The 288,358-nt window shown below is 36.6% G+C and overlaps 1 protein-coding gene and 1 long non-coding RNA gene across 4 annotated transcripts; both read right to left on the bottom strand.

The window, feature by feature from the left end:
- Positions 1–65,955: 65,955 nt before the first annotated feature.
- On the bottom strand, positions 65,956–209,956 carry SLCO6A1 (solute carrier organic anion transporter family member 6A1). 2 transcript variants are annotated; one of them, XM_035291167.3, is made up of 14 exons: positions 209,430–209,956; positions 194,495–194,752; positions 192,057–192,239; positions 190,095–190,191; positions 173,958–174,076; positions 172,356–172,465; positions 154,086–154,230; positions 125,219–125,414; positions 121,100–121,253; positions 101,665–101,852; positions 88,360–88,424; positions 85,681–85,818; positions 67,502–67,656; positions 65,956–66,135 (listed from the first exon to the last, which is right to left on the bottom strand). In XM_035291167.3, exons 1-13 carry the CDS (start codon positions 209,773–209,775, stop codon positions 67,517–67,519), a joined length of 2,139 nt encoding a protein of 712 aa, XP_035147058.2. In that variant the 5' UTR covers positions 209,776–209,956; the 3' UTR covers positions 65,956–66,135; positions 67,502–67,516. The 2 variants fall into 2 exon arrangements, with proteins under 2 accessions (XP_035147058.2, XP_078221992.1); XM_078365866.1 differs by having other exon boundaries at positions 66,000–66,135; positions 125,219–125,252.
- A 41,748-nt stretch (positions 209,957–251,704) lies between these two features.
- On the bottom strand, positions 251,705–271,184 carry LOC118148841 (uncharacterized). Of its 2 annotated transcripts, XR_004735857.3 has the most exons (4): positions 271,104–271,184; positions 253,368–253,533; positions 251,917–251,971; positions 251,705–251,824 (listed from the first exon to the last, which is right to left on the bottom strand). It is a non-coding gene; the product is annotated as an uncharacterized LOC118148841 (long non-coding RNA). The 2 variants fall into 2 exon arrangements; XR_013532393.1 differs by lacking the exons at positions 251,705–251,824; positions 251,917–251,971; positions 253,368–253,533 and adding an exon at positions 269,082–270,964.
- Positions 271,185–288,358: the final 17,174 nt, after the last annotated feature.

Raw genomic sequence — 288,358 nt, 5'->3', positions numbered from 1 at the left:
GCCAGAAATCAGTCACACCTGGCTAAAGGAAGGCCTGCAAGGTAATGTTTATTATAAGCAGATGTGTGGCTCATTAATAATGTAGATTTCAATTACAAAGGAAGAAGGAATAAATTATATTTGGAAGATGGTGAAAAATAATAACAGACTAAAAGAGGAGGATTCACAATGGTGGTGAAAGATTGCTGGGTGGGCCTCTTCTTTCTAATGGAACTATGCTGTAGTATGCAGATTTCTCTTTGGGATTGTACAGTGCTATACAGCAGATTACTCCCCTGCCACCATCCCCCCCTTTTTTTTGAGACAGAGTCTCACTCTGTGCCCAGGCTGGAATGCAGTGGCATAATCTCTGCTAGGTGCAGCCTTAATCGTCCCTGGCTCTGGCGATCCTCCCACCTCAGCCTCCTGAGTAGCTGGTATTATAGGCCTGCACTACAATGCCCAGCTAATGTTTTATGTTTTTTGTAGAAATGAAGTTTTACCATGTTGCCCATGCAAATCTTGAATTCCTGGGCTCAAGTGATCTGCCCATCTCAGCCTCTCAAAATGTTGGGACAGCCAGGAGCCACCATGCCTGGTCAACCTTTTCTTTAAATAGTGGTTTTGACAACGATCTCTTTCATCAAAAATATATTTTTAGTGAGTATAGCAAGGTCAGTTTCCTCCCTGCTACAACAAATTGGGATTCAATGCATTTCTCTACCTTAGGATGCAGTTCCATCGGTAGCCACCTGCTGCAGCAGGTTCCTAGTACCTACTACCACTACTGCCTCTACTGTCCCTCAGGCCTCCTAGTGGTGAGGCCCTCGTGCTGACCCTAGTTCCAAGGCCTTTCACTTTCCTTTGATGGACTCATGTAACCAAGGTACATAGAGGCATTTAAGAAGTCTGGGAAATACCTGAAGTCATATAAAAATCTTTGTATTGATGTGAATTTTTTCAGAACAGGTTTGTACCTATCATCAAAATTTTTCAGTTGTATGATCTCTCTATCCTCCAAAAGTTAAAATTTACTGGCTTAGAACCAGTTTTGAGGTATAATCAAACTTTTCTGTATCTTATTCTGAATTTCTGATATTTCTCAAGAAGATACTTCAAAACCCCAAAGCCTCTTTTCTAAATGTTCTCATCCAAACAAAACATCATTTCAGAAAAGGAAAGAAAGAACAAAGAAGCGAAAGCTTTCCTCCAGGTCAAAGAACTCCTTTGGATATAGCCTTTTTCTATCAGGTTCTTAAGGTTTTACAATATGCCCCAACCAAACTAGTAGGATATCAGGGGTACAGATGTGCAAATGACTTTGGCCCGTGAACTAAAGCTCTTCAAAAAGGACACTCAGTATTTACTTTTTAAATACATGAATAAAGGTCAGGCCTAAAAAGCCATAAACTTAATCTTTTAAAAAAAATCAAGAAAATTTAAATAATATTTATTAGGCACTTTATTTCAAAATTGCATGTTTTTTATATTTCCTGTTTCAAATAGCTTCAGCTGAATAGTCACTTTGGTAAAGTCTTCCCTTAGTAGCCTCATCTCAGTAAATGGCCTCACTGAAGCCAGAAAGCAGATTTAAAAAAACCTTGACTTTTTGTATTTCCTCATATCTCATTTGTGATGGTTAATTTTATGAGGCCCCATGGCCTAACTTAATTGGGCTATGGAGTACGAAAATATTTGGAAAAACAATATTCTGGTGTGTCTGTGAAAGTGTTTCTGGAGGAGATGAACATTTGAATCAGTAGACTGAGTACAGCAGATTGTCATTCCCAGTGTGGGTGGGCCTCATTCAACCAGCTGAAGGCCTGAATAGAATAAAAAGACTGTCCTATCTCAAGCAAGAGAAAATCCTCTAGTAGACTGCCTTTGGACTTAAACTGGACATCAGCTCTCCTGGGTCTCCAGCCTAATGACTTACCCTACAGATGTGGGGCTTGCCAGCCTCCATAATGTGTGAGCCAATTCCTGATAATAAATCCCTTTATATATACATACACACACACACACATGTGTGAGCCAATTCCTGATAATAAATCCCTTTATATATACATACACACACACACACACACACACACACACACACACACACACACGGTGGGGGGGAGAGGGAGAGGGAGAGAAAGTATCAAATTTACTTTTATACTAGCTCCAAAATATGTCCTGTATCCATATACTTTGTTCTCTCTTCACTGCATTTAACTCTTTAAGTCACCCATCTTCTATTTAAACTACTATAATGGTCTCTTATGTGGTTTTCTATGCTTCTCCTTAAATTCTACAGTTTTTGCTTTTTGTTTTTGCTCATAGAACTCACAGTGATTCTTTTGAAACAGGAGAAACATTTAAATATCAATATAAAAATTCTAACAGTGTGTTATAATTCAATACAAAAATAAAATCTGTGAATCTATACCAATATAAATAAGTAAACCAACAATAAATGAAGGAAAAGGGAAAGCCCTTCTGTACAATGAAATGCCAATTAATAATACAGAAAAAAATGGACTTAGAAGATGCTAAAACTAGTGGGTGAAAGATAGATGAACAGGATATTATGTAGTCTCAAAATATCCCTCCACAAATTATATACTAACTATATATGAAAATGTAACAGTGGAAAAAATACTACAGTGATTAACTTAAGTGATCAACATTAATGTCACAATATTGGAACAAACGGATATTGAAGAGTCTTGACATGCACTGAGAAGGATGTCATGCCTCCGTGTAGCATTCTTGACAAAAATGCATAGCCTAAATCTAATAATAAACAATTATTAAACTAAAATTAAGAGATGTTCTGCAAAATAACTGTCCTGTATTCAAAATTGTTAAGGTCAAGGAAAGGCAAATAAAGACTGAAAAACTGTTCAGATTGAAGGAGACTAAAGAAATATCACAACTAAATCCAAAGCCAGAATTCTATTTTGAATGCTGAACCAGGAAAAATGGGGTAAAATATATTAGGGGGAAAACTGACAAAATTTAAATATAGACAGTGGGTTAAATAATAGAATCACAGTATTAAATTTTCTGATTTTAATAGTTATACTGTGATAATGTAAGAGAATGTTTATGTTATTAGGAAACACATACTAAAGTTTTTTAAGGAAAGGGATGGGATCTCTCAAATTTACTTTTAATGTATTGATAAAGAATAGGAAACTATAAATGTGACAAAAAGATAAATAATTGGAGAGACTGAGTAAATGATATATGAAATTTTCTTTTACTATGCTTACAACTTTTCCATTATTTTTTCCATTAGACCAAAATTTGAAAACATAAAATTTGAAAAAAATAAGACCTTTTGTAAAAGCCTCCAATTCTTTCCATCATAGAATATAATAGAATGCCATTCCCAGGGCTTATGAAGCCGTATGTATTTCATCCTTGTCTACCTCTCTATCCTGATCTCATACTACTTTATCTTTTTCTCAATATACTGCATTATAAGGATGTTTTGTTCCTTCCTTCAACATGACAAACTCTTTCTGCCTTGTAGCCTTTGAATTTGCTATTCTCTTGAGATCTTCTAAAATTGATGTTTTCTCAAATCCAATCTCAGGATAAATGTTATCTCAGGGAGGATTTCTCTGGCTTGATTGAAATGGTCACCCTTCCCCCCTCCCCCACACCACATACTCACAAACATGCATTCTCTGTCATCTTGTCCTGCTTACTTTGCTTACTTGTATCTTCTAACACAATTTAGATTTTTTTTACTTATTTATTATTATGTCTTTTCTAAACCCTGATCGTTTTATACTTCCAGTTCTAGCACAGTTGGGATTCAACAAATGTGTGTTAAATGAAATGAATCCGTGTGAGAGTGATCCACAAAATAGGTATCGTTGTACGAATCATTATGATAACTACCATTCATTTCAACAGTAATATGCTAAGTCCTTTATCTGTATTGTTGTATCCTAACCCTTCCCCTATACCTTCCATGATGTGGCAAGCAGCTTCTGAAATGGTTCTCAATGAAGCATGCCTCCTGGCACTCATGCCCTGTGTCATCCTCTCCCCTTGTGTGTGCTGGCTGGACCTAGTGACTTACTTCTAACAAACAGAATATGTCTAAAGTGGTGAGATGACAAAAAAAAAAACAGTAACTTTATTGATGTAAAACTGGGTAGATACGAACTTGACAATTATCAAAGTCAACAGCACTAGTAATACATATTGACATTATGTACTCCTTAATATGATACTAAGAAAACGGCAAATCACTTTTGTGGTATTCTTCCTGTAATGCAAAATTTCAGCCTAACCTTGAGAAAATATAAAGCAAACCTATATTGAGAGGCATTTTACAAAATAACTACCAGTCCTTCTCAAAAGTATCATGATTTTGAAATACAAGAAAAAACTCAGGAATTATCATAGATCAAAAAGACTAGGAAGACATGACAACTAAATGCAATGTGATGTGGACTGGATCCTTGGAACAGAAAAAAAGTGTTTCCACTGGTAGAGAAAATGGTGACATCTGAGTAATGTTGTAATTCAGCTTTTTAAGAAAAGTGAATGTGAAGTCAGTTTCCTTTTCTTTTTTGTTTGTTTGTTTTTGTTTTTCTGAGACAGGGTCTCAGTCTGTCATCCAGGTTGGATTACAGTTGTACCATCATGGCTTTTCTGGGCTCAAGCGACCTTCCTACCTTGATCTTCCAAAGTGCTAGGATTACAGGCATGAGCTACTGCTCCTGGCTTCTGGCTCTTGCTTGCTATCTGATGAAGAAACTTCCATAAAAGCTGTCCATCTCCTATGGAGAGGCCCACATAGCAAAGAACTGAAGGAGGCCTCCAGTCAACAGCCAGTGAGGAGCCAAGGCCCTCTGTCCAACAACCCTGAAGAACTGAACCTTCCAACAACCATATTAGCGGACAAGGAAGAAGATTCTTTTTTTTTTTTGAGATGGAGTCTTGCTCTGTTGCCAGGCTGGAGCACAGTGTCGCAATCTCGGCTCACTGCAACCTCTGCCTCCTGGGTTCAAGCGATTCTTCCGCCTCAGCCTCTCAAGTAGCTGGAACTACAGGCACGTGCCAAATGCCCGGCTAATTTTTGTATTTTAAGTAAAGGCAGGGTTTCATCATGTTGGCCAGGATGGTCTTGATCTCTTGACCTCATGATCCACCCGCCTCGGCCTCCCAAAGTGCTGGGATTACTGGTGTGAGCCACCGCTCCCGGCCTGAAGATTCTTCCCTACTTAAGTATTAAGCTGACTGCATTTATAGCTGACACATTGATTCCATCCCTGGGACACCCAGAACCACAGAACTCAGATAAACTTCCGGATTCCTAATCCACAAAATCTGGGATGATAACTAAATTTTGGGTTAACTTGTCACAAAGTAATGCATAACTGTTGTTTTAAGCTACTAAGTTTTAGATTAATTTGTTATACAGTAATAGATAACTAACACACATGGTTCTGTACAATTATTATCTCTGTTTTCACCATGAGGAAAGCGGTTTAAAGAAGTTAGATAAGTAGCCAAAGTTACATAATTGACAAACTGGAATTTAACCCTGGGCTTTCAGAGACAGTCTGTGGTCCTAGTCACTGCACTGTAATGTACTCACAAGGCCCTGTACAATGGTAGTTATATTTCTACCAATAAAACTGTTCTAAGCCAGGATAAATGTTTACAAAGCATCTGAACCTACTGCCAAATAAATTTAAGAAAAAAATATGGCTGGGCACAGTGGCTTTATGCCTATAATCCTAACACTTTGGAAGTCCAGAACAGAAGGATCGCTTAAAGCCAAGAGTTTGAGACCAACATGGGCAACTAAACAAGACCTCACTATACAAAAGTAAAAATAAAAGTAAATTATCCAGGTGCCTGTGGACCCAGCTACTCAAGACTCTGAAGGGGGAGAATTGTTTCCATCCAAGAGTTTGAGGCTGCAGTGAGTTACAATCATGCCATTGCACTTCAGCCTAGCTGACAGAGACCCTATCTTTAAAAAAGAATAAAAATAAAACAATACAGAAAAAAATACTTCTTCACATCTATCTCAAAGTAATACCATGTTTTGGGAGGTTGTTATTCACCATAATCCAAATAATAATATTCAGTAATTTTAACTAGTAAATACTCTCAGCTACTTTGAGGTACTTTTGGAAATCAGCTTTTCGTGGGCCTAATAATGATAGACAAAATCATTCTATAAGAGTTGGTAGTATTTAGCAGAATTTCAGGGTTGATCAAGGCAAATGATATGACACGAGCTTTATTTAGGCAACATTTTGACAAGATTGCATGTGGGCTAAGTCACACACAGCATGATCGCATCCAGAGTCTATAGCACTTGCAAGGGTCCGGGACCAGGGCAAGGAAACTCAGAGGGGAGAAGCAATCATAGAGATGCATTGTGTGTGTAGGTAGTGTTATGCAACACTCCAGCAGTGAGACTGAGTCAGAGAGCTGCAAAAGGCAGAAGCAGCTTGGGATATTTTATAGCTACAGGCTTGATCTTATCTATGGCTAGCAGATACTGGGCACAGTTTCCTGTGATATGCAAAGCAGGCAGGCTCTAAATGGCTAAAAATTTATTTGGGCAATGTTGTAAACTACTGGATATGTAAAAATTTGAGTTTCCCACTAGTAGGCTTTTGAGCTCACAAATTTTAAACTGCTGTGAAGAAATAAACAAACTAAGAATCATGTTTTACTCATTTATATAACAGATTCACACTAAAGTTCATCTACAATTGACTCGGTCAAATGACAACAACTAACCTAAAATAAAAGAATAACTTTTAGTTCTCTGGGAGGTAACTCTGAATTGTCAAATAAATATTTGTTTAGGCATGAGAGGCTCAAAACAGAAAATTATTAGCCCCTTGTCAGGCGTTGTTGTAGACTGCCCTGGGTACTTCCAAGAGGAGATGGGATTACCTCTAGACAAAAAATATATAGCCTTTTTAATACATATAGCTATATCTTCTTTTAAAAAAAAAAAAAGATTATTTTATAATAAATGAGATACACAGTTTTCACTTCAGGTACTAACCAGAAAACACAATTTAGAATTACAAATCTGTATGCTATATACACAGATTGCATACAGGAATGTTCACCATGAAGTCTTCTAAATTGTTTAGGCCCCGTCTTCCAGGCCAGAACTCTAGAAAGGAGAGAAATTATCTCCCGAATAAAATTTCTGTATAAGCTATAATTTATGTTCGTATTTTTAAGGATATGCTTTATTATGTTATACTATAGTAACATATTACTCCTCGTATTGTGGTGTTTTAATATAATAATTAAAAAAAAACTATTTCTAGCTCCAGTGCATGTTTAACAAGGGTTTAAGGGTGTTTGGTATGCTGTACAAATTCACTCAGAAGCTCATGCTGAGTAAAGATCTATCTTGTTGTAGCTGTACTGTCTGAGGCATTTCACTTCTGCTCACAGTTCATTGGCCAGAATTAGTAATACCTTACTTCAAAAGGACTGGAAAATGTTAAGCGGAGGATACAAATAGAGCATTTGATGAACATTATCTCTGTGACAGTACCATTCCCCTAAATTTTTTGAAGCAGACATGACAATTGTACTGGTTTCTTATTGCCACTTTAGCAAATGCAACTAGTGACTTTAAAAAAAACATACATTTGTTATTTTATGGCCTGGAGGTCAGAAGTCCAAATGTGTCTCACTGGGCTAAAATCAAGGTGTCACTATTACTTGGCTCCTAGTCCTCTTCCATCTTCAAAGCCAGAAAGAGTTTTTGCATTTTACATAATGTATTCATTGGTTCTGGGAGTGAAGGCACAGACATATATGGGGACCAGGTTTTTTTGCCAACTACAAAATGGTATGAAAAACATTTGTACAACTTCTGTATACCTGCTATTAAGGGTAATGCTTATTATGTTTTCAGTTACTTTCCTATAAAATTCACACTTAAAAAAAATGTAATACTGAGAAGCTTCCTTTCACCAGTTCAGGGGAAAGAAGTAATACAATATGTTTTCTTTTTGTCTTAGAGACAAAGAAGAAGAAAGATCAGTTCAATAATGCATTGGCATAGGCATTTCAGTGTTAGGTTCTGGAACAAGTAAATCCTGTTTCCCTAGGTCATCCAATTTCTTTCTCAATTAAAAAAAAAAGTTCCTTACTATTTCGAATGCCTTTAGAAGCAAAAGGTATTATAAAATACATTCATAAAAATAGAATATTAATATTGGCACTGTGGAATCAGACAAAATTATAGAATACTGGATGCAAAGTGAGAGGAAAAATAAATATTGAACATTATTCTGCAGAATAAACTTGATCTTGTATTTTATTTACAACAGAGAAAGACGCACATATGTAGTTGAAGGAGAGAATATTTAGAGAAATAAAATAGTGTTCCCTCCCTTAAAGAGCATAATATTTATTTCAAGTGACACAAACATATACATAAAAGCGTAACTAGTGCTACATCTATCAGGAAATAAGCAGAAAAGTGCCTTATAAATAAACACTATAAGAGTTGAGTAGTTTGCAAATCTTTTCTCCCATTCTGTAGGTTGTCTCTTCATGGATTTTATCTTTTGCTTTGCAGAAGCTTTTTAACTTGATGTGATCCCATTAGTTCATGTTCACTTTGTTCGCCTGTGCTGGTGAAGTATTGCTCAAGAAGTGTTTACCCAGACCAATGTCCTGGAAATTTTTCCCAGTGCTTTCCTATAGTAGTTTCATAGTTTGAGATGTTAGATTTAAGTCTTATAATCCATTTTGATTTGATTTTTGTGTGTGGTGAAAGGTAGGGTTCTAGTTTTTTTCTTCTGCATATGGATATCCAGTATTCCCAGCACCATTTATTGGAGACTTTCTTTTCCCCAGCTTATGTTCTTGGCACCTTTGTTAAAAATGAATTCACAGCATACGTATGGATTTTGTTTTGGGGTTCTCTAGTCTGTTCCACTGGTCCATGTGTCTGTTTTTATTCTAGTACCATGCTGTTTGGGTTACTACAGCTCTGTAGTGTAACTTGAAGTCAGGTAATGTTATTCCTCCAATTTTGTTCTTTTTGCTTAAGATGCTTTGGCTATTCTGGGTCTTTCGTGGTTCCATATACATTTTTGGATATTTTTTCTATTTCTGTGAAGAATATCACTGGCATTTTGATAGGGATTGCATTGAATCTGTAGATTGCTTTGTGTAGTATGAACATTTTGACAATACTGATTCTTCCAATCCATGAATATGGGATATTTTTCAATTTTTTTTTGTATCCTCTTCGATTTTTTTCATCAATGTTTTGTAGTTTTTATTATAGAGATCTTTTACTTATTTGGTTAATTCCTAGGTATTTTATTTTACCTATGGCTATTGTAAATGAGATTACTTTTAAAATTTCTGTTTCAGATTATTCGCTGTTGGCTTGTAGAAATGCTACTGATCTTTGTATGTTAATTTTGCATCATGAAACTTTACTGAATTTGTTTATAAGTTCTAATAGTTTTCTTGTGGAGTCTTGAAGTTTTTCCAAATATAAGATCATATTATCTGCAAACAAAGATAATTTGACTTCTTTCTTTCCAACTGTATGCACTTTGTATCTTTGTATGCCCTAGCTAGGACTTCCAGTGCTATGCTGAGTAACAGTGGTAACAGTGAGAACCCTTGTTGTGTTTCAGATATTAGAGGAAAGGCCTTCAGTCATTCCCCATTCAGTATGATACTAGCATTGCATCTGTCATATATGGCTTTTATTATGCTCTGGTATGTTTTCCGTATACCCAGTTTTTTGAGGGATTTTGTCATTAAGGGATATTGAGTTTCAGCAAAAGTGTATTCATTGTCAATTGAAAGGATTATACAGTTTTTATCCTTCCTTCTGTTGACATAATGTATCACATTGATTGATTTACATATTTTGAATCATTTTTGCACCCCAGGGATAAATCTCACTTGGTCATATATATGATCTTGCTAATAAAATGTGCTGGGATTATAGGCATGAGCCGCCGTGCCTGGCCTAGGATCCTTTTTTATCCTTGACCTTTGGGAGTTTCTTTTTCTAGGTTTGGGAAGTTCTCTGTTATTACCCCTTTGAGTGAAACTTCTACACCTATCTCTCTGTCTACCTCCTCTTTAAGGCCAACAACTCTTAGATTTGCCCCTTTGAGGCTATTTTGTAGATCCTGTAGGTGGGCTTCATTGTTTTATATTCTTCTTACGTTTGTCTTTTCTAACTGTATATTTTCCAGTAGCCTGTCTTCAAGCTCAATATTTTTTTCTTCCCCTTCATTAATTCTGCTATTAAAGTACTCAGATACATTATTCAGTATGCCAATTGCATTTTTCAGTTCCAGAATTTCCCCTTCATTCTTATTAATTATTTCAATCTTTTTGTTAAATATATCTGACAAAATTCTGAATTCCTTCTCTGTGTTTCTTGAATTTCTTTGTGTTTCCTCAACACAGCAATTTTGAATTCTCTGTCTGAAAGTTCGCATATCTATATTTCGCTGCAGTTGGTCCCTGATGCCTTATTTAGTTCATCTGGTGTTCATTTGGTGAGTTCATGTTTTCCTGGATGGTATTGATGTTAGTAAATGCCTTCAGTGTCTGGGCATTAAAGTGTTAGGGATTATAGTCTTCACTGTCTGGTCTTTTTTGAATCCATCTCTTTTGGGAAGGCTTTCCAGATATTTGGAAAGATTTGGGTGTTGTGACCTCTGCTGTACTCAAGGAATGTGTTCTCTTTCCGGATCCAAAAGGGACATAGGTTTAAGGGCAAGAACTTCCCAGTGCCATGCCCCATTCCCATCTCTCTCTATCCAGGGAGATTTAATGGTCTCTGTTTTAATATTCACAAGTGTGCGAAAGGGTCAAAAGTCAATCACTCCAGTGGAAGTTCCAAGGAACTCCCCTTCTTCCACACCCCTTTGGATTCCATGTTTGGATCCCCTTCTGCTTTTGTGGAAGCTGTCTTTCTCTCTCCTGGATTTCCCCTATGGAGTCCCCTTCCACACTCTCTCATGGAAGCTTGTCTTCCCTTCCTAAACTCCATCTCTCTCTCTATTCCCTTCTACTCAGTGTGGAAGCTGTCTTTCCTTTCCTGGATTCCACCTTTCTGGATTCTCTCACTCAGTGTGAGGGGAGTTTTCCTTCTCTGGGTTTCTCCCTCTGGGAACCCTTCTCACTCAGTGTGAGAGCACCTTTTCTTTCTCTCATTCAGTGTGAGAGCTAGCTGTTTCTTTCTCTCTTCTCCTTTTTCTCTCCCTACCTAAATAAATCACTTCTACAAACACTTTTGAGTCTGACATTTACTTTTACAAGTGCACTGTGCTGTGGGCTCCTCTCCCATTCTTGGGTAGTGATAGACAAAGAACCTGAAGAAACGTCCTCTCAGGGGAACTAAGGGCTGCACTGAGCCCCTAAACCCCAATGTTACTGTATCTACTTTAGAGGAAACCCCAATCCCAGTAACACTGTGGTTCTTGTGAACTTGTAAGGGTACTGGCTTGATGGTCTTTACTAGATAGGGGAGAATTTTCTGGATTACCAGGAAAAGACTATTGTCCTCTTCCCTTACTTTCTCCAAATGTAACAAAGTCTCTCTGTCTCTCTCTCTCTGTTCTGAGCAACCTAAAGCTAGTGGTAGAGTGACACAAGGACCCTTGAGGCTTTGTGTCTGCTCAAAGACACATTGAATTTTTCAACTCTGGAATTTCTACTTCATTCTTTTTAACTATTTTGATCTTTTTGTTAAATATATCTGATCGAATTCTGAATTCCTTCTCTGTGTTTCTTGAATTTCTTTGAGTTTCTACTACTAAGACTGCACTGGGTCAGACCTACAGCTGACACAACACTGAGTCTCATTCAAGGGCTGTTGTATCCACTCCCTAACTACTGCCTACATTTTCTCAAAGGCCTGGAATACTGCAATCACCAGGTGGCAAAGTCAGTCAGGCCTGCATTCTACCCTTCAGGGAAGTGAGGTCCCTGAGGCCCTGGGTTGGGTCCAGAAGTACCACCCAGGATTCAGGGACTAGTCAAATTGTGTTCAGCTGAGCTGGCACTCAAACTGCAGGACACAGACTTTCCCATTCTTCCATCCTTTTTCCAAAGGCAGAGGAGCCTCACTCTATAGACACCACCATCCTACGCCATGAGGAATATTGATAAACTATCACTAATGTTCCCTTAAGGTCTCTTAAGTCAGCTTGTCATGAATGCTACCTGGCCTGGGACTTAAGCTACAGGGTAGTTCCCCTCTGCCCCAGGGCAGTTCCAGAAATGCTGTCCAAGAATCAAGTTCTGGAATTGGAGACTCCAAGAGCCTGCTTGGTGCTTTGATCCTGTGGCAGTTCTGGTACCTAAGGTGCAAGACAAAGTCCTCTTTACTTTTCCCTCTGCTTTTCTGAAGCAGAACGAGTTTTACCCCATATTCACCATAGCAGGTAACGTGCTGAGTCTTGTCTGACGCCAGCAAGTCTCAGAGTCTCACCAAGGCCCCCAATGTAGTACCTGGGTATTGGTGCTGGTTATTCAGGCACAAGGGCTCTTCAGTTAACAGGTGATGAATGCTTTCAGGACTGGCTTCCTTTCTTCAAGGCAGTGGGCTCCCTTCTCACCCAAAATGTGTCTAGAAACATTGTCTAGGACCTAGGGTCTGGAATGGGAGGGCCTCACAAGTCTGACTGGTGCTCTATCCTTCTGTAGCTGAGTTGGTATCCTAGATGCAAGACAAAATCCTCCCCACTCTTCCCTCTTCCTCCTCATGTGGAAGGAAGGGGCCTCTTTTGGAATCTAGAGCTGTGCAGCCTGGGATTAGTGGAGGGGTGATGGCAGTACTTTCTTGTCTGCCCCAGCTGGTGTCTCAGTATGTCCTGTGCCCCTCAGTCCACTGTCATTGGGCTTAGTTCAGCCCTAGTACTGACCTAAGAGTTGCAGTCCTTATGGCCTAGACTGCCTTTAACGTTTACTTTGAGATAGAGTGCTGTAGGTCTTTCAGGCAATCAAGTTTGGACAGGTGGGATTGGTGATTCCCCTCTAGCTAAGGCTGGCTTAAATGGCCCTTCCATGGGTGGGCATCAGATGAGCTTGGTCTGATTTTCTGTGTTCTCCACCCTTCAGCATTAAGATGCTCTCTGCAAAATGTAGCCACTGTCTGAGGTCAGGGAAGGGTGGTGTCCAGGATTCAGGACTGTTTTTTCTATCTCTCCAGTGACTCTTTTTGTGAATGTGAAGTTAAAACCAGGCACTATGAGTGCTCACTTATTTTCGGTCCTTATAACTTGAGTTTTCTTTTTTTTTTTTTTTTTTTTTTTTTTTTTTTAATTTTTTATTGGATTATAGGTTTTGGGGTACATGAGCAGAGCATGCAAGACAGTTGCGTAGGTACACACATGGCAATAACTTGAGTTTTCTGTGTAGACAGTTAACTTGGTGTACTTGAAGGAGGAACAACCAGTGGAATTTTCTATTTCCTCATCTTGATATTCCTCCCCCAATAACTCAGTTTTCAAGAACATTTTGGAAATAGTTTATAACATTATAGAGATGCATATCTTTTTACACAGGAACTTTTATATGGATATATGTGTGCATGTAATATGTACGTATTTGTGCATGGTTGTATGACTGAATGTGTTTTGTCTCAAAGCTTTTACTTATGAGCTTCAAAAGAATTATAAGAGAAAATTCATGACAGAATTTTTTGTTACATCGGGACATTTTAAAAATGTTAATGTGCATCAACAGAAATGCATAATAATAAATTTATAAAGTGGAATACGACAATCAAAACTAATAAACTAGAGCTACACATATCAAAATGAATGTATGTCAAAGAAATGTTTGTTGACAAATTCCATAACATATGATTCATCTGATACCACTTATGTAATATTTAAGAGCATGAAATATTTCATTTGTTACACTTGAAGATGCAAACCTATGTGGTAAAAGCTTAAAGTAATAAACAGACAACATACTCAACAAATTCAGAACAGTGGATATCTCTAAGCTAAGAAAAATCGGTATCAGTAAAACGTGATTTCTTAACCTGAGTGATGAACAAATGGTTATTTATTTTATACATGGCTATTAATATCCTTTAAATGTTTTTGTATGTATTAAATTCTGAGAAATAAACCAATTTGTTTAATGTCCTGACTATACAGGGATACCCTAAGATGTCAACTTGATTGAAATCTAGATGTTAATATCAGTAGTTCCTTACTTTTTTAAACATAAAAACTAATAACAACATCAATTTTGTTGACAACTCATTGGGAAAATGTATCATTATTAAGAACCTGCTGTTGATTCAATATTTTAAAATGTTTTGTATTTTATTAATTAAAATAGTATCCACATGAGTTTTTTATGCTTCAATTTTAGGGAACCTAAATTTAAAAGTCAAATGAAAATGCTTAGTAAACACATGGATTTCCCAACCTCAGGGGACATATGTGCCTCTCATCTCAGTTCATCAGGGGTCGCCTGGCTGCCAGGTTGTCAACCACTCACCTACATCATACTTCACTAGCCTAGATGGCTAGATATAGTCTATACTTAATTGGCAACATAGGCAGAACAGGAATATTTATGAAGGTATGTCTTCAAAATCACTGTGCACCAATATTTACTTAAAACTTGTTTGAAAGAATTGTGTATCTGGCATGCTAGCCAGATATGGATTCACTTATTCCTTTAAAGACTTTCAAATGCATTAGGCCAGACCCTCAGAAACTGTGGCCCTGGAGACACTGCTTTCAGATAATATACAATTGGTTTTATTGAACTACTCTCTAGAAGTATGTTATCAGTACGCGTTGGGGTATGAAACTCCTCTTTATTATAAGACTGTAACTGCTGAAGTGATTCTTTAAATTGCATGGTTTCTAGCTTGGTGACCTTGATATGTGCATCAGTTATTTATTTGTATGAATGAAGGAAATGATAGTATTTATGTCACATGATTGTTGTTAAGATTAATTGTGCTAATTTATATTAAATGCATAGAATAATTCAACAGTCAGCAAGCACTTAGTATTATTATTGCTAATATTATTTTCTTTATTAATGAAATGGGAATTTCTTTTCTCAAGTCTAGTTGTGCATTTTCACATATAGTATTTGTCCTATGATCATCTGATTAGCTATGATCCCTTTGCACTTCCTTCTATCTAGAAAGGATATATGATGTCAAAGCTAAAATCATTTGAACTTTCTCCATTTATTACTTATTGTCGAAGTCTGGAATTTTTATAACAAATTATTTTCTAGTAAGACAATGTTATAAATTAAGTAAATAAACAAATACTTTTTCCTACTACTCCAAGGACTACTCTATTACATGTAAACACTTCCTTTTGATCATATATATTTCCTTTTTGAGACAGGGTCTCACTCTGTTGTCCAGGCTGGAGTGCAGTGGTACTATTGCAGCTCACAACCTTCCAGGCTCAAGTGATCCTCCCACCACAGCCTCCCAAGCTGCTCGGACTACAGGCAGGAGCCACCATTCCCAGTTAATTTTTGTAGTTTTTTTGTACAGACTGTGTTTTGCCATATTGCCCTTGAATTCCTGGGTTGAAGCACCTGCCTTGGCCTCCCAAAGTGCTGGGAGTTCTTAATTCTTTGATAATTATGCATTTTAAAATTCAGTGTTCATTCTCTCTGCACCATACATAGTCTTTTAAGCAAATATTTTTTCTTCTCTTCTCTACCTGAAATTTGCATACTTTTAAAATGCCTGTCACATGATCTATATGCCTACTTCTTACCAACTTTTAGAAAACAAAAGTTAAATCATTGTGACAGATAATTGTTGATTATCTCCCATGTATTACTTTTCTTGTTAAGTAACCCCAGTTTTTTTTGTTTTTTTTTTTTTGCACGTGTACTTCACGTGTACTTCAAAATTATATTTCCAGTTTCATTGTAACTAAGGACCTTCAAGTGACAGTTTAGGACAATGAGTTTAAGCATGTAAACAAAGCCACTGGTGGGGGCTTTTAACATGTGGCTTTTTTCATGCTTGTCTTTGGCTCTTCTTCTTTCTCCCTTTCTTCCTGCCTAGAATGAGGAGAAAAAGTCTGGAGTATCTATCTTATGACTATGACAAGGGAAGTCAAATGTTGAGGATGGCTTTCCTCTGAGAAAGACAGAAAAATACTGGGTTCTTTCTTATTTTTTTGAAACTGTCTACTCAAGACTTTCTGCTTTGTGAGAAAAGTTAGTCCCTAATTGGTGCCATTTCTGTCATGATCATCATTCTCTGACCTTTTCATTTTATGTTCATATACATCCTATATTCTCTTTAATAAAATTTCATTTACAGAAAATGGGCTCTTGGCTTTGCTCCTATCTGAACCATATGTTTTCAGTTTGTTCATAGAATCACCAATATGAATAAAGAAAATAGCATGGCCACTGTTCCAAAATTCGTGTTTGAGACTGATACCCCAAAGACATTCATACACCTAAACAGATGTTAAATATTTTAGGAACCCTTTACTATACTACTGTCTTGATTTTCTCATGGGCTCTTTTCCAATAAGAACTCTTACCTAACCTCCTGGATTTAGATCTCTGGGATTAAGTGAGTAGTTAATATAATAATATCTTGAATAGGCCATCAGTTTCTGACTTCCATTTTGCTTCTGCTTTGTTTCAGCTTTTGTTCATAGTGCATAATATAACTGATTGCTCTCATGGCTTACAGAATTTTGGATCCTGTACTATGCCTCTCTTGTGAGCAAAGATTGTGAAGTCTGAAAATCATATTTGAGCATATCTACTTCTTAATGTAAAAGATGGGAATCTGAGCAGCTTACCATAGGGCACAGGGCGGGGAAATGCCATTAACTTAAAAGAAAAACATTACTGTTAAGAGCTGGGCTGAGCCAGAGAGAGAGATGAGCTTTCAGATTTCGAAGTAGTCTGTTAAGACAAAGCAAACTTAAAGTAGCATTCAAGATTTTAATCAGCAACTGTGATAGGATAATAAACTAAACAGAAGAAAGTACTGATGCCCTTATATTCCAAGGGTCAGGGGAGATCAGTACAGACTTGGACTTATCTCAACTGCTGAGGGAGTTTCAAACAAAATGCTCCTGCTATTTTATAAACTTGGAGGTTAGAGATGGGACATAAGGGATGGCTAGGAAAAGCACTAAATACTGATTCAGAATGAAGAAAAATGTCTTCAAGGCCTTTGGATAATATGGTTTCAACAGAGGAACCTGAGAGAAGCCTTTGGGCCTTTGATAAGGAGGCCTTCAAACTGAGCTGTTTGGGTTAGGAATGCAGGTATGCATAAGAGCGTTTGCCTGGGGAAAGGACTGAATTCATTACGCAACTCCTCTAGCTTGCATACCAAAACTAGTGTGGGGAAGGCAAATTTCTCCTGACTTCTCAATCAGGAGAAAGAAGAATATATTTATATGGTGTTTAATAATTATCCATATAATTTGCTTTTATCAATGCTCTTTGTTTCTTCAAGTAAACTACCTGCATCGCTTTCTTTCAACTTGAAGAACTTCTTTTGTTGTTTTTTTGTAAGGTTTCCTTACTGCAATAAATTGTCTTTGTTTTTATTAAAATCTCTTAATTCTGTCTTCATTCTTGAAAGATCTCTTTTGTGAATATAAAATTATTGCATGACAGTTTTTCTTCCAGCACTCTGAATATTCCATGTCATTGCCCTCTTGCCTTGGTTGTTTACACTGAAGGCAGCTGTTTATTTTATCGCAGTTTCCTCATATGTCAATTACTTTCATCCTTCTGCTCTTGAGATTTTGTTTACCTTTCAACAGCTTAACTATAATGTGTTTTTGTTGTTGTTGTTGTTGTTTATTTTACTTGGAGATGGTTGAGTTTCTTTGATGTGAAGACTAATGTTTTCATTAAATTCAGGGAGTTCTTGGTCATTAGTTTTTTAAATACTATTCTGTCTTTTTCCCCTCTCTTCTGGAACTACTATGGTAGGTTTGATGATGTCCAGCAAGTCTCTGAAGTTGGATTGATTTTTCTTTTTTCTTTTTCTGTTTTTTAGATTAGATAATCTCTACTGATCCTTCCAGTTTCACTGATTCATTTTTCTGCTAGCTCAGATCTGCTGCTTACCATCTCCAGATAATTTAGTTCAGTTAGAATACTTTTTAACTTTAGGAAATCCAGCTTTTTTTTTTCTTTTATAATTTCTACCATTCACCAGTGTTTAATTTTGTATTATTATTGTTGTTGTCATGCTTTCCTTTAATTCTTTAAAGACGGTTACTCATAGTTCTTCTTACATATTTATAACTGGTTTGATATTTTTGTCTGCCAAGTCCCACACCTGAACCCTTCAGAGAAAGTTTTTATTGACTTCCTTTTTTAAACGTGTGGTTCACAGTTTCTAACTCCTGATTTCCTTCCATGCCTCATAATTTTTTATTGAAAATGGAGCACTTTAGAAAATACATTGTAGCAAATCTGGATTCAGATCCTCTACCCTGGAGTTGGGTTTTGTTGCTGTTTGTTTTTGTGTGTGTGTGACTTCCTTTTATTAATTCTGTGGAATCTGGTTTCCCTTGCAGTCTGTAGTTGATGGCTATGCTCAGTTTTATTTTGTTTTTATTCTGTTTTATTTATTTATTTATTTAATCTTTTAATCAGGCTGACTATATATGGCTTGTATATTCTGTTTTTATTTTTAAGCCTACTTTGCTAGAGATCATCCCTATGTCAGCATAGCTTAATGACCAGCCAGGAGTTGATCAAAAGTTGTGCTTGTATACCTGAAGACACTAGAGTTTCCACATTTTGCTGAGGGTTCTCTGTGCTGGTTGAGAGTACTTTAAAATTTCAGAAAGTTAATATGTCTATGCCAGTTTTTACCATATGTATTCACTAGGCCTTATATTCAACCAGGGGCAAGTAGCTCCGTAGGGCTCTTTTTTTTTAGTCTCTAATGAGGCTTGCAAATGAGTACAGCCTCCCAGAAAACCAGCAATATGCAGGATATTAGTAAGACCCTCTTTAGCTATACTATTCCTTAGATTTTCTTCTTACTTTTCTGTATGATGTGGTGTTTTGTGGCTTGCCCCAACTGTTACTACAACTTCAGATTGGTGGTCATATTAGCCTTCCCTGATTGTTTTACCACTGAAATCACGACTGCTTTTGATGATGCCCTGAGCATGAATTTGTCCATACTCTGTTCCAGTCAGTCCTTTCCAGTGTGACAGCAGAGATAATAGTCCTCATGGCATTTCCTGACATGATTAAGTAGAACTTTCATACCATGATGCTGGGGAGACAGTATGAGACTTTGGCTTAAATGTCATAGACTTTCATTATTCTTATCAAGATTCAGTAGACTTTCTCAAATATTTCTTTTTATTACCTACCTTCGGTTAATTTCCAATCTATAAATGGTCATTTTCAACAACTCTGTCCAATTTTACTGTTATGCCAAGCTCCTCAGTCACTCATTTTAGAAGTTCTCGGAAGGCTGAGGCAGGAGAATTGCTTGAACCTGGGATGCGGAGGTTGTGGTGAGCCAAGATCCCACCATTGCACCCCAGCCTGGGCAACAAGAGTGAAACTCTGTCTCAAAAAAACAAAGAAGAATTTCTACTTTTAGTATTTTTTAGATATGTAGTTGTTCATAATCTTAAAATTTATAGCTTTTGTGTACTTAATGAAACTTCTGGCTTCATATTACCACCCTGTTTACAGTTCTCTTTGCTCTTATTTTCTAATCTATGTGTTCTTTTCTAAATATAAATACCTATTGGGACATATTTACATTTGATATAAGTTATTTTAAATTCTCTTTGGAAAGAAATAGCATATAATTTGAGTAAAACATGAAATTATGTATTTATTTGAAAATTGTAATCACAGTCTATACCAATGGTCTAAAAATTAATTTTACTATATTAAAACCTATTGTCTGCATAGTACCATAGTTGATGCAGCCATTGTTTATAAGCCAAAGAATACTTTTCACAAAATTTGTAATCTGTTAGTATTTTAATTTCTTGAGCTTTTAAATAATTAAAGCTGATTATCACGAGTCTAGTTAGGTCTTTAGGGTAATTTATTGTATTTATTTTTATTTTGAGGAAGCCAACAGGAATAAATGAGTTTGGTTGTAATAAGAAATGCAACAGCAGATATTATTTTAATACTTACAAAAAAAAAAACAAAGAGGAAGAATACATTATAACAGGAACATTATACCCCTCAACGATACTGACCAAACTACTGTTTCTAGCAATATAATAATTTTAAAAATTGAAGAAACATGAAAGAAACTGAAATTCACCTATCTAGTATCTGAATGTCTCTTTTTCCCTGAGTGGACTTATAATCAATTTATATAAAAATCTTCCCTAAAGTAAGCAGATAATTTAATACCCTGATTTAAGTAAGCAATCCGTCTGAAATAATATGTAACTTGCTATAGCAAATCCAAATTTAGGCATCAAATATATTGTCTTAAATATAAAGTTTATAATAAAATTTTATGGAATAAAAGATTTACACAAGTCCAGAGGATATCGAATACTTTAAACCATACTTCAACATGGGCAAATTCAAACAAGTTTTCTCAAGAAAGGTTGCCACACAATCAAGTTCAAGAGAACAAAGGAGGTGTGTTCCCTCTTTAACCTAACTGAGAAACAAATCAAGGTGTTACCAGCAAAGCAACAAGTTAGGGGAATTCCTAGAAGGGTACGGAGAAGAGCTCTGTATTTATAAGTTTATCTTGAGAATGTTTTTCACAACAAATTTATGACAGGTTTTGTTCAGGTACAATCTCAATAAAAGTAAACATTACTTTATCTACAAGAATAAAAGCTAAAGTTAAAAGAAGCTTTCCTTTCAGGGAAGAAGAAATGCTTAGAAAACAACTATTTGTCTTCTTTATCTAGTCCACTGATTTGCATCCTTGTATTCAAGCTAAAATTCCAGCCATGAATACCTTGAGTCTGCCATCAAAATTTCTATTATATGATTTTTTTTTTGTCTGTTACAAAAGGCTTTTACTACCACACTATCATATAGTTAAGAGTAGATCTTAATTACCATTTTGTTGGGATAATTTTGGCCAAACTTTTCCTGTTGGTAAAGTTAGTATAAAGATGGCTCATGGATGAGTTTCCAAGTCTATTTAAAAATTCTAAAATAACATAAACCCTATGTTGAGCCATCCACCTATAAACATGGCATGTCCCTTTACTTATTAGAACTTATAAACATCAATAAAAACCCTATTTCACACTCAATGTGAAACAATTGGAGCACAAGGCAGAGATATCATTTCTTGCCACTCTTGCTTGGCATTGAAGAAGTTATAGCCAGTGTATTTAAGGCAGGAAAATAAAATAAAAAGGATTACATTAAAAAAGGAGAAATAAGGCTGGGCACGGTGGCTCACACCTGTAATCCCAGCTCTTTGGGAGGCTGATGCGGGTGGATCACGAGGTCAAGAGATCAAGACTATCCTGGTTAACATGGTGAAACCCCATCTCTACTAAAAATACAAAAAATTAACTGGGCATGGTGGCGCGTGCCTGTAATCCCAGCTACTCAGGAGGCTGAGGCAGGAGAATTGCCTGAACCCAGGAGGTGGAGGTTGTGGTGAGCTGAGATCGTCTATTTACATATGACACAATTACCTATGTCTAAAGCCCTCTCTCAAAAAATCTAAATTTAAAAGGAAAAAACCCTTCTAGTACTGATATGGTTAGTCTTTGTGTCCCCACTCAAATCTCATCTTGAATTGTAGTTCCCATAAACCCCAACTGTCATGGGAGGGACCTGGTGGGAAGTAATTGAATCATGGGCGGCAGTTTTCCCCATGCTTTTCTCATGGTAGTGAGTTCTCACTAGATTTGATGATTTTATAAGCAGCTGACACTTCCACTGCTGGCCCTCATTTTCTTCTCTGCCATCCTGTGAAGAGGTGCCTTCCGCCATGATTGTAAGTTTCCTGAGGCCTCCCCAGCCATGTAGAACTGTGAGCCAATTAAACCTCTAATCTTTGTAAATTACCCAGTGTTGGGTATTTCTTCATAGCAGTGTGAGAATAAATTTGTACCCCAGAGAGTGGGATGCTGCTGTAAACATACCTGAGTATGTGGAAGTGACTTTGGAACTGAAAACCAGGCAGAGATTGGAACAGTTTGGAAAGCTCAGAAGACAGGAAGATGTGAGAAAGTTTGGAACTTCCTAGAGACTTGTTGAATGGCTTTGACCAAATGCTGATAGTGATACGGTCAATGAAGTTCAGGCTGAGGTGGTTTCAGATGGAGATGAGGAAGTTGTTGGGAACTGGAGTAAAGGTGACTCTTGATATGCTTTAGCAAAGAGACTGGTGGCATTTTTCCCCAGCCTTAGATATCTGTGGAACTTTAAAATTGAGAGAGATAATTTAGGGTATCTGGTAGAAGAAATTTTTAAGTGGCAAAGTATTCAAGAAGAAGCAGAGCATAAAGATTTGGAAACTTTGTAGGCTAGCAATGTGATAGAAAAGAAAATCCCATTTTCTGTGGAGAAATTCAAGCCAGCTGCAAAAATTTGCATGAGTAAGGGGGAGCCAAAGGTTAATTACTAAGACAATGGGGAAAATGTCTCCAGGGCATGTCACAGGTCTTCACAGTAGCCCCTCCCATCACAGGTCTGGAGGTCTAGAAGGAAAAAATGATTTCCTGGATAGAGTCCAGGACCCCTCTGCTGTGGGCAGCCCCTACATTCCAGCCACTCCAGCCATGATTAAAAGGGGCCAAGGTACAGCTCAAGCCATTACTTCGAGGTTGCAAGCCACAAGCCTTGGCAGCTTCCACTTGGTTTTGATTCTGCAAGTGCACAGAAGGCAAGAATTGAGGTTTGGGAACCTCTGTCTAGATTACAGAGGATGCATAGAAATGCCTGAGTGTCCAGGCAGATGTCTGCAGCAGGGGTGGAACCCTCATGAAATATGGATCAAAAGATGGCTTACTGTGAGTGAGCTGGTAATGCCTAATCTCCCTTAGTTTAATGTGGAGGAAGGGATCCTAAGGCTTTGGGAGACTGGAATGCTAGAGTGGATTAGTCACTTCAGACTTATTCATCCCAACTTGGAAGGTCCAGAAGACTTACCCTTCACCAGTAAAGTAAATTTCTGAGGGGAACACCTGCATTCTTAAAGAGTTCTCTGATTTCTCTGTATACCAGATCTTAAAGTAGGAACTATAGTCACTCAATTAGACAATTTAAATACAATGAGAATAACAAGATCCTGAGATGTCAGGGAACAAGTGGTGGCACTCAACCACCAGAGGCAAGGTGAGCATCATTACTGTAATCGTCAGCAAAGGCAAAACAGCAATCAGAATAGTCTGGTTTACGTAGAGCTCTGGCATTGGCTAATTAATCACTGTGTTCCTTGAAGCGAAATTGATAGAAAACCTGCTGCATTTTTACTTAAACTGTATGCAGAAAACTTCTAGGTCAAGTGGACAAATTACTAATTTCAAGTGTAAAATTAGAGAATCATGCCTCTCAATCAATTTGCAGACTTGAACCAGTTTACAGACCCAGAACTCCTTGAATGAAGGGGAGGATATGTCCCCTTGAGTAAGGATTCCACTACACTACCAAAAATGTATACTGTTAATCTTTCTCCCATTTTTCTCCAGAGTATCTGTGTATTGGGGGAAAGAGAATGATCAGAGTTCTCAGGGCCACTGGCTTTGAGCTGACACTGATTCCAAGGAAACTAAAATGTAACTGTGGTCTTCCAGTTATAGAAGGGGTTTATGGAAGTCAGGTAATTAATGGAGTTTTAGCTCAGGTTCAACTTACAGTGAATCTATTGGTTCCCCAGACTCATCCTGTGGTCATTTCACCAGTGCCAGAATGCATAATTTGCACAGACATACTTAGCAGCTGGCAGAATCCCCACATTTGCTCACTGACTGGGAGGGTGAGAGCTATTATGGTGGGAAAGGCCAAATAGACGCCATTAGAGCTACCTCTACCTAGAAAAAATAGTAAATCAAAGACAATATTACATCCTTGGAGGGATTGCAGAGATTAGTGTCACCATCAAGGACTTGAAAGACGGGTGATGATCCCACCACATCCTCGTTCGACTCTTCTATTTGGCCTGCAGAAGGTAGATGGATCTTACAAAATGACAGTAGATTATTGTAAGCTTAACCAAGTGGTGACTCCAATTGCAGCTCCTGTACCAGATGTGGTTTCATTGTTTGAACAAATGATTGGATCTAGTGAGCAAGAAGTAGCAAACACACTGGATTTATTGGTGAGACATTTGCATGCCAGGGAATGGGAAACAAATCCAACAAAAATTCAAGGATCTTCTACTTCAGTAAAATTTCTAGGGGTCCAGTGGTGTGGGGCCTGTTGAGATATTCCTTCTAAGGCTAAAGATAAGTTGCTGAATTTGGCCCCTTCTACAACTAAAGAAGAGGAACAAAACCTACTGGGCCTATTTGGATTTTGGAGGCAACATTTCTTATCTGGGTGTGTTACTCCAGCCCATTTATTGAGTTACCTGAAAGGCTGCCAGTCTTGAGTGGGCTCTGGAGCAGGAGAAGGCTCTGCTACAGGTCCAGGCTGCTGTGTAAGCTGCTCTGCCACTTAGGCCATATGACCCAGCACATCCAATGGTGCTTAAGGTGTTAGTGGCAGATGGAGATGTTTTGAAGCCTTTGGCAGGCCCCCATAGGTGAATCACAGTGGAGGCCTCCAAGACTTTGGAGCAAGTCCCTGACATCTGTAGATAACCACTCTGCTTTTGAGAGGCAGCTCCTGGCCTGTTACTGGACTTTGGTGGAAACGGAAAGTTTGACTGTGGGTGAAGTCAGCATGCGACCCAAACTGCCTATCATGAACTGGGCACTTTTTGATCCATATAGCCATAGAGTGAGTCATGCACAGCAGCATTTCATCATGAAATAGAAGTGGTATATACATGATCAGGATCAAGCAGATCCTGAAGGCAAAATTACATGAGGAAATGGTGCAATTACCCATAGTCTCAATTTCTGCCATCCTGCCTTCTCTCCCTCAGCCTTCACTGATGGCATCATGGGAAGTTCTTATGATCAGTTGACGGAGGAAGAGAAGACTAGGGCCTAGTTTACAGATGGCTCTTCACAACATGCAGGCACCACCTGAAAGTGGACAGCTGCAGCACTACAACACCTTTCTAGGACTTCCATGAAGGACAGTGGCAAAGGGAAATTTTCCCCATGGGCAGAACTTTGAGCAGTGCTACTCAGTTATATACTGATTCATGGGCTGTAGCCAATGGTTTGGCTGGGTGGTCAGGGACTTGGAAGAAGCATGATTGGAAAATTGGGGACAAAGAAATTTGGGAAAGAGGTATGTGGATGGACCTCTCTGAGTAGTCAAAACCTGTGAAGATATTTGTATCTCATGTGAGTGCTCACCAAAAGGCGACCTCAGCAAAGGAGGATTTTAATAATCAAGTGAATAGATGACTCGTTCTGTGGACACCACTCAGCCTCTTTCCTCAGTCACCCCTGTCATCACCCAATGGGCTTATGAACAAAATGCTCATGGTGGCAGGGATGGAGTTATGCATGGGCTCTGCAACATGAGCTTTCAGTTACCAAGGCTAACCTGGCTATGGCCACTACTGAGTGACCAATTAGCCAGCAGCAGAGACTAACACTGAGCCCTTGAAATGGCACCATTTTTCAGTGATCAACCAGCTACTTGTTGGAAGGTTGATTATATTGGACCTCTTCCATCATGAAAAGGGCAGTGATTTGTCCTCACTGGAATAGAAACTTAATATGAATATGGGTCTGCCTATTCTGCACACAGTGCTTCTGCCGAAACTACCATCCGTGGACTCACAGAATGCCTTAACCATCGTCATGGTATTACACACAGCATCACCACTGACCAGGCACTCACTTTACAGCTAAAGAAGTGTGGCAGTGGGCTCCTGCTCATGGAATTCACTGGTCTTACCATGTTGCCCATCATTCTGAAGCAGCTGGATTGAAAGAATGATGGAATAGCCTTTTGAAATCACAATTACAATGATAACTGGGTGACAATACTTTGTAGGGTTGGAGCAAGGTATACAGAGAAGGCTATGTATACTCTGACTCAGTGTCCAATATATGTTACTGCTTCTCCCATAGCCAGGATTCATGGGTCCAGGAATTGTGGGATGGAAGTAGAAGTCACACCACTCATCATCACCCCTAGTGACCCACTAGCAAAATGTTTGCTTCCTGTTCCTATGACATTATGTTCCATTCTGCTGGCCTAGAGGTCTCAGTTGCAGAGGGAGGAATGCTGCCACCAGGGGGAGGAATGCTGCCACCAGGAGACACAACAATTATTCCATTAAGCCTGGCTACTTTGGAGTCCTCCTACCTCTAAGATAACAGGCTAAGAAGGGAGTTACACTGTTGGCTGGGGTAATTGGCCCAGATTATCAAGATAAAATCAGTCTACTACTCCACAATGGAGGTAAGGAAGAGTATGCATGGAATACAGGGAATCCTTTAGGGTGTCTCTTGCCATTACTGAGCCCTGTGAAAATGTACATGGGAAACGAAAACAACCCAATCCAGCCAGGAATACAAATGGCCCAAATCCTTCAGGAATTAAGGTTTGGGTCACTCCACCAGGTAATAAATCATGACCTGCTGAGGGGCTTTCTGAAAGCAAAGGGAATACAGAATGGGTAGAAGGAGGTAGTTATCAATACCACCTACTGCTATGTAACCAGTTACAGAAATAAGGATGTAATTGTTGTGAACATTTTGTTAAGAATATCTTTGTGCATGTATACACTAGTACTAAGAAAATATATTTCACTTTATTTTCTTTCTCTTTGCTTTATCATGTGACATGAGATTTATTAACGTCATATTAGCATCTTAAGTGTCGTTAACTTTATGTAAAAGCGTTTAGGTTCAGATTAGTGCACTTACAGTTGTACATGGGATAACTGTATTATGTTAGGCACAATTATGCTATTATTATATTTATTTGGAGATTATGTATGATTCCAGGAGATGTGTATGGGTTCAAGTTGACAAGGAGTGGACTTGTGATGGTTAATACTGTCAACCTGATTGGATTAAAGGATGCAAAGTATTGTTCCTGGCTCTGTCTGTGCAGGTGTTGCCAAAGGAGATTAACATTTGTCTGTGGCCTTGGGAGAGACAGACCCACCATCTGTGTGGGTGGCACCACTGAAGCAACTGCCAACATGAGGAGAATGATGCAGATTTTCTGTGTCTTCCAACCATCATTTTTATCCATGCTGAATGCTTCTTGTCCTCAAACATTAGAGTCCAAGTTCTTCAGTTTTTGAACTTTTGACTTATACCAGTGATTTGCTAGGGACTCTCTGGCCTTTGGCCACAGACTGACATCTGAACTGTGGGTGTCCCTGCTTTGAGGTTTTGGGACTAGGATTAGCTTCCTTGCCCCTCAGCTTGCAGACGCCTATTCTGGGACTTCGCCTAGTGATCATGTGAATCAATATTCCTTAATAAACTCCCTTTCACATACACATCTCTCCTCTTAGTTATGTCCTTCTAGAGAACCCTGCCTAATATACAAACTTTTAGTTAATTGCATCATTCTTCTAATTTAAAAACTTCACATTACACATGATACATGTAAATTATGTATCTGACATTTTTTGATACCTATAAAATAGGTAATAGTTCAAGCTCTGAAAGGGTGACAATTTTCACAATATAAATCTCCAATCATGAGAATGAGAAGAGTGTCTCAGGTACATATCAATCCAAGTGATGCAAACAAAGTGCAAAAAGCTCTGATGTAAATGATTGCAGCAGCCCCAGATAGGTTCACAAGTTCTGTTTTCACTTCTTAGATGCTGATGACCACAAAAGAATAATATAGCTTGTAGTACTCTGAGTGACTTACTTAATTTTGGAAATCCAGATTTCTTTTAGAAGAATAGATAAGAAGCCAGGCACTGTGGCTTATACCTGTAATCCCAGCACTTTGGGAGGCCAAGGCAGGTGGATCATGAGGATAGAAGATCAAGACCATTGTGGCCAACATGGTGAAACCCTGTCTCTACTAAAACTACAAAAAATAGCTGGGCATGGTGGTTCATGCCTGTAATCCCAGCACTTTGGGAGGCCAAGACAGGGAGATCATGAAGTTAGGATATTGAGGCAATCTTGGCCAACATGGTAAAATCCCATCTCTACTAAAAATACAAAAATTAGCTGGGTGTGATGGTGTGTGCCTGTAATACCAACTACTCAGGAGGCAGGAGAGGCAGGAGAATTCTTTGAATCAGGTAGTCGAATATTGCAGTGAGCCAAGATCTCACCCCTGCACTCCAGCCTGGCAACAGAGTGAGCTCCATCTCAAGAAAAAAAATAATAATACAGATAAGAACATTTAATTAGTGACCAAATTCTTAGGCTATATCACAACAGTGTTTTTAGCCCTTAGTCAACTGAACTTTAGAAAGACCAATAAAAACTGCATATTTGGTCCCAGCAAAATTATGTAAGATTTTCTTTAGCAGATGAAGTCTATTTTTTTAATTAAAAATCTTCCATAACAACAGATCACACAAGAAAAAATTATTGCTTAGCACTTGAATGTTCTAGGAAGAAGACGATTGAAAGCTCTGCTCATATAAGCAATTATTAAATTCAGTCTATATCATCAAAGACATTGCTAATTCATAAATTACATTTCTAGACGGTCTTGAGATGGATTTTTTATTATCATCTGGGAAAACATTATTTATTTCTTCTAAGAGTGAAAATCTTGTTTAAATTCTAACAGGTTGTTCATAAGCATGCATATTTTGAATTTGCACTCATTATTTATATCAAGCGTGTTTCTAAATGTAAACAGTTATATAAATATTTTTAAATAACATGTGCCAAAGAACCATATTCAACAATTAATTAAATGAAAATTGTATAAAAGGGCTAGAGAATGCTGATAGATACACACTTACAAGCAAAAAACATGATTGCAACCAATATCCTTGTAATAGATAAAATGGTTCTGTTGTCTTTTTGATGGCAAATGACAAATTTTAGACCACACAGACCTAAGGACATAACACTTTCCTTTCCTCTTCTGCCCTACTCATCACCTCCCCATAAAAGAAAAAAAAAAAATCTCTATGGCTTATGTGGGGAAGGAATGTACAGCCAGAAGTGACTACCAAAATCAGCAAATCTTGCTCAAGGAATTAACTGCTGGCATTCTCTTTATCTCTGTCCTGTACTCCTGAGCTAAGTAAACAAAAAGCTATTTTCCTTAAATAACTGGAAATATTTGGGCCTGGACTTGCTTAGACAAGGCAAAATCACATGTTAAAAATAGTAATATATTCTTGAGCATAAGCAAAAAAAAAGTAATATAACAATAATCACTTTAGATAACTTATAATCAGATAACAAATTGATCACATATAAAAAAGAAATTAACCTGTTGCAATATCTCATAGGAAATGAAATACAGAAACTATATCTCATATTTATTTTTTTACTTTCACTTGTCTTGTTTCATGATGAACTAAACAGTAGTGTCATCTATCAGATCATGACATAAAAATTAAATTTACATACATACTTTTGAAACACTTTTGCATAAATTGAGGTAAATGTACCTATCGCACTCTAATATAACACTGTATTTTTTAACTCTAATACAGTTCTAAATGTTTACTGCTAAAAAATGATTTAAATTTTCTCTGACTTTAAGATAATAAAACATGTTTGAAGAAATACCAAGTTGTCTTTTTGCTATCTCCAGGTTCAACAAAGAGTAAAAAGAGTTGTACCTGAATATTTTGAAAACAAACTCCCATGTGAGCTTATTTTTTTTTATTTTTTTATTTTTTATCAATTGTAAAGCAGTTTTAGAACTGAAACATTTTAGTGTTTACTGTTCGGTGATCTGCCAGAAATCATTTGGCACAAAAATTTTTCTCCTGTGAGATTTCTTATGTGAAGTATTTAACTGGTGCCAAATCTGTCCTACCTCCTACTTAGGTTTTGTTGTCTCCTAAGTGTTACTCATGGAAACTTCAACAGATTGTCACTAAAGATCTTTTCTCTTAGTCAAACAATATTGAAGTTAAAAAGAAAAACTAAAAAAAATCACAGAGAAAATTTAAAAAAATACAAGAGTACATGCATTTTTGTTCTAAAGATCATAAGATAAGGGCAAGATTACTGTATAAATTGCACATGATAATTGGAAAAATTAACTGCTGGATGAAAGAGTAAAAAACCTTGATAAAAAAGTGAGATTTGTCTAGTTGGAACTTTAATATAACATTCTTGAAATAAATCTAAGCAAGCAAAATCATAATAATAACTAATAATTACATACAATTTCCTAGGGCTGTTTTAACCAAGTAGCACAAACTATGTCATTTAAAACAACATGACTTTATTTTCTCACAGTTCTGGAGGCTAGAGGTACAAAATCAAAGTTTTGGCAGGGCTGTGGCTTCTCTGAATGCTACAGGGAAACCTTTCCTTTCCTCTTCCTAGCTTCAGGGGATTGCCTACAACTCTTGGTGTTCCCTGGTTGATGGACATATTGCTCCAATTTCTGCCTCCATCTTCATATGGTGTTCTTTCTGTTCTATGTATACATTTTTCTCTTCTGAAAGGATACTGGTCATTGAATTAGGGCCCACCCTGATCCAGTATGAACTCAACTTTATCACAACTTCAGAGATTATATTTACATATGAGATCATATTTACTGGAACTAGGGATCCTAATTTGAATAATCATTTTGGAAGATATATTTCAACTTACAATTGAACAAACTTTGCTGAAATAGGCCTTCAAATAGGTACTGTGTATGTAGGTTAGAGAGGCCAAGATGAGTGGGGAAATGACTTTGAAAATAAGTCCCAAAGATCTTATTTGTGAATCCTCTAAGATCCACAGACAAATTTATACCTATATCTAGCAGGCTAGGACTTTGATGCCAGTGGCATTAAAATAAACTCACTAGCCATTAATTTGTTCAATTGATTTTTAAAAATTTTTTATGTAAAAAGCAGTGGGAATGGGGTGATAAACACTTTCTTTCAAAGGCTCATAATTTAGAAAAAAACAGGCAGTTACAACAACTTTCATAACCCGATCAGATAGAAATTTTAAAAAGATTTCTTTCACAGCAGGGAGGAGAGTGAGTTGGAAGAAGAAAAGGTCAAGAGACTAGTTAAAGAGGTATCATGCTGATTTTATGACAGAAAATAGAGAAGATTGCAAATATTAGGTCATGATAAAATGATTGTAAGGGCAGAGAGAAGAGACACATTCAGAATATCCTGCGGGTTAAGGAATTTGCTCAAGTTCTAGTTACCGAACCTACAAAATTACCTTCAATTGTGCCCACCCTTTTCTTCATGCACTCTGTGGCAATGGAGAAAAGCCTTTCTCTTTACTACACTGAATTTTTCTTCCTGTGTTTTGGACTCCACCTTATCCCCTCTGTCTTTTGTGCAATCTAGTTCTATTAGTTATATTTCTGCTTCTAAGTAGCAACCTCCTCTTTGATCCCTGACATGCTAAGGAACCCTTGAATATGCTCAAGCTCATCACAACAGTAATAGCAACAGCTCTCATACCTACCACCCTCCACAGATAGCAGCACTCCAGTCAGTTAGTCTTATATTTTCTGTTGAGAGCCACATTTATAGAAGTCGTTTACGTTTGATATCTCCAATTGCTCTTCTCAAATGCATTCCTTGATCCACTGACATTTGGTTTCTGCTCCTACGATTCCTCTAAATTTGCTTTTGAATCCTGTTTTCCAACGTTCTTTTTGTCCATCATAAATCTACTAGGTACCTAATCACTTATTTCCTCCTGATGCTCAGTGAAAAGTGACAATTTCAACTACTCCCACTCTCTTCATATACTGTTTTGCCTTGGCTTGTATTGTATCCATTTTAATCTTTCTTTCATTCTTTCTTTTCTCTCTCTTTCTTTCCCTTTTTCTTTTTTTCTTTCCCCTTTTCTTTTTTCCTTCATCTTCTTAATATTTCCCTCTGACCATTTCTTATACACTGTGCTCCTCAAATCTCTAGGCGCTTTTCTTTTCTTAGGCAAATGTGTATTTTTTCCATGTCTCAAATTATTATTTTCTTACATATGATCCCCAATTACTGCTCCAATTGAGATCTCTCTTGAACTTCATCTGTGTGTTTTTAACTGCCAAATGCTACTTGGTTACCTCAAGCTTTGTTTTTTCTGCTTAGGATTGTCTTGGCTATGTGGGCTCTTTCATGGTTACATATGAAATTTAAAGCAGTTTTTCCAATTCTGTGAAGAAAGTCAATGATAGCTTGATGGGAATTGCATTGAATCTATAAATTACTTTGGGCAATATGGCCAGTTTCACATTATTGATTCTTACTATCCATGAGTATGGAATGTTTTTCCATTTGTTTGTGTCATCTCTTATTCCCTTGAGCAGTGGTTTGTAGTTTTTCTTGAAGAGGTTCTTCATATCCCTTGCAGGTTGTATTCCTAGGTACTTTATTCTCTTTGTAGCAATTGCGAATGGAAGTTCACTCATGATTTGGCTCTCTGTCTGTTACTGGTGTATAGAAATGCTTGTAATTTTTGCACATTGATTTTGTATCCTTAGACTTTGCTGAAGTTGCTTATCAGCTTAAGGAGATTTTGGGCTGAGATGATGGGGTTTTCTAAATGTATAATCATGTCATCTGCAAACAGAAAATTTGACTTCCTGTTTCTTAATTGGACACCTTTTATTTCTTTCTTTTGCCTGATTGACCTGACCAGAACTTCCCATACTATGTTGACTAGGAATGGTGAGAGAGGGCATCCTTGTCTTGTGCTGGTTTTCAAAGGGAATGCTTCCAGCTTTTGCCCATTCAGTATGATATTGGCTGTGGGTTTATCATAAATAGATCTTATTTTGAGATATGTTCCATCAACACCTAGTTTATTGAGTGTTTTTAGCATGAAGGGCTGTTGAATTTTATCAAAGGGCTTTTCTGCATCTGTTGAGATAATCATGTGGGTTTTGCCATTGGTTCTGTTTATGTGATTGATTACGTTAATTGATTTCTGTATTTTGAACCAGCCTCACATCCCAGGGGTGAAGCTGACTTGATCCTGTTGGATAAGCTTTTTGTTGTGCTGCTGAATTCAGTTTGCCAGGATTTTATTGAGGATTTTAGCATCAATGTTCATCAGGGATATTGGCCTGAAATTTTCTTTTTTGTGTGTGTCTCTGCTAGGTTTTGGTCTCATAAAATGAGTTAGGGTGGGATCCTCTTTTTATATTGTTTGGATTCAAAATAAATGGTAACAGCTCCTCTTTGTACCTCTGATAGAATTTGTCTGTGAAACTGTCTGGTCCTGGACTTGTTTTGGTTGGCAGGCTGTTAATTTCCGCCTCAATTTCAGAACTAGTTATTGGTCTATTCAGGGATTCAGCTTCTTCCTGGTTCAGTCTTGGGAAGGTATATGTGTCCAGGAATTTATCCATTTTTTCTAGATTTTCTAGTTTATTTGCATAGTCGTGTTTATAGTATTCTCTGATGGCAGTTTGTATTTCTGAGGGATCAGTGATGATATCCCCTTTCGCGTTTTTTATTGTGTCTATTTGAGTCTTTTCTCTTTTCTTCTTTATCAGTCTGGCTAGCAGTCTATATATTTTGTTGATCTTTTCAGAAAACCACCTCCAGGATTTATGGATTTTTTTGAAGGGTTGTGCCTTCATCTCCTTCAGTTCTGCTCTGATCTTAGCTATTTCTTGTCTTCTGCTAGTTTTTGAATTTGTTTGCCCTTGCTTCTCTAGTTATTTTAATTTTGATATTAGGGTGTCAATTTTAGATCTTTCCTGCTTTCTTTTGTGGGCATTTAATGCTATAAATTTCCCTCTACACACTGCTTTACATGTGTCAAGATATTCTGGTACATTGTGTCTTTGTTCTCATTAGTTTCAAATAGCATCTTTGTTTCTGCCTTAATTTTGTTATTTACCCAGTAGTCAGGGTTGTTGAGTTTGCATGTAGTTGTGCAATTTTGAGTGAATTTCTTAAACCTGAGTTCTAATTTGATTGCACTGTGGTCTGAGTTCTTTGGCATTTGCTGCAGAGTGTTCTATCGCAAATTATGTGGTCAATTTTAGAAAAAGTGCACTGTGGTGCTGAGAATAATGTATAATCTATTGATTTGGGGTGGAGCGTTCTGTAGATGTCTGTTAAGTCTGCTTAGTCCAGAGCTGAGTTTAAATCCTGCGTATCCTTGTTAATTTTCTGTCTCATTGTTCTGTTTAATGTTGACAGTGGGGTACTATTATTGTGTGGGAGTCTAAGTTTCTTTGTAAGTCTCTAAGAACTTGCTTTATGAATCTGGGTGCTCCTGTATTGGGTGCATATAGATTTAGGACGGATAGCACTTCTTGTTGCATTGATCCCTTGATCATTATGTAATGCCCTTCCTTGTCTCTTTTGATCTTTGTTGGTTTAAAGTCTGTTTTATCAGAGACTAGGTTTGCAACCCCTGCTTTTTTTTTTTTTTTTTTGCTTTCCATTTGCATGGTAAATATTACTCCATCCCTTTATTTTGATCCTTTGCACATGAAATAGATCTGAATACAGCACACCAATGGGTCTTGTGTCTTTATTCAACTTGCCAGTCTGTGTCTTTTAACTGGGACATTTAGCCCCATTACATTTAAGGTTAATATTGTTATGTGTGAATTTGATCCTGCCATTTTGATGCTAGCTGTTTTTTTTTTTTTTTTTTTTTTTGCCCATTAGTTGATGCAGTTTCTTCATAGTGATGATGACCTTTACAATTTGGTATGTTTTTTTCAGTGGCTCGCACCAGTTGCTCCTTTCCATGCTTAGCGCTTCCTTCAGAAGCTCTTGTAAGGCAGGCCTGGTGGTGACAAAATCTCTCAGGATTTGCTTGTCTGTAAAGGATTTTATTTCTCCTTCACTTATGATGCATAGTTTGGCTGGATATGAAATTCTTGATTGGCAATTCTTTTCTTTAAGAATGTGGCCCACACCTTCTTCTGGAAGGGCTTCTACAGGAAGATCCACTGTTAGTCTGATAGGCTTCCCTTGGTGGGTAACCCAACCTTGCTCTCTGGCTGCCTTTAACGTTTTTTTCCTTCATTTCAGCCTTGGTGAATCTGACACTTATGTGTCTGGGGTTGCTCTTCTCAAAGAGTATCTTTATGGTGTTCCCGTATTTTCCAAATTTGAATGTTGACCTGCCTTGCTGGGTTGGAAAAGTTCTCCTGGATAATATCCTGAAGGGTTTTTCAGCTTGGTTTCATTCTCCCCATCATTTTCAAGTACACCAATCAAATGTAGATTTGGTCGTTTCACATAGTGTTATATTTTTTGGAGGCTTTGTTCAATTCTTTTCACTCTTTTTTCTCTAATCTTGTCTTCTCACTTTATTTAATTGAGTTGATCTTCATTCTTTGATTTTTTTTCCCACTTAATCAATTTGGCTATTGATACTTGTGAATGCTTCACAAAGTTCTCGTGCTGTGTTTTTCACCTTCATCAGGTCATTTATGTTCTTCTCTAAACTGGTTATTCTAGTTAGCAATTCGTCTAACTGTTTTTCAAGGTTCTTAGCTTCATTGATTGGGTTAGAACATGCTCCTTCAGCTCAAAGGAATTTGTTATTACCCACCTTCTGAAACCTACTTCTGTAAATTCGTCAAGCTCATTCTTCATCCAGTTTTGTTCCATTGCTGGTGAGGAATTGTAACCCTTTGGAGAAGAGGTGTTCTGGTGTTTGGAATTTTTAACTTTTTTGTGCTGGTTTCTCCCCACCTTCATGGATTAATCTAACTTTGGTCTTTGATATTGTTGACCTTTGAATGGGGTCTCTGAGTGGACATCCTTTTTGTTGATGTAGATATTATTTCTTTCTGTTTGTTAGTTTTTGTTTTTTAACAGTAAGGCCCCACTGCTGCAGGTCTACTAGAGTTTGCTGAAGGTCCACTCCAGACCATGTTTGCTTGGGTATTACCAGCAGAAGCTGCAGAACAGCAAAGATTGCTTCCTGTTCTTTCCTCTGGAAGATTTGCACCAGAGGGGCACCACCAGATGCCAGCCAGAGCTCTCCCATATGAGGTTTCTGTTGGACCCTACTGGGAGGAGTCTCCTAGTCAGGATACATGGGGGTAAGGTACCCACTTGAAGGGGCAGTCTTTCCCTTATCAGAGCTCAAATGCTGTTCTGGGAGATACACTGTTCCATTCAGGTCAGTCAGGCAGAAATGTTTAAGTCTGCTGAACCTGTGCCCACAGGTACCTCTCCCCTCAGGCGCTCTGTCCCAGGGAGGTAGGGGTTTTATCTATAAGTCATTCACTGGGTCTGCTGCCCTTTTTTCAGAGATGCTTTGCCCAGAGAGGAAGAGTCTAGACAGGCAGTTGGGCTGCAGATACCTTGCTGAGCTGTGGTGGGCTCTGCCCAGTTCGAACTTCCCGATGGCTTTGTTTACACTGTAAAAGGAAAACCACCTACCCAGCCTCAGAAATGATGGGCACCCCTCCCCCCACCAAGCTTGATTGTTCTAGGTCAATCTAAGACTGCTGTGCTGGTAGTTAGAATTTCAAGCCGGTGGATCTTAGCTTACTGTGCTCTGTGGTGGTGGGACCCACAGAGCCAGACCACTTGGCTCCCTGGCTTCAGCACCCCTTATGAGGGATTGAGGGGTTTTGTCTGCTGGGATTCCAAGTGACACTGGGGTATAAAAACAAAAAACAAAAAAACTCCTGCCACTAGTTTGGTGTCTGCCCAAATGGCGGCCCAGTTTTATGCTTGAAACCCAGAGCCCTGGATGTATAAGCACCAGAGGGAATCTCCTGGTCTTCCAGTTGTGAAGACTGTGGGAAAAGCACAATATCTGGGCCAGAATGCACCATTTTTCCCAGTACAGTCTCTCAGGGATTCCCTTGGCTAGGGAAGAGAAATCCCCCATCCTCTTGGACTTTCTGGGTGAGGCAACCCTCTACCCTGCTTTGGCTCACCCTCCATGGGCTGCACCCACTGTTCAATCAATCCCAATGAGATAATTCAGGTACCTCAGTTGGAAATGCAGAAATCACCTGCCTTTTGTGTCAATCTCACTGAGAGCTACAGACCAGAGCTGTTCTTATTTAGCCATCTTGCCAGCAGCTTCTGAATAGATTATTACTAAAGGTACATGAGACCTCATTCTTCTGAAAACCTATGACTATGTGCAGCATGCCCCAAAGTTTTCTCATCTGAATGGAAACTATATTTTGTGTTTATTCTTCAAGTCCCCAAAACTGTATACTCATGGAGTCACAGCAACTAATTTCCTGATATTTTTGGCCTACCTTCATTCACAGGCTTAAATAAACCCCTCTGGTGGAGAAACATAGGAGCTCGTGCTACGATGCTTTCAACACTTAGTAGAACAGTGAACACCAAGAATATATTGATAATACATAGACGTGATAAAGTTTACCCTTTGCACAGCTAGTATTCCCTTGTGCTTTATGTTAAGGTTATTTAAGTTAAATTTCATTATTTTATTTATTGTGTGGCTTTCCTATATGGAAACAGGAACAATCAATTAGGGACTCTGACACCAAAAATAAGTAATTCAGTAAAAGGCAATTAAATGGGCTTGGGGGAAGACTTGGACAGTAAACTGCAGTTAATTTTGTTCAATTTCAACTCTTAGCACAGTAGCAGTAACCCATCCATCAATCCCAACCCAGGTCAGGCACCTGTGCATGTGTTTCTGGAAAAAGGTATACTCAGTTACCAGATACCAGGGCGAGAAAAAACACCCATGCCTATAAATATATGGGACCCGTGCTCTTATCCCTCACTGCTGCTTCTAATCACAGAGGTGTAGACAAAAAAGCAGATAATCATGGTTGTTACACTTCCTGCCATATTGTTTCAAGTTCCTCTTTTTCCAGCTAAAGTGTCTTTTATAAAATTTAAATTATTGGAACCCTTTTTCCTCTTCAGTTTTCTCTTCTTATTCCCTTTTGGTAGCAAGGTATTCAAGAATAAGTCATTCACAATCAACTGCATAAAAAGAGAAAATTAGAAAGTGGCTGCATATATCCAGGGAAAGATGCTCCTCAGAAAAGACCTGAGGAGACCTTAAGTTTATACCCCAGGCAGGTTCTTTGCACAGAGAGCCTAAAACATTTTTTACAACAATAAACAAAAATGACAATCAATAAAACAAAGCTTAGGTAAGATGGTGAATCTGATCTCCAGTGTTACCACATTATTAAATTGTCCAGATTTCAACTAAAAAATTACAAATCATACAAAAGAATAGGACATCAAAACCCATTCCAAGTAAAAAACTAAGTTTTGTAGAAATTTTCCCTGAAAAAACATATGATGGCAGATCTACTTTAAAAAGACTTTAAAACAATTATCTCAAAGATGCTTAAAGAGAAAAACAAAAGTGAAGAAAGTAAAAAAAAAAAAAAACATATGAAGGTATTCATAAAAAATATAGAAAATCTATAAAGAAATCAAAAAGAAATTCTGGAGCTGAAAATTATAACCAAAATGAAAATTTACTACAAGAATTCCAAAGCAGATTTGAGCAAGCAGAAGAAAGTATCAGCAAACTTGAATAGGACATTCAACTTTAGTTAAATGACCTAATAAAAACTAATATTAGAAATAAAAATAGGAATCTTACTACCAGTTCTACAGGGAAAAAGGATTATAGAAAAGTACTATGAACAGTTATATGCTAACAAATTCAATAATGTAAATGAAATAGATAAATTGTTAGAAACACAAAAGCTCCTAAGTTTAATCACAAATAACTAGAAATTTTTAATAGACTTGTATTTAGTAATGAGATTGAATCAGTAATCAATACTCTCTCAACACAGAAAAGCTCTGGACCTGGTGCCTTCAATGGTAAATTCTATCAAACATTTAATGAAAATTTAACACCAATGCTTCTGAAACTTTTCCAAAAAAATTGAAGAAGAAGAAACACTTTCTCATTAATTTTATGATGCCAGCAGGACTCTAATACTAAGTCAAATAAATTACAAGAAAATGAAACTACAGGCCAATATCCCTCATGAATTGAGGCAAAAATCTTCAAGAAATTGGTAGCAAATAAAACTTACCAGCATATTAAAAATAGCATTGTTACTGAAAAGGGATCCTAATCCAGACACTAAGAGAGGGTTCTTAGATCTCACACAAGAAAGAATTCACAGTCAGTCCACAATGCAAAGCAAAAAACAAGTTTATTAAGAAAGTAAAGTGGTGAGAGAACAGCTCCTCCATAGACAGAGTAGGATATTCCCAAAGGTAAGAGGAGGAACATGCCCACCATAGGTACGATACTCATTTATATATAGGATTTAAAAAAGATCATGGAGAGATGTGCTCTGCTATTAGCATTTGTGATAAAAAATTAATTTTCCTTATTTTTTTCTATGTGAAAATTTTTATTTTTAAAAATTAAGTCAGTTTGCTGCATAGTTTGTGTTCATGGTACAAAATACAAAAGATATGAGACACTATGAGTCATCCTACTGTTTCCTAACAATTAATAAAAGAAAAATTAAAAAATTAATTTTCTTAATTACTATATTTTGCGAGAAATGGTATTATTGTCTTTAAAGCAAAATTAGAAATGCTTCTGTTCTCACGATATCAGGATATCAGGACACTCCTAAGTCTGGGTCTGTTTAGTAAATATTACCAGTCTGTTCCCTTAACCATAAACATCTGGAGGCTAGGAATGCCTAACTCTCTGGGAATGCAGCCCAGTACTTGGGTAGAGAGGAGCACAATCAGAAAGTGTTAGTATGGTGAGAGTTGTTTAGAACTCTGAGTTTTAACAAAAGGTAATATCTGGAAGATTAATAAGTGTCCAGTTTAAGAAAACACTGAGTAAGCTTTTCTTGTACTCCTACACAAAGAGTACAACCACAATATATTCCACCACAGCAAAGAAAAATAAGTAAAATTATTCCAAGTAAATGATATAGAAAGGCTTTCCAAGAACTGGGCAGTTGTTGGAACCAAGCATATATTGGGTTGACTGACAGCACATCAATGGCGGAAATGTGAGTGTCTAAAGCTTTCATAGCTTGGGTAATATTATGTGAATAGTCTGGAACATACACACAACATTTGGGTATAATCAAAGCAAAAGTTCCTCCTTGGGCTGCTGTTAAAATGTCCAAAGTTATATAATTTTGTAAGGCTGCCTAATCTGAGAAGTTTCCTCAGTTAGGAGGGTAAGGGCAAGGCATGTATTATTGAAAACTGCAGCCATTTGCCTGGCTAAGGCTTCAACCTGTAACTCAAAACTGATATTAGCTGCTGGCAGGAAATTATAGCCATTGGGCAGAACCATGAAAATGCCCACTTTTGTCACCTAGGGAGAGCCTTTACAATTTCTCAGTTAGATGGAAAAGTCCAATTTGGCAAGGTTGAGGTTACATCCCAGGAGAAAGGACAACTCCACATATACCTTCCTGTCCAGTTATAAGGTAAGAATGGTAAGCCATGAGTTCCAGAAGCCCTTAATCACCCACAAGAAGAAGAGTAGGCACCCATTTTTGGCAAATATTGTAGCCATTCCATCTACATCTGCCCTGTTAAAAAAAAGGTCTGATTACATTCTAGAGGTGGTAACCATCCAGTATCATGAGTTCTAGTCTGGTGGTGACTATTACTGCGACTTTCTTTTCTTTTTTTTACTTATTTATTATACTTTAAGTTCTGGGATATGTGTGCAGATTGTGCAGGTTTGTTACATAGGTATCTACCTGCCCTTGTGGTGATTTGCTGCATCCATCGCCTGGTCATCTACATTAGGTATTTCACCTAATGCTATCTCTCCCCTAGTCCTCCACCTGCTAGACGTTGGTGTGTGATGTTACTCTACCTATGTCCATGCGTTCTCATTATTCAACACCCACTTATGAGTGAGAACATACAGTATTTGGTTTTCTGTTCTGGTGTCAGTTTGCTAAGAATGATGGTTTCCAGTTTCATCCATGTCCTTGCAAAGGACATGAACTCATCCCTTTTATGGCAGCATAGTATTCCATGGTGCATACGTGCCACATTTTCTTTATCCAGTCTATTATTGATGGACATTCGGGTTGGTTCCAAGTCTTTGCTATTATAAACAATGCCACAATAAACATACATGTGCATGTGTCTTTATAATAGAACAATATATAATTCTTTGGATATATATCCAGTAATGGGATTGCTGGGTCAAATGGTATTTCTATTTCTAGATCCTTGAGGAACTGCCACACTGTCTTCCACAAAGTTTGAATTAATTTGTACTGCCACCAACAGTGTAAAAGCATTCCTATCACACCACATCCTCTCCAGCATCTACTGTCTCCTGATTTTTTAATGATTGCCATTCTAACTGGTGTGAGGTGGTATCTCAATGTGGTTTTGATTTGCATTTCTCTAATAATCAGTGATGATGTGCATTTTTTCTTATTGGCTTCATAAATGTTTCCTTTTGAAAAGCGTCTGTTCATATGCTTTGCCCACTTTTTGATGGGGTTGTTTTTGTCTTGTAAATTTGTTTGTTCTTTGTAGATTCTGCAGATGAACCCTTTGTCAAATGGGTAGATTCTAAAAAATTTTTCCCATTCTGTTGCTTGCTGGTTCACTCTATTGATAGTTTCTTTTGCTGTGCCAAAGCTCTTAAGTTTAACTAGATCCCATTTGTCTATTTTGGCTTTTGTTGTGATTGCTTTTGGTGTTCTAGTCATGAAGTCCTTGCCCATGCCTATGTCCTGAATGGTATTGCTTAGGTTTTCTTCTAGAGATTTTATGGTGTTAGGCCTCATATTTAACTCTTTAATTCATCTAGAGTTAATTTTTGTGTAAGGTATAAGGAGGGGATCCAGCTTCAGCTTTCTGCATATGTCTAGCCAGTTTTCCCAACACCATTTATTAAACAGAAAATCCTTTCCCCATTGCTTGTTTTTATCAGGTTTGCCAAAGATCAGATGGTTGTAGTTGTGTGGCATTATTTCTGAGGCCTCTGTTCTGTTCCATTTGTCTATATCTCTGTTTTGGTACCAGTACTATACTGTTTTGATTGCAGTAGCATTGTAATATAGTTTGAGTTAGATAGCGTAATGCTTCCAGCTTTGTTTTTGTTGTTGCTGTTTTGTTTTGTTTAGAATTATATTGGCTATGCGGGCTGTTTTTTGGTTTCATATGGAGTTTTAAGGTGGTTTTTTTCAATTCTGTGACAAAAGTCAATGGTAGCTTGATGGGGATAGCATTGAATCTATAAATTACTTTGGGCAGTATGGCCGTTTTCACAATATCAATTCTTCCTAACCATGAGCATGGAATGTTTTTCCATCTGTTTGTCTCCTCTCTTATTTCCTTGAGCAGTGGTTTGTAGTTCTTAAAGAGGTCCTTCACATCCCTTGTTAGTTGTATTCCTGGGTATCTTATTCTCTTTGTAGCAATTGTGAATGGGAATTCACTCATGATTGGCTCTCTGTTTGTCTATTATTGGTGCATAGGAATAATGCTTGCAATTTTTGCACATTGATTTTCAAAACAGAAGCTCTTTGATGGTACCTGTACTTGAACAGCTGTCATCTGCCCAAGTCCATTGTGTACAGTACAACCTAAAGGTGGGGTATAATTTAGCTGTTTCCTAATTAGATAAAAAGATGCCTTCTTGTCTCTCCATAGGCGAGAGGAGGGTAAGGCTTGTATGGCTATGATCATGGGAAAAGAGGGGATATTATTACAATGTTCAGTTTCCCAATTATAATAAAATCCCCGCGAACTTAGGTTGACTAGTTGAATATGCCAGGGCAACATGGCAGTGGAGGAAAGTGACAATTCTCTATACACTCAAGAGTCTGTCTGATTATGTAGAGAGGCTAAAGTCTGCCCACTCAGCAAATAAGTTACTTTCTGTGTGATTGCAATTTATACCCAAAAGTAGAATGCCAATCTACATCTCCGTTACCCACCCTTTTATTTCTCCTGAACAGAAGCTGGAGGTCCCTGCTTGCCTTACAACAATATGTGGGATCAGTCTCTTTTGTTCTGTCACCTGTGGAACTTCTTAAGAGACAGATTTAATTTGAGATAAGTGGATCCAGTTGTTTATTCCTAGAAAATTTGTTAAAAGATTCTCTTCCTTAGTAGAGGAAGGGAGTCTTTGATTTCCACATTCAAGGAGTGTCCTTTGCACTTGTCCTAAGTGATTACAGAATTTTGTAGCTTTAAAGTATATGTCTATTAGAAAGTCTGTAGTTAAGGAAGGCCTTCTATACATTACTTCCAAAGGGCTGGGCTGCAGATTGCCCGGGAAGGCACTCGAACATGCAACAAGGCTGCAAGCAATAAACACAGTCAGGTTTCTGATGTTTCCTGGCATAGTTTAGCAAGGGTCCTTTTTAGAGGTTGATTGGCTCTTTCTACTGTCCCTGAAGAGTGTCACCTCCATGCCAAGTGAATGCAGTACTGAATTCCTAGAAGCGAAGATATGTTTAGGTAATTGTTGCTGTGAAAGATGAGCCATTATCACTCTTCAAGCTCTTAGGCAGCCCAAAGCTAGGAATTATTTTCTTTAATAGGAAGTTATAAACCTCAATTGCCTTTTCCTACCTGGTAGAAAAAGCCCAGATCCAACAGGTAAAGGTGGTGATGAATACTAATAAATATTTAAACCCTTTACATGGGGCATCGGAGAATAATCTACTTGTCAATCTTCACTAGGGAACATACCTCTATGCTGAACAGGATGTACTAAAGGAAGAGGGAAAGATTGGTTATTTGGATTATTCTGGACAAAGAGTTCACAGGCATGAGTTACCTGCTTTGCTGTTTTAAGTAAGCCTTATTCTATAAAAAGGCAAGACATCGATTGAAACAGGGATTCTCTTCCCAAATGAGAAGAGTCATGCAAATGTTTAACTATTTTTTACTGATTAGCAACTGGTGTCTACAGTTTGTTTTCATTGATGAACCACCCAGAAGAATCTTGAATTAAGCCCTGACCTTTAGCCCATTCTTGTCTTGGTTGTGTCATTACTGGAGCAGAGTGCACTAATATGCCTAAAACTCCAACTGGCTCCTTTAAGGCAGCTGCCTTAGCGGCCACATCTGCAAAGAAGTTTCCCTTTGCCACACTACAGTCTCCTTTGTGATGCCATCTGTGATGAATTATAGCTACTTACTTGGGCAGCAAAACAGCATCCAATAGATTTAGAATTTTTGAATGATGTTTTAAATGGGAACCTTTAGCAGTTCCGAATTCTTGTTCATTCCAGATAGAAGCATGAGGATGAAGTACCAGAAAGGCATACTAGAATTGGTGTAAATATTGATTCTCAAGTCCTTTCACTATTCCAGGGCTCTACTAAGCATTATTAATTTGGTATTTTGAGCAGAGGTAGAAGCTGGTAAGGCCTGAGATTCAAATATCTTGTGTTAACTGACAACAGCATGCCAGCATGTCCAGCTTTCCTGTTTCCCTGGTGCACAAAGTTACTTCTATGTGTAAACCATTTTACCTCAGAATTATCTAGAGGCTTGTCCTTTAAATCTGGCTGGCTGGAGTAAACTTGCCCAATAACTTGTATACAAGAATGATGTAGGGTACCTGTGGGTTCAGGCAAATAGGTAGCTGAATTCAAAGTATGGTAAGTATGGCATACCTTAAGAGTGACATCAGGACTGTCTAGCAGCAAAGGCTGATATTTTAGTAAGCATCCCCCTGTCATCTACTGGTGTCCTTTAGCTTCCATTTGGAGATGCATTGGCTAAAGAATTAAGAACGTTACAATTAAATAAGGCATTCTTATTCAATGTGTGGATGACTTTAACTTGAACTTATGTATTGGTATGGAGTTAAAACCTCCAGATATTGTCCTGAAGGCGGCTTATTGGCTTCATTTACTAAAAGAGCAGTTGCTGCAACTACCCTGTGGCATCCAGGCCATCCTGAGGTGATGTGATCTAATTGTTTAGAAAAATATCCCACTGCTTGGGGGACATCTCCCAGCTTCTGGACAATGACACCTAGGGTTGTTTCTTGTTTTTCAGCAGTATAAAGGAAAAATGCTTTATCAAGATTAGGAATCTCTACGGAAGAAGCTGATCCTTATTATTATCATCATCGTCATTATTATTACTATTATTATGTTGAGGCTTTAAAGGCTTGTTCACAATTACTATCCCATTCAAACAGATCTACATTTGCTCCTTTCAGGGCCTCGTATAATGGCTTAGCTATATGCTCAAATCTAGGCACCCATAAATCACAAAAGTCTGCCATCCCTAGGAAAACCCAAAGCTGCTTTCTAGTTGAGTATTCTGGAACACCCAAGATAGCTTTCATTTTGGTGCTATTGCCTGGGTGCCAAGTGTTAGGATACATCTTAAGTTTTTAAACTTTTGAGTTGAAATCCTAGAAAATGCAGCAAGACGCTATACTCATTAGCTCCCGGAAAATTTAGCAACTTAATGGTATTTTTATCTGAGTCTCTTTTGGTTGGGCTAGCAACCAATAAGTCGTCCATATGTTGGATAATAGTTTTATTTAATTGTAACATTCTTAATTCTCTAGCCAATGCATTTCCTAACAAATGAGGGCTGTCCCTAAACTCCTAGGGAAGAACTATCCAAGTTAGTTAAGAAACCAAATGACTATCAGAATCAGTCTGTTCAAAGGCAAAGATGAATTGTGAAACAGGGTGTACTGGAATTTAAAAAATGGCATCCTTAAGATCTAAGACCATAAACCCAATTGGCATCTCCAGGGATGTGGGGTAACAGCATGTAGGAATTGGGGACTATAAAATCTATGGAAACAACAGCCTCATTGACATCTTAAAGATCTTGAACAAATCTAAAGTCTCGGTTTGCCTTTTTAGCTAGCAAAAGTGGCCTATTACAAGGAAATTCACAGGACTTAACAAACCAAATTGCAAAAACTTAGCTATTAATGGTTTGATCCCTCTTTGTGCCTCTGGCTTTAAGGGGTATCGTCTCTTACCAGGGGTGTGGCACACCAGGCTTAAGTTGGATGCAAAATTTGAGAATGTTTAACACTGCCTGGAACCTTAGTGTCTCATATTATAGGATTTTCTTGGGAGGTTTCTTCAACAGGTAAACTAGATAAGTCCCCTATTGACTTTTCTCCCTTATCATGGGAATGGAAAAGGAGCAATCCCTCATTGGCTTTGATTTCCAAAAGATATCACTGTTTGCAGATGAGTCAACAAATCCCTTTCCAACAAGGAGGTTTGCACTCAGGCACAATAAGGAAGGCATATAAGTAAACAGAGATGAAGAGCAGCTTAAACAATATGTAAAATGGTTCCATGAGCTTTTCCATCTATCCCTATGACCATTCAGTTTCTGGGTAGCAGAAGCCCATTTTAATGAGTCAAAATAGAGTAAGCAGCTCCAATATTGAGAAGAAAGTTAATATTCTTACCTGCCATGTCAAGGGTTACCCAAGGGTCCTCCAGATACATGGCTAGTTGTCCAATGGGAGCTGGGGCAGAAGGTCTCAGTTTCTGTGTCACTCTTGGGCTTGACTGGTTATTTCAGCCATCATTGGTTCTGGTACTGACGAATCCTTTAGAAGTGCTAGACAGCCCCTCTTTCAATAGCCAGTTTATTTGTAGTGTGCACACTCTTTTATGCCCAAGGTATGGTGACTTGGATGCCCAGCTTTGGGCTTTCAAGCTTTCTGCATCCCTTGTTTAGGCCAAGACCCAGGAGGGAAACCCTATGTGGGAGGTGAGCTTAAGACTGTAGCCAAGAGCTGCACTTTAGTGGAGGTCCTTCTTGTTCTTTCTGGGCTAACAGCATGTGGGGATTGGGAACTATAAAATGTATGGAAACAACAGCCTCAATGACAGCTTAAAGTTTCTGAACAAATCTAAAGTCCCCATTTGGCTCTTTAACTAACAAATCCCCTTCTCCTTACCTGTCTAGTTCTACTTGGTACCCACCGCTGCCTGAGAAACCTAGCTTTATCAGTACTACTCATAGTGAAGTACTACTCCAATATGCTTTCTATGCTCTTTCTGCTTCCTATGCTCTGTTCCTGTTATTAAAAACTAAAAATGCCATCTCCAAAAGCTGTTCCATAGGAGTCTGGGGACTGATGGTTGATTTTTTGTAGTTTCCTACTGATATAAGGGGCAGACTGGCACATAAGAGGTATTCCCAAAAGGGTCTTTCCTTCCCTTGAGGCAGGAACAGTGTTAGTCTATTTCCTAATTGCTCAACTAAACATCCTTGAAACAAAACTGAATTCTCATCTTTACCCTGAGAAACTTCCTTAACCTTTTCATAGTTAACAGGTTTTGTTATACACTCCTTCATCCCTTCCAACAAACAAGCAATGATATGATCTGTCCTCCCCAAGTCCTCACCTTTGATAGCTTTATTCTGGATCTTGATCTGAAACTGCTATACCTCCTGCCAAATATATATGATGATTAGAGCTGCGAGCCAATACTTTTTCTGCATGGATTATAGCTGTCCCCAAAATACATTGTTTATCACCCACGTACAACACAGAGGCAACAAAACATGCAGATTCTGCCAAGTTAAACTACATATCAGAGTTAATTTCACAAACTCATCTATGAATTTTTCTGGATTTTCAGGTAAATGACCAAACTTCTTTTTACATATAACAACATCAGGCATAGAAAAGGGGACATGTACTTTTACAGTGCCTTTTTTCTCCTTTTCTACCTCTCTAAGTGGATAAAAATTTCCCTCTGGGAGTTGATAAGAGGATCCAGTATGAGTAGTACTGACAAGGCTAGGTTTCTCAGGTAGTGGAGGGTATAGAGTGGAATTAGACAGGTAAGGAGGAGGGGATCAAAGGTTCTCAAAAGAACTTTCCAGAGGACTAGAGGGAGAAAGGGTCAACACATCTGAACTTTCAGAGCTGACAAAAGGAGGTTCTACTCCACCCCAGAAATGCCCATTGAACTGGGGATGCTTGCACCAGGAGATCATCTAGTATGTTGAGTTCTTTTTCGTCCTCTCATTTCATCAAGCATGCATGTGCCTGCTGCTGGGTTTTATCCTGACTGAACAGCAAAATTCTTGAACATATGCTTTTTTTATCCCATTTTCCCTCCCACTTATGAAACAAATCAAGTTTAAGTATAGTATTAAAGGCTATAATTCCAGTAGGAGGCAATTGCTCTTGTTTTTCCAAATAATAATAGAAATACCAGTTTACTCCTCTTCTTAAGCCCATTTAGTTTAAACTGTTCCCAGTATTCAAGAATACATCATAGCTGAGTCCTTTGGGTTTGATGCTGTGGTTTCTACAAAGGAGGCAGGTAATATTGAAAAAAAGTTTGAAATCTGTGAAATTGTATTGCAACTGGCCAACTTCCACTAAAAGGGATAAGAGATTTTAAAGGCCAACTTCATTAATGAGGGGATCCCTGTTAATAACTGAATTCTCTTATCACACTATCTGAATAATATAAATGAGCTGAGCAATAAATCTTAGATAAACCACAACATGGAATCCAACAAAAGAAATGCTGACTAAGGCAAAAGAAATGAAAAGGATTTAGAGGGGAATGACCAGAGCAAGCAGGCTCTGGGCAATAGTGGCAACATGGATTGGATAAGCAAAGCTGATTTGCCTGAATCAAAGACAGGAAAGAAGTGTTTTTTTGTTTTTTTGTTTGTTTTTTAGTGTGTAAATGAAATGAAACAGCAAAGAGAAAAGTTCCCTGATTTCCACCCTTAACTTTGATCACACCTTGTGGGCATAACTGCAACAAAACATAACCACATCTATCCAATCTTATTGCTCGTTGCTTTTAAATGCCAAATCTCCATCAGCAATTTTAGAGACAGAGTCTTCAATATTTTTGCTCTCCATGTTTCACCAGCAAATGGACAGAAAATAGGAGGCACACAGGGAAAGAGTAGGTTAAATATCTAAGACAAGCTAAATGAAGTCTTCTGAAAATGACAATGAAACTGAGACAGCAAATTGACTCATGCAGCAAGAGGACAAAGGCAGGTTAATACAAAGAACATAAAAATTAACATCCCATGGTGCCAAACCCATCCTTAAGTGAGAGGGACTTTACTGAGAGGGCTTCTAACCCCCTAAATCTTAGTAAGGATGCTAACCTTCCTAAGTTGGGCCTCGAACCGCAGGTCAGTTCAGCATTCTTGCCTTAAATGAGAGGAATCTTTAACCCTCTCGGTCTTAGGAGAGACTCTAACTCCTCTAACTTGGGTTTCTAACCCAATCTCATCCTTTACCCAGGTACCCTAACCCTTACCCAAACTCAGCAAATCAGTATTGCAGTCTATTTCCTTTGGGTCAGAGGGGTTTCTTTAGTAGTATCCCTTCTATGGTTCACCAAAAAACATTACCAGAAAGGGGTTAGAATCTAGAGTGTGCACCTCCTGTGGGGCTACACTCACTCTGGATTGTTCCAGAAAGGCTGTCTATAGGTGCCTCCATGCTGCATTACTGCAGGGAACACCCCAGCTGTGCCTGCTCTGGAGTGCCAGGGGAAATATGGACCCCCTTTCCAAGGTCCTTCATGATCAGAGATGCTACCTGCTATCTGCTTGTTACGGTATAAGTGTAGACTTTCCCTACTGCACCCAGCACTTCAATTGCCTATGCTGTGAAAAACTACCCAAAATTGGAAAGATCTGAAACTCATGGCCTACTATTTAGATTCTTTTGTCCCATGGGGCAATCCCTTGATGTGGCACTCTCCCCCTTTCCTGGGGATTAAGCTTCCTAAGAGCCAGACTGCAGTGATTGTTATTATTCTTCTGGGTCTAGCCACCCCATGGGGCTACCAGGCTCTCTGGGCTGGGGAAGAAGAGACATCTAAATATTTGAAAAACTATGTTGAGGGAAAAATTGAAGAAAAGTTCCCCTGTTTGCTGGAGATCAAGACATCCAAATCCAAGAAGCTCAAAGAATTCCCTAAAATTAATCGCAAAAAGATTGTCATGAGGTTATCTAAAGTTAAGATGAAGAAAAACATCTTAAAAGCTGTGGTATGAAAACATCAGGTAACCTATAAAAGAAAACTTATGAGATTAACAGCTAATATCTCAACAGAAAACTCTCAAGTCAGAAGGAATGGGGTCCTACCTTTAGCCTCTTGAAACAAAATAATCGTCAGTCAATAATTTTCTATCCAGTGAAACTGACTTTCATAAATGAAGGAGAGATAATATTTTCTCAAACAAATGCTGAGATAATTCATCACTACCACACCAGCACTATAAGAAATAGTAAAAGTTCAAAAATTTGAAAGAAAACCTCAAAATATACCAAAAAAGAATCTTCTTAGGACACAAATCTCAGAAAGCCTATAAAACAATAATACAATAATTTTTTTAAAAAAAGTACTTAGGCAACAGCTAACATGATGAATAGAACAGTACCTCACATCCCAATACTAATGTTGAAAATGAGTCACCTAAATGCTCCACTGAAAAGATACACGTTGGCAGAATGTATAAAAATCCACCAATCAGGTATCTGCTATCTTCAAGAGCCTGACCTAACACATAAGTTTACTTTAAACTTAAAGTAAAAAGTGAAAAAAGATATTCCATGCAAATGAAAGCCAAAAGCAAGCAGGAGAAGCTATTCTTATGTCAGATAAAACACACTTTAAAGCAAAAATAGAAAAAAAAAAAAAACTAGAACAGGACATTATGCAATGATAAAAGGATTCATCCAAAAGGAAAATATCACAATTTAAAATAGGTGCACCTAACATTAGAGCTCCCAAGTTTATGAAACAATTACTAGTAGACCTAAGAAAAGAGGCTGACAACAACACAGTAATAGTGGGGGATTTCAATACTCCACTGGCAGCACTAGATAGGTCATCAAGACAGAAAGTCAACAAAGAAAAAAATGGACATAAACTATATCCTATAAAAAATGAACTTAACAGATATTTACAGAATATTCTACCAACAACTACAAGACATACATTTTTTACTTTTTCTTTCTCTTTTTTTATTATACTTTAAGTTCTGGAATATATGTGCAGAATATGTAGGTTTGTTACATAGGTATACAATAAGTGGAAGTTGAACAATGAGTACACATGGACACAGGAAGGGAAACATTACAAACCGGGGCCTGTCAGGGGTGGGGGCCTAGAGGAGGGATAGTATTAGGAAAAATACCTAATGTAGATACCATGGTGGTTTGCTGACCCATTAACACATCATCTACATTAGGTACTTCTTCTAATGCTGTCCCTCCTCTAGGCCCCCACCCCCGACAGGCCCCAGTTTGTAATGTTCCCCTTCCTGTGTCCATGTGTTATCTTTTTTTTTTTTAATTGATAAAGAAAAAGGGGTTTAATGAACTCACAGTTCCACATGGCTGGGGAGGCCTCACAATCACAGTGGAAGGCAAAAGGCATGTCTTACATGGTGACAGGCAAAGAGAGAATGAGAACCAAGTGAAACAGGTTTCTCCTTATAAAACCATCAGACCTCATGGGACTTACTCACTACCACAAGACAGTATGGGGAAAACTGCCCCCATGATTCAATTATTTCCCACCAGGTCCCTCCCACAACACATGGGAATTGTGAGAGCTACAATTCAAGATGAGATTTGGGTGAGGACACAGCCAGACCATATCAGGCACGTTTAGAAAGGGATACATACATAGGTATGGCCATCTTTGGAAAATACAGTCGTTCATAAGAAGAATTTCCTATGACCGCATGGTCATGTAATAACTCTTTATATGTAAGTAGTAAATTAGATCTTATCAATCCCCCATTAAAGACTCTCTCATGGCTCTGCATCATTTACTTCTAAAATTTCTTGTCTGCAAATCCCTATGAGATTTCGCTTGTCACTCTGAACTTTCCTTCCACTGTTAATGCACCCAACCCCTCTAGCCACACATTTTTGTCACCTTCTATACATACCAGAGCCATTCCCTCTGTCCAGATTATTAATAATATGTGTATTTATATTATATATCATTATACTTACACATATATATGATTGTTGAATGAATGAATGAATGAGCAGCAAAGAAAACTCTTTCTGAAGGCCATTCCCGAGTTGTGCTGAGCAGTTGTGGCAGCCCTGTATTAGATGTGCCTGAAAGGATTAGGAAGGGCAAGACTCCACTGCATGCACACACCCTGACTGCTAAGAGGCATTCATAGTACTGCACATCACAGTGAGACTTGGTGTAATCTTTTCAATCTGGAAAACAAAGTAAGACCAGCCTGGTCAGCATGGTGAAACCCCATCTCTACTAAAAATAAAAATAAAAAAAAATTAGCCAGGTGTGGTGGATCTTGCCTATAGTCCCAGCTACTTGGGGGGCTGAGGCAGGAGAATCACTTAAACCTGGGAGATAGAGGCTGCAGTGAGCCAAGATCACGCTTCTGCACTCCAACCTGGGTAACAGAGCATGACTTCAACCCAAAAAGAACAAGAAAAGCCCATAATGGTCCTTATACTAAACTATGTTCAGGCAAATGATAAGGTCAAGATGTGATGTTTTCATCTGTAGATTCAGAATTTAACCTAGCCATTTGCTTTGGAGTTTGTTGATTATTCATGCCAAACTAAAAAATCTTTAAGCTTGTAAAATAGTGGAGGGCTATCTTAGTGATGATATAATCAAAAGATTGAAACTTCGTGAGCAATATGGCTCTATCATAAATTTTAAAGGTAGGTTTGCCTTTCACAGTACTGGATTCAAAATAAATTGTATTGCTAATGAGATGATAGTTCAGACCTACCTTTTCTGAAAGCCAGCAGAATAAAACTAACCAGAATGCCTATGTTTGCTGTCTTAAGAATGTTAGAGGTGGGCAGTGTGGACCTGTAACTACAGGTTCACCTATAATTCCAACTGCTTGGGAGGCTGAGGTGAGAGGATCACTTGAGGCCAAGAATCTGAGACCAGCCTGGGCAACATAGTGAGACCCTATTTCAAACAAATTGTTTTAAATAGGCATGATGGCACCTGTCTGTACTCCCAGCTACTCAAGAGGCTGAGGTGGGAAGATCCCTTTAGCTCAGGAGTTTGAGGGTATGGTGAGCTATCATCAAATCAGTGCACCCTATCCTGGGCGATAGAGCAAGAACATGTATCTAAAAAATTTTAAAAGTTAGCATTCAAACACCTGGGAGCCATGTCTCCTTATGGCCTTGCTCCAGCTGTGCTGCATGGCTCACAGTGCCCAACAGCCTGGGCCATCTTACACTTCCATGCCTCTGTTTGCTGGATTTCCTCTTCCAGAAATGCTACAACTCTTAGGCTTCCTCTCTCAGGCCTTTCTTAAACCACTTCACCCAATGTTGAACCAGGTGCTTCCTTTCAATGATTACATGGCACCCTAGACACACACCTGTCAAAGTACAGTAACACTTTTACTTGTTTATCTCCCTGTCCCCTCTCCTGGATCTCCAGCTTCTTGAGGGCAGAGTCCAGGGTATATTGGCCTTTATGTCCTTAGTAACTAACCAATGACTTTCACTAGGACACACTCAGGATTTGATGACCGGACAGGCAGACAAACAAATGCATGAACTTTCCTTACTGCTCCATCAAGAAGAAAGCATAAAGCAACACTTACTCCACATCCTGATACCATAATTGCTGACCTCTCCTAGATGATCACAATGAGTGTGACTCCTGTCCACAAGGTCTGTAAGCTGAGAGCTGTCAGGACGGGCCTCAGGAACAGAGCTGCATGGTATCAGCACAGCCTCTAAAGTTTATACAGGCATTCACAAGGCAGAGATTGCCTAGGCAGTGAGTTTTCCCTAAGCTTCTAGGAAACTGTTTAACCCTGAAAACTTCTGCATTTTCAGACAGTGAGGAGATTAACTTGGAGTAGCACTATATTCATTGTTCAAACATTAAGAACAGTCTTGTGTGAGTAAAATTTAAGAAATGGTACCTTGGAGCAAGCTATTCATTAGAGACAAAAACATTACTTTTAGGTACCTAAATAAGGGCATTTACTATGCACTTAACAGATTTGGTAAGGGGATTTTTGTTCAACTCCAACTTATGAGTGAGAAGATGTGGTGTTTGGTTTTCTGTTCTTGTGTTAGTTTGCTAAGAATTATGGTTTCCAACTTCATCCGTGTCCCTGCAAAAACATAAACTCATCCTTTTTTATGGCTGCATGGTATTCCATAATGTATATGTGTCACATTTTCTTTATGCAGTCTATTATTGATAGACATTTGGGCTGGGTCCAAGTCTTTGTGAATAGTGCTACAATAAATATACAGGTGCATGTGATGTGTCTTTATAGTAGAATAATTCATAATCCTTTGGGTATACACTCAGTAATAGGATGGCTTGGTCAAATGGTATTTCTGGTTCTAGATCCTTGAGGATTCACCATACTATCTTCCACAATGGTTGAACTAACTTACACTCCCACCAACAATGCAAAAGCATTCTATTTCATCAGTATGTCTAATTCTGTGAAGTCAGTGGTAGCTTGATGGGGATAGCATTGACTCTGTAAATTACTTGGGCAATGTGGCCATTTTCACAATATTGATTCTTCCTATTCATAAGGATGGAATGTTTCTCCATTTGTTTGAGTCTTCTGAATTTCTTGGTTTGTAGTTATCCTTGAAGAGGTTCTTCACATCCCTTGTAAGTTGTTTTCTTGGATATTTTATTATATTTGTAGCAATTGTGAATGAGAGTTCACTTATGATCACCATTTTAACTGGTTTGAGATAGTATCTCATTGTGGCTTTGATCTGCATTTCTCTAATGACCAGTGATTATGAGCCTTTTCTCATATGTTTGTTGGCCACTTTTGAGAAGTGTCTGTTCAAATCCTTCACATACTTTTTGATGGTTTTTTTTTCTTGTGAATTTAAGTTTTTTGTAGATTCTGGATATTAGTTAGCCCTTTGTCAGATGGATAGATGGCAAAAATGTTCTCCCAGCCTGTAGGTTGCCTATTCACTCTGGTGATAGTTTCTTTTGCTGTGTAGAAGCTCTTTTTTTTTTTTTTTCTTTAGAAGGAAGAGAAGGAAAGAAAGAAAAAAAAAAAGAAAAGGAGAGGAAGAAAGAGGAAGAAAAAGAGGGAGAGAGAACCGGAATGCTGCTTTATTCTAAAAATGGGTATTAAAAACCTCTTTTATGCCAATAATCATGCTTAGTAATGGCCGATCAATAATTCATTTAAACCTATGAGTAGGTGCAATGTGGCACTGACAAGAATGTACACCTTATGTATTTAAAGTTGAGAGCTCTATAAATGTTTATTAAGTTTACTTGTTCCGGATCTGAGTTCAAGTCCTGGACATCCCCATCAATCTTCTGTCTCGTTGATCTATCCAATATTGATGTTGAAGTCTCCCACCATTATTGTGTGGGAGTCTAGGGAGTCTAAGTCTCTTTATAGGTCTTATGTATCTGGGTGTTAGGATTGTTAGCTCTTCTTGTCACATTGATGCTTTTACCACTATATCTTTGTTGCTTTAAAATCTATCTTATCAGAGGCAAGAATTGCAACTCCTGCTTTTTATTTATTTATTTTATTTTTGCTCTCCATTTGGATGGTAAATGTTTCTCCATCCCTTTGTTTTAAGTCTTTGTGTATCCTTGCATGTGAAATGGGTTTGGATGTAGCATACAGTTGGGTTTTGACTGTGTCTTTTGATTGGGGGATTTAGTCAATTTAAATTTAGGATTACTGCCATTTGATGTTAACTGGCTATTTTGTCCATTCATTGATGTAAATTCTTCATTATGTTGATGCTCTTTACTTTTTGGTATATTTTTAGAAAGGTTAATACTGGTTGTTCCTTTCTATGTGTAATGCTTCTTTCAGAAGCTCTTGTAAAGCAGGCCTGGTGGTAATAAAATCTCTGAGTACTTGCTTCTTCATAAAAGATTTTATTTTTCCTTCAGTTGTGAAGTTTAGTTTGGCTGGATATGAAATTCTGGGATGAAAGTTATTTTATTTAAGGATATTGAATATTGGCCCCCACTCTCTTCTGGCTTGTAGGGTTTCTGCTGAGAGATCTGCTGTAAGTCTGATAGGCTTCCCTTTGTAAGTAACCTGACTTTTCTCTCTGGCTGCCCTTAGTATTTTCTCCTTCATTTCAACCCTGGTGAATCTAACGATTATGTGCCTTGGGGTTGCTCTTCTTGAGAAGTATCTTTGTGGTGTTCTCTGTATTACCCGGAGTTGAGTATTGTCCTGCCTTGATAGGTTGGAAAAGTTTTCCCGAATAATATCCTGAAGAGTATTTTCCAACTTGGATTCATTTTCTTTGTCGTATTCAGGTACACCTATCAAACGTAAATTAGGTCTTTTCACATAGTCTCATATTTCTTGGAGACTTTCCTCATTCCTTTTTATCCTTTTTTCTCTATTCTTGTCTTCTCCTTTTATTTCATTAAGTTGAACTTCAACCTCTGATATCCTTTCTTATGCTTGATCAAGTCGGCTATTAAAACTTGTGCATATTTCACAAAGTTCTCGTGTTTTTCAACTCCATTAATTCATTTATATTCCTCTCTATATTGTCTATAATTATTAACATTTTGTCAAACCTTTTTTCAAAGTTCTTACTTTCTTTGCATTGGGTTAGAACAAGTTCTTTTAACTCCCAGAAGTTTCTTATCATCCACCTTCTGAAGCCTACTTCTGTTAATGGCACACAGTCCTTGTCCATCAGGCCTCGTTCCGTTGCTGATGAGGAACTGTAATCCCCTGTAGATGGAAAGGCGTTCTGATTTTGGGTATTCTCAGCCTTTTTAGGCTGGTTTCTTCCCTTTGTTATAAATTTATCCATCTGTCGTCTTTACGATTACTGCCTTTCTAGTTGGGTTTCTGAGTGGATGCCCAGTTTATTGATTCCCAGTGCTGGAATCCGAGCAACCCACTGCACCGGCCAAAACAGCGGTGTTAAGACTGATGGTGTTCTTCTGCCCAGGAATCCTCAGTATAGCTTCCTTCTTGAATCCGTAATAGGTGACTCTGCCTTCCTGGAGCTCCAAATGTCAGTCAGAAGGGGATCCAGTCCCGCTTACTCTGCACCAAGAGCCGCCGTGCCGAGGCACCTGCAAAACTGCTGTGCCAGCCATAAGAGTCATGCTGGCAACCCGTGGGGCTCCTCCGCTGGGAATCTTCTGGTCCATGAGCAACAAAATTCATCTGAAAGTGTGGTGTCCTCTCATTTTCTGCTCACAATCCCAAGCTGTTAGCAACCAGCCATCTTGGCTCTCTCCCCAAGAGAGCAGAAGCTCTTTAGATTAACTAGATCCCATTTCTTAATTTTGGCTTTTGTTGCCCTTGCTTTTGATATTTTAATCAAGAAGTTTTTGCCCATGCCTATGTCCTAAATGGTTTCTTCTAGGGTTTTCATGGTTTTAGATCTTATGTTTAAATCTTTAGTCCATCTGAGTTAATTTTTGTATTAAGGCATAAGGAAGGGGTCCAGTTTCTCTTTTCTGTATATGGCTAGCCAGTTTCCCCAACACCATTTATTAAACACGGAATTCTTTCCCCATTGCTTGTTTTTGTTAGGTTTGTCAAAGATCAGGTGGTTGTAGATGTTTGGCCTTATTTCTGAGGCCTCTGTTCTGTTCCATTGGTCTATATATCTGTTTTGTTACCAGTACCATGTTCTTTTTGTTACTGTAGCCTTCTAGTATAGTTTAAAGTTAGGTAGTGTGATATCTCCAGTTTTCTTCTTTTTGCTTAGGATTGTCTTGGCTATACAGGCTCTTTTTTGGTTCCATATAAAATTTAAAGTAGTTTTTCTAATTCTGTGTTGTCAATGGTAGCTTGATGGGGAGAGCATTTAATCTGTAAATTACTTGGGCAGTGTGGCCATTTTCACAATACTGATTCTTCCTATTCATGAGGATAGAATGTTTTTCCATTTGTTTGTGTCCTTTCTTAATTTCTTGAGCAGTGGTTTGTAGTTATCCTTGAAGAGGTTTTTCACATCCCTTATAAGTTGTATTTCTGGGTATTTCTAGCAACAGTGAAAGAGAGTTCACTTATGATTTGGCTCTATGTTTGTCAATTATTGGTGTATAGAAATGCTTGTGATTTTTTGCACATTGATTTTGTATCCTGAGAAATTGCTGAAGTTGTTTATCAGCTTAAGGAGATTCTGGGCTGAGATGATGGGGTTTTCCAAATATAGAATACAATTCTGTCATTTGCAAACAAGAGACAATTTGATGTTCTCTCTTCCTATTTGAATACCATTTATTTCTTTCTCTTGCCTGATTGCCCTGGCCAGGACTTCCAATACTGTTAACTAGGAGTGGTGAGAGAGGGCATCCTTGCCTTGTGCCAGTTTTCAAAGGGAATACTTCCAACCTTTGCTTATTCAGTATGATATTGACTATGGGTTTGTCATAAATAGCTCTTACTATTTTGAGATATGTTTCCTCAATATCTAGTTTATTGAGTGTGTTTAGCATAAAGGGATGTCGAACTTTATTGAAGGGCTTTTCTGCATCTGTTGAGATAATCATGTGGTTTTTGTTATTGTTTCTGTTTATGTGATGAATTACATGTATTGATTTACTATATTGAACTAGCATCGCATCTCAGGGATGAAGGCAACTTGATCATGGTGGATACACTTTCTGATGTGCTGCTGGATTCTGTTTGCCAGTATTTTATTGAGGACTTTCACATCAACAGTCATCAGAGTTATTGGCCTGAAATTTTGTGTGTGTGTCTCTGACACGTTTTGTTATCAGGATGCTGGCCTCATAAAATGAGTAAGGGAGGTCTCTTTTCTTTTCTATTGTTTGGAATAGTTTCAGAAGGAATGGTACCAGCTTCTCTTTATATCTCTGGTAGAATTCAGTTGTTTGGCTGTGAATTCATCTGGTCCTGGGCTTTTTATTTTGGTCATTAGGCTAGTTATTACTGCTTCAATTTAAGAACTTGTTACAGGTCTATTCTGGAATTCAGCTTCTTCCTGACTTAGCATGAGGGTGTATGTGTCCAGGAGTTTATCCACTTCTTTTAGATTTTTTCGTTTATTGGCATATAGTATACTCTGATAGTAGTTGTATTTCTATGAAATCAGTGGTGATATCCCCTTTATTATTTTTTATTGTGTCTATTTAATTCCTCTCTCTTTTCTTCTTTATTAGTTTGGCTAGTGGTCTACCTATTTTGTTAATCTTAAAAAAAAAAACTAGCTCCTGGATTTATTGATTTTTTGAAGGTTTTTGTGTGTGTGTGTGTCTCTACCTCATTCAGTTCTGCTCTGATCTTGGTTATTTCTTGTCTTCTGCTAGCTTTTGGATTTGTTTTCTCTTGCTTCTCTAGTTCTTTTAATTTTGATGTTAGGGTGTCGATTTTAGATCTTTCCTGCTTTCTCCTGTGGGCTATAAATTTCCATCTAAATACTGCCTTATCTGTCCCACAGATTCTGGTATGCTGCATCTTGATTCTCATTGGTTTCAAATAATTTATTTATTTCTGCCTTAATTTTGTTATTTACCCATAAGTCATTCAGGAGCAGGTGGCTCAGTTTCCATGTAGTTGTGTGATTTTAAGTGAGTTTCTTAATCCTGCATTCTAATTTGTTTGCCCTGTGTTCTGGGAAACAGTTTGTTATAATTTCTGTTTTATGCATTTGCTGAGAAGTATTTTACTTCCAATTATGTTATTAATTTTAGAATAAGAGTGATGTGGTACTGAGAAGAATGTATATTCTGTTTATTTGGGGTTAGGAGTTCTGTAGTTGTCTATTAGGTCTGCTTGGTCCAGATCCTAGTTCATGTCTTGGATATCACTGTTAATTTTCTGTCTTGTTCTTCTGTCTAATATTGACAGTGGGGTGTTAAAGTCTCCCACTATTATTGTGTTGGAGTCTATGTCTCTTTGCAGGTCTCTAAGAACTTTCTTTATGTATCTAGGTGCTTGTGTATTGGGTGAATATACATTTAGGATGATTAGCTCTTCTTATTGCATTGATCCCTTTACCAATATGTAAGGCCCTTCTTTGTCTCTTTTGATCTTTGTTGGTTTAAAGTCTGTTTTATCAGAGACTGGGATTTCAACTCCTGATTTTTTTTTTCATTTGCTTGGTAAATATTTCTCTATCCTTTTATTTTGAACCTATATGTGACTTTGCATGTGAGATCGGTCTCCTGAATACGGCATACCAATGGGTCTTGACTATCTAATTTGCCAGTCTGTGTCTTTTAATTGGGGCACTTATCCCCATTACATTTAAGGTCAATATTGTTATGTGTGAATTTGATCCTGTCATTACAATGCTAGCTAGTTATTTAGCTTATTAGTTGTTGTAGTTTATTTATAGTGGCAATGGTCTTTACAATTTGGTATGCTTTTGCAGTGGCTGGTACCAGTTTTTCCAACCCATATTTAGTGCTTCCTTTAGGAACTCTCATAAAGCAGGCCTGGTGGTGATCAAAATCTCTCAGCATTTGCTTGTGTGTACAGGATTTTATTTCTCCTTCTCTTATGAAGTTTAGTTTGGCAGGATATGAAATTCTGACTTGAAAATGCTTTTCCTTAAGATTGTGGAATATTGGCTCCCACTCTCTTCTGACTTGTAGGGTTTCTGCAGAGAGATCTGCTGTTAGTATGATGAGCTTCCCTTTGTGGGTAACCTGATATTTCTTTCTGACTGCGCTTAACATTTTTTATTTCATTTCAATCTTGGCGAATCTGGCACTTATGTGTCTTGGGGTTGCTCTTCTCAAAAAGTGTTTTTGTGGTGTTCTCTGTATTTCCTGTATTTGAATATTGTTCTGTCTTGCTAGGTTGGGGAAGTTCTCCTGGATAATATTCTGAAGATCATTTTTCAACTTAGTTCCATTCTTCCCATCACTTTCTGGTACACCAAACAGAGGTTTGGTCTTTTAACATAGTTTCATATTTCTTGAAGGCTTTGTTCATTCCTTTCATTCTTTTTTTCTCTAATATTGTCTTCACACTTTTTTTCATTAAATTGATCTTCAATCTCCTATATCCTTTCTTCCAGTTGATCAATTTGGCTATTGATACTTGCATATGCTTCATAAAGTTCTTGTGCTGTGTTTTCAGCTCCATCCGGTCATTTATGTTCTTCTCTAAACTTATTATTCTAGTTAGCAATTTCTCTAACCTTTTTTTCAATGTTCTTAGGTTTCTTGCATTGGGTTAAAAATGCTCCTTTAGCTCAAAGGAGTTTGTTATTACCACCCTCTGAAGCCTACCTCTGTCAATTTTTCAAACTCATTCTCCATCCAGTTTTGCTCTTTTGCTGGTGAGGAGTTGTGATCTTTTAGAGGAGAAGAGGCAATTTGGTTTTTGGAATTTTCAGCCTTTTTGCCTTTGTTTTTCCTCATGTTTGTAGATTTTATCTACCCTTTTCTTTGATGTTGGCAACCTTTCAATGGGTTTTCTGTGTTGATGTCCTTTTTTTTTTTTTTTTTTTTTTTTTTTTATGTTGATGTTGTTCCTTTCTGTTTGTTAAGGCCCCTCTGCTGCAGGTCTGCTGGAATTTGTTGGAGGTTCACTCTAGACCCTGTTTGCCTGGGAATTACCAGCAGAGGCTGCAGAAATAAAGATTGCTGCCTGTTCCTTCCTCTGGAAGCATTGTCCCAGAGGGGCACTCACCAGATGCCAGCTGGAATTCTCCTGTATGAGGTGTTTGTCAACCCCTGCTGGCAGATTTCTCCCTGTAAGGTGGCACAGAGGTCAGGGACCCACACTTGAGGAAACAGTCTGTTTCTTATCAGAGCTTGAGTGCTGTTCTGGGAGATCTGCTGCTTTCTTCAAAACTGGCAGGTAGAAATATTTACGTCTGTTGAAGCTGTGTTTACAGCTGCCCCCTCCCCCAGGTGCTCTTACCCAGGAAGATGGTAGTTTTATCTATAAGCCCCTGATGGGGCCTGCTACCTTTCTTTCAAAGATGTCCTGCTCAGACAGGGGAAATCTAGGGATGTGGTCTGGCTACAGGGGCTTTGCCAAGCGACTGTGGCCTCTGCCCAGTTCAAACTTCCCACTGGTTTTCTTTACACTTTGAGGGGAAAAGCACCTACCCAGGGCTTGGTAATGGCAGATGCCCCTCCCCTCACCAAGCTCAACTGTCCCAGGTTGACTTCAGACTACTGTGTTGGCAGTAAGAATTTCATACTAGTGGATCTTAGATTGCTGCGGTCTATGAAGGTGGAAACTGCTGAGCTAGACCACTTGGCTGCCTGGCTTCAATTCAAGATAATATTTGGGTAGGGACATAGCCAAACCATATCATCCCATTCCCAACCTCTCCCAAATCTCATGTCCTCACATTTCAAAACCAATCATGCCTTCCCAACAGTCCCCCAAAGTCTTAACTGTTTTCAGCATGAACCCTAAAGTCCATAGTCCAAAGTCTCATCTAGGACAAGGCAAGTCTTTTTCACCTATGAACCTGAAAAATCAAAGGCAAGCTAGTTATTTCCTAGATACAATATGGGTATAGGTATTGGGTAAATACAGTGGTCCCAAAGGGGAAAAATTGGCCAAAACAAAGGGGTTACAGGGCCCATGCATGTTCAAAATCCAGTGGAGCAGTCAAATTTTAAAGCTCCAAAATAATCTCCTTTGATTCAAGGTCTCACATCCAGGTCACACTGATACAAGAGTTGGATTCCCATGGTCTTGGGCGACTCTGGCCCTGTGGCTTTGCAGGATATAGTCACCTGCCTTGCTGCATTCATGGGCTGGCATTGATGTTTGTGGATTTTCAAGAAACACTGTGCAAGCTGTCAGTGGATCTACGATTCTGGGATCTTGAGGACAGTGGCCCTCTTCTCACAGCTTCACTAGGTGGTACCCCAGTAGGAACTCTGTGTGGGGGCTCTGACTCCATATTTCCCTTCCACACTGCCCAAGCAGAGGTTTTCCATGAGGGCCCACCCCTGCCAAAATTTTGCTTTGGCATCCAGGCATTTCCACACATCTTCTGAAATCTAGGCAGAGTTTCCCAAACCCGAGTCCTTGACTTCTGTGCACTCACAGGCTCAATGCCATGTGGAAGCTACCAAGGCATGGAGCTTCTAGCCTCAGAAGCAGTAGCCCAACCTGTACCTTGGACCTTTTAGTCATGGCTGGAGTGTCTGGGACACAAGGCACCAATTTGCTAGACTGCAAAAGCACAGGGACTCTGGGCCAGGCCTGTGAAACCATTTTCTCCTAGGCTCCAGGCCTGTGATGAGAGTGTTTTCTGTGAATATCTCTGACATACCCTGGAGACATTTTCCTAATTGTCTTGGGGATTAGTATTCAGCTCCTTATCATTTATGCAAATTTTTGCAGCTGGCTTGAATATCTTCTCAGAAAATGAGTTTTTATTTTCTGTCATATTGTAAGGCTGGAAATTTTTTGAACTTTTGTTTTATGCTTGCCTTATGAAAGTAAATGCCTTTAACAGCACCCAAGTCACCTCTTGAATGCTTTGCTGCTTAGACATTTCTTCCACCAGATACCCTATATCATGTCTCTCAAGTTCAAAGTTCCAAAAAATCAACCTTTAGGGTAGGGGAAAAATGCCACAAGTCTCTTTGCTAAAACATAGCAAGAGTCACCATGCTCCAGGTCCTAAAAAGTTCCTCACCTCAGCCTGGATGTTATTCTCTATATCACTATCAGCATTTTGGGCAAAACCATTCAACAAGTTTCTAGGAAGTTCCAAACTTTTCCACATTTTCCTGTCTTCTTCTGAGCCCCCCAAACTGTTCCAACCTGTACCTGTTACCCAAAGTCCCTTCCACATTTTGGGGTATCTTTTCAACACCACCCCATTCCTGGTACTAATTTACTGTCTTAGTCTGTTTTCACACTGCTGATAAAGACTTATCTGAGACTGGGGAGAAAAAGAGGTTTAATTAGACTTACAGTACAAAATTTCACACCATTCTAATTAGAGAAATGCAAATCAAAACTACAATGAGATACCACCTTACACCAGTCAGAATAGCTATTATAAAAAGGCCAAAAATAATAGATGCCAACAAGTTTGTGAACAAATGTGAATGCTTATACACTGCTGATAGGAATGTAAATTAGTTCTGCCACTGTCAAAAGCAATGTGGCAATTTCCCAAAGAACTTCAAACAGAATTGCCATTTGCCCCAGTGATGCCCTTTGGGTATATACCCAAAAGAATAAAATTCATCCTGCCATAACAACACATGGACAGAGATGTGCATTGCAGCCCTATTCACAATAACAAAGCTCTAAAATCAACCTAAATGCCCATCAACAGTAAACTGGATGAAGAAAATTATATATGTATATAAATATATGCATATAATCAATAGGGAAGAACTACAATTAATATTTATAGCTAGTGGAAACCTCCTATGTCAAGAGTAAACAATAGATTAATAAATTCATCACTAGCACTTTTAATACCAGATATTTAGACCCTCAGAAAGTAGTTTCACATTAAAGTTTGAAAACCCAATATTGTGCTATAATAATACTCATTAAAATATTATATTAGACAATGTTAAAGATAAAAGGAGTGCCATTAAAAATATTAAATTGAACACATCTTTACTTCTCTGCATCTAACAGACTGAAATAACAAAATAAAAAATGGGAGTAAACTCTTTATAGTGCTGAAAACTGAGAAGTATGCCATTAATAATTCCCAAATTGACACTTTCCTTGGTACATATTGCATTTCTAGACAACATTTAGCATTAGACTGCTAGATGTGATAAGCAGTAAAATTTCAATCTGATGTTAAAAAAAAAAGAATCCAGTAAAGAAAAAGACTAAGAAACTCAGATTTTCATAGCAATCATTTCAAGACTTCAGAACAAGTGCAACTTGAAGAGCACATGTAAATTATTATCTATTTTAAAATATGATCATTTTCACTCTAATATTTTGTAGACATTCCTTTACAGTGTCCCTTTAGGCAAAATTAAGCATCAGGACTAAGCAGGCTTATGGAGAAAATATTGTAGAGGTAAACCACTCAAAAATATTCAACTTTGTAACCAGAGCTCTAACAAAAACAATCAGAATCTTAACACATCTTAGCAGTTAAACTTCCACTAGCATTTTTTTTACCCACCACTATACTCAGTCCTTTGTAGGATTAAATGCTGGGGCTCGCCATCTTCCTTTAAAATGTAGGTCCTTGAAGATACAAACTCCAAAAGAGATCAGCTTCATCAAAGTTAAAATCCCAATATTTAGAAGTATCTTTGCACCTTCTTTACCTGCACATGTAGTATCCTCAGGTATATTAAAATTCTCAAAAGTATAGTGATTCTTGGTGGCATTAAATTATTCAAAACTGACTCCAAAGAAAGGCACTTCTGTGGGATTTTTAGCAGTTTTTAAGATTTTATTTATTGCTAAGTTCTTCTCTGTAAAAGTGAAAAACTTCCCCTGATTATTTAAAGAGATATTAAATTGGAATTAACCAATAGAACTTCTGAATTATATTTACGTTATTTCCCTTTTTGTCAATCCTCGATGAATTAGTTTGTGATACAGCAACACATATTCTTTTATAGCAAAAATCTATATTTAAAGTCTTAACAGTACTTCCCAATATTTAATTTTTTTATTTAATTTTTATTATACCTTCACTGATTTATTTTCTGAAAAAAAGAAAGCAAGAGTAACATAAACAGGTAATAATATATCTATTCAACCCCACACACACACACCACAAACACACCTTAGAAGCATGTTCAAAGTGGCTCTGAATGTTATTATTTTACTTTATTTTTTAGTTCTATCATTTTTAAGATAATATTCTACAGCAGAATATTAAGAAGATATGTAAATAATCTAAAATTATTAAAATTTAATTCTCCCAGTAAATTCTAAAAAATCTACATACATTAAAAACATTATCAGAAATGTTTCACAACGGGGCACTTTATTATGTAAATATAGACCATTATAAATATATTTAAGCTACTTATGTAAAGATCATGTGTGATTTTCCTCTTCTGAAAGTTGGGCACAGCAACAAATCTTACAGAATCTTTAAAAGAGAAACTCATTTTCACATTCTGATCCTCAAATGATTTGCAATCCTGCTGGTTCAAACAGAGAAGAGTCAAGCAATCAAGTAGATTTTTACATGAAGACGAGTTCATAGATTTTTGAAATGCATGCTGAAATAAAATGTGTAGCAGGAAATAAAAATGTATAGCAAGATATGAATATTGCCTGCTTCACATTTCCTTCTGCTAGCCATGACCATGAATAAGACAATGTCCACACAGTCGCTTAAGGTCATTGACTACTGTTAATAACAACAGAGAAATTATGTCAGCTATCACTTCTTCCAAGAAAACAAAGAAACATTGTAGAGAACTTTGTTTCACAACAATCTAATTTTTATACAATATTTGGAAAATATAATTTGGACTGATGTACAATAATGTATAAAAAATTATAACAAAATATCTATACAAGTGCATTTTAGCTTAAAAAAATCTATAGTTGACCCATTTTATACATTTAAATATTTCTTCACATTAAATAATTATGACTAATCATAAAATGAAGTATAAAAGCACAAAAGTAGATTTCAACTCAGATTATCAGTCATTATCAATAAAATTCAAGTGAAGGTAAAAAATGTAAAAAGATAAAAAAAGATAGGTAGCAGTATGTGATTATATTGAATTTTATGTTTACTAAGATTAAAAAAAATGAAAATATTTATTGTAAACTGGTCAATTAACCAAAGAAATTTTCTGAGGTTACCTCTACATGTCAAATTGCAGATAAATAAAATATTAACTTAAAAAGGTTTAAGATTTTTTTTAGAAAATATATATAACTTTAATTACATAAACTTGATTGACAATTATGCTTTTTTTTTTTTTTTTTTTTTGAGATGGAGTTTCGCTCTTGTTACCCAGGCTGGAGTGCAATGGCGCGATCTCGGCTCACCGCAACCTCTGCCCTCCAGGTTCAGGCAATTCTCCTGCCTCAGCCTCCCCAGTAGCTTAGACTACAGGCACACGCCACCATGCCCAGCTAATTTGACAATTATGCTTTTATTTAGAAAAGAAAATAAACATCTACAACCCATATCAAAAGTACTAAGAACAAACTAAAAAGGGAACCTAATTAATTCTACATAGCAAAGGTCAACAATTAATGGGATAGCACTTCAGTCAAAATTAACCTAGGTGTATTTTCCTATTTTCATTCCATCTTTTTCAAAGTATTGTCTTTTATTGAAAGTATTATGTGTGTATTGTATATTTTAAAAAATTTTAAACATAAAGACTGTATTATTATATTTGCAATCAAAATATAATAAAATATGTAAAATTATATGAAGTACATCTACTTGTCAAACATGTAATTATATTATTGTTATTTTAAATTTTGTTAATATTAATATAATATTTCATTGGTAGATTGACAATATGCAATTCTTACAAAATGATGATCCAGTTACAAGTCAGTTTTTCTTTTCTCAGCTTTTGGATTCTTCACAGTTATATCTGGGATGTCAGTGCTGTCCTTTTCAGGATGTTTGTATATGAAAAATGCAATAGTAGTGAAGATGAGAGTGCATAGTTTGCAAAGAAAACCTAAATTTAAAAAAAACGCAATGATCAGATATGTCCATTTATTTAGAACAAAAATATAGGGGAAAATGCTATTTACCAAGAAAGATAAATATATTTCACCTATAAAGATATAAATTGCCCAACTGTAGAATGTAATTAATGCCTTAAAATTATATTAAGTTACTTAAAAAAAGGTTTTTAAACGTTTATGTTTTAGATTTCTTTGGTATATTATGCCCCTTCCAAATGCAAGGTGTGTTATTGCCTCATAGAATGTGTTAATTCTGAAGAATAAAATATAAATTCTGACTTTCAAAACTTAACTATCAATAGGAACTAGAGCTAAGTCATTTCATGCAGCTTTAGTCTTTTTGAAATATTCATCAATTTTCAAATACAGTAAATATTACGGAAAATTAAATAATGTAGGGTTTTTTCATTTTCATGTATCAAGTTGCAGTAAGTTAACACAACATTCATTACAAGCTTTACATAAAAATACTTGAATATTTGATGCAAATGAATCTGTTGATTCTTTTTTTTTTCTTTTGAGACAGGGTATCACTCTGTCACCCAGGCTGGAGTGCAATGGCATGCTCTCAGCTTACTGAAGCCTTGACCTTCCTGACTCAAGTGATCCTCCCACTTTAGCCTCCTGAGTAGCTGGGACTACAGCTAATTTTTGTAGTTTTTGTAGAGATGTGGTTTTGCCATGTTGTCTAGGCTGCTCTCTTGAACTCCTGGCCACAAGCAATTTGCCTGCTTTCATGTCCCAAAGGGCTGGGATTACAGACATAAGCCACTACTATGCCTGGCCTTTTTTTTTTTTTTTTTCAATCCTGAAACAGAGCCACCCTCTATTTCTGAGGCAGAGGTGCCACTAGCATAGCTCACTACAAATGAACTGCTGGGCTCAGGTGATTCTCTGGCCTCAGCCTCCTGAATAGCTGGGATTACAGGTGGTGACACCACACCTGACTAATCTTTTCTTAATGTTGGGAATTGTGCTAGAAACTTTTTTCTTTTTTAAAATTATTATTATAATACTTTAAGTTCTGGGGCACATGTGCAGAATGTTCAGGATTGCTACACAGGCCATGGTGGTTTGCTGCATCCATCCCCCATCATATACACTAGGTATTTCTCCTAATGCTATCTTTCTCCCAGCCTCCCACCCCTGATAGGCCCTGGTGTGTGATGTTTCCCTCCCTGTGTCCATGTGCTCTCATTGTTCAACATCCACTTATGTGTGAGAATATGCGGTATTTGGTTTTCTGTTCTTGTGTAAATTTGCTGAGAATGACGGTTTCTAGATTTATCCATGTCCCTGAAAAGGACATGAACTCATTCTTTTTTTTTAATGATTGCATAGTATTCCAAGTGTATATGTGCCACGTTTTCTTTACCCAGTCTATCATTCATGGGCATTTGGGTCGCTTCCAGGTCTTTGCAATCATGAACAGTGCTGCAATAAACATATGTGTGCATGTGTCTTTATAACAGAATGATTTGTAATCCTTTGGGTATATATCCAGTAGTGGGATTGCTGGGCCAAATGGTATTTCTAGTCCTAGATCCTTGAGAAATCACCACATGGTCTTCCACAAGAGTTGAACTAATTTACACTTCCACCAACAGTGTAAAAGTATCCCTATTTCTCTACATCCTTTCCAGCATCTGTTGTCTCCTGATTTTTTTTTAATGATCACTGTTCTAACTGGCCTGAGATGGTATCTAAATGTAGTTTTGCTTTACATTTATCTAATGACCAGTGGTGATGAGCATTTTTTCATGTTTGTTGGCTGCATAAATGTCTTCTTTTGAGAAGCGTCTGTTCATATCTTTCACCCACTCTCTGATGGGGCTGTTTCTTTCTTTAAATTTGTTTAAGTTCTTTGTAGATTCTGGATATCAGCCCTTTGTCAGATGGGTAGATTGCAAAAATTTTTTCTGTCGATTGCTGGTTCACTCTAATTAGTTTCTTTTACTGTGCAGAAGCTCTTTAATTAGATCTCATTTGTCTATTTTGGCTTTTATTACCATTGCTTTTGGTGTTTTAGACATGAAGCTCTTGCCCAGGCCTATGTCCTGAATGGTATTGCCTAGGTTTTCTTCTAGAGTTTTTATGGTGTTAGGTCTTGTTTTAAAATCTTTAATCCATCTGGAGTTCATTTTTGTATAAAGTGTAAGGAAGGGATCCAGTTTTAGCTTTCAGCATATGGCTAGCTAGGTTTCCCAACACCATTTATTAAATAGGGAATCCTTTCCCCTTTGCTTGTTTTTGTCAGGTTTGTCAAAGATCAGATGGTTGTAAATGTGTGACATGATTTTTGAGGCCTCTGTCCTGTTCCACTGGTCTATCTCTCTGTTTTGGTACCAGTACCATGCTGTTATTGTTATTGTAGCCTTGTAGTACACCTTGAAGTCAGGTAGCATGATGACTCCAGCTTTTTTTCTTTTTTTTTTTTTTTTTTGGCTTAGGATTTTCTTGGCTATACAGGTTCTTTCTTGGTTTCATATGAAATTTAAGGTGGTTTTTTCTGGTTCTGTGAAGTCAATGGTAGCTTGATGGGGATAGCATTGAATCTATAGATTACTTTGGGCAGTATGGCCATTTTCAGGATATTGATTCTTCCTAACCATGAGCATGGAATGTTTTTCCATCTGTTTGTATCCTCTCTTATTTCCTTGAGCAGTGGTTTATAGTTCTCCTTGAAGAGGCTCTTTACATCTCTGTTAGTTGTATTCCTGGGTATCGTATTCTCTTTGTAGCAATTGTGAATGGGAATTCACTCATGATTTGGCTCTCTGTAGAATTGGGGTCTTGCTAGGTTGTTAGGGCTGGTCTTGAACTCCTGGCCTCAAATGATCACCTTGCCTTGGCCTCCCAAAGTGTAAAATCTTTTACAGCCAAATATCAATTATCTGACATAATGGTTTCAAGATGAAAAGGAAGCATTAATGATTCTATGCCATTTATAATGATACAATAAAGTTTCAAACATTTTAAGGGAAAGAATACTATTTTTAATGATGATTGTGTCTGAGATATTTGTGACATTATACAATTGTAATATATAAGTAACACAGTAAATAATGATAGCATAGCATTCTTTTGAGAGTACAGCTTGCAAAGAAAAATTGAGCAATTTTGATAAACAAGCCAGTAATTCTTCCAAGAAAAAGGGAATTGGGGAATTGTTGCAGTAGGCAAATAATCTGAAAATGATAGGAAAAGGTAGATTAAAATCTTCTGTTTAAAGGCATGATGAGCAGACAAAGAAATGAGAAATAGATAGATTAATATATAAGGCAGGGCAGAACTTAAGTGGAGGTGATCCAAATCCTGCAACGGCTTTTTCTTTGTGGTTATTTTGTATATTGGATGGGGGCAAGAGGGTAAGATAAAAACCTTTACTTTGGCAAAAGATGCTGCTGAAGAACAAAGTTTTATTTGGCCTAACTGGGCTGAAGTGACAAAGTTGAAGATAGCAAAGGTTTCAAACAAATGGCAAGACATATGTTGGATATTAAAGCCAGCAGAGTCAGAACACTCAAAGATATGTAACCTCCTTGTGAAGCACAGGCAGGTCTACAAATGTTGTCATTGTCCACATCTAAAGTGCTACTGAAGACAAAGTTCTAATCATTTACCCTTTGAAATTTTCAAAGTCAGACTAAAGCTGCAAACTAGCCAAAAACCAGTTGAGCCAGAAATTTAATTAACTTACTGTCCACTTAGGTAGACTAACAGAAGGAAAATGTCCCTTTCTGAAGGTAAATGTTTATTACTCTATTACACAAAAGGCCTGAAATGCAATCAAATGTTGCAAGACGTATGAAAAAGCGAAGAAATACTATTTCCCATTAAAAGTGGAAGCAGTCAAAAAAAGCATACTCAGAGAAGCTCTAGCAGTTGGAATTAACAGAAAGGAACTTTAAAATAATTATGGTGAAACATAAATGTATCTACTGGAAAAGGCAGACAGTGTGCATGAAGAAATGAGAAATTTTCACTATAGAAACTGAAACTACAAAAATGAACCTTTTAAAATAACTAGAAAAAAAAAGAAAGAGAACAGAGCATCCAAGATACATGAAATAATATTAGTGGTTGCACATATATTTAAATAGAGCCCCAGAAGGAGAGGGTAGGAAAAAATGAGAAGATCAATGTTTTGAATGTGATGCCCAAATACTTTCCAAAAATGTAGAAGACATAAACTCATGGATCCGAGAAGCTCATCATACACAAAATAGTGAGAAAAAAAAAACAATGATACATAGAAAACCGTAGTTAGGCACATTGTAGTCAATTTAACAAAAGCCAAACAAAATCAAAGAGAAAATCTTGAAAAAGAATCCAAATGAAAAAGACATTACATGTTGGAAAGCAACATTACAAATGCCAGCTGACTTCTCACCAGAAACAATGTAGACCAGAACATATGTAATGTGTTTAAAGTTTTCAGTTACAGGATTCTATATTAAGCAAAAATATTGTTCAAAAAATAAACACAGACAAAATGCAGTCTCAATAAACAAAAATGTAAAATAATTCATCTCCTGCATAAAAGAAATGCTAAAAAATATGTTTTCAGGTGCCTATATTAGATAGAATATTGAAGATCTGCAGAAAGGGCCCACGTATAGATGAACCTAAAAGAATATATGTACACATACACCATAAACTTTATGAAAAAGAGCACTAATGGAGGGGGCAAAATGGGCATTAAGTAATAATAAAAATAACAATTCATCAAAAAGGCATAAAAATCCTATGCGCATGTGCCAAACAATAGGGCTTCAAAATATCTAAAGAACAAAATGGAAAAATTAAAAATAGAAATGGATTACTAGCCTAGTTGCAAATTTTAGCATTCCTCAAGTCACTACTAGAACACAAATACAAAACATGTTAGTAAAGATATAATCTGAACATGATCTGAATAATAAAAAGTGAGCTAACTGATATTATCAAAAGATAATACCAAAACTACAAAATATGCATTTCTAGGTGTACATTAATAATTCATGAGATAGAGCATCTGATAGGTCATAATAGAGGTTTCAATGAATTTCAACTTCTGTGACCCACCCAATTCCACTTTTGAGGATTTTTCCAAGAAAAACAAAATGTATGACTATGAAAACATTTGTATAAAAATGTGAGCTGGGCACCGTGGCTAGCACCTATAATTCCAAAACATTGGGAGGCAGGAGGATCACTTGAGGCGAGAAGTTCAAGATGAGCCTGGGCAACACAGTGGGACTTCCTGTTTTAAAAGTAAACAAACTAACTGGGCATGGTGGCATGGGCCTGTAATTCTAGCTGTTCAGGAGGTTGACGTGGGAGGATTCCTTGAGCACATGAGTTTGAGGTTACAATGAGCCATGATCTCCCACTCCAGCCTGGGTGACAGAGCAAGACATTGTCTTAAAAAAATATATGCATAGAAGCATCATTTATACTAACCAAACACTGTAAACAATTCAAGTGTTGTTAATTTATAAGAGAACAAATAAACTGTAGCATATTTATAAAATGAAAATCATACTCAGTAATTTCTATACAGCACATATGTCTACTGTAGAAAGAATATTCATGAATTTTCCTTGCATAAAATTAAGCAAGATAGACATGAAAAAGAGTACAGTCTTCTATTTATGTAAATTTCTATACCCAATATAACAAATATTTTTTAAAAGTCCATGCCAGGCACAGTGGCTCCTTCCTGTAATCCCAGCACTTTGGGAGTCCAAGATGGGTGGATAGCCTGAGCTCAGGAGCTCGAAATCAGCCTGGGCAACACGGTGAAACCCTGTCTCTACTAAAATACAAAAAATAGCTGGACATAATGGTGTGTGCCTGTAGTCCCAGCTAGTCAGGAGGCAGAGGCAGGAGAATTGCTTGAACCCGGGAGGTGGAGGTTGCAGTTAGCCCAGATTGTTGCCACTGCACTCCAGCCTTGGCAACAGAGTGAGACACCAAAAAAAAAAAAAAAAAATCTGAAAGGACTCCATCTGAAGAGGAGGGAAAATGACTGAAAAGTGGTCATGGGAGAAATTTCCATATTTTGTTTTGGGTGTTGTTTCCACAAGGGTACTTGATTATCAAAACCCATCAAAGCGAACTTCTAAAATCTATGTTATTTGTACTAATTACACCTCAGGTTTTTTTTTAATAAAAGAGTATTGTTTAATATATATATATATATTTGTTTAAACAGTCACACTCTGTCATCCAGGCTGGAGTGCAGGGTCTCAATCTCAGCTCACTGAAACCTCTACCTCCCAGGATCAAGTGACTCTCCTACCTCAGCTTCTTAAGTAGCTGGGAATATAGTCATCAGCCACCACACCCGGTTAATTTTTTAATACATTTTGTACGGACAGGATTTGCTCATGTTGCTCAGGCTGATCTTAAACTCTTAAGCTCAAGCTATTCACCTGCCTCAGGGCTTTCAAAGTGCTGGGATTACAGGCATGAGCCACTACATCTGGCTAATTTTTCATAATTTATATACAGACATGGTTTTGCCATACTGCCCAGACTGATCTTAAACTCTTGAGCTCAAACCGTCTGCTCACATCGGCCCTCCTCAAGTGCTGGAATTACAGGCCTGAGCCACCATACCTGACTGTTTGATATATTTTTTACAAACCAAACACAGTGTGACCATCACTTGAATCATAAATGAAATATGGTTAGCACCCTAGCAACCCTACTCATGATTCCTCAAGGTCACTAACTGATAAAAGTTAGTTTTGTTTGCTCTTGAATATATTCATATAGCAAGCCAAAATTAAGTAACTGAATACTCATTTGTGTCTGTTTTTTTCAGGTCAACATAACGTTTGTGTGATTCATCTATATTTTACGTAGTTGCGTTCTTTTTTTTTGAGATGGAGTTTCACTCTTGTATCCAGACTGGAGTGCAATGGCGCGATCTCTGCTCACTGCAACCTCCACCTCCTGGGTTCAGGCAATTCTCCTGCCTCAGCCTCCTGAGTAGCTAGGATTACAGGCATGCATCACCATGCCCAGCTAATTTTTTTGTATTTTTAGTAGAGATGGGGTCTCACCATGTTGACCAAGATGGTCTCGAGCTCTTGACCCCATGATCCACCTGCCTCGGCCTTCCAAAGTGCTTGGATTACAGTCTTGAGCCATCGCGCCCGGCCCTTAATTGTGTTCTTTACATTTTCATTGTTGTATAGAATTCCATTTTGTTCAATTTACCACAATTTATTATCCATTCAATAGCTGGTTTTTTGTTTGTTTGTTTGTGATTTTTTGAAATGGAGTTTCCCTGTTACCCAGGCTGGAGTGCAGTGGCGTGACCTTGGCTCACTGCAACCTCGGGCTCCTGGGTTCAAGCAATTCTCCTGCCTGAGCCTCTGGAGTAGCTGGGATTACAGATTATCAAACACAGATAATTTTTGTATTTTTGGTAGAGACGGGGTTTCACCATCTCTACATTTTCAAGAGGAAATCCCCCAGCCTCGACCTACCAAAGTGCTAGGATTACAGGTATGAGGCACCATCCTGGCGCATTCTATTGTTTATTGGGTACTTGATATCTACTTTTTTTTTTTTTTGCATTTTAGGTTTTGGGGTACATGTGCAGAACATGCAAGATAGTTGCATAGGTACACACATGGCAGTGTGTTTTGCTTAGAATTGACTTGGCTATGCAGGCTCTCTTTTGGTTCCATATGAAGTTCATGGTGGTTTTTTCCAGTTCTGTGAAGAAAGTCAATGGTAGCTTGATGAGGATAGCATTGATTGTGTAAATTACTTAGGGCAGTATAACCATTTTCACGATATTGATTCTTCCTAACCATGAACGTGGAATGTTTCTTTATCTGTTTGTGTTCTCTCTTATTTCGGTGAGCAGTGGTTTGTAGTTTTCCTTGAAGAGGTCCCTTACGTTCCTTGTGAGTTGTATTCCTAGGTATTTTATTCTTTTTGTAGCAATTGTGAATGGCAGTTCATTCTTGATTTGGCTCTCTTTAATCTGTTATTGGTGTATAGGAATGCTTGTGATTTTTGCACATTGATTTTATATCCTGAGACTTTGCTGAAGTTGCTTATCAGTTTCAGGAGTTTTTGGGCTGAGACGATGGGGTCTTCTAGGTATACTATCATGTCGTCTGCAAATAGAGACAATTTGGCTTCCACCTTTCCTATTTGAATACCCTTTATTTCTTTTTCTTGCCTGATTACTCTGACTAGAACTTCAAGTACTAAATTGAATAGAAGTGGTGAAAGAGGGCATCCTTGTCTAGTGCCAGATTTCAAAGGAAATGCTTCCAGTTTTTGCCCATTCCATGTGATATTGGCTGTTGGTTTGTCATAAATAGCTTTTATTACTTTGAGAAATGTTCCATCAATACCGAGTTTATTGAAGGTTTTTACCATAATGGGCTGTTGAATTTTGTCAAAGGCCTTCTCTGCATCAATTGAGATAATCATGTGGTTTTTGTTTTTGGTTCGGTTTATGTGGTGAATTATGTTTATAGACTTGCGTATGTTGAACCAGCCTTGCATCCCTGGGATGAGTCCTACTTGATTATGATGGATAAGCTTTTTGATGTGCTCTTGCAATAGGCTGGCCAGTATTTTATTGAAGATTTTTGCATCTTTGTTCATCATGGATATTGGCCTGAAGTTTTCTTTTCTTGTTGGGTCTCTGCCGGGTTTTGGTGTCAGGATGATGTTGGTCTCATAAAATGATTTGGGAAGGATTCCCTCTTTTTGAATTATTTGGAATAGTTTCAGAAGGAATGGTACCAGCTCCTCTTTGTGTGTCTGGTAGAATTCGGCTGTGAACCCATCTGGACCTCGGCTTTTTTTGTGTGGTAGGCTCTTAATTGCTGGCTCGACTTCAGACCTTGTTATTAGTCTATTCATAGTTTCAGCTTCCTCCTGATTTAGGCTTGGGAGGGCACAGGTGTCCAGGAATTTATCCATTTCTTCCAGGTTTACTAGTTTACGTGCATAGAGTTGTGTGTAATATTTTCTGATGATGGCTTGAATTTCTGTGGAATCTGTGGTGACTTCCCCTTTATCATTTTTTATTGCATCTATTTGGTTGTTCTCTCTTTTCTTTTTAATCAATCTGGCTAGTGGTCTATTTTGTTGATCTTTTCAAAAAACTAGCTCTTGGATTTATTGATTTTTTGAAGGGTTTTTCGTGTCTCTATCTCCTTCCGTTCTGCTCTGATCTTAGTTATTTCTTGTCTTCTGCTGAGTTTTGAGTTTTTTTGATCTTGCTCCTCTAGCTCTTTCAATTTTTATGATAGGGTGTCAATTTTGGATCTCTTCATTCTCCTCATATGGGCACTTATTGCTATATATTTTCCTCTAGAGACTGCTTTAAATGTGTCCCAGAGAATCTGGCATGTTGTGTCTTCGTTCTCATTGGTTTCGAAGAACTTCTTTATTTCTGCCTTTGTTTCATTGTTTATCCAGTCAACATTCAAGAGCCAGTTGTTCAGTTTCCATGAAGCTGTGGGGTTCTGGGTTGGTTTCTGAATTCTGAGTTCTAACTTGATTGCACAGTCTGAGAGACTGTTTGTTATGATTTCAGTTGTTTTGCATTTGCTGAGGAGTGCTTTACTTCCAATTATGTGGTCAATTTTAGAGTAGGTGTGATGTGGTGCTGAGAAGAATGTATATTCTGTGGTTTTGGGGTGGAGAGTTCTGTAAATGTCTATCAGATTTGCTTGTTCCAGGTCTGAGTTCAAGCCCTGGATATCCTTGTTGATTTTCTGTCTGGTTGATCTGTCTAATATTGACAGTGGAGTGTTAAAGTCTCCCACTAATATTGTGTGTGAGTCTAAGTCTTTTTGTAAGTCATTTATGTATCTGGGTGCTCCTGTATTGGGTCCATATATGTTTAGGATCATTAGCTCTTTTTGTTGTATCAATCCTTTTACCATTATGTAATGGCCTTCTTTGTCTCTTTTGATCTTTGTTGCTTTAAAGTCTATTTATCAGAGATGAGAATTGCAACTCCTGCTTTTTTTTTTTTTGCTCTTTATTTGCTTCGTAAATCTTCCTCCATCCTTTTATTTTGAGACTTTGTGTATCCTTGCATGTGAGATGGGCTTCCTGGATACAGCACACTGGTGGGTTTTGGATTTTTATCCAATTTGCCAGTCTGTGTCTTTTGATTGGTGCATTTAGTCCATTTATGTTTAAGGTTAATATTGTTATGTGTGAATTTGATACTGCCATATTGATGCTATCTGGCTGTTTTGCCCATTAGTTGTTGTAGATTCTTCATTATGTTGATGCTCTTTAGCATTTAGTGTGATTTTGGAATGGCTGGTACTGGTTGTTCCTCTCTATGTGTAGTGCCTCTTTCAGAAGCTCTTGTAAAGCAGGCCTGGTGGTGACAAAATCTGAGTACTTGCTTGTTTGCAAAGGATTTTATTTTTCCTTCACTTACGAAGCTCAGTTTGGCAGGATATGAAATTCTGAGTTGAAAGTTGTTTTCTTTAAGAATGTTGAATATTGGCCCCCACTCTCTTCTGGCTTGTAGTGTTTCTGCCGAGAGATGTGCTGTGAGTCTGATGGGCTTCCCTTTGTGGGTGACCCGACTTTTCTCTCTGGCTGCCCTTAGTATTTTCTCTTTTATTTCAACCTTGTTGAATCTGACGATTATGTGCCTTGGGGTTGCTCTTCTTGCAGAATATCTTTGTGGTGTTCTGTGTATTTCCTGTAATTGAATGTTGGCCTCTCTTGCTATGTGGGGGAAATTTTCCTTGATAATGTCCTGAAGAGTATTTTCCAGCTTGGATTCATTCTCTTCGTCACATTTTGGTACACCTATCAAACGTAGGTTAGGTCTCTTCACATAATCCCACATTTCTTGGAGACTTTGTTCATTCCTTTTTGCGCTTTCGTCTCTGATTTTGGTTTCTCAATTTATTTCATTGAGTTGATCTTCGACTTCTGATATTTTTTCTTCTGCTTGGTCAATTTGGCTATTGAAACTTGTGCATGCTTCGCGAAGTTCTCGTATTGTGTTTTTCAGCTCCTTCAATTCATTCATATTCCTTTCTAAGGTATCCGTTCTTGTTATCGTTTCCTCGAATCTTTTTTCAAATCTTTTTTCAAGGTTCTTAGTTTCTTTGCATTGATTTAAAACATGTTCTTTTAGCTCACAGAAGTTTCTCATTATCCACCTTCTGAAGTCTAATTTCGTCATTTCATCACAGTCATTCTCCGTCCAGGTTTGTTCCCTTGCTGGTGAGGACTTTTGGTCCTTTCTAGGAGGCGAGGTGTTCTGATTTCGGGTTCTTTCCTTTTTTTTTGCGCTGGTTTCTTCCTATTTTTGTGGATTTATCCACCTGTCATCTGTGTAGTTGCTGACTTTTTGATTGGGTCTCTGAGTGGACTCCCAGATTGTTGATGATGAAGTATTTCTGTTACTTGGTTTTCTTTCTACCAGTCTAGCCCCTCCACTGTATGACTGCTGAGGTTCACTCCAGGCCCTGCTTGTCTGGGGTGCACCTATAGCAGCTGCAGAACAGTGAAGGATGCTACCAGTTTCTTTTTCTGCTATCTTTGTCCCAGAATGATGCCTGCCAAATGTCAGTCTTCTGGATATAGAGGGGTCAGGGAGCTGCTTGAGGAGACAGTCTGTACTTTATAGGAGCTCAAGTGCTGAGCTGTGAGCTCTGTTGTTCATTCAGGGCTGTTAGGCTGCCACATTTAATTCTGCTGCAACAGAACTCATTAAAAAACCCTTTTTTTCTCAGATGCTCTGTCTCAGGGGGGTTCAGGCTTTCTTTGTGAGTGTCTGTTGTGCTGTCCTGCCCAGCTAGGAGGCAGACTAGTCACTATGTGCCTGCCGAGGCTCCGCCCTGCCGGTGTGAGGTTCACCCTGTTGCTGCAGGTTCTGCCCTTCTGTTGCGGTCTCTGCCCTGCTGCCACAAGCCACACCCTGTGGCGGAGTCTCTCTGTTGTAGTGGGTTGCCTCGGCAACAACAGGCTACGTCAGCAATGGGCGTGTACCTCAGTAGGGGCAGATTTCCTTGGTAATGGTGGACGCCCCTCCCCCACGGAGCTGCACCGTACTGAGTTCAGCTGTGCCCTAAGGGAACCTCTCTACTGGGAGCGTTTGGAATCTCCATTTTGTTTATCCCACTGCGCTAACCCAAACGCTGTTTTCCTGGAATCTCCTGGGCTGGCTCACTTTCCAAGTCCCATTCAGTCTCAAGTTCAGCCCTCTCAAGTCTCAGATTGCCAGTTCAACAAGGCACCCGGGCCAGAGCGCTTTGTGCAGAGCGCTGTGTAACGCCACTGCTGGCCACATCGGCTGCTGGCTGCACCAGCCAAAACCTCTGCCTGCTGTCCCGCATCTCTTTTATACCTTGGAATTTCCCCATTCTGTGGGCAACAAAGGTCCGTGTGGAAATGTGGCCCTGACCCACCCTCTCCGTGCATTCACCGAGAGCTTCAATCCTGGGTTGTTCTCACTGCGGCATCTTGAGTCCTCCCTCATCTCTATATGTATTTTTAAGGATTTTTTAAAATCACAAAATGATGTTACATTTTGTCAAATATTTTTTCTTCACCTATTGAAATTATTATATTATTTTTATCCTTTATTTTTTTAATATGGCATATCACATTAACTGATTTGTACATATTAAGCCGTCATTGCACCTCAGGAATAAATCCCTCTCAATCATAATATATGATCCTTTTAAATGTATTGTTGAATTCAATTTGTTAGTATTTTCTTGAGGATTTTGGCATCTGTGTTCATCAGGAATATTGGCCCATAATTTTATTTTCTCTGAGTGTTTTCATCTAACTTTGATATCAGGGTAATTCTGGTCTCATGAAATGAATTTAGAAGTGTTTCTTCCTCTTCTATTTTTTTTTTTTAATTTTGAGAAAGGTTAGTATTTTTTTTCTTTAAATATTTCGCAGAATTAACCAGTGAAGTCATCAGCTCCTGGGCTTTTCTTTGTTGGGATATTTTTGATTGCTGATTCAACTCCTAACTCATTATTGGTCTAAGCAGATTTTCTACTTATTCATGATTATGTCTTTGTGAAGTTTTATGTTCATAGGAATTTGTTCATATTATCTAGCTCATCCAATATGATGTCCAAGTTTTTATAATAGTCCAATGATCCTTTTTATTTATGTTGCATAAGTTGCAATTTGTTGCCTTTTATTTATAATTTTATTTATTTGAGTTTTCTGTCTGTTTTTCTTAGTCTAGCTAATGGTTTGTCAGTTTCCTTTATTTAGCCACAATCCAATGCCTAATTTTGTTGGTTTTTTTCTATTGTTTTTCTAATCTCTATTTCATTGACATTTGCTCTGATTTTTATTTCTTTTTTCTGCTGACTTTGGGCATAGCTTGTCCTTTTTTGACCCTTGTTCCTTGAGGTGTAACATTAGATTCAGCCCGTCTGTAATATTTGATTAGAGATTGTAACCTATTTACATTTAAAGTAATTATTGAGAGTTAAGGACTCACAAGTGCCATTTTTTAATTGCTTTCTGTTTTCTGACTCTTGTTTTCCTATGCTCCATTCTTTTTTCCTTGCAGTCTTCCTTTGTGAAGACTTTTTTTGCAGTGGTATGCTTCTTTTTAAAATCTTTTTAACTTTTTTATATTTTAAGCATTTACACCTTATTTTTCACAATGTCTACTTACCATAGGTCTTAAATAAAGTATTTTAGAGGTATAACTGTTTTATGCTGATAACCACTTAACTTCCATTGCATATGAAAACCTACTTCTTGGGCTGGGCACGGTGGCTCAAGCCTGTAATCCCAGCACTTTGGGAGGCTGAGGCGGGTGGATCACAAGGTCAAGAGATCAAGACCATCCTGGTCAACATGGTGAACCCCATCTCTACTAAAATACAAAAAATTAGCTGGGCATGGTGGTGCATGCCTGTAATCCCAGCTACTCAGGAGGCTGAGGCAGAAGAATTGCCTGAACCAGGAGGCGGAGGTGGCGGTGAGCCAAGATCGCGCCATTGCACTCCAGCCTGGGTAACAAGGGCGAAACTCCATCTCAAAAAACAAAAAAACCTACTTCTTTTCATCCCACAGTTACGTAACATATTACTGTAGCTGTAGATATTTTTAATATTTTTGTTAAGTTTCATAGTACAGTTAAAATGATTTAATCACCATCATTCTAGTATTAGAGTATTCTAAATTTGACTATATATTTGACCATGTATTTATATTTACTACTGAGTTTTATACTTTTACATGTTTTCATTTGGTTAGTTAGCAAGATTTCAATTCAACCTTAAGAACTCCATTTAGCATTTCTTCCTCTTTTTTATTAAACAGACAAAAAAAACTAGATACACTCCACAGGGGTGAGCAGGCCTGAGCATCAGGGCTTAAGATCCTCTCTAGCATTTCTTGCAAGTCAGATCTAGTGATGATGAAATCCCTCAGTTTTTATTTTTCTGGGTCATCCTTCACCTTTATTTCTGATGGATGGACTTCTCAGGTGTAATATTCCTATCTGGCAGTTTCTTTCTTTCAGCACATTAAATATATTATTCTACTGTCTTTTGGCCTGCAAAATTTCTGCTTATAATCTTATAGAGTTTCCCTTATGTGTGATGAATTACTATTTTCTTATTGCTTTCAAAATTATCTTCTTGTCTTTGACTTTCAAGAATTTGATTATAATGTCTCATTGAAGAGTTCCTTACATCTTATCTATTTGGTGGTCCTAGCACTCCATGGATCTGGATATTCATTTCTCTCTCCAGATTTGGGAAGTTTTCTGTCATTATTTCTTTAAATAGACTTTCCACTGCTTTCTTTGTTCCTTCTGGGACTCTCACAATGCATAGATTGGTTTGCTTCATGGTGTTTCATAATTCCAATAGGCTTTCCTTCATATTTACATCATTTACTCCTCTGACTGGGTAATTTTGAATGCCCTGCCTTCAAACTCCTTGATTCTTTCTTCTGCTTGATCTACATTGCTGTTGAAGTTCTCTATGAAATTTTTCAGTTCAATTATTGTGTTATTTAGCTCTAGAATTAATTTTGTTTTATGGCTTGTATCTATTGTATTTCTCATCTTGTTTGTGTATTATTTTTCTGATTTTGTATACTTGTCTGTGTACTTTTGTAGCTTACTAAACTTCAAGATAACTGATTTGAATTATGTGTCAGGCAGTTCATAAGCCTCCATTTCTCTCCTGCTTTTTGTTTCTTTTTTTTTGAATGGCATCTGACTGTGTTGTCTAGGCTGATCTTGAATTCCTAGGCTCAAGTGATCCTCCTGCCTCAGCCTTTTGCCAAGCCTCTCAAGTAACTGGAATTACAGATACACAACACCACACCTGGTGAGTCTCCATTCTTTAGAGTCAGTTACTCGTGTTTTGTTTTGTTCCTTTGGTGGTGTCATGTTTTCCTGATTATTTTTAATCCTGTGCCCATGCATTGGAGTCTGTACTTTTGAAGAAGTAGGCAATTATTCCAGTCTTTACATACTTGACTGACCCAGTGCCTGGGTCAGCAGATGGGCTGGTTTGATACATGGGTCTATGGGAGCTGACCTAAAGCCTAGATCCATTGAGATGGGCCTAGATCCTGTGTTCACCTTGGCTAGCCTGGTGCCAAGGTCCACTGAGATGAACATTTGACTGAGCCCATGAGGGCAGTCCCAGATCCTGAGTTTGTGGGGGCCAACCTCAAGCCTTAGTTCATGGGGATTGAGATGGTGCTGGGGCAAGTCTTGAGTATCATTGGGGTGGGCCTTGTTTCTGCATCTGCAGAGGTGTTTCTAAAGCCTGGGTCTCCAGGGGACAGGACAGCATCAAAGTCTACTGGAGTGAGCCTGGACCCTATATCCATTGGAACCTAGGGCTAGGGGGATCACTCTGGATCCTGGAAACACAGGGGACAGGCCTGAAACCTGTATCTGCTAGGGCTGGTCTGGAAGTTGGGTCTGTGAGTATCAGCCTGGTGCCTCAAGCTGCAAGTACCCAGCCCAGTGCCTAGGGCTGCAGATACTGGTCTGAAGCTAAGGTTCTTGTGAGCCAGGCTTATGCAACACAGACTGGGGGAATAGTCTGTGGGTGCCAGCCTGAAGTGCAGGGCTATGGGAGTCAGCCTGTAGTTGAGGCAGGCCTGGAGACTCCTCCACAGGTCTCTGACTAGAGCCTGGTTGTAAGGGGATCAGCCTAGAGCTGTATTTTACTGAGGCAGACTTGGTTTCTAGTCAATGGCAAAGTCAGATTCTTGCTTAAAGTTCATTCCTTCACATGGAGGGTATCACTCTGCACTATTCTGCCAGACTTGGGGGAAGGGTGATGCGGGTCATGCATAACTATACCTCCTATCCTCCTCAATGTGTCTTTTCTTATTTCTCTGCTACATCCAGGTGCTGTATTCTCTCAATGTAATTTCTGTAGCTCTTCCGAAGGTATGTTCACATATGGATGGTAAAATAAATGTTTCTGTGAAGAAATAAGTGCTGAAAATTCCTATTCCTCAGTCTTGCTAATGTCTTCCAATCCCTGGAATTCTAATTCAGGGCCTCAGAATGTATATTTTTAATAAGAACACCAAGCGATTCTGAGTCATATAACAAATTAAATATGTTTAAAAATATACTGGCTTACACTAAATTCCCACACATGCATAGTATTGCAGTTTTCTATCTTTGCATAGATTTTCCATCTGACCATTTTATAATTATTTATGTTCTTTATTACTCACATCTCCTTTCAATAGCACTTTACTGGAATTTCTTCTAAGTTCACCAACTTTGTCAAATACCTACTGTGAAACAGGTAACCAGGTGACAATTATATCTAAAATAAAAATTTAAAGTCTCTGCAAAGTTTTAAGACTTCCTTAGAAACAATTCCTATTTTTGTTGAATTACCTCCAACAAGTTAATTTTGACTTCTCAAATGTCATGTTACTCTTTGATTTTTTAAATTTTTACTCAGTTTTCATTGTAGGTGAAGCTTGCTGAATAAATGACTTCAGAATTGGAAGGCATTGCTCTATACTTTTATGAAATAAATATTTGTTACTCTTAAATATTAGAGACTATCATTATGTTTTTTTTGAATTATTGAATCTACTCAGTGAAACCACAATACATGTAAACACTTTAAAGTATTTATAACACAAAGCGTATTTATACAATACAATCATTTAATGTTCACTCTGATTAAGACTGCAGAAATTATGCAGTACAATATCCTCACATAACAGATGAATAAATTGTGATTCAGGAAGATTTGATAAGTTTTCTTAAGTAATAAAAACATGTCTAGACTTTCCCAACACTTTGACCACATCTCATACCACCATGGCATCTTGATTCCCTATACCTTTTATGTATTCAGCAAATACTGAATGACTACTGTGTTCTAGGCATTGCTATATCATTGAACAAAAAAGAAAATACAAAGTGTGGATTTAACTGAAATAAGAGTAGCATGATGTTCTCCAATGATGCAAAAATTTTGTTCAAACTTATCCAACCTTTTACTGTGGAGGTAGAAAGGGTTACAATGTCAAGAGATTTGTTTGTACATGGGCAAAATTATTTCCTAAAACTAAAATTCTGCTTATTATCATTCCTTATTTGGAAAAGATTATGTATTTAATGCACTGACTCAAACACCTAAATTCTATGGCACTTAGTTTCTAAAATATTTACTATATAACTAGATAATCCTCCTTTTTTAATTTTTTGTTTTTGAGAGAGTCTCACTCTGTCATTCAGGCTGGCACAATAATGACTCACTGTAGCCTCGACCTTGCAAGCTCAAGAGAGCCTCTCACCTCTGAATAGCATGTGACAATATGCTTATATATTTTTTAATTTTTTAAAAGTTTATTTGTAGAGATGCGGTCTCACTCTGTTGTGCAGGCTAAGCCTCCTTTACTCATCAAAGTACTTACTTCATTCACAGTTTATTATAATTCTACCTTACTATAAACAACCATAAGTCTTAAAAATAATTTTATTTCTCTGCATTTCCTTAATATGTATCACTTACATATTCCTACCAGTAGGTAAGCCATTTTTGTCGGGTTATATATCCAACATTGCCCTGTGCGTCCACATTTATTAGTGTCTCGAAAAATACAAGAACTTTCTCTTGATGTTTTAAAGAGTAATGGTCCAGGAATAGTCGCTATGAGAAATGCAATGATTAAAATTCTTTATGAAAACACTGTAGGTCAGGATTAAAATTATTTTCTCTTAAACATGTAATGCACACATACATAATATATATGAATGATGAATCATCATTCAAAACATATCACTTAAATTACGTAAAATTTATTTGTAGATAGAATTGTTAATCATTGGAAACAATGTGAGTATTCAGAAAAAATCCATATCCCTATAGGTATGAAACAATTGGTAGTTTTGCATCTGTTTAGAATGTTGTACATTTCATTATTTAGATGACATTTCAATTTTTTTTTACTTTTGTGTGAAAAACTTAGGAGAAAGTACTTAAAACAGAGTTACCAAATACTGATTTTGTGAAGTTAGCATGTAATCAAAGATCTCTAACTGTGACATTTTCAACTACTGAAAAAATGAGTTTGCAAATATATATCTGTTTTTATCAGGACATTGAGAAAAATAACTGAAAATGCAAATACACTGGTGTGTTTATAGTAGCCCCAGATTCAGATGACCTCAAATCCAGAGGACCAGCTGTGCTGCCTGAGGGAAACCTCTACATAGTCTCAGACAAAATCTCCACAGCAACAATGTTACTTTCAGCCAAAAGTAAGTGAAAAGTCACACACACAGACACACACAGTTGCCCCAAACACACCAGATTCAAATTCTCAGAACTAAAATCTCTGATGATTGATCATCTTTCTTAAGCAAGTATCAGAACCTTCTTGCCTAAACAACTCTTGATTCTTGCCAATCCGCATTATCTAGATTCACTCCTTTTGGTGAGTGATAGCACTCTTTTTTATAATTGCTCAAGGTTAAAAAAAATAGACAACTATTCATTTTTTCTATTTTTTACCATCTTTTCCCAATCCATCATACATCTTTGTAACACTAATTCCAAAGATATTTTGGATATACTGTTTTTACTCTATCTCTACTACAAACCCTAAATCCACTTTAATTCTTTTTTTTTTTTTTCTTTTGAGACAAAGTCTTGCTCTGTCATTCAGGCTGGAGTGTAGTGGTATGATCTCCGCTCACTGCAACCTGTCTACCAGGTTCAAGATATTCTCATGCCTCAGCCTCCCAAGTGGCCAGGATTACAGATGCCTGCCTCCATGCCCAGCTAATTTTTCTATTTTAGTAGAGATGGGGTTTTACCATGTTGGCCAGGCTGGTCTCAAACTCCTGACCTCAGGTGATCCACCAGCCTCAGCCTCCCAAAGTGCTGGGGTTACAAGAGTGAGCCACCACACCCAGCCTAATGTAATTTTTAGACTTCAGCAAAAGCCTTCCTTTTCTTTTCCTCCACATTTATTTTCTGTATCTTTTCCTCTATCAGCAGAGTTACCTTTAACTTTTTTATTTTTAAAATTATTATTATCATTATTAGAGAGAGTCTTATTTTATTGCCAAAGCTGGTCTCCAACTTCTGGCCTCAAGGAATCCTCCCTCCTCAGCATCCCAAAGTGCTGGGATCACAAATGTAAGCACTGTGCCTAGCCAGTGTTATCTTTTAAATGTAAATCAAATAATATCTATCATCTGCTTAAAATTATCTGGTAGAAAAACCCTGAACTATCTATAGACCGTTTATGTCTACAATATTTAATATCATCTTAATTTACTCTCTTCCATTCAAAAATACATCAGCCTCACTGGCTCCCCTTCTGATGCAAGAAACTTCCTATGTGCTGACTATTTCCTATGCTACCTCTTCCATTACAAATATCTGATCTAGTGAATCATTGTCCAAAACAAAAATATTCTCTAATTTTTCCCAGTTAAAAAAGCTAATTTTAAACATGTAGATCTAGCTATAAAATGATGTCTCTGATCCCTATCAGAGCCACACTTAGATTTTTCTACATTTTTTTATTATATGTCTTTCAGTCTTCAATCCATGAACTTAGTCAATCAGAGGTTCTAAAATGGTCATAATGGGCATTTGAAATCTAGTTTTTGCTATTTAAGGAAGTCAAAGAAAATAGCACATTACCCCCCAACATTTATTTGTTCTCAGAAACAAATAAGAACAAACATTTATTTGTTCTTAGAAACAAGTAAGAACAAACATATTCTTAGAAACAAATAAGAAACATTTATTTGTTCTTAGAAACAAATGTTTTCTTTGAAAACATTAGATTTAGTGTCGTTGGTGATGAAAATTTTTTAAATCCCTAGTCTAGGTTAGTGACTTCCGAAACATGCAAACAACGTAAAGTATTACAAGAGTTTTCTATGAGCTTACCAAACCACACATCTGAGATGATTAATATATTTCAAATTAAATTTGTTGTCTCTTCTGATCAAATATAATATGCATATTTTATTTGATAATTTGAGAACTAGGATGTTTTGCATTAGGTATTTCCTCTTTACATTGTCACCTAATTCTGCAAAGCAGTCCACCCTTTCACTTGCTTTGTGTCATTTACCATTATTTACTTGTAATACTAAATATACATGTAGACACATATACAAATAAAAAAAAACCGATCTGATGTAATAAAAGTTGGCCAAAAATACATACCAAATATTCTGAAAATCACATAGCTTACACCCAAGGCCAGAGAACGCAGTGTTTCAGGTACAACCCTAAAATTAAATAGTAATAATATAGTCAGTACATCACTTTTATTAGCAAAGAATTTATGCTGTATATTTTTTTCTGGTGCATCAATTGTACTAAGAATCTTGAGCCAGTTGACGGAGTTTAAGCTGGCCTGTTAAAGGACTGCAACTCCCCCTTTCTCCATATCCTGCCCCTTGCCATCCAATTCCAAAGGTCCTTGATCTTCCAAAAGAGGGAGGTTTTTATGGCCCAAACCCTCTGCCCCTGCTCCCTTTCCTTTGCTGGAAAGAGTACTAGATTTTATACTTATCGTTTTTCATTCTGTCATGTACACCTATTATTTTAGAATTTTTTTTTTCACCTGTGAGATTCATCCTCCACATTTTTCTACCTTTCTACCCTGGGAGGCTGAGGTAAATGGACTATATCAATGGGCTCTCCTGTATTCTGGCTACTGATTGGGACACTTCTAAGTGAGAGGAAAGTGAGGTCGAGATCTGTATTCCAAGGCTCTCTCCCGGCAGTTACCCAGGCTGATTGTGTCCGATGGGCGAAAGAGTCCTCCCTACAGAACCCCTTTTTCCTTTCCAGCCTTTGTTTCCCTTCGGGCCTGGAGTGGAAGGATACCAGAGATAAAGCACTATTTTTTGGAATTCCTTACCTCTTACCTATATTTTAAATAGTCACTTTATTCAACCTTACTAAAATTGTTCTAATTTGAAGGTGCTACCTCTTTCATGTTTGACCTGTGACTACTACACTCACTATTTAAAAGCTAAAATAAATGAAAAATAGCTTTTCCAAATACAAAGAATGAAGATTGAAGTATTTCCTACTGATCAAACCAAATATTTATTTACAAAAGAAAAAAATGTACAACAGTACATATTAGGAGTTGGAAAATAAAAATACAGTTAAAAATAATTCTTAAACATTTTAGGAAGTTAAATAATAAGTACTATATTATGAGTGGGCATTTAAAATAAACTCAGTGCTTACTCTTTGTTTCTTTGCCTTTAAACTTGGAGAATAAACTGTATTATGACCAATATTTCATCCAAATAATCCATTTATAAAAATATAGCATATACACAGTATTTTTTAATATTTTGCAAAAAGTGAGAATTCTACCCATATCAACCTAGTAAAAATATATTCCTTCCCCATATATTTACTATTAGAAAAATAAAAACAAATTAACCAATTCTCAAATAACTAAATTTTTAAATAAAAAATAATTTATACTTTTATTATGAGCAGATTCGCTATGAGAGTTAAAAAAGTGTCATGTTTTCTAATCACACTTTAGTATAGTTTTTGATATAAAGTGGAAATGCTGCCTAACTATAATACAGTGTTCTCCTTTATTTGGCATAAGTAGTTTTTATATGTCATATGATATTGGAACTATCTGAAGCACATATATATCTGACCATTATTCATAAGGAAGCAGTATTTATGTATCTTCAATTTGACTGCAACCCTCTTTCTAACTAATATAGAAAACAAGATGAAAGATTAATAATTTCCAGGTTTTTCCAAAATCAGTTAAGTGAATAGCACAAAAATAACTAAGAGATATGTATGCAAAATTAAGATTTTAATGAAAAACTATAGTGCTTTAACAATAAAAACTAGCATTTAAAAATTAAAATTTAATTTATAAAAGAATCATTTAAGAATTTCGTGAAATAAACAAAAAATATTGTCAATACTCTCCCAAAATGTAAAAGGAAGTTTTCATCGTCTTTTGTATGGCCTCTAAATTTATATTTTTAGTCCATATTTTTCTTATGAACATGGATTCTAAATGTAAGTTGCTGTCTTGCACAAAATCTGTTCTTCTCTTAGAACTGCGTTAAAAAAAAATAATAAAAATAAAATGGAATCTTCATTTAGGCACTTCTCAAGCCCAAATGTTGTAAAAAGGCATTTTTGAAAAGATCTTTTTTTTCTCATATACCACAGCTAATCAGTAGATCCGATACTGCCATTAAATTCTTTTTCATGTCTCCCTTTTGATTTTCATTATCTCTAATACCACTGCCGAATTTCAAGCCTATAGCTTCATGAAATAAATGAAACAATTTATCTTTTGACAACCATCCTTATCCCTTCCGTACATTCTTCACCTAAGAACTAAAGTGATTTTTTAAGATGACATTCTGATTATTCTACTGCTTCACACTAGGATCCTTCAATGTCTTCCCATTGTTCTTAGAATTTAATCTAGCATTGCAAAGAAAATTTGAAATGGTCAGCCTGATCTAATCAGTGTTATTTCCTGCCACCTCCAAACTTTTGCCCCATCACCCTCCTTGCTTACCGCATTCTATAATAGAACACTCTTATAAAGCTACTTCTCCCACCAGGCATTTTGCATCTGTTGTTCCCACTGCGTGAAGTACTTATCTCTCATATTTCAGGGTTTGGTTCAAATGTAATTTCTTCAGGAATACCCTCCCTGAATCCCCAGAATAAGTTAGACTATCATGTAATTTTCTCATTGTGTTTTTCTACATTTTGTTCAGGGTATATTTTAATATTACAATTAAATATTTATTAGTGAAACTACATTTTTTTTTCTTCTGTCTACCTTGTTACATCTAACATTCATCAGAGGAGCAGAGATCTGGTCGTTTGTGTTCCTCTTTTATTCCACATTTTTCCTTAAAGTGTTCACCCCCTCTTTTGTTTGAATCCACAGTGATTACCACAATTAAGGGACATAAATATGTTAAAATTATTAGGACAAAGGGAAAATGTTAAAAAACTAGTTTTTTTAATGAGCTTCTCAATGGAAAGATACAGATAAATCATGATTCTTTTCTGTTTATACTGAAGCCCTTCACTGCTTCAGATTTTAGAAAACTTCTTAAGAGGAAAAATTATTTTGTCATTCTTAGCCCCATGTGATCGCTGTAAACTCTGCCTGTTTGCCTGTCTTCTGGTTGTGACCCCAGCATGGGCCTAGTCCAGATTGTCAGCATCTAACCTGCATCAAGAATTTGGCAAGTACCTGACAGGAAGCTTTAGATGCCCAGTTCACCTCTGAAAGCTTCTGCTCTCTCTGGAATTTTGATCCCTTTAGTCCTTGGCTTCTTTTTGACCTTAAATATATGACTTTTATCATTTAAACCAGACTTTCCAGTGTCCTCTATAAGAGCATTAACCTGTTGCAAATCACTGAAAGCTATCCCATATCCGTGGCTTTAATGATCACTTATTTGACAATAATTTCATATTTAACATCTTTAGCTTTGACTTTTATTGAACTTTTAAAAATTGAACTTTGTTGAATTTGTGGAATACTGTTACATGCTTTGGAAAGCAAAACAATGTAAAGAAGGCACACTGGAGAAATTCACTCGCTTACATTCCCATCCTCTGTTTATCTGCAAATAGGTAAAGTTCTTTCTGTAAGGTTATCTATATCATATCACACATAATATTATATGTAGTATAATATCATACAGATAATGTAATATAGATAATAAAAATCTGAGAAAAAGTTAAGTGCAAAGGAACAGGCTGGTTGAAAAAATGATTGCAATTCTGAGCAATGCAATATTATGCAATCATAAAAAATAAATAGAGAGGGTCTCTATGTTTATATAAAGAGAGATATTAAGAATATATTGTTACATTAAAAATCAAAATAGAGCATGGTGAATACAGTATGCTACCTCCTGTGTTGAAAGGACAAATATTGAGATGTATATTTATAGTTACTTGTATATGTATAAAGAAACACTGAAAGTATAAAAGAAAGTAATTTAAATTGTAATTTTTAGGAGATGGGTAGCAATGGAAATAATTTTGGGAAAAAACATATATCATGCCACACCAGAGCCATTTTTCAACAGTCCATCTTTGTTGTACTTATTTAAGATTAAAATTCCCATATGAGTTGGGGTTTCTTTCTTTCTTTTTTTTTTTAATTATACTTTAAGTTCTGGGGTACATGTGCAGAACATGCAGGTTCGTTACCTAAGTATACACGTGCCATGGTAGTTGGCTGCCTCCTTCATCCTGTCATCTACCTTGGGTATTTCTCCTGATACTATCCCTCCTCTAGCCTCCCACACCCTGCTATCCCTTCCCTGGCTCCCACCCTCACCCCCCAACAGGCCCTGGTGTGTGATGTTCTTCTGTTCCTGTGTCCATGTGTTCTCATTGTGTGAGAACATGTGGTTTTGATTTTCTGTTCTTCTTCAGTTTGGTAAGGATAATGGTCTCCAGTTTCATCTATATCCCTGCAAATGATGTGAACTCATCCTTTTTTACAGCTACTTAGTATTCCATGGTGTATATGTGCCACATTTTCTTTATCCAGTATATCATTTATGGGCATTCGTGTTGGTTCCAAGTCTTTGCTATTGTAAACAGTGCCACAATAAACATGTGTCTTTATAATAGGACAATATATAATCCTTTGGATATATACCCAGTAATGGGATTGCTGGGTCAAATGGTATTTCTATTTCTAGATCCTTGTGGAATCACCACACTGTCTTCCACAATGGTTGAACTAATTTACACTTCCACCAGCAGTGTAAAGGTATTCCTATTTCTCCACATCCACTTCATCATCTGTTGTCTCCTGATTTTTAATGAGAGTCATTCTAACTGGAGTGAGATGATATCTGAATGTGGTTTTAATTTGCATTTCTGTAATGACCAGTGATGATGAGCTTTTTTTCATGTCTGTTGGCTGCATAAATGTTTTCTTTCAAAAGTGTCTGTTCATATCCTTTGCCCACTTGTTGATGTAGTTTTGTTTTGTTTTGTTTTGTTTGTTTGTTTTTAAAGTTGTTTAAGTTCTCTGTAGATTCTGGATAATAGTGTTTTGTCAGATGGGTAGATTGCAAAAAATTTTTTCCCATTCTGTGGGTTGCTGGTTCACCCTAATGATAGTTTCTTTTGCTGTGTAGAAGCTCTTTAGTTTAATTAGATCCTATGTATCTATTTTAGCTTTTGTTGCCATTGCTTTTGGTGTTTTAGTCATGAAGTTCTTGTCTATGCCTATGTCCTGAATGGTATTGCCTAGGTTTTCTTCTAGAGTTTTAATGATGTTAGGTCTTCTATTTAAATAGTTAATCCATCTTATTGAACATCCTTAAAGAAAAGAATTTTCAACCCAGAATTTTATATCCAGCAAACTAAAGCTTCATAAGTGAGGGAGAAATAAAATCTTTTATGGACAAGCAAATGCTGAGAGATTTTGTCACCACCAGGCCTGCCTTACAAGAGCTCCCAAAGGAAGCACTAAATATGGAAAGGAGCAATCATTACCAACCACTGCAAAAACATACCAAATTGTAAAGACCATCGACACTATGAAGAAACTGCAACAAAAAATGGGCAAACTACCAGCTAGCATCAAAATGGCAGGATCAAATTCACACATAACAATATTAATCTTAAATGTAAATGGGCTAAATTACCCAATCAAAAGCCACAGACTGGCAAACTGAATAGAGTCAAGACCCATCAGTGTGCTATATTCAGGAGACCTATCTCACATGAAAAAGACACACATCGGCTCAAAATAAAGGTATGGAGGGAGACTTACCAAGCAAATGAAGAGCCAAAAAAAAGGACAGGTTTCAATCCTAGTCTTCAATAAAACAGACTTTAAGCCAACAACGATCAAAAAAGACAAGGGCATTACATAATGGTAAAGGGATCAATGCAACAAGAAGAGTTAACTATATTAAATATATATGCACCCAATACAGGAAGACCCATATTCATAAAGTAAGTTATCTATTACCTACAAAGAGACTTTGACTCCCATGCAATAATAGTGGGAGACTTTAACACTCCACTGTCAATATTAGGCAGATCAACGAGACAGAAAATTAACAATGATATCCAGGACTTCAACTCAGATCTGGACCAAGCAGACCTAATAAACATCTACGGAACCCTTCACCCCAAATCCACAGAATATACATTCTTCTGAGCACTACATCACACTTATTTCAAAATTGAGCACATAATTGGAAGTAAAACACTCCTCAGCAAATGCAAAACAATGAAAATCATAGTGGTCTCTCAGACCACAGTGCAATCAAATTAGAACTCAGGATTAAGAAACTCACTCAAAACTGCACAACTACATGGAAACTGAACAACCTGCTCCTGAGTGACTACTAGATAAACAATGAAATGAAGGCAAAAAGAAAGATGTTCTTTGATACCAATGAGAAAAAAGATACGGTGTACCAGAAACGCTCAGACGCATTTAAAGCAGTGTCTAGAGGAAAATTTATAGCACTAAATCCCCACAAGAAAAACAAGACAAGATCTAAAATTGACACCCTAACATCACAATTAAAATAACTAGAAGAGTAAGATCAAACAAATTCAAAAGCTAGTAGAAGACAAGAAATAACTAAGATTAGGGTGGAACTGAAGGAAATAGAGACACAGACACACAAAACTCCTTCAAAAAAATCAATGAATCTAGGAGCTTATTTTTTGAAAAGATCAATAAAATAGATAGACTGCTAGCCAGACTAATGAAGAGTTGAGGTTTCTTTCTACACTCTCTGTTTGTTTGTAAGTCACTACGATTTTTTTTAATTATTGAGATTTTTATGGTGCCTTTTAGCTTATGATGGTAGGCATCAACTATTGTGCTTCTCTGTTTTAGATTCCCAAGCTACTCTTGCTTGTTATTTTTCCATAAGAACTTTAGAATCAGGTTATATAGTTCAACAATTCTACTGGTATTTTAATTATGTTAAAATTATAAATTAATTTAAGGAGACTTGATATACTTGTGGTGTTGGCTTTCCTATTCAATAACACAAGACACATCTTTTCTGTTTGTTCAAGTCAGACTACTTTTGTGTGATATTTGAGTGTGCGTATATACATATATGTGTGTGAGTTTTTGTTCACTTTTTTTAAAGTATTATCTCCACACAGGAAACTGTAAAAATAGTACAAAGCATGCTGTTTATCTTCTCCCAACTTCTCCCAATAGTGATATCTTGTATACATGTAACACAATACACATCTTCTGGCTGGTAGGGACTCTGCAGGGTCCTGAGGCAGTACTGGGTAACACATGTTCAGGGGGCTGGGTATACTAGCTCAGGTCTCTCCTTTTCCTCTTACAGAGCCATGAATGCTTCAGTCTCATGACCTTATCTCATCCTAATTACCTCCCAAAGTTCCACCTCTCAAATACAGTAGTCAGATTGCCCATTCTCTTAATACTATTACAATGGGGATTTAGTTTTAACGTGAGTTTCAGAGAGAATAAACACTTAGGCCATACTAATCATTTAAGATAACATTTCTTGAATTCTTTCATATCAAAACTCTTTATACTAGTAGGGCATTTTGTTGATGTTGAAATAATTTGCTTAAATTTTATTTCCTTGAAAATTGTTTCTCCAGTCTTCTAATGATGAATACTGCAATTCCAAAATCTGACTCCAAACTTTTTTGCTTTCCCTATTCTTAGATGACAAGAAGTTTACTTTTTTTTTTACATTTAAATTAACTAATTTTTCTTTGACATATCACAGTATTGATTGTTCTGGATCAATTACCCTAGACACTTAGTGTGCTATTTTAATATGGACATTCAAATCTTATCTTATTTTAGTATTTATTCATTATTTTTATTATTTCAGTATTTGTTTATATATATCATTATTTCAGTAAAGTTTAAATAAATTCAAGATTTAAATATAATTGTTTGATTGTTTAGGTGTTCTTTTTTAGGAATTCCAATTATATGTATCCTCAATCTTTTTTTTCCCCTATTGTTTATATTTGTCATTTTAATATTTTATTTTTTTTAGAAAGAAATAAAGAAAAAGTGAGAGAAAGAAAAAAGAATAAAAGAGAGAAAGAAAGAGGAAGAGAAAGAGGGAGAGAGAAGGGGAATCTTGGTCTGTTGCCCAGGATAGAATGCAGTCTACAAATGGGTATTAAAAACCTCTTTTATGCCAATAAATGTGCTTAACAATGGAGACAGGAAGGAAAAAGGAAGAAAAATAACAAACAAGCAGCCAATCAATATTTCATTTAAACCCGTGAAATACTATGCAATTGCTGAGGAGTGATTTACTTCCAATTTTGTGATCACTATTAGAACAGGTGTGATGTGATACTGAGAAAAATGTATGTTTTGTGGATTTGGAGTGGAGAGTTCTGTAAATGTTTATTAAGTTTACTTATTTCAGGTCTGATTTCAAGTTCTGGATATCCTTGTTAATTTTCTGTCTCGTTGATCTGTCTAATATTGACAATGTAATGTTAAAATCTCACACTATTATTATGTGGGAGTCTAAGTCTCTTTGTAAGTCATTAAGAACTTGCCTTGTGTATCTGGGTGCTCCTGTATTGGGTACATATATATGTATGATCATTACCTCTTCTTGTTTCATTGATCCTTTTACCATTATGTCATGTCTTTCTTTGTCTCTTTTGATCTTTGTTGCTTTAAAGTCTATTTTATCAGAGATGAAAACTGCAACTCCTGCTTTTTTTTCTCTCCATTTTGTTGGTAAATCTTCCTCCATCCCTTTGTTTTGAGTGTTTGTGTATCCTTGCATGTGAGATGGGTCTGGATGCAGCATACTGATGGGTTTTGGCTTTTTATCCAATTTGCCTGTCTGTGTCTTTTGATTGGGGCATTTAGTCCATTTAAATTTGGGATTGATATTTATATATATGAGTTTAATACTGCCATTTAATGCTGGCTGACTGTTTTGCCCATTAGTTGATGTAAATTCTTCATTATGGTGAGGCTCTTTACCTTTTGGTATGTTTTTGGAATGGCTGATACTAGTTGTTCTTTTCTGTGTGTAATGCTTCTTTCAGAAGCTCTTGTAAAGCAGGCCTGGTGGTGATAAAATCTCTGAGTACTTGCTTGTTGCCAAAAAAATTTTATTTTCCTTTCACTTACGAAGCTTAGTTTGGCTGGGTAAGAAATTCTGGGTTGAAAGTTCTTTTCTTTAAAGATGTTGAATATTGGCCCCCAGTCTCTTCTGGCTTGTAGGATTTCTGCTGAGAGATCTGCTGTAAGTCTGATAGGCTCCCCTTTGTGGGTAACCTGACCTTTTTCTCTGGCTGCCCTTAGTATTTTCTCCTTCATTTCAACCCTGGTGAATCTAATGATTACATGCCTTGGGGTTGCTCTTCTTGAGGAATATCTTTGTGGTGTTCTCTGTATTACCTGGAGTTGAGTATTGCCCTGCCTTGCTAGGTTGGGAAAGTTTTCCTGGATAATTTCCTGAAGAATATTTATTCCTGTTTAGCCTTTTTTCTCTAACCTTGTCTTCTGATTTTATTTCATTAAGTTGGTCTTCGACTTCTGATAACCTTTCTTCTGCTTGATCAATTCGACTGTTAAAACTTGTGCATACTTCACGAAGTTCTCGTATTGTGTTTTTCAGCTCTATTAATTCACTTATATTCCTCTCTAAATTATCTATTCTCATTAGCATTTCATCGAACCTTTTTTCAATGTTCTTAGTTTCTTTGCATTGAGTTAGAACATGTTCTTTTAGCTAACAGAAGTTTCTTATTATCCACCTTCTGAAGCCTGATTCTGTCACTTCATCACACTCATTCTCCATCAGACCTTGTTCTGTTGCTGATGAGGAGCTGCGATCCCCTGTAGGAGGAGAGTCACTCTGATTTTGGGTATTTTCAGCCTTTTTGTGCTGGTTTCTTCCCATCTTTGTGGATTTACCCACCTGTCATCTTTGTAATTGCTGACTTTCAGACTGGGTCTCTGAGTGGACATCCAGCTTGTTGGTGATAAAGTTTTTTCTGTTTCTTAGTTGTCCTTCAGCAGATGCCCCTCCCCTACAGTGCTGGACCTTCCCAGGTTCAGCTGTGCTCGCTGTGAAACTCTCAATTTTCAGCGCCTCCAATTGCTGTTTTCTTGTGGGGGCACTGCACAGCTGAAACAGCGGCATTGAGGTTCATGGCGCTTTTCTTCCCAAAAATCTCCTGGTGTGGCTCCCTGCTTCAGTCCCCCCTTTAATGAGCTGAATGTGTGACTGCCTTCCCAGAGCTGCAAATGCCAACTAAAAGCGCACCCAATCCCATATACTCCATACTGAGAACCGCCACACCACGGCACCGGCAAAACAGCCACGGTGTTCAAAAGAGTTCCACTGGTGACTCATGGGGCTCCTCTGCTGGGAATCTCCTAATCTGTGGGCCACAAAAATTCATCTGGAAGTGTGGGGTCCACTCACTCTCTGCGCTTTCACTCAGAGCTACAATTCTGAGCTGCCGCTAATTAGCCATCTTGGATCTCTCGCCTTTTTTTTTTTTAGAGAGTTTCACTTCTTGTTACCCAGGCTGGAGTGCAATGGCACAATCTCTACTCACTGCTACCTCTGTCTCCTGGATTCAGGCAATTCTCCTGCCTCAGCTTCCTGAGTAGCTGGGATTACAGGCACATGCCACCATGACCAGCTAATTTTTGTATTTTTAGTAGAGACAAAGTTTCACCATGTTGACCAGGATGGTCTCGATCTCTTGACCTCATGATCCACCCGCCTTGGCCTCCCAAAAGTGCTGGGATTACAGGCATGAGCCACTGTGCCTGGCCATACTTTGTTTCTTTATTTTTATTTTATATTCTCAATATTTTTTCTCTCTCTTTTTTTGATGACCCTTACTTGATTTCTAGGTTGTCTTTTCTTCATTTTGTGATTTATAATCTAGGTTTTATTTCTGAAACTTTTTCTCTTATATTTAGTTTCTGAGTTCTGTTCATTCTTATTTCAAGCCTCCTCCATCTAGTTCTTTTCTTCTGTTCTGTGGCCATGATTGTTTCATTTTTAAATTTTAAACTCACATGTACTTACGTTTATATTTTTATCTGATTCATGGTAAATTTTTTTGGTGAGTTTTGTCTATAGTAAAGTAGTATTTGATCATTTTTATTTGATTCATAACAGTTATTTGTAATTTTGTACATAGGTAGAATCTTTTCCTTTTCTACTTACTCAGATTTGAATGAGATATATTTTCTTAAGCTAAAGAAAGTTTCCAGGGGTGGAGCATAGGCCAAGCTTTAAACCTCCAGGTTATCTCTTCTATTGATATAGTAGAGTTAAATAAGACTCCCATGTGTAGTAACACTTTCTCTGCCTCTCCAAATTTGTCCTAGTTCAGAGTTTTACTGATAGCCCAGGGTTTCTAAAATCTCTTCACATTTCTTACTTTCAAAGGTTGTATGCATTTCTTTGCAGAAAGTGTATTTCCTGGCTGTTTTGAGGTGTGCCATGTCTGGATCTCCTGGGAAATTTTCAAGCCTTTTTCTCATTCTTTCCTGAGAGATTCTTCCTTGACTTATCTACCTAAGTCTTACTTCCAGAAGATCCATATCAAGACCAAACACTCTCCTTCAGAAATACATGTTGGAGATATCTGTGATCTGTCAGTCCTGGGGTCCTGTCTATATTTTCTGTTCCTCATAATATTTTGCTGAATCTATAATATGGTTTCCAGTCCTGCTTAAATTTTGGCAACACTTATATGCAATTTCAACTTTGTCATTTTTTTGCTCTATGTCATAATTGTACTAAAACTATAATGTCTCTGTGTGTGTGTTTTATTCTCTTTGCCTAGGTATCAAGAGAAGTGACATTCAGAACTTAAACTTTTAAAATATTACTTTTATCTCTCTCATCTCACTGCTGGAAACATTGTTTGGATATTTCACATGAACATTAACTAATAAATGTTCAATATTTTATTGATCATCTTCAGTCTGAGCTTTCTCTTTTTGTATTTCCTATGTCAGTTAATGGACTTATCATTCATTCAGTTCCAAACTGCAAGTCTAAATATAATCCTAGATTTCTCCATATTTTACACCAAGTATATCAAATTAATAAGCTTTTCCCTCTTATTTATTTATTTATTGGAGTCTCACTGTATCACCCAGGCTGGAGTGCAATGGCATGATATTGGCTCATTGCAGCCTCTGCCCCAGGTTCAAGTGATTCTCCTGCCTCAGCCTTCTGAGTAGCTGTGATTACAGGCCCTCACCACCATACCTGGATAATTTTTGTATTTTTAGTAGAGACAGGGTATCACATGTTGGCCAGGCTGGTCTTGGAACTCCTGACATCAAATGATCCATCCACAACTGCCTTCCAATGTGCTGGAATTACAGGCATGTGCCACTGTGTCTGGCCACCACAACTAAATTCTAAAAGTGCCTTCCTTTTTCTCCAGGGTTTCCCCTCAGCTCCGTCTTTCATAATATTTTCAAAACATTCTATCTAAAATGCCATCTGATCACTTTTGCTCCTAAAGTTTGGTGTTTTCAGTGGTTCCCAGGTGTGTACACAGAATAACATTCACATTAACATGGCAAAAAAGGTCATGTTAATGTGAATTAAGTCCTTACCTAGCTCAAATCTCTTGGTCTTATTCATCATCATGCTATTCCTATCCTAGAAAACTTTTGCCTGGGATATTTCAAACATTTTTTGGCCTCACTTTCACTTCTCACTTTCCCTGCTAAGGCTTTGCCCTGAGCCTGCCTGCATTATGAGAAATCATTTATCTTCACAACTCATTTCATGGACTAGAATCTATAGCACTTCCAAATCAACTCAGATATTAATTATCATTTTTCTCACTTTGGTTACTAGTCAGCCTATGCAGGTTTTTTATGTCTTAAAGTGTTTTGTTAGTGTCTTAAAAACAAAATTAAAAATAACAAAAAATTTTTCTGTGCTATGATACAAATTAATATTAAATTGATTTCATATATTTAGGAAGAACACATGAATAATAAATGTTGGTTTTCTTTAGACTAACAATAAAAATTATGTACTGAAATTCTAAAAGTTATTACACTCCTTTGTTGGTGACACTCATGTTTTCTCACAGTCAAATTAACCAAAAGTGATGTAGTTAATAAATTCCTATAATCAATTATAATGAGTCAACATTATAATCAAATCTGTGTTAATATTAATAATTTTTCCCACATTTATGATGTTTCTATGTGTATTAATTAGGTAAACACATTGTTTTAAGTTAAAGTTAAACAATGTGATTTTTACACACTTTATGCAAATAAATTAGCTAAAAGAGAAATAATTATATACATGAATTGTGATAATTTAACAACTTTCCTTCTGCATTTGCTACCATGAAACACAAACAAATTATTTGTTACACATTCTAAAATCTTTCTAAAATTACTTTTCTTATATATTAAATAAAAATTAATAATGACTGATACATACATACCTCATGATGGCCAAGGTAATTGGTATACTACAAAAAGAAGAATATACAAGTGTAGAGAAAATAAAAGCAATGAACAAAGATACTTTGTAGCACTTTGCATCACATTTCCCAGGCCTGGCATCAATGAAATCCCCTTCACCATCTTCAGTTGTTAACCCCTCTTTAATGCAAGAACAATTGTAGTAAGTCTGTGAGTAGTGAAAACAGGAAGCAATTTTTCAGAAAAATAGTCATAAACAAAAGCTATTATAATAAAATAAAAATTAAATCAATAATTTCAGGGAGACTATCTAGTTTTATTTCAAAATGTCTTTATATTAAGCCTGCTATGTATTTTTTAGAAATGAAACATTAATGATTTCCCAAGATATTTTACATGGCAGAGAATCTCTGTGTGTGTGTGTGTGTGTGTGTGTGTGTGTGCATGTGTGTGTGTGTGTGATTACAATTACTTAAAGTTCTGTTAATTTAAGAAATTTTCTTCAAAATATTTATATTCAAATTCACAACTAATTATTAGATCTATAAATAAAGGGAAATTAAAAACCATATGATAAAAGATGAAAATGAAATTTTAGCTAAGATTTAAAATAAAGACAGTTATCCAATTGTGAAAGACTTTGAAATCATACTAAAACGATTTTATTTTGTATATAATAATGACAGGGCTGCCACATCCATTTGGGACAACAAACGCAATGCCTAGGATCTCTAACACATTCAGGGATACATAAAATATTTTAATTTTAAAACACTTTAAAATCAAAGAAAAATGAGTATAATACAAAATATATAAAATGTATATATAATGGTTATTCCAGCTTGGATTATATTTTTTCACACCAATGCATTTTAGATAAAATAATTTATCATTATTAATTTTTTAGTGAAGAAAGGGGAGCACAAAGGCAAAATGATCTAGAGGCAATGAAATTCATACTGTACTCTGAATGAAAAAACAATGAGAATTTGGAGTTGTAGTTGTAGGGCAGATAATTTGAAGAAGATAAATTGGTGACATTTTTGAAGGAGAACTAAACAGGGTAGAACATGCAGAGACCAACTCGCAATTTATTAATTTATTGAAAATATCTAAACTATAAAATAATAATAAGAAAAAAGAACAATTTAGCAGAAATATTAAATTAGATTTTACTAGTGGAAAAATAAGAAATTAAACATGACTTGAATATGAGTGATGTAGAAAATTACAATTCAAACAAATTTGTGAGTTTGGTGGGTGAAGTTGCTGAGAGGTTAATAAATATGTTAAATAATATAAATATCTAAATATCAGTTCCTTCATTTCACCAAATTTTTTTTGAGAACCTATATGCCCAACATCATTCTAGGTTTTGAGATAAAATGGTAAACAATACAATAGAAATCACTGTTCCATGTAGAAAACTTTCTATTTGGGGAGATGGGACATTTTTTAATAAAAGGAACCTGAGTATTTAATGACAAGTGCTATGGAGAAAATAAAACAAGAAAAAGTACAGGGTATATTAGGGGACTATAATAGAATACTTAGCATGATAAGAGAATGTCTCAATGATGAAGCGATATTTGAGCTGAGATCTGATTAGAAGGTACATGAGTGGGCCACGTGGTTGTCTAAAAGAAATATGTTTCAGGTAGAAAAAAAGAACAGTAATTGAAAAGCCTTGTGCTAGAGCTTGCTTGAAAAGTTGAAAGGAAAGCAAGAACAGAAGGAAACTATGAGAAAATAAAATCAGGGTAGTAGGAAAAGGGAGGATTATACAGATATTGGATGGCAATTACAAGAGCAATGTAAAGAACTTTGGTTTTTATTTTAGTAATATGAAGTAATTGGATGGATATATAAATGACATTTTAAAAGATCATTGTGACTGCTATACTGAGACTCTTGAAATATGTAGGCATGGGTTAAAGCAGATGAAACAGTTAAAAGCCTATTAAATAAAGTACAAGACAATAGTGCTTGAGAGACTAGGGTGGTAATCAGAGAATATGAAAACGGCCAAATCCAAATTTACTCTGAAAGATTCAAAAGGATTTGCTGAAGGTTTCTAGAGTAAAAATGGTCACCAGAAACAAAAGGTCAAGTGAAGAAGGACTCCCTAAGAGAAACTATGACTTTTTTTTATTGCATTTCAGGTTTTGGGGTACACGTGAAGAATATGCAAGAGAGTTGCACAGGTACACATGTGGCAGTATGAGTTGCTGCCTTCTTCCCCTTCACTTATATCTGGCATTTCTCCTCTTGCTATCTCTCCCCAACTACCCCCCACCATGCTTTCCCTCCCCTATTCCCCCCAATAGACCCCAGTGTGTAGTGCTTTCCTCCCTGTGTCAATGTGTTCTCATTGTTCATCACCCTCCTATGAGTGAGAACATGCGTATTTCATTTTCTGTTCTTGTGTCAGTTTGCTGAGAATGATGGTCTCCAGGTTCATCCATGTCCCTCCAAAGGACACCAACTCATCGTTGTTGATTGCTGCATAATATTCCATGGTGTATATGTGCCACATTTTCCCAGTCTAGTCTATCATTGATGGGCATTTGGGTTGGTTCCAGGTCTTTGCTATTGTAAACAGTGCTGCAATGAACATTCTTGTGCATGTGTTCTTATAGTAGGACGATTTATAGTCCTTTGGATATATACCCAGTAATGGGATTGCTGGGTCACCACATTGTCTTCCACAATGGTTGAACTAATTTACACTCCCACCAGTGGTGTAAAAGTGTTCCTATTTCTCCACATCCTCTCCAGCATCTGCTGGCTCCAGATTTTTTAATGATTGCCATTCTGACTGGCATGAGATGGTATCTCAATGTAGTTTTGATTTGCATCTCTCTAATGGCCAGTGATGATGAGCATTTTTTCATATGTTTGTTGGCCTCATGTATGTCTTTTTTGTAAAGTGTCTGTTCATATCCTTTTCCCATTTTTGAATGGACTTGTTTGTTTTTTTCTTGTAAATCTGAGTTCTTTGTAAATTCTTGATATCAGCCCTTTGTCAGATGGGTAAACTGAAACATTTTTTTCCCATTCTGTTGGTTGCTGATTCACTCTAGTGACTGTTTCTTTTGCCATGCAGAAACTGTGGAGTTTGATTTGGTCTAATTTGTCTATTTTGGCTTTTGTTGCCAATGCTTTCAGTGTTTTCGTCATGAATTCCTTGCCTACTCCTATGTCCTGAATGGTTTTGCCTAGATTTTCTTCTAGGGTTTTTATGGCGTTGGGTCTTATGTTTAAGTCTTTAATCCATATGGAGTTAATTTTAGTGTAAGGTGTCAGGAAGGCGTCCAGTTTCTGCTTTCTGCACATGGCTAGCCAGTTTTTCCAACACCATTTATTAAACAGGGAATCCTTTCCCCATTGCTTGTTTCTGTCAGGTTTATGAAAGATTGTATGGTTGTAAATATGTTGTGTTGCCTCCAATGCCTCTGTTCTGCTCCATTGGTCTATATCTCTGTTTTGGTACCAGTACCATGCTGTTTTGATTACTGTAGCCTTGTAATATAGTTTGAAATCTGGTAGTGTGATGCCTCCCACTGTGTTCTTTTTACTTAAAATTGACTTGGCTATGTGGGCTCTCTTTGGGTTCCATATGAAGTTTAAGGTGGTTTTTTCCAGTTCTGTAAAGAAGGTCATTGGTAGCTTGATGGGGATGGCGTTGAATCTGTAAATTACTTTGGGCAGTATGGCCATTTTCATGATATTGATTTCTCCTAACCATGAACATGGAATGTTTCTTCATCTATTTGTGTCCTCTCTTGTTTTGTTGAGCAGTGGTTTGTAGTTCTCCTTGAAAAGGTACTTTACATTCCTTGTTAGTTGTATTCCAAGGTATTTTATTCTCTTTGTAGCAATTGTGAATGGCAGTTCGTTCTTGATTTGGCTCTTTTTACGTCTGTTATTGGTGGATAGGAATGCTTGTGATTTTTGCACATTGATTTTGTATCTTGAGACTTTGCTGAAGTTGCTTTTCAGTTTCAGGAGTTTTTGGGCTGAAACGATGGGGTCTTCTAAATATACTATCATGTCGTCTGCAAATTGAGACAATTTGACTTTCTCCTTTCCTATCTGAAAACCCTTTATTTCTCTTTCTTGCCTTATTGCTCTGGCTAGAACTTCCAGTACTATATTGAATAGGAGAGGTGAGAGAGGGCATTTTTGTCCAGGGCCAGATTTCAAAAGGAATGCTTCCAGTTTTTGCCCATTCAGTATGATATTGGCTGTTGGTTGGTCAGAAATAGCGTTTATTATTTTGAGAAATGTTCCATCAATACCGAGTTTACTGAGGGTTTTTAGCATAAAGGGCCGTTGAATTTTGTCAAAGGCCTTCTCTGCGTCAATTGAGATAATCACGTGGTTTCTGTTTTTGTTTCTGTGTATGTGGTGAATTACATTTATAGACTTGCATATGTTGAAGCAGCCCTGCAGCCCTGGGATGAATTGTACTTGATTATGGTGGATAAGCTTTTTTATGTGCTGTTGCAATTGGCTTGCTAGTATTTTATTGAAGATTTTTGCATCTATGTTCATCATGGATATAGTCCTGAAGTTTTCTTTTCTTGTCGACTCTCTGCCAGGTTTTGGTATCAGGATGATGTTGGACTCATAAAATGATTTGGGAAGGATCCTCTCTTTTTGGATTATTTGGAATAGTTTCAGAAGGAATGGTAACAGTTCCTCTTTGTGTGTCTGGTAGAATTCGGCTGTAAACCCATCTGGACCTGGGCTTTTTGTGTGTGTGGTAGGCTCTTAATTGCTGCCTCAACTTCAGATATTGTTATTGGTCTATTCATGGTTTCAACTTCTTCCTGGATTAGGCTTTGGAGGACACAAGTGTCCAGGAATTTATCCATTTCTTCCAGGTTTACTAGTTTATGTGCATAGGGTTGTTTGTAATATTCTCTGATGATGGTTTCAATTTCTGTGGAATCTGTAGTGATTACCCCTTTATCATTTTTTATTGCATCTATTTGGTTATTCTCTTTTTTATTTTAATTAATCTGGCTAGTGGTCTGTCTATTTTGTTAATCTTTTTGAAAAACCAGCTCCTGGATTTCTTTATTTTTTGAAGGGTTTTTCATGTCTCTATCTTCTTCAGTTCTTCTCTGATCTTAGTTATTTCTTGACTTCTGCTAGATTTTGAGTTTTTTTGATCTTGCTTCTCTAGCTCTTTCAATTTTGATGATAGGGTGTCAGTTTTGGATCTTTCCACTCTTCTCATATGGGCACTTATTGCTATATATTTTCCTCTAGAGACTGCTTTACCTGTGTCCCAGAGATTCTGGTATATTGTGTCTTCATTTTCGTTGGTTTCAAAGAACTTCTTTATTTCTGCCTTCATTTCATTGTTTATCCAGTCAACATTCAAGAGCCAGTTGTTCAGTTTCCATGAAGTTGTGCAGTTCTGAGTTAATTTCTGAATTCTGAGTTCTAACTTGATTGCACTGTGGTCAGAGAGACTATTTGTTATGATTTCAGTTGTTTTGCATTTGCTGAGGAGTGATTTACTTCCAATTATGTGGTCAATTTTAGAGTAGGTGTGATGTGGTGCTGAGGAGAATGTATATTCTGTGGATTTGGGGTGGAGAGTTCTGTAAATGTCTATCAAGTTTGCTTGTTCCAGGTCTGATTTCAGGACCTGGATATCCTTGTTAATTTTCTGTCTTGTTGATCTGTCTAATATTGTCAGTTGAGTGTTAAAGTCTCCCACTATTATTGTGTGGGAGTTTAAGTCTCTTTGTAAGTCATTAAGATCTTGCCTTACATATCTGGGTGCTCCTGTATTGCATCCATATATATTTAGGATCATTAGCTCTTCTTGTTGTATCGATCCTTTTACCATTATGTAATGGCCTTTTTGTCTCTTTTGATCTTTGTTGCTTTACAGTCTATTTTATCAGAGACAAGAATTGCAACTCCTGCTTTTTTTTGCTCTCCATTTGCTTGGTAAATCTTCCTCCATCACTTTATTTTGAGCCTTTGTGTATCCGTGCATGTGAGATGGGTTTCCTAGATACAGCACACTGATGGGTTTTGGCTTTTTATCTAATTTGGCAGTCTGTGTCTTTTGATTGTTGCATTTAGTCCATTTACATTTAGGGTTAATATTGTTATGTGTGAATTTGATACTGCCATTTTGATGCTAGCTGGCTGTTTTGCCCATTAGTTGATGCAGATTCTTCATTTTGTTGATGCTCTTTAGCATTTGGTATGTTTTTGGAATGGGTGGTACTGGTTGTTCCTTTCTATGTGTAGTGCCTCTTTCAGGAGCTCTTGTAAAGCAGGCCTGGTGATGACAAAATCTCTGAGTACTTGCTTGTTGGCAAAGAATTTTATTATTCCTTCACTTATGAAGCTCAGTTTGGCTGGATATGAAATTCTGGGTGGAAAGTTCTTTTCTTTAAGAATGTTGAATATTGGCCCCCACTCTCTTCTGGCTTGTAGAGTTTCTGCCGAGAGATCTGCTGTGAGTCTGATGGGCTTCCCTTTGTAGGTAACCTGACTTTTCTCTCTGGCTACCCTTAGCATTTTCTCCTTCATTTCAACCCTGGTGAATCTGGCGATTATGTACCTTGGGGTTGCTCTTCTTGAGGAATATATTTGTTGTGTTTTCTGTATTTCCTGGACTTGAATATTGGCCTGCCTTGCTAGGTTTAGGGAGAAACTATGACTTTTAGTCAAGGGATGCAGTCAGTCATCCATGGCTCAGGAAAAGAACCAATAAAATAAACACCATGATTTCACTTGTGTTCCTGATTTCCTATTAGTACTCCTTATCATCTTAATCCAGTCCAAAGCCAAAGGGCAAAGAAGCTCTCATCCTATAATTCAATCTCCTGAGAGATTGAGGAGGGCAGAGAAAGGTCAAAAATGGATCTGGAGAACAGACAAGAGATATCTAGCACAACAAATAATTGTAGGTTATAGAATCTAAGCTGGCTAAAAGGAGAAATAAAAAATATAAATAAGGGATCATAAACAGATTACAGAATCAAAAGATATTGGGCTCTAAAAGGGTTGAAGAAATAAGGAATCCATGTACTAGAGAAAGTGAGTTGAAAAAAAAATTGTAGTTCAATAGTAGAATTGAAATTGAAATTATGAAAGGAGTAAAGTTATTAAAATGAAAAGGCCTAGGGTGTGACCATGGAAGGATATTGCATGAGGTAGGCTGCAAACAAGATTACCAGGAAAGAATATGTCAAGGAATTGTAGGCGTAGAGTATTAGAAACCACCTCAAGAGGAATTTCAAGGTTACTAAGTGTTGTGTTAGAAAGCATGCCAGTAAACCAGGGCCTAAAATCCTCATGGAATGGGAGAAAGAATTCTTGAATCTGAAAATGATTGTAACAAAAATGGTAGTAGAAGTAAGGTCTGCTCGAGTAAGTTTCAATAATGCAGAATTGTGAAAAAGTAAAGAGAAAATAGTCTAAAAGTACTAATGAGTGTCTTAGCTCATTTTTCCTTGCTATAACAGAATATCACACATTGGGTAATTTATTTCTCATAATTTTAAAGGCTAGTAAATCTGATATGAAGGTGGTAGCATATAGTGAGGGCCTTTGTGCTGCATCATTTCATGGCAGAGGCAAAAGGACAAGAAAACAAGAGATGGCCAAACTGTTTTTGTAGCAACCCACAATCACAATAACAAACACACTCCTGCAATAACGACATTAATCCCATGGCCTAATCACCTCTTAATGACCCCACCTGTTAATAGCATCACAATGACAATTACATTTCAAAGATTCTTTTCTCTTTGAAATTTGAAGACCATGATAGAATTTATAAAATATCAACTTTTGCAAATAGCTTGCAAGCTGTTAATTACTATATCATGTTAGTTTCTAAGTTACTAATATAGGCCCACAGTCCTCTACACACAATTTTCAAGTCCAGAGAACTTTGAAAACCAAATGGTTTTCTTTGTAGCTTATTTGATGAAAAAATGTGACCTAGAATGTAAAGGTATTTAATGTTTTTATTTCTCTTTCTAAATGAGGATATCATAAGTGTTGGTATAGAAATATTAATATTTAATTACAGTGGCTGCTCTGCTGAGTGTGGAATATAATATAAAATGATTAGGTACTATATTTCTTTTTTAAATCCAACAATTGAGATATTTGAATGCAGGAATTTTAGATAAAGGCTTGTGAGCCTTTAAAATGAGTATTTTTTGTACCCAAATGTACTCTCAGATGAGAGGACATGATTCATCTCCACACAGTTACGAGAGCGGAGTAATGATAATAAAAATACAGTACTAACTTAAACTTTACTTTTTATTATAAAAATAATTCATGATCACTGGAAACATTTTTAAGATATAGAAAATTGAAAAAAGTTAAAATAGTCAAGTCCTCAAAGATGGGTATTGTTTTAAAGTACATTTTTCATTTTCTAAGATATCATGTTAAATAAAAGAACAAAGCACATAAAAATATATGTAACATGTTCTCATTTGTATGCAAAGGCTCTGTAAGCTTTAACATGTATATTTCTATAATGGTGAATAAAAAGAGAATGTAAAATTTGTTGCCTCTGAATATGAGCATAAGGTATCAATAGCCTGTGATAGAAAGAGGACATATTTAACAGTGCAGCTTAAAGTATTTGAATTATTTACCATGAACAACTACTACTTCATCAAAAACTGGCATAAATTTTTAAAGTAACATTTTAATGATTATTCATTTGACAAATATTTATTAAGCATCTGCAAAGTAACAGGCAGTAATCTAGATACTATAAGTAACAGTGAACCAAAGATACAAATTCCCTAAGAAGTACAGCATATAATCAAGTTTTTTAACTGAATTTTATATTATATGTATACATTTTTTTTCTTATTTTTCTACTTATTTTTTTTCTAATTTTTTTCTACTTATTTTTCTTCTTATTTTGGGACTAGTCACTCTGAAATTGTCATATTATTCTTTCAATAACATCACCATCTACATAAACTCATTTCTATAACATAACTTGGCAATTGGCCAGGCGTGGTGGCTCAAGCCTGTAATTCCAGCACTTTGGCAGGCCAAGATGGGTGGATCATGAGGTCAAGAGATCAAGACCACCCTGGTCAACATGGTGAAACCCCGTCTCTACTAAAAATACAAAAAATTAGCTGGGCATGGTGGCACATGCCTGTAATCCCAGCTACTCGGGAGGCTGAGGCAGGAGAATTGCCTGAACCCAGAAGGCAGAGGTTGCGGTGAGCCAAGATGGCGCCATTGCACTCCAGCCTGGGTAACAAGAGTGAAATTCTGTCTCAAAACAAAACAAAACAAAACAAAACTTGGCAATTTATTTCCTTCTGATTTTATAAATATTACTTAGATGTACAATACCTCTTTTATTTTCTTAGAATTGAGACTTACTATTAAAAATACTGCATCTAAGAGCATCAGCATTTTAAAGATTGTTTGATATATATTTCTAAATTGCTTAAGAATATATTTTAAAAGTTTGTAACACCAGATATATATAAGATTACATGTTGATTTGAACTATCAACATTTTTTAATTTGTCAAATTTAAAAGGAGACTATCTCAATTGTTTTTATTTATGTTTTAATTTTTGAGTTAAATATTATTTTCATAAACTTGCTATTACTATAATGAATTTATGTACACAATGTTAGTATAAAATGTTAGATTAACACAGGCATAAAAAAATCTAACTTTTGTGGGAGAACACTAGAGAATGTAAACTTGTGTTCTATCACCTGTAGAGTAAAGAGGCAACTACTCAACTGGCATTGCGGAAATTAAAACAGAGAGCAAGGCTGAAAAGAAAGAAGCTCTACATTTGATGAAACAATAAAACAGCCACAATCTTAATTCAAAACATAGAGGATAAAAGTAGTGCTTAAATGTGGTAAAATTTATTCCAAACCAAAGATACGAAAAGAAAATACACATACTTCCTTAGCCTGGACGTATCTCAAAGAATTTTCTAATATGGGAACATGAATTTAAAAGCCACAATATTTATTTTATCATTATTTTTTATACAATTTTACAGCATTTAAAATAATTAGTGAGAGTCCCTTTTCTGGCATGATTTAAATCCTCTATGTCTCATCCTTCCAACTGATTACAAATAAAAACTCTGTTTAAAATATGCAAAAAGTAACTACCTGTAAAAGTTCTAAATAAAGGAAAAGCAGCTGAATTGTGAAGGGGAAGAGAAAGATATCAGGGCAGAAAAAGGCATTTAAATTACAATTACTGAAAACTCCCCAAATTTGGTAAAAATATAACTTTATGGATTCAAGAAATTCAGGGAATTCATTGAGGATAATTCAGTGAATTCTTTAAGAATAAACTCAAAGAAAACCAAACCATCACACTAATGAAAAGCAAAATTAAAAAAAAGAAATATTAAAAATAGCTAAATAAAATAATACTCATTATATACAAGTAAATCAATTTTGAATCACCACAGACATGTCCTTAAAAAGCATAGATGCCAGAAAAAAGAGAAGCATCGTATTTACAGTTTTGAAAGAAAATAATGAAAACCCAGAATTCAATGTCTAATGGAAATGTTCTTTAGGAATGAAGGCAAGACAAAGGTATTTTAAATTGAAAGAATACTAAGAGAATGTCACCAGCTGACTTCCTTTACAAGATATGCCAAAATAATTTCTTTAATCTTAAGGTAAATGATAATGCTGAGGGAAGCTCAGATTCTCATGAATGATGAATATTAAATGTCTGGGAAAATATAAGACTATTTTATTTTCATATGGTATTTTAAGTACATGATTTTTTTGAGCAAATCATAATATTATCTATCACAAATTTGATTATATGTGTAGCTATAAAACATGTTACAACTCCAACATAAATGTTACTGGGGAGAAGTAAAGATAGATATATGGTGAGTTTTATATATATATGGTGAGTTTTATACATATATGGTGAGTTTTATATTATAGTATGTTCTATAATATTAATTCTAAATAGACTCTGAAATGTTATATAATCTAAGAGCAATTCAATTAAAAACCAAAGAGATAAACCAAAGTTTCAAGGTATACTAAAATGAAATAGTAAAGTATATTCAATTCCAATAATAAAATGGGCTAGTAGATCTGAACTCAGCTGTATTAATAATTAAAATAATTTTAATAATTTTGAAACTCCAATTAAAAAACAGAATTGGAGAAAAGGTATATCCATGCTTACTCTATGCTGGCTACAGGAGACAGTCTAAACATAAAGACATAGATAGGTGGAAAATGAAAGGATAGAAAGAAAATACACCATAAAAATAGCAAAATAGAGCTATGATAATTATTTCATATCATGTAAAATAAACTTCAAGACAAAGAATATTATCAGAGATGGAAAGGGACATTTTAGAAAGATAAATAATTCATAAAAAAGATGTGACAATTATTAATGTGTAGACATAGAGCCTACACATTAATAAATATACAATGCAAAAATAAAAAGAGAAATACAATTATATAATTTTATTAGATCCTGCTCATACATAATGTACAGAATTTAATAGAATATTATAAGCCATACAAAGTAACAAGAAAAGTTGGCTTAAAATTAAGAGAAAGTAAAAAATATAATTACATTCATCAATGAACTAGATAGCAGAGTTAATAGTAAGAACGTTAGAAGGTTAAAATGGTTATGATTGATATGTTCCAGAAAGTACAGGAAACAAATGAATAATATAGATTAAATTATGTAGAATTTCACCAGAGATTTGGATTCTAAAAAAAAAAAACCATTAATACTAGAACAAAAAAATACAAGTGAAATTAGAACCTTGGAAAATGGGTTTAACAGCAGAGCAGACACTGCAGAATAGAGGCTTAGTAACTGGAAGACAGATGAACAGAAAATATCTATACTTAAATAAGCAGATTAAAGAAGACGGAAAAATAGCAAAAGATTACGGAACGGAAGTAGAAATTACTATTGTAGTCTGGGTTAAGCAGAATTCCAAAATAGCACCCAAGATTCTCTCCCTCTATTGTGTGTATCCTGCATAATCCCCAGGACTATAAGTTGATAATGAAGTAAAAGGCAAGATTTGACTCTGTAAGTGGGGGCTCAAACATTGGATCAAATTGAGGACTAGTTAAAACAGGGACAAAGTGAAGCAGCTTTCCATAAGACATGCCCACTGGTGTGCCATGTCAGTTTACCATTGCCATGGCAACAATAGAAGTTACCACACCTTTCCATGGCAATGACCTAACAATCCAGAAGTTACTTCTCTTTTTTCTCTCTGTCCCTTAATTTGCATGTAATTAAACTAAATATAAATATGCCCACAGAACGGCCTCTGAGCTATTATTATGGGCACACTGCCTATCGGGTAGCCCTGCTGCACAAGGAGGAGTACCTCTCTGCTGCTACTGTATAACAGTGCTTCAACAAAAGTTGTTTAATACCGCCCTTGAATAATGCCCTTGAAATCTTTCCTGGAAAGGCCAAGAACCTTCCCAAGCTAAGCCCCAGTTTTGGAGCTCATCTGCCTGCATCAATAGGTTTCACTCACTTATAATCTATGGCATAAGTGACTTTAAGAAAGACTATCTTGGATAAACTTCACCTAATTAGGTGAGCCTTAAAACATACTGAGATCCTCTTGAAATCAGAGGTACAAAATATGCAACAGAAGGGAGATTCTCTGTTGCTAACATTGAAGATGAAGGGAGTCATATGTAAAAGAATGTGGGTAGCCTGTGAAAGCTAATACTGGCCTCCAACAGAGAGCTAGAAAAAATGTTAGGGCCTTGTGTTTTATAACCCAAAGGAACCAAATTTGGTCAATAAACTGAACAAACCTAGAAGGGAACACTTTCCCAGCCCTTCCAGAAAGGAGCACAATTCAGCCATCATCCTGATTTCAGCCTGTGAGACTTGGAGCAGAGGACCCAGACATGCATAGCATGTCTGGATTGCTGACCTTAGAACTGAGAGCTAATAAATGAGTCTTATTTAAAACTAATAAAATTGTTGTAAAATAATCCTCCCTTATTCATGGAAAATGCATTCCAAGATCCCTGAATGCCTGAAAGCATGAATAGAACTGAATCCTATATCTACTGCTTTTTCCTATACATACATACCTAAATAAATTTTAATGCATAAATTAGTCACAGTAAGAGATTAACAATAACTATTAATAGAATAGAACAGTTATAGCAATACTGTAATGAGTCATGTGAAGATTCTCTCTCCTTTTCTCTTTCTGTCTCTCTGTGTCTCCCAAAATACCTTAATATTTTCAGACCACAGTTAATTGCAGGTCACTTAAATTATGGATGCAGGGGCTACTGTAATTTATTATGTAGTGAGTATAAACTAACAGACAGTTCCCAAAAATACTGGAAAGAGAGAGAGAGAGGTTAATAGCTAAACATTTTTCAACTGATAGACATGAATCTACAGACTCAAGATACACTGTGAAACCCAAGCAAAATAAACACAGTAAAAGCCCCATCTATGCACATCAAAGTAAAATTGCTGATAACCAAAAACAAAGAGAAAATCCTAAAGCATCCAGAAGCAAAATGGAACATATGTTATCCTTTAAATGCTGGTGGTGGGGGGTATGAGGAGTGGGGGGAACACTGCCAATCTACAATTCCATACCCCATGAAAATAGTTTTCAAAATGAAGGTGAAATAAGATTTTTCAGGCAGAAAGAAAATAATTCCATATGAAAGAATAAAAATGTATGGAAAAGTGTAAATATAAGTCAATATTGACTGTACAACAGCTACATTATAACATATGTCATTTAAAACATACAAAAATACATATTAAAAATAACACAAAGATAGGTCAGTAAATAAAATTAAAATTTTCCAAAGGTATTTAAACTGAACAAGAACCTGAAGCCTTGTTTCTTGTAATCTTTAATCCTGTGGATGTGATTTACTTTCCTCTTCAGAGATAAATAGAATGAAGCTCCTGTTGAACCTCCGGAAGAATGCTCTACATTGTTATTTTATGATGAAAACTATATCAGATGCTGAAAGGAGTCAGTCTTGAGGAGGTAAGGAAAAAAAGCCCAAGATTTGTTTAATACCTATATAAGAAAATTTGAAGATCTTTGGAAGCATGGATAAGAAGAATACATGTGGGTTTCAATGAGGCAAACTTGCCCAGAAATATTATCAATATCAATAGCAGATATCTATTTTCAGTTTCAGTAGAGCTGTGCTTTTCTAGAAAAAACCTAAAAATCTTCAGAGGTATAGCATTTCCTACTACTCCTCTTGCAAACTTTTAGATAAGTTTCATTGAAGAGCATTTAATTCTAACTTATGTTGGCCCTTATCATATTTTGAATAGGAACATTTAATTAAAATTATTTCATACTTGACATATTTTCATTTAGGAAATATTTTTCAAAGGGGATTACATTAACACCATGTAGGTACTTGATCATTTTTTGTATAGTGTTTATATTATTTTAATTTTTATTTTGTTAAGAATATTTTTATTGGTATCATTCTTCTCCCATTTGAATATGATGCTTATTCTTTTCACTAATTGGTTCCATCCATATCAAATTTTACTAATATCTTCTACTTCATAAGTTTTCCATCAAAGTCATTTTTTCTATCAAGGCTAATTATCCTATTGGGGAATTTCTGACATATCTATTTTATTCTTCTTTCAGTTTTCATTCAGTATCAAATGTTACCACACAGTTTGAGTGATTACTTTGTGGATTATTTTTATCATGGTTATTCCTCATGAATTAATTATTCCTTAGAGAATATAAAAAGCTATAAAGAGTTTCATGAAACAAAGAGTCTCTAAAAGAGATTCCCCAGAAAAAAAGGAAGCAGGGGTTGGAGCTATATCCTGAATGGTCTGTTTAGCTCTTGAATGTTCCATGGAATGAAAACATCAAGGTCAAACTGTTCTACTGTATACTGTGATGATATAGTGAGCATTTACAAATAACTTACTTATAGCAAAATAAAATGAAGGAGAGGAAGTGGTGTTATAGGACTTTGAGGTGTCACTTGCAGGCCAGAAATCTCTGTGGCTGGTGGCCCCATTGCCCAAGTTCTCATCCTGTGTCCAGGAAGAATGAGGTAGGCAGACAAGTAGAAGGTTAATGAGAAGAGGAGAATCTTAATTGAGTGTTACAACAGCTCAGAGGAGAACTGCAGTGGGTACCTCCTCTGTGTAGGCAGGTCATCCTGTCCAATGTTCAGCTCTCAGCAGAGAGGAAACCATGGAGAGGGTAGCTCCTCTCTGTAACTGGTCATCCCCATGTTTGCAGCTTTAAACAGAGATAGTAGCTTCTCTCTGTAGCTAGCTATCCTTCATTGCTCTATCCTTTGCCTTGTTCTGGCTGAGCCTGGGGATTTTACGGACCTCAGTGGGGGAGACAGTCCATGCCGATTTGTCCATGATTGGCCATGGGAGGGCCAAAAAAGGCACCACAAGTCCCCACTCTGATCCAAGAGACCAGGCCCCCCAGCCTTCAGACCGTCTCTGGCCAGAAAGAGGATCCTTACCAGGGACCCACCCCTTTCTTCCTAGGATCCTGTCTGCCTGATGCCACTGGCCATGGCCCCAGGCTGCTCACATGAAGGGGCATCTGCAGGCCAGTACCCAGCCACACTCAGCTCCCACTCAGATTCCCCTCCCATGCTCCTTAGTGCCCACAGTCCAGAGGGGGGTAAGTCGGCAGGAAGGTGGCATGTCAGCACTGCCCTGAATGTGTGCACACCCAGCCAGACTTTAATAGCATCTGGGCTGGGACCTGCTCAGAGAACAGAACAGACACTGGTAGTGGGGAGAGGACAAGCAATGGGAGCAGGCACCTCAAAGCCTGTAAGGGTAACAGGGTCCTTTCCAGGCCCCCCAAGAATGCAGAGATGCCTGGGTGTGCAGCTCCAGCTTGGGTGGCTGCAACTGCCATGGGGAGTGGGACTCCTGCTTGCTCCATGGAGTGGGAGGCCCTGATCCACAGCCACAACTTGGGCAGTTGCAGCACTGCCCAGGAGGGTGATGCTCCTGCCTACTCTTGGCCTCCAGGAGCACAGGGGTGCCTGGGTTGCAACCACAGCTTGGGTAGCCGCATTTGTACCTGGGAGCTTCTGCCCTGCCAACTTGGAAGGAGCCAGGTTTCCACTCGTCCCCAGCTTCCACCAGCTCTGTGGAGCACAGCACCCTGCTACACCTCATCACAGCCTGGAGCAGGAGCCAGGTCCTCCCTGGACCTGTGCCGAGCAGGGAAGGGGCAACATTGCCATGAGCTCTCCCTGTGGGCCTGGTGCTCGAGGGTAGTCCTGATCTCCTTTTCCCAGGGGCAACCCAGCCCAGCCTCATCACAGCAGCCCCCAGGAGGGCAGGCTGTTGGGGGTTCACGGGTGGTGAAAGGCTCTTCACCTCCTCCCCATGCCTTCCCTGCAGAGTTCAGTATGACGTCAGTGGCTGCACCAGAGGGCCCACTGCTGCCATCAGTAGGTAGTAGTGTAAATAAAGCAAGCTATTCTATAAATTAATAAATTGCTGAAGATGGATAATTGGTGTATGGGAGTTCATATTTTTCTATTACATTTAAAACTTTCTGCTGTAACATATTTGAAAGATTTTAAACATAATTTTTAACATATACATTTAAGAGCAAAGATTTTTAAAGGGTATAAACCTTCTTATGTTAATGTTCAATAAAAATCTGAGTATATGTTATTAAATTTTAGGCCAGTGAAAACATTACTATGAGGAACTAAATTGAAGTTGGTCAGGCATGCTAATTTCTTGAGATAAAATTATCTGTGTATAACAGGGAAAATGTTGTTGTACAGGTATATAACAAAAAAAAAACTTTATTACCTATTGAGGGAGGTAGCATAATGCCTATAAATTAGGAATTCTACCTCTTTGTTGCTTTCTCCCATTCATAAAGACTAGCCAGAGCAAGGAAAGAGACACAGAATTTTCAAAGCCTGGATCCATACTTCTATGCTATTTAAAAACTGAAAGTTGGAGTACAAAGTCCATCCTTTAGTTAAAAGCTTATTTATGCAACTTGTGATATTAAAAAATTAACCTAAACAAGTGGCAGAGTGATTAACTGCTCTTTATAACAGAAGAAAATGTGTTAGCAGGGTGGCAGAAAGCCAAGCAAAATAAGGGATTCTGATGGTAGTTGCCCCACAGATGAGCACATAGGAGAATTTTAAAATAACCTAAATTTACATAAATGCCAAAGGACAAACAGAAATAACACATATTCAAGTCATGCATGTTATTGCCCAATAAAACTCTAACTCTCACTTTCCTGGATTTACTAATAGAAGCATAAAAGGTAAGGTGACTTCTGATAAACCATAAAGGGACTATAAGGACAAATTTTCACATCTAAGTGAACGTGGAGCAGAAAGAGAGAAATGGTAAAAAAGCAGAGAGTAAACACTTTGAATTCCTGAGTATTAGGAAAAACTGAGTGAAAGGTGACCATCAGAATACTATTTGTCAATCTCTAGGAGTGAAAAAGATTGTGGCTCAAGGTTTCAGGGGATTGGGTGCTGCTATTAAGTAGCATAGAACTAAGACAAACTGCATAGGTGAAGACAAAAGGTTCTTTCAGGCTGTTTCTTTCAACTTTGCTATGGCAAGAGGTAGATAAGAGTTCTCCATTGCTTTAAATATATAATATAATATACATATAGAGAGATATATTATATATTAGAGAGAGAGAGACTTTGTTTTGTTTGTTTTTATGAGACGGGTTCTTACTCTATCACCCAGGTTGGAGTGCAGTGACACAATCATGGCTCGCTGCAGCCTTGACCTCCCAGGCTCAGGCAATTTTCCCACCTCAACCTCCCAAGTACCTGAGACTACAGGCAATTACAACCATGCCCAGCTAATTTTTGTATTTTTTGTAGAGACAGGGTTTTGCCATGTTGCTCAGGCTGGTGTTGAATTCCTGGGCTCAAGTGATCCACTCTCCTAGGCCACCCAAAGTGTTGGGATTATAGGCATGAGCCAGTGTACCTGGCCCCATAGATGTGTTTTTGAGGACTAAGCTCCGATTATTTTTATATCGCTCAAATTCCTATCTAAGGAGTCTGGGGAGTCATGCCCTTCAAATCATAAGTTCTCATCTGATGGGTTTTATTTAATCCTATATATTATAACTTACTTTCCAATCTGACTCTGGCATAACATTAAGTGACAAAGAAGAAAATCAAAACATTTTACCTCAAATCATGTTTCTTTGCCATATTTTGAAATGGCCCTGAAAAGTGGTCCTTTGTGGGGGAAAATTTCCATCTGTAAAGAATGTCTATTAACATAGCCAATAAAATCATTATTTCTTTCAGCCTTCCCAAACCTGAGGAGGTTAACTGAGAGTCTAGTGCCTTTTAAAAGGTCTAAATAGGAAACATTCCTCATCTATTATCTCAAAGGGCAGCTACTATGAGACTTCAAAGGAATCTTGGTCTCCACAATCCTTTATCTTGACCTGAACATTTCCTTTCTATTGATCCCAGGCCTTCAGACAAACTCAACAAATTGTCAATCAGAAAATGTTTAAATTTACCTATATAGCCTGGAAGCCCCACTACTACCACTCTATGCTCCACTACCACCGTACCCTCCCCTGCTTCAGATTGTCCTGCCTTTCTAGACCAAACCCATGTACTTCTCAGATGTGACTGACGTCTCATGCCTCCTAAAAATGTAAAAAACCAAGCTGCACCCTAACCACCTTGGGCACACATTCTCAGGACCTCCCAAAGGCTGTGTCACAGGCCATGGTCACTCATATTTGGCTCCGAATATATCTCCTCAAGTATTTTACAGAATTTGACTCTTTTCATTCACATTTTAATGTAGGAATATCTCTTTCACTCCCAGTTTCCATAGGCTCTTTGTATTGTGGCAATATAAAACAAATTTTTGGCCAGGCATGGTGACTCACACCTGTAATCCCAGCAGTTTTGGAGGTGAGGTCGAGGTGGGTATATCACTTGAACTCAGGAGTTCAAGACCAGCTTGGGCAACATGGCAAAACCCATCTCTATGAAAATTAACTAGGTGTGGTGGTGTGTGCCTATAGTCCCAGCTATTCTGGAGGCTGAAGTGGGAGGATGGCTTGAGCTTAAGAGGTGGAGGTTGCAATGAGCTGGGATCTCACCACTGCACTTCAGCCTGGGTGAGAGAGCCAGACCTTGTCTCAAAAATAAACATACACAAAAAATACTGAAATTTTATTTTCTTGTCTTTAACACTCAAAAAGGGAAAATAAGAAAAAATAGGTTTTATAGAGTTGGAAGAAAAATGTGAACAGCTTCTACTAGTTGGACATTTCACTAAAGAGGAAAAAACATTAAAATAATAATTATTATGAAAACATAAATGTGTAAAAAAACAAAATAATTATAAGAAATAATTACCTTTTTTTGGTTTAGTGTTTTAGAATATGTACAGCCTGCAAAGCAGGGGGAAAAATATTCAATATTATCTCTTCCACATATAGAAGAATACACTGAAGATGAGCATCTACATTTTTCATTGCAAGGAGCTGTGAGGTTTCCCAACTGCCCTGTTCTATAAAAACAAGATAGAAAGTAATCATATTACCATTGTTTGATAATTATTGATGTAAATGTCAAGACATCTTGAAATAATTTCTTTTTTTTTAACAGCTTTACTGAGGTCTGATTACAATAAACTGCACGTACTTAGACTAAAATTTGAAAGTTTTTGATATATGTACACACTTGTGAAATTATCACCAAAATCATGCCAACAAACATAATAATCACCTGCAAAAGTTTTCTTGTGTCCCTTTGTAATTTACCCACTCCCCCGATCTATTTTCTGTTACTATTCACTCATTTGAATTTCCAGAACTTTGTGAAATAGAATAGTACAATATGTAAGCTTTCTTTGGCTTGTTTCATGCAGCTGGTCTTTATTTGGTCTTTGGTTACATGCTTCCATGTCTCTTGGGTAAATATTAAGATATAGAATGTTTGCATCATGTGGTAAGTGTTCACTTAACTTTAAAAAACATGTCAGTTTTGCAGAAGTGTTGTAATATTTTACGTTTCCATCAGCAGTATATAAGAGCATCATTTGTTCTCCTCACCAACATTTAGCATGGTCTCTTTTTAAAAAAATGTTAGACATTTTAACATGCGTGTAGTAGTTTCATATTTTTGGTTTTAATATGCATTTTGCTAGTGACAAGTGATGTTGATCATCTTTCCATATATTTGTTTTTAATCTGCATTTTTGTTAAATATCTGTTCAAATCATTTGCCCATTTTTGTTGGATTGCTTATTTTTTAATATTTTGGAAGCAAGTTTTTGTTAGATGTATGGTTTTATGATTTTCCAATATTTTTTCACATTCTATGGCTTGCTTTTTCATATGGTAAACAAGATCTTTCAAACAGTAGATTTTAAATTTTTGACATGGTTCAATTTATCAGTTCATTTCTTTTTGGATTATGTATTTAGTGTTACATCTAAAAGATATTTGTCTCATGCAAGATCAAAAATATTTTCTCATATCTTTGGAGTTTTATATTTTATATGTACATCTATAATCATTTTGAACTAATTATTTTATATGGTATAAGATATGAATTAAATTTCATTCATTTGCATATAGCTATTTAATTATCCAGCATAATTTGTTAAAATTATTGGAACAAGACAAAATCACCCACTTTAAGCAATCCTATTCAAAAGAGTACTGGAAGTTCTAAACAGAGCAACCACGCAAAAGAAAGAAAGAAACAGCTTCCAAATTGTAAAAGAGAAAGTCACACTATCCTGATCATTGATGATACAATCTTAGATATAGAAAAACCTAAATACTGTATTAAAAAATCTCTTAGATTTGATAAATAAATTCAGTAAAGCTTTAATAATTCAAATCATCCCTGATCATTGATGATACAATCTTAGATCTAGAAAAACCTAAGTAATTCATTTAAAAATCTTAGATTTGATAAATAAATCTAATAAATTTTAAATAAGTCCAATTATCCCTGATAATCGATGATAAAATCTTAGATCTAGAAAAAACTAAAGACTCCATCAAAAATCTCTTAGATGTGATCAATAAATCCTGTAAAATTTCTGTGTAGAAAATTAACATACAAAAAATAGTAGCATTTTTATACACCAATAAAAATATAGCCTGGCCAACATGGTGAAACCTCATCTCTACTAAAATAGAAAAGTTAGTTGGGCATGGTGGTACACAGCCATAATCCCAGCAACTAAGAGGTAGAGGTGGAGAACAGCTTGAACCCAGAAGGCAGAAATTGCAGTGAGTCGAGATTGTGCCAAGCACTCCATCCTTGGTGACAAGAGTGAAGTTCTGTCTCAAAAAAAAATTAGTTATATTTTTTGTCTAAAATTACTTCTCCTTCATATCTTGACAGATAATATGGCTTGGTACAAAATTATAGGTGATTTCTTTAGGCCTTTAAAAATATTATTCCACTGTCTTCTTACTTGCATTTGTTTCTTTTTTTTTTAATTTTTTATTGCATTTTAGGTTTTGGGGTACATGTGCAGAACATGCAAGACAGTTGCATAGGTACACACATGGCAGTGTGTTTTGCTTCCTTTCTCCCCTTCACCCACATTTGGCATTTCTCCCCAGGCTATCTCTCCCCAGCTCCCCCTCTCACTGGCCCTCCCTTTCCCCCCAATAGTCCCCAGTGTTTAGTACTCCCCTCCCTGTGTCCATGTGTTCTCATTTTTCATCACCCGCCTATGAGTGAGAATATGTGGTATTTCATTTTCTGTTCTTGTGTCAGTTTGCTGAGAATGATGTTCTCCAGATTCATCGATGTCCCTACAAACGACACAAACTCATCATTTCTGATTGCTGCATAATATTCCATGGTGTATATGTGCCACATTTTCCCAATCCAGTCTATCATCGATGGGCATTTGGGTTGATTCCAGGTCTTTGCTATTGTAAACAGTGCTGCAATGAACATTTGTGTACATGTGTCCTTATAGTAGAACGATTTATATATGCCATTACTCTTATCTCTAGACCTTTATACACATTTTCCTGTCTTTGCTAATTTTAAGATTTTCTTTGTATCACTTATTTTGAACAATTTGATTACAATGTGTTATGGTATAATTTTTTTTATGTTTCTTGTACCAAAGTTTTGCTGAGTTTTTGACATCTGTTTATAGTTGATTTTTACATGAAATATGAAAAAATTTTGTTAATTTTTATTAACTCTATTTTTTGTTTTCTGTTGGATAATTATTGCTGCTAATATGAAGTGCACTTATCAGTTATATTATAACTTTGGATCATATTATCTCACTATAACACAGCATGTTGGCTGGCCAGACTAACCCAGTTAAAGATCAAATTAACCCTTGGCCAGGCCATAGTACTTTAGAAAGGCCCCTGCTCCTAGGTCTTAGCCTTATACAGATGTTGAGAACCAGGATTTACCAGGATTCTTTTACCTAGCATATTCTATATTCTAGCTTCTATATATAGAGTATCACAATATGGCTGGAGTTCTTTCCTGATTTTCATGCAATTTCTGCTTGATTTTAGCCTCCCAGTTTCATAATACAGCAAACTTACTGAGTGAAAATCTGGCAGAGTGTTGCACCATTTGTTTACCTCTCTTTTCCCTCTGATACTATGGTGTTTCTATGTCCTAATTTTTTTCTCTTTAGACTCATATGTCTATTAAAATTCTTGTAATCTTACTAGATACTTTTGCCCAAACTTTTTGCCCAAATTCTCAGCTTCTTGCCAATGTCTAGAATCAGCAAATATCCTCAGGGAAAAGTAGCTGCAAAACGTTGCCCCTCCTCTCCATGGTCTGCCTTTTTCCAGAATTTTGGCCTTTAAATTCCTACTAGCCTAAATAACTCTTTGATTCTTTTAATCAAATCTTTTAAAACAGTATTCAGCTTTGCTAGTCGTTCTCAGTGGGAACATGGGTTTTCCATAAGCTAATCTATTGTTACTGGTAGTAGAAGTCTTATACTGTTATTTTACTTGTTCAGTCCTTTGGTTTTCAATTCCAGTTTTTTCTTTAGTATTTAGTATCAAGCTCTGCCCAGTTCTTTGATTTTGGCATGCTTTAAGGAGATATTACCCATGAATACCTTCAGGTGAACTTTAGTTTCATTCTTTGATGTCTATAAGAGGCAGACAAACCAATTCGGAAACACAGGTAAGACTGGGCTTTGCTCAGACAGCTAGTACTGTCTCCTAGTTGCTATGCACTCAAATATAAAACTTTATTTCTAGGTTCTGACCTCTTCAATGTGCTTTTTATTTATTACTTTATGAATGCATAAACAGTTTTAACAAAATATATTATTATAATATTTGTGCTTTACTAAGAATTTCTAAACTATAGTTTATATTTCTTTTATATGTTCAATAATTCCAATAATAATATGAACATATAAGTGTTACTGGATAGATAATTATTAATTGCCTAAGAAATATGCTGTTAGATTTGATGTAAAAGTCTAATGTACAAGATTACATTTACCCATCATAATCTTCATTGATCCCAGCAAACTGCACTGGATTACAGCGTACAGAAATAATAAACATAAGCAGTATAAGTGATATTGCAGATGTAACAATTATAAATTTCATAAGGGCTTTATAAGACATTTCTAATGTGGAAACAATGACACCTCCCAGAAGATGGCCAAGTGCACCTCCTAGAAGTAAAACAGGTACTAAAAAAAAAAAAAGAGAAAAAGACAATTAAAAATAATCAGCTGATCATACAGATAATATATATATTGATCAAATTCATTTTGCTCTAAAAATATGGCAAACATGTATTTAAACTAAAAGACAGAGAGAAAATGTACAGTTATGCTGAACATCTTAACAAACCTGAACCTTAAAAGAAGCAAAAACCTGTGAGTAGGGCTGAAGCCATAGCTTACTGACTCTAGGGCAGTGATGGTGAAGTTTTGGTTCTTTATAGTAATGACATAAAGGACAAACCAGAAATTTAGTCCATTCAAAATGGAAGATGAGAGCTGTCTTTAACAACTTTCTTGTTTTTATAGCTTATCACAAGAGACATGATTATACTAACAAGAGTTCACAGAGATTCATTAACAAGAACTGAACAAAGCCACCCATTAGTTCTATAAATGGATGTTCAATATTAACAATCTCACAACAAAGTGGGACTCTAGAAGAATCATTTTAAGACATTATTTTCTATTCAAGAATAAGGAATTAGAAACAGGTAAGCAAAAGAAAGAGAGAAAAAGGAGAAGGAGGCATGGAGAAGAATAAATATAGTCAGAAAGCAATCAGATGAGATAGCATGGTGAATTAATAAATTGATGCAATTCCCTCTACTCCAAAGATGTAACAATTGTGGATTTAAATATGAATTTAACAACAAAAACATAGGATAATAACAACAAAAAATCCCATACACTAGATTAAATGTACATAAATGCCTGACAAAGACTTGAAAATCAACAATTTTAGAATGCTTTGAAAGATAAATGACATAAAAAGCTCCAGTCTGCAGCTCCCAGAGCAACCAATGAAGAAGCTAGGTGATTCTGACATTTCCAACTGAAGTGCCCAGTTTTTCTCATTGGGACATTAGATAGTGGGTGTACCCAGTGGAAGGTGAGCAGAAGCAGGGAGGGGTGCTGCCTCACCTGAGAAGCACAAGGGGTGGGGAACTTTCTCCTGTAGCCAAGGGAAGCCATGAGGGAAGATGCTATCCAGCCCAGATACTATGCTTTTCTCATGGTTTTGGCAACCTACAGACCAGGAGATTCACTCAGGTGCCTACACCACCAGGGCACTGGGTTTCAAGCACAAAACTGGGTGGCTATTTGGACAGACACTGAGGTAGCTGCAGTATTTTTTCTGTACCACAGTGGCACCTGGAACTCCAGTGAGACAGAACTGTTGATGAAGCCAGGGAGCCAAGTGGTCTAGCTCAGGGAGTTCCATCCCCATGGAACCCAGCAAGCTGAGATCCACTGGCTTGAAATTCTCTCTGCCAGCACAGCAGTCTGAAGTGACCTAAGACACTCAAGCTTGGAGGGGAAAAAGCACCCACCATTACTGAGGCTTGAGTAGATGGATTTCCTTTTGCAGTGTTAAGAAAGCCATTGGGTAGTTTGAACTGGGTCAAACCCACTGCAAAGCAGCAAAGCCACTGTAATCAGACTGCCTCTCTAGATTCCTCCTCACTGGGCTCATCCCTGAAAGAAAGGCAGCAACTCCAGTCAGGAACTTATAGATAAAACTCCCATTCTCTGAGGCAGAGTACCTGAGGGAAGGGATGGTTGTGGGCACAGCTTCAGCAGACTCAAATGTTCCTGCCTGCCAGCTCTGAAGAGAGCAGTGGATCTCTCAGTACAGTGTTTAAGCTCTGCTAAGGGACAGACTGCCTCCTCAAGTGGGTCCCTGCCTCCAGTGCCTTCTGAGTAGGAGATACATCCTAGCATGGATTGACAGACATACAGGAGAGCTCCAGCTGGCATCTGGTGGGCACCCCTCTGGAACAAATCTTCCAGAAAAGGTGCAGGCAGCAATCTCTGCTGCTCTGCAGCCTCCAGTGGTGATACCCAGGAAAACAGTGTCTGGAGTGAATGGACCTCCAGCAAACTCCAGCAGACCTGCAGCAGAGGGGACTGTTAGAAGGAAAACTAACAAACAGAAAGCAATAATATCAACAACAATAAAAAGGATACCCATGCAAAAACCCCATCAAAAGATCATCAGCATCAGGATCAAAGGTAGATAAATCTGGAAGATGAAGAAAAACCAGTGCAAAAAAGGCTGAAAATTCCAAAAACCACCATGTCTCTTCTTCTTTAAAGAATCTCAACTCCTCACTAGCATGGGAACAAAAATGGACAAAGAATGAGTTTGATGAATTGACAAGTAGGCTTCAAAATGTGGGCAATAACAAACTCCTCCAAGCCAAAGGAGCATGTTCTAACCCAAGGCAAGGAAGCTAAGAACCTTTATCAAAGGTTACAGGAATTGCTAACTAGAATAACCAGTTTAGAAAGAACATAAGTGACCTGATGAAGCTGAAAAACACAGCACAAGAGCTTTGTGAAACATACACAAGTATCAGTAGCTGAATTGATCAAGCATGAGAAAGCATATCAAAGATTGAATGTAGATCAACTTAATGAAATAAAGTGTGAAGACAGGATTAGAATAAGAAGAATGAAAAGGAATGAACAGGGCCTCCAAGGAATACGGGACTGTGTGAAAAAACCAAACCTACAATTGATCGGTGTACCTAAAAGTGATAGGGAGAATGGACCCAAGTTGGAAAACACACTTCAGGATATTATCCAGAAGAACTTCCCCAAACTAGAAAGACAGGTCAACATTCAAATTCAGGAAATACAGAGACCAAATAGATACTCCTCGAGAAGATACATCCCAAGACACATAATCATCAGATTCACCAAGTTGAAAAAAAGGAAAAAATGTTAAGTGCAGCCAGAGAGAAAGGTCAGGTTACTTCCAAAAAGAAGCCCATCATACTAACAGCAGATTGCTCTGCAGAAACCCTATAAGCCAGAAGAGAGTGGGGCCAATATTCAACATTTGTAAAGAAAAGAATTTTTAACCCAGAATTTCATATACAGTCAAACTAAGGTTCATAAGTCAAGCAGTAATAAAATCCTTTACAGATAAGCAAATGCTGAGGGATTTTTATCACCACCAGTCCTTCCTTACAAGAGCTCCTGAAAAAAAGCACTCAATATGAGATGGAAAAACTGGTACCAGACACTGCAAAATTATTAAAATATAAAGACCAACAACACTGAAGAAACTGAATCAACTAATGTGCAAAATAACCAGCTATGATCATGATGACAGGATCAGATTTACACATAACAATATTAACCTTAAATGTAAATGGGCTAAATGCTCCAATTAAAAGACACAGACTGGCAAATTGAATAAAGGGTCAAAACCCATCAGTGTGCTGTATTTAAGAGACCCATCATATGTTGAAAGACAAGTCGGCTCATAATAAAGGGATGGAGGAATATTTACCAAGTAAATAGAAAGAAAAAAATGTTAGGAGTTGTAATCCTAGTGTCTGATAAAACAGACTTTAAACCAACAAAGATCAAAAAAGACAAAGAAGGGCATTATATATTGATATATAGGGATCAATGAAATATGAGCTAACTATCATAAATATATATACACCCAATACAGGAGCACCCAGATTCATAGAGCAAGTTCTTAGAGAACTACAAAGAGACTTAGACTCCCACACAATAATAGTGGGATACTTTAACACCCCACTGTCAATATGAGACACATCAATGAGACAGAAAATTCACAAGGATATTCAGGACTGGAACTCAGCTCCAGATCAAGTCAACCAAATAGTCGTCTACAGAACTCTTCACCTCAAATAAACAGAATATAAATTATTCTCAGCACCACAGAGCACTTATTCTAAAGTTGACCACATAACTGAAAGTAAAACACTCCTCAGCCAAGGCAAAAATTGAAAATCTTAACAAACAGTCTCTCAGATCACAGTACGACCAAAGTAAAACTCAGGATTAAGAAACTCACTCAAAACCACACAAATACTGAATGGAAACTGAATGACCTGCCCCTGAATTACTACTGGGTAAATTTTAAAATTAAGGCAGAAATAAATTCTTTAAAACCAATGAGAATAAAGACACAATGTACCAGAATTTCTGAGACACAGCAAAATCAGTGTTTAGATGGAAATTTGTAGCACTAAATGCCCACAGGAGAAAGTGGGAAAGTTCTAAAATCAACACCCTAAAATCACAATTAAAAGAACTAGAGAAGCAAGAACAAAAAAATTCAAAAGTCAGCAGGAGGCAAGAAATACCTAAGATCAGAGCAGAACTGAAGGAGACAGAGACACAAAAAAACCTTAAAAAAATCAGTGAATCAAGGAGTTGGCTTTTTGAAAAGATTGATCAAATAAAAGATTGACCACTAGCCAGAGTAGTAAAGATGAAAAGAGAGAATTAAATAGACACAATAAAAAGTGATAAAGGAGATTACACCATTGATCCCACAGAAATACAACTACCATCACAGAATACTATAAACATCACTAAACAGATATACTAGAAAATCCAGAAGAAATGAATTAGTCCTGAATACATACACCCTCCCAAGACTAAACCAGGAAGAATTTGAATCCCTGAACAGACCAATAAGAAGTTTTTAAATCGAGGCATTAATTAATAGTCTACCAACCAAAAAAAAGCCCAAGACCAGAAGGATTCACAGCCAAATTCTACCAGGGGTATAAAGAAGAACTAGTACCATTCTTTCTGAAATTATTCCAAATAATAGAAAAAGGGAGACTCCTCCTGAATTCATTTTATGAGGCCTGCGTCATCCTGATGCCAAAACCTGGCAGACACACACACACAAAATTTCAGGCCAATGTTCATAATGACCATTGTGCAAAAATCGTCAACAAAATGCTGGCAAACTGAATCAAGCACCACATTAAAAGCTTATCCACCATAATCAAGTCAGCTTCATCCCTAGGATAAAAGGGGGGTTCAACATATATAAATCAATAAATGTAATCCATCACATAAACAGAACCAAAGACAAAAACCACATAATTATCTCAATAGATGCAGAAAAACTCTTCTATAAAATTTAACAAGCTTCATGCTAAAAAACACTCAATAAACCAGGTATTAATGGAACATATCTCCAAATAATAAGAGCTACTTGTGACAGACCCACAGTCAATATTATAGTGAATTATCAAAAGCTGGAAGCACTCTCTTTGAAAACTGGCACAGGACAAGAATGCCCTCTCTCACCACTCCTATTCAACATGGTATTGGAAGTTCTGGCCGTGGCAATCAAGCAAGAAAAGAAATAAAGTTTATTTAAACAGGAAGAAAGGAAGTCAAATTGTCTCTGTTTGCAGATGACATGATTGTATGCTTAGAAAACCCCATCATCTCAGCCCAAAATCTCCTTAAGCTGATAAGTAACTTCAGCAAAGTCTCAGGATACAAAATTGATGTGCAAAAATCACAAGCATTCCTATAAACCAATAATAGACAGAGAGCCAAATAATGAGTGAATTCCAGTTCATAGTTGCTACAAAGAGAATAAAGTACCTAGGAATACAACTTAAAAGGGATGTGAAGAACCTATTCAAGGAGATATACAAACCACTGTTCAAGGAAATAATAGAAGACACAGACAAATGGAAAAACATTCCATGCTCATGGATAGAAAGAATCAATATGAAAATGGCTATACTTCCCAAAGTAATTTATAGATTCAATGCTACTGCCATCAAGCTACAGTTGGCTTTCTTCACAGAATTGGAAAAAAATTACTTTAAATTTCATTTAAAAGCAGAAAGAACCCATATAGCCAAGACAATCCTAAGCAAAATGAACAAAGCTGGAAGCATGATGCTACTCAGCTATACTACAAGGCTTTAGTAATAAAAATAGCATGGTACTGGTAAAAAAACATATATATAGACCAATGGAACAGAACAGAGGCCTCGAAAATAACACCACACATCTACAACCATCTGATTTTTGATAAACCTGACAAAAACAAGCAATGGGGAAATGATTTCTTATTTAATAAATGGTGCTGGGAAAACTCGCTAGGCATATGCAGAAAACTGAAACTGGACCTCTTCCTGACACCTTATACAAAACTTAACTCATGATGGATTAAAGACTTAAATGTAAAACCTAAAACCTTAAAAACCTTAGAAGAAAATCTAGGCAATATTATTTAGGAGATAGGCATAAGCAAAGACTTCCTGAATAAAACACCAAAAGTAAAGGCAACAAAAGCCAGAACTGACAACTTGAATCTAATTAAACTAAAGAATTTCTGCACAGCAAAGAACTATCATCAGAGTGAACAGGCAACCTAAAGAATGGGAGAAATTTTGCTATCTATCCGTCTGACAAAGTTCTAAGATCCAGAATCCAGTATTTTTGTCATGGCACTTTTTACAATAGCAAAGTCTTGGAAGCAACCCAAATGCCCATCAATTTTCTAAGAAAATTTTGGAAATTTGAACTAAATCAGAAGACGTCAGAATCATGAACAGTAAACTTACAGGCAATGCAATTAAGCAACAAACAATATTTTACCCTAAATTTTCAGACATTGAGGACATTAGGTACCATTGAAGCAAGGGTGAGGTGGAGTTAAAAACAAGAATATTTGATGGTACTATATGTAAAATGTTTGATCCCCAATTTGTATCCCCACTTACATGCCACATAATTGTCCCTCTGCACCTGCATAGAATATCCTAGTTTATTCAGGGTTTAAATGAGACTATAGGCTCCAAGGCCATGAAGATATTTTCCTATGCTTTCATCTAAACTATTCATATTCAATTTCGTCTAAACCATTCCCTATGCTTTCGTCTAAACTATTCATATGCTTTTGTCTAAACTATTCATATTCATGAGCAGAAAACTGCAAACTCTACCCAACTCAGCTAAGAAAATACTGGCTGTCAGGTTTACTACCCAGGCAGAAGATTGTAGGAGTGTTGACTGAGAAAACTCTGCCTCAAGAGAAAATATGCAGAAAATACGGGATGGTGGGGGTTTAACAAATTTATAGCTTTGTTTCTGAAAGATCACACCAAAAAGGGACAAAATTGTTCAAAATTCAACAATGTACAAGACTTCCAGTTAGCTTTAACATAACATTAATGATGTACATAAAAGTACACAAATTATAATTGTACATTGAATTTCCAAAGTAAACACATGTAAAGAAGCACTGCTCAGGTAAAAATTGAACATGACCAGAAACCCAGGGGCTCTTTCATGCACTCAGGATTTCATTTAAAAAGGGATCATAAGATATGTGTGCATTGTCCAAATGATGTTTGGACAATACCCATTTTTTTATATAACAAAACATGCAATTGTGCCTTCTTATTGCTTAAAGTATTCCTATAATATATACACTCCACCTTATTTATTCAGTGTGATGTTCTGAATTGTGCTACTACTATAAAAATCTATGTATATGTCTTTTATAAGCATTTGAATTTCTGTTGAGTATACTCTTAAGAGAAAAATTTATGTTGAGTAGATAGCTAGGAGTGTAATTTCTGGGCAGGGAATATGTATATATTAAGATTTTGTGGTACTGCTCAATAGGTTTACAAAATGGTTAAACTAATTTACACTCTTACCAGCAGTGGATGAAATGCCAATACTCCACATCCAAGCCATCATGTTTCACTCTTTCTCATTTTAGCCATTCTGGGGAATGGGTTGTAGGGCTACACTGTAGCTATAATATGCATTTACCTGAAAACTTATGAAGGTGAGCAAATTTTCATATAAATATTGGCCAATTTATGTCATCTTTGGTAAAGTACCTATTTAAGTCTTTTGTCCATAACAAAATATCTCCCATTTTATTATTGTCAGTGATCTTACATATTCTGGATAAAAATACTTTGCAGAATAATTCTATTAAAAAGATTGTGTTGCTTTCTTTTTCACACTCATGCTGATGCTTGAAGTTCTTAATTTTAATTTAATAGCACTTTTTGTATTTTTTCTTTTTTTTTTTTTTGGCTATGTGATTTGCATCTTGTTTAAGAAAACTTTGTCTTTTCCAAGGCCATGAAGCTATTTTCCTATGTCTCACTCTAAAAGATATAGTGTGTGGTAAGATAGGAGTAAACACTTTTCTTTTTCATGAGGATACCTAATCAATCCAATATCACTGTACTGCTATGTTACTTTTGTCTCAAATCAGATGACTCTGAGTGTGGGACATTCTATTCTGTGCCATTGACCTATTTGTTTATACTTGCACCAATAAAAATGTCTTAATTACCATATCTTAATATATCTTTTTGCAAATTGTGTTTTCCAAAGACAGTTGAGACATTACCTCTTTTCACAGGCATTTGATCTAGGTACTCTTTCTATTGAGTGGTCTATTTCCTTCCCCCTTGAACCATAGTGTCACTTTGGCAGTGAAACTATGTAATAGCTAAGGTCAGGTCATAAAAATTGCACCTACTTTTTCTCTTTTTGGTTACTTAATCTTTAAATCAAGCCACCATGCCATGTTGAATTTTAAGCAGCTATGGAGAGGTCCACATGGAGAGAACTCAGGCCAATAGCCCTGCTTGTCAACCAACATCCAGCATAATTTTCCAGAAACGAGTGTAAGTCAACTTAAAAATAAACCCACCAAAATCTAGTTAAACTTTCCCTGCTTGTGCCACATAAGATGAAAAGAAGCTCGCACTAGTGAACTCTACCAAAATTTAAATTTAAATTAAATAAATGAGATAATTTTTTAAAAACCCTGTTTTAAAGCAATACTTTATAGATGCAGTAACTGGAACAGTCTCGATATCCAGTAGTATAAGCCCTGCAACTTTGGTCTTCTCCAAAATGGAGAACAATCATTTTGGGACTTGAATGTCCATATAAATAGTATCAACCTTTTTTTTTTTTTTTTTTTTTGAAAACTTTTATTTTAGGTTCAGTGGTACATATGCAGGTTTGTGATACAGGTAAACTCGTGTCATGAGGGTTTGTTACACAGATTATCTCATCATCCAGGTAAAAAGCTTAGTACCCAATAGTTATTTTTTCTGATCCTCTCTATCCCACCACCCACCCGCCTTAGGTAGGCTCCAGTGTTTATTGTTCCCCTCTTTGTGTCTATGGGTTCTTATCATTTAGCTCCCATTTATAAGTGAGAACATGTAGTATTTGGTTTTACGTTTCTGCATTCGTTTGCTAAGGAAAATGACCTCCAGTTCCATCTGTGTTCCTGCCAAATACATTAATTCATTTCTTATGGCCACATATTATTTCATGGTGTGTATGTGCCATTTTTAAAAATCTAGTCTACTGTTGAGGGGCATTTGGATTGATTCCACATCTTTGCTATTGTGAATAGTACTGTGATGAACATATACATGCATGTGTCTTTATTACAGAAAAATTTACATTCCTTTGACTGTACATCCAGTAATAGGATAACTGCATCAAATGCTAGTTCTGTCTTTAGCTCTCTGAAGAATCACCACACTGCTTTCCAAAGTGGTTGAACTAATTTACACTCCCACCAAAAGTGTATAAGCATTCCCTTTTCTCTGCAACCTTGTTAGCACTTATTTTTTTGATGTTTTAGTAATAGCCATTCTGAATGCTGTGAGATGGTATCTCACTGTGGTTTTGATTTGCCTTTCCTAATGATCAGTGATACTGAGCTTTTTTCATACTGTTGACCACATGTATGTCTTCTTTTGAGAAGTATCTGTTTATGTACTATGCCCATTTTATTATGGGGCTGGTTTTTTAACTTATTTTTTTCTTGTAAGTTTAAGTTCCTCATAGATGCTGGATTTTAGACCTTTGTCAGATGCTTGCCTTGGAAATATTTCTCCCAGTCTGTAGAATGTCTGGTTTACTCTGTTGATAGTTTCTTTTGCAGTGCAGAAGCTCTTTATTTTAATTAGATCCCATTTGTAAGTTTTTGCTTTTGTTGCAATGGCTTTTGAAGTCTTTGTCCTGAAATCTTTGCCAGTTCCTATGTGCAAAATGACATTGCCTAGGTTTTCTTCTAGGGTTTTTACAGTTTTGGGTTTTACATTTAAGTCTTTAATCCATATCGAGTTGATTTTTGCATATGGTATAAAGAGGGAGTCAAGTTTCAACCTTCTGCATACGGCTTGCCAGTTATACCAGCACCATTTATTAATAGGGAGTCCTTTCCTCATGGCTTGTTTTACTCAGGGTTGTTGAAGATCAGATGGTTGTACGTGTGTGGCCTTATTTCTGGACTCTCCATTCTGTTCCATTGGTCTATGTGTTCATTTTTGTACCAGTATGATGCTGTTTTGGTTACTGTAGCCCTGTTGTATAGTTTGAAGTCTGGTAGTGTGATGTCTCCAGTTTTGTTCTTTTGCTTAGGATTGTCTTGGTTATTTGAGCTCTTTTTTGGATCCATATAAATTTTAAAATAGTTTTATCTAGTTCTGTGAAAAATGGCAGTGGTAGTTTAATAGGAATAGCAATGTATCTGTAAATAATTTGGGTAGTGTGGCCATTTTAATGATATTGATTCTTCCTATTCATAAGCATGGAATGTTTTCCTATTTGTTTGTCATCTCTTATTTCTTTGAGTAGTGTTTTGTAATTCATTGAAGAGATCTGCAACTTCCCTGGTTAGCTGTATTCCTAGGTATTTAACTCTTTTTGTGAAAACTGTGAATAGAATTGCATTTCTAATTTGGCTTTCAGCTGGCTGTTTTTGGCTTATAGAAATATTATTAATCTTTTTATGTTGATTTTGTACCCAGAAACTTTCCTGATGTTGTTTATCAGCTTAAGAAGTTTTTGCGCCAAGACTGTGGGGTTTTCTAGATATAGAATTATGTTGCTTGCAAATAGAGATAATTTGACTTCCTCTCTTCTTATGTGGAGGTGCTTCATTTCTTTATCTTGCCTGATTGTTCTGGCCAAAACTTGTAATACTGTGCTGAATAGGAATGGTAAGAGTGGGCATCCTTGTGCTGGTTTTCAAGAAGAATGCTTCCAGCTTTTCCCTATTCAGTATAATCTGGCTGTGGATTTGTCATAGATGGTTCTTATTATTTTTAGTTCTGTTCTTTCAATATCTACTTTGTTGAGAGTGTTTAACATGAAGGGATGTTGAATTTTATTGAAAGATTTTTCTTCATATATTGAGATGATCATGTGGTTTTTACTTTAGTTCTGTTTATGTGATGAATCATTATTGACTTGTGTTTGTTAAACCAACCTTGGAATACAGGAATAAAGCCCACTTGATCATGGTGGATTAGCTTTTGATGTATTGCTGGATTCATTTGCTAAAGTGTATTGAAGATTTTTGCATATGTGTTCATCAAGGATATTGGCCTGAAGTATTCTTTTTTGTTGAGTCTCTTCCAGGTTTTGGTATCAGAGGATTCTGGTCTCATAGAATGAGAAGGGAGGAGTCTTGCTTCCTCAATTTGTTGGAATTGTTTTAGTAGTAATGGGACCAGCTCTTCTTTGTACATTTGGTAGAATATGACTCTGAATTCATCTGATTCAGGGCTTTTTTTTTTTTTTTTTTTTGTTTCTAGGCTATTTATTGCTGTTTCAGTTCTGGAGCTAATCATTGATCTGTTCAGGAATTTAATTTCTTCCTGGTTCAGTCTTGAGAGGGTTTATGTGTCCAGGAATTTATTCATATATTCTAGATTTTCTAGTTTGTGTTTATAAAGGTGCTCATAATAGTTTCCGATTGTTATTTGTATTTCCGTGGGGTCAGTGGTAATATCATCTTTGTCATTTCTAATTGTGATTATTTGGAGCTTCTCTCTTTTCTACTTTATTAATCTAGGTAACAGTCTATCTTAATTTTTTATTAAAAAAACTATTGGATTCATTGTTCTTTTGAATTTTTTTTGTGTGTCTCCATTTCCTCCAGTTCAGCTCTGATTTTGGTTATTTCTTGTCTTCTAGCTTTAAAATTGGTTTTTTGTTGCTTCTCTAGTTCTTTTTGTTGTAATGTTAGTTTTTAAATTGAGGTCTTTCTAACTTTTTTTATTATTATTATTTCAAGAATTAAGCATTTACATGCTATCATAGGCTTAATCTAAAATCTAATTATTCTCAATCATATCCTCCTACTGCTAGGTCATGTCCAAGTGGAAAAGGGTGAGAAAAGTTCTTTAATGGATATTTGTTGCCATAAAACTATTGCTCAATCAACTCATATTTTCAAACATCTCCTTTGTGACAATCTTGGGAGAGATGTGATGGATATTCCAACATAGACTTATAATGATAGTAAACACTTTTACTAATTACAAAGCATCAGCAGCTGGCATATTTTAACTAATTTAACACACAAAAACATCACTGAGGTAGGTCCTATTATCATTCCCTCTATACAGATGAAGAAACAGTCATTAGATTTTATGTTAATTTGAACGCATAGATTATTACTGTAAGTACAACCCACAACTCTTGGTAAATGTCAAAGTTGGATTGAGAATCAGTTAATGACTAAAGAGACTTGAAAACATAAATCACACAACTGACTGATTAAAATACAAACAAATCAGATAACTGTTAAGTCATGACCTTCGTGCCATATTTGGCCCTCATCATATGTATTTTATGTAGCTCACATTTTGTTGTTGTTGTTGTTTTTCTTCCCTTTTGTTTTGAAAGAAAGAGAGAAAGAAAGGAAAGAAAAGGAATGAAGGAGAGGAAGAAAGAGGAAGAGAAAGAGGGAGAGAGAATGGGAGTGTTACTTTATTGTAAAAATGGATATTGAAAACCTCTTTTATGTCAATAATTGTGCTTAATAATGGCCAACCAATATTTCATGTAAACCTGTGAGTAGTTGTGATGTGGTATTGATAACAGTGTATATTCTGTGTATTTAAAGTGGAAGTTTACTTGTTCCAGATCTGAGTTCAAGTTCTGGATATCCTTATTAATTTTCTGTCTCATTTATCTATCTAATACTGATTTTGAAGTCTCCCACTATTATTGTGTGGGAGTCTAAGTCTCTTTATAGGTCTTATGTATCTGGGTGTTCCTGTATTGGGTGCATATATATTTAGGATCATTAGCTCTTTTTGTTGCATTGATCCTTTTACCATTATATCTTTGTTGCTTTAAAATCTATTTTATCAGAGGAGAGAATTGCAACTCCTGCTTTTTATTTATTTATTTATTTTTGCTCTCCATTTCGTTGGTAAATCTTTCTTCATCCCTTTGTTTTGAGTTTTGGTGTATCCTTGCATGTGAGATGGGTCTGGATGCAGCATACAGATAAGTTTTGGCTGTATCTTTTGATTGGGGGATTTAGTCCATTTAAAGTTAGGGTTACTGCCATTTGATGTTAGCTGGCTGTTTTGCCCATTAGTTGATGTAAATTCTTCATTATGTTGATGCTCTTTACTTTTTGGTATATTTTTGGAAAGGTTAATACTGATTTTCCCTTTCTATGTGTAATGCTTCTTTCAGAAGGTCTTGTATAGCAGGCCTGGTGGTAATGAAATCTCTGAGTACTTGCTTGTTCATAAAAGATTTTATTTTTCCTTCGCTTATGAAGCTTAGTTTGGCTGGATATGAAATTCTGGGTGGAAAGTTTTTTCTTTAAGGATATTGAATATTGGCCCCCACTCTCTTCTGGCTTGTAGGGTTTCTTCTGAGAGATCTGCTGTAAGTCTAATAGGCTTCCCTTTGTGGGTAACCTGACCTTTCTCTCTGGCTGCCCTTGGCATTTTCTCCTTCATTTCAACCCTGGTGAATCTAACGATTATGTGCCTTGGGGTTGCTCTTCTTGAGGAATATCTTTGTGTTGTTCTCTGTATTACCTGGAGTTGAATATTGTCCCACCTTGCTAGGTTGGGAATGCTTTCCTGAATAGTATTCTGAAGGTATTTTCCAGCTTGGATTCATTCTCTTCGTCACATTCAGGTACACCTATCAAATGTAGATTAGGTCTTTTTAGTCCCATATTTCTTGGAGACTTTGCTCATTCCTTTTTATCCTTTTTCTCTATTCTTGTCTTCTCATTTCATTTCATTAAGTTGGTCTTTGACCTCTGATATCCTTTGTTCTGCTTGATCAATTCGGCTGTTAAAACTTGTGCATACTTCACGAAGTTCTTGTGTTGTGTTTTTCAACTTCATTAATTCATTTCTATTCCTCTCTCTATTGCCTATTCTCGGCATTTCATCAAACCTTTTTTCAAAGTTCTTAGTTTCTTTGCACTGGATTAGAACAAGTTCTTTTAACCCCCAGAAGTTTCTTATCATCCACCTTCTGAAGCCTACTTCTGCGAATGGAACAGTCTTTCTCCATCCGGCCTTGTTCTGTTGCTGATGAGAAACTGTAATCCCCTGTAGAGGGAGAGGCATTCTGATTTTGGGTATTCTCAGCCTTTTTAGGCTGGTTTCTTCCCTTCATTATTAATTGATCCATCTGTCATCTTTGTAATTACTGCCTTTCTAATTAGGTTTCTGAGTGGACGTCCAATTTATTGATTTCCAGTGCCAAAATCTGAGAAACCCACTGCGCCAGCTAAAACAGCAGCATTAAGATTGATGGTGCGTTTCTGCCTGGGAATCTCTGGTCTGGCTTCCTCCTTGAGTCCATAGGAGGCAACTCTGCCTTCCCAGAGCTCCAAACATCAGTCAAAAGGGGAACCAGTCCTGTTTATTCTGCACCAAAAACCGCCACACCAAGGTGCCAGCAAAACCTCCCTATCGGCCACAAGAGTCACGCTGGCAACCCATGGGTCTCCTTCACTGGAAATCTCCTGGTCCACGAGCAACAAAAATTCGTCTGAAAGTGTGGCATCCTCTCATTCTCTATGCTTTCACGGGGAGCTACAATCCCGAGCTGTTAGCGATCAGCCATCTTGGATCTCTTCTCAGCTCTTTCTAACTTTTTAAAGTGGGCATGTGGTGTTATACATTTTCCTCTTCATATTGCCTTAGCTATGAAAGTCTGGTGTTTTGCATCTTTGTCCTCATTCTGCCTTAATTTTATTACTTACCCAAAAGTCATTCAGGGATAGGTTGTTAATTTCCACTTAATAGTATGGTTCTGAGCAATTTATTTAGTCTTGATTTCTATTTTTATTATGCTGTGGTCGAAGAGTAATTGGCATGATTTCAGTTCTTTTCAATTTGCTGAAGATTGTTTTATGTATGATTTTGTGGTTGATTTTAGAGTATGTGCCATGTGGAATGAGAAGAACATATATTCTGTTGTTTTTGGTGAAGAGGTCTGTTGATGTCTCTCAGGTCTATTTGGTCCAGTGTTGAGTTCAGGTCCTGAAAATCTTTGTTAATTTTCTGCCTTGATGACCTTTCTAAGACTGTCAGTGAGGTATTGAAGTCTTTCACTATTATTTTATGGGAGTCTAAGGTTCCTTGAAGGTCTTTAAGAATTTGATTTATAAATCTGGTCATTCCAGAGTTGGGTGCATATATATTTAGGATAGTTAGATCTTCTTGTTGTATTGAACCTTTCACTATTATGTAATGCCCTTCTTTGTCTTTTAAAATATTTCTTTATTTAAAGTCTGTTTTGTCTAAAATTAGGATGGCAACACCTTTCCCCCGCCCCGACTTATCATTTGCTAGGTAGATTTTTCTCCACCTCTTATTTTTGAGTCTATTGGTGTCACTGTATATGACACAGATTTCTTGAAGACAGCATATCATTGGGTCTTGCTTCTTTGTTCAGCTTGCCATTCTGTCTTTTTATTGGGACATTTAGCCGATTTACATTCAAGGTTACTATTTATTTATGTGGATTTGATCCTGTCATCATGTTGTTAGCTGTTGATTATGGTGACTTGTTTGTGTAATTGCTTTATAGTGTCAACCGTTTATGTACTTAAGTGCTTTTTTCTAGTGACTAGTAATGGTCTTTCCTTTCCATACTTGGTGCTGCTTTCAGAAGCTTTTGTAAGGCAAGTCTGGTGGTAACAAATTCCCTCAGAATTTGCTTGTTTGAAAATGATTTTATTTTTACTTCACTTATGAAGCTTAGTTTGGCTGGGTATGAATTTCTTTTTGAAATTTATTTTCTTTAAGAATGTTGAATATAGGCCCCAGTCTCTTCTGGCTTATAGAGTTTCTGCTGAGAGATCTGCTCTTTCTGCTAAGATGTCTGGCTTGTAAGGTTTTGGCTGATAGGTCTGTTAATGAGCTTCCCTTTGTAGATGACCTGTCCTTTCTCTCTATCTGCCTTTTACATTGTTTTTTCATTTTCACATTAGAGAATCTGATGATTATATGTCTTAGGGATGATCTTCTTGTGAAGCATTTTGTGGGAGTTCTCTGCATTTTCTGAATTTGAATGGTGGTCTTTCTACATTCGTTGTGCAAGTTCTCAAAGATGATATCCTGAAATACATTTTTTTTCTTTTTTTGAGACAGAGTTTCACTCGTTACCCAGGCTGGAGTGCAATGGTGTGATGTCAGCTCACTGCAACCTCTGCCTCCTGGGTTCAAGCAATTCTCCTGCCTTAGCTTCCCAAGTAGCTGGGACCACAGGCATGTGCCACCATGCCCAGCTATTTTTTGTATTTTTAGTTATAGATGGGGTTTCACCATGTTGACCAGGATGGGCTCAATCTCTAGACCTCGTGATCCACCTGCCTCTGCCTCCCAAATTGCTGGGATTATAGGCATGAGCCACTGCACCCGGCCCTTGAAATACATTTTCTAAGTTGCTTCCATTCTCCCTATCTCTTCAGGGATAATAATGGGTTGTAGATTTGGTCTGTTTACATAAGTGCATATTTTTTATCATTTTGTTTCTTCCCTTTTATTCTTTTCTCTTTCCTGTTTTCTTTCTGTCTTGATTCAGAAAGCCAGTCTTCAAACTCTGAGATTATTTCTTCAAGTTGATCTATTCTGCTGTTACTACTTGTGATTGCATTATTAAATTCTTGCAGTGTATTTTTATCTCTATCAAGTCAGTTACATTCTTTTCTATACTGGCTATTTTGTCTTCCAGCTCCTGTATAATTTTATTGTGATTCTTAGCTTCTTTAGGATGGGTTTCAACATTCTCTTGAATCTTGATTTTTGCTCCTATTAATGTTCTGAATTCGATTTCCATAATTTCAGCCATCTAAGGCTGGTTAAAAACCCTTGCTGGAGAACTAGTGGTGTTGTTTGGAGAAAAGAATACCTTCTGACCTTTTGAGTTGTCAGAATTCTTGTGCTACTTCTTTCTTTTGTGGGCTGATGTTTCTTTAATCTTTGAAGTTCTTTTTTTTTAATCCTGTTTGATGACCTTGAGGGTTTCCTTGTGGTATAAGGTGAGTTCATTCAACTGACTTTGTTTCTGGAAGGTTTTAGAAAGCAAATGCTCAGCTCAGGACTCCTGGACTGTGTGGTCTAACTCCAGGGGACCAATATTGGGCACTGGCTTTGTTCTCTGCCTCCTTAAGGTAAAAACCTACTGTGCTGAAGGGGTCGAGGTGCTCCTAGACTGCTGATTTTGCTGTCACTCCAAAGGATGGTGGCAGCCAAAGCATTTTGTAGGGCAAGGGCAATGGGATCCATCCTGCTTACACATACCAGAAGCAGGCACAGTAACAGCATGGCCAAGTGCATGCTTTGTAGCTGTGACAGGGTGTTAGCAGATGCTGGGGTGCTGGCCTCCATGGGGGAGCTAGTGAGGTTGTTTGAAGAAAATAAGACATTCTGGCTTTTTGAGTTGCCATAGTTCTTGTGTTCTTTGAAGGATACAATATTTAAAATTATCATAGTTGCAGAAGCTTCTCTTTTGGTTAGCATTTGCATCTTTTTGTCTATCCTTTCACTTTCAACCTTTTCATATCCCCATACTTAAGGAGTGCCTCTTATTAGTAACATGTATTGAAAATTTTTTCACAGTTTGACATTCTTTAGACTATTTATATATAACATAACTACTAATATATTTATTGGGTGAAAACTCTCCATGGGTCCCTTGTTTCTGCATATCCTGCAAGCAGAAGCACTGACTCGTCTTTGTTCTCAACTGTCTTTACAAAGATATTTATATAGTGAGTAGCCTTGGGTAATAAGGATAGTAGGCCCACTCAGAGTAGAGGGCAAGTTTGCTTAGAATTTTGGAAAAGAGAGAGAGTGTCCTCTCTAGACACTCTCTTTCAAGTATAATGGCTCTCTCTGGAACCAAAGACAAGCATAATTACTGCCCATTATAAAAGACTTGGGTTTCCTAATCTCAATATTTCTTTCATGTAATACAACTCATTTTGTGTAAAGATGTCACCTGGCCTTCTTTCACATCACCCTGTGGAAACTGGAGCTCAGGAAACCAACAGGAACTCTTGTTACTGCTATTGCTGTGAGTCATAACCTTTATTTCCTCTCTGACCAAGAAGTTTGGTGTCTTCTTCCAGCACACTTGAAACTAAGTTAGATTGACCTGTTAGCTTATAGATAGGATGAAATTCAAACCCACTACACACCTGAGCACTCTTAACAACAAAGATAGAATGCTAACAGAGACATGACTTTCTGTAGCTCCAGGCCGAGGTAGATTTAAAGACAGCTCCGTAGAAAGTGACACAGGTCTTATTAACTCTTCTCTAGGAAAGTTAACTTCCCCGTAAATCTGGCCAACAATCTCAGGACTGCCCCACTGTTAAACTACTACTATTTTTTTTTCTCACTAGACAGAAGATTCTGTCTACTTTCAAGTTACAGATAACAGTTCCAGAAATGTGCTATAAAAATTAGTGTAAAAACAAAACAAAAAAATTTACAGCCCTATGGCCAGAGACCAGTTAAATTATCAAAACCTTAGCTAATTTTCTTGGGACATGATAAAGTGCAATACATAATTTCTTGTTTAAACAAAACAGCCAATAGCTAGGTTGACTGGAGGTTCAGCTCCTCTTGCAGTCTATTATTCCATTTTAGACAATCCAAACTTGGATCCATTTTAAGACAATTAAAGACTTCAGAAATTTTATAGTGTGTCCTGACTGATATAAAGTAGCTTTGCTGTGAACCTCTTAAGAAGATTCTCCTAAGACAAATAAAATTCCTGTGTGAAATCATAGATGTGGCATTGAATAGAATTTGAACTCTCATCATTCCTGAGAAGAATGTGAAGTAAACATTTAGGTTGTACTCTGGACAATTTCAATCCACTTTTGTTGTAGCCTCAATCTCCTGATTCTGTAGCTTCAATTACTAAAGGTATAATTAGTATTTATATTTTATAATTTTATAATATTGTACTATGAATGCTGTCAAACTCCAGAAGTGATAATGGAACACATGAATTGCTACCAAACATGCCTCCCTGTTTCCTCTCATAGGATCTAGAAGAAACAATGTAGAAGCCCAGAAGGAGAAAGCAAAGTCCCAGCTTTGAATATATAAGGTAGCAGGAGTAACAAGAGAGGAGTATTTCTATTTAACACACATTAAGGCCCGTGTAAAATGTTATTGGGTCTGAGCATGGTGGCTCACACCTGTAATCCCAGCACTTTGGGAGGCCAAGTCGGGCAGATCACCTGAGGTCAGGAGTTCAAGACCAGCCTGACCAACATGGAGAAAATGAAATTTGCTGGGTGTTGTGGCACAAAACTGTAATCTCAGCTACTTGGGAGGCTAAGGCAGGAGAATCGCTTGCACCTGAGAGGCAGAGGTTACAGTGAGCTGAGATCATGCCATTGCACTCCAGCCTGGGCAATGAGAGTGAAACTCAGAAAGAAAAAGGAAAGGAAAGGAAAGGAAAGGAAAGGAAAGGAAAGGAAAGGAAAGGAAAGGAAAGGAAAGGAAAGGAAAGGAAAGGAAAAAGGAAAAAAGAAGGGAAGGGGAGGGGAGAGGGGGAGGGGAAAAGGGAGAGAAAAAGGTTATCAGGAGCTGGAGGTTTAAGGTGGATTAATCACTACTGAATTCAAAGTCCTATAACCCTGGCTGTTCCAGACATTGTGATGTAACCAAATCTACTACACAGACTGATTACATTTAATATACTGTACTGGACTTTGCCAAGGCATTATTTTGTATCCCATTGGCACCCAAAAACAAAGACTAATTCTAATTCATGCTAAAAGACTATGAATATATATTTACAATAAGAATACTAGAGTATTCTTTAGATATTCCTTAGGAGTACCTAAACTACTCTGCCATTTGCTACAAGAAGATGCATAAGAATTTAGTGTGATTCCTATTACCTTCTGATGCCTAACTCTTTCACTAATAGATGACATTCAGTTGGCTAGAGGATCTCAAGCCTCAGACTCAATGGCTCTAACTTTAGTATTATCACACCTTCACCAGCAAGGGTAAATAATAAATCCCAACAAAATCCAAAAGACTGCACATCAAGTATCTCGGGATTATATAAACAGATTCACAATGCTCAATTCCTCTGGAAGTCAAGGAAAAACATGTCTCACTTCCTTCCAACCAAAAGGGAGCCTAATGTCACTTTGGAATCTGGGTATCAGAGATGGTAAATGTCTGTCTTAGGCCTTCTACTTGTCTTTCGTATCAGCTAACTTATAGTGAAACCTAAATTAAAGTTGATCAGCAAGCTGTGCAATACCCTCTTCTTTGAGGTTCTAGAAATTTAATGATCCTCTTGAGCTACAAATCTCCATGACTAATAATTTTGTGGACTGGAGCTTCTGGATAAAAGAGATAGGTTCCACTCAGAAATCCCCAATGTTGCATAATACTCATTGACTCCTTAAAGCAACTACTAGCTTACTACTGGCATCTTGTCAAAACGAAAGTCCTAATTTACAGTGAACTTTTGATTTTGTGAACTGATATTCTCACATTGGGATAAACCAAATCAGGCATACAACTATTTAGCAAGCCTTACTTGTCAAATAGAAATGATTTGACACTCAAGAACATAGGGGTGGTCATAAAAGATCATCAAGTGTTTGCATCACCACCAGCAGATCATATAGCTCTTTGAATACAAGAAATTTCTCTAGAATGAAGTTACTCTGGGTTACTCATGGGAGCTTCCTGGCAGGATTAGTGGTGTGCTATTCATACACAGCTTTACTACAGCTATCTTTATGATGAGAGTAATGCAATTACAAAATGTAGTGCAAAATTTGTCCTTGACTTTACTCAAAATAATCAATGACACCACCTCATTCCTGGAAAGCATTCTTGGTCAGCCTCACTCACTGATAAACATAATTACAGATGATAAAATTGCCCAAAATTTCATTCTTACCAAGGTAGAATTTGCAATTTTAAATGTATTTTGTTATGTTTGTATTAATACCTCTGGCTAAGTAGAAAGGTCAGTAGAGAAACTTGAAAAGAAAGCCGCCTGATTTTTTTTAAGATAGACTTTGATGGCTGAAGGATTTGTTCAGTGGGCAAATCCAGGACCTTGAGGGAATGGTTAAAGTAAATACTGCATGTAGCCCTATACTGGTGCTTGGAATCCATTGATAATAACCTTAATTAAATATGATAGGAAACAAATGGAATGGATTTACTCCTCAACTTCTGTTGATTTGATTAATAAGAGTACCCCAAACCTGGTGTGCTAATTTAAAAAATCATCATTATAACCCTTGAAAGCTGATCTGTTTTGGCTTTTTGGACAATTTGCAGTCAGACAAGACTGTCATATATATACTTCATAAAAGGTTTAGGTTTATAGTCAATATTTCTGTACATGTTAATCTTTTGTTTTCTATTTGCCCCACATGTTTTTTGTTTGTTTGTTTGTTTTCTGTCCGTCCTTTTTTTTTTCCTCTCCTTTTTTAAAATTGTACTTTAGGTTCTGGGGTACATGTGCAGATCATGCAGGATTGTTGCATAGGTACACACATGGCAATGTGGTTTGCTGCCTCCATACCCCCATCACCTATATCTGGCATATCTCCCCATGTTATTCCTCCCCAACTTCCCCTTCCCACTCCTGTCCCTCCCTTGGCCTCCCCACAACAGATCCCAGTGTGTGATGCTCACTTCCCTGTGTCCCTGTGTTCTTATTGGTCAGAAACCAACTATGAGTGAGAACACGTGGTGTTTGATTTTCTGTTCTTGTGTCAGTTTGCTAAGAATAATGGTTTCCAGATTCATCCATATCTCTACAAAGGACACAAACTCATCATTTTTTGTGGCTGCATTCCGTGTTGTATATGTGCCACATTTTCCCTGTCCAGTCTATCATTGATGGGCATTTGGATTGGTTCCAGGTCTTTGCTATTGTAAACAGTGCTGCAATGAACATACGTGTGCATTTGTCTTTATAATAGAACTGTTTATAATCCTTTGGTTATATACCCAGTAATGGGATTGCTGGGTCAAATAGAATTTCTATTTCTAGGTCCTTGAGGAATTGCCACACTGTCTTCCACAACGGTTGAACTAGTTTACACTCCCACAACAGTGTAAAAGTGTTCCTATTTCTCCACATCCTCTCCAGCATCTGTTGTATCCAGATTTTTTTAATGATTGCCATTCTAACTGGCATGAGAGGGTATCTCAATGTGGGTCTGATTGCATTTCTCCAATAATCAGTGATAATGAAGATTTTTTTCATGTTCATTGGCCTCATATATGTCTTCTTTTGAAAAGTGTCTGTTTGTATCCTTCCCCCACTTTTGGATTGGTTTGCTTATTTTTTTTTTTCTGGTAAATCTGTTTTAGTTTTTTGTAGATTCTGGCTATTATCCCTTTGTCAGCTGGGTAGATTGCAAAAAATTTTTCCCATTTTTGGGAAAAAGTTGGTTGCCAGTTCACTCTAATGATTGTTTCCTTTGTTGTACAGCTCTGGAGTTTAATAGGTCCCATTTTTTATTTTGGTTTTTGTTGCCAATGCTTTTGGTGTTTTAGTCATGAAGTCCTTGCCTATGCCTATGTTCTGAATGGTTTTGCCTAGGTTTTTTTCTGGAGTTTTTATGGTAAACATGTTTAAACATGGACTTATGTTTAAATTAAGTCTTTAATCCATCTGGGGTTAATTTTATTGTAAGATGCCAGGAAGGGGTGCAGTTTCTGCTTTCTGCACATGGCTAGCCAGTTTTCCCAACACCATTTATTAAACAGGGAATCCTTTCCCTATTGCTTGTTTTTGTCAGGTTTGTCAAAGATCAGATGGTTGTAGATGTGTGACATTGTCTCCAAGGCCTCTGTTCTGTTCCATTAGTCTATATCTCTCTTTTGGTGCCAGCACTGTGCTGTTTTGATTGCTGTAGCCTTGTAATATAGTTTGAAATCAGGTAGTGTGATGCCTCCAGTTTTGTTCTTTTTGCTCAGGATTGTCTTGGCTATGTGGGTTCTCTTTTGGTTCCATATGAAGCTTAAGGTGGTTTTTTTCTAGTTCTATGAAGAAGGTCATTGCTAGCTTGATGCAGATAGCATTGAATCTATAAATTACTTTGTGCAGTATGGCCATTTTCATGATATTGATTCTTCCTAACCATGAGCATGAAATGTTTCTCCATCTGTTTGTGTTCTCCCTTATTTCCTTGAGCAGTGGTTTGTAGTTCTCCTTGAAAAGTTTCCTTACATCCTTTGTTAGTTGTATTCCTAGGTATTTTATTCTCTTTGTAGCAATTGAGTGGGAGTTCGCTCATGATTTGACTCTCTTTAAGTCTGTTATTGGTGTATAGAAATGCTTGTAATTTTTGCACATTGATTTTGTATCCTGAGACTTTGCTGAAGTTGTTTATTAGTTTAAGGAGATTTTGGACTGAGACGATAGGGTCTTCTAAATATACAATCATATCATCTGCAAATAGAGACAAGTTGACATCCTCCTTTCCTAATTGAATACCCTTTATTCTTTATTTTCTTGCCTAATTGCTTTGGCTAGAACTTACAATACTATACTGAATAGGAGTGGTGAGAGAGGGTATCCTTGTCTAGTGCCAGATTTCAAAGGGAATGCTTCTAGTTTTTGCCCATTCAGTATGATATTGGCTGGAGGTTTGTCATAAATAGCTTTTATTATTTTGAGGTATGTTCCTTTGATACCTAGTTGATTGAGAGTTTTTAGCATCAAGGGCTGTTGAATTTTGTCAAAGGCATTCTCTGCATCTATTTATTTAATCATGTGGTTTTTGCCTTTGTTTCTGTTTATGTGGTGGATTACATTTATAGACTTGCATATGTTGAACCAGCCTTGCCTCCCCAGGATGAAGCCTACTTGATCGTGATGGATAAACTTCTTGATGTGCTGTTGCAATCATTTTGCCATTATTTTATTAAAGATTTCTGCATTGATGTTCATCATGGATATTGGCTTGAAGTTTTCTTTTTTTGTTGAGTCTCTGCTGGGTTTTGGTATCAGGATGATGTTGGTCTCACAAAACGAATTGGGAAGGATTCCCTGTTTTTGTATTGTTTGGAATAGTTTCAGAAGAAATGGCACCAGCTCCTCTTTGTATGTCTGGTAGAATTCAGCTGTGAACCCATCTGGACCTGGGCTTTTTTTGGTTGGTAGGCTATTAATTCCTGCCTCAACTTCAGCCCTTGTTATTGGTCTGTTCAAGGTTTCAACTTCTTCCTGGGTTAGGCTTGGGAGAATGCAAGTGTCCAGGAATTTGTTCATTTCTTCCAGGTTTACTGGTTTATGTGCATAGAGTTGTTTGTAGTAATCTCTGATGGTAGTTTGTATTTCTCTGGAATCAGTGGTAATATCTCCTTTTTCATTTTTTATTGCATCTGTTTGATTCTTCTCCCTTTTCTTTTTTTATTAATCTGGCTAGCATTCTGTCTATTTTGTTGATGTTTTCAAAAAACCAGCTCTAGGATTTATTGATTTTTGAAGGGTTATTTGTGTCTCTATCTCCTTCAGTTCCACTCTGATGTTAGTTATTTCTTGTCTTCTGCTAGCTTTTGAGTTTTTTGATGTTGCTCCTCTAGATCTGTCAATTTTGACAATAGGGTGTTGACTTTAGATCTTTCCTTGCTTCTCTGGTGGGTATTTATTGCTATAAATTTCCCTCCAGACACTGCTTTGAATGTGTCCCAGAGATTCTGGTACATTGTGTCTTCATTCTCATTGGTTTCAAAGAACACCTTTATTTCTGCCTTCATTTCATGTTTAGCCAGTCGACGTTCAGGAGCAGGTTGTTCAGTTTCCATGAAGATGTGCAGTTCTGAGTTAGCTTCTGAATTCTGAGTTATAATTTACTAGCCCTGTGGTCTGAGAGACTGTTTGTTATGATTCCCATTCTTTTGCATTTGCTGAGGAGTAATTTACTTGCAATTATGTGCTCAATTTTAGAGTAGGTGCAATGTGGTGCTGAGAAGAAGGTATATTCTATTGATTTGGAGTGGAGATTTCTGTAGATGTCTGTTAGGTCCGCTTGGTCCAGATCTGAGATTGAATCCTGGATATCCTTGTTAATTTTCTGTCTCATTGATCTGTCTAATATTGGCAGTGGTGTGTTAAAGTCTCCCACCATTATTGTGTGGGAATGTAAGTCTCTTTGTAGGTCATTAAGAACTTGCTTTATGTACCTGGGAGCTCCTGTATTGGGTGTGTATATATTTAGGATCATTAGCTCTTCTTGATGCATTGATCCTTTTACCATTATGTAATGTCCTTCCTTGTCTTTTTTGATCTTTGTTGCTTTAAAGTCCATTTTATCAGAGACTAGAATTGCAACTCCTGATTTTTTTTCTTTCCATTTGCTTGATAAATCTTCTTCCATCTTTTTATTTTGAGCCTATGTGTATCCTTGCAAATGAGATGGGTTTCCTGAATACAGCACACCTACAGCTCTTGACTTTTTATCCAATTTGCCAGTCTGTGTCTTTTGATCGGGGCATTTAGCCCATTTACATTTAAGGTTAATATTGTTATGTGTGAATTTGATCCTGCCATTTTGATGCTGGCTGATGTTTTGCCCATTAGTTGACACATTTTCTTCATTGTGTTGATGGTCTTTACCATTTGGTCCAATTTGGTGTGGCTGGTACTGGTTGTTCCTTTCCTTGTTTAGTGCTTCTTTCAGGATCTCTTGTAAGGCAGGCCTGGTGGTGATGAAATTGTTCAGCAATTGCTTTTCTGTAAAGGATCTTATTTCTCCTTCTCTAATGAAGCTTAGTTTGGCTGGATATGAAATTCTGGGTTGAAAGTTCTTTTTTTTAAGGATGTTGAATATTGGCCCCAATTCTCTTCTGGCTTATGGGGTTTCTGCTGATAGATTTGCTGTGAGTCTGATGGGCTTCCCTTTTGGGTAACCTGATATTTCTCCCTGGCTGCCCTTAGCATTTTCTCCTTCATTTCAACCCTGATGAATCTGATGATTATGTGCCTTGGGGTTGTTCTCCTTGAGGAATATCTTTGTGGTGTTCTCTGTATTTCCTGTATCTGAATGGCAGCCTGCCTTGCTAGGTTGTGGAAGTTCTCCTGGATAATATCCAGAAGAGTGTTCAGCTTGGATTCATTCTCTCCATCACATTCAGGTACACCTATCAAACATAGATTAGGTCTTTTCACATAATCCCATATTTCTTGGAGGCTTTGTTCATTTCTTTTTGCTTTTTTTTCTCTGTTCTTGGCTTCTCATTTTATTTCATTGAGTCGATCTTCATTCTCTGATATCTTTTCTTCTGCTTGGTCGATTCGACTATTGAAACTTGTGCATACTTTGTGAAGTTCTCATGCTGTGTTTTTCAGCTCCATCAAATCGCTTATATTCTTCTCTGAGCTGTTTATTCTAGTTAGCATCTCATCTAACTTTTTTTCTAGGTTCTTAGTTTCTTAGCATTGGGTTAGCATATGTTCTTTTAGTTCTGAGAAGTTTGTTATTACCCACCTTCTGAAGCCTGCTTCTGTGAATTCATCATATTCATTCTCCATCTATCTTTGATCCCTAGCTGGTGAGGAGCTGTGATCCTTTGGAGGAGAGGTGTTCTGGTTTTTGGTGTTTTCCTCCTTTTTGTACTGGTTTCTTCCCATCTTCATGGCTTTATCTACCTGTGGTCTTTGTAGTTGGTTCCTTTCAGATGGGGTCTCTGAGTGGATGTCCTTTTGGTTGATGTTGAAGCTATTTCTTTCTGTTTGTTAGTTTTCCTTCTAAACGTCAGGTCCCTCTGCTGCAGGACTGCTAAAGGTCCACTCCAGACCCTGCTTGCCTGGGGATCACCCACGGGGGCTGCAGAACAGTAAGGGTTGCTACCAGTTTCTTCATCTGTTATCTTTATCCCAGAAGCATACCTGCCAGATGTCAGCCTGAGTTCTCCTTTATGAGGTGTCTCTTTGGGTATATGGTGGTCAGGGAGCTGCTTGAGGAGACAGTCTGTCCCTTATAGGAGCTCAAGTACTGTGCTTGGAGCTCCATTGTTTCATGGAGAGTTGCTTGGCAGGTACCTTTAAGTCTGTTGCAGTCGAACTCATAACTGCCTCTTTTCCCAGGTACTCTGACCTATGAAGGTTGGCTTTATTTATAAGTTCCTGATGTGCTGTTGCCTTTTTTTCAGAGATACCCTGCCCTACACAGAGTAGTCTAGTCACAGTCTGCCAGCAGAGGCATTGCTGAGCTGCCACAGTCTCTGCCCAGCTTCTGTGTAAACTGCCGTGGTAGTGGTGGACTGCCTCATTAGTGGAGGACGGCCTTTCCCTATTGAGCTGGACCATCCCGGGTCCAGCTGCACTTGCTGTGAAACTCTCAATCCAGAGAGTTTTAGATTGCTTGTTTTTGTGAGGGTGTTACCCACCAAGCCGGATCACTTGGATCCCTCTCTCAGCCCCCTCCCTTTCAGTTGAATGGGAGGCTCTGTCTCCCATGCATTCCAGGCACCAGTTGAAATGGCTGCCCAAATTTGTGTGAGTTTCTTTGCAACAACCCGCAGCACCAGCCATGCTGAAAACTCATTGTGCTTTTTGGCCCAGGAATCTCCTGGTCTGTGGGCAGTGAAAATTTGTTTGGAAATGCGTTGAGCACTCGCCCTCTGCATTGTTCTTGCTGGGACTGTACTCTGTAACTTTTCCTATTCAGCCATCTTGGATCCTCTACTCTGTCCTTTCTTTTTTAATTAAATTTTTTCATATTAATATACTCTCTTACTACTATTTTATTGGTTACCCTAAAAGTTACTGCATGCATCCTTGACTTTTTATACCCTAAAATAAATTATTACATTTACAACTTTCCCACTAAAACTTTAAAACATTTAATTCTATTTGCAACCCCTTTTGGAAAGCCAATTCTCAATATCTCATAAAATAGAAAATGCGCACAACAGCAATTTCTCTTCAGTGTCTAAACTTAGATCAACTCTTACAAATGTACACAAAGAGACATCAGCAAGCCTATTCATTACTGCATTAGACTAGTGAAAAAGTGGGAGTCAACAACATATCCATTAATTGGATGATAAATAAACAATGGTACATTCATAAAATAGAATCATAAAATAAAATAGCAAACTAAAATGCATTAAATAGATACAAAGACAAATCTAAAGAACACAATTTTTGATGAAAAAGTAAGTGGTAGAAGAGTATGTATAAAATGATACATAAATTTGAGAAATAGATGTGTATAGAGAAGCACATAAGCAGTAAAGATGTACAAACATGCATGAGAATGATTCACTCTGACTTCAGAAGAGTGATTACCTGTGAAAAAGAATGGAGAGGAATGGGATAAAGGAGGAGTACAGAAGTTTTTACAAGCACTTATATGTTGAAAATATTGACACAATGATGGCAAAGTGCTCATATTTGTAAAATTGGCACAAATCATATATAGGTATATAATTCCTTATATATTATTTCAAGTATATCATAAGTACATACAATAAGACTGTGAAAAATTTTTGAAATGATACAATATAAAAATAAATCTACCTGCAAGTGCAGTTGCCATAGTGGGTGTTAATATAAACTGATTTTCTAAATATATAGGCAAAAATTCAGAAGCTCCAATCATAAACAAAGATTCTGCAGCTTTCAATAGAGCTAAGCATATGAGCACTGGATTCTTCATCAGAATCTGAAATAAAAATTTTATATATCAATTATTTTATTAGATAAAGAGGAATAGATAGAATCAAATGCTAATGATCTGTCTATTAAAATTACCATTCCCAGTCTAAACTGAAAAGATGATAGATAGATAGATACATAGATACATAGATAGATGGATGATATGTAGAGATCCAAACAGCAATATATGATGAAACAATATACAAATTCTATAAAAGACAAATAGGTTTTGAGAATTTCAATTTTGATTTTCTAGTCATACCACTTATAATTTTTATTTATGAGCTTGGAAGTTTGTTGGACAGATTAGAGAAAAATTGAGGTCATTAACCAGATATCTAGAATTTCTCTTTACTTTGGCTTGCCTACTTATTTTTTTAAGCAAGTGTTTCTTATTCAACTAAATATAAAACAAAGAAAATGTAAGCAATATTCAAGAAGAAAGAGTGGGACTGCAGAAAATATTCATATTTTACTCCTCAAAGCCCATCCATATAAAGAATGAAATTATTTAAATTTTGCATTTTAGCAAACTTGTCGAACTTATTTAGATGTGATGGTTTGTCTATATCTATTATACTATACAGAGTAATTAACAACATAGTAAAATATTAACTTTCAAATTAGTTACTGTATTTTCTTGGTTATCCATATGTCACTGAAAATATATTTATTGCTATTTTATGTTTGCATATTTTTAATTACTTTAAATTTTTTCTGGCCCTAAACTTCCCCTGTTAGGTGTAATCATATTCTGCAAATTTCAACTAGTTCAGCTTCTGAGTGCTATCTAATTTTATGAAGTGTGATTCTGCCATATTTTTTCATTCCCATAGGATTTAATACTGTCTTGCCTTCAAATGCCTACTATCACTAACTAGGCTACATTAAACATCCCTGTGTATGTACCTTAAGGTCCAATGATAGAGTGTCTCTAAGAAGTATATATCCTAGAATGGAATTCCTAGGGGATAGGGATTTAGCATACTTTATTCCACTGTTTCTCTAGATTGTTCTTCAGAATGTATCAGGTTACTCTACAATGACTACACCAGCACAATGATGGTAGTGTTCCATTTTCTTCATTTAGCTTGTACTTTCTAAAATTTATCAAAGCAATATTTCTGGTTTAGCATGCCCATGCAGAACTATGTCCTTTTCCCATTAAAAGTCATTAAACTTGGAAAGGCCTTCTAACTGTCTCAATGAAGTGAATAATGCTATATGACTTCTGAGGATGGATTGTAAAATGAAAATATGGCTTCTGCTGGGGTTTTTCACGCTTGAGAACTCTTGCCTTGGAGCTCAGTTACCATGTTGTAAAAAGCGCAGGACAGATGCAAAGGATATGTGTGGGTAGTCTAGCAAACAGACAGTATAAAAAACTAACATTTGAGCAAACAAGCCTTCTGATGGTTCCATTCTCCAGACTTTGATCACTCTAGCTCAAGGATCCCCCAGCCTCCATAGAAACAGCAGGAGCTCAGTTCATGGCCTGTTAGGAACCAAGCCACACAGCTGGAGGTGAGTGGCAGGTAAGAGAGCCAAACTGTGCTCTGCCTCCTGTTAGATCAGCAGCAGCATTAAATTCTCATAGGAGCACAAACCCTATTGTGAACTGCACGTGAGGGATCTAGGTTGCACAATCCCCATGAGAATTTAACACCTGTTGATCTGTCACTGTCTCCCATCACCCCCAGATGGGATAGTCTAGTTGCAGGAAAACAAGCTCAGGGCTCCCACTGATTCTACATTATGGTGAGTATGTAATAATAATAGAAATAAAGTGCACAATAAATGCCATGAGCTTGAATCATCTTAAAGCCAGTGCCCCCACCCGGGAAAATATTTCTTCCATGAAACTGACCCCTAGTGCCAAAAACGTTGATGACCACTGCTCTAGTTGACCCCAAGCATAGTTGATAGGACAAGTCCTGTCCAAACTGCATTTTCATGAGCAAAATATATTTTATATTGTTTTAAGTCATAAGTTATGGGATAGTTTATTATGTAGCAGTAGATAACTACAATACCTCACATAATCACAAACACTTGATATTATTAGCTGGCTTTCAAAATGTTGCTATTGTGACCAGTATAAAGTAGTACCACAATCCTTTATTTCCTATTTCTCTAATTTCCAATCTAACTGAGGCTTTATTTCCATCATTCTTAGCGATTTGGGATTCTTTTTGAGTGCATGAACTGGCTCGTTCTATCTCTTAGGCTTTGTGAAATTTGGGGGTAGATTTTCTAAAAATTCATTGTTTATTCTAAATATTAATCACTTGGATTTAGATATCTGTCACCCATCTATTAATGGGGTCTACAGTTTCTTTCATAGAACACAAATCCTTGACTTGATATATCTAATCCATAAAGTTTGAATTCATATTTAATACTATTGCAATCTTGTTTAACGTATTCCCACCTCTATGTCACAAAGCTATTTATTTCATTTTTAACACTAATTGTGTTGTTTTATCTAATCACATTTTATTAACCTGGAAATCACCTTTGTATATAATATGAGGTAGAAATCCATCTTCATTTTTCACAAATAGCCAAATTGGCTATCACGCCTACTGAACTTTACAGTGCCACTTTGATCACACAGCAAGTTCCCGTGTGTAATATTTAGTCTGTTGCTGAATTCTCAGTTATGTTACATTTATCTATTAATATATGTCATGGAAGTGCTACACTGTTTTTACTACTGTGGTTTTTGTAGTGAGTCTTAGTATGAAATAGGTCTGGTGCTCTTTGTTTTAGCTATCCATGCCCTTATTCTGCCATACAAATTTTATAATCTGTTTATCATTGACTAAAAAATAAAATACTTGCCACAGTATTGATTATACTTGCAATGGATTCATAGATTATTTAAGAAAAAACTCACCTAGATGAAGATTGTCATTTCAAACATTAGCATGACATATCTTTCAATCTATCCCAGTCATCTTTAATAATGTTGCATAAAATTTTAATTATTTCATGAAGTTTTATAGCATCTGTTAAATAAATTTCTGAATTACAGTTTTGTGATTACTTTATACTCTATTTTTACTTTAATTTTAAATATAGATGATTATGTTTATTTTACAGTTTTTTATTTTACTTTTATTTTCTATTTATTTAATGTAGTACATTCAAATATTAATCAATTAGAGAATTACAGCTTTCTTCATAGGTTTTTCTAGTTCACAAATGTTATATGTTCATTTATTTTAAATGGGTTTTTCTAGTTCACAAATGTTATATATTCATTTATTTTAAAATAATTATTGAGAACTGAATAGTAAGCACACTTAACCCTAATAAGAGTTTATATTCTATTATTTTATATGAAAATATCAGTCTGCATGATTTTGGAGCATCAATAAGCAAATCACAGTTTCTCTGTATCTCATTTTTAGGAATTTTAGGAAGTATTACATTACAGTAGGCAGATTTCTGGATTTAGAGTCAAATGCAACACTCTTTCTTATGCTCTTATCCTCAAGCCACCAGTATGGTGGTGTGTGTTTGTGCATGTGTGTGTGTGTATGTGTGTGTGTGACATATGTTTTTGTTTTTTGGAAAAAATACTCATTCTCTTTAACTTACTGGTTTGCTATCTGTAAAATAGAAACAATGATGTGTATTTTTCCGAGTGGTTACAAGATTTGAATATATGTAATGGTTTAATACTATTGGCACACAGCAAGTGTCCAGTAACACATTAATTTCTTAATTTATAAAATTAAAGAATTGCACTTGATTATGAGAATTGTTGTCTGCAAATTTTAGCGTGCCTTGAATTATCTGTATGGTATAAAACACAGATCGCAGCTCCCACTCAGATTTCTGAATCTGGAGTGGTGCCTGAGAATTTGCATTTCTAATAAATTCACACATGATGCTGATGTTCCTGGTCTGGAAATCACACAGAATCACTGCACTAGAAAATTTTCATGTTTAAGCTCTTTCAGATTAAAAGAAACATATACTCTTAATTCCACCGATGCAATTTATCATAAGGTTACACATGAAAGTAAGAAAACTAATACACTTTCTCAATAGCTAAACAATTCAGCATGCATAAAGAAATGAGACATCATTCACAGTAAGTCTTAATTGCTTCAAAGACTCAGATATTTAACTTACTTCTGTCTCATTGTATATTCATCTAGGTCTATTTTAGCTAATGACTTTTTTTTCACACTTACTTCTCCTTCTCAATGGCCTTTGTACTTTTATTTTTGCTATGTCAATTTATCAAAGTTGTGGTGTTTGAGTTTCCCACTCTTCCTATTATTTATGCTTTCCTCCCAAAAAGGAATTGACTAGATTAGTCACTCTTCAACAATGTGTCCTTACTGGACACTTTTCTTAAAATAGGACATTTCCCAGGTTTAGGGGAAATTTAATAATTGCTTCCTTGAGCTCAAGTGCTGATGCCAAAAACTATAATAGTTTTGGCTAAAACATTTGAACTACATTATACAGAGCATGGTAACCAATGCACAAGGAAGTATTTCCGGCCACTGTATTTTGAAAGGTACTATGAGAATAGTAAATATTAAGAATACCATAGATTCCCTTCCAATAAAATGCCCAGGTTTTTCTGCATTTTAAAAGGTCTATATCTTTTCTTAACTATAAATATGGGAGACAAAAGTGAAAGCCAGATAGACATACAAATACATATACAAAGACTTTTATGCAGTAAACTCAGGCTCAATTCTGACAGATGTTGATATACAAAGGGAGAAGTCAAAATACTGCTATTCAGTAGCAGATAGTTCTTTACTACTATTCATATCTGACAGTACTGTGGCTATTAGGTAGCCCTTGTTAATCACAGAATTTGTCTGTAACCAAGGTTTTTCCCACACAGGAAGGGATTCATTCTCTTCTAGGATTGCTTTCCAATTAGGCTAGGTACTCCTTAAAAAATACTTTTTAAGTTCAGGTTAGTCCTCTAACAGAAGTCGGAAACAAATGAAAAGGAGGAAATAAAGGCAGAGGAATGTTGCAGAGAGGAAAGAGTTTGTAGAGTCTCAACCAGGGTTCATTGAAGGTGGGACATACAGTGTCGCAGCTTTTTCTAGAATTTTATCTTTCAAGCACTGATTTACTCCCTACCCTAGTCAAGTTTGCATGGCAGAACACACTGATCCTGCCAGTAAAAGACATTTCCCGAGAGACAAAAAGAAGGAAAAAATAAGTTAAAGAGACCAATAAACCGCTTTGCACTCTTTAAGTGTTTTACTTTTTAATTTAACTTATTTACCCTGATCTTGATTCTTTAAGTTAAATAGCCACAATTTGCCATAGAAAGTAAGTAATGGCTCTCTTCATCAAATCTGTCCATCAGAATAAAATATCTCCTCTAGGAAATGCTGCTAATTGCAAATTTAAAAAATTTTTTTTTTTTTTTGTTAACTCTGTTGGCATTTCACCTCCTCTGCTTTCAGAAAAATCAGTTTATTTAGAGTCACGCCTAGGAAATGATTCAGAGACTAAAACTACTATAAAATGTTCTGACAAATAGAAGTAATAACTATAATTTTGTTTTCTTTGATTTTATTTTTCAACTTTTATTTAAAGTTTGTTACATGGGTAAATTGTATGTTGTGGGGGTGTAGTTTCAGAAAATTTTGTCATTCAGATAATCAGAATCATACTCAATAGGTAGTTTTTCAATGCTCACCCACCTCTCACCCCCTACCTTGAAACATACTCCAGTGGTTATTGTTCACTTCTTTGTGTCCATGTGTACTCAATGTTTTGCTCCCAGTTATAAGTGACAATATGAGGTATTTGATTTTCTGTTTTTGCATCAATTTGCTTAAGATAATGGCCTCCAGCTCCCTCCATGTTACTGCGAAGACTAAAATCTCATTTTTGTATAGCAGCATAGTATTCCATGACGTATATATACTACATTTTCCTTATTGATTCCAGCATTAATGAGCATCTACGTGGATTCAATATTTTGGCTATTGTGAATAGTGCTGTTATGAACATATGCATGCATGTGTCTTTATGATAGAACAATTTATATTCTTTTGGGTTTATATCCAGATATGGGATTGTTAGATCAAATAGTTCTGTTTTAACTTCTTTGAGGAATTGCCACACTGCTTTCCACAATAAACTAATTTATAGTCCCACCAGCAATGCTTTAAGAGTTCCTTTTCTCTGCAACCACACCAGCATCTATTTTTTCACTTTTTAAAATAGCCATTATTGCTAGTGTGCAATGGTATCTCATTGTGGTTCTGATTTGATTTTCCCTAACAATGTAATATCAAGCATTTTTCATATGCTTGTTGGCCACATGTATGTTTTATTTTGAAAATTGTCTGTTTATGTACTTTGCCCATTTTATTTTATTTTTTAAAATTTTTATTGGATTTTAGGTTTTGGGGTACATGAGCAGAGCATGCAAGACAGTTGCGTAGGTACACACATGGCAGTGTGCTTTGCTTTTCTTCTCCCCTTCACCCACATTTGGCATTTCTCCCCAGGCTCTCCCTCCCCACCTCCCCCTCCCACTGGCCCTCCCCTTTTCCCCCCAATAGACCCCAGTACCAAAACAGAGATATAGACCAATGGAACAAAACAGAGGCACTGGAGGCAACACAACATACATACAACTATACAATCTTTGATAAACCTGACAAAAACAAGCAATGGGGAAAGGATTCCCTGTTTAACAAATGGTGTTGGGAAAACTGGCTAGCCATGTGCAGAAAGCAGAAACTGGACCCCTTCCTGACACCTTACACTAAAATTAACTCCAGATGGATTAAAGACTTAAACATAAGACCTGGTACCATAAAAACCCTAGAAGGAAATCTAGGCAAAACTATCCAGGACATAGGAGTAGGCAAGGACTTCATGAACAAAACACCAAAAGCATTGGCAACAAAAGCCAAAATAGACAAATGGGACCTAATGAAACTCCACAGCTTCTTCACGGCAAAAGAAACAGTCACTAGAGTGGATCGGCAACCAACAGAATGGGAAAAAATTTTCGCAGTCTACCCATCTGACAAAGGGCTGATATCCTTTGCCCATTTTATAGTGGGGTTGTTTTGCTTGCCGATTTGAGTTCTTTACAGATTGTGGATATGAGATCTTTGTCATATGTATAGTTTGCAAATATTTTATCCTACTCTGTAGGGTTTCTGTATACTCTGTTGATAGTTTCTTTGGCTGTGCAGAATGCTTTAGTTTAATTAAGTCCCATTTGTCAATTTCTGTTTTTGTGGTCATTGCTTTCAGAATCTCCATCATGTCTTTGCCTGGGCCAACATCCAGAATGCTATTTCCTGATTTTCTTCTAAGGTTTTTATACTTTAGATTTTACATTTAAATCTTTAATCCATCTTGAGTTGTATATGGTGAAAGGTATGGGTCTAGTCTCAATTCTACCTATGGCTACCCAGTTATCTCAGCATCATTTATTGAATAGGGAGTCATTTGCCTATTTCTTGTTTTTGTTGGCTTTTCTTGAAGATCAGATTGTTGTAGGTGTGCACCTTTATTTCTGTGTTCTATATTCTGTTCCATTGGTCTATGTGTTTGTTTATGTACCAGTACCATGCTGTTTTAGGAGCCTTGTAGTATAGTCTGAAGTTGGGTAGTGTCATACCTCCAGCTTTGTTCTTTTTGCTTAGTATTGCTTTGGTTTTTCAGGGTTTTTGTTGTTGATGATGTTCCAAATGAATTCTAGAATGTTTTTTTTCTTTTTTACTAATCCTGTGAAAAATCTCATTGGTAGTTTAATAGGAATAGTATTAAATCTATAAATGGCCATTTTTAACTATATTGAATTTTCCTATTCAGGATTATGGAATATTTTTCCATTTTTTCATGTTGGCTTTGATTTCTTTCAGCAGTGTTTTGTAGTTCTCCTTTGTACAGATCTTTCAACATCCTTGATAGTTGTATTCCTGGGTATTTTAGTCTTTTCGTGGCTATTGTGAATGGGATTGCATTCTTGATTTGGCTCTCAGCTTCGACATTGGTGTAGAGAAATGCTACTGATTTCTGTACGTTGATTTTGTATCCTGAAACTTTGCTGAAGTTGTTTATGAACTCTAGGAGCCACTGGGAAGATACTATGGGGCTTTCTAGGTACAGTATTATATTGTCTATAAAGAAAAATAGTTTGCAAACACCACATGTTCTCGCTTATAAGTGGGTGTTGAACAATGAGAACACATGAACACAGTGAGGGGAACATCGCACACAGGGGCCTGGGAGGTGGGGAGCTAAGGGAGGAAGAGCAAGGGGTGGGGAAATTGGGGAGGGATAGCATTAGGAGAAACACCCAATGTAGATAATGGGGTGATAGATGCAGCAAAGTACCACCCTGGCACACATATACCTACATAACAAACCTGCACTATCTGCACATGTACCCCAGAACTTAAAGTTTAATTTTAAGAAAAGAAAAACAGTTTGACTTCCTCTCTTCCTATTTATATGCCTTTTATTTCTTTCTCTTATCTGATCGCTATGGCCAGGACTTTCAATCCTATGTTGAATAGGAATGGTGAGAGAGGGCATCCTTGTCTTGTTCCAGTTTTCCAGGGGGAATATTTCCAGATTTTGTTCATTCAGTATGATGTTGGTTATGGGTTTGCCATAGATGACTCTTACTATTTTGAGGTATGGACTTTTGATGCCTAGTTTGCTGAAAGTTTTTTTTTGAGACAGAGTCTCACCCTGTTCCCTGGGCTAGAGTGCAGTGGCATGATCTAGGCTCACTGCAACCTCCGCCTCTTGGGTTCCTGCCTCAGCCTCCCAAGTAGCTGGGATTACAGGCACCCACCACTATACCCAGCTAATTTTTTGTATTTTTAGTAGAGATGGGTTTCATCATGTTGGCCAGGCTGGTCTCGAACTCCTGACCTCATGATTTGCCCACATCAGCCTCCCAAAGTGCTTGCTTCATTATCCATCTTGACAGTCTGTGCCTTTTAAGTGGGAGCTATAATCCATTTCTGTTTAAGGTTAATGTTCACATGTGTAGATTTGAGCCTATCATTGTGTAGTTAGCTGTTTGTTATGTAAACTGGATTGTGTATTTGCTTATAGTGTCAATAGTCTATGTACTTAAGGGTGTTTTTGTGGTGGTCAGTAATGGTGTTTCATTTCCATGTTTAGCACCCCCTTAGGAACTTCTTATAAGGCAGGCCTAGTGGTAAGAAATTTCCTTAGCATTTGCTTATCTAAAAGGGATTTTATTTCTCTTTGGCTTATGAAGCTTAGTTTCATTGGATATAAAATTATTGGTTCTAATTTCTTTTCTTTAAAAATCCTGAATATAAGTCCTCAGTCTCTTCTGGTTGTAGAGTTTCTGCTGAAAGGTCTACTGTTAGCCTGATGGGGTTCTCTTTCTAGGTGACCTTTCCCGTCACTCTAGCTGCCTTAAGTATTTTTTATTTTGCATTGACCTTGGAGGATCCAAGGACTATGTCTCTTGGGGATAGTCATCTTGTATAATATCTCACAAGGGTACTATGAATTTCATAATTTGTATATTGACCTCTCTGGTGAGACTGGGAAAAATTTTATGGACAATATCCTCAAATATGTTTTCCAAGTTGCTTACTGTCTCTCCCTGTCTTTCAGGGATATCAGTGAGTCACAGATTTGGTCTATTAACACAATCACATGTTTCTTGGAGGTTTTGTTTATTTTGTAAAATTCTTTTTTATTTTTGTCTGAGTTAATTCAAACTACTGATCTTCAAGATCTGAGATTCTTTCCTTGATGGTTGATACTCCTTATTATGTTATGAAATTCTCGTAGTGAGTTTTTCAGCTATATCAGCCAGATTTGATTCTTTCTTAAAATGTCTACTTCATCTTTCATCTCTTCTGTAATTTTATTGGATTCCTTGTACACTTTTGGATAGGTTTCAGCTTCTGAATATCTAAGATCTTCATTTCCATCCAGATTCTGAATTCTGTCATTTCAGCCTTTTCATTCTGGTGAATAAGCATTTCTGGGGAGCTAATGAGGTTGTCTGGAAGTAAAAAGACATTCTGGCTTTTACAGTTACCAGACATTTTGTGCTGGTTCTTACTCATGTGTGTGGGCTGATGTTCCTTTAACCATGGTATAATTTGACTAGAGTCAGTTGATTTCATTTCTGGATGTTTTCAGAGAGCCGAGGCTTTGTGCAGCATCTTTATTTGTGACAGAACTTCTGTGCTTGGTTTCACAGCAGGGTACATTAGCCAAGTATTTTTGGAGTTGGAGTTTGGGCTGCAATCCAGTAAATGGCACTTAAGCATCATGACCAGTAGGTGGGCTCTTGCTCAGCCATGCGGTTCCTCTGTATTTCCTTGCATTTGCAGCCATGCTCTCTCTCAGTGATCTGAGAGTGTGAGCTCCTTTCCCACTAGTGTTGGCTGCAGATCTCAGCTTGGCATTTCCAGGCTATGCACATAGCCCCGGGGCAAGCTCATGATTTTTCTTCCCTACCTTGCTTGTGGGCGCTAGGGGCAAGGACTTTGGCAGTGGCAATGGCAGAGGGCCTTTCACTTATCTCTTGGGGCTCCACTCCAGAGAAACACAGAGCAGCTGCTAATCAGTATGATTAGCCAGAGTGAAGCAGCTGTGTTGCTGGTCCAAGCCAAGGTACCCTGCCTGGTAGTAAGCAGGGGGCACACAGGCAAGAAAGACTGGCCTGTTCCTCCACAGGGTGGCCACAGCATGCTTGAGGTGTGAGTAAAGCCCTCAGGCCCTTTGACTTTTCCTAGCCCAAGAGTAGTAACTGTGGTACTGCTGTAGCAGCAAGGGCAGAGGGTCTGAGGTGTCTCTGATTTTCCTCCCCAGAGAAGTGCAGAGCCATCATCAACTGAAGGCTTCAGGTTGGGGCAGGGTGACTGTGCTGGTGACCCATGTAGAGAGGCCCTGCCCAAAGAGGAGTCACAAGGGCAGGATTCCATGTGGAGAACAATGTGGTGGCTGTTAGGTAAGGAAGCTGCACTGTGCAGGAGGCCTGCAATAGCCCTTAAGCTCATTGCTCCCTATCGAGCCTGAGAGAAGTAGAGTGGAAAAAATGGCAGGCTACCTATTACCTCCGGAAGCCACATCCCAGTGATATACAGAGCTGCTACCAGCCTGAGAGCTCAGGCAGGGATGGGTTGGCTGTGCTAGCATCCCACCTCAGCGGGCTTTGTCTGGAGAGGTATAGTGGAGGCAGGGCCCTCAGTCCATCTGCTCAACAGCACTGTGGATATGGCCCCTATCCTGGGGGCATGTGAGAGAGCCTGGCCTTCTTTGTTGGCAGAAACACAGTTGCTGGCATAGGGTGTTCAAGAGTCCAATGTCCCTGGGATTTGGCATGTACCTGAACAGCAACTCTACTCAGGCTCTGTGCAGCTCTTCATGTCAGTCTGGAGGCCCTGGATGGAGCAGGTTGGGGAATCTCCTGTGCCCAGGGTTGCAAAGAGTTGTGACAAAAATGTGTGACCTTGGGGGCTCTCACTTACTTGCTGTTTCCCCTCAATGGGGAGCCTATTATGGCTCTACACCAATCCCAAGTGGGAGGCTGTCCTGTCTTACTCGTCCCTCTTTTCCATGGGCTGTGCTGCTTCCTTGATGAATCCCAACGTGTCCTCCTGGACAAGCCAGTTGATAAGGAAGGTGTTTACTCGCCACTGAATCTCCTCTCCACGAGAGCAGCACACACTAGCTGCTTCTAGTCAGACATCTTGGAACTCTCTAATATAGTTTTGAAAATTATGTTATTTAAATAAGATTTACATTGATTCTTCTACAATAGCAATTTACTTGCTTTCAAATGAAATTCATTATTTTAACTACCAATAGGAAGATGACTAAATAATTTGGACACTGGCTTCATTTTTTTGTCAACAATTAATAGTCACATGGCAATAATACCTCACATTCATTTTTTTTTAACAGTTCACAAGATTTTTTATATCATAATATTCATTGACACTTCCTTGTTCATCTGAGTCCTAGTATGCAAATATGTAGCTCCTCTGATAAGGCAGAAAACTTACAGGTGAGATGAAGAAAAATGATAAAAGTATTGAGCTCTCGATTCCACACATTTAGAGGGAGCTTTTCCTCTGTAAAATCTTATTCCTTACCAAATTCCATCCATAATTTTTTTGCTCTTTCTTTTCCATGTTCTTCCCTAACCTCCAAACTTTATGTTTTTATTCTTTTCTAAATGTTTCTAATCTGTTTTATTCTTACATCTATAGAGAGATAGCTTTTGTTTTTATCCTCTGTTCTACTTTCTGATCTTAAAGTCTAATTCCAACTACTTTTATATTTATAACTTGTAACCTCGTGGATACTATCACTTCATTAAAATGTTAAATGTTTTGTCTTTGTTTCAGCCTTTTAAATTTTATTTTACTTGCATATATTTCATCTACTTTAAAACTATTAAAATTACTGATATTTTCATAAGCTCTTTCCTTTTTAAAGAAATGTTTTTAAAAATATAATGATCAATGAAACATGGTAATCCATTCTAAAAATAGCTACTTCTCTGTCTCACTTTAATAAAAATTCATTACAAGAAAAGACTATTTTTTAAGATCTGTGCCTAGACACTCAGGAGAAGTATATTTAAACAAGCTCCTAGTCAATAAGTCTCATAATGATGGTGATATATGATTTCTTTCTTGAAATGATTTTCTAGTAGTCCTTGTGTCAGGAGTTTCTAAATGGCCATTGGATTTCATGAAAATGATCCAAACCAAGTGTCATATGAGGAGCGGTAAAACCATAGAATTAATAGAGAAAGACAATTGGCCTTTAGCAAATTAAGCTTCTCTTACTTTCCTTTTTTAGTTTTCTTATTTGCTAGTCAACTTTCCACTCTTTTTTCAAGATAAAAGGAAACTTTAGTTACATAGTTTTCCCTAATTTTTTGTACAATTTTTTCCCTAATCTAAAATCAGAGCTATCTCACATAAGCCAAGTTCAAGACCAGCCTGGGCAACAATAGTAAGATTTTTCTACATAAAATTTAAAAATTAGCTGGGTATGGTGATGTGCACCTACAGTCCTAGCTACTCAGGAGGCTGAGGAAGACTGAGGCTGCAGTGAGCCCTGATTGTGCTGCTGCATTCCAGCCTGGGTGACAGAGTGAGACCCTGTCTCAAAGAAAAGAAACAGAAAAAGCAAACATTTTTAAAATTCTTTTGAATATATTTATAATAGTTTACATGAAGTTTTTGTTTACTATATCCAACATCTGAGCCACCTCAGAGACAGTTTGTACTGACTTTTTCATTATATGGGTCACATTTTCTTCTTTCTTTTATTTTTCCTGAGGTTTTATTGGAAACTGGACACTAATAATACGTTGTAGGTTTTCTGGATTCTGATTTCCCCACCCTCAGGAGTTGTGTGTTGCTGTTTTCTGTCTTTTGCTTACTGCTTTTCAGGACTAATTAAATAAATTATATCTCCCTGGGAGTGTGCAGCCACTGAAGTCTATGCTCTACTTTCAATTATTTTCTTCATTTTTAAGCCTAGCTTCCCAGGAGTCACCCTAGGGTCAGTACAGCTTGATCTCCACCCAATAATTGGGCTGGGGTTTTACTTAAATATCTTGGGTCAGTAGGGCTTCCACTTTTTGCTGAGGGGACCTGTACATGGATTGAATCACATATTCAAACTTCAGGCAGTTTAAAATCTGCTTTGACTTCCACTTTCTGTTTATGTAGGGACTTGTGGTCAGCCAAGAACCAGCAGATAACTAGGGCCATCTCTGACTTCTCCTGAGCATGTGAACAGATCCCCAAGAATGTATTAGAGCTTTCAAAGTCCAATATCATTGGCCATATATATCTTTCATATTTTCAGCTGCTTTACTGTTTACCCTAACCAGTATTGCTGCCTTTGATAGCTGTGATGTTGGCCTTTTCCAAAGATTTGCCACCAATATTGTCATTGCTGTCCTAGGACTTTTCCATGGAGCTCCAAATTAGAGCAACCACCTCAAGTGGCAGGAAGAAAACTGGCCTTTAGCAAATTAAATTTCTCATCCTACTGTTTATTAGTTTTCTTATTTTCTAGATCAAAGAAAATAGCCTTCTCTGTTACCAAGACATAGAGGACAGGAAGGGAAGAAAAGACTGTGGATACAGTCCCAAATTTAAATGTCACAGAGCCTACTCTTCTAACCAATGTTCAATAACTCTTGAATAAAGGCTTTCAATTTATTGTATGCCTTTGCTTAATTTCCAGACTTTCAAAATAGTTGTTGACAATTCTGCCAGTTTATCACCACCTCTTGGAGGTAAGGATTTTCCATGTTTCTTGCTCTGCAATTCTAAAAGTTCCACCTTCTGATAAACTTTAAGAAGAAATAAGATATCTTCTAGGTATCTACTCAAATAGATGTTAGTCAGAAGTCTAAGGCTGTTGCTAGGCATTATTTTATAACCTGTCTAGCAATAATAATAAAATGCTCCATTTCCAAGAGAGAAGTATTGGAATTGGCTTTTTTTTTTTCTTTTCTGGCATTAAACTTAAAAACCTTTAAAACATTCATGTTTAGAAACGATCCAAGATGGCCGATCGCTAACATCCCGGGATTGCAGCTCTCAGGGAAGGCGCAGAGAACTAGAGGACGCCACACTTTCAGACAAATTCTGGTCGCTCACGGAGCAGAAGATCCCCCAGTGGTGGAAACACAAGAGTCGCCAGCAAGACTCTCGTGGTCGGCGCAGCGGTTCCGCCGGCACCTCGACGCGGCAGCGCTCGGCACAGAGTAAACAGGACCGGTTCCCCTTCTGACTGAGGTTTGGAGCCCCGGGAAGGCAGAGCCGCCTACTACGGAAACAAGAAGGAAGCCCGACAGGAGAATCCTGGGCAGAAAAGCACCATCAGTTTTAACGCCGCTGCTCTGGCCCTGGGAACTAACAACCTAGACGTCCACTCAAGAGACCTAATCTGAAAGTTGGTAATTTCAAAGACGACAGGAGGATAAATTTACAATGACGGGAAGAAACCAGCGTATAAAAGCTGAGAATACTCAAAGTCAGAACGCCTTTCCCTCTAAAGATGATCTCAGTTCCACATCAACAGTGGAACAAGGCTTGATGGAGAACGAGCGCCTCCTGATGACAGAAGGCTAACATCCCGGGATTAGCCCAATGTAAAGAAACTAGGAACTTTGAAAAAAGGTTTTATGAAATCCTATTGAGAATAGACAACTTAGAGAGGAGTATGAATGAATTAATGGAACTGAAGAATACAATACAGGAACTCCGAGAAGTATGCACAGGTTTAAACACTCGAATTGTTCAAGCAGAAGAAGGGATATCAGAGGTCAAAGTCCAACTTAATGAAATAAAACGTGAAGAAAAGATTAGAGAAAAAAGGATAAAAAGGAATGAGCAAAGTCTCCAAGAAATGTGGGACTATGTGTAAAGACCAAATTTACGTTTGATAGGTGTACCTGAATGCGACGGAGAGAATGAATCCAAGCTGGAAAATACCCTTCAGGATATTATTCAGGAAAATTTTCCTAAACTAGCAAAGCAGGTCAACACTCAACCCCAGGTAATACAGAGAACACCACAAAGATATTCCTCAAGAAGAGCAACCCCAAGGCACATAATCGTTAGATTCACCAGGGTTGAAACGAAGGAGAGGATACTAAGGGCAGCCAGAGAGAAAGGTCAAATTACCCACAAAGGCAAGCCTATCAGACTTACAGCAGATCTCTTGGCAGAAACTCTACAGGCCAGAAGAGAGTGGGGGCCAATATTCAACATCCTCAAAGAACAGAACCTTCAGCCCAGAATTTCATATCCAGCCAAACTAAGCTTCACAACTGAAGGAAAAATAAAATCTTTTATGAACAAGCAACAACTCAGAGATTTTATTACCACCAGGCCTGCTTTACAAGAGCTTCTGAAAGAAGCATTACACACAGAAAGAAACAACCAGTATTAGCCTTTCTAAAAATACACCAAAAAGTAAAGAGCACCAACATAAAGAAGAATTTACACCAACAAATGGATAAAACAGCCAGTCAACATCAAATGGCAGTAACCCTAAATTTAAATTGACTGAATTCCCAATCAAAAGACACAGCCAAAACCCAACGGTATGTTACATCCAGACCTGTATCACATGCAAGGATACACAAAGACTCAAAACAAAGGGATGGAGAAAGATTTACCAACCAAATGGAGAGCAAAAATAAATAATAAATAAATAAAAAGCAGGAGTTGCAATTCTTGTATCGGATAAAATAGATTTTAAAGCAACAAAGATACAGTGGTAAAAGGATCAATGCAACAACAAGAGCTAACGATCCTAACACCCAGATAGGAGACTTAGATTAAATGAGACAGGAAATTAATAAGGATATCAAGGACTCGAACTCAGATCCAGAACAAGTAAACTTAATAAATATTTATAGCGCTCTCCAGTTCAAATACACAAAATATACATTCTTGTCAATACCACATCACACCTACCCATAAGTTTAAATGAAACATTGATTGGCCATTATTAACACCCAATTTTTTTCAAAATAGAGCAATATTTCCATTTACTCTCCCTCTTTCTCTTCCTCTTTCTTCCTCTCCTTTACTTATTTTTTTTTTTTCCTTCTCTCAAAAAAAAAAAGAAATCAACTTGTAAACCTCTAGATCCAGGTCGGCAATGTCTCTTTCATTGCTTGATTTCCTTTCTTCCCTTCCCTCCCTCCCTTCCTCCCTCCCTCCCCGCTTCCTCCCTTCCTTCCTTCCTTCATCCCTTCCTTCCTCCCTCCCTCCCCGCTTCCTCCCTTCCTTCCTTCCTTCATCCCTTCCTTCCTCCCTACTGTCCTTATTCCCTTCCTTCCTGCCTTCCTCCCCCCCAAAAAAAAAAACATTCATGTTTAAATTAGTGCTTTTAATAAATGTGTGTTAATTTTTGCCAATATGAAAGAGATTGTAACTAACTTGCTTCTGCATTGTTACAATATATGTACATGTAATATTTTGATTAAAAAATTATATAAAAATCTGTATTAAATGTAACCAGTTAGGATGATTGGTTTATGATCTGATTGAAAGATGAACACAGAATAGAAACAAATAAATATATTTTGGATTTTATACAACATATAGTTTTAGGATTAAACCAGTATAACAAAAGTGTGTGTGTGTGTGTGTGTGTGTGTGTGTGTGTGTGTGTATACATATATACATAACATACTATAACTAAGATCTATCAAAGTATTAAGGAGGGAGAAACTCATTTTTCCTGGGAATATAAGGTAAGATTTGACAAATAGGTTTTTTTTATAATGGAGAAGAGAGAGAACGACATTTTAAATAGAGGGATTAGCATTCTACTAAATTACAGGAATATAAAAATGACCTAATGTGTCAGGAAAGACCAAGAGGCTGGAATGTGGGGGAGAGAGGAATAAAATTCTAAGGAAATGGGATAGGAAAATTTAGTCCATGCTACTGTGAAGGATCTTGAAAGTCCTATTAAAAAATATGAAATTCATCTACCAAGTAATCTGAGAAATGACTTGATACAATGTATATATGAGAAATACAATTCTGGAAACAACAGAAAAGATGAAGTTATGAATAGCAGAAGAGAAAACAAATGGAAAGTCAAATCATTATTTAAAAGTTGGTGTTTTTAAGCTCCACAATATCTGTATTATCGACCTTGTTTCAGTTAGAAAAACAAAGATTTTCTTCATTTAATATTGAAATATTTTCCGCAAAATACTATGTTTGTGGGACTATTTTTCAACTTCCAGAGTTCTCTTCTGAGTCACTTAAACATAATAAAAAGATAATGTTGATTCATACATGTCATCCCATTAAATGCTTGATTAATTTCTGCAGAGAAAAAGTAAACATAAAATAATATAAAACTAAGAGAAATAGAAGGAAGGTACCTGGTGCCAATCTCTGAGACTAGTCAAGTTATTAGCAAGGTAAGTCCTATTTTTTATTATCTGTAAAGTGAATAAGTTAGTTCAAAGGCCTCAAAATTTCACCCAGATTTAGATTAAACACTTTACGGGTATTTTTGTAAGTTCACTATTAGAAAATTACACAGGTCAACTTAGTTGGCTTGTTCAAGTATAATATTTTACTTTACCCAAAGGCCAGCAAATAAATCCTTGATACTAATTCCAAGTTCCAGATCTTTATATTTTCTGTCAAACAAATGAAGCTGTTCACGTTTCCCAGCTTTTATCTGTGTTGAACCTATATATTAACAAGTAAAAATATCTTAGGACATATTCAAATAACTAAAACCCATATGTAAAATATACCTACATACCCTAATAAATTCAGTTAATCTTGAAATGACAAATGAGTTATTTTTGAACAAGCTAAAGTCAATCTCATTAATTAAAAGACACAGTCTTCTAAAACAGTATTTTCCTGAAGAACATTCTGTGATAATGAAAACTTTCCATATGTGCACAGTCCATTACTGTAGCCACTGGCGACATATGGCTATTAAATACTTAAAGTGCAGTTACAATGACTGAGTAAATAAAATTTTAATTTATTTTAAAATTTATATAGCCACACTTGGCAAATGGCTACCAATTTGCTCTAAAATATAAGGGAATAATCTTTGATACTATTAAAACTATTTTGTGCCAATGAAGTGTCCTCTAATCAGAAGAGTATTTGATTTGACTTTACATGTACTATTCAGTGTTTTCAAGAAAATTTTAACAGTTATTATTGGGTCTTACAACAATTCTGAGGTAGTCCATATAGTAAATGCTGCATAAGTTGATTTAAATATGCTTCGGTTTACAAGACAACTTATGGATTCTAGATATAAAGCATTTTTAAAGGAAATAATGAGAACCAAAAATATGCACTAATTCTAATGGGCCAGTTGTAGTGGCTTAGACTTGTAATCTCAACACGTTGTGAGGCTAAGGTGGAAGTATAGCTTGAGGCCAGGAGTTCAAGACTAGCCTGGGCAACATAGCAAGACTCCATCTCTTAAAAAAAAAGAAAAAAATTTAAAACTTGCTGAGCATGGTGGCATGCACCTGTAGTCCAAGTTACTCTGGAGGCTGAGACAGGAGGATGACTTGAACCCAGAAGTTTGAGGCTGCAGTGATATGTGATCATACCATTGCACGCAGCCTGAGTGACAGAGAAAGACCCTATCTCAAAACTAAAGAAATAGGCTGGGTGTGGTGGCTCACACCTGTAATCCCAGTACTTTGGGAGGCCAAGGCAGGTGGATCACAAGGTCAAGAGATCGAGACCATCCTGGTCAACATGGTGAAACCCTGTCTCTACTAAAAATACAAAAATTAGCCAGGCATGGTGGAGCGCACCTGTAATCCCAGCTACTCAGGAGGCTGAGGCAGGAGAATCGCTTGAACCCAGGAGGCAGAGGTTGCGGTGAGCTGAGATCTCGCCACTGCACTCCAGCCTGGATAACAAGAGTGAAACTCTGTCTCAAAAAATAAAAATAGCAAAATAACAAAAAACAAACTAAAGAAATAGAAATTCTGGCACATAAATCAAATAATATTTGGCAGTAATTCTGCTTTATTTGCTTAAATAACACTAGCACTTGACACTCTATCTCAATGACAAATGACTACAGCAAAAGGCACACTCATGTTTTTTTAATATAGTTTAGCTATTCTCTGACAAGAAGAACCATGGAGGAAGAAACCACTATCCTCTACTTTAGTAAATGTCATTTTATAGTCACCTGGCATATTGTTTGGAAAGCACGACAATGGTATTGATATACACCATGCAACAAGAGCAGTATAAAGAAAACTAATCCACCAAGTCTGTATCCATTCTGGACCATCATTGTTTGTAGTGCTTTCATAGAGAAAACGAAAAAAAAAATCAACTTTAGGTATTTTATTACAACAAAACAATAATCAGAGTGGAGAATGTGAGAGTGAGAGAGGGAGGGTTGGAGAGTGAGACAGAAATGAAAGTTTTTGTTAATTTGTCTCTATTGTTTGTTTTGTTGAAAGGGAGTAATTGTGAGTCCCCGATTATATGCTTCTGTTTTGTCTTATAGGATTCTAATTTTTCCCCTTTTCCTTGGTATCACTTGGTAGGCATAAAAGTACTCACTCAAATGCTCACAAAAGATACTTGTTTGTTCCTATTAAACTTTCTTTCTTCACCAGAAGCTATATATTTGAAACACTATCTTTTTAAATCTTATCTCTCCTTTAAAATCATTCTTAAAAATCAAGCACTTAGACCTTTATGACAAGCCTCGCCCTTTATGTTGCACAACTGAAACTCTTTATGGCATTTAACCCTTTCAATTACAAATACATTGAAATCCCATTCTTCTAGTCCCTTCTCTGAACTCTCAGATTTAGTGTGAATGTATCCTTGTAGTTATTATTCCAAATTCACCCATAGGACCCTTTATTAACCAGTCTGTCTTCTGTCTTCTCTACAATTTTTTTTTCGTCTGCCTTTGCTCACCATAAAGCCTTGCAGTGGGGAAGGTGATATGGGAAAGTAAAGGATCCTATGCTGGGATTTGTTATTATTCTCTTTTTAGTCATAATTATTTTGCAGTTTAAGCATACTTTGTCTTCAGTTAATACTGAAGCCATGGATTTGTGAGAATTTTCACAGCTGTAAAGCTATTCTGTCATTTAGGGAGGATATTAGGGGAAGTTTATTAATACATAGACACCATTGTCTTCCACTCTACACACATTTAAGACCCCCTCCAAACAGCCATTGTGGGAAAATGCCTGCATCGACAGGAAACAGTTTTGGAAGTGCTGGGTTTTCATGAGTGTTTCTATTGCCAGCCAAGACCTGGTAACTTGCTTATAGGCCTTGTTCTTTATAGAATGTATGCAGTCTTATTCACTGATGGGACAACTCATTATCCACTGCAAGCATTATTAAGGAATAGAAATTCCACTTTTCCTAGGGTTGCAGTCTTGATTTCCATTACCCACTTGTCATACATATCTGCATATGCTACACTCAGGGAGTTTCAATTCCAGATTGTCACTAGGGCTGCATGTTTCCTCATTGATTATTATATTCAGGAGATTTTTTTTCACTTTTGAACCTAGCTATACATTCTAACTATATACATTATGTTACATGTGATCATTACATGTGTACCCAGAAGAGCTAGGGAAATCAACTAAAAATAAAAAACTATAGATTGGGGAAAACAATATAAACGTTATATGTAAAATATGGAGATTCCACACACAATATTTTTAAAAGATGATATGCCTAAGAATAGGCTTAATAAAATATGTTCAATAAAGGAAATTATACATCTTTATTGAAGGGTATAAAAGAAGAACAGAGACAATAGAGTAGCATACCATATGTATGAAAAGATAACAGTCCTAATGTGGTCCATAAGTTCAAGTAATTTAAATCAAAATGCTTTGATTAAAACCTGAGATTATGGAATTTAAATGGAACAGTCATTTTGCAAACAGAGCCCCAATGTTGGATGAAAAACAATAATAAATGGGTACTTCTACTAAATAGCAAACTATACAATAAAGTTTAAATAACTACAACATTGTAATATTGGCATGGGAATAGAAATGTGTATCAGGAAACAGATTACATGGAACAAGAAGAAAATCTATGGATACAGGTAAATTTAATTTATGATGAAGATGGTATTTAATATCAATAAAAAGCACATAATGATACATAAATATCATCAGTACAATTAGATATCTTTTTGAAGAAAAAAAAGAAGCTTGGCTCATATGTCTTATATGCAAAATTAAACTGAAATTAAATGTTAAATATAAACATACAAACACATTTACAAAAGTACTGAAGAAAATATGGTCAAATATTTTAATAATGTTATAGAGCATAAGAACTTCTTGTCCTAGCCAGAGCAATTAAACAAGAAATAAAGGGCATCCAAATCAGTAAAGAGGAAGTCATACTGTCGCTGTTTACTGATAATATGATTGTATACCTAGAAACTGTAAACACCCATCCAAAAAGCTATAAGAATTGATGAATGAATTCAGTTAAGTTTCAGGATAATATATCAATGTACACAAATCAGTAGCACTTCTATACACTAACACTAACCAACCTGAGAAACAAATTAAGAACTCAATCTCTTTTACAACAGCTGCAAGAAGTAAAATAAAATATTTAGGAACATACCTAACTAAGGAGATGAAAAACCTCTACAAGGAAAACTATAAAACACTGCTGAAAGAAATCATAGATGACACAAACAGAAGCACATTCCATGCTCATGGATGGGTAAAATCAATATTGTGAAAATGATCATACTGCCAAAAGCAATCTATAGATTCAGTGCAATTTCCAACAAAGTACCAACGTCATTAGTCACAAACTAGAAAAAACATTCCTAAAATACATATGGAACCAAAAAAGAGCCCATATAGCCAAAGCAAGACTAAGCAAAAATAACAAATCTAGAGGCATCACAGTACCTGATTTCAAACTACATTACAAGGCTACAGTCAGCAAAACACACTACCTGATTTCAAACTACACTACAAGGCTATAGTCAGCAAAACAGCATGCTACTGATGTAAAAATAGATACATAGACCAGTGGAACAGAATAGATAACTCATAAATAAAGCAAAATATTTGCAACCAACTGATCTTTGACAAAGCAAATGAAAACATTAATTGGGGAAAAACACCCTATTCAACAAATGGTGCTGGGATAATTGGCAAGCAACGTGAATGAAACTAGATCCTTATTTCTCACCTTATAAAAAATCAACTCATGATGGATCAAAGACTTAAATTTAAGACCTGATGTTATAAAAATTCTAGAAGATAACATTATAAAAACTTTTCTAGATGTTAGCTTAGGCAAAGAGTTCATGAACAAGAATCCCAAAGCAAATCTCAAAAGCAAAAAAAAAAAGTAGATGAAATATAATTAAACAAGATGCTTCTGCACAGCCAAATAAATAATTCGCAAACAAACAACCCACAGAGTGGGAGAAAATATTTGCAAACCATGCACATGACAAAGGACTATATCTAGAATCAACTAGGAACTCAAACAAATCAGCAAGAAAAAAATCCCATCAAAAAGTGGGCAAAGACATCAATAGACCATTCTCAAAAGAAGATATACAAATGGCCAAGAAACATACGAAAAATGCTCATTTGCCTAATTATTAGGCAAATGCAAATTAAAACCACAATGAGATACCACCTTACTCCTGCAAGAATGGCCATAATTTAAAAATAAAAATTAGTATATGTTGATGTGAATATGGTGAGAAGGGAACACTTTTACACTGCTGGTGGAAATGTAAATGAATATGACCACTATTGAAAACAGTTTAGAGATGCCTTAAAGAACTAAATGTAGAACTACCATTTGATCCAACAATCCCACAACTGGGTATCTACCCAGAGAAAAATAAGTCTTTCTATGAAAAAGATACCTGCACATGCATGCTTATAGCAGCACAACTTGCAGTTGCAAAAATAATGGAACCAGCCTAAATATCCATCAACCAATGAGTAGATTTTTAAAAAATTGTGTTATATATACACCATGGAATTGTACTCTCCAGTAAAAAGGAACAAAATAATGGCATTTGCAGCAATTTGGATGGAACTGTAGATCATTATTCTAAAGAAGTAACTTAGGAATAGAAAACCAAACATCATATGTTCTCAATCCTAAGTGGCAGCTAAGCTATGAGGATGCAAAGGCATAAGAAAAGTGTAATGGATTTTGGGAACTAGCAGAAAAGGGTAGGATGGGGGTCAGGGATAAAAGACTACACACTGGGTAGAGTGTACACTTCTCAGGTGATGGAAGCACCAAAATCTCAGAAATTACCACTAAAGAACTTCTTCACATAATAAAAAGACCCACCTGTTCCTCAAAAATGACTGAAATTTAAAAAAAGAACATCTTAAGCAAGAAAGAACATTAAAAGTTTATAAAAAGAAAAATATTGACATATTTGATTATATAAAAACTTTTAAGGTTTGTATAATACAAGATACCATATGCAAAGTTTAAGGACAGATTGGGAGAAATTATTTGTCATAGATCTCACAAATAATTAACATCCATAATAAGTGAAGAACTTTTATAAATCTATAAGAAATAATGAACCAATATAAAAATAAGAAAGAAAATAAGCAGCAAATTCAAAGTTAAAAAATACAGAAGGCTAATACACATACTGAGTCCTAACAATATATTCTCTTTGAGTAATTTAATAAAAGGAACTATAAAGTGTAAAGAAATCTGTATAGGAAAATATGGTATTCTGGGTCTCACAACAGAAGAGAGTCATTACCACCTGAAAAAGGTGCCTGAAGAGGCAAGAGGAGACAGAAGTTAACTATACAGGTGGTTGTATCTGAGTGTCATTAGACAAATGTAGCCTTTATTAAAGAGACACCACCAAACCATTGAGATTCATCAGGAGAGGAAAGAATAAATATCCAGATTTAAGTTTCCTCATGCTCTCATATCTCTTGCCAGTGCTCTTCACAAGCCAAACTTAAAATTAAGCTAGATGATAAAGGAGCCCATTAATATTGCCTATAATAGGTCAACCTCCTTAGGTACAGAGCAGGGTGGAGAAAAATAGAGAGTGGAACAATCGCAGCAAACTGATGCTATCCAACACAATCCATCACTTCTGTACCTCAAAATCTATTATTGTTCTTTGCTGGAGAAAAAATATTGGGTGAGTAAAGTTCTCAAGATAGACACACCAAATCCTGTTAGCCACTATACAATAATGGGATTATAACAATTCGAATATACTTACAATTGAAAAGTAAAACTTTGTTGCAGAAGATGTTGTTAGTGTCTCATTTGTATTACCTCAGCTAGGCATTCATCACTCCCATGTATAGCAATGAATAACTTTGAATAGCAGGAACTCTATGCGTGGCCCAGATCTCAAAGAGCAGGTCAGAAATACCTAGGGGTTAATATTAACCTCAGGAGCATCATGTGACCAAGAATTTCCAGGAGTTAGTAGATATATATCCAATCTCCTTTAAATGGCTGCTGGGATAACTCATATCTTACACTGTCCACCAGTCTCCAGTGGGATTGAGTACTGCTCAATATAATGAACACTTTATTGTCTTCTTTACCTTCTCTTGCTTATTTCTCCACTACCCCATCATGCTTCCTAGTATCATTTCTCAAATTAATAGTGTGTACTCATGTATTTATCTCAAATTCTTTGTCTCAAGTATCTTGAGACAAAGATATTACATCTAAAATAGTTACCATTACCAGGGCTCATCATATAACCTGAAAGAATAAAAATTAGAAGGAAAGTAACACAAAACCTAGTTGCCACTGTCCCTGCATCATTATTAGTGACAAGGTCTAAGTTTACCATCACATCTGCCTTTTTTTTACCACCTATTGTATGAATGCCTTACCCTCACCTAGCACCTTGGTTGGAAAGGATACTTCACCTGGTGAGGTGACCCAACTATTGTCCTATTCCTATAGGATCTGAACCTTAGTGGTATTTTCTTTTATAAGTTGAGGCAGTTATTTAAAGAGAATTACTGGGCAATGTGAATACTAAGAATCAGGTAAATCCCCTGGATTTAAAACAAATTTATGACTGTCTCTGTTATATAGCAGAAACCCATTCCTCCCCAACCAGTAACTCAAAATATTCACATTAGTTAGTATTGTGATTCTCTTTTCGTAACCTTTATTTTAAGTTAATGGCTACATGTGCAGGATGTGGAGGTTTGTTAAATAAGTAAATGTGTGTCAAAGGGATTTGTTTTACAGATTATCTCATAAACCAGGTATTAAGCCTAGTATCAATTAGATACTTTTTTCTCATCTTCTTCCTCCTCCCACCCTCTGCCCTCCAGTAGGCCCCAGTGTCTGTTGTTCCCCTCTATGTATGTTCATCATTTAGCTCCCACTTATAAGTGAGAACATACGGTATTTGGTTTTCTATTTCTGCATTAGTTTTCTAAGGATGATGGCCTCCAGCTCCATTTATATCCCTGCAAAAGACATTATCCCATTCATTTTTATGGCGGTATAGTATTCCATGGTGTATATGTGCCCCACTTTATTTATCCAGGCTATCATTGATTAGAATTTAGGTTAATTCTATGTCTTTGCTCTTGTGAATAGTGCTGCAATGAACACACATATGCATGTGTCTTTTGAATAGAATGATGTCTATCTTTGGGTATATACCAAGTAATAGGATTCCTAGGTTGAATGGTATTTCAGTCCCTAGATCTTTGAGGAATTACCACACTGTCTTCCACAATGGGTGAACTAATTTACACTCTCACCAACAGTGTAAAAGAGTTCCTTTTTCTTCACAACCTCACCAGCATCTGTTATATTTTGACTTCTTAATAGTCATTGTGACTGACATGAGATAGGACTTCATTGTGCTTTAGATTTGCATTTCTCTAATTATTAGTAATGGTGAGCTTTTTCACATATGTTTGTAGATCACATGTATGTCTTCTTTTGAGAAGTATCTATTCCTGTCCTTTGCCCACTTTTTAAGCAGTTGTTTTTTCTTGTAAATTTATATTCCTTACAGATGCTGAATATTACACCTTGGTCAGATGCATAGTTTGCCAAATTTTTCTCCTATTCTGTAGGGTGTCTGTTTATTCCGTTAATAGTTTCTTTGGCTGTACAGAAGCTCTTTCACTTAATTAGATCTCATTTGTCAATTTTTGCTTATTTTGCAATTGTTTTTGGTGTCTTCATCATAAAATCTTTGCATGTGCCTATTCTTGAATGATATTGCCTAGGTTTTCTTCTAGGGTTTTTATAGCTTTAGGCTTTACATTTAAGTCTTCAATCCAGCTTGAGTTGATTTTTGTATATGGCATATATGAAGTTATAATTTCTTTTTAAACCCCATCTTTACCAAAAATACAAAAACATTATCCTGGTGTGATGATTCATACCTGTAGTCCCAGCTACTCTAGAGGTGGGAGGATCACCTGAGTCCAGGAATTGAGGCTGCAGTGAGTTGTGATCATAACACTGCACTCCAGTCTGGGTGACAGAGTGAGCCTCTCTTTAAAAAAAAGTAACAAAGCTGAAGGCATCCTGATATCCAACTTCAAACTATACTACAGGGCTACATGGAACCAAAAAGAGCCCAAATAGCCAAGGCAATACTAAGGAAAAAGAATGAAGCTGGATGCATCACACTACCTGACTTCAAACTATACTACGAGGCTATGTTAAACAAAACAACATGGTACTGGTACAGAAAGAGACAAATAGACCACTGGAACAGAATGAGCCCAGAAATAAAGCTGTACACCCACAACTATCTTGAGTTAATTTTTGTATATGGCACATGGCTAGCCAGTTCTCCAAGCACCATTTATTAAGTAGGGAATCCTTTCTCCATTGCTTGTTTTTGTCAGATGTGTCAAAAGTCAGATGGTTGTAGGTATGTGGTCTTATTTCTAGGTTCTCTATTCTGTTCCATTGGTTCATGTGTCTGTTTTTGTATTAATACCATGTTTTGGTTAATGCAGCCGTGTAGTATAGTTTGAAGTCAGATAGTGTGATGCCTCCAGCTTTGTTCTTTTTGCTTAGGATTGCCTTAGCTATTTGGGCTCTTTTTTGGTTCCATGTGAATTTTAAAATAGTCTTTTTCTAGTTTCATGAAGAATGTCACTGGCAGTTTAATGGGAATTGCATTGAATCTGAACATTGCTTTTTTCAGTATGGTCATTTTCTCAATACTGATTCTTCTTCTCTGTGAGCATGAGACGTTTTCCATTTGTTTGTGTCCTCTCTGATTTCTCTGAGCAATGGTTTGTAGTTCTCCTTGAAAAGACCCTTCACTTCCCTTGTTAGCTGTATTCCTAAGTGTTTTATTCTTCTTGTGGCAATTGTGAATGGGGATTCATTCATGATTTGGCTCTTGGCTTGCCTGTTGGTGATGTATAGGAATCCTAGCAATTTTTGCATGTTGATTTTCTTTTTTTTGAGACGGAGTTTCGCTCATGTTACCCAGGCTAGAGTGCAATGGTGCAATCTTGGCTCACCACAACCTCTGCCTCATGGGTTCAGGCAATTCTGCCTCAGCCTCCTGAGTAGCTGGGATTACAGGCACATACCACCATGCCCAGCTAATTTTTTGTATTTTTAGTAGAGACGGGGTTTCACCATGTTGACCAAGATGGTGTCGATCTCTTGACCTCATGATCCACCCACCTCGGCCTCCCAAAGTGCTGGGATTACAGGCTTGAACCACCACGCTCGGCTGCATGTTGATTTTCTATCCTGAGGCTTTACTGAAATTGCTTATCTGCTTAAGAAGCTTTGGAGATGATAGAGTTGTCCAGATATAGGATCATGTCATCTGCAAACAAAGATAGTTTGACTTTTTCTCTTCCTATTTGAATATCCTTTGTTTCTTTCTCTTGTCTGATCACCCTGGTCAGAACTTTCAATACTAAGTTGAATAGAAGTGGTGAGAGAAGGTATCCTTGTATTGTGCTGGTTTTCAAGAGAAATGCATCCAGCTTTTGCCCATTCAGTAGGATATTGACTGTGGGTTTGTCATATACAGCTCTTATTATTTTGAATTATGTTTCTTTAATATGTAATTTATTGATAATTTTTAATATGAATGATGGTAAATTTTATCAAAAACATTTTCTGCATTTATTGAGATAATCATGTAGTTTTTGTCTCTAGTTATGCTTATGTGATGAATCACATTTATTGAGTTGTATATGTTGAACCAACCTTGCATCCCAAAGATGAAGCCTACTTGATCATGGTGGATAAGCTTTTTGATGTGCTGCTAGGTTTGTTTTGCCAGTATTTCTTGATGATTTTTGCATTGATGTTCATCAAGTATATTGATCTGATGTTTTCTTTTTTGTTGTTGTATCTCTGCCAAGTTTTTGTATTAGGATGATGCTGGCCACATAAGTGAGTAAGGGAGGAGGCTCTCCTTTTCAATTATTTGGAATAGTTTCAATAGGAATGATTCTAGCTCTTCTGTGTACAACTGGTAGAATTTTGCTGTGAATTCACCTGGTTCTGGGCTTCTTTTGATTGATAGGCTACTTATAATTGCCTTTATTTCAGAACTTGTTATTGGTCTGTTCAGGGATTAATTTCTTTCTGAATCAGTGTTGGGAGGACATATGTGTCTAGGAATTAATCCATTTCTTCTAGATTTTCTAGTTCATGTGCATCAAGATGTTTGTAGCAGTCTCTGATTTCTATTTGTACTTCTGTGGGGTCAGTGGTAATATCCCCCTATCATTTCTGATTGTGTTTACTTGAATCTTCTCTCTCTTCTTCATTATCAGTCCAGCTAGCTGTCTATCTGTTTTATTAATTCTTTCAAAAGACCAGCTCCAGGATTTTTTAGTATTTTTAAGGGTTTTTCATGTCTGTCTCCTTTAGTTCAGCTCTGATATTGGTTATTTCTTATCTTCTGCTAGCTTGGGGGTTTGTTTGCTCTTAGTTCTCTAGTTTCTTTAGTTTTATTAGGTTGTTAACTTGAGATCTTCCCAGCTTTTTACTGTGGGCTATAAAGTTCCCTCTTAACACTTCCTTAGCTGTGTACCAGAGATTCTGGTGTGTTGTATCTTTGTTCTCATTAGTTTCAAAGAACGTCGGGATTTCTGCCTTTATTCCATTTTTTACCAAAAAGTCCTTCAGGAGCAGGTTGTTCAATTTCCATGTATTTGTATGGTTTTTAGTGAATTTTGTAGTCTTGAGTTCTATAAATAATTTGATTGTGCTGTGGTCCAAGAACCTGTTATGATTTCAGTTCTTTTGCATTTACTGAGAAGTGTTTTATTTCTGATTATGTAATCAATTTTAGTGAACGCTCCATGTGGCAATGAGAAGAATGGTTATTCTATTGTTTTGGGGTGGAGAGTTATGTAGATATCTATCAAGCCCATTTGATCCAGAGCTAGGTTCATGTCCTAAATATCTTTGTTAATTTTCTGTCTCAATGATCTGTATAATATTGTCAGTGGGGTGCTAAAGTCTTCCACTATTATTGTGTGGAAGTCTAAGTCTCTTCAAAGGTCTCTAAGAACTTGCTTTATAAATCTGGGTGCTCCTGTATTGGGTACATATATATTTAGGAGAGTTAAGTCTTCTTGTTGAATTGTACCCTTTACCATTATGCAATGTCCTTCTTTGTCTTTTATGATCTTGGTTGGCTTAAAGTCTTTTTTGTTAGAAACTAAGATTACAACCCTTGCTTTTTTCTGTTTTCCATTTGCTGGGTAGATTTTTCTGCATCTCTTTATTTTGATCCTTTGTGTGTCTTTGCATGTGAGAAGGGTCTCTTGAAGACAGCACAGCAATAGGTCTTGGTTTTTTATTCAGCCTGCCATTCTGTGCCTTTTAATTAGGGCATTTAGCCCATCTATATTTAAGATTAATATATTTATTATTACACATTGATTTGATTCTGTCATCATGATGATAGCTGGTTATTTTGCAGGCTTATGTAATTGCTTCATAGTGTCACTGGTCTCTGTACTTCAGTGTGTTTTTGTAGTGTCTGTTAATTCCTTTTCCTTTCCATATAGAGTGCTTCCTTTAAAGCTCTTATAAGGCTGGTTTACTATGAACAAATTCTCTCAGCATTTTCTTGTCTGAAAAGGGTCTTATTTCTCTTTCACTTATGAAGCTTAGTTGGGCAAGATATAAAATTCTGGGTTAGAATTCATTCTCTTTAAGAATCTTGAATATTGTCCCCCCCCCCACATAATCTATTTGGGTTTGCAGGGTTTCCACTGAGATGTCCACTGTTAGTCTGATGGGCTTCCCTTTGTAGGTGACCTGGCCTTTCTCTCTGACCGCCCTTATCATTTTTTTTTCATCTTGACCTCAGGGTATCCTGTTATTACGTGCCTTGGGGATGATCTTCTGTGGTGTATCTTACTGGGGTTCTCTGCATTGCCTGAATTTGAGTGTTGGCCTCTCTAGCTAAATCGAGGAAGTTCTCATGGATGATATCCTGAAACATGTTTTCCAAATTGGTTCAATTCTCCTCATCTCTTTAATGTACACCAATCAGTCACAGAGTCAGTCTCTATATAATCCCATATTTCTCAGAGGTTTTGTTCTTTTTTTATTATTTTTTCTCTATTGTTGTGCCTGACTTATTTCATAGTCTTTAAGTTGTAAGATTCTTACCTCTGCTAGCTCTATTCTGCTATTAATACTTGTGATTGCACTGTGAAGCTTTTGTAGTGTGTTTCTCAGCTCTATCTGATCAGTTATGTTCTTCTCTATGCCGGTTACTTTGGCAGTCAGCTCCTGCATTAAATCATGTTTAATCATGATTTTTAGCTTTCTTGCATTAGGTTACAATGTGCTCCTTTAGCTCAATGAATTTCATTTTTGTCCACATTCTAAAGCCTACTTTTGTCATTTCAGCCATCTCAGTCATCTCAGCCTCAGCCCAGTTCCAATATCTTAGAGGTGTTGTGGTCATTTGGAAAAAAGAAGCAGTGGCTTTCTAAGTTTTCAGCATTTTTGTTCTAATTTTTTCTCATCTTTGTTACCTTATCTACCTTCAATCTTTGAGGCTGCTGACCACTGGATGGGTATTTTGTGTTATGAGTTTTGTGTTGTTTTTCTTTTAACATTCTGGATACTTTTCTGTAGGGCTGCTGCCATTTTCTGGGGGTCAATTCACCTCATATTTTCCAGTACCTGGAGGTATCACCAGTAAAGGCTGTTCACAGCAAGGATAGTAGCCTGCTTTTTTCACTGAGAGCTTTGTCTTAGGTGGGCACAAACCTATTGCTGGCCTAAAAACACCTATAGGAGGTGGCTGGAGACCCCAGTTGGGAGGTCTCACCCAGTCAGGAGGAACAGGTACAGTGACCCACTTAAAGAAGCAGTCTAGCTGCTAATGTTGGGGAATCCCTTCAGCCCATGACTGGTTTAAGGTCTTGAAGGTATACAGGCTGGAATGGCAGAGTGCCCAAACAGCATAGGTAGTGACCTACCACTTCCCCCAGCACTCAATCCCAAGGAGAAATTGGAATTCTATCCATTGAATGCAGGCAGGGGTGGCTGGAAACCTCACTGTTAGATCTCACCCAATGAGGAGGAGTGGATCTAGGTTTCATTTAAAAAAGCTGTCTGGCCACGCCTTGGCAAAGCAGTTGTGTTGTACTGGGATAATACCTCCAACCTGCTCAGCTTGGACTCAGCAAAGCCCTCAGCTTGGATTAGCTGAGTTGTCTGAACAACCAAGATGATGGCCTACCCCTTTGCCCAGGAGCTCCTTCCCGTCTCAGCCAGGAACTACCCTGTTTCCAGTGGCTGGCTGGAATTCCAGCCCAGTGGGTCTTGTCTTGTGAGGTGCTGTGAAAGTGGGGCCTGCAGAATAACCCTGCTCAGCCCCTGGATTTGACCCCCTTCCTGGTGTATGTACAGACCTCCCTTTTTGCCTGAGTTGCAGTCATCTTTGCTGGGGATCCTGGAGCCAGAGTAGGTAAATCTCCCTGGTTTCTGTGCGTGCCTAAGCACTTGCTCTGTCAAGACTCCACACAACTCTGTATGTCAGACCCAGCTCCGATGGAGTGGGTACAGGAGGAAATCACCTGATCCAATGATTGCAAAGACCCATAGGAAAAGTGTCATTTTCCAGGGTCACATGTTTACTCACCACTTCCCTAGGCTGAGGGTGGGAGTTCCCTTGGCTCCATGTTACTCACAGATGGATAATTGCCTTGCCTTGCTTTTCTTCATTCTGTGTAGGTCAAGCTTTTTCCTTGATCAGTCCCAATGTGGGCACCTGAATATTTCTATTGAAAGTGCTATATTCACTTATTTTGCTCCTCTCTGTGAATGCCACACTGTAGCTGCTTCTAATCAGCAATTTTGGCTCCACCCTCTAGACTCTCTTTCACTACTTGTTAATTCAGGGTCATTAGAATTTGCAACTGACTGAGAACATTATATTTCTTAATGTATCAAAATCATGTCCCTTTGGGAGTAAGGATCTCCAAACCCATTAAGCTCAAGAGTACAGAAAATGAAAGCAAAAATTCACCCAGTAGAATATTTCATGTAAAAATGAGATGATCTACTTCCATGCTTTGGTTCTCAAAACCATGCAACTATATGGGGGAGATAGCACCACATAGAAATGTTTGGATCAATGCATAAAATGAATCTTGCAGTCAGTAATCTAGCTTCAAAATTAAAATCAACAGTTGAGGGTATGGAGCCATTACACCATTCTCTCAAGCCAGTTGTTTCTGAACAATGGAGTACAGAGTAAGACCAATGAATTCTGTAGTTATCATACAGTCAAACTTCCTTTGTCTTGTCATACATTTCTTAGAAGCAAAATTATGTGAGATATTATAAGGATGTATAAGGCATCTGTAAGTCTGTGGATGGTGGTACTAGCAGAAACACTGCAGGCAGGGAAGAAAAAACCCTGTCTAGAATATGTATCTTTTCCCTGTAAAGAGAAAATTACTGTCTCCTCTACATTAAAAAGGGCCAGTGTAATCAATGTGACAGATGGTCAACTTGTCTTTCCAAAAATGCATCACATTGGAAACTCAAGGTTGGCTTCTACTGTTGACCAGTTGGATAATCAGCAATAGTAATATTAAATTCCTGGTGAATATAATTAGAGATTGTTCTTGGTAAGAAGTTCATGTTAGTGCTCTGATACAAAGTCACCATTCCTATTTCCATGACCATTTTTCTCTCTTTTAAAAAAGATTATTTCAGTAGGTTTTTAGGCAACAGGTGGTGTTTGGTTACCTTTTCCATGTGTAATGGAAATCTCAGAATTTAGTGTTAATTTCTGAGATTTTGGTGTACCTATCACCTGGGCAGGGCACACTATACCCTTTTATCACTTGCCACACTCCCACACTTCCCCTGAGTCCCCGAAGTTCATCATATCAATAGTATGCCTTTGTATCCTCATAGCTTAGCTCCCACTTATGGGTGAGAACATGCAATGTTTGGTTTTCCATTTCTGAGTTATTTAGAATAATGGTCTGCAATTCCATCCAGGTTGCTGCAAGTGCCATTATTTCACTACTTTTTATGGATGAGTAATATTTTATTATATATATATATATATATAACTTGTCTGCTTATTCTGTTGATCATTACATTTGCTGTGCAGAAGCTTTTTAGTATAAGCCCCATCTATTTACCTGTGTTTTTGTTGCATTTGCTTTTGGGTTCTTAGTCATGAAGTCTTTGCCTAAACCAATGTCTAAAAGAGTTTTTCCAATGTTTTCTTCTAAAATTTTTATGACATCAGGTCTTACATTTAAGTCTTTGATCCATCTTGAGTTGATTTTTGTATAAGGTGAGAGATGAGGATCCAGTTTCATTTTTCTATATGTTGCCTGCCAATTATATCAGAACCATTTGTTGAATAGGGTGTCCTTTCCTCAGTTAATGTTTTGATTTGCTTTGTCAAAGATCAGTTGGTTGCAAGTGTTTGGTTTTATTTATGGGTTCTCTATTCTTTCCCATTGGTCTGTGTGCCTACTATTATGCCAGTATCATGCTATTTGGTAACTATATCTTTGTAGTAGTTTGAACTCCAGTTATTTTTGCTTAGTCTTGATTTGGCTATGTAGGATCTTTTTTGGTTCCACATGAATTTTAGGAAAGCATAGAGAGAATGATTCAAGACATTAGACTTGATGATTATTTTCTGGATATTACACCCAAAGCCCAGACAGCAAAGCAAAAACATACAAATACACTACATAAAAGTTAAAATCTTTTTTTACAGTAAAGAAAAAAATTGGTGAAGTGAAAGGTAGCCTGCAGAATGGAAGAAAGTATTTGCAAACCATGTCTTGAAAGAGGCTAATATTCAGAATATCTAAAGAACTTCAACCCAATAGCAACAAAAGAAATCTGATTTTAAAATGGCCAAAGATTTGGATTGATACTTTTCAAAAGAAGATATGCAAATGGCCAAGAAGCATATGAAAATATATTTAACATTACTAATAATCAGGGAAATGCAAATCAAAACCATAATAAGGTATCACCTCACATCCATTAGGATGGCCACCATCAGAGAAATAAACAAATAGGAAAAACAAGTATTGATGAGGATGTGGAGGAATTGGAACTCTGTGCACTGCAGGAACGTAAAATGGTGCAGTCACTATAAAAAACAGCATAATAGTTTAAAAAAATAAAATTAGAAAAATAGAATTACCATATGATTCAGCAATCTAATTTCTGAGTATATATGCAAAGAATTAACAACAGGATCTCTGTGGTATATTTGTACACCTATATTCATTGCAGCATTATTCACAATGGTGAAGAGCTGGAAGCAACTTAAATGTCCATTGAAAAATCAATGAATAAAGCCAATGTGGTATGTACAATAATACAGTGGAGCATGATTCAGCCTTAAATGAATAAGGATATCTTGTTATATGCTACAACAAGCATGAAACTTCAGGATATTATTCAAAGTGAAATAAGCCAATCACAAAAAGACAAATACTGCATGACTCCAGTTTCATAAGGTACCTAAGATAGTCAAACTCTCAGAAACAGAAAGTAGAACAACGATTGTATTTTTCAAGATGCAAAAGTTCTAGATATATATTGCAAAACAATGTGATATAGTTAACAGTATAGTTCTAAACACTTCAAAATATTTAAGATGTATACTTTAGATGTATTTATATGTACATATATGTGCCTATGTCACACTTGTATATATTTTTCTAAAATCATGATTATTACAAGTTAAATATATATGTTTATTTATAAGCTATGGTATCTATTTAGTAAATATTTTATACAATGTAAACAAAAGAAAAAAAATAATGCTTACTTTTTTATGACAGTACTATGCTCGCGGACCTTAACTAGTGGTGCTCCTATCACATAACCCATAGCATATCCAATGATTTGGGTACATTCTGCAATACCTATAAAATAAACACTGAACATCAAGCAATTTCATAAGCCAGCTTTGTTATGATAAAAATTAATTAACTAAAATTGATTACTTCTGAAAGCTTTTCACAGCATTCTGTATTATTCAGAGTTCTTCAGAGAAACAAAACCAATAAAAGAGAGAAAAACAGGAATGGAAAACCAAACATCATATGTTCTCACAACTGGGAGCTAATCTATGAGGATGCAAAAGCCTAAGAATTATATAATGGACTTTGGGGACTCAGGAGTAAGGGTGGGAGGGAGGTGGGTGAGGGATAAAAGACTGCACATTGGGTATAGTGTACACTGCTTGGGTGATGGCTGCAGCAAAATAAATCACTACTAAAGAACTTATCTATGTAACCAAATACCACCTGTTCCCCGCAAAATTATTGAATTTAAACAAACAAAAATAAAAATAACTTTCAAAAAACACAGAGAGAGAAAAAACAGAGAGATTCATTTTAAGGAATCGATTCATACAAAATACAATTATGAGGCCTAGCAAGTCCCAAATTTGTAGAGAAGGCCAGCAGGCTGGAAAGTCAAGTGAGAGTTGATGTTACAGTCCAGATAGCATTGCTTCTTCAGAAAACCTCAGTCTTACCTCGTAGAACCTTCAACTGATTAAATGAGCCCCACCCACATTATGAAATCAGTTTTATTCAAAATCTACTGATTGTAAATATTCATCACATCTAAAAGTGACCAGCACCAAAACATCTAGACTAGTGTTTGTCTATACAACTAGGTATCATAATTTAGCCAAGCAAACACATAAAATTAATCATAATACATATTATCCAATACATGTATTAGAGAAACTCAGTATATAATTCATTATACCTTATTTAATCTATGTATTTCATGTAATATATTTATATTTAATATAATTATAAATTCACAATACCGTATTTCATTTCAAGTTGGGTATTCTAGCAAGATGATACTTTAACATTATCATTACCTCTTCACCCTTCACCTTAGCTACCAGGGTGTCAGGATGTCTCAATATACCTTTGCAGTAAGTGTATAAAAACAACTTAAATTTTCAGAAGTGATAGTTAGATAACCCTGTACAAATAGATGATCTACCAGGACCAGAATCTATTGCAATAGAAGAGAGTACAGATTACCCTGAGATATAGCCAAGATTACTTATTGTAGGATACAGTAGCATAAGAGATTGCAAATAGGGATAGTATGCTATTATTCATTAAATATATATACATATATAAATATACATATTTATAAATGTACATACACATATCCATAAAGAGTATGATTTTTATTACTTAAGAAAGTATTTTTTGTTTGTTTGTTTGTTTGAGACAGAGTCTTGTTCTGTCACCCAGGCTGGAGTGCAGTGGCGGTATCTCGGCTTGCTGCAACCTCTACCTCCTGGGTTTAAGTGATTTTCCTGCTTCAGCCTGCAGAGTAGCTGGGATTACAGGTGCTCACCACCACGCCTGGCTAATTTTTTTGTATTTTTAGTAGAGACACAGTTTCACCATGGCTTTTCACTCCTGACCTCAAGTGATCTGCATGCCTTGGGCTCCCAAAGTGCTAGGATTACAGACATGAGCCACCATGGCCTGATGAAAGTATAGATTTTTTTCAGTTGCTCTATATATTTTCAGTGACATTCAGGTGACTTGTCTAGAATCTCGAATCTCAAACAGCTCTTTAGAATTAGGTGAATCAATGTGATTTAAAGGTTTAGCATACCAGTTATCATTTATTACAATGTTAATATAAGGACCAAGAGTACTTCTATATCAGTTTAGATACGCATACCAAAATTCAAGGAAAATTCACAATGGGTCAATCATATTAGAGGGAGTTAAAAACTTGCCTAAATAAGTACCAGCTGAGTGTGTAGCAACACTTTCTTCAATAAAGGTTACTCCAAGGATATAAAGAGGTATTGCTGCTATTCCTTGCACAGTCTGCCCAAGGGTGAAGAAAGACAAGTATTTTGACTGGAATGATGCACGCCTCTGGCAACCACTGACAATCTTTGTTTCTTTGCAAATATCTTTTGAAAAGACAATAATTATAGTTTTGTTAATTGAACTCAAAAGTTAAACATACAACAAATGTGCGGTATTCTTTATCAAATATTTTACAAGCTATTTCCAAAATTATACATTTTTCTTTTAGTTAACATGTCATTTACACTGAATGTAGTAATATTGTAATCAATCATCATGTTGTCAGAAAAATGCCATCATAAAATTTGGGCTAGACACAGCACACAGCTGTAGTACCAGATATTCAGAAAGCTGAAGTGAGAGGATTGTGACAAGTCTGGGCAATATACTGTGACCCCATCTCCAAAATAAAAAAAAGAAAAGAAATTATGTGGGAATCCCACAAAAGATGCATATATTACAAACCAAAATATAAATGTGAATGCTACACATAGCACATATTCCTCTTAAATTTGGCATCCTGTTCCCCTGACTTTTGACCCTAGGCTAAAAGTATTTCTAATGTTCTAGATTATCTGTGTTATCAAAGAGTACCTTCTGAGTTTAGTTTTATGTCCACCTCTTTAACAATCTTTATGTAAACTTTGTCTCATTCTGATTAAATAACTTCCCATTTTAGACCCACTAACTTTCAGAACATAGGTTCATAAAAACAAGGCATTACACAGTATACATTTCTTTCCATTAAAGTTAGTCATTATGTGGTCATCCACTAGATTTTAATTTCCTTCAGGTCACAGTATATTTCTTATACATTTTTTATTCAGATGGTTATAAAACAGTATTAAGTAAATGCTTGTGTAATTATTATTTGTTTGTAGATTGGTAGATCGAGGCAATACTATTAGATTATATTGTACAGGTTGTTTTGCTTGACATTTAACACATGCTCTTAAATAATATTGTGGAAACCCTATTAAAGAGCAGATTGCAAAATAGTACACAAATGAACATTTTCAGCTGGCTTAGTATCCATGTGAAATGATTTTGACTCCATATAAAGTGGGAGGTAGTCTCTAGAACTGTCATTCAAATGCTGAAGGTTCAGTTTTATACAGACCTATTAACTTGTGATAACAGTGTCAATGTGATACTTCCAACACCCCGGCCTCTTAGTTTTTTGAACTTTTTTGCTGTTATGCAGTGTACTCCTTGGTTAGTGATATAGTTTGGCTCTGCGGCACCTCATCTCATGTGGAATTGTAATTCCCAATGTTGTGGGAGGGAGGTGGTGGGAGATGACTGAATCATTGGGGTAGATTTTTCCCTTGCTGTTCTCATGATAGTGAGTTCTCACAGGATCGAGTTGTTTGAAGGTGTGTAACACTCCCCACCTTGCTCTTCTCCTGCCACAATGTGAAGATGTGCTTGCTTCCCCTTCACCTTCCACCATGATTGTAAGTTTCCTGAGGCCTCTCCAGGCCTCCTATACAGTCTGTAGAATTGTGAGTCAATTAAATCATCTTTCTTTATAAATAACCCAGACTCAGATAGTTCTTTATAGCAGTCTGAGAAAAAACTAATACAGCTAGTCATTTTAAATGTCAAAAATAATAACTACAAACCTTTTCTAATGATAATTTCAAGCATCTACCTTCTAACCACCCCATCTTTCCAGCTGACTCTTTCTAGCAATGCACTGCCAACAATCCTTAAAATTCATCAGGGCATATAATCCATTGATTTTGTTCCTTTTCACTATCCCAATGTCCCTTTTATATCCTTACTTCTTTCACTATCATCTAAACACTTTTAATTCCCTTGCTGTCTTTCGGATCATGCAACCCCATGGTAAAACTGCAACCTACTCAAAATAACTCACTCCCTATATGACTTTTAAAGCTTGACATGACTGTACAACCATGCATATCCTACTTTGAATTCATGATTAATAAACTCAAGGAAGTCTTTTATGCTCCTGATAATCATAAAATGTGTCCCTAATCTATTTACTCTTTCCTTCTCAAAGAAAATTCAGGTTGGTTTTTTCTCTCCTCCTAGGGATCACAGTCCTGAGCTTCCTACTAACAAACATCTGAAAATAAATTTTTTCTATCAATAGACTAAAACTAATCATTAACTTCCTCTGTTATGACATATGTGTACACTAGGATGCTTCAATCAGTTAATTAGCAAACTTGGTCATATAAACCAATATGGATGCATGGATGGATGGATGGATGGATGGATGGATGGATGGATACACAGACAAACAATTATCACAGTCTATTTTAAGTTCCTTAAGCCAAGGTTTGAATAAATATTGATTTGATGAATGACAGTATATTTAAAATCTTACCTTCAATTGCTACCTTACTTTGATAATTTTCTTCACTAAATGATGGAAAAGCACATAAAAGTGATCCAAGTCCTATTAAAAAGGAGGAAACTACAAAGCATATTACTTTTTTTCTGTCTCCATAGAATGCTATAAATATTGCTACCAGGGCAGATGAAATATCATAACTCCACTCCAATGCCAAATTTTCAATGGTTTTCACATAATATTGCCTCTGAAAATCGCCAATGCTGACATCTATAAGACCTAAAATCACACCTAAAGTGTAAAAAGAAAAAGAGAAAGCAATGATATGCATTGTATGAGGTTGTCATTATGATTATTACAAAACAAAATTTAAATTACACAATGTGAGTTTATTTTACATTATTCTGAATGTTTAAAAGCTATAAGAATGCAACAATTGCTTTTCTAAAACACAAATAGGCCTTAACCTCTACAAAATATTCGCTAATTGAATTTTCGAAGCTATTTTTTAACTACCTCTATGAGTAATTTCCTAAATAAAAGTGATTGCTGTATCATCTCACTTAGTACTGATCTTTATTTTAATGCATTGCATTTCAAATTATAAAAAATTAAAATTATTACTAATATAATACTTATTTATCTACCATTCAGAATAGGAAATAAAACATTATCAAAATAGTTAAAGCCGGAGGCATACTTCCCAAACTCGTTTTCCTCCCTCCCTTCCATAATCAGTATCCTGTGTTTAAATTTTACCATTTTTTAGCCTTTTTAACATTTTTGACAGTGTATCTATCCTTAGACAATATCAAGTATTGTTTTTGATGTTCTTGAATATGAAATAAATGGTACCATATTATGTGTATTTCTATCACTCAACATCCAACTAGAAAAAATTAGTCATAAACACAATAAGAATTTGAAACAAAATTCACTGAGTCTTTGGGAGGCCGAGACGGGTGGATCATGAGGTCGAGAGATCGAGACCATCCTGGTCAACATGGTGAAACCCCGTCTCTACTAAAAATACAAAAAATTAGCTGGGCACGGAGGTGCGTGCCTGTAATCCCAGCTACTCGGGAGGCTGAGGCAGGAGAATTGCCTGAACCCAGGAGGCGGAGGTTGCGGTGAGCCGAGATCGCGCCATTGCACTCCATCCTGGGTTACAAAAGTGAAACTCCGTCTCAAAAAAAAAAAAAAAAAAAATTCACTGAGTGTAGGGATTGATTACAAAAGTAGTACATTAGTTGGAGTCCAAATGGTTACTAATAAAATTTCATGATATCTATGCAACCAAAATAACTGGAGCATGGGCTGCTCCTACTATTGCTGTTGCTGCTGCTGTTAGAACTACAATCACTACCTTCTTTTGCAGGAAGCCAGGAGCTCACGGTCCTCCTAATGCTATGACAAGGAGCTCACCCTGCTGATTCTGATGCTCTTGCAGGTTCCAGAGCCAGAGTCATGAGCTCTGTGTTGCTGATAGCACCACGTTTATTCTTGAGCATAAATCTGGGAGCTTTTAATCATCCAGAATTGCTCCTGCTGCCAAAAACACCACCAGAAACAGAAAGGAAAAGAGTCTTCCCTTTGCCCTTTTTCAAATCTACTGCCACAGATTCACTGGCAACATGTAAGTGGAAATCAGCTGGCCTGCAGCAACTCTGGGAAGTGTAGTTTCAGGCTTCCCATTCCCTTGCAAATAAAGAGTGAATAATGGAGTTCATGGCCAACAGACAAATGCCTTGCAGAGTTTATCCTTCAGACTCTTTAATATACATTTTCATTCTTCTCATATTTAAATTTTCATATCAAATAAGTAGGAATATCATCATCCTTCTGCCTAATTGTATCACAATTATTATTTTACAGAGATGCTCTTACTGTTTCCCCAAAAATGAGAGATACATAGTCTAATCAATCAGCATGTCTATCTCAGTCTAATGCTAATCCTTCAGTTTAATCACAAACCTGAATGGATTTTCTTTAACCTAAAAACCAAATTGCAAAAATAACCACCAATAATTAAGCATATATATCACAGGCCTAACTAAATTTTTGAGGGAAATATATTGCCAAAGAAACCACAACCCAGGTTTGGAGCCACAGCTAGTTTTAGCAGACCAATACCAGTAGGAAACAAGATTTAAAACCTTTGCTGCACCCAAAATAAGAATTTTCTTTAACTGTTACATTAGATGGGGCCAAGGAGGATAATGGCCAATGTAGAAAATAAGTCCTGTCAGTAATTGAGTTTATCTCAAATATCAATTCCCCTTCTAACTGAGGCATATTCTATAACCTAGAGATTAATTTACATGGTTCTCTACTTTACATAGATTATTAATAGAAAAATAATATAGGAAAGGAGAGGAAGAGAGAAAATAGCCAGGACATATAGATATATAAACATATATACAGACAAATGTGCATATGACATATTTGTGTCTGAACACATAAACAAGTAAGAGGAAATGCAGAGCTGCTACAAGTTTTGTCACTCTAAGTGGTTATGAGACTACAGTTGGTATTTATAACTTCCTTCTTCTACTATTCACTCCCTCTTTTAGCCCTTGATCCCAGATAGCATACATAGGTTGCTCTCTCAAAGTGCATATCCCATCGTATAGGACAGCACTATAAACTTGTTGTCTACTACTGGGAGTGGTTGATTGTTGTCTGCTACTAGGAGACTTATCTGAGTCTTCAAAAGACTCATGATTATCTATAAGAGCAAGAGTTTCTGGTTATTGAGATATGTAGTAAAATCAGCAGGCAACTGAAACACCTGGGAGAGAGTCAACTGTTCAACTTGAAAAGGGAAAAAAAAAAGGAGGCTCAGAGTCAGGGAGCCAGTTGATCAGGCTCGGCAGGTCTCACCCCCACAGAGACAAACCAAATGGTGATTCAAAATGCTCGGGGTTGAAAGTTTCACTGTGGGCATGGCTGAACCCAGGATGGTGCAGCTTAGTGGGAAAGGGGCGTCTGCCATTACTGACATACACTCAGTACTGACGTGCATTCAGCCCCTACTGAGGTACACTCCCATTGCTGATGCAGCCTGCCATTGCCGAGGCAACCTGCCATAACAGAGATAGTCCGCCAACAGGGAAGAGCCCATGACAGCAGGGCAGAGCCCACTGCAACAGGGCAGAGCCCACGACAGCAGGGCGGAGCCCATGGTAGCAGGGCAGAGCCTCGGCAGGCAAATATTGACTAGATTGCCTCCTAGCTGGTCAGGACAGTGCAACAGATACTCAAAAAGAAAGCCCTAACTCCCCGAGACAGATCATCTGAGGAAACAAAGGGGATTTATGAGTTCTGCTGCAGCAGACTTAAACGCACCTGCCTAACAGCCCTGAATGATAAACGGGGCTCACAGCTCAGCACTTGAGCTCCTATAAAGTACAGACAGCCTCCTCAAGCAGCTCCCTGACCCCTGTATATCCAAAGAGTCACCTCAAAAAGGACTGATCAAACTGACATTTGGCAGGCATCATTCTGGGACAAAGATAGCAGCAGAAGAAACTGGTAGCATCCCTCACTGTTGCGCAGCTGCTACAGGTGTACCCCAGACAAGCAAGGCCAGGAGTGGACCTCAGCAGTCATACAGCGAAGGGGCTAGACTGGTAGAAGCAAAACTAAATAACAGAAATACTTCATCATCAACAATCTGGGCATCCACTCAGAGACCCTATCGAAAAGTCAGCAACTACTCAAACGACAGGTGGATAAACCCACAAAGATGGAAAGAAACCAGTGCAAAAATGAGGAAAATACCCAAAACTGAAACACCTCACCTCCTACAAAGGACCAAAACTCCTCACCTGCAAGGGAACAAAGCTGGTCAGAGAATGAGTGTGATGAAATGATGGAATCAGACTTCAGAAGATGGGTAATAAGAAACTTCCATGGGCTAAAAGAACATGTTCTAAATCAATGCAAAGAAACTAAGAACCTTGAAAAAAAGATTCGAGGAAATGATAACAAGAATGGACAACTTAGAGAGGAATATGAATGAATTGAAGGAGCTGAAAAACACGAAACGAGAACTTCACGAAGCATACACAAGTTTCAATAGCCGAATTGACCAAGCAGAAGAAAGAAAATGAGAAGGCGAAGATCAACTCAATGAAATAAAATGAGACCAAGATTAGAGAAAAAAAGCACAAAAAGGAATGAACAAAATCTCCAAGAAATGTGGGACTATGTGAAGAGACCTAACCTACGTTTGATAGGTGTACCAGAATGTGATGAAGAGAATGAATCCAAGCTGGAAAATACTCTTCAGGATATTATCCAGGAAAATTTCCCCAACCTAGCAAGGCAGGCTAATATTCAAGTCCAGGAAATACAGTGAACACCACAAATATATTCCGCAAAAAGAGCAACCCAAAGGCACATAATCATCAGATTCACCAGGGTTGAAATGAAGGAGAAAATACTAAGGGCAGCCAGAGAGAAAGGTCAGGTCACCCACAAAGGGAAGCCAATCAGACTCACAGCAGATCTCTTGGCAGAAACACTACAAGCCAGAAGAGAGTGGGGACCAATATTCAACATTCTTAAAGAAAAGGACTTTCAACCCAGAATTTCATATCCAGCCAAACGGAGCTTCATAACTGAAGGGAAAATAAAATCCTTTGCAAACAAGCAAATACTCAGAGATTTTGTAACCACCAGGCCTGCTTTACAAGAACTCCTGAAAGAGGCACTACGTATAGAAAGGAGCAAGTACCAGCCATTCCAAAAACATACCAAATGCTAAAGAGCATCAACAAAATGAAGAATCTGCATCAACTAATGAGCGAAACAGCCAGCTAGCATCAAAATGGGAGTATCAAATTCACACATAACAATATTAACCCTAAATGTAAATGGACTAAATGCACCAATCAAAAGACACAGACTGGCAGACTGGATAAAAAGCCAAAACCCATCGGTGTGCTGTATCCAGGACACCCATCTCACATGTAAGGATACACAAAGGCTCAAAATAAAGGGATGGAGAAAGATTTACCAAGCAAATGGAGAGCAAAGAAAAGCAGGAGTTGCAATTCTCATCTCTGATAAAATAGACTTTAAAGCAACAAAGATCAAAAGAGACAAAGAAGGACATTACATAATGGTAAAAGGATCGATACAACAAGAAGAGCTAACGATCCTAAATATATATGGACCCAATACAGGAGCACCAAGATACATAAGGCAAGTTCTTAATGACTTAAAAAGAGACTTAGACTCCCACACAATAATAGTGGGAGACTTTAACACTCCACTGTCAATATTAGACAGATCAACCAGACAGAAAATATCAAGGATATCCAGGGCTTGAACTCAGACCTGGAACAAGGAAACCTGATAGAAATTTATAGAACTCTCCACCCCAAATCCACAGAATATACATTCTTCTCAGCACCACATCACACCTACTCTAAAACTGACCACATCATTGGAAGTAAAGCAATCCTCAGCAAATGCAAAACAACCGAAATCATAACAAACAGTCTCTCAGACCATAGTGCAATCAAGTCAGAACTCAGAATTCAGAAACTAACTCAGAACCACACAGCTTCATGGAAACTGAACAACTGGCTCTTGAATGTTGATTGGATAAACAATGAAATGAAGGCAGAAATAAAGAAGTTCTTTGAAAACAATGAGAACGAAGACACAACATACCAGAATCTCTGGGACACATTTAAAGCAGTCTCCAAAGGAAAATATATAGCAATAAGTGCCCATATGAGAAGATTGGAGAGATCCAAAATTGACATGCTTTCGTCAAAATTGAAAGAGCTAGAGGAGCAAGATCAAAAAACTCAAAACCTAGCAGAAGACAAGAAGTAACTAAGATCAGAGCAGAACTGACAGAGATAGAGACACAAAAAAACCCTTCAAAAAATCAATACATCCAAGAGCTTGTTTTATTAAAAGATCAGCAAAATAGACAGACCACTAGCCAGACTGATAAAAAAGAAAAGAGAAAACAACCAAACAGATGCAATAAAAAACGATAAAGGGGAAATCACCACAGACTCCACAGAAATTTAAACCATCATCAGAGAATATTACAAAGAACTCTATGCATGTAAACTAGTAAACCTGGAAGAAATGGATACATTCCTGGACACCTGTGTCCTCCCAAGCCTAACCAGGAGGAAGCCGAAACTATGAATAGACCAACAACAAGGTCTGAAGTTGAGGCAGCAATTAAGGCCTACCACACAAAAAAAGCCCAGGACCAGTTGGGTTCACAGCCAAATTCTACCAGACACACAAAGAGGAGCTGGTACCATTTCTTCTGAAACTATTCCAAATAATCTAAAAAGAGGGAATCCTTCCCAAATCATTTTATGAGACCAACATCATCCTGATACCAAAACCTGGCAGAGACTCGACAAGAAAAGAAAATTTCACGCCAATATCCATGATGAACAAAGATGAAAAAATCTTCAATAAAATACTGGCAAGCCGATTGCAACAGCACATCAAAAAACTTATCCATCATGATCAAGTAGGATTCATCCCGGGGATGCAAGGCTGGTTCAACATACGCAAGTCTATAAACGTAATTCACCACATGAACAGAACCAAAAACAAAAACCACATGATTATCTCACTTGATGCAGAGAAGGCATTTGACAAAATTCAACAGCCCTTTATGCTAAAAACCCTCAATAAACTCGCTATTGATGGAACGTATCTCAAAGTAATAAAAGCTATTTACAACAAACCAACAGCCAATATCATACTGAATGGGCAAAAACTGGAAGCATTCCCTTTAAAATTTGGCACTCAACAAGGATGCCCTCTCTCACCACTCCTATTCAATATAGTACTGGAAGTTCTAGCCAGAGCAATCAGGCAAGAAAAAGAAATAAAGGATATTCAAATAGGAAAGGAGGAAGTCAAATTGTCTCTATTTTCAGATGACATGATAGTATACCTAGAAGACCCCATCACCTCAGCCCCAAAACTTCTGAAACTGATAAGCAACTTCAGCAAAGTCTCAGGATATAAAATCAATGTGCAAAAATCACAAGCATTCCTATGCACCAATAACAGACTTAAAGAGAGCCAAATCAAGAATGAACTGCCATTCACAATTGCTACAAAAAGAATAAAATACCTAGGAATACAACTTACAAGGAACATAAGGAACCTCTTCAAGGAAAACTACAAACCACTGCTCAACAAAATAAGAGAGGACACAAACAGATGGAGAAACATTCCATGTTCATGGTTCAATATCGTGAAAATGCTATACTGCCCAAAGTAATTTACAGAATCAATGCTATCCCCATCAAGCTACCATTGACTTTCTTCACAGAACTGGAAAAAACCACCATGAACTTCATATGGAACCAAAAGAGAGCCCGCATAGCCAAGTCAATTCTAAGCAAAAAGAACACAGCGGGAGGCATCACACTACCGAACGTCAAACTATACTACAAGGCTACAGTAATCAAAACTGCATGGTACTGGTACCAAAACAGAGATATAGACCAATGGAACAGAACAGAGGCATCAAAGGCAACATAACATATCTATAACCATACAATCTTTGATAAACCTGACTAAAACAAGCAATGGGGAAAGGATTCCCTGTTTAATAAATGGTGTTGGGAAAACTGGCTGGCCATGTGCAGAAAGCAGAAGCTGGACCCCTTCCTGACACCTTACACTAAAATTAACTCCAGATGGATTAAAGACTTAAACATAAGACCTGGCACCATAAAAACCCTAGAAGAAAATCTAGGCAAAACCATTCAGGACACAGGAGTAGTCAAGGACTTCATGAACAAAACACCAAAAGCATTGGCAACAAAAGCCAAAATAGACAAATGGGACCTAATGAAACTCCACAGCTTCTGCATGGCAAAAGAAACAGTCACTAGAGTGAACTGGCAACCAACAGAATGGGAAAAAACTTTTGCAGTTTACCCTTCTGACAAAGGGCTGATATCCAGAATTTACAAAGAACTCAAACTGATATACAGAAAAAAACAAACAAGCCCATTCAAAAATGGGCAAAGGACATGAACAGACACTTTACAAAAGAAGACATACATGAGGCCAACAATCATATGAAAAAATGCTCATCATCGCTGGTCATTAGAGAGATGGAAATCAATACCACATTGAGATACCATCTCACGCCAGTTAGAATGGCCATCATTAAAAAATCTGGAGACAACAGATGCTGGAGACGATGTGGAGAAATAGGAACACTTTTACACTGCTGGTGGGAGTGTAAATTAGTTCAACCATTGTGGAAGACAGTGTGGCGATTCCTCAAGGCCTTAGAAATAGAAATTCCATTTGACCCAGCAATCCCATTACTGGGTATATATCCAAAGGACTATAAATCATTCTACTATAAGGACACATGCACACGAATGTTCATTGCAGCACTCTTTACAATAGCAAAGACCTGGAACCAACCCAGATGCCCATCGATGATAGACTGGACTGGGAAAATGTGGCACATATACACCATGGAATATTAAGCAGCAATCAAAATGATGAGTTCGTGTCGTTTGTAGGGACATGGATGAATCTGGAGAACATCATTCTCAGCAAACTGACAGAAGAACAGAAAATGAAATACCACATATTCTCACTCATAGGCGGGTGATGAAAAATGAGAACACATAGACACAGGGAGGGGAGTACTAAACACTGGGGTCTATTGGGGGGAAAAGGGGAGGACCAGTGGGGTGGGGGGTGCTGGGGAGGGACAGCCTGGGGAGAAATGCCAAATGTGGGTGAAGGGGAGAAAGGAAGCAAAACACACTGCCATGTGTGTACCTATGCAACTGTCTTGCATGTTCTGCACATGTACCCCAAAACCTAAAATGCTATAAAAAATTAAAAATAAAATAAAATAATAGAAAAATAAAAAGTCATGAAACACTGAGGAAAAAAAAAAGAAATAGAAATTTCATTTGACCCAGCAATCCCATTACTGGGTATATATCCAAAGGACTATAGATCATTCTAGTATAAGGTCACATGCACAAGAATGTTCATTGCAGCACATTCATTACAATAGCAAAGACCTGGAACCAACCCAAATGCCCATCGATGATAGACTGGACTGTGAAAATGTGGCACATATACACCATGGAATATTATGCAGCAATCCAAAATGATGAGTTCGTGTCGTTTGTAGGGACATGGATGAATCTGGAGACCATCATTCTCAGCAAACTGACACAAGAACAGAAAATGAAATACACATGTTCTCATTCATAGGTGCATGATGAAAAATTGGAACACATGGACACAGGGAAGGGAGTACTACACACTGGAGTCTATTGGGGGGAATAAGGGAGGGACAGCAGCGGGGGGAGTAGGGGAGGGATAGCCTGGGGAGAAAAGCCAAATGTGGGTGAAGGTGAGGAAGGCAGCAAAACACACTACCATGTGTGTACCTATGCAACTATCTTTCATGTTCTGCATGTGTACCCAAAACCTAAAATGCAATTTAAAAAAATAATGAAAATTAAAAAATAAACATAAAAAAGAGATTTTATTTTTCCTTCAATTGTGAAGCTTCGTTTGGCAGGATGTGAAATTCTGGGCTGAAAGTTCTGTTCTTTAAGGATGTTGAATTTGTGAGTTCAACTTATACTTCAATTCTGCTTCCTGCGAATAAGTTAATATTGACCATAATAAACAGTATGTGGCTAAAAATAAGATTTTCTTATGAAATTGAGAGAATCTCACATATTTCCTAACCATATCCTAAACTTTTCATTTTCCTTCTGTATCTTTTTCAATGCAGTCAAAGATTCCACCACAGGAGTCAATTGTAGCAGCTATTTTGTCTTTCAAAGTCTTGCCTTCAATAAGAACTTTATCCCAGGCAATAATTTAAATGACTCTTTTGTTGCTACATGCCATGGATTTCTAGTGAACCATAATTCACAGTAACAGATATCACTACTTTCATTGGCTTCAAGCCCAGTCACATCAAACAACCAATTCCAGATTTCCATCTTTGAGGGCTTGTTTTGTTTTGTTTTTCCTGGTTCAATGACTGGTACAAAATATTATATCAAAAGTGATTATTGACCAGGTGTGGTGGCTCACACCTGTAATCCCAGCAGTTTGGGAGGCCAAGGAGTGTGGATAACCTTAGGTTATCCCAGGTAGCTAGGACTACAGGTACACAACATCATAAGCAGCCAATATTTTGTAGAGACTGATTCTCACTATGTTGAGCAGTATGGTCTCAATCTCCTGTACTCAAGAAATCCTCTTGCCTCTAGATTGTGTTTAATGTTTGCTACTAAAACATTAAATAATTTCTAAATTATGGGTCACAATTGTATCTTTTCTTTGCATGCTGGTATTGTATGCCAGATGTTGTATACAGTATATTGAAAAAAGTTTGCATTACATTGTCTTCCTTTAAAAAGTGCTGAGTGTTATTCTAAAGACAGTTAATTTACTTGTAATTTTCCTTGGTTTGTTTTAGGTTTTCTTTTTGGATGGAGATGGGGATCTAGAGTAGCCCTTTTAAAGGGCAAGATGCTTAATTCTAAAATGTGTCTTTTTTTAATTCCCAAGTGCCAGGATTACAAGTGTGAGCCACCACACCTGGCCAGTGTCAATAAATGTAAAAAGATTGGAATCATACAAAGTATCATCTCTGACCATAATAAAATAAAACTAGAAATAACAGACATGAATTAGAAAAGTCCACAAATATGTGAAAATTAAACAATACATTTCTAAATAATCAATGGGTCAAATAAGAAACCAAAAATGAATTAGGGCTGGGTATGGTGGCTTACACCCATAATCCCAAAACTTTGTTTGGGAGGCTGAGGCAGGGAGATCACTTGAGATCAGGAGTTCAAGACCAGCCCAGGCAACATGGTGAAACACCATCTACAAAAAATACAAAACTTAGCTGAGCACTGTGGCATGTGCTTATAGTCCCAGCTACTCAGGAGGCTGAAAGAGGAGAATCACTTGAGCCCAGGAAGTAGAGGGTGCAATGAGCTGATGTTGTGCCATTGCACTCCAGCCCAAGCAATGGGAGTGAAACTCTGGTTCAAAAAACAAAAAACAAAAACAAAGAGCAAAAAAGTGAAATCAGAAAATACAGTAAGACGATCAAAAATAAAAATACAAAATGTTAAAATTTAATGGGATGCAGCCAAAGCTAATACTTAGAGAAAATGCACAGCAAAGAAAGCCTATATAAGAGAAGAAAGAGCCTGACATGGTGGCATACACCTGTAGTCACAGCTGCTTGTGAGGCTGAGGCGAAAGGATCACTTAAGCCCAGGATTTTGAGGCTACAGACTGTACTGCTGCACTTCAGCCTGGGTGACAGAACAAGATCCTAACTCAAGAAAAATAGGACGAATAGTTAAAATCAGTTACCTAATCTTACACCGTAAGAGAAAAAAAAAAAAACTAAATCCAAATCAAGAAAAAAAATAATGATTAGAACTTGAATAAATAGAATATAAAATAGAAACAACAGAGAAAAATCAATGAAATAAAAAGTAGATTCTCGGTAAACATCAACAAAGTTGACAAACCTTTAGCTACATTGGCCAAGACAAAAGGGAGAAAGACTCCAGATTCATAAAGAGAGGAATGAAATAAGGAACATTGCTACTGATTTTAAAGAAACGAAAAGATTATAGTACTATTAAACAATTGTAGAGCAATGGTTAGAAACCTAGATGCAAAGGAAATATTCCTATCAAGACACAGCTGTAAACATTGGCTCAGGAAAAACAAAATCGAAAAATTGAATAGATCTACAACAAATATAGAGCTTGATTAGTAATTAAAACACACACACACACACACACACACACACACACCCCTTCCCATAAGGAAAAGTCAAGGCCCCAAGACTTCACCATTCTACCAAATGTTCTTTCCCAAATTTTCCCAGTAAATAAGAGGATATAATACTTCCATAATCATTTTTTTCTCTCTTTCTTACAATCCCCACTCCAATTTCCCATCTGTTCTATTAGACCAGCATTATTTTGACATCAAATCCTGACCAAAAAAACAACAACAACAATAAAAGAAAACTACAAAATAATATCCCTTTGACTATAGATGTAAAGATTTTCAACAAAACACTAGCAAACTGAATCCAGCATATTAGAAAAATGATGGTAAACCTGATAAAGTGGGATTTTCCCATTAATGCAAAGTTAGTTCAATATATGAAACTAGGGTTAATAACTATATTCATAAAATAAAGGATAAAAACCACATTGTCATCAAAATGCCATAAAAAGCATCTGACAAAATCCAACAGTCTATTGTAATAAAACCACTCAAAGCTAGGAGTAGAAAGCAACTTCCTCACAGTGATAACTTTATATAGGAAAAACCCTCAGTATACTTAATGGTGAGAGCCTGAAAGCTTTCCCAAGATAAGGAACAAGACAAATATGTTCACTTGTACTACTTCTATTCAACATTGCATTGGAGGTGCTTGCCAGGTAAGTCAGACAAGAAAAGGAAATAAAAGTCATCCGTATTGGAAATGAAGTAAAACTATTCACAAGTGACATGATCTGGTATACATAAAAGTGTAAGGAATCCACACATGTACAAAACAAAATGCTACAGCTATAAAACAATTCATCAAGATTCAGCATACAATTTTCTGATACGCAAATTGTATTTCCATATACTAGATATAAACATGCTTAAAATAAAAGAAAATCCAAAAGAAGTGAGTAAAAGAATTGCAAGACATGAACATGGAAATGGCAAAACATCACTGAAGGAAAACAAAGGCCCAACTATATGCTAAAAATTTAACAACTTAGATGAAATAAATCCTTGAAAGATACAATTACTAAAATGACTCAAAGAAGAAGTTTTAAAATCTGAATTTCTGGATATCTATACATGTAACTGAATTAGCAATTTTTAAAACTTCCCAAAAGGAAAAGTACAGGCTCAGATAGTTTACTGATGAAACAGTAAACACTTAAAGTGTTACACCAAACACTGAAATATAGCACCCAGGGAATGCCTCACTGCTCCCCCAACTCAAACTGAGATCCAGATCTTGTTGATGAAAGCACAGCCCTGGTGTGGTGACTGCCTGCATGTATCCGCCACCCTTAATGGTATTGGTGCCCACCTTGCCTAAGACAATAATTGCTGCCACTTGACCCCTATGACTCCATTGAATTTCAGAACTTATTTCAATGGCAGCATTCCTTACAATCCTATCTAGCCTAAAAAGAAAGCAGTCACAGAGCTTCTTATTATGCCAGTTCTTCTCTATATGATGTATATCCCTCAATACTGTAGTGACAAAAGTGTCTTCTAGGCCCTTTTGTGGAACCTAACTGGGTGAGTTGGGGAGGAGATGGTGCAAGTCACACATGATAAATCTAGTCGACATCCTCACCTCCCTAAGTACTTGAATTCCTTCCTACACATCACGCCAGGGCATTTTGAGATCTCAACCTCATTAACTTTAAGCTACCGTTAAGTCCAAGTTTCAATAAACCAATCATGTAAACCGTTAGAGACATCTCCAGGTGCATGTGCTCACACATTAAAAATGTTATCTCTAGCAGGTGAGACTATATCAATGCATTCAGAAGAATCCAATATTTTATTTTGCCCATCTGTATCTAATAACTCACAGAATCCATTCTCACACACTTCTCCAGGGTTCTGCCAATATATTAGTAAAGCCTTGATATTATTTCAGTGTGTAAGTTCTTTGCTCCTGGGTCTCAGTGTGTATCTCTTCCCTGGAGCATACTAAGAATTTACTCTAATTATGGATCTAGTGGCAACAGGAGTGGCTGTAGTATATCTTAAGAAGAATAGGCACTCCTTTTCAAGACCTCCAGGTGAGCTTCTCACAGATGTTTCAAGGAATAAAAGACTAGCCTCCTCAGCTACCAGAGGCTAAGCTCTTCTACCAACAAAGGAGGCTCAGAATAACTTGGGGAATCAAAAATGTCAGTTTCATCTGCTCCTCCTCAGATGTTCTCGTTCCAAGTTTCAGGACCTATTTTTTTTTTTTTTTTTTTACACAAATCAACACCCTATCATTCACATGGGTAATTTGGTGAGACTGTGAATTCAACTGTCATTATAACTCATCAACCCATATTGTGTTTAATTTCCAAAAATATCACCTCTGTGATATAAAAAAAGTACCAATTCATTTTAGGGCTTCGATGGGAGCCCTCAAGTTCTCAGGTCATGACTGAGCTGACAGTTAACAGACCTTGCCATTTGCTTTGTGTGAGTACAAAGGGCACTCAAAATTATTCATCAACAGAGGAGTCCTTATAGTTACCATCACTATCGTAAGGTCAAGTTCTGCAGCCACCTGGGCTCCCAACATACATGCTTCAATTGGCATTGCATCCCAGTCAAGCACAGGTGACAGCTTTATTAAATATGGTACCACCACTTGCCAAGAATTACTATGATCCATCTTCTGTTAGCAAAAGGACCAGCACTTCACTCAAGACTACGGGTGTGATAAAACCAATCCCACCCTCCATCTTTATGGGTATATTTACTGTGATTACTACTACCAATTCCATATCAGTCTAATACCCAATTCCCACTTCCCGAGCCCCTACCCGCCAAATTATCTTTAAAAACTCTGATTCCATCCAGAATGCTGGAGAGACTGATTTGAGTAATAAAACTCTGGGCTCCCGCACAGCTGGCTCTGCCTGCCTTACTCTTCCTCCATTGCAATTCCCTTGTCTTGATAAATCTGCTGTCCAGGCAGCGGGCGAGGTAAACCCATTGGGCAGCTAAACTTTGATCGGACAGCGCCTTGAGAAATCAGAAAGCAGCCTCAAGCTGGGCCACCCCAGGGCGTCCTCCACCATCCTCCCTCTCCCACCTCCTCGGGGGGCGGCCCCTGCTGCCCTCCGCGGCCCTCGCCACAACAAACCACGTCCTTCAGGCTCACCTTGACAGATGACCAGGATGCAGTGGAAAACCATGAAGCAGCGAATGTTATTACACCACTCACAGCAGGGGCTGGGTACACAGCCCACGCCACAGGGCTGCTCCAAACTGTCATCCGCTTCTCCGGAATCAGAGGGCTGGACTTTTTTCCTTTTTCGGAAACCGCCGAATCTTATCAAGGCCCTTGGAAGTAGTTTCAGATGCTGGGGTGTTTTCCGGAACTTGCGGGACTTCGAGGATTCCCTGGACCTCGAGTCCTTAGCAGGCCGGGCCCGCGCAACCCACGGCTCCACTCTCCCTAGGGCCCCATCCTGGCCCCCAGAGCGCCGGGGGACGCCTTCGTGCATGGCTCACCCTTCGCGGCTCCCTGCGATGCAGCGCAAGTGCGGTCAGCAGCCCGCCCAGCCTCCGCCAACCCGAAGGCCGGCCTGGCGTGGGCATCGGAGCACTCAGTGGCCACAAAGGGCGCCTGCAGCCCAAGCCTCCAGAGGGAACGTTTCTCTTAGGGCAGGAGGCAAACGTCCTCGCAGGAGGTCGACAGTTGAGAACTTCCAAGGTTGTTTTCCTTCTTTCCTTCCACGTGCAGAAGTGGGGAGGGGGCGGAAAAAAAGCTAAAACCAGATTTTTTAACTGCTAACACAGACAAGGTGCACCAGAGTAATTTTAATGGAAGTCAAGGAATGCTAGCACTTATTTATTAAATAATACTCATTAGGAAGCATGGTGGGGGGAAGCGGAACTGTCTGTTCCCCAGTTTCTCCAGACTTACTTTTTTGTGGTGGCTTTCCAACTGGGCGATCTCACTGGAAACAACCCGAAAATTGTTGAGAGCAGAAGACCACAGTGAAAGATTTGGAGGCACAAAGATCAGAAATCAATGTCCCAATGAGTGTCCTTAAATGAAGTGTTTTACACATAGAAATTATTGTTCTAGAAACTCTATCCCAGTTCAAGAATAGAAACAATTATTATTTTTCACCTTAATGGGGGCGTAAGAACCAGAGGATTCTTTTTTCAGATTTAAAAACTTTATTGGAGAAAACGAATGTAAGCGTAGTAGGTTATGAAGCATAGCTTTTATTTTTTTTTTTAATGAAAATGCAACTTCTTATTGGTTTTCTTTTCTTAGGCTGATATATAACCTCTTTAGGCCAAGTATACGTGGAGGGTGACTTTCCAGGAGAGACAGCACTAGACAATTTAGCTCTTCAACAAGATTTTATGCTGCTCCCTCCAATAGTCCTGGCCTGGGAAGAAAGAACTAACAATCACTGACCTGTAGCCTGAGCTTGACTGCATTGCTTCATGATAAGTGAAAAAAAAAAAAAAAAAAAGGAATCCTAGGAGATAGGAAAGACAGCGGGGAGTTGTGGGGCTTATTGTTGTGCTTGAATACCAGAATAAGTACTGCTTGGGTGCAGAGAGGAATAGGTAACAATTCTTATTATTGTGCTTTAATACCAGAATCCATACTGCTTGGGTGTAGAGAGGAAAAGACAACTCCATTAATAACGAACAGTACTGGGAATTTTGCTTCTACCCAGAATATAGAAAGCCAAATAAAATGTAGCCTATTGTTGGAGTGAGGACTCCAACAATAAAAACAACAAAGCTGGATAATATGAAAAAATACTTGTTTTTCATCAGAGAACTGCATTTCTATAGCTATGGTGGCTATAAAGCATCTAGGCAAATTGATTCTAAAGAGCAACAAGCCCCTCAGAAAAAGGATGGGACACACTAATCATTTTACTTTTCAAGGGGCACAGAAGGAAAAAAAAGTCATAAAAGAAGATAGAAACACCTGAAATTTTAATGAATTCTTAAAAGCCAAGGGAAGACTAGCTTAACAGTTTAGAAACCCTAGAAGCCTAAGAGACAAGGGGAGTCTACACCGATTTACCAAATTTTTGCTTAACAGAAAAAAGCATTTGGTGGTGTTAGACTGTCACTGAGAAGGAAGAAGGAATGCTTACCCTTCCACCTCCACCGACCCTTCTGCTATACAAAGCAAAAGCAGTTTGCCTCCGGGATTGAGGCAGGAAATTCTCTTGCCCTCCAGTCTGTGACAAAGGTTATCTGTTACAGAAGAAAAAATCCTTGGAGGAGCAGCAAACCGTCCTGTCCCATGGCCTACCTTAAGATGACTGACTGCCTCCAGAGGGAGGGATAGAAATAAAAATAATCTGCCAAAAAGAGAAAAGTAAGAATTTTATTTCTTCCCAAGAACCCCATTGAAACAAGGCAAAGCCCAAACCTTCAGGTTCAGGCATTCAGGGCCTATCCAAAATTGAGGCTGGACCAGGGGCAACCTAGCCTCTGCCTCGATGAGGAGTTTTGCGTGAATGAGGAAACAATAGCACTCCACCATTATAGGTGAGTCGAGAGAGCAGAGGGAAACTCTACCTGTGGAGAAAGCATACAGGACATGCTAAAAGCTAAGGGTGGAGTGGAAACACTGACAAACATACCTTCAACATTCTCTAATTAGGTTGTTTTTATTACATAATATAGGACACTGTCATCCAGCTACAGAAATTGTAGTTGAATTATTTAAAAGTAGAAATTGTGGATATTTGCTTGCCTTGCTCATTTAACCTTAGTAAACATCACACTTAATTTCATGTTGGCTATCTTTATAATAGTACCACATATGATAAGAATTTCGTGGTATGGATTTCTGTAATTTATTTTGTAATCTCTTTCTTTTATTTTGATGGCTATTGGATTGGCACAGTGGCTCACACCTGTAATCCCAGCACTTTGGGAGGCCAAGGTGGGCAGATCACGAGGTGAGGAGTTTAAGACCAGCCTGGCCAACATGGTGAAATCCTGTCTCTACTAAAAATAGAAAAATTAGCCAGGCGTGGTGGCACAAGCCTGTCATCCCAGCTACTCAGGGGGCTGAGGCAGCAAAAAAAACTTCTAAAGCTTCATGAGGTAGCTTCAGAGACAACAAATTACCCTGATAGGGAGAGAGCTAGAATCAAAAGTAGAATAATGTTTAGATGCCCAGAAATGACTCCCTACCTGACACCTTTATAGAAACAGAGGGCATTCAGAAGAAACTGGGAGACCTGGGATCTTACAATTAAGAAATGTGTGAACGTTGAAATAAACATGATATGGTTTGGCTGTGCCCCTACCCAAATCTCATCTTGAATTCCCATGTGCCATGGGAGGGATCGGGTGGGAGACAATTCAATCATGGGGGCAGTTCCCCTGGTACTATTCTCATGGTAGTGAATAAGTCTCGTGAGATCGAATGGTTTTATAGAGGTTTTTGCTTTCACTTATCTCTCTTACTCCTCTCTTTTACTTGTTGCCACTATGTAAGAAGTGCCTTTTGCCTTCCACTGTGATTGTGAGGTGTCCCTAGTCACATGGAACTATAAGTCCATTCAACCTCTTTTGTAAATTACCCAGTCTCAGGTATGTCTTTCTCAGCAGTGTAAAAACAGACTAATGTAGTAAATTAGTACCAGTAGAGTGTGGTACTGCTGAAAAGATACCCAAAAATGTGGAAGCAACTTTGGAACTGGGTAACAGGCAGAGGTTGGAACAATTTGAGAGTTCAGAAGAAGACAGAAAAACATGGGAAAGTTTGAAACTCCCTAGAGACTTGTTGAATGGCTTTGACCAAAATGCTGATAATGATATAAACAATGAAATGCAGGCTGAGGTGCTCTCAGTTGGAGATGAGGAAATTGTTGGCAACTGGAGCAAAGGTGATGCTTCTTACATTTTAGCAAAGAAACTGGTGACATTTTGCCCCTGCCCTAGAGATTTGAACTTGAAAGAGATAATTTAGGGTATCTGGCAGAAATTTCTAAGCAGCAAACTATTCAAGATGTGACTTGGGTGGTATTAAAGGCATTCAATTTTAAAAGGGAAACAGAGCATAAAAGTTTAGAAAATTTGCAGCCTGACAATGTGATAGAAAAGAAAATCCCATTTCTGAGGAGAAATTCAAGCCAGCTGCAGAAATTTGCAAAAGTAGTGAGAAGCCAAATGTTAATCACCAAGACAATGTGGAAAATGTCTCCAGGGCCTGTCAGAGACCTTTGTGGTAGCCCCTTCCATCACAGGCCCAAAGGTTTAGGAGGAAGAAATGGTTTTGTGGGCTGGGCCTAGGGTCCCCATGCTGTCAGCAGTCTAGGGACTTGGTGCCCTGTGTCCCAGCTGCTCCAGCCATGATTAAAAGTGGCCAAGATACAGCTCAGGCTGCTGCTTCGGAGGGTGGGAGCCCCAAGCCTTGGAAGCTCCATGTAGTGTTAAGCCTATTGATACACAGAAGTCAGTAATTGAGATTTGGGAACCTCTGCCTAGATTTCAGAGGATGTATGGAAAGGCCTGGATGCCCAGGCAGAAGTTTTCTATAGGGTGAGGGCCCGCATGGAGAACCTTTGCTAGGGCAGTGCAGAAGGAAAATGTGGGGTTGGAGCTCCCACAAAGAGTCCCTACTGGGGCACTGTCTATTGGACCCATAAGAAGAGGGCTACCAGCTTCCAGAACCCAGAATGGTAGATCTACCAAGAGCATGCACCATGTGCCTGGAAAAGCCACAGCCACTCAGTGCCAGCCAATGAAATTAGCCAGGAGGAGGGCTATAGTCTGCAATGCTCTAGGACCAGAGTTGCCCAAAGCTGTCGGAGCCTACCTCTTGTATCAGCATGACCTAGATGTGAAACATGGAGTCAACAGAGATCATTTTGGAGCTTTAAGATTTGACTGGCCCACTAGATTTCAGACTTGCATGGGGCCTGTAGCTCCTTTATTTTGGCCAATTTCTCCCATTTGGATTGACTGTATTTACCCAATGCTTGTACCCCCATTGTATCTAGGAAGTAACTATTTGTCTTTTGATTTTACAGATGCATAGGTGAAAGGGACTTGCCTTGTCACAGATCAGACTTTGAGGGCTTTTGAGTTAATGCTGAAATGAGTTAAGACTTTGGGATACTGTTGGGAAGGCATGATTAGTTTTGAAACATGAGGACATGAAATTTGGGGGGAGCCAAGGGTGGAATGATATGATTTGGCTATGTCCCCACCCAAATCTCATTTTGAATTCCCATGTGCTGTGGGACGGACCCAGTGGAAGACAACTGAATCATGAGGGCGGTTTTCCCCATACTGTTCTTGTGGTAGTGAATGTCTCATTAGATATGATGTTTTTATAAGGGGTTTCCACTTTCACTTCTCTCTCATTCTCTCTTGCTGCTGCTATGTAAAAAGTGCCTTTTGCCTTTCACCATGATTGTGAGGCCTGTCCAGCCACATGGAACCGTGAGTCCATTAAAAACCTACTTTTCTTCCTGGTCTCAGGTATGTCTTTATCAGCAGCATGAAAATGAGCTAATACAAAACATGAAACTATTTTTACTCGTTAGGTAGAGAAGCCTAGAAATTCGGTGTGTAAAATTGTAGAGTGGATTGAAATTGAAGATGTTAAATCATTTAAGACGTCAGTAAATGAAGTAATAAACATGTGAATGAGAAGACTAATGATGAAGAGAAACTTTAGAAGTATATTTCTCTTAGAGTAATTTTTTAAGAAAAATGTGATTTAAAGCCATTTATAATGATTGCTAAGTGGCATGCTAAACTTTTTAAAATAAGCAAAGCATTAAAAAATAAGTGTTTTTGAAGAGAAATTTTTCTGACACTTGTTAAAACAGTAACAAAGACTTTGCAGAAGACTATTGTAATATAGGAAAGAAACTGTGCTCAAATCGTGAATATGACAAAAATGAGCAAGGATTTATAAGCTAAAGAGCAATTGAGGGTGTCAGTGGATGGAAAATTATTACCAGAAGATATCAGAAGTAGAGGGATCCTTGCTAAATGGACTTAACAGGATTCTTGCTAAAGGCAGGCCAAGGACTTAGATATCAAGGATGTAGGATGAGGAACTTGATCAGATACGAAGGTTGATCAGACAGTGAGGATCTGATGACTTAGCAGGATTCTTTGCTAAGTCTGATTTAAACAGGCTGAAGACAGAGCGCAAGGATGAGACCTATACAGAAAGAGGGTCAATGGAGTCTGTTTAAAGTTTGATTAAAGCCTCTTTCTTGTTATGTATATTTAATGGTTTGCTTTGTGCACTGTTAACATTTGGCTCATGGTACCTGAAATAAATCTATTTTGATATACAGGCAACTTTGAAGATAATACCTTAACAAGTTTTGAAAATAACAAGTCTCACTGATGTGTTGAAAAGCTTATAAGCCAAATATAAAATGTATTAAATAATTTATTAAATAAAGCTCATCAGCAATACACTGCTAACACCTACATAGCAGTAAGGAATAATGGACAGCAAAGGGAGTCAGCGAAGTGTACTTAAGGGGTTTGGGGTGCTAGAGTTAGTCACAGGGTGATCATGTTAAGGACTGGTCAGAAGTTGTGAACTATGCAGGTCTTTGTCACAGTCAGTGCATTTTCAAAACATATTAAGAGCATGGAAAGTTACTGTTGGATCAGTTTGCATGTATCAGGATACAAGATCTACAGATATATGGGTACTAAGTAATAGATGTTAAAAGAGACTGACTTTAAGAGATCAATGTGTTCTGTGGTCACGGTTTGTTTGGGAAAGTTTATCTGATTTGCCAGTGCATTTTGCAAGTTGTGGTTTCTATCAATATCCTTAGCTCTCCCTCATAAATTACCTGCCAGTAGGATTTCCCTTTTCCTCTATTTTGGCAGCAGTACTAATGTTTTAAAGGTTTAATTTGCTGCCATCTAGAGGGCGTATACTTTTATTCTTAGACTAAGTCTAAAAGAAATGGATTTCTAAGTTATCCATTCTTGTTATCATTTCCTCAAATCTTTTTTCAAATTGATAATAGACTGGATTGGAAAAATGTGGCACATATACACCATGGAATATTATGCAGCAATCAGAAATGATGAGTTTGTGTCGTTTGTAGGGACATGGATGAATCTGGAGAACATCATCCTCAGCAAACTGACACAAGAACAGAAAATGAAACACCGCATATTCTCACTCATAGGTGGGTGATGAAAAATGAGAACACATGGACACAGAAAGGGGAGTACTAAACACTGGGGTCTATTGGGGGGAAAAGGGGAGGGCCAGTGGGAGGGGGAGTTGGGGAGGGATAGCCTGGGGAGAAATGCCAAATGTGGGTGAAGGGGAGAAGAAAAGAAAGCACACTGCCATGTGTGTACCTACACAACTGTCTTGCATGCTCTGCTCATGTACCCCAAAACCTATAATCCAATAAAAAATAAAAAAAAATTAAAAAAATAAAAAAAAAAGAAAGAAATGGATTTCGACATTTAAAATAGATTTCATCTTCGGTTACTTTGGTTACTTACGTTTTCTTTCTGGAAAAATATTTTCAATTGCTTTTTAATCACAAAGTTATTTAACATTCCAATTCTTGTTTCCAGTACTCTATCTGTAAGAGTTGAATTGGTGTTATTGATTATGAACAGTATACAATAATATATCTTTGTTTATATTGTGGTAACTTTTTTTTTGAGATGGAGTCTCTGTCATCCAGACTGGAGTGCAGTGGCACAATCTCGGCTCACTGCAACCTTTGCCTCCTGGGCTCAAGCTATTCTCCTGCCTCAGCCTCCTGAGTAGCTGGGATTACAGGCGTGCACCACCATGCTGGGTTAATTTTTGTATTTTTAGAGATAGGGTTTCACCACATTGGTCAGGCTGGTCTCAAACTCCTGACCTTGTGATCTGCTCACCTCGGCCTCCCAAAGTGCTGGGATTGCAGGCATGAGCCACCACATCCGGCCTGTGGTAACTTTTATGACTGTGCACAGTATATTTGTAAAATGAGTTCTAAAACAAAATGAAACGAAATTCATGGGAAAATGTCTCCTTTTTGCAGAATTTAGGGATGAGTCATGAATAAAGAAATATCTTTGGAAGGTCAAGGAAAAGAGAGAAATACTGAAAAAGTATTGACATAAACGCAGGAACTGAGTGGACATAACATACTTTTTTCTAAAAAAAAAGTTAGAAAATCCAAAGATTATTTAATTGCAACTATAAATTTGCTAAATAAAAAGAAGTACAGAATGTAATGAGAATATACAAGATCTACCCTAAGCTAGAGGATTAAAAATGATTCCCTCAGAAATCATTTAAGGTAAGATCCAAAGAATGATTAGGAATTTTCTAAGCCAAAGACTAGGTATAAGAAGAACAGAGGGAACCATTTATATGGCAGAAAAGAACATTGCACCTTCAAGGAATTGAGAAGGCCGATGTAGTTAAAGTTCAAATGTGCTCAACCATTGGTCATGTAAACATTAGAGGCTTTCATCTGCAGAGCAATGAAAATTCATCAGTGACTGCTGACACAATCACACAACATATGTATTTCTCTTGCATTATTCTATTATAGTGAGCAATCAGTAAGAGGATTGACATGGGTCGAGAAAACATATAGTGTGATTCAGATAGCTCCAAGATTTCACACATATTCTATGAAGAAAACTATATTGTATAGTCAGGTCTCCCTCAGGAATATCCAAATCTCTTCACATTCACTATCCTTTCTTCCAACTCTAGGAGGGAGAGAACATGTATCATTCTCTAAATGTTCTCCTCAGAGAAACTCTTAATGTTTAGGCAGGCATCTTGCATCATTGCGAGACTTTTAGACCTTTTGAAACTAAAGCCAGGAAAACTCAATTTATTCTGTCAGCGAATGAACCTCTTCACAACTTTCCTCTGAGGTAATGAGCAAAGAGCAAGCTTTTTCCTTTTATGGGAAGAAGAAAGCAATAAGAAAGGAAGGAAAATATGCCAATATTTATTAGCCATTGCAAAAATGTCATTCAAGTATAGATAATTCCATATACTCAACAAACATCAAACATAAATACTATGGTCATGATAGTGAATTCCGATTTTTTCTTATTTAAATAATTGAAATCTTAAGACAAATGTATACAATTGAATGATATAAAATTTCTGTTATACAATTTTTGTGATCTAAAAAATAGTATACAGCTTGACCCATAGTTTAGAATTTCTATGTTCTCTACCTATAATTTTTTATGAATTCACATTTGAAGAACCAAGACATTATCAAGTGTATTTCAGTACCTCTAGCCCTGTACACATACCTGTCTCAAACCTTAAAAAACTAGATATTAGGAAAGTCATCTTCTTCTAGGTACACTCTACAAAGTGTTTCCTCATTGAAGTGGAAGAGTTTTCTAGCCATGTTTCTTAGGACTACAACTTTTTGTTGGATATGATCTGAAAAACCTCCTCCACTGTGTGGAAATCAATGATTCTAGATGCTTCTTTTACTACAGTTTAATATGCCCTCCTTACTCCCTGCCGTGTAGCGATCCATTATATAAAGGCTACATACATCGCTAGCCTTCAATGTAAGTAATCCAAGTCTTCATTCTGCTTGGATATAGGAAACCCAGACCTTTACCAGTTTCACTTTCTCCATGAATTTCTTGGATGTTCCTGAAGGATATTAATGCATTTCATAAATCCCTAATGTGAACTTATTATTTTTTTAAAATAATGCAATCATAACACACAAAAAATCAGTAGGGTCAAATATTTATTTATCACATTAATGAGAGTATCAGCAAGATGATGAGGTTGGTTCAAAAATTATTTGGGAAAACAAAGTATTTATAGGGGCTTCAAGGCAGAAGGGTTGTATAGGAATTCTAATTTAAATTGGTTAATGCTAATATTAATTGTTTAATATCTTACCAGGCAATAGAACTGTAACTTTCAGGAGTCATCTTTTTTTACAGGAAATCACTTGCATTTCTTGAGTAAAACTCATTCGTATTGCTATCAGAAAAGAATCATTTGTATCAGTTTTTATAAGTTAGTATCTACATTTACAGAGACAAAAAAATCCTGTTCATTTCTAAATAGAAAGTCAAAGAAAAGTAATAATTCCTAGAATATCAGAATACCATGTAGCCTCTGCTAGACAGTACCCAGCAGGAAACTGAAAGAATACCCAATAATCTTATTTGCCTGTTTCCAAGATTTTGATACTCTGTCTTAACATTTGCTTAATATCTGAGTTGCTATTCTAGTAAGACACAGCAGACATCTTTGAAGGTTGCCCCTAACTGACCTGAAACTTGCCTGTCCAGGCTGTTACCCTTCTCTCTCAACAAGTTAATCCTAAATGTAGACTCCAGTCAGAGTAGCCTACCATTTTGATTTGTCCAGATCTGAGTGATTTCCATATATGAGATTTTTCAGTACAAAAGTGGGAAATCCCAGACAAACTGGGACAAGTTGGTCATCCTAATATAAGCCTCTTCCTTAATTCCACAAAGAACGAAGAACCCCAAAATGTGATATAATATAAAGCTAAATGTTACTTAAACCTTTGGAATATTACAAAATAGAATTACCATATCAATAAAAGGAAATATTCAAAATCAGACATAACATATTCCCAGACCCTCTCAGTCAAAGTATTCCAATGGAACTCCTTGATGACATCTCCACTGCCATTCTCCAAACTCTTGCCATATTAGATTTAGCTTCTACCCACAGGAATATTTTTCAGCATAATTGTTTGGACTAGGATTCAGAACCAGGACTCCCCAAGGACTCTAAAAGGAGATAAAATGGGGAGGTTTTATTTTGAAAGAAAACAAATTGCAGAGAGATGGCTTCATTGCTAAGTAGGAAAAAGTTTATTTATAATGTGGAATCATTCCACTTTTTATTATGGTATATTTCTGTTCCAGAATGGGATATTAGCTTACCTTAGGAAAAGCCCTATTAAAATGTTTATATTTCTCCTCTAAAACAAAGAATGTAATCGATCTCAAAGATAAATTTGTTTCTCTGCATTTAGAGACAAAAAATTCCTTGCAGTTTTGAAGTTGCAGAATTTCTCTCATTTAATATGTGGTAATTTGTATTTTTCAAAGATGGCTGCAATAATATAACCTGCCCCTCATGTTCTCTCATGATGTGACATTGATAGCTCCCCATCAATAGGTGACATCTGTGTATCTTCCCCTTGAGTCTGGGCTGGCTTGCGACTACAGCCAGAGTGAGGCTTTCTGCCTTCTGAGGCTAAGTCATAAAGCAATCTGACATCCACCACCCTCAACTAAAAATATATACACATAAGTTCAAAAATAATTTTTAAAAAATTGTGACAAGGACATGACAAGCTAAGAATTATGTTCACATACAGAAGTAGATGGATATAAAAGATTTCTCAGTTCTAATCACCCCTAATTATTCTTAATACTTTCACCTGAAAATTCAATTAGGTCCTCCTCCAATTTTGTTGAAAGCAAAACATTGGAAATCGCCAAACCTGAAAAAATATTTTTAATTATTACTACCATTCATTATTTCAATACTAACAACACCATTTAATACAGTTCCTGTGTTTGGCATGGGAACATTTATGCATTTAGTGAAAATTGCACAGTAAGATCCTGGGTGAATAAGATATGTACCTTCTATTGGAGTGTGGAAAAGAAAGTTTGTGAAAAGAGAGAGGAAAACAAGCATGACACTCTGGCATGACCCCTCCTCCAGCCACAAGTTCTCAGCCACAGTACACATGGAGTTCAGGTTCAGAAAACTGATTTCCTTCAAATAGTCCACAACTTTAAAAATGTTCATGTCCCAAGTTTATGCCACTGTATTAGCTTATTTTATTCTTAAAACAATGCCATGAAGTAGGTGCTTTTAATCTGATTTACAAATGAGAACATTTAGACAACGATAGTGTTACATTATTTGTCAAAGTAGGCAAACTTACTAACTGGCAGAGCCATGATGTACATCCAAGTAATTTCCAAAGCCCACATTCTTCAGCATTATTCAGTGTGCCCCTCAACATACTGAAAATACAAACCACACATATTAGTCTTCTCAGGACAGTATAACAAAGTACCACAGACTAGATGGCTTAAACAACAGAAATTTTTTCTCTTGTTGTGGAGACTGGCAAGTCCAAGATTCAGGTGCCCGCATACTCTGCTTCTGGTGAGGTTTGCAGATGTCCATCTTCTCACTGTGTCCTCACATGGCCTTTTGTGAACATGAAGTATAGAGAGATCAGTATATTCACATGAAGAATAAAGAGATCTGTTTCTCTTCCTCTTCTTATATATCCAAAAGTCCCGGTGAAATAGGACACCGCCTTCCTCCTGCTTATGACCTTATTTAATCTTAATTACCTCTTAAAAGTTCTATCTCCAAATATCATTACACTGTAGGTAAGGGCTTAAACATTTTAATTGGAAGTTGGGGATACACAAACATTCAGTCCATAAAACTACATATCAGAATAAAAGAAAAGTTAGGAAGAAAATAATGGATGTAAGTGAAATACAGGAAATTATAACTGTCAGGAAAGAAGACACAGCCACAAATCAGCATCTTTCTTTCCCAGTTCTTGCTCTGAGCTCTCATATGTCCTATTGTCCCAAGAGCAGAACTAAAAAAAAGGTACAATTAGTGTCTTTTGGGAGATGCAAACCCTGAATCAATGTAATTGCAAATCATGGATGATGATTTCCTTTACTCACAAGGAAAGAAGTGGATTGGCTCCTGGCCATATTTTTTCCCTCAAATAGGAAATGGCCATTTATATTTCTCTGAGTTCTTAGCAATCTGTTCTTTAAGAAAAAAAAAAACTTCAAAAAGAGTTTATTTTAAAGTGCCAATAATCTTTACAATTAATATTTGAGTAGCAAATTAAACTAAGCTCTCACTTGGAGCAATATTTTTTTTCTGCACCACAGGAAGAGATAATTTGGTTTTGGAATGAGAATCTTCAGGTTCATGCTTCCATTAATTCCTGAATCTATGTTTTGGTTCATGCATTTATTTGATGGCATTGGTATAACAAGCCCAGACCTTGGCTGGAACTGTGCTACGAATCTAAAGTATTCCACAGTAATATAGCATCTCTAGGGAAATCATCTTACTGTAAATAATACTAACTTTACGAGCATAAGCAAACTCCATTATCCATAGTATCAAAGACAGTAGATTTAGCCACAATCTGGTGCATCTCAATAGCAATTCAACAGACTATTGCAACTTTTTGTTGCAAAGCAGCTCTCACTGAGAGCTCAGGTAAAGACTCACTTGTCTGAAATAACGAAAAAAACAATTGCTCAATAATGTTATGAGCCACAGAATGGTAAGTATTGCTTATATACTGTGACTGATTTTATCATCACAATTACTGCCCATACCCATGCTTCTCTATGGAGAAAGAAAAAGAGAAGGAGAGAAAGAAAGAGAATAGGACATTTTGGGCCTAAAGTGAGGGAACAGTCTGGTTAAAAGGCTGGCACATTGCCTGAAGTGACAATCAGGCTCATTATTCTATTACTTTCAGATTTAGGATGCTATTGTTTACTAGTATGTCCAAAAGGACAATAAATCTTTTTACCTGTAAACAAAGTAGAGATATGTATTGCTTTTTTAATTTCTATTTTTTGTCTCATTACGTTTGTAATTTTGTCCTAGGATGTCAGAGCATTAGTATTGTTAGCTGAAATTCCTGTTCTGCTGCTATTAGTTTTTAACATCTCAGAATCTGTTTTCTTATCTCTACAATATGAAGAATAATGCCTGACTATGACTTTGTACTAGGTATGAATTAAAATTAAGTGTATGAAACATCTACTACAGCACAAAGGACTCGTAAATAATGATAATAATGGTCATAATTAGGATCAACTAGAAATCTGTAGGTCAAATTTCTCATACAATACATGGCACAGAGTTGGATCTCACAATAGGCATATGTATGCGTGTTGTTATTCAAGAGGCAGGACACTTCCTGGTCAAGTTTTAATTTGGACACAAAGGATACACTAATGTGAGCCCATGTATTAGCAATCATGGTTCTGTTGTGAAGGGAAAAAAGTGACTCTCCCACCTTGTCAGTTCTCTACTATGTGCAGTCCAGTGTCTTATTCACGTACGGATCATAGAACAGGGCCACAGATCTCACTGTGAAGATGGGCACAATTATATCAACTAAGAAAAGGTTTAGGAGCAGTCCAGTAGATCGAAGCCGGGAAAGAAATGTAGTGGGCAGAGTTGTGACAGACTGAGGCTTACAGGAGCTGACAACAAAGGAAGCTTGGTCTGGAGTTCAGTAGAGGCATAAGTAATGGTATTAATTGTTCAGATCTAAAGAATTGTTTCAGAAGTAAATCCCAGCATTAAAAATCCCATTCACGATTAGTGATCTTCTTTCTTGCTATTGGGTTCTAGGTGCAGGGTTTGCTGGGTTGGGGTGATCCACCAAATGATAAAACCTCAGTCAGCGGGTATTGACATAAGCTCAGGCTGAAGAAGGGCTTTAGGAAAACCTATCAGATGTCAATACACATTAGAAATCAAGTCTTCCAAAAGAGAGTGGGAGTCCTTTGGATCATCACCTGTTGCTATGGTCCTCTACACAAGTCCACGAAGTTATAGGGAAAGAAGTGTGAGTGTGCTAGAATAGGAATGTGTGTGTGAGTATATTGTAGGCAACCAGCACTAGTATATCTTTTAAATAGGAGTGAATTAGCCTAAACGATAAGGGGATTTATTGGAGATCTTACTACATAAAAGGCCCTGAATGTTGGGAGAGAAATCTCCATGGGTCTCTTTCATTTCTGCATATCTTATATGAAATGAACACATTGAATAGAGTGCAAATGTTGAAGGGTTTAAACATGTTAGGGGTATAGAAGCATGATTCTAAACACCTGATGTTAAGTATTTGATGAAGATAATGGAAAAAAGCACTTAATTTTAAGATAAAATAACATTTCTGTCTACTTATTTGCAATTCATCTCAAAATATCTAATGTGAAGAATCCAAAATAGCAGTTTAATCTAAAGAATAAAGGAAAGGCAAGGAAGTTCCTGGTAGTGAATAATACATTCTAAATGACAGTGAAAGATTTATCAGGTAATTGGCAGAGTTCAGGTAAAAATAGGAACATTTAGCTCCAGCTAGGGAGAAGCCAACAAATTGAGATGAATCTTTTAAATGAGATTACATATAGTTGTTAAATGAGCATAGGGGAAAGTTCCCTTGGATATGGAACATGCTGTCTATTCTGTTACTTGAGATCTAAAGCTTATTAATCTTTGGACAGAATTCTGCTAATGCAGAGGCTACATATTGATTTTAAAGGTTATTGTTTGTTTTTGCATGAGCAAAATGTTTTTGCATTTCTCATTTATTTGCATTCCTTAGTATTTTATTGTAATCTAATCTAATTGAAGTGTTTGCTTTGGAAGCCAGTGCTACTCAGGCAAAAGAAACTTCATACTGAAAGTTTTCAGATACCTGTGTGTCATACCTCACTAAACCCAGGTGTCAAACCAAAGTAGACACCATTTCAGCAGTACTGTCAGAAGCTTTCACTCCTGAAATGTCAAAGGACAAATGTTAGTAACATATTGTGAAAGGAAAAATAAGTGTATGTGGGTTACTATAAGTTTAACTCTTGACAAAAGGAAAACAATAAATACAATGTATATATTGAATTAACAGGTCACACTGGAAATGTAGGGGTGAGAAAGAGAAAGAGAGAGAGAGTGAGAGAGAGTGTGTGTGTGTGTGTGTGTGTGTGTGTGTGTGTGTATTAAATGCTATGATTCTAATAGATAAAAAATTCCTCTTAGAAACATGTTATTTGTTCTGCAAAAATATCCTCACATTTTTATAAAGGCTCTGGGAAATCAACATACACTCATGAAATGTGAAAGAGTTGACTTCTCTGTCTTGTTTTTAAGTAAACTGATATCAATTTTGGTTTCTTTTTAATTTTAACTGTTGTTTTTACCCAGTAGTTATGACACAGTATTAGGGTTTGTTCTTAATAATCACTTATCTATTCATTTAATAAGCATCCTTTACACAAAAACCGATATATTACAGTGATTAAGAACACTGGTTTGAAAATCCACCTGCCTGGCTTTGTATCTTGACTCCATTATTTACCAGTTCTATGCAGTGTTTTAGTGCCTTGGTTTCCTCAAATGTAATTAAAGGATAACAATACCATTTATCTTGCAGAGGGCTTGCTGTATTAATTGAGGCATGCATCACTCATAGCCTAAAATGCTATGAGAGAAAAGGATAGGAAGATTTCCTTAGAACCAAGAGTATGTGGCAGACAAGTGCCTGCATTACAGTAAATGGCAAGGCATTGAAAAGCATACTATCATGTAAAAAGACAGCACATTTGGGGAGTTTCCAATATTTGACTATAGCTGGAATAAAAATAAATTTAAAGGAATAGTGGAAGATAAGACTGGAGAAGAAAATATGAACTTACGTGTTATCAGGCATGTTTTATTATATAGTATTACATTCACAACAAAGATCTTATAATAATTTCTTTTTTATATATATACAAAGAAAAATATGGCAAGGAAGGGGTACAGGAAATAGGGGAGGCTATAATTTTTTAAAAAGTCTTCAGAAAGCACTTTTTCTTTTTCTTTGTTTGAAAAAAAAGGAGTAAAGGAAAGGAAGAGGAAGAAAAAGAGGGAGAGAGAATGGGAATGTAGCTTTATTCTAAAAATGGGTATTAATAATGGCGATCAATATTTTGTGTATTTAAGGTGGAGAATGTATATTTTGTGTATTTAAAGTGGAGAGCTCTATAAATATTTATTGAGTTTACTTGTTCAGGATCTGAGTTCAAGTCCTGGATATCCTTATTAATTTTCTGTCTCATTGAGTCTAAATCTCTTTATGAGTCTTATGCATCTGGGTGTTAGGATCATTAGCTCTTATTGTTGCATTTGTCCTTTTACCACTATATCTTTGTTGCTTTGAAATCTATTTTATCAGATGCAAGAATTGCAAATCCTGCTTTTTATTTATTTAATTTTTGCTCTTCATTTGGTTGGTAAATCTTTCTCTATCCCTTTGTTTTAAGTCTTTGTGTATCTTTGGATGTGAAATGGGTCTGCAAGTAGCATACCCTTAGGTTTTGGCTGTATCTTTTGATTGAGGGATTTAGTCAACTTATATTTAGGGTTACTGAAATTTGATGTTAACTGGCTATTTTATCCACTCATTGATGTCAATTCTTCTTTATATTGATGCACTTTACTTTTTGGTATATTTTTAGAAAGGCTAATACTGGTTGTTCCTTTCTATGTGTAATGCTTCTTTCAGAAGCTCTTGTAAAGCAGGCCTGGTGGTAATAAAATCTCTGAGTACTTGCTTCTTTATAAAAGATTTTATTTTTCCTCCAATTGTGAAGCTTAGTTTGGCTGGATATGAAATTCTGGGCTGAAAGTTCTGTTCTTTAAGGATGTTGAATATTGGCCCCCACTCTCTTCTGGCTTGTAGAGTTTCTTCTGAGAGATCTGCTGTAAGTCTGATAGGCTTCCCTTTGTGAGTAACCTGACCTTTCTCTCTGGCTGCCCTTAGTATTTTCTCCTTCATTTCAACCCTGGTGAATCTAACGATTATGTGCCTTGGGGTTGCTCTTCTTGAGGAATATCTTTGTGTTGTTCTCTGTATTACCTAGGGTTGAATATTGTCCTGCTTTGCTAGATTCGGAAAGTTTTCCTGAATAATATCCTGAAGCGTATTTTCCAGCTTGGATTCATTCTCTTCATCGTATTCAGGTACACCTATCAAACATAAATTAGGTCTTTTCACATAGTCCCATATTTCTTGGAGACTTTGCTCATTCCTTTTTATTCTTTTTTCTCTATTCTTGTCTTCTTGTTTTATTTCATTAAGTTGGTCTTAAACCTCTGATATCCTTTCTTCTGCTTGATCAGTTCAGCTATTCAAACTTGTGCATATTTCGCTGCTTTTGTGTTGTGTTTTTCAACTCCGTTAGTTCATTTATATTCCTCTCTATATTGTCTATTCTTGTTAGCATTTCATCATCAAACCTTTTTTCAAAGTTCTTAGTTTCTTTACATTTGGTTAGAACAAGTTCTCTTAACTCCCAGAAGTTTCTTATCATCCACCTTCTGAAGCCTACAGTGAATGGCACACAGTCCTTTTCCATCAGGGCTTGTTCCGTTGCTGATGAGGAACTGTAATTCCCTCTAGAGGGCGAGAAGTTCTGATTTTGGGTATTCTCAGCCTTTTTAGGCTGGTTTCTTCCCTTTGTTATCAATTTATCCATCTCTCGTCTTTACGATTACCACCTTTCTAGTTGGGTTTCTGAGTGGACACCCAGTTTATTGATTCCCAGTGCTGGAATCCAAGCAACCCACTGCGCCGGCCAAAACAGAAGCGATAAGACTGATGGTGCTCTTCTGCCCGGGAATCTCCTCCCATTTACTCTGCATGAAGGGCTGCCGCTCTGAGGCACCGGGAAAACCACTGCACCAGCCACAAGAGTCACGCTGGTGACCTGTGGGGCCCCTCCACTGGGAATCTTCTGGTCCGTGAGTGATGAAAATTCGTCTGAAAGTGTGGCGTCCTCTCATTTTCTGCACTTTCACTGGGAGCTGCAATCCCGAGCTGTTAGTGATCAGCCATCTTGGATCTCCTCCAATATAATTGGAGATCCAATATAATTTGATCTCCTCCAATAATTTCATTTCACTTATTTGTTTATTTATTTGAGACAGGGCCTCACTGTGTCCCCCCAGGCTGGAGTGCAGCGGCACAGTCATGGCTCACTACAGCCTCGAACTCTCTAAGCTCTGGTAATCCTCCCACCTCATCTTCCCAGGCAGTTGGGTCTACAGGTATGCCCCACCACACCCGGCTAATCTTTTGTTTTTGTTGTAGAGACAGAATTTCACAGGATTTCATATTGCCCAGGCTGGTTTCTAACTCCTGAGCTCAAGCTATCCTCCCACCTCAGCCTCCCAAATTGCTAAGATTACAGGCACTGCACCCAGCCAATATTTTCATTTTAAGTTAAATAACTTTTATTAATCACAAGAAGAAATTTATGGCTCATGATAAATAAAAAAAAAAGTCTTTTTTCCTTTAAGTGAGATGATAAATAATAGGCAGAGTCTTTATGATTAGTCTGCATTGTCTTACTCTCTGGGGAAATAGGAAAACAGTGCCCAGTAATGTCTATTATCATCATGAAGTGTCTCAAAGAGAACTGAACACTTTAGAACCCAAAGAAACAATAAATTATCAGTGACATAGATTGCTTTTTCTCTTCTTCTAATTGAATCCTCTTTTTCTCTTGGGAATTGCTCCTAACCTATTTGATGTGATTCTAATAATGTGTTGATCCCAGGTTGACCAATCAAGTACCAGATGTTTCAAGAATTGATGATTACTCCAGGACCCATGACCCATGATTACTCCAGGACCCATGACCCAAGCAGCGCCAAGCACTCCTTTTCTGGAAATTAATCTACATGCTGCATGGAAGAAGCTCTCCTTCAGAGACCGAGGGCCCTCATGATTATGTAATTCTGTCATTTTTAGAGTCAACATTGATGTTACATGTAGAGAGCCTACATGAATCCAATAAAGAGGAAAGCAAAGACAAGAGATGGAGAGGGATTTTTTTTTAAAACAGATGCCTTGGATAGGTAAACTCCCAAACTGGCACTAACATTTAGGATGATCAGTTATATCTACCAATAAATTTTATTTTTTGTTAAACTAACTTAGACTTCTGACTTTAGCAACTAAAGATGGCACAGATAATATGGGATATGAAAACTTGTATCAGGACAATGAGTAGACAAAGTAGAATAAATACAGACATCTCTGCACATTTTATCTATGGTAGTCCATTTCATATATCTTGTTGAATTCTTCAAGAGGTAGTTTTACTATATATGTTTACTTTAAAAGGTCTTGGGAGAATTCTAAAAACAAAAATCCTGGCTCTAATAAAACTCATTTGTGTTGTCTAAAATCAGTAGGATCAATTTTTTTTTTGTAGGAACAAGAAGTAGGTAAGGTAATTTAAGGGTACAGATGTGAGAGCCCTTCGCAAGGGTTTGCAACCAGCTTTTGACACTTGCTAGTGACGTGACCTTGAGGGAGTGATTTAACCTCTGTGTGCTTCAGTTCTCTCCTCTATAAAATGGACATAATAATTGTTTCCATCTCATTAGGATGTTCCCATCTATGAGGATTAAATGGGTTAGCATATGTAAGAGGCTTAGAGAAATGCTAGGCACAAAAAAATGTTACATAAATATTTAAACGAGAACATGTGATAGGTTTTAAGCTGTTGTGTAAAACTGCAATATACTTTTTATTCAATAAATAAATAACAATAATAACCTTTGTTAAATTATTGTCACTAACAACATTTCTGTTAAATGATGAATTTTGGATTAATATAGTTTATATAACTCTGGTTCTGACTCTTTGATTTATAAACTCCTTTGTATGCTTTTTAAGAGTTACTTAGGTTCTCTTTTTAAATAACATCCAAAAGTGCATGCTTAATCAGAATTATTGGGCAAGTAAATTGCTTCCTAAGAACTTTAAGAAAGACAACAGAAATCACTAATTTAATTAAGAGCTAGAAGTCAGTGGAGATAATTATACTGGCCCTTCTATAGTGAACTTTGACATGGGAAAATGACTTGGCAAGTCCTTGCCCAATTTTTAACAGTAAAATCAATGATAGCAAATGAGCTACTCACCAAGTTCAGTAAGTAAACGAGTATTAGTCCACTGTAATTAGGCCTGGGATCTGTTACTTGTATTTGTAGGTAAATATGTGCAAATTGCAGACCAAGTTAGTTTAATATTTGCTAAAAATGAATTAACGAGATTAAGCATTGAGAAAAGGAGGCAGAAAACTGGCACTGTCCCTTACAGGGTAAGATATATATATATATCTATAATATATATAGATATTATATAGAGATATATAGATATTATCTAATATATATAGATAATATATATAATTATATATATAATATGTATATATGTATATAAAATCTTTAATTTATTTATTATACTTTAGGTTCTTGGGTACATGTGCAGAACATGCAGGTTTGTGACATAGGCATACACGTGCCATGGTGGTTTAGAGAATTTTATTAAAACACAATCTCTCTGTGTCTCAAGGTACTTACTTGTAAATAAATATAATTGTTGCCCTAATTAACTCAAGGATTGATATGTAGTTCAACAGAAATAATTTTTATCGAAGTCTTTTTAAAATTATGCGATGAGATTGCAAGCATCCTCTTCTATATAACTTAGTATCTTCCAGTTAAATGGACCAAACACTTTTCCTATAATAGCGCTAATTATTAAATTCTTGCCATGAAGCACATATCACTTCCATTTTATAACGAACAATGGAGTAATAAAACGTAAGACACAGGTAAATGAAAAAATTGAGAAACTGGTCAAAAATGACCCACACGGCAAGTGATGGAGTCCAGATTCAAACACAGGTAGCTCTATTATAAACATATTTCAATTATGCCTAATCCAAAATGGCTTCTATGTTTTATCAGCTACCCAACCTCCTTTTCCCTTGGCTACATCTCTGATTTCAGCCGTGGCTCTGGTAATCAGTTAGGTGCTTAATTTAACTCTCTTGGTACTGACAGTGTCTCGCCCCAAGCAACTGGTCGGGCCTTTTCTCTGTGCCCTGAGAGTCCTGCCATTCGGCATACACACAATGGTAGCTGGGCTGACAACCCTGGATAACCCTCAATGAGTGGGGAATGAGAGCCTGAGGCCAAATGCCTCTTCTTGTCCATCCTCAGGTGGACTTTTTTTTTTTTTTTTTTTTTTTTTTTGAGAAGGAGTTTCACTCTTGTTACCCAGGCTGAAGTGCAATGGCACAATATTGGCTCACCGCAACCTCCACCTCCTGGGTTCAGGCAATTCTCCTGCCTCAGCCTCCTGAGTAGCTGGGATTACAGGCATGCGCCACCATGCCCAGCTAATTTTTTTTTTCTTTTGTATTTTTAGTAGAGACGGGGTTTCACCATGTTGACCAGGATGGTCTTGATCTCTTGACCTCGTAATCCACCCGCCTCGGCCTCCCAAAGTGCTGGGATTACAGGCGTGAGCCACCGCGCTCGGCCCTAGGTGGACTATTCTGAAAGTTATTTAGTGCCCTCCTCAGATGGATGGAGCCCGTATTACTGACAGAAGTGATCAGCTCAGTAACTCACCTTGGTCTTGGCTTCTCCTGCCTTCCAGTTTGACTTTACCCTCACTGCTTCTATCTGTAAGTGCCTCCCAAGTAACTACTGACACATAAGTTCTTTTTCCAGGCTTTGCTTTCTGGAGGACCTCAATTAAGTGAACTAACCCTAAGAATTACAGGTAACCAAGTTTCAACTAAATTAAGAACTCCTTATATCAAAGTTTCAGCTAACAGAAATCTTCTTCCATGTCATCTGAAAAGAGCCTATCTCCAGAATGAAGCCAACATTCAGAAAGAAGGAATACAGATAGAATAACAGAATTCTGATGAGATTATTTAAATCTCTTACAACTGAAGAATATCTCTTCAATTCCAGTACTGTGTGCCAATGAATCCCTTTTTTTTAAGCTGGTTTGATTTCTTACAACTTACTGATTCCTAACCAATGCAACTTTGTATTCTTAAATGTGATATAAATACCCAATTCATGAAGTCACTAATTCTATTTGAGTTTCACCAGAAAATTCCATTTTTTTACTCTTTTGAGCATGTTTAGAAGTAATGTGCTGTAATTACACTGTAGTGTAATTATCTTGGAAAATGTTTAGGAAAACATTTTATCTATGAATTATATACATATATATGTATGTGTGTGGATGTATGTGTTTGTGTGTGTACATTATCCTCAACGTTTAACTACTGTGTTATGCTTACTAATTTTGTCCCTAGTGTGCCAGTTTTGTTTTGTTTAAAGTAACCAGTTGTTATCTTACCATTTGTCTTCATTGTACTACATCCTCTGCTACAATTTCTTAGTCACTAGATTTTATCCAGGTTCCTCTACCCACACCTTCATGATATGGGGTGATAAATACTGGATTCCTGAAAACTTTCTTTTTCTGTTTGACTCCTTTCAGGTATAACCTCCAGACTTTTATCTGGGTCTTTTCTTTTTCATGGAATCTGTAAACCAGATTAAACTGAACTGTAATATACTGAGGGAAGAAAGGGGGGAGCAAGCCAGTGGGTCTTGGTCATTGACAGGGGAGTATTTTAAACTCCATTGTACTTGGCGTACCTCACTGCATTGGTAAGCACTGTAGAGAGATGGGATGTGAATGATCTCCCAGAAGAAGGGACAAAGGGCTGAGCAAACTCTTTATTAACTGCACTGAGCTGGCCAGGGTATATCTCCTGGGCAGGGAAAACAGCAAGCCAGCAGAGACTGTCCAACTTTTATTTTCAAAACAAGATAATTAAGAATGTTTACTAAATGGCTGCTGCTGTGTTGTTTTAGGTAGTCTATGTATTATGCCCTAAACCAAGTAATGTTGTGCCTTATAACAAATCATTTTGGCAAACAAACTGTGATACCTGGAAATTAGCATAGTTTCTCTTTAAATTTCCACAGTGATACTGATATTGGCCTCTTGTTTCATGGAAAAAGGGAGCAAACTAAATTTATGGAATGGTTATTATTACTTGCTAGAACTTAGAAGATAATTTGAAATTTTACCAAGTTCTCTTGAATTTTATAATTCTTATTATCCAGTAAATTATGCCTCAGGGAACAAGTTTTGATGTGGCTCTTTTTGTTTATGTTTTTTGGTTTCGTTTTTCGCAAGGCAAAAGTCTGTAGCTACTAAAGCTAAGAAGATTTCTAGAAAATTATAGTGACATACACGGACTAAAACTTAGGAATTGAAGGACATATTCAATTTGGTCTAACTTGTTGGAGTGAAAAGGAAAGATAAAGCTGAAGTATCATGAAACATGAACTAAAAGAGAGAGAGGGGAAAAAAAGACTTCCCCAAATGTCACACAAGAAAACAAAAATGAAACCACAACAAATGTATGTTTTTAATAGACCTTAAATTCAAATGTATCTCAGGGAATTTCACTTGGATCTTTCTAGAGTCATAATATATCTTCCATATCTTACATTTCTCACTGCATTTTTGCTACAGCACTTACCAACTGGAACCTGAGCTCTGTATAAGATGCAGCCATCTGTAAACTCAGGCATAAATACTAGGATGCTGTAAAGCTAAAATCCACTTTTCAAGTAAGAAAGAAAAGCAACAACTAATAGAAGAAAATAACATAAAGGATAAAGATTATTGTCTATGTCCCTACATAATCTGATTCAATTGAGTTAATCAGAATTAAAGTTATGACAATTGAAGATGTGCTTATACACAACACCCAGTTTACTACTTTCCTAAAAATACCCTATCAGTTCAGTCAACTAGTTAATTCATTTAAAAATAAGAGAGAGAGAAAAAGAGAGAGAGAGAGAGAGAGAGACCCTGATTGTAAAGTTGAACTAACTTGTGTTTGACTGAACTTTGACAATGTAGGTCAAAAATAATCAACCAGAATCGCATGTATCTGGATATAGTTATTCAAATACCTTAATAATCTTAGCACTTCACCCAAGCTCCTAGGAGAATGGCTTAAAGATATTTTAGGTTCTGGAATGCAATAGACCAAATTTAATCACATGGACACATTTATAATGTTTAGTTTCAAAATAGTAATCACTCAGTTATTCATTATTATCAAATCTTTTAAAACAAGAAAGACATTATTAAAAGACACTTTTAGTAACTATATTAGCGACCCATATAAAATGAGTACACATGTATTAAATCTAATCAGAATTCCTAATGAAATGATTCCTTTCATGACGATTTTTTTATGCCAAGCTAGTGCTTGTGAAAGTGCTGTGTAATCTTAATGTCTGGTCCACCTGGCTTTGACTATTAATAAATAGATAAAGTCCTTTAATTAGGGCTTCTGGAGGCAATAACAAAAGGCTGACATTTACAACAAGACCTCTTAATATCTTAAATTTTACAACACATGTGCTTTGATAAACCTGAAGTAAATTTTAGCTGTATAATCTGTAATTTGGTATTAATTTCCAATCTTTCCTTTCTTGAAGAAAGCCTCAGTCATAAAAGGCTAGAGAACTGGTCCTGTTCTTGGCATAGATTTAGTTTCTTTTGTCTCTTCTCTTTTTGTCTTTGAAACATGGTGCCCTTTTCTGGAGAACCAGAAATGGATCATGTCAGCTGAGCCCTTTTCTTCCTATCAGTACAGAGCAGCTCCAGTTTTTGTTAAATACCAGTCAGAGTTCAGATTTGCTTCAACCACAAACAGTTACCAATTGTCCATGAACTACTTTATCTGTCCCTATTGCTATTTGCACAAATCTGTGCAATTAAGAACTTTTCTTTAAGACTGGGTGCAGTGGCTTATGCCTGCAATCCGGTGCTTTGGAAGGCCAAGATGAAAGGATCACTTTTGCCCAGGAGTTCCAATTTGCAATGAGCAATGGTCATGCCACTGTACTCAGCCTGGGTGACAAGAGTGAGACTTCATCTCTAAACAAAATGAAAAATAATTAGTTTTTCTTTACATAAGAGTTATCCTATTCAACCCATTTAATATGATGTCCTTTCCCAGTCATTGGCAGGAAAAAAATCAAATAATTATTTTGATGATCAAGCAGACATGATTTTTTTTTAAGTCATGTTTAACAAGAGTAATTTAAACAGAAAGCTTTAGAAAAATGTTGAGTACCTCTGAGATGTGACCCTATCAAACACATGCAGAAAACTCAATGTCTTCAGCAGCAGTATCTGTATTGCATATGGACTTGAAGAATTTAGTATACTCTGGGACTATGACTATAATTGTGTGAAAAACATGGTCTGAGTGAGTTTTTTTTAAATGGAGGTAAGGGAGTCTATTCTGTACCTCCAAATGACTTCTGTTAAATGGCTTAACTTCAATAAACACTGGTTTCCTCATTACTAAGTTGTGGAAACAACTTTTGCCTCTTACATCACCAAAATGTTGTAAGTGTGTTGCAGTAAAATGGACATTGACTTCCTTTGAGGGAAGAAATTTGTAAAACATAAATTCACGTAACTCCTTTCCATTAGAAGAGTTGAAATGGGATACAGTCCTGAATAAGCCACAGTTCCAAAAAGCAGAAATCACAGGTGCAGCCACACAGGAAGCATGGCTCCGTAGCCCATGAGAAGCCATTTATTATTTTTATATAGATTGTTTACCACAAAGCAGACAAATTATTATATATAATAGGTTAAAGATTTATGGTTAAACCCTCTTATACTTTATAGCTAACCAAGCTTAATGTACATGGAAAATTTCTTCTATTAATAGGTTACAGAAATTATTCTCTAAAGAACTTAGAACTGCATCTTTTAACTTAGCTATGTTGAGTTGAATCAAACTGTAGTGAATAGTTTATCATATAAACTGCCATACTTTAGAAAAGAAATATTCTATATATTTCTAAACAAGGTGAATTTTCTTAATTTTTGCTAAATACTAGTATAGCTCTGTAACCATAAACATGGGCAATATATTCAATAGTATAAACAATAGTTATTTATACAAGATGAGAAACAATTCAGCCCTTGAATACTCATGGCCACAGTGGGAATGACATCATGATCTTGGCCACTTCCACTCTTCAGGGACTGAAGCTGCTAGGAAACATGAGAAACATGAAGCTTTCCAGCCATTTGGGATGACCATTCTAAATTGAGAATAAAAACCGTTCCTAGGTGCAGCATGTCTTAAGAAAACAGTAGAACAGCTGACCACTCTTAGGAGTCTGCCCAGACTAAGAATGGCTTTCCAAAATCTCACATTAATGACCTCCTGAAGTCCACTGTTTACATGAGATAATTTTGTGTCCTGCTCCTCTCAGAAAGTGGTTAGTCCAAGTTACAAAACCCATTGAATATTTTTTTAATGTTCTGGTGTCGAATATGACATTTAAAATGTCTTGATTCTTTCAAAGATGGATATCCTAGAAATGTATTTTTTTATAGTACAAATATAGGATAAAATAATGACATGGTCCTGAATAAATCAACTTCCCAATATTTTCCACTACCTAGATGTTTCTGTTGTATAGATGTAATTCAGTGTATCTAAACCATTTAAGAAAATATTCTCTACTTAGTGGGTGGAAGAAGTTTTTATCAAAGAAGTAAAATGAGATAAACTATATTCCTAATTCTTAACATTGCTAGTTTAGAATAACTGAAATTCACAAAGTCTTAATAAAGAATTTTTTAAAATACAGTTTTATTCCTTTCAAATTGCATTTAACATGGTATGGTAAGTACTAATAGCACTTAGGGCCTTTCATTCTAGTAAATGCTTATCTTGAAACGGGTTCTACTAAATTACTTGAAAACAATGGATTCTCAAGGCACTTTAAAAATCCTTCTTATAATTTTGCAAAGGAAAACTTTACCCCTCATCTAAATTAATGTAGGCTTTCCTATAATTGCACAAATCTGAAAACAGACACAAATTTTTTGTAAAATAAGTGAAATTTTTATCAGGAAATCAGCTTTGGAAATTAATGTATCTACTGCGACACCACTGTGTATAGACTGAGATTTCACCTTTTGTGCTTTTGAAATTTTGCTGCTTTTACTTTTATGTACTGTTACTATCAGTCCCAGAATATATGTGAACTCCTAGAAGATAGAAACCATTCTTTATTTCTCTTTGCATCTACTGGACCTAGTTGAATATATACATTTTTCTAATAAATATCCACTAAGTAGAGAATATTTTCTTAAACTGTCTGCATACATTGAATTACATCTATACAACAGAAACATTTGGATAGTAGAAAATATTGGGAAATTGGTTCATTCAGGACCACGTCATTACTTTCTCCCATATTTGTACTATAAAAAATACATTTCTAGGATATCCATCTTTTAAAGGATCAAGACATTTTAAATTTTTTATTCTACACCAGAACATTTTTTTAAAATGCCATATATTCAATACTGAATTAAAGTTGAAGGATAAATAAATAGATGTAGTGAATGATCTAAAGTCAAAGAGCTACATCATCATCTCTTTATATATTCATTTTATATACTAATTCTACTAACATACATAATGAAGGAAAATTAATTTGAAATTATAGGGGTTTCTTGCTTTCTCAGTACTCTATTTCAACGTATCGTATTACCTTTAAGAAAACAGGTTTTTCATTATTTAGTGTCTGAGATTTACCCAAGATTATATAGCACCTGATCAAACTTCAGACAGAAACTGGATCAGTGGTCGCCATGGACTGGGAATGAGGAGAAGGAACAAAATGCAAAGGGGCATACATAAATCTTTTGAGATAAAGTATTCCATATCACTTTGTTGTCATGATTACACTTTATGTACATTTGTCAAAAGTCATTGATTGTACACCTAAAAAGGCTGACTTTTACTGTTCAAACATTTGTGTAATTAGTTTTGGATTTATGGTTTCTTAATATCGAATATTCTAATGTTCGATTAACCTGACATGCCAAAAATTGCCTGAGAAAAAGGCAATTTTCTCCTATTACTTTTCTACTACTCTGGCTTCATGTTATTTTCTATTTTTGTTTTATACATTTCATTAGATCTTGTATTATATATTTGATTATTCTTTGGGATTTTTCTTACCTTGAGAGCATAAACTACTATTCAGAAATAAGATTCAAAATAAAATAAAAATGTTCAAACAAAAAAGTAGGGTAAAATTGAAATGTAATTCTTCCAATTCAAATGTAAATTTTATAAACATTTCTCTTCATATGTACACTAGGTGGAGCCATTTGCTTAAGCTAGTCATAAGAAAATTGACAGAGTGTATGTTTAATTTTTTAAGAACCTTCCAAACTCATTTTGCAAAGTAGCTGTCCCATTTCGCGTTCCCAACAGCAACGTATAAAAGTTCAAGTTGCTTCGTATCCTTATTGTCACTTGGCCACTCTTTTATTTTAGTCACTCTAGTAGCTTTATAGTAGTGTCTCATTACAAATTTAATTTGCATTTCCTTAATGACTAATAATGTCAGGTATCTTTTCACATGCTTATGTGCTTGCTTTATATCTTCTTTGCTGCAATGTTTATTAAAACCTTTCACCCAAGGTTTATTGGGTTGTTTGTTTTCCTAATGCTGAGTTGTGAGTGCCCTTTATATTGCTATATTACCCAGAAATTCCACTCCTTTACATTTTTCAACATAAATGAAAGTATATATTCAAACAAATTTCAATATGTGAATGTTCATAACAACCTCACATTCCCCAAACTGAAAACATTATATCAACAGGGGTGTGGATGAATAAACTGGGGTATAGCCATACAATGAAGTAGTACTTAGCAGTGAAAGGAATGAAGTATGTGCAGCAACATAGATGAATCTTAAAAGTTTAACGCTGACTGTAAAATGTCAGACACAAAAGGCTACATGCTGTATGATTGCACTCGTGGCATTCTCGAAAGGAAAACTTCAGACCGAAACTGCATCCGTGCTTGTCATGGGCTGGGAGCGAACAGAAGGGACTGCATGCAAAGAGACGTGTGCAAACCCTTTGAGACTGAAGTATTCCATAGCTTGTTTGTTGTCGTGATTACACATTATGTACATTTGTCTAAAGTCGTTGACTGTACACCTAAAAGGCTGATTTTTACTGTTCAAATCCTTTGTATAGTTTTGGATTTTTGTATTTTTGATACTGAATATTTTAATGTTCAATTAACCTGACATGCCAAACGTTGCCTGAGAAAAAGCAATTAAGATTGTAAACATTCTGAATAATTCTGGTAGATTTTGTAAAAGTCTCTATTAACATGCAAATCTTAACGTTTATTCCTTTTTCTTAATATATTTTAAATGTACATTGATATTTTCTTTAAAGATGTAATTATTTAAGAAGCTCGATGACTCTAATATGAGAGGATAATGTTTGTTTTATAATAAATTGTCTAAATATAGGCTGGATAATAACATGATAGGACATCCTGGAGATATACACAAATTAACTATCATTACATACTGTCCTTTCATCATTAGCTACTTTCTCTCTTTTACATGTATGTGAAAATTATTTTACTACTAAATATGAAAAATAACATACTAGACAGAAGAGCATTCTAACTTGTAAATATGCATACATTTGTATGTATGTATGTGTAATATACATATACATATATAAATTAAATATCTTCTTGTCAGATAGAAGTATCTCTAGTTAGAAATTACATAATAAATAAATTTAGTTATAACTTCACTATTACTACAGAAATAGAAACCCTGAAAACCCGCTTTACTACAGAACATACTTAAAGATGAGATTTATCTTATTTACAATTATTGGGTATTTTATAAAAACAACATCTAATATATCTGAAAAAAATCATGCTTTATTGGCACTTCTTAAAATATATACACTAAAATCTCATATTTAATACATGGGGTGAGAAAACTCAGAATTTTGCAGCCTATGAGGTGGCCAAGAAAGATGGCTGGCAGAATAGCCTCAACGATGTGAAAAACAATGTGAAAAAATGTAAAAATATTTTTGAGTGAATTTGGCTTTGGGAATTGTAATAAAGTTATAGTCTTCAGCTTCATAGAATGGTATACTGGGTTATAAAGTAGGCTAATAGCTATAAACTAATGGAGTACTATCATGTCTGTAAGTTCTTCTGGTCAGCTTCTAATTAGAGTATTCTATCTCCTTCTTGGTGCAATATTTTGAAATGGTTGCATAAAGTAGCAAAACAGTCCTAATTTTCTATCAGATAAAAATGGATATTTTCATATATGGAGATCCTGAGAATTTCTGAGATTCTTTATATGGAACTTTAATATGTAGAACTTTCCAATAACTATTGACATCATAGCATATGGATAATTCAGATTATTTCTGTTCAAATATTTAACAACACATATTTATTGAGAATCTGCCATAAACAAATTCAAGCTATATACTATAGGAGAAAACGAGATATATGAGTCACAGTCTCTACCAAACTTTATTTCTCTTGTTTGTCAGTTTTGTTTTGTTTTAAAATTTGAATAGTTTTCTTGAGATGATATTCAGTCAATTTAGTGATTTTTAAATTGTGCAATAACCACAGTCGATTTTAGAATATTTTTATCACCTCAAAAAGAAACCCAGCACCATTTATCATCCTCCTATCTCTATTGGTATTATCTGGTGCAACACTGGCATCATACCTTCTTTTACTTCTTTAATTAGGATTTCCTTTAGTGATGTAAGCCTTTCTGTAATGGCTACTTTGAAAGATTTTTCTATGAAACTTGATCTCTGGTCATTCTCACAGCATTTCTATTAGTGGTTTTTTGTTTGTTTGTTTTCCTTGTTGTTGTTGTTTCTGCTATTTGGGTCTCACTTTCCTGTTTGTTTGTTGTCTTTTGTTTTTTGTTTTGTGTGTGTGTGTGTGTGTGTGTGTGTGTGCTTGCAGTTCCTTTGCTGAAAACTGGAAATTTCAGATAATATATTGCAGAAACGTCAAGTACTGGTTCCCTGCTTCCCAGGTTTGTTATAGTCATTTTTTTTTTATTTGTTAGAGACTAACCAGATTATTTTAGTGAAGTCTATTCCCTATGCCCACCTGCCCATCCTTCAGCACACACACACACACACAGTGTTAAGTCTCTGTTATTTCTTCTCAGTGAAGCACAAATAAGCCTACAGTTACCCTACAATGTGACATAACGACAGTGGTATTTGTAGGGTTTTTCTTCCTTTTTTTCCCTAACCATAGTCAGCTGCTAAACCCCATTAATTGTGGCTGGTTGTTCTATTACGTTCAACAATGTCCTAAGGCATAAATTCCCCGCAAATTAATCCAAACAAATTGTGGATTTTAGGAAAAAAATAGATTTTGAGGTCAGTTTTTGATATTTGTCCTGACCCTTTGAGGACTCCTCCAAGTGGTCTCATTCTCTGATTCTCTCCTGCAAACCTGCTAGCCTACAGTCTAAGCTGCATTGTCATTAAATTCAAGAATCTCCTCCCAATCTGTCTTTGGCCACAACTTCCACTATTCTTGAGAATATTTTTAAGCTTAAACATCTCCATGCTTTGCTGCAGTGAAGTCAATTCCTTTAAAATGAGATTAGGAACCGTTTTATGGCCTGATTCTTCTCCCAAGTGAATTAGTGAACTTGCTGAGCCAGGTTTAGGAACTGGGTGTGGGAACAATGGAAAGCTTTCCTCCGCATAATCACAGTACCTTAGAAGCTATGCATTCAGTGGTGGGAGGGGAGGAAACAGTCAGATCCTCTCAGCTTGCCTGTCTTGTCATGGAACCATTGCCTCATAAGCCTATGGGAAGTGCATTCAGAACCCCAGTATTTTTAGTACTCCACCTCTCATTAGCAGTCACCTGAAATTTAGCCTCAGCAAGGGATAACCAAGGCAGAATGAGAGATGCTGAAGTCCTGCTCCTCCAAGGACTGGAGCTGTAGCAGCCTCATGTTCTTGACTACAGCAGTTTGGAATAGAGACTCTACCTTGTTGAACTGGGAAGGCAGAACAAAAAGCAGTCTTGGTTCAAATATCACAGACTCTCACAGCGTTCACACCAATCTTTCATATATTTTCTTGAATAGATGTTTTTGAATTTGCAGTTTGTACTTAGGGCCATTTCCAAAAGCTTTGAATGTCTCTTATTATTTATTTATTTATTTATCTATCTGTTTATTTATTTATTTATTTATTGAGATGGAGGTTCGCTCTTGTTACCCAGGCTGGAGTGCAATGGCGCCATCTCGGCTCACCACAACCTCCGCCTCCTGGGTTCAGGCAATTCTCCTGCCTCAGCCTCCTGAGTAGCTGGGATTACAGGCACGCCCCACCATGCCCAGCTAATTTTTTTGTATTTTTAGTGGAGACGGGGTTTCACCATGTTGACCAGGATGGTCTCGATCTCTTGACCTCGTGATCCACCCGCCTCGACCTTTCAAAGTGCTGGGATTACAAGCGTGAGCCACCGCGCCCGGCTAAACGTCTCTTTTTAAAATAATTTTCACCAAATCCATTGAGGAATGAGTCAGTAGATCTACTGGCAATGTCATGCCACAGATTGATTGACTCAAACTGTTTATTCTTTTCCTATGTCTGTGATTCAACTAACACTGATGCTGAGCATAGACTATGTGCCAGTACCCAGTGTCATAGGTATGTATAACATCCCTGCTCTTGAAAAGCAAATGATCTAGTGAAAGGTATAAATAAATAGTGATAACTCAGTGATAAAAGCTGGAACTTAAAAGTATATAAAATGAAACGGAAGCACACAGGAGTATTTGACAGCTTTGAGGGTGGAGGTGGAAATATGGAAGATCCCATGAAAATTATTAGAATTAAAGGATAACATGGGTAAGCTTCAGCTCTGCTAGACCTATTGAAGAAGGAGAGGCCTCTCAAACACCAGACAAAACTCTCAAACACCAGACAGGGAAGGAAGTGATAATTTTATTCAACTGGGAGCTGTGGCAGGCATAGACGCCTTAACAATCCAGCTCCCCAACAAAGAAAATCTTGGCCCTCTTAAAGGCTCACAGTCTAAGAGATTTAAGAGGTACACATGTGAGAGGGTTGTGATTGATTATGCAATCATGGGGGAAGTGACTCGATAGGGGTCTTGAGTGGCTGAGTAAGAACAATGCCTTCCAGAATAAGGTTTCTCCATACCATGCCTGTGATCTATAGATAGGTATTGTGGTTAGGAGGAGGGGGTTTAACTTTTAACTTTCAGACCTAGTCAGCTAGACTCAGCCAGTTCTTCCACTGACCTTATTTGGCTGGCTATTAACTTTCATTTCCTCCTTTTCCCCTAAGCACAAGCTGAGGGAAGGGGGTCTCCTTCCTCATTATTGTCCTTTAAAACCATTTTTAATTAAAAAACAGTTATTGTAATTGTAATATCAAATAACAATATTGTTATAAACAATTGACTTTTTAATCTTAAACTATGAAATAAAAGCATCTGAGACTTTATATATAATATGTAGTCTAAGGATATCACAGTAAACAAATACAATTTCAAGTCAAGGTCTCCAGCTTTTCTATTTCTGCTAATTCCAGTTGTGGCCTTAAGCCACTTTTATACAGTAGTCTAAAGCCTCCATAATTTGTGGAAGAGAGGGCAAAGTTCCATATTATTATGATCGTCTCTAAGAAGAACAAAGGAATAGGTGGCAGGTTCACTTACTTTCTAACATAGCACTGTTAGATTAGTTTTTCCATGGACCGTCTCTCTGTTCCCTTAAATATAACTCCTATTTCAGAATCAGCCGGAAAAATAAAATTCATCTCAAAAAGAAAGAAAAAAACAAGGTTTGGCAAGAAGAAAGAAGAAAAAGAAAACTGAGTCCTCGGTCTTGTCTCAGCCCCTGGACCAGTATGTGAGTTTCTTACTGTGACATAGGTGGAAAGGCCCATTGGCTTAGCCTCCATTGGACTTGGACCAGTGTTGAGTAAAAACATTCAAAATATCATGACTTTGGCTAAAGAGCCTGAGGCAATTGAGATTGTGTCTGTAAAATCATAACAATTGGTACATGCCTGAGATGCAACATATAACCTGGTTTTTAACCTATGTAATGGAGCTTATTCATTCTACCTTTAAAAGGTTTCACATACTTGCAAAATTCTGCTTGCAAAAACTATGTGTACATCCATGATCAGTGGTTTTATTATTATGACTATGACTTCTCCAGCTTAGTACAGATTTTCTGTCCTTTCTTTTGTTACTTTGGCCAAAGTATAGTCATGAACATTAACGACCTCTATCTGACTGTGATAGTTAATTTTATGTATCAACTTTGCTGGGCTAAGGGATGTCCAGATAGCCAGTAAAGCGTTATTTCTGGGTGTGTCTGTGAGGGTGTTTTTGAAAGAGGTTAACTTTTGAATATGGATACTGAACAAATAAGATCACCCTCACCAGAGTGGGTGGGCATGATCTAATCTGTTGAGGACCTGAATAGGAAAAAAAAAAAGGCAGAAGAAGGGAGAATTTGCTCTCTCTGCTTGCACCGGGATATCCATCTTCTCCTCACCTCAGACATCTGTGCTCCTGGTTCTCAGGTCTTCGGACTTGAACCAGGACTGATGCCATCAACTGCTTCTCTGCTACACAGGGCTTCTGACTCGGACTAAATTACATTGTCAGCTTTCCTGGTTCTCCAGCTTAAAGATGGCATATTATAGGATACGTCAGTCTGCATAATCATGTAAGCCAATTCCTATAATAAATCTCCTTACATAAATATGCATGTATAAATATGTGTGTGTGTTTGTGTGTGTGTGTGTGTGTGTGTGTGTGTGTGTGTGTATGGCAATGTATTAGTCAGGGTTCTCCAGAGAAACAGGAAACAGGGCGAATAGGTTATATGGATATATATTTTTTCATATATCCTATTGGCCCTGTTTCTCTGGAGAACCCTGATTAATACACTGACACAGACAATATTGTAAATACGATTGCATTCAGACACTTGATCTTTGACTCAGGCATCTCATGTGATAATAATGACATATTATCACCATGAGGATTTAATGATGGATTTTCTTCACCATGTACACATTTGAATATAGACTGACTGGAAATAAGTCAGAATGATGGAGGAGAATAAAGTTGTAGATTTTCCATAGCATATTAGGTTTTTTATTCATTACTGAGATATCATCATAGATCATAATTCGCTTGAGATTAAGTGACTGACTCTATATAGTCTTGTCAGAAATAGCTGAACAAATGTTAGCCTCTCCTCTATTGAAGTCTCTCTTTGTCTCATAGGACTTGCAATAATGCTATTGTCATAGTGTCTTTTTTGAATTATGTCAGAGTCACTGAAATCTCTTGGCACCAGGTTCTGAAAAAGACAACGTGCTGAACAGTGAGAAATGGAAGAGCAGTGTGATTAATTGTCAAGAGAGAGAAGCACAGAAGCATAACTCTTTTTCCTGACAGATGCTCCAGCCGATGACATAGAGTCAAGTAACAGTATTGTTATAGATATTTGGCCAACTAATTTAGGTACCATATGCTCATTTTCCCCCAGAAGAGTAATCCCTTTTCAAAGGTTAAAGGGAAAATTAAAAAGCCTGTTCAGACACTTCACAAATTTTCACCAATTTCCAGAATTGTGAGTCATTCAAATGCAACGCAAAGAAAAATTAACATCATAAGGACAAGAGCCATCAGATTTGAGCTGGACAGAAAAGAAAGATTAAAAAGCAAATAAATACAGTTTGTCATTATTTCTTTTGTACGCAGAATCCGTATCTTAAGCTGAAGATTTATGTTATCCATAGGAATTCCTGTTATGCCTCCTCTTGTAATTGAAGGCAAGTTTGGGGAAGGGGTGATGAAAAAAGAAATGAAGTATTTGCAGAGAATTCATAGGCTCATCCAAAAGAAAACTCCCCAGAGATGGCACCACTGTTTCTTCTTCAAACCTGTAATTGCCCAGTCCATTCTTCTTGCCTACTGCACAGATAAAACCAGTTCACTGAGACAGCAATATTGCAGTAGAGAGACTTTAATAATTCTAGGGTTAGACAAATGAAAGGGTGGGGGTAATTAAACAAATAAGGTCCCTGAATGCTTTGAGACTAGGGTTTTTCAAGGACAGCTGGTAGGCAGAGGACTAGGGAATGAGGAATGCTGACTGGTTGTATTGGTGATGAAATCATAGATTGTCAAAGCTATCTTCTTGCACTGAGTTAGTTCCTGGGTGGGGGCCACAAGACCAGATGAACCGGTTTCTTGCTGTGGGTTCCTGGTTCAGGTGGAGCCAACTGGCCCATCAGACTACAGGGTCTGGAAAATACCAATCTTAGGTTTTACAGTAACAGTGTTATCTGCAGGAGCAAGTGAGGAGGTTATACATCTTGTGACCTCTGGCTACATGACACCTGAAGCATAATTTTAATCTTCTGGCTAATTTGTTACTTTTACAAAGGTGGTTTTGGTCCCTGGCAAGGAGGGGATTGGCTTTGGGAAGGAGCTCTTATCATCTTTGTTTTAAAGTTACACTATAAATTCCTGAAATAATTAAGTTGGCCTACACCCAGAAAGGTACTAGGGTATCTTGGAGTTTATAAGCAAGATGGAGTAAGTGAGGTTAGTCTTCTGTTACAATTTTTGCAAAGACAATTTCAATACCACCTAGAAGCTAAAAGGTACATTTTCTCTTTGCTATGGATTGTAAGCCTGAAAGCATATGAGGAATTCAACATTGATGTCTGGTAGATTTGCGTGTAAATGCAAATTCAGCCACTAACCAGCACTTTATGTAATCTTGGCCAAATTGCAACTCTACATCTCATCTTCTTCCTGTTATTGAAAGGGCCTCCAGAATATTTACATCAAAAATAGCAGGGATGATCTAGTCAGAGAGAATTCCATATAAATCATGCTTCCTTCAGTTAATAATCTGATTAGCCCTTTGCTTGGTATGCAGTGAGATACAGCTGTTAAATAGACAATGTTTCATTCTCTGTTGTAAAATAAAAATGAAGACGTTCTACAAATGTCAGTGTAGCGTAGGGGTAAAAACGTAAATAATAGAGCCAGACGGCCAGTATTCTAATATTGAGTCATGTAATTACTGCCACATGACCATAGGCAGTTTATGTTACTCTTGGTGTTTGAGTTTCTTCATTAGTGAAAGGGAGATAATAATAGGACTTACTTTTTAGGGCTGTTGCAAGCATTAAATAAGCTAATACATACAAAACACTGGGAACAAAATCTGGTACATAGAAAACAATAAACATCTCAGCTGTAAATATAGGTTATTTGAAAAACTATCCTAAATGTGATGTTAAGGAAAAAAGCAAAGTGCTACATACCATAAACAAATAGAGGAATTTCACATGTTTTTATTTACATGTGTATAAAATTTTCCTACAAGAATAGCTAAGAAACTAATAATATTTATTATCTAGTTGGAGAGGAATTGAGGAGAAGTAGAAAGTTTTTACTATAGGACTCATTATGCCTTTTGAATTTTGAGCCCTCCTAATGTATTAGCTGTTCAGCAATTAAATTTTAATATAGTTAATATTATTATTTATCAAATTGATATCACTTACCTTATTGCTATTATCCTAATCAAATAATGGGGAGCAATTATATACCATAATGCACAACATATTCAATGGGATTCAAGACATGTTATCCCAAAATATGCGCCTTGGCATATTGAATATTTTAAGGTGAAGAAATTTGAAAAACAAGATATAGGAAAAGATGTCTCTGACCTTTCCCCCACCCTTCTCCCCTGAAGCAGGTCTTATAAAATAGGAAGAATTTTTCTGACCCTCCCCTGTGGAAGGTTGTAAGGCCTTTATGTGAGACATGCCCTCCCACCCCATATCCACAGGAAAGAGTATTCTTATCTCTGAAGACACACAACACAGAGAAGAATGCAAAAAAAAGACCTGGCTAAGTTTCCCTCCAGTTTATTACCACTGGATTGTACTCTGCCCTTTCTCCATGACAATCCACTCTTCATCAAAACACACTCAGGGCAGGGTGCAGTGGCTCATTCCTATAATCCCAGCACTTTGGGAGGCCAAGGCAGGTGGATTGCCTGAGGTCAGGAGTTCAAGACCTGCCTGGCCAACATAGTGAAACCGAATCTATACTAAAAATACAAAAATTAGCCAGGTGTGGTGGTGTGTTCCTATACTCCCAGCTACTTGGGAGGCTGACAGAAAAATCGCTTGAACCTGGGAGGCAGAGGTTGCAGTGAGCCAAGATCATGCCACCACACTCCAGCCTGGGCAACAGAGAGATTCTGTCTCAAAATAAAATAAAATAAAATAAAACAAAATAAAAACAAAACAAAAAACTCTCAGGTTTGACTGTTTTTTTAGGTCTTCATTTCCTGTGAAGGCTTCGTGTTCCATTAAATTATATGCTTCTCTTGCTAATGTATTTTCGTTTTCATTATAGGGGCCTTAGCCATGAACCTAGAATTGGTGAGGAAAAGACATCTTTCCTCTCTTACATATTACACAAAGGAGATATTGGACCTCTCATTCAAGAGCATTTATTTGGATACAGCAGACATATACAAGCTAGAAACACAAGAAAATACACCATGAAAGGGGTGTGTAGACCACATGCTGGGGTGGGTGGAGCAGGTGGTAGTCGGATAAGTTGAAGGACAGAGTGACCAATTCTTGTTTGCACCTCAGTAAAGCTTGAAGGATGCATTATCTTTCAAAAGCAGTCCAGGAAGAAGAAATGGCATGATTTGATGACATAAGATGGTATATGATTGGGAAACACCAAGAACTGTAAGGCATAAAAGAACACAGAATATGACTAATGCTGGAGTTTGGAGATAAGTAGTTTTATTCATGTTTCAACTAAGAATATTTTCAGCTAGCTGGAAAATAGTGTGTGTGTCTGTACACACACATATATGTGTGTTTAGCTAGAAGTACATATTGAATGTGAAAGGTAATTATCCAGCAGAAAGGAGAGACTTTATTAAAAATAACCACTTGATTGATCAACCCTACATTGTAACTTTCAAACATCTATGTAAATATGGTAGCAGTTAATAATCGTTATCTTCTCATAGAAGTGTAGAGGTCTGAGGCTTTTACAAAATGAGTTTGTAATTTCAGTTTACAAAGCCTAAATCAATTTAATTGCAGAGCATAGATATTTTTCTAATTTTTTCTTTAAACTATCTCCATTAGGATCTTCTGTGAAGTTTCCTCCAAATATGTAAAGTGAAAACCCAACTCTAGTCTTTCTCATTTGTATTCTGTTAAGCAATAGTCATTGAGTCAAAAATTACAAGGGATTTGAATTTAACAAGCATTTTCTTAGTATCTGCAATGGGCTGGGTGTTCACAAACATCATTTTTTAACCCTTACAATACTGTGAATACATATTTTAATTGCTACTTCACAAATAGGCAGATCGTTTTAGAGATTCAGGTGAGGCTTATGTGTATGTACGTGTGTGTGCGTGTGTGTGTGCACTTGTGCATATGCACATATGTGGAAGGGGCAGAATGAAGAAAAATAAGGGCCAAATCAATGAAATTTCACTACTGCAATATTTCCTCAGGATCAAATTCTAGGTATGTTGTTCTACAGAGTGCAAGAAGAGGAACAGCAGTCACATGTACAGGCACCTACATATTTCCCTTGGTTGAGATTACAATTTGCCTTTGTCAATTTATCTTCCATTTTTCTCTGTGGCGTTTATCAAATTGTTGCTTCTCAAATCCAAATATACAGTTTGTGATCTCCTCTGTGACAATGAAGTGAATCCATTTAAGCAATTCTCCTTTTCAGTAACTACAAAGTTGTGTTTTTTTTTATTTTTTGTTGTTTTCAGTAGAGAGCGATAGGAAGGATATTACAGGAAAAAAGAGCTTCTCGTTCTGTTGCTTATACGGCCTGTTTTTTTCTTTCTTCTTGTTCCTATCAGTGGCAGCCAGAAAAGCATGGGTGGGCATATGCAGTGGACATCCTACCACTGGTCGAGAGCATGCAGCCACTTGGCGCACTCTCAGTCTCAAGCCCAATCTGGTGACTACTCTGCTGCAGCCCTCCATAAGCAGTCATCACACACCTGCTGACTCAACATCTCAACTCCTTTGTGCATCCACCTGCAGCATCGGCTCACCTGCGCCCCCTACTGCCTGGAAACTGTAGGCCTCCTTTGGCCATGCAACCCCCATAAACTTCTCTGTCATCTAGTGGGCTACAACCACACCTTCTCTAATGAGGTCTGAATCCCAGACACGGGGAGAGTCCATCCTTCCAAGTTTGTTTCTTCCTTATACTCTTTCTTAATCCTAGGATACGCTTCGGGGTTCTTTTGGCATCTTAATAGTTAGTTCCCTATTAAGTTATAGCTAATATTTCTAAGTGATAATTTATAATTATAAGTTTTAATGTATAATTCTTATATTAAGCTTTTCTTCTTCAAATTATTGTGTGGCTTCTGTTTGTCTTCTCTTGGCCTCTGACTGATATAATCTTTTTGTTAGTTTTCAAATAAAGCCTATCTAAACTATGCCATCTAGCCTTTCTAAAGTAGAATTTTAATGTGACTTTCTTCACTACCAAGAAAATTGAGTTTGGAAGGAAGCAGGAAAGGAGACAGCTAAGGATAATTACCTTTATTTGACAAATATAAAAGCTGAGCAGTTAAAGGTGATTTTGTCCTGGTCCTGGCCTATGTCTACTATGCAGAATGCTAGCTCAACAAAACATTCCTCTCCAGAGTTTGCACATCCCTATCAGTCAAAATTGAAATATATTTTGTTCAGAGAAATACCAAGAAAATCATTTTAGAAAATACCAGTTTCGAGGTTTCTGGGGAGAACTAGATATAAAAATCATTTTATAGGTGTCTTATTCCACCTGAAGATTTTTAGCGAGCACTTAGGAATAAAGTCCTATACATTATTGTTTTTAATAAAAATAAATAATTTTTAAAAATTTTGAAATTTATTTTTATATTTTAAGAAAAATTGCATTTGTATGGACTAAATGTTTGTGCTGTGCCCAAAATTCATACAGTAAAGCCCTATCCCCAAAAGTGATGATATTAGGAGGTGAGACCTATGGGAAGTAATTGGGTTTAGAGAAGGTCATGAAGGTGGAACCCTCATCATGGGATTAATGCCCTTTCAATGAAAATAGGAGATATCAGAGCTTCCTCGCTCAGCTATGTAAGGTTACAATAAAAAGGCTACTACTTTGCAAGCCAGGAAGAAGGCTTTAACCAAGAACCAAATCTGCCATTGTCTTGATCTTGGACTTCCCAGTCTCCAGAACTATGGCAAATAAGTGTCTGTTGTTTAAGACACTAGTCTATGGGATTTTGTTATAGCAGCCCAAGATGACTAAGACACCATTGTATCTTAAGAAAATGCAGTTGATAACTTAATTATAGTAAGCTATTTGTTTTCAATTCTCAGAACAGATCATGTCCTCTCAACTCAACTGTTCTGCAAATACTGGGCCCTTTACCTGAGCCATCCTTCCTTTGACTATCCCCATTCTTCTTCCAGGCAATCCCATATATTATTCAACTCTCAGCTTAGATATTGTTTCCTTCAGGAAGTCTTCTCTCTGATTGCATTTCCCCTCTCATAGCCCCTAACACACAAACATAAGATTTATATAGAGTTTTCTTTTTATATGCTCCAGTCCTTTTATACAGTATCAACTGCTGGAGGGCAGGAATATTATCTTGTTCAACATGTTTACTATGTAATAAGATATCAATAAATATCCTTTCACTATTCTTACCTTTTTTGAAAAAAAAAACCCATATTTAAGCCTCAGCCAGTTGCTCTCACAAAAAGTTGCTCTCAACATTGAAGAAAGGTAATAAAATTCGCAGATAAGATTGGATTCAAACTCGTTTTTCATAATCTGTGAAAGATGATGAGGTATTTGTAAGAAAGAAAGACTTGCCAAATCACAGCTATAAGTGGTGATCTCAAAAATTAAATAAAAGTACTCACAAAGACATTTTTGGATCATTTGCAGATAATCCTTTGGAAAGCATTTGTGTTCATTCTGTGCAGTAAAGTAAATTTCACAAATGAGAAATCTTGGCAGAGTCAGACTGTGAGCTTTTACACCTGTTCTATAATACTTAGGACAGAATAAGGAATCCTAGAAGCATCAGTGCCTCTGTAATGTAAAACTTTAAACACATTTTCTAGAGGCAATATTTACCTTTTGGCAGCTAAGTAAGTATGAGAAATTCAACTTCTGGAATTTCTGTCCAATCTTGCATGAGTTTTATAGAGTGAGGATTTTATGAAACAGTCACTGATGGTTTTATCTAGAAGGTGGCATTCCTTTAAAGTATTCTAATTTAACTTTTTTCATTAATTGTTCGCATCATTGATACAAATGTATTTGTTTTGCTAGCCTAGAGGAAGAAAAATTATTGCAAGCTTTAGAGTATGAGGATACAAATAGCTCAGACTGTTCAGCCTGTGGGAGTTTGTTTCTTTGTATTAACAAGACGGGTTATAAAGTACGACTGCAGGAATAGAATGATTCTCTTTGGAATATTTCAATATTAGAGAGCAAGTATAAATTGGCTATTTAAGCCAATGATATTCAAAGTGTTCTAAATAGCTGCCAAACTATGAAATACATGAAACAGCATGGAAGAGACCCAGAAACTGGTCTTCAAATCACTTAACAATATTTTCTAAGCTGTGTCACAAACAGATGGGCGCAAAAATATGTTTTGTTTTCCCACTCATAGTTGTTCTAGAAAAGAAACACTTTCTGGCCAGGTGCAGTGGCTCACACCTGTAATCCCAGCACTTTTGGAGGCCGAGGCAGGTGGATCACGAGGTCAAGAGATCGAGACCATCCTGGTCAACATGGTGAAACCCCGTCTCTACTAAAAATACAAAAAAATTAGCTGGGCATGGTGGCGCGTGCCTGTAATCCCAGCTACTCAGGAGGCTGAGGCAGAAAAATTGCCTGAACCCAGGAGGCGAAGGTTGCAGTGAGCCGAGATCCTGCCTGGGTAACAAGAGCGAAACTCCGTCTCAAAAAAAAAAAAAAAAAAAAAGAAAGAAAAAGAAAATAAACACTTTCTTATTATAGAGGCATTTATAGCTGGTGCTACACTTCAGACGTTAACCAGCTGTTTTTTGTCATCAGCTGCAGCATAATAAGCATATTCACACCTGCCATTACAGCAGTAATATTAAGGGTGGTCAGAGCTAAACTGTCTCAATCCTTTAGGAGCTTAAGACTGCCAATGAACATATGTAATATGCATAGGATCTATCCAGTCATGCATTCATTAAATTACAAGAGCCAAACTTTGCTTATAGACTAAAGAACCAGTGTCACATCACAAACCTTTCAACTCAGTGTGAAAAGTAGTTAAGATAATATGTATAACATATATCAATAAAGTGCACAGATGTCCAAAACTCACCATCTTTTGGCAGGTGTAAATGAGCCAAGGCAACGGTATGTAAATGAGCGACTGGCAACGGTATGTAAACGTGTTCATCGGGTCACAGAGCTTTCAGACATTTGAAACTGGATGTAGATTAACAATCCAATAAAATGCAGCCATAGGAGAAAATGGTATCTATAAACTGCATAAAGAAAAGTGAAAGCATTAACACTAACATATCCTAAAAAGGCAGTGTCGGTTGAAGTGTGCAATTGTCCAGAAGTGTTTTGGAAGATAGATTACAATGCCTTATATTATCAGACACCTGCTTCCAATGTGTCTCCTACATTGCTGCACTCAGCCCCATTTCTGGTTTTTACTTTCTACCCCTTTTTGCTTGAGGAAAGGGATGGCTGTTGTTCCTGGACTACACCTGACTTACAGCTTTTGCAATAGCTGTTTCCTCCATCTAACTTCTCATGCCTGACTTTCCATTCACATCTCAGTTTACTTATTTCTTCCTCAACCAGCATTCACCTTCAAGAAGTTTCTTTGACACTTCACCCTATTTTGTGTCCTGGCATTTTTGCCTATACGCATGCCTGCTCACTTCTGTGTTGTTCCTTTTCCACCTCCTGTCAGTAGAAAGTGAGCCCCATGAAAATAAAACTCCTCTCTCTTCCTCATTGCTAACTTCCAGCATACATAGCAATGCCTCCCACACAGTAGGCACTCAGTAAATAGTTGTTGAATTTATGATGCTTTTTCACATATTCTTTCATTAGGAAAATTAAAGACAAGCTTAGTGCTTTCAAAAAGCAATTTATACCTTAATCTATACCAGATATTAACTACTTGAAATTTTGGGGGAAGTAGAAGGTGGATAATGAAATAAATGCAATCTAGCAAATCTTTATCTGAATCAGATCTCCAAAACATCAAAACCAGAAGATATAGAAATATATCTTTTAAGAATTAACTTCAGTAAATCAACCTAGGTGCCCATGAACAGTGGACTGGATAAAGAAAATTTGATACATCTATAAAGTGGAATACTATGCAGCCATACAAATCACTAAATCATGTCCTTTACAGAAACATGGATGCAGCTGGAGGCCATTATCCTACACAAATTACCATAAGAACAGAAAACTCATATGTGTTCTCACTAATAATCACTATGATTAGAGACTAGTAATATCTACTTTTAAGAAAACTGGCCAGGCATGATGGCTTACACATGTAATCCCAGCAGTTTGGGAGACAAAGGTGGATGGATCACCTGAGGCCAGGAGTTTGAGACCATCCTGTCCAACATAGTGAAACACTGTCTCTCCTAAAAATACAAAAATTAGCTGGGCATGGTGGTGGGCACCTGTAATCCCAGCTACTAGGGAGGCTGAGGTGGGAGGATTGTTTGAACTGGGGAGGTGGAGGTTGCGGTGAGCTAAGATCATGCCACTGCACTCCAGCCTAGGTGACAATGAGACTCTGTCTCAAAAAAAAAAGAAAACTAATATTAATATTTGTGAATAGCTAAACTGGCTTAGGTCAATCACCTTAGATTACTTACATCAGTTAAATTGGCTTAGGTCACTTAGTCAATGAGCAGATAATGAAATTATTTCATCTTTTTATTGAGTACACAGCTACCTATTTTTATGCCATGTGACTGAATTTGGCTGATGGAACATAAATGCACATGATATATGTAACATTCATGGTTGGCCTATTAAAGCCTCCCACCTGATTCCATGCTTTCTGTGTTTTTGTGTTTTCCAGTTACCAGAAATCTCTGATGTAGGGGATGACAGAACCAACAAATGCCTCCCTCAATCTAGTGATTTACATCCATCACATAATCAAGAATAAACTGTATGAGCCCATTTTCACACAGCTGTAAGAAATTCCTGGACCTGAGTAATTTATAAAGAAAAGAGGTTTAATTGACTCAGTTCTGCAGGGCTGGAGATGCCTCAGGGAATTTACAATCTTGGCAAAAGGGGAAGCAGGCACATCTTACATGGCGGCAAGCAAGAGAAAGCAAGCAAGAGCAGAGAAAGCTGCTTTATAAAACCACTCACTATCACAAGAACTGCAGAGGGGAATCTGCCCCCATGATCCAAACATCTCCCACCTGGTCTCTTTCTTGACATGTGGGAATAATGGGGATTATAATTTGAGATGAGATTTGGATGGAAACACAGAGTTAAATTATATCACAAGCTTTCATTGTATTAAGTCATTGAAAATTTTAGGATTTTCTACTTATATCACTCTACCTTGACTAATATAGTCAATTTTGCATCACTTAAGAATCATAAACCTGGCCAGGCATGGTGGCTCATGCCTGTAATCCTAGCACTTTGGAAGGACAAGGTAAGCGGAGCCACCTGAGGTCAGGAGTTCGAGACCAGCCTGTCCAACTTGATGAAACCCCATCTCTACTAAAAATACAAAAATTAGCCAGGGGTGGTATCACATGCCAGTAGTTCCATCTACTCAGGAGGCTGAGGCAGGAGAAGCACTTGAACTCAGAAGGTGAAGGTTGCAATGAGCTGAAATTATATCATTGCACTCTAGCCTGGGCAACAGAGTGAGACTCCATCGCAAAAAAAAAAAAAAAAAAAAATCATAAACTTTTACCTATTCTGATTTACAAATAAATCTTGGTGAATCAATATGTATTAATGTGCTATTTTACATACAAGATTGACCAAATTTACATATTTACTAAATGTCTGGTTCAAAATTTGTACCCAGGTTTTTCTGATTCCAAATCCCTGCACTCTTTTTACTGCCCCACATCATACAATTCCCATACTTATTTCAATGGAAGACATAAGTGTTGATTTTTGCCAAACTAAGATAACTAGAAAGATTTTCTAGTTTTCAGCATTAAGCTCTGAATAATATGCCACCTAAAACTAAAACGCAGTTTTTAACAGAGCTGCACATCTGCAAATTAAAAGCACCAATTTTTCTATTCTCTTCACATTAACACAATTCAGTATTTATAGTCTCATATTTGGTGTACTTCTATCATATAAAACCAGATAATAGCCACTAATGAAATTTCATTTTCATAGCTCTGAAGCAAACAGCAAATATCTCTATTTTTAATATTTTGCCTATGATATTTAGCAGAGACTATTTCATTCATTAAAGGGTACTCACGTATTGACATAAAACAAAGAAAGGAGTACCACTATCTCTTTCCATGTAAATGCAATATAGCAAATCCATTAAAATGAGTGATTTTTCTCCTTTAGCTTCTTATAAACTTTTTATAGTCATTAGCACATCCTCTGAATGTGTTAAATATTCTCTTCAATACATCTCTTTTCCCTGAGGTATATTATTAACAATTGTAAAACATCTTTTATCTCTTTTAAAGCTCTGTTATTTTGTTATCTTTTTATATATTGTTATTTATCATTTTATATATTGTCCAAGTTTAAGTTAATATGATCAAAATGCCCACACTTCATCCAGAGTGATGGCTATCTTGTGCAATCCAAAAAGAACATAAAATGATTAAAATTTTCAGGGGTATGTTTTATCCATTTGGATTTACTTATTTAAAATATGGATATTTTGGATGCAGCAACTCTGTTTCTAAAATTTATTCTAAAGAAATGGTAATCGATATGCCCAAAGATTTATCCTCAATTTTATTCATTGCAGCAATTATGTTTTTGTAACATATAGTCCTCCTAGTCATTAAAAAAGAACCTAAAGGAAAAATACAATGACTAAACATATCTAAATTTCATTTGCAGGAGGTGAGCAGTATGTTTTATTTTCTTCATTTATATTCCTTTAGTGGGGATATAACTTGAATTTTGCCATAGCAAACTTACAACAGGAAACTTACAACAGTGGAAGGTGAATGGAAAGCCAGCATGTCCTACATTGCTAAAGCAGGAGGAAGACAGAAAATAAAGAGGGAGATGCCACACACTTTAAAACAACCAGATCTTGTGATAACTCTATCACAAGACAGAACTAAGGGGTGGTGCTGAACCATTAGAAACCACTCCATGATCCAATCACCCTCCACCAGGCCCTACCTCCAACACTGGGGATTACAATTCAACATGAGATTTGTATGGGGACACAGAGCCAAAGCATATCACGTAGTATCCTTAATTAAACCAAACAGGGTTGTTCAACTGTTTCAAAGTCATTGTAGAAATAATAGATTTCCTCAGCAAAAGATTCCCAACTTTCTTGGTACTTCATAAACAAATGAAGGTAGCAATGTGACTTTCTTTCAGTAACTTGTAGGAGCTTATCTGAAAAAAAAGTGCCTCACTCTGTTGAGAAAGCTTTGGAAAGGAAAGGATGTGATGCACGACTGTGGAAAGTGATTTGAACCTTTCTCAAAGAACTTAAAACAGAACTATCATTCAACTCAGCAATCCAATTGCTGGGCATATACCCAAAGAAGAATAGATTATTTACTAAAAAGACACATGTACTGTTATGTTCACCACAGCGCTATTCACAATAGCAAAGATGTAGAAACAACCTAGGTGCCTATCAATGATGAATTGGACAAAGAAAATGTGGTATATATACAATATGAAATATTATGCAGCTGTAAGAAAAGAATGAAATCATGTCCTTTGCAGCAATATGTTTGGAGCAACAGCCCATAATCCTCAGCAAATTAATGCACCAACAGAAAACTTAATACCACATATTGTCACTATAAGTAGGAGCTAAACATTTAGCACACACAGACATAAACATGAGGATAATAGACACTGAAGACTTCTAGAAGGTGGGGGAGGGGAGAGAAAAGGTTGAAAAACTCCCTATTGGATACTATGCTCACTATCTGGGTGCAATATACCCATGTAAAAACCTCCATATGTACCCCTGTATCTAAAATAAAAGTTGAAAACTTTTTATAAAAAGAACAAACACGACCATGTTGAAAGTAATGGGTTAACTATTTTTGCTTGTATTGAATACATATGGCATTTGATAATTTACTATGGATATGTTCCAATTCATGTACTTTGATCTCCCTTGTAGACAGTATGGTCAGCTCTGGTTGCAAGACTAGACAGACATAAACAAGAGGCTGTTCAGCCTGACTTATTCAGTGCTAAGCACAACGGCATGAACAAAGCTGTATTGAAAACTTTATTTGGTGATGCCAAAGAAAATTTAATAATGATAGTGGCAGATGCTGTTCTGCAGATTCCAATTTTATTTTTCCACTTTTTCTTATAGGGCTTTCTGGCGTTTCAAGGTTTTCCCAAGTCTTTCCTTAATAAAGCTTTAACAGATTCACTCAGTTTCATTCTAAATCTCATTTCCAATATTTGAAAGGTATAAAAGCCTTTTGAAAAGTTGAGTATATGTTAGTTCACATTAAAATACAACTATTGAAAAAAATTTCACTTCTCCACATTAGGAAATAAGTATTTTCATCAAAGAGGAAAATGACTTTAATTTTATTTACAGGTACTGAAAAGTCCAGGTTCGTCAATGGTAATGCTACAATTAAAATTTGAGCTGAATGTAGTATCACACAGCTGTAATCTCAGCACTTTGGGAGGCCAAGGCAAGAGGATCACTTCAGGCCAGGAGTTTGAGGCCAGTCTGGACAACATAGGGAAACCCCATCTCTACATGTCTACAAAATCTAAAATATTGGCCAGGCACGATAGTGAGTGCCTATAGTTTCAGCTGCTCAGGAGATTGAGGCAGGAGGATACCTTGAGCACAGGAGTTAAGGCTGCAGTGAGCTGTGGTCATGCCACTACCCTTAGGCCTGGGTAACAGAGAGAGTCTCTATGAGAAAAAAAAAATTAAACCTTGCATATATTAACCCCCAATGTTAAGCACTTCCAAATCAAATATAGTTTCTTTGAATTTTCCATGAAAAACATAATATTACATGTTGATGTCTCATTGCATCAGGATGCATCTACCTCATTTCTTTCTTATATAAAATGAAATAATGTTTTGATAGGTAATGGTTTAAGGTACATTTATTACCAGTGGTTAGTTGCAGGAATATAACATAATAACATGAATAAAATATAATTTGGATAGTGAAACTATTATTATTTTTGCACATAGATAACCATCCATTAGATTGGATAATTGACACTTGATCGTGTAGGCCAGAACCTTGGAATAAAGATTATTGATATGAAGATGCCTTGGAGCGAGCTTGAGATACAATCTATATAACTCCTTACTTGTAAACTAAAACTACATTTTTTGTTCCATTTTGAAGATCTATTATAATGCACAAATGGTTATGAATTATCTTCTTAAGATCCTCTTGAAAGAGAATTTCTAGACGCCTCTTCTAAAAGGTTTACACTTTTGTTTTTTCATATCAAATTTTGGTTGCGCTCAATAGGATTTTGTCAATTCCCTCGTTTGACCATTGACAAAGATGGAGAATAAGGCTTTTTTAACAGATAATTTGCACTTCTTATTGAAACTTAGCTTATTTGTTCTAAGAATAGATGCCATTTAAAAAAGAGTGATGTCACTGTCAAAAACCTGGTTCCATAATCCTTTTAGTATTCCAATAGCACGTCCTGAATATTTCTTATTCTTATATTTGATACTGTATTCCCTAGTCCACATATCATCTTCTGATGAGCTTTTCTCCATGTTTTGCAGCAATTTTTAAAATTTCTTTTTACTTCCATTTGCAAATATTTTTCCCAATGTTTATTTGTTTTCCATAACCAGTGTTTGTTTTAATGAACTTATATTTATTAAATTTTTTCTCAATGACTTCAAGATTTTTTGAGTTGGTGAAATGGGCTTTCCTCATCACAATCATATATTAATTTTTTATGCTTTTGTTTTGATATGACTGTGGTGGTCAGCATTATTTGGTTTTGGTCTGTTTATTTTTAAAATTTATTTCTTTTATCTAAAATTTATTTGTTATTTGAAGTAAGGGTCTACTCTTAATTTTTAAATCCACAGTTGATTGTACTAACATTATCAAATACTTCAATTTTTAATTTTTTTAAATGCTCCATTTCAAGTAAAACTATCTTTGTTTGCAGATGACATGATCTTATATCTAGAAAACTGCATTGTCTCAGACAAAATGCTTCTTCAGTTGATAAACAACTTCGGCTAAAGTCTCAGGATACAAAATCAGTGTTAGTATTTCTATACACCAATGATAGGCAAGCCAAGAGCTGAAAGCCAAATCATGAGTAAACTCCCATTCACAGTTGTTACAAAAAGAATAAAATACCTAAAAATAAAGTTAACAAAGTAAGTGAAGAACCACTTCAAGGAGAACTACAAACTACTGCTCAAAGAAATCAGAGATAACATAAACAAATGGAAAAATATTCCATGCTCATGAATAGGAAGAATCAATATTGGGAAAATGCCCATACTGCCCAAGGCAATTTATAGATTCAATCCTATTTCTGTTAAAGTACCACTGATATTCTTCAAAGAATTAGAAAAAGCCATTTAAAAATTCATATGGAACTAAACAAGAGAATGAATAGACAAGACAATTGTAATAAAGCAAAGCTGAAGGCATTATACTACTGGACTTCAAACTATACGACAGAGCTACAGTGACAAAAACAACAGGGTATGGGTACAAAAACAGACACATAGAGCAATGGAACAGAATAGAGAGCCCAGAAATAAGACCTCACACCTACAACTATCTGATCGTCAATAAACATGACAAAAACAAACAGTGAGGAAAGGATTCTCTATTCAATAAATGATGTTAGGATAACTGGCTGGCCATATGGAGAAGATTGAATGAAACTGGACTTGTTCCTTACATCATATATAAAAATCAACTCAAGATGAACCAAAGACTTAAATGTAAAACCCAGCAACTATAAAAATCCTGAAAGACAACCTAGGCTATACCATTTAGGACATAGACATGGACAAAGTTTTCATGACAAAGACACTAAATACAATCATAACAAATGCAAAAATTGACAAATAGAATCTAATTAAACTAAAGAGCTTCTGCACAGCTAAAGAAACTATCATCAGAGTGAAGAGACAACTTACAGAATGGGAGAAAATTTTTGCAATTGATCCATCTGGCAAAGGTCTAACATTCAGCATATATAAGGAACGTAAACAAATTTACAAGAAAAAAAGACATTAGAAAATGGGAAAATAATATGAACAGACACTTCTCAAAAGAAGACATACATGTGACCAAAAAACATATGAAAAAAAGCTCACCATCACTGATCATTAGAGAAGTGCAAATCAAAACCACAATGATATACCATCTCACAGCAATCAGAATGGCTATTGTTAAAAGGTCAGAAAAACAACAGATGCTGACATGGTTGTGGAGAAAAAGGAATACTTTTACACTGTTGGTAGGAGTGTAAATTAGTTTCGCTATTGTGGAAGATAGTGTGGTAACTCCTCAAAAACCTAGAAACAGAAATACTATTTGAACCAGCAATCCCATTACCCAAAGGAATATAAATCATTCTATTATAAAGATACATGGACATGTGTGTTCACTGCAGCACTATTTCCAATAGCAAAGACATGGTATCAACTAAATACCCATGAATGATAGACTGAATAAAGAAAATATGGTATATACACATCATGGAATCCTATACAGCCATAAAAAGAATGAAATCAAGTCCTTTGCAGGGACATGGATGGAGGTGGAGGCCATGATACTCAGCAAACTAACACAGGAAGAGAAAACCAAACACTGCATGTTCTCACTTACAAGTAAGAGCTAAACAATGAGAACACATGGACACATGAAGGGACCAACAACACACACTGAGGCCTATCGGAGGGTGGTGGGGGAAGAGGCAGAGCATCAGCAAGAATAGGTAATGGACTCTGGGCTTAATACCTAGGTGATGGCATAATCTATGCAGCAAACCACTATGGCACATGTTTACTTATGTAACAAATGTGCATATCCAGCCCATGTACCCCTGAACTTAAGTTTAAATAAATAAAATAAATACTTCCTTTCAGGGGTGAGGGATGAATAATTTCTTCACTGAGTTGAAATTACAAACTAAACTTTCATGAAAATGTTATAAATACATTTTATATGATATATACTATACTTACTTGTATTCATATAACATGGAGTATATTTTTATTTGCTATATAAAATATGTAATATATTATACTTTATATTTTTATATTTTAAATGTTTTCATATATATGAATATTCATGTATATATCTACTTAGCTCATAGAACGTTCTCCAGGATAGACCATATCTTGGGCTACAAAACATGTTGCAACACATTTTTAAAAGTAGAAATTCTATCAGGTATCTTTTTTAAATTATTAACTTTTGTGGGTACATAGTAGCTGTATATATTTATGGGTTACATCAAATATTTTCACACAGGTATATAATGCATAATACTCAATCAGGGTGAATGGGATATCCACACCCCATTTATTGTTTAAATTACAAACAAGCCAATTGTACTCTTTCAGTTATTTTTAATATACAGTTACATTCTTTTTGACTGTAGTCACCCTGTTGTGCTAGCAAATGCTAGGTCTTATTTATTATTTCTAATTATTTTTTAGTACTCATTAACCATCTCCACATCCTCCCCAGCCACTCACTACATTTCCTATCCTTTGGTAACTATCCTTCTACTTTACCTATATATTTTTTATTGCACTTTAGTATTTTGAGAAACTTCCAAACTGTTCTCCATAGTCATTGTACTAATTTTCATCTCCACCAAAGGCGTAACAGTGTTCTCTTTTGCCACATTCTCAACAATGTTTGTTATTGCCTGTCTTTTGAATAAAATTTATTTTAACATGGGTGAGATGATACTCATTGTAGTTTTGATTTGCATTTCTCTGATATCAATGATGTTGAGCATCTTTTCAAATACCTGTTTGGCATTTGTATGTTTCTTTTAAGAAATGTCTAATCAAATCTTTTATCCATTTTTTTGTTGGATTATTAGATTTTTTTTCCATAGAGTTGTTTGAGCTCTTCATGTATTCTGGTTATTAACCCCTTGTCAGATAGGTAATTTGCGAATATTTTATCCTTCTGTGGGTTGTCTCTGCACTTTTTTTTTTTTTTTTTTTTTGCTGTCCAAAGCTTTTTAACTTGACATGATCCCACTTGTCCATTTTTGCTTTGGTTGCCTGTTGCTTGTGAAGTATTACTCGAGAATTTTTTGCCCAGTCCAATGTCCAGGAGAGTTTCCCCAAAGTTTTCTCATAGTAGTTTCACTGTTTGAGGCATAGATTTAAGTCTCTGTTCCATTTTGATTTGATTTTTGTACATGGTGAGAGATAGGGTTCTAGTTTTATTTCTCTGCACCACTATAAATGTATAAATTTATTTCTGAATTTTCCATTCTGTTCCACTAGTCTCTGTGTCTGTTTTTGTCAGTAAAATGCAATTTTGGTTACTATAACTCCGTAGTATAATTTGAAGTCAGGTAATGTTATTTCTCTAGTTTATTTTTTCTTTTTGCTTAGAATAGCTTTGGCTAATCTGGCTCTTTTGTGGTTTCATATAAATTTTAGGCTAGTTTTTTCTATTTCTGTGAGGAATATAATTGGTATTTTGATAAGAATTGCATTGAATCTGCAGATTGCTTTGAACATTTTAAATAATATTGATGTCTTCCAAGTCATGAACATGGAATATTATTCATTTTTTTTCTGCATCCTCTTCAGTTTCTTTTATCTTATTTTATAGTTTTCATTGTGAAGATTTTTCATTCGTTTGGTTAAATTAATTTCTTTCTTTTTTTTTTTTTTTTTTTTTTTGAGACGGAGTTTCTCTCTTGTTACCCAGGCTAGAGTGGAATGGCGCGATCTCGGCTCACCACAACCTCCGCCTCCTGGGTTCAGGCAATTCTCCTGCCTCAGCCTCCTGAGTAGCTGGGATTACAGGCGTGTGCCACCATGCCCAGCTAATTTTTTGTATTTTTAGTAGAGACGGGATTTCACCATGTTAACCAGGATGGTCTTGATTTTGACCTCGTGATCCACCCGCCTCGGCCTCCCAAAGTGCTGGGATTACAGGCGTGAGTCACGGCGCCCGGCCCCGTTAAATTAATTTCTAAGTGTGTTATTGTATTTATATTTATTGTAAATGAAATTACTTTTTTGGTTTCTTTTTCTGATTGTTTGCTTGGCATGTAAAAATGCTACAGATTTTTATGTTGATTTTGTATCCTGTAACTCTACTGAATTTGTTGATCTTTTCTAATGATTTCTTTGTGAAGTCTTTAGATTTTTCCAAACTTAAGATGATATTATCTGACCACAAGAATAATTTGACTTCCTTTCCAATTTGTATGCCCTTTATTTTGTTCTCTTGTCTGATTGTTCTAGCTTGGACTTCCACTACTATGTTGAATAAACGTGGTGAAAGTGGAATTCTTGTCATGTTCCAGATTGTAGAGGAAATGCTTTCAACTTTTCTCAGTTCAGTATGATACTAGTTGTGGGACTGTGATATATGACTTTTATGATGTTGAGGTATATTCATTCTATTCCTAGATTTTTCTAGTTTTTATATTGAAGGGATGTTAAATTTTGTCAAATGTTTTTTCAGCATCAGTTGAAATAATTATATGGTTTTTGTCCTTCATTTTGTCAATATGATGTATAACATTGATTGATTTGCATATGTTGAACTATCTTTGCATTCCTGGGCTAAATCCCATTAGGTCATGATAAATAATCTTTTTAATGTGTTGTTGAATTCTATTTGCTAGTATTTTGTTGAGGATTTTTGCATCAATATTCATCAGGGACATTGGCCTGTAGTTTTCTTTCTTTTTTTTTTTTTAATGAGTCTTTGTCTGATTTAGGTTAATAGTAACCTTGTAGAATGAGTTTGGAAGTGTTGCCTCCTGCTCTACTTTTTTGAATAGCACAAGTAAGATTAGTATTCGTTTTTTAAATATTTGGTAGAATTAGGCAGTTAAGCAATTGGGTCCCAAGATTATCTTTGCCGGAACACTTTATTATGGCTTTGGTTTCATTACTGGTTGTTGGTCTGCTCAGGTTTTGGGGTTCTTCATGGTTCAAACTTGGCAGGTTGTATGTGTTATGTATCTAGGAGTTTATTCGTTTCTTCTAGATTTTTCAATTTACTGAAATATAGATGTTCATAGTAGCCACTAAGGATTCTTTGAATTTCTATTATTTCAATTTTAATGTCTTTTTTAATCTCTGACTCTATTTATTTGGATATTCACTTTTTTTTCTTAGTCTGGCTACAGGTTTGTCAATTTTGTTGATATGTTCAAAAAACCTATAATTTGTGTCATAGATCTTTTGTATTTTTTAATTTCAAATTCATCTAATTCTGCTCTGATCCTTACTATTTCTTTTCTTACCTTTCATTACCTTTAATAGCAAAAACATTAATTACTTTTGCACCAACCTAATATTTATTTAGCTTTTCTTCTTTTTATATGTGGCTGCTTATTGCTATAAATTTCTCTCCTAGTACTACTTTTGCTGTATCCCATAGATTTTGGAATGTGGTATTTCCATTATCATTTTTGTCAAGAAAATTTTTCATTTTTTAAATTTCTTCATTATCCCACTGATCATTCAGGAGCATATTGTTTTTGCATAGCTATCAAAATTCCTCTTGTTACTGATTTCTTATTTTATTCTATTGTGGTTAGAGAAAATACTTGCTATAATTTCAATTTTTAAAAATGTTTTAAGACTTTTTTGTGACCTAACATATGGTCTATCCTTCAGAATAATCCATGTGCTGAGAAGAAAAAAAGAGTATTCTGCAGTCATTGGATGAAATGTTCTGTAAATATCTGTTAGATCCCTTTGGTCTATACTGCAGATTAAAGCCAATGTTTCTTTGTTGATTTCCTGTCTGGAAGATCTGTCCAATGCTGAAAGTGGAGGGTTGAAGTCTCCAGAATCTCCAGCTATTATTGTGTTGAGGTCAATATCTCTCTTTAGGCCTAATAATATTTGCTTTATATATCTAGATACTCCAGTGTTGCATGCATATGTATTTTCAATTGTTATATTCTCTTGCTGAATTGACCCCACTATTATTATGTAATAACCTTCTTTGTCTCTTCTTACAGTTTTTGTCTTGAACTCTATTTTGTTTTATGTAAGTAGAGCTCTTTTGTGGTTTCTTTTAGCATGGAATGTATTTTTTCATTACTTTATTTTCAGTCTATGTGTGTCTTTACAAATGAAGTGTTTCCTAAGACAATACATCATTAGGTCTTTTTGTCATTGTTGTTGTCGGTACCCATCAGTCACTCTATGTGTCTTTATTGTAGAGTTTAGTCCATTTATGTGTTATTGATAAGTAAGGATTTATTCCTGCCATTTTGTTGCTTTCTGATTGTTTTGTGATTTCCTTTTTATTTCTTTCCTTCTTGTCTTCCATCTTTTAATGAAGATGATTTTCTCTGAATGTATGATTTAATTTCTTGCTTTTTATTTTTATTTTTTTTATCTATTAGGTTCTCTAGAGGGACAGAATTAATAGTGTGTATATATATATATATTCATATGTAGACATGGGTTTTTTTTTTTTGAGATGGAGTTTCGCTCTTATTACCCAGGCTGGAGTGCAATGGCATGATCTCTGCTCACTGCAACCTCCGCCTCCTGGGTTCAGGCAATTCTCCTGCCTCAGCCTCCTGAGTAGCTGGGATTACAGGCATGTGCTGCCATGCCCAGCTAATTTTTTGTATTTTTAGTAGAGATGGAGTTTCACCATGTTAACCAGGATGGTCTTGATTTTGACCTCGTGATCCACCCACCTAGGCCTCCCAAAGTGCTGGGGATTACAGGCGTGAGCCACCACACCTGGCCCATTTTTTTAAATGACTGCACTGTTTACATTTTCACTGGCAATATATTTTATCTGGAAATTATGTAGATTTCAATTTCTTCATATCCTTATCAACACTTGTTATTGCCCCTAGTTTTTATTCTAGCAAACCTAGTGGGTATAAAGTGATATTTCATTGTGTTTTCAAATTGCATTAACCTAGTGACTAATGGTGTCATCTTTGAGTATCTTTTCATTTGTTTGTTGGCCTTTTGTGCATTTTCTCTACAGAAATTACTTTTCAAATATCTGTGCATTTTACATTTTTATTTCTTATTAATATTATTTTTAATTGACAAATTTCAATTATGTATACTTATGGGGTACAGTGTGTTTTTTTGACATATGTATATAATGCAGAATGATTAGATCAAGCTAATTAATATATCCATCACCTCACCTACCATTTTTTGTGATGAGACACTTGAAATTTACTCAACTATTTTGAAATATAGGATATATAATTATTTACTAGAGTCACCCTGCTATGCAATAGATTTCAAAAATTTTTCCTCCTGTCTAACCAATATCTCCCTGTTTCCTCCACCCCCAACCCTCTGGTAATGAACATTCTATTCTCTACTTTTATAAGTTCAACTTTCTTAGATTCCACTTATAAGTGAGATCATGCAGTATTTGTATTTCTGTGCCTGGCCTACGTCACTTACCTTAATGTCCTCCAGGTTCATCCATGTTGTTACAAGAGACAGACTGCTGAATTTTATTTGTGTGTGGGTATGTGTGTGTGTGTATGTGTGTGTGTGTGTGTGTGTATCACATTTTCTTTTTATTCATCTGTTGGTGGAAACAGGTGTTAATTTCATATCTTAGCCATTGTGAATAATAGTGCAATGAGTACAGTCATGTTACCGTGGCTCACTGCAACTTCTGCCTCCCAGGTTCCAGTGATTCTCCTGCCTCAGTCTTCCAAGTAGCTGGGACTATAGGCGCCTGCCACCCACAGCAGGCTAATTTTTGTATTTTCAGTAGAGATAGGGTTCCACCATGTTTGCCAGGCTGGTCTTGAACTCCTGATCTCAGATGATTCACTCACCTTGGCCTCCCAAAGTGCTGGGATTACAGGTGTGAGTCACCACTGAACAAGGCCTAATTTACTTTTTATTTTGAGATACTTTTAGGGTCACATGGAATAATAACAAATAATACACAGAGATCCCTGTACCCTTTACTCAATTTTTCCTAATGAAAATACTAAAAATTCTAAAAATAGTTTTCTTACAATTTGATTACACTTTTGCAAATTCTATTATTATGGCAGTTCTTTTTCAGTGACTGTCTACATATATATTTTATCATCTAAAACAAATCTAAATAACTTATTAAATTGTCTCAGTACACTGTGTAATCATTGACTATGAATTTTAAATTTTAAATGATATAAATGGAAATATAAATAGGCAAAAATCTGGCATAATTTCCATGCTATTCTTTTGAACTAATAAATGCAAAGCAAAGTTAGCCAGGAAACTGCTAATGTCTGAAGTATATAGACTGCTTTATAAATCTAATTTTTAATTCTTAAATAAAATACAATGCATGATTCACATATTACCTGCTCACCAAAAGGTTGTCATGCTCAGGAATGATTGGAGAACTCTCAAGTGGCTGTTAGATTTTTGTTCATCCCAGGAGACAAATACGTTTTGCAACCATAAACACTCAATAGGAAGCTAAAAATACTGCTTTTATATTGACTTGGTGGGCATGCTTCATATTCTGACTGCTGCCTTTCTTTCTCAAAAATGACAATACTAACAACACATACTAAATGCATTGAAATGTGAATGGAATATATACAATTTGTACTGAATTTATTATGTCTCCAGATGCTTTCATTTAAAAAGAAGTGTACAAGTATATTACTATTCATTTTAGGCATGTATTGTTATATTTACATTAAAAATAGAAATTAACATAAATTAAGCAATCAAACCTAAAAGAGTGCCATTTGGTTGAAACCTTTAAACAGCTTTCATTTTGCCCATCATTTCCATTTTGCAGACATCAATTTTGGTATGACAACATACTAACTAAACAAAAAGGAATATTCTTTTTATATTTTTCACTATAAGAAATTTCACAGAATAACACCTTTAGAAATAAATGAAGAGAAAAACTTCTTTCAATTACACCTACAATGTCCCAACATTTGTATGTATTTAGACTTACTTTAGTAAAGAACATAATAAGATTTTTACAAGAATATAACCAACTCTGCATAAAAGTTATGCTCCTCTGTGTTTCCTGCATAGATTTTTAAAAATTAAATATGGAGAATCAGAACCTATTTGCATCTAATAATCAATCTTATATATGTGATGATTTTTTAATGGGTTAAAATTTATCAATAAAAATGCCAGTTACATGTTTGTTCAACAGTACATACATATTCACAAATGTCTAGTCCTCAAGATAATGTAAGATAATAATATAAAGATGATTCGCTCATCCTACAAAATTAAATATTTAAAATGCTTTCAAAATTATGAAAGTTTATTTCAATCTTCAATCATACTACATTTTTCTATAATTTCTGGATCACCATTGTTTAATAGAAATATAATGTGAAACACAAAGGTAAATTTAATTTTTTAATATTCATTTTTAAAAGTTTAAAAGAAACAAACAATAATTCCAATAATACATTTTTATTAATCCAATATATTTAAAATACCATTTTAACATCTAATAACTATTCAAACATTATCACTGTGTCTTTTTATATTGTATTTGTCATGCTTGCTCACTGAAATCTAGTATATATTTTACACGTTTAACATATGTGAATTCAGACTAGTCCCATTTCAGGTGCCGATAGCCACATGTGACTAGTGGCTACTATACTGGATAACTCTAGATAAGGCACATCATTATGCATTATGCAGACTACAAATAAGTTCTGCAAATTATAAGGTACAGAAGGTGCCAACGTCACCTCAAAATAAACTGCACACAGTACGTCACCTTGTAGCAAGGTATACAACTTTACTGAATATAAATCAGCTTAGAAATCAACAAAGTATTTTCAAGCATAAACCAACAAAACAAAAATTGCCAGACATTTAGTGCCGCCCTTAGAATCATACCTTCAGCCATAGTTTAATTTGTGCACTTTAAAAAGATATAGAGGTTATGGAAAGAAAAGTTACATTTGAAAACCTTAAATTCTTCAAATATTAAAAGTTTTTTTTAAACATTGTTTCAAAAGTAAGCAGAGTTTGGCAAAATTTTTTTGCAAAGGGACATATATTAAATATTTTAGAGTTTTATGGCCATACGATCTCCATCAGAACCACTCAACTCTGCTATAGGAGTGGGAAAAAGCCGTTGACAATATGTAAACAAATGCAGGTACCTGCGTTCATACGAAACTTCATTTACAAACAACAGATGGTGGGGCCATAGTTTATCACCTCTGATTTAGACTACCTTCCTTGCAAGTAAAAGAGTTCAAACTTATCGCATATTTATTGGAAGTAGCAGGGAAAAAAAAATCTTAGTCCAGGTGTTCAGAAGATGTTATCAGGAACCTATTTTCTCTCTGCTTCTTGGCCATTTGCCTCTGCAGGTTGAATGCTGTTACTACTTATGATCTCAGAAGGTAAGAGGAAAACTTGCTGTCCTCTAGCAATTGTATCAGTTCTTGAAAAAATACTGAGGCCTTCCTTAAGCCATTTTCCTGTCCTTGGATCAATCAACATTCCAGGCCACTCTCTGCTCAGCCATGCTCACATGCCCACCTCTATCAAAGCAGAAATGAAAGTCTTTAATAAATATATATATATTTATTAAATATATATATATATAACAGTGATATATTAATGACAAATTGGAATCTACACACCAATTTCATCATATCTCAAGACATTCTCATTACTGACCTTTAACTCCAGTGGAAACAAGGGACTACTAAGAGAAAGGAAATCTTTTTCATCTAAAATCATCAGGCACCCAAGTAGGACAGGAGACAAACCCAGATTTTAGGTATAATAATAGCTTCTTGTTAAGCAAAAGAGTATAGCAACAGATACCCAATGGTACAGACTGTAGGAAAATTACCAGAGTGGAAATTTTTAACAGGCTAGTCAAGAAATAAGTCATATGATCTAGATCAAGGGAATGTATCCTGACTCAGTTCACCGGCAATTGAAGGAATGTACTTCCAGCCTTACAGCATTTGTGTTGCCATTAAGCTTTCTAAAACATGGTTTCAGACACCAGAGACAGAAAGAAAACTGAATACTGGGTTTCAGAATAAACACTATAGTATCAAGTGCTGCTGAAGGTAATGCTACCAACTAATAACTGTCATTCCGGAGTCCTTTACTCTCTTCCATCCACGGTCAAGATTTTCCTAACATATGAGACAAAGCTGTGCCTAAAGTGAATGATTGATTATTCAATGAGGGAAGAAGACATAAGCTAAGAACAAGGTAGAGTCTTAAGACTAGAGGATATTTTTTAAGATTATAAAGAAAGTGTCTACTCTTGGAAATAGTTGCCTTTAATTTTTAACAATAATTTAAGTTCTACAGGCAATAAATAGAAATTTGATAGTGGTTTGAAATTTATCTGTAAAAATAATATTTAACTGTTTTTCAGGACATATTTCTAGGTTGTATCCTGGTACATAATACAAATGGAAATATTTTCTATGGTACAAGGCTGAGAAAATAAAGCTTCAATATCATAGAAAGTAGTTTTCATTTTAACCACGTACAGTTAGCATCACCTGAACTGCTGTAATAAAGGGACCTTGAAATATAGTGGCTTAAATATGACAGGATGTCTTTTTCTCTAACGTAACCCAGAGTAAGTTTCTTCAGGTTCCTAGGCTGTCAGGAGAACTCAGCCAACGTCAACATTCATTTCTATTACTAAGTCCAAGGAAACTGCCAACTGTCACCTGTTTTGTCTGTGAGAAGCAGAACAGAAAAAAGAAATTAAGAACAAGCAGTTTCTTAATAAGGAAGTCACAAGAAGGAAGCATCACATATCTTGTCCAGTCATGTCTCATAGTGAGAGCTTTGTCATGTGACCATCCCTAGCTGGGTAGCTCCAGAGTGGTTGAACTGGGTTGGGGTTCTATTAAAGAAGACGGAAGACTGGATGTTGGAGCTTGATTAGCAATATCTGCTACCAATTATTTATCATGCATTTAATAAGTAGTTAATGGGAGTCAATTACCACTCAAAACATTTAAAGTTGATTTTAAAGAAATAGAATGTAGCCTTTGGTCTTGAGAAACACATGTATAGTGAAGATGTCGATGGAAACAATTTTAGCAAAGTAACTGTATTTTTTTGGAGTACGTATATGAAGTTTTCTGAGCACAGGATTAAAGCACTATTGTCCACATGAGAAAACTCAAGAAAAGATTCCTAGTGGAAGTAGTGTAGTGCTTGAACTGAATGATTTAAAATGATTAAAAGTTTACTAGGTAAAGCAAAAAAGGGTGCTTTGGTCAGCAAAGGCTAAAAGGAACACTGGCTTTGAGGAGCAGGGAATAATCTTTTATGGGTAGATCTATTCAATGCATGTGTATGTATTGATAGATCTATTCTGTGTGTGTGTGTGTGTACATGTGTGCACATAGATACATATTTGTGTCAAGTGGCAGGAATGATAAATGAGATAATATGAGTCAAAAGGTATACAAGGACCAGATTATGAATGGCCTTGTGAGGAATTTGTAGTTGGTTATGAAACCATTGCAGGATTTTAAGCAAGGGAGTGATGTGGTTCATTGGCATTTCAGAAATTTCATTTTGGTTGAAGACATCTCTTACATGGGCTGCAAGGGAAGAAACGGTCTTCATTTTGATGTAATTCAACAAATATTTATTGAACACTGTCTTTGTGCCAAACCTATTTCCTCATTGTTCCCCTAGAAAAAGCCTATTTTCTGTGAAATCAAAAGACAGAGGAATTAAATTTGTTGCCTGAAAACATTTCCCAGTGTGATAGGTTCTCTCTCGGAACATACCCTAGTCTTTAGAGGACAGAAAGGGTGGAGGAGAGTGAATCCTGAGTAAAACATAGTCTTTCACTTATACTGGTTTCCAGTTTCAGCCCCACTGAGTTATCATATCAGGCTTATCAGGTTCTCATGTAAACAAACAAAAACAAAACAAAAAACTTCCAGCAAGTATACCCCTCTAGATTTCAGACATGACTGAATTCCAAGGGTGAGGGAAACTAAGAGGGAATCAATAAAAGCATCATATCTTTTCAGGAAGTTGGTCTATCACCACGAGAGTAGTTCTGAATTTCATGGCTGGATATCATTTATTTATTGTGACTACAGAAGAAATGATAGTATCAGATGCCAGGAAATTACTATTCTCTTTTACTTAAGAAGAGAACCAACACCACGGTTTTGCATAATCTGTCACCACTCTCTATGGGTGAAAAAAACTTGAATCAGGAATTTTACCACTGTATAATTAGATCTGGCTAGATATATTTCAAACTATTTATTTCTATCTGTTGTGTAAAATCTTTATTCTACTTTCTAATGACCTCAGTAAACTCATTAAAAATATTAGAGTAATGAAGATACTAAAATACAAAAAAATGACGTAAAACTTCTGGAAATACTCTCCAGAATATTTATTTTCACCACCAGATGGCATTATTTAGTTTTTTTAAGGATTAAAAAAAAAACTAGCATAATACCATAGCAAAGTATTCAGAATAGTTTAATATGAGTGAATGATCTTGTCTTAAACAAACAAAATCATCAGAATAATGAATTAATGTCTGTCCTTTGTTCCAGCACCATCCATCTGAACATAATGTTGCTTCCTTTGAAATCAGTTGAAGATTAAATATGTATACGGTACACACTAGGGTGCACTGAGATAGGAAAATAGGACCACACAGCCCATGTTTGGAAACAGATGGTTTGAAAGTGAATAAAGGTAATTAATAATAATGATGTCTTGCCTGCATGGAGCAGCTGTCCTCAGAACTCAAGAGCTTCTTTCATTATCTCATTTATCCTCCCAACACCTAGTCATGACATCAAGAATGGAATGGACACATCTATTTGTTTGGTTTGGTCTTGGATTTTTTTTTTTTTTTGCCTCCATACAGTAATAAACCTTTCTGACACAACAGACCTACATAGACAGATGGTTACAGTTGCAACATATGTAAATACCTTGCAGGTTATTCTGAATAATGGAACTAAAACTTTCATACCACAAATATATAAAATTGCTTGAGCTTGTGGGGAAGGAAGGTAGAATAACTTGGAAATATCTGTTACAGAAATTCAGACCCAAGAGTACTACTCTATGTGACAGATAGCTTTATATAATGTGGATTGAGATTGAGATGTGTTGTTCATATAAGATTTGAACTAGAATACATGGTTTCTGATTACTAAATTAGATAATATTTTTGTTTGATTTTTTTTCCCACTAATCTATACTACTTTCTTTCCAGAATCCCAAATCCTGTGAATATTAAGGGACCTACAACCTTGTTTTCTAAGAAATATTAGAACTTGAAATCATAATTGTTTACCTGTTATTCTAAGGAGAGTTTTAATTTTTTAAACATCTATTTACTGATAAATTGTTATCTGATAAGTGTATGCCAGCTTGGGAAGAAATAGTTCTTTAAAAGGTAAATTTTAAATGTCAGTACTTTAGAAGAAATTAAAATTTATGTCCCATTATGTGCTAAAACCCTGCTTCAAAAAGCAGAAACTGTAAGTTTTAGGTTTCTATCAGAAAAGAGTGGAGTAAGTACAAAACTCCTTTTTTAAAAAAAAAATGGTAGCTAGATCATTTGATCTATAATCTTCTTCCAACTTTTCACTCCAACCCCATTTTCTCCTTCTCCCTAACCTGCCAGTGTCTCCAGCTGATGAGGACAGTCATCAATTGCTATGTGTTTTTTTCTCCTTTATTGAATAGAGATCAGTAGGATGCCTCAAAGGGAGTAAAAACCTCCAGAATCAACGTCCAAGAGACACAGGCCTCTTCCCTTAGGCAAAGACCTTGAAGTTATTACTAGTTCCTACAAAGATTTAATCCATTATTTTGCAATGGCATTATATTTGTTTTTCTAATTCTATAGGTCCCTTCTTGCAATGGAATTGCAAGAGAAGCAGTATTTCCCCATAAATCACAGTATCTATCACCTCCCTTTAACCATCTTCCCTTTAATAGCTACTAGTTCTGAGTACACCTCTACAGCTTGTGTGATATTATTGGCATGTGAATGACCTGCATCAAAGAAACCTGAAGAGACGTTAGAATTTCTGGGACATGAAATCAGTGCCAGTTTAACAAGAAATTCAAAGAAACCCAGCTCATCCCAAGGTCTACGTGAGATTTGGTCTAATTGCTGGTCTGATGAATCTTTGGAATGACTTGGCAGTCCAGAACACTTTCTAAGCTCTTACTAGTTCTGGGAGTATCGTGTTTGAACCCACAGTCATTCTTTACGTCTCTTGAGTAATTATTGGCCCTGCTTCCCCAATACAATCCCAAATCTTTACCCCCAGCCAACACATGAAAATTATTCATCATTCAAAAAACTTTTATTAATGGTCTACTGCATTGCAGGCACTATACTCTATATATAAAGCATAATAAAAATAATGAAACTGAGATTCTCAAGGAGCTTAGATTCTAATGACTTTTGGGGAAATACTGGACAGTAACTGTCAGGCGAGAGAAGTGTTGAGTAACCTGGATATGAGAACAGGCGTTCTGTAGGGCTCCAATCTATTCTTTGTAAAGCTGCTTAATTTTCTACTTCAAAGTCAGAGCTAAAGTAAAGAGTGTGTTGTCAGATGAGTTCAAATTCCATGATTTATATTTACTCTTGGGTGACTTGGGTAAGTTATTTTAATTCCCTCGGATTTTCTCTTCTTATCAAGTGCTCGAAGATAAACAGTGACTACCTCACCAGGTGGCTAGGAGGAGTAAATGAGATGGTATCTGGAAAGCACTATTCAGTATACCTGGCCTTCTACCAAATGTCCACTAAGGACATTTTAGAGTCAGCATTTATTGAACAACACTTTTTGAGACCGGGATCTTTTCCAGGTAATTGTTCATATTCCATCTCCCTATTTCTACATATCAGCTTGGAAGTAAACCTTATTATTCTCATATCAAAAGGAGACTCAGAAAGGAGGCTTGCCTAATGTCACACAGCTAGCAAGTTGGGAGGCTAAACTCAAAATCACATATTTTCATTTCAAGCTCAGGGTTTTTCCTTTATACATTTTCAAGGAACACAACCTTGTCTTGGAAAAGACATTTCCCAGAGGACTTTCATAGGTGCTCAGAGTTATTTAGTCTAGTTCTGCAACCCCACAGGTCAAGGTTGTGCTGCTGAAGCCTGCCCTTGTCAGGTTTATGTAGGGGAGATAGAATCAAGCCTCCTCCCTTGAGGTAAGTCAGAGAGCATTTATGCTTTTCCCCGCAGAGCATATGTTCTCACAGTCTGCAGAATAAGAAGGAAAGAATTGAGCTGATTGTTCTTTGTACAGTAATGAGATGGGTGGATTCCCAAAATTATTGGTACCCCAAATGCGATGGAGCAATTGGCATAGCCAACATGGAAGTATTTCTCTGTGCCTGCTCTTTAGAACAAACCCTCAAAGGAGACAAAAGCTTCAGCATGAAAGGCAAGAGAACAATCAAGAAATGCCAGAAGCCTGTCAAAGGACTCAGAAACCCTGAAGATCAGCTCTTAGCTCTGAACTAAGCTGTTCGCTGAACTGAAGCTGTTCTCTGAAATAAGGCCAGCATTTTACCTGAATTTGCCTTTAGAGACGAGTCACATGATGAAAGGCAGATGTGTCCATTTATCATTAATGAACTCAGAATCTGGTACTTGTATTAGTAAATGTCTTGATTCAAAACAGGATTGGAAACAGAATATCTACAGAATATCTAAAAGGTAAATTATCCATTGGATTTATTTTAGCACTGTAAATTCACCATCCATCATTCATGTGCCAAGAACTACCTACTAAGTTTTCATTCATCCACCTTAGTGGGTTGGAGAATACTAATTGCTCTATTTTGTTTTCGCTTTTACTCAGCATCCTATTTCCCAACTCTTATCTATCATTGATAAGATTTTTAATTTACTGAACATGAAATTTGATTCTAAACGCAGTGTAATACTTTGCACATACATTAGCGATATATAACATTCTTTGGAACTCAGAAAATATTTAAATTTTAGAAATATCTTTCTATGCATAGATGGTTTGAAATCGATGTCCTTAAATATAAACAATTAAATAATGAGATATTCTGCTGCTCTTCAGAATTTTAACTTTATTTTCTACTTTTTTGGTAGAATTTGAGGCATTGCTGATTAGTGTGTGTGTTTGTGTATATATGCGTATATACAATATATGAACAGGGTTCATAAAGCATTAGATACCCCAACATTTCTAGAAAAGAGAGTTATATATTTAATATATCTTTGTTTACTCCCAATTCATTGTTTTTACAATGCTTTTCTCAACTACTCTTGACCCAGATTTTTTTTACCTTAGTTGCCTCCCTCGAATACTCCCACATCAGGCCATCACTTTAACCCTTTTTCAAATTCAGAACTTGGACTGTCACAATTTTCCATTCCCAGTGCCATTTAGGAGTCATGGAGGAACATCTTTTCTTGGCTTCTCATTTCTAAAGCTCCTGATGCCTTCCAAAGGTGCTGCTTTGGCCTCCCACTTTTTTAAACATCTGTCAATTACCTTCATGATGACAAAGCTGCATTCATCTATAACTTTCATAAACTTCTCCCACCTTTCTAGATAACATTGTACTGAGCACACATTTTTTTTTCCCAACTCCCAATATTTGTCATCATCCTAAGTAACAAAAAATGTATTTACGAATTATGAGCCACCTGAATATTATGCTATTCATGCCCTTCCTTTCATCAATGACATGCATCTACCTCTATCTCTGGACATTTACATTGCAGAGGGATCACATCTAAAAATACTGTACTACAACCAAGATATCAAGTTCACTGCATTTCTTTTTCTGACAACAGCCTCTTTCTCTCCTGACAACTAATAGAACTCCTCCCTCGCTTGCTTTGCAATCACTCAATCCCCGACACTTTACTCCATTCTTGATGCCCTTTTGGCTTTACTTGGTCCTTTTGTCTACTGAATCTGTGGGTTAACTTTCGTGGAGATTCTCTCTCTTACTTAAACTATCCAACAATATGCTAAGATTCACGAAGTGCAGAAAAATAGTTACATGTAATCCTTGTTCATAAGCAGTTTACAACTTAAGAGAAGGGATAAGAAATTCATGTGTGGATGTTTCTACTTCTTTCTTTTTCAAAGTAATGCCAATAACTTTTACCTTAATTTCCCTCAGAGTTAACACAGTCTTCTTTCCAGTCATCTGGCTTCTTAACTGTAAACTCCATTTTCACATTTGAAAATACTTATGCCTGAAGTATAGAGAATTGGGGAAAAACTACTTCAGCTGCTCCCTTATAGGGATCTTATAAAACGTTCTTGCATCCATCTGGAAAATATTTTTCGTTAATTATTTTGAACACTGTCTTTCAATTTTGTGGCAAATTTAAAATTAATTAAGAACTGATTAGTCACTTGCTATGATTCATTTTATGTTTGAACTTGTTTAGGTTGTTGTGCCCAAATTTTTGGTCAAACACCAGTGTACATATTGATATGAAAATATATTTTAGGTATAATGAATATTTAAATTGACAGACTTGAGTAAAGCAGATCATCCTCCATAATGTGGGTTGGTCTCATCTAATCAGTTAAAGGCCATAAGAGGTCTATCAAGTAAGAAGGAACTCTCCTATCAGACTGCCTTTAGCCTGGAGCCACAACATCAACTCTTTCCTGGATTTCCAGCCTGTCATGAAGATTTTAGAATTGCCAACCCCCGAAGTCATTGAGCCAATTACTCAAAATAAATCTCTTGAAATAAATAAATATATGTATGTATATATACATATCAAGATAATATATAGAAATATCAAGATAATATATAGAGATATATATCTCAAGATGATATAAATATATAATATCAAGATAATATATAGATATATAGACCTTATTTGTTCCAGAGAAACTTGACTAATGTACCACATTATATTGTGTTAGTAGCCTATGATAAAATAATGGTGTTTTATACAGAAATCTTTTTTGTTATGAAATCATCAATAAATATTCTGCTGCTTGGTTTGTTTCACAAACCTACAACATAATTCTTCTTTTTAAATTTCTGTTGAAAACAGAGAAATCTAATTGCAGCATTAATAATAAAATATTTGGCAAAATTCAGTGTGTTGGTTTCATTTAAATAAACTGAATTAACCGTTGCTTCTCCTTGCATAATGTGATTATCAAGATAAGTGAGAGTTTCAAATATGGCAGAAAGTGACTTACAAATAAAACTCAGAGTTTCACATCAGTCTCTCACCTGTACATTAATTCACCAGTGAATTACATACATCTATTTTTTCCAACAAATTGAGTGGTTTTGTTTTGATTTTATGAGACAAAAAGCACCAGAGCAACATTAACATATAGAGAAGATATTTTTCACTAACATATAGAGAAGATATTTTTCACTGCTTACTTACCATGCCAGTCACCTTCAGAATAAAACAGATAAGGATTTGGTAGTCTAAGGGGAAACATGGCTCTAACCCAGTATGATTCATTTCTTAGGGTTGGAAGGACAAAGGACACATTGTGTCTTGAGTGTCTTTTTGTTGTTGTTATTGTTATAGCACAATGGAAAACTAATTATAGCTAATACTAAATGTTAGCAAAATGAAATGTAACTGAAAACAGAACAGATCTAATAGAAGATGGAAGGGCAACACATCAAGCCACAATAGGAGACTTGGAAGAAATTTAATGAGTTCAAGTCTATAGTGCCTAATTATCTTCAAAATGAGGTGTTTATGAAATTACCAGAGACCTTATGGGTCAACTAACTGTTGTTTTTAAGAAGTTGAACAAGATTGGACAGGTTTAAGAAGGTTCAAAATAACCTTCTGCTTCTGCTTCTGCTTCAAAAAGGAAAATGCGATAGTAACCTAAAAAATATAAAGCAAAAGGCTTAGCTGGAAAGAACAGTGAGAGAAAATCAAGGCAAAATGATTGGCAAGAACCCCTATTAAAAAAAGGGGGACAATGGGCAGTAATCTGCTTGTTTTCTTAAATAATAGATTTAAAATAATAATGTAATCAATGGTAAGGTGATGGTCCTGGTACATTAGAGCAGAGATACAAATTTTTTAGTCTCTTAAAAATTTACTTAAGATCCTGCATCGTGTTCTACAACAACATTATAAGAAAATAAGTTTTTACATGGCAGCTATAGTATCTGCTAGTTTATCAAACATAATTGGAAAATGAGATCTACTCTTCTTCTTTCCCACAGTGAAGTGTTTAGATAGTTAGGAAAGGTGATGTTGAAATGTCTAAAGAGAGACTTATGTCACAGTTACATGTGCAGACTTGTTATTCAAACACCTTAAGTTTTTAAATCCTCATTCTGTTTCTTATAAGAAATGGGATCTTGGGCAATTTGTACAATCTCCCCAAGATTCACTTTTGTTATCTGTAAAATGGGAATAATAATAGAATCATCTAATGAAAAATTAATGGAATTATACAAGTAAAAACTTGGCAGAGTGACTGCTCAATTAATGATAGCACTAGGTAATTTAATGATTTATTAATGCGTCTATTTCCCACTAAATTGTGAGTCCCTCAAGAGCAAAGATTATACATTGCTCTTCCATATGCCCACTGTATATAATAGAATGCCTAACAGACTACAGGCCTGGTATAAATTCAAGATTTTATATTTAGTGCTGGTATTTCTTATGTAATAACTTCCAGGGGGCAGATACTCCAAGTTAGTAATAACAGGAAACAACAACAGTGTGCACTGGACATGAGACAGTCTGGAAGAGGCAGGAAGGGAAGGGTTATGCCTGGCTGGAGAGAAGACCCAATCAGTTCTTCATTGATCAGAGGAAGTAAGAGTCATATATCAGGTCAGGTAGATTAATAAAACAAAACCAGAAACAAGAACAAGGTGTGAGCTTTATTCTTGACCCAAGCACCTTCTTATCCAGCCTTTTTTAAAATAATTTCTATGGGAATCATAGATATTTTCAAGAAGAAACTGCAACCTACTGATAGACAGAAATACTATGGTTGTGTGTGGATTTTGCGGCTAAGGAAAATATATACTAGCTGGGGTCACGTGTGATTTTATGCTTAGAAGAACTGAAGAGAAAATCAGATAGCCGTCTTATCATTTCTTCAACAAATTCTGTGGAATGCTTATTATGTACTAAGTGCTAAGGACACAGGCAGTGCCTGCTTTCTGTTTATTGGAAAAGGCTTACAGGCAGACATGTAAACAAAAAAGTACAGCAATGGTAGAGAAGAGCCATCGAAACACGCAAAACTCTGTCAGTGCACTAAAAATGAAAGTCTGAAAATGAACTTGACAGAGGAAGTGGTGTTTGAGGGGGTCTGTGTCCAGGGCATGTAGGCTATTCAAGACTAAAGAAATAGTATCAGTTACCGATCTGAAGCTATGCATAACACCAAGACTTGACACTGACTAGAGGCAGCTCCATGCTATGACCTGGCATTTATAATCATTACAGCTTTTATGCAGCTGTCTTACTCTTGCTCACAGTTTTTTCTCTTTTGGGTTTCAACTGTTAGGTAGTTGAGGTTGCTAGGAGTCTTCCCGTATGGTGGTATATGTGTTAATAAATGGTTGGACTGTCTGAAGGGGCCATTATCAGTTAAGCCATTAACAACTATATTAGTCTATTTTCATACTGCTGATAAAGACATAACGAAGACTGGGCAATTTAAAAAAGAAAGAGGTTCAATTGGACTTATAGTTCCCTGTGTCTGGGGAAGCTTTCCAATCACGGCAGAAGACAAGGGGGAGCAAGTTACATCTTACATGATGGCAGCAGGTTAAGAGGAATTTGTGCATGGAATCTCCTGTTTTTAAACCCATCAAATCTCGTGAGACTCATTAGCTATCATAAGAACAGTGCAGGAAAGACCCACCACCCTAATTCAATCACCTCCCACCAGAGTCCTCCCGTGACAAGTGGGAATTACATTTCGAGATGAGATTTGGGTGGGGACACAGAGGCAAACCGTATCAACAACCTTGAATATCCAGGAATATTTCATTGTGACTGACACTATGATCAAGAATCCTTGTTTTGACTTAGACATTGGGAAGCAATTATGCTTACAGAATCTAGAGGTGAAAGAAAGTCCAGAGGACTGAATTAGACCTTTTATAATCATGATGAAATCAGACTACTGATTAGAATAAACTTGGCTAGGTAAAGACAAATACTAGCAGACTTAGGCAGCAATTTCAAAATTAAAGAAAAGAAGGTAGGCTTGACTGTGTATTTAAAAACATGGTGGAAAACATATTAGAGTAATAGTATGTAAAAATTGCCCTATGGGCTATGAATTGTTAAAAGATTTCTTAAACTTGGCCAAAAAAATTACGTTACTGAAAGAAACTAAAAGAACTTGAACTAGAGAGTAATTAGCAGAGTGCCATAAAAATGTGTCATAGCTCAATGTTCTTCAGCCTTTCCTATCTTATTTACCATAAACTAGTTACTTCAAATGTCCAGCTCCAACCACGATGGAAATACTAAGCACATTCTTTTCAATTACTTTTATAAATTTGTAGACATTTTGTTCCATTAATGTTCCATTAATTGTTAGGAAAACCCAATGTCCCATTTAAACCAGTGCTTCTCCATCCACCTGTGGCAATGGCCCAATTTTTATTTCTAATCCAGCAAAGACACGTGTATTTATAAAATAGTATGAAAAAGAATTTCCACGTAAATGAAATTAAATAATTAGACATAAAATAACACAGGTCTGAATTGTTTATTGTTAAGTTAAACAGACATAACTTCCTCTGTCAAATTGCTTATAAGAGTGTCTAAATGCTTACTTTCAATGTCTTTACTTATCTTGTCATTGATCAGTAACAGTCATGAGTCAACACAGGTCCAAGAACTACACTTAGAATAGCACTAACTTAGGTCCTGGTGTACACATATCTCTAATGGGGAAAATATGCCTGGGGAAGAGGCAGAACGATATAATGAAATGATGTTAAAAGTCCAGGACCAGAAGTCAGAAGTCTTGTGCTCCCTCCATACCAGCTTTCACTAACTAAAACTCCCTGGTCCTACAGTTTTTTGGCCTGGAAAATTGTGGATTAGTCTAGAAGATTTTAACAATCCTGTCTGGCTGTTAAATGCCTTGTTTCTATGACTAGAGATTTAGAAACGAAGTCTTCTGAAGAAAACAATAGGCTAGGTTAATTACCTTGGAGAAGCCAAAGTAGTAAGAATTGTTAATTATGTTGTTAGTTTATTTGCACCGATGCAGTTCTTTCTCTTCTTCATGACCGACACAAGGTTATAATGGAAACAGGCATAGTGATTCTGCCATCCGAACAACCACCTTTAATCACCTACAAATAACTGAAAAGACTGCAGTAAACTTTAAGTGTATCTAAATCTTCTATTGACATCTCCCTAATAATTATAACTTTATAATTATAAAAAAATATTATCATATAAATGAAGTTTTATAATACAGAGAACCAGAATCACAAGTCCCACATCCATCAAGCATAAAACAAAAGGGCGTGGACTTCAATATTACTGCCAGTTATTTATAGACATTTTTGTTTAAAGCAAGCGTAGCTCAACTCTGGAATAGTTTACCTGCAAGCTTATGTACTTTCCCTTTTTGAAGATCGTTAAAAAGAAGGCACTTTTTCCTTCCTGAAATGGCTTGGTAATGACTAATATAAAAGCAGAACTGTGAACAAAAGAGACTCCAGCTCTGTTCTCTTTGCTACGTAAGCCTTAACTTAAGAAAATATTAGCTAATAATAAGATTAAGCTTAATTCTTCTAGAAATAAGAATATTTCTATTTTTCAGCTTCAATGTTTCAGAACCAGGTTAGCTTTTCAAGTTCTCTGTTTGTACCAGTAAGTGTGTCCTGGAAGTCACTCTCTTGTGCTCCACTTCCATCCTGACTTTAGATTACTTCTTCTTTAGGTACATTCTATCAGAAACTGGTTTTAAAGTACAAAAGCATGAGAGTAGGTAACTTTTTCTAGGTCACTAAATATTCTGACCAGTAGAGAAATTATTCCAGGTTGGCCTTTCTTAACAATGGCACATCATGGCCATCAGGGTTCAGAGGTTAAAAACTGTCTACATATGCTGACTTCAAGAACCTCTGGAAAGATAAACTCTTCTTTCTCAGCTATAAACAGAAAACTGGAAAATTGTTGCCTAAATTGTCCATTAACTAAATGGTCCCCCCACCTCAAATATTCATCCTACCAAGTTCCAAACAGTGGAAGTAAAGAATATGCCTTTGCTTGCACTAAATGAAAATAATGTATGGGGAAAATTCTATAAAAGGATTGAAGAAGTTCATTGAACCCAACAAGTCAGTTTATTTCCTTTCAACACTCTGTAGCCACTTGGAATTAGAGTTTCCAATTACTGACTCTGTACTTGAGCATGTGGTGTATTGAGTTATTGCTATCTGACTTAGATGAAAGTGTGTTCCAAAAGTTCATTCAATTCTATTCAACACAATGTGTCTTGGACCTACTAAGAGCAATCCACTTGTGTGGAGCACTGTGATTCACTACATTCCAGAAATTCCAATCTAGATGAGGAGGAAGACACACATACATAGATTACTCTAACAAAGGTCGAACTTTGATAACTACCATGAAAGAGGCTCAAGACATCTAAAAAAAGTTGAGGGAGAAATTGATTCAGTAAGAGGAGGGTTTCTTAGCTGCTAGGGCCTGAAGAATGAGTAAGTCTTAAAAACTTTTTCTACTACAAAAGTAATACAACTTCACTGTGAAAAATAAAATAAAAGTCACATACAATCCCACCAACTGACAATAATTACTTTTAACACTCATGTTAACATTTTTGTCTGCACATATGTCAGCATGAATATTCTTTAAAGAAAATTTAATAGTCATCAGTGTTCAGAGATATACTCCCTGGTAATCTGCCTTTTCCCCTTAACAATACATAATGAACATTTTTCTATGTCATTAGCTATTCTTAGCAATAGGTATGGCTCATAAGTTTCATGTTTTCTTTTATTTCCTCTCCTGATTATGGCTGCTTAGAACTTGATATTAAGAGGATTCTGAGACCGTGTTTTAACTAAACGAGAAAAAAATCTATTTAGCATGTTTCCACAGGTTCAGATTAAGAATGCCATGCTTTCTGTGTCCATGTGTTCTGGGGAGGGATAGCCTGGGGAGAAATGCCAAATGTGGGTGAAGGGGAGAAGAAAAGAAAAGCACACTGCCATGTGTGTTCCTATGCAACTGTCTTGCATGCTCTGCTCATGTACCCCAAAACCTAAAATCCAATAAAAAATTAAAAAAAAAAAAAAGAATGCCATGCTACAAATATCAAGTATTGGCTGACTCACTTCTATAACTCTTTTAATACCACATATTATCCTATCAAATAATTGCAAATAAATTTTAACCAGTTTCATGTTTTGGGGCATTTAGGATGTTTTCTATTTTTCTCTGTTACACATAACTCTATGATGAACCTCCTTATGCATATATAATTGCTCATTTGTATAATTATATTCTTAACAAAATTTTCTAGGATTATTATTGCCGAATTGGAATATATGCAAAATTCTAAAGTTTTTTTTAAAGTGTTGCCAAATTGTAGTGCGAAAAAATTATGCCCGTTTAAAAAACTTGAAATTGTACATGAATGTACTAATTTTCTGGTTTCTTTCCCTATATGAACACTATGTTTTCTTTTTAAATATTTGCTCACCAATTTGACCTGGAACATGATCAGTTTTATCAGTGTTTTAGGCAGTTCACAACTGCAGGTGAGTGCAGGGGGTAAAGAAGGGTTCCAGGTGCCCCAAGCCGAGCCAGAAATCACAGGCCTCCTGGAACCCATGGGGACAAAAAAAGTAGTTCTGTCGTTTACTCTTATTAACGTTTCATCTGTTACATCAGAAGTTACCCACTTCTCATAGAATATCTTTAAGTCTCTCACTCTAGCTGTGTGCCTGTCCAATTTTCTTTCTAATTCTCTCAATTTTGACTTTATATGAGGCTATATTGTGTACAAAAAACAGTTATGATTATCATCTTTGTGATGGACTGTTCATTGTTATTATTTTGTAGTGTCACTATCTCTATTCATAACTTCTGCTTTTAATTATATTTTCTATGCATTGCTACACAATTTCTTATTTGTAAGTAGCTTTATGCTAATTTTAATCTAATAATTTAATCTAACCATCATTCTTTAATAGGTGAATTTACTCGATTAATATTATTAAGATTTCAGATATATGTGGACTAATTTTTAACATCTTTATTTTGTGTTTTCTATTAATTATCTCTACCTCTTTTTTTTTCTTTTGAATTCCTTGCCTTTGGTTGATTTGCTGAAGTATTCTATATTTTCTACTTAGATCTGTGCTAGTTTTTTAATCTTAGATTTTTATCTTAGCATGTGCAATTAGCCATATATTGTTCTAACAATGCTGTTATTGCACATTCTGATCCTCCTCTCAATATAGCAGTCTTTGACAACACCATGCCCCATCATATTATTTTGTTTAAAATATTAGTATAGAGAATTTTTTTAACTGCAGGGTTTTTTTAACTGTACATAATTAAATTTACCAATACATGATCAGTTTCTAAGTTTGCTGTTGTTTGTTGCATCCTTTGCCTTCATTCATGTCTCATCTTGTAAATTTAACTGGGGTCTATGGATCATTAACTCTTTAACACAATGTCTAAAAATGACTTATCTTTGCCAGCATTACAGACTTATAGCTTAGTTGCCTATCAAATTCTAGATTGAAGATCTATGTGTTTCTATGTACATTGAAAAGATTCCATTGCATTCTGCAATCTATCAGTTTAAATTTTGTTTCGCTTTTTATTATAGAGTAAATATCCAGTAGCTTTAAACAACTTTTTTGTAATTTCGACATTTTTAAGTTCGGCTATGGTTTTCTAGGCATGAATTTATCATTATTTATTTTGTTAGTCAGAGTTACTTTGATCTTAGGGCCAATCAGTTTCTTCAGTTGGGAAAAAGTTTAGCAACAATCTCACTAAATATTGCTTCTTTGTCATTCCCTCAACTATTCTTCCTAGCAATCTCTTCTCGTAACTACTCTTTCATTTTATTTCTCTTTTTTATGCCGATTTTTGGGATCATTCCTTTCAATTTATTATTTTTCCTATAAAATTTATTCAGCCTTTTGCAGCAAAAGTGTGTTTCCAAAGATAAACACAGCACTGTCTCCCCTCCCACATGCTTTTTGCCATGAGACTTTACCAATTCTACCAGGGAGAGATTGAGCTGTGTTCCTTTCCCATGAACCTAGGTCAATCCTATATTCAGCTGACCAGTAGACTGTAGCAGAGTGACACTGTGCCCATGCCAGTTCTTTAAGATGCCTTGCATTTTTTGCTTTCATATTCTCTCCAGTTAAACCAGCTGCCATGCTTTAAAGAAGCATAAGCTAGATTACTGAATGATGAAATACCAGGTAGAGAGAAAAAAAGCAACATGGCAAAAGCCTGAGACTTGTGAATGAAGGACTTTTGGGACCTTCTAGCACAGCACAGGCACCATCGGACTGCAGCTAAATAAGGCACCCAAGCCAATGTTCCTAACTTACCACTGCCCAAGGTCCCAACCTAGAATCATGAAATGACTTATTTTAAGCCACTAAATTTGGAGGTAGTTTCTTGTCCTGTAATGAATAACTGAAGTAATTACATTTTTATTTCAATAACTATATTTTTTATTTCTAAGAAGTATAATCAATTATATTTAATGCCTACTTGTTTCATTTTTCTGTTAATTAATAATTTACTGTCTTTTAAAAATGGAAACCATGCCTAATTCATCACTTTGAACACCCAAAGCATACTTATTACAAATAATTTTTATCTGGATTAATTTATTGATTTGATTCTTGATTCTGTT

Source organism: Callithrix jacchus, chromosome 2 (assembly GCF_049354715.1).
Source record: "Callithrix jacchus isolate 240 chromosome 2, calJac240_pri, whole genome shotgun sequence".
Lineage (NCBI taxonomy): Eukaryota > Metazoa > Chordata > Mammalia > Primates > Cebidae > Callithrix > Callithrix jacchus.
This window is presented reverse-complemented; position numbering and strand designations above follow the sequence as displayed.

Bases quoted from the DNA above. Each gene is read 5' to 3' on its own strand.
- SLCO6A1 (XM_035291167.3), bottom strand. From the start codon at position 209,775: ATGCACGAAGGCGTCCCCCGGCGCTCTGGGGGCCAGGATGGGGCCCTA. The intron at 101,853-121,099 runs GTAATTATTTCT...CACTACTCACAG, and splicing joins AAACACTAAACCAAAAAAAG to ACTTACTACAATTGTTCTTG. The intron at 67,657-85,680 runs GTAAGTGATACA...TTTTAAATTTAG, and splicing joins TTACCTACTGGTAGGAATAT to GTTTTCTTTGCAAACTATGC.